Source organism: Mobula birostris, chromosome 7 (assembly GCF_030028105.1).
Source record: "Mobula birostris isolate sMobBir1 chromosome 7, sMobBir1.hap1, whole genome shotgun sequence".
Taxonomy (NCBI): Eukaryota; Metazoa; Chordata; class Chondrichthyes; order Myliobatiformes; family Myliobatidae; genus Mobula; species Mobula birostris.
In genome coordinates, this window is record NC_092376.1 from 58,402,721 (window position 1) to 58,679,812 (window position 277,092).

The window sequence follows — 277,092 nt, forward strand, 5'->3', positions numbered from 1 at the left end:
GTAAAATATAAGCAGGCTTTTCCACTGAGGTTGGTTGGGACTGTAACTGGATGCCATGGGCTAAGGGTGAAAGGTAAACATTTTAAGGGGAACATGAGTGGAAACCTCTTCACTCAGAGGGTCAAGAGAGTGAGAAATGAACTACAAAAGCAAGTTGTTCATGCAATCTCAGTTTCAAAGCTTAAGTGTAGTTTGGATAGGTACGTGGATGGTAGGGCTATAGAGGCTATGGTCCTGGTGCAGGTCAATGGAAATAGGCAGTTTAAATGGTTTGGCACAGACTAAATGGGCCAAGGGGCCTGTTTCTGTGCTGTACTTTTCTATGTAGCTATGACTACAGTAAGGCAAACTGAATACCAAAGTCAGGATATTATGTTTCTGTTATAAAAGGCACTGGTGAGACCACATATGCAATATTTTGTGCAGTATTAGTCTCCTTACTTAAGGAAAAGTGTAATTGTGGAAGCAGTTCAGTGATCGTTTACTAGACCAATGCCTGCATTGGGTGTTTTGTTTTATGAGGCAAGGAGGGACAGGCAAGGTGTATATGTAAACATGTTTTGAACTCGGAGGGGACTTGATGGAACCATGTAAAATGCTTATAGTCTTAAAAGAATGAATATCAAGAATTTCCCCTCCAGTGTGAAAATTTAAAACCAGCTTGGTAACAATTGTTCTTTTAAAACAGGGTTAAAGTGATTTTTTTCATGTCTTTGTAGCTCTTTTCTTCGAATTGAATTGAAAGAAAATAGAATATTCTCAAAGTAGATATTGATCGGCAATGTCATAAATACTGCAATTACAATCAGATAAGGCAAATGTCAGAGCAAGCCAGTGGACTGGTTGCCGACTCTCTTTCAGATTCATATGTGATTTGTACAGTATAGAAATGAGACCATACTGACCCTTTTGCTTACTTACATGAACATGTGCACTGTCACACATTATGTACTTACCCTGCCATTTAAGTATCTATCTAAATGCTTATTAGCAATTGTGTCTGCTTCCATCACCACCTCTGGAACCATGTTTCAGATATCAGTCATCCTCTGAAAAAATAAATCCCCCTCTAGAACTCCCTCCATTCATATTAAATCCATGTCCTTCCATTTATGATCCCTCAACAACAGGACCATTTTTCTGACAATCTACCCTATCTATAGTAGGTCTCTCATAGTTTTATATACCTCTATAATGTCACACTTCAGTCTCCTTGGCTCCAAGGAAAATGAGCCCAGACATCTAGTCTTTCCCAGAACTATCTACCGATGTTACCTCTTTCCCAGAACTATGGACTTGAAAACCTAGGCCTGTTATCAATATTTGTGAGTGTCCCACCTTTTACCCTCTACGCCCTGCTCATACTAACTTCCCAAATTACATCACCTTATACATGTTGGGATTAAATTCTGCTGATGCTCGCTCCAATTTTCTAAATTCTTGCTGTAGCCTTGAGACCCTATCTCACTATCCACAACACCACAACTTCCTGTCATCTGCAAGCTTAGTAATCCTACTGACTATACTCAGAATCAGGTTTATTATCACTGGCATGTGACATGAAATTTGTTAACTTAGCAACAGCAGTTCAGTGCAATACTTAATACGGAAGAGAAATAAATAAATAAATCATCTACAGTATACGTATATTGAATGGATTAAAAAACATGCAAAAAACAGAAATACTGTATATTTTAAAAAGTGAGGTAGTGTCCAAGGGTTCAATGTCCATTTAGGAATCAGATGGCAGAGGGGAAGAAGCTGTTCCTGAATCGCTGAGTGTGCGCCTTCATGCTTCTGTACCTCCTACCTGATGGTAATAGTGAGAAAAGGGAATGCCCTGGGTGCTGGAGGTCCTTAATAATGGACACTGCCTTTCTGAGACACCGCTCCCTAAAGATGTCATGGGTACTTTGTAGTCTCACAATCATCTCATTAATATATATCACAAACAACAAAGGTACCTGCACTGATCCCTGCAGTACAGCACTGGCCATAGACTACCAATTTGAAAAACAGTCTTCCCCTTTACAGTCTATCTCCTTTCACTGAGTCCATTTTAGATCTGGTTAGCTCGATGACTGTGGTTCCATGTACCTTAATCTTCACATGGAAACTTGTTAAATGCCTTGCTAAAATCCATATAAAGAGCATCAGTGTAGCTAGCATGAAGTTATCAATGCAGTTCTGATCACAAAAAATATAATTCTGAACAGTACAGCACAGAAAGTGCACTTCAGTGCACAATGTCAATGCTGAACTTAATGCCAAATTAAAGAAAATCTTTTCTGCTTGCACATGATCTCTATCCTTCTGTTTTCTGAATATACACGTGTCTGAAATCCTCTTCAGCACTACCATCAGTATCTACTTCCACCACTGACCTCGTCTCCGACCTATCTCATGAACAAAAACCGGCCCCACACAACTATTTTAAACTTTCTCCCTCTCATCTTAAGTGCATGTCCTCCAGTATTTGATATTTGACATCTATGGACGTGGGGTTGAGAGGGTGAACAACTTTTAAGTTCCTCGGCATACACATCACGGAGGATCTCATGTGGTCTGTATATACTGGCTGTGTGGTGAAAAAAGTACAACAGGACCTCTTATACCTCAGACAGTTAAGAAGTTTGGTATGGGCCCACAAATCCTAAGAACTTTCTACAGGGGCGCAGTTGAGAGCATCATGACTGGCTGCATCACTGCCTGGTATGGGAACTGAACTTCCCTCAATCACAGGACTCTGCAGAGAGTTGTGTGGACAGCCCAGTGCATCTATAGATGTGAACTTCCCACTATTCAGGACACTTACAAAGACAGATGTGTAAAAAGGGCCTGAGGATCATTGGGGACCTGAGTCACCCCAATCACAAACTCTTCCAGCTGCTACCATCCAGGATAAAAGCCAGGACCAACAGGCTCTGCAACAGCTTCTTCCACCAGGCCATCAGACTGATTAATTCATGCTGATACAATTCTATTTCTATGTTATATCGACTGTCCTATTGTACATAAATTATAAATTGCACATTTGACATAATGTAAAGTTTTTACTCATGTATATTAAGGATGTAAGTAATAAAGTCAATTCAATTCAATTCAATTCTACTCTGGGGTAAGAAATTCTGACTGTCTAAATCCACTTGATTTGATTCACATGGTCTTTAATAAAGCATTTCATAAGGTTACATGGGAGATAGGTTAAAGAAGCTAGGGCCCATAAGATTCAGGGCAAGTTGGTAAGTTGGTCCAAAAAAAAAATTGCCTTGATGATCGGAGACAGAGGGTGATGGTAGAGGGTTGATTTTGTGACTGGATACAGTGAGACTAGTGCTGTCCCTAAGGAATCAATGCTGGAACCCTTGCTACCTACAATATACACTCTGAGGCCACTTTATAAAATACAGGAGTGGAACCTATTGTGGTCTTCTGCTGCTGTATCCTATCCACTTTTAGGTTCAACGTGTTGTGCATTCAGGGATGCTCTTCTGCACATCACTGCTGTAATGTGCGGTAATCTAAGTTATTGTCGCCCTCCTGTCAGTTTGAGCTAGACTGACCATTCTCCTCTGAACTTACTCATTAACAAGGTTTTTTCACCAATAGAAATGCCACTGACTGAGTAATTATTTGTTTTTTTTTGCATCATTCCCTAGAGACTTGTGTGTGAAAATCTGATGAGATCAGCAATTTCTGAGATACACAATCTGCCCCACTTGGCATCAACAATCATCCCGCAGTCAAAGTCACTTAGATCACATTTCTTCTCCATTCTGATATACAGTCTCAGTTGTTCCCTGCATGCGTTTGTATTGCGTTGCTGCCACATGATTGGCTGATTAGATATTTGCATTAATGAGCAGGTGTGCTGGTGTGTGTAAAAACGACCACTGAATGTATGTAAACAATATCAGTGTGGATGCAGAGCCATGATCAATAAGTTTGCAGATGACACAAAGGGTTGGTGAAGTTGTTGATAGGCTACAGAGTGGTATTGATATGTTGGTGAAATGGACTGAGAAATAACAGTTTGATCGTGATGAACATGAGTTGATGGTCTTTGGAAGTACTCATGTGGCTAAGATATACATGATACCTTAAGGACAGGACGGACCTTGGTTTACAAGCTCAAAGATCCTTGAAGATGGCAACGTGGACAATGTACTGTAGTTAAATAGGCATCTGGAATGTTGGCCTTCAGTATTCAGCCAGTGAGTATATGAACAAGGAGATTATGCTCCAGCTTTATAAAACAGTATAAAGACCTCAGCTAGAGTAGAATCACAATGTCAGAGAAAAGGACAGCACAGAAACAGGCCCTTCGGTCCATTTAGTCTATGCCAAACTAGTTAAGCTGCCTACTCTCATCAATCTGCAGCAGGAGCATAGCACTCCATACCCCTACTATCCATATACCTATCTGAACTTATCTTAAAGTACTGTGCATTTTGACTTATGATGCTATAGAAAAGGTTTGATAGAACTGGAGAAGATTGAGAGGAAATTTACCAGGATGCATGTCAGCGATGAGGAGGAACAGGAGACAATGGGACTGCTTTCACTGATGCAGAAGAGGTTAAGGGGACATATGATTGTGGTATATACAGTGGAGCTAGGAAGTTGGTGAACCTGTAGATTTTTTTCTATTTCTAGATAAATATGACCTAAAATGTGATCAGATCTTCACATATGTCCTATAACCAGATAAAGAGAACCCAATTAAATAACTAACACAAAAATCATTACACTTTATTCATTTCTTTATTGAGAAAAATGATCCAATATTACATGTATTTGTTGGGAAAAGTATGTGAACCTTTGCTTTCAGTAACTGGTGTGAACCCTTTGTACAGCAGTAATTTCAACCAAACATTTCCGCTAACTGTCGATCAGTCCTGCTTGGAGAAATTTTACACCATTCCTCCTTATAAAACTGCCTCAATTTTGGGATGTTGGTGGGCTTCCTTGCATGAACTGCTTGCTTCAGGTCCTTCCATAGCATTTCTATAGGATTAAGGTCAGGACTTTGACTCAGCCAATCCAAAACATGAATTTTCTTCTTCTTAAATTATTTCTTTGTTGATTTACTCTTGTATTTTGGATCATTGTCTTGTTGCATTATTCAACTTCTATTAAGCTTCAGGTGGCAGACTGCTATCCTGTCATTATCATGTAAAATGTCTTGATACAATTCTGAATTTATTGCTCCCTCAACGATTGCAAGCTGTCCAGGCCCTGACACAGCAAAACAGCCACATACCATGATGCTCCTTCCACCATGCTTCACAGTTGGGATGAGGATTTGGTGTTGGTGTGCAGTGCCCTTTTCCCTCCAAACACCGTAATGTGCATTTCTGCCAGAAAGTTCAACTTTTGTCTCATCTGTGCACAGAACATTGTCCCAGAGGTGTCGTGGAATATCCAGGTGGTCTTTTGCAAACTTGAGACGTACAGCATTGTTCTTTTTTTTTTGAAGAGCAATGATTTCCTCCATGGTGCCCTTCCACGAACAGCATTCTTACTCAGTGTTTTTCTTATAGTGGGCACATGAACAGCGACTTTAGCAAGTTCTAGAGATTTCTGCAGGTCTCTTGCTGTTACCCTTGGGTGCTTTTTCACCTCCTTCAGCATTGCATGTTGTGCTCTTGGTGTGATCTTTGCAGGATACCCACTCCTAGGAAGAGTAGCAACAGTACTGAGTTTCCTCCATTTGTAGACAACTTTTCTTACTGTGGACTGACGAACATTCAAGTGTTTAGAAATTCCTTTATAGCATTTTCCAGCTACATGTATCTGTACAATTCTTTGAAGAGCCTCTGAAAGTTATTTGATCGAGGCGTGGTGTACATAAACAGATCTTGCTCAAGAAGAGCAGTCTCTATCAGAAACCTGACTTTGTGTGTCTTTTTTTACAGGGCAGAGCACTTCTATAATCCACACCTCCAGTCTCATCTCATTGATTGGAACACCTGACACCAAATAGCTTTTGTAGAAGGCATTACCCCAGAGGTTCACGTACTTTTTCCAACAAATACACGTAATACAGGATATTTTTTCCACAATAAATAAATGAACAAGTATAATGTTTTTGTGTTATTTATTTAATTGGGTTCTCTTTATCTAGCTTTAGGACTTACATGAAGATCTGTTCACAATTTAGGCCATATTAATGCAGAAATAGATAAAATTATACAGTTTCACAAACTTTCCAGCACCTCTGTAAGGTTATCAGAGGTCTAGATAAAGTAGACTGTGGGAAAAATTTGCCTGTATGAGAGATAGAGGACAAAGGTAAAGGTTAAGGGGTACAAGATTTTGTGGGGATCTGAGAAGACCCTTTCACCCAGGGAATGGTGAGCACCTAGAATGCACTGCTTGAGACAGTGGTGGAAAGAGTCAATGACAATATTTAAGAAATGTGTACATTAGCACTTGAATTACTTGGACATATAAGGCAATGGGCCAGGTGCTGGGACAAAAGATGAATAGTGATAGTTTCCTATTGGTCAAATCAGATGTGCTGGGCTGCATAGCCTGATTGCATGCTATACAACGTTTGACTTTAATTTCCATACCACTGTTGTAAAGCTCACTGGCCTGTAGTTACCTGGTGTATCCCTGCTATCCTTCTTAAATAAAGGAGAAACATTAACTGTTCTGCAGTATTGTGACTCACCCATGGTTAAGGAAAATACGGAAGTCTCTTTGAGGGTTTCCACAGTCTCCTCCCTTGCATCCCATTGCATCTTGGGCTATATCTCACTGATCCTAGGGATTTTTTCACCTTCATGTGTCCAAGATATCCAACATACCCAGCTTGTCAATAACGACATGTTTCAGACGAATAACATACCCTTTCCTGAACTTTTTTATCATCCACATCCTTCTCCCTGGTCTATACAGACAAAGAGTATGAACTTGCCCACATAGCCTGGCTCTACATGTAGATTATATATTTTATCCCTAAGAGGACCAACTGTTCTGCTAGCTGCCATTTTACTGATAACAGACTTATAGAATGTCTTGGGGTTTTAGAACGTAGAACGGTACAGCACAGAAATAGGCCCTTCAGCCCATGATGTTGTGCTGAACTAATTGAATTAGTAAGTCAGGGACTAATTCAACAAATTCCTTTTTGCTGCCTAATATCCATATCCCTCCATCCTCTGCACATTAATTTGCCTATCTAGGAGCCTCTTAAATGCCTCTTCTGTATTTGCCTCCAGTATTACCTCTTCCGGCACAATCCAAACACCCACCACAAGATTCTCCTTGATCTTACTTGCCAAAGACACCTCTTTGTCTTTTTGCCTTCCAAATTTCAATCTTACATTTTTCATACATCAACAACATTTTTCAAGGAACACACTTAGCTGCCAAGGCGATTTCTTGTTATATGCTTTCTTTTTGATTTCTGACCAATATGCTTTGTCATCTGAAGTTTTTCATCTTTACTGAAACATGCTGGCCCTGAACTCTTACTAACACATTTTTAAATGAGTCCCACTTGTAAAATTTTATTTTCCCTACAAGATTCTGTCCACAATCTACAGTTGCCAGATTCTCTCTTATACTTTTGAAACCAGCCTTCCCCACCAAGTTCCTGTCAGAACTTGGGGAACTACTTCATCATTTTCCATCATTCATAAACACAAGACAATCTGCAGCTGATGGAAATCCAAAGCAACGCACAAAAAATGTTGGATGAATAAACAGTGGATGGTTCGGGCCAAGATCCTTCGTCAGGACTGGAAAGGAAACAGGAAGATGACAGATAAAAAGGTGGGGGGGGGGGGAAGAAGGAGGATAGCTTGAAGGTGATAAGACCGTAAGACCATAAGACATAGGAGCAGAAAGAATTAGGCCATTTGGCCCATCGAGTCTCCTCTGCCATTCAATCATGTCTGATCCTTTTTCTCCCCTCCTCAACCCCATTTTCCGGCCTTCTCACCCTAACCTTTGATGCTGTGTCCAATCAAGAACCTATCAATCTCTGCCGTAAATACACCCAATGAACTAGCCTCCACAAATGCCTGTGGTAATAAATTCCATAAATTCACTACCCTCCGGCTGAAGAAATTTCTCTGCATTTCTGTTATAAATGGATGCCGTTCTGTCTTCAGGCCATGCCCTCTTGTTCTAGACTCCCTCATGATGGGAAGCATCCCTTTCCACATCTACTCTGTCTAAGCCTTTCAACATTTGAAAGGTTTCAATGAGATCTCCCCTCATCCTTCTCAACTCCAGTGAGTACAGGCCCAGAGTCATCAAATGTTCCTCATATGATAACCCTTTCTCTTCCAGAATCATCCTTGTGAACCTCCTCTGAACCCTCTCCAATGTCAACATGTCTTTTCTTAGATAAGGAGCCCAAAACCATTCACAATACTCAAGGCGAGGCCTCACCAGAGCCTTTGCCTCTCAGATCTTTTGATTTTCTCTCCATTTAGAAGATAGTCTGCATACTTATTTCTACTACCAAAATGCATAACCATGCATTTTCCAACATTGTATTTCAGTTGCCACTGTCTTGTCCATTCTCCTAATCTGTCTAAGTTCTTCTGCAACTTGTTTCTTCAACACTACCTACCTCTCCTCCAATCTTCGTATCACCTGCAAACTTGCAAACAAAGCTATCTCTTCCATCATCATCGAAATCATTGATATACAGCATAAAAAGAAGCGGTCCCAACACCGACCCCTGTGGCGCATCACTAGTTACTGGCAGCCAACCAGGCAAGGATCCTTTTACTCCCACTCACCACCTCCTACCAATCAGCTAATGCTCTAACCATGTTAGTAACTTTCCTGTAATACCATGGGCTTGTAACTTGGTAAGCAACATTGGTAGGCACCTTGTCAAAGGCCTTCTGAAAGTTGAAATATACAACATCCACTGCATTCTCTTTATCCATCCCACTTGTGATCTCTTCAAAGACTTCTGACAGGTTTGCCAGGCAAGATTTTCCTTTAAGGAAACCATGCTAACTTTATCCTAGCTTGTCCCGTGTCACCAAGTACTCCATAACCTCATCCTTAACAATTAACTCCATCATCCTCCCAACCACTGAGGTCAGGCTAACTGATCTATAATTTCCTTTATGCTGCATTCCTCCTTTCTTAAAGAGTGGAGTGACATTTGCAATTTTCAGTCCTCTGGCACCATGCCAGAGTCCAATAATTTTTGAAAGATCATTGCTAATTAATCCACAATCTCTAATGCTACCTCTTTCAGAACCCTAGGGTGCAGTTCCTCTGGTCCGGGTGACATATTTACCTTTTGGTCTTACAGTTTTTTGAGCAGCTACTCCCTTGTAATAGTAACTGCACTCATTTCTTTTCCTTCACACACTACAATAAGTGGCACACTGCTAGAGCCTTCCACAGTGAAGACTGATGCAAGGTGTAAGGTGAGGTGTGTTACTTCAGTCTCATGTTTCGCCTCTGGCATACAATAAACACCTGTGCACGGTGGCCTGCCGTCTGATTTTTAAAGTCCACACCTTCATGAGGGCACACAACCCTCACCTAAACCCACTGTGTGGCAGCAGTGGGATGGCAAGCCATAGGAAAATAAAGGTGTTCAAGAAAAGGACTGGTTTACGCTCACAGGTAACAGTTCGTTTTTCAGCCAAGTATGAAGGATGTGATGATGAACAATGGGACGCCATGCAGTCAGAAGAAGGTGGGTATGCAGTCCCAAGTGCCGAGCCAAAGGCACAGAAGCCCCCGATAACCTAGCAAGACCATACCAGATGTTAGATGTCTCAGCTCTCCTGGATAGGTTCCTGACTGGCCGGCGGAAATAGGAGGAGCAGCTGATTCAGGAGTTTTGGGAGCTGAAATCCCATCTAACAATGCGATCCAGCCAGAGGATGTGGGGAAAACTATTTTCTGCGCTTTGAGTGCTTGGCTAGGGTTTGGGTGTGGCCAGAGGTAGAGTGGTCTTGCTGGCTCATCCTACTACTGACAGGGAAAGCACTCAAGGCCTACTTTGCGATGGATGAGGAGGCATCCAACTAGTATCTTCAGCTGAAGAAGGCTCTCCTTACCAAGTTTGATATCGCTCAAGAGACCTACCGGTTGAAGTTCCAAGCCCAGTCCACACCACAAGGAGAGTCACCAAAGGAGACCTCCCACCGCCTGAGGGGATTATATCGCTACTGGATAAAGCCAGAGCTCCAGACCAAGGACCAAGGTCTCTAGCAAGACAGGTCATCTTTCTAGAGCAGCTACTGCAAGTCCTGCCAGGAGATATCCATACATGGGTACAGGAACATTAACCTGTAAATGGCTTAGCTGCAGCCCAGCAGGCTCAGATGTACCTGAATGCCCAGCGAGGGGTGGTCTGGCCAGTTTTCATCCAGCCATTGAAGCATAGGACAACTGCTTTAAGTAAGGGTACTCTGGAATCTACGAAAGTTACACCTGGGTTTACACAGGAGAAAGACAGTGGAAAGACTAAGCATTCAATTTGCTTCTTTGGTCAACAGCCAGGCCACAAAGCACCTTTTTGACCCCTTAAGCAACTAAAACTATAAAACTACTGTTATGTTCCCTAAGAGGGAGGAGAAACAGAGCTGGAGGCCTGTGAACATTCTAAAGGTGAGTACATGAAGGAAAACAAACTTTTTGTGAAAGTAAGTGGACAAACTGTTCAGGTAATATTGGACATCGGGACTGTGGTGATCTCAATTAAGTGACAGTTCGTTTCCCCTACTGATTTTAACTATTCTAAATGTGTGCAAGCGCACTGTGTGCATGGGGATGTTAAGTCATATCCGACCACAGATTTTACCCTAGGCATTGATACGGTCTTTCTTTTGAGGGCGGGAGTGTTTAGCAACTTGCCAAAAGATATGTTCATTGAGAGGGATTTGCCTGTGTTGTCTGACTTGTTGCAAAAAGCTGAATCCGGTAGCACCGTTAAGCTTTATTGTCCTGTGTTAGCCCCAGCTCAGGGCAAGGCTGGGCTTGAAGCTTTACCAGCTTGCTTGAGGGAGGTAGGAAGAGCCCTCGAAAAACAAGTGGTCAGAACTGCCTAGTTAAACCCTTAGGAACACTCATCCCTATACGTGACACCACACACCTCGCTAATGGTCCATGCCAGGTTCCCAGTAACAACTGTGTACTCCAAAAAAACTGCCTGGTCCCTACCACCCCAATTTGATATTGTAAGGGGGTAAAACAGAAAGGGATCATGCCTGCAAACAGATGAAACACACATCTTTACAGTAGAGGAGGCCGTGGATAGATATGTCAGAATGGGAATGGGATGTGGAATTAAAATGTGTGGCCACTGGGAGATCCTGCTTTCTCTGGCGGACAGAGCGTAGTTGTTCAGCAAAGCGGTCTCCCAGTCTGCGTCGGGTCTTGCCAATATATAAAAGGCCACATCAGAAGCACCGGACGCAGTATATCACCCCAGTCGACTCACAGGTGAAGTGTCGCCTCACCTGGAAGGACTGTCTGGGGCCCTGAATGGTGGTAAGGGAGGAAGTGTAAGGGCAGGTGTAGCACTTGTTCTGCTTACACGGATAAGTGCCAGGAGGGAGATCAGTGGGGAGGGATGGGGGACGCAACTCCCTTGTCCATTCGTCCCCCCCACACGTCTCCCAGTGGCCACACATTTTAATTCCACATCCCATTCCCATTCTGACATGTCTATCCACGGCTTCCTCTACTGTAAAGATGAAGCCACACTCAGGTTGGAGGAACAACACCTTATATTCCGTCTGGGTAGCCTCCAACCTGATGGCATGAACATCGACTTCTCTAACTTCCGCTAAGGCCCCACCTCCCCCTCGTACCCCATCTGTTACTTATTTTTATGCACACATTCTTTCTCTCACTCTCCTTTTTCTCCCTCTGTCCCTCTGAATATACCTCTTGCCCATCCTCTGGGTCCCCCCCCCCCCCCGTCTTTCTTCCCGGACCTCCTGTCCCATGATCCTCTCGTATCCCCTTTTGCCTATCACCTGTCCAGCTCTTGGCTCTATCCCTCCCCCTCCTGTCTTCTTCTATCATTTTGGATCTCCCCCTCCCCCACCAACTTTCAAATCCCTAACTCACTCTTCCTTCAGTTAGTCCTGACGAAGGGTCTCGGCCTGAAACGTCGACTGCACCTCTTTCTACAGATGCTGCCTGGCCTGCTGCGTTCACCAGCAACTTTGATGTGTGTTGCATGAATTTCCAGCATCTGCAGAATTCCTGTTGTTTGCAAACAGATGAATATGTTATTGACAACAACATACTCTACGTGGCTCCCCGGAAAACCATCTACTGGTTCCAATGATGTGCAGATATCTAGCACATATCCTCCCCTGGGCAGGACATCTGGGTCAACAGAAGACCTGTTTGAGGTTTGGGCAATGGTTCCACTGGCCCACCATGTATATAGATGTGCACAAGTCCTGCACATGCAAGATGGCACCAGTGAACAACAATTCCTTGAGCGATATCTTTCAGATAGCCAATCTCTTCAATTATTTCACTTTCTCTGCATCTGCTGTATGTTCTGTATATATCTTGATTGTTTTTCAGAAATTGTTAGAGCCTGTGACATGTAGTTTGGAATTCGATGAAATGTTCTAATACTCTGCTGTCCCTCCAGAGGACCAATTGCACAAGCTGCCTCGTGGAGAAGACCAGAGACAACGCCATGATTGATTCCATTTCAAAGAGTCAAGGTGAATGCAGAGGAGGTCAGCGGTCACTTTTCATGGAGAACATGGGGGCAATGCTGGTCAGTAGCTGGGTCGGCGGCGTTCAAACCAGGTATAGCAGTCACCCTTCACGGAAGGATTGAGTTTGTGCAGCCACTCTCCTCAATGCTATTTTGAAATTCTGAGATTTATGTGATTATTGGACTGCTGTTTATATTGGTCTCCTGCGACTGTGTTTTCTTTCTTGCTGCCATTAGATGGGAGGGCAATACTTTACTTTTTGTGTGAGAGAGGGACTGGGGATTTGGGGTCTGATGTTCTTGACGGTGTTATTCTATGTAAGAATAATATGCTGGATGTGGAGGCTCATGAGGTGGTAGATAAAGAGAAGAGGAACTCTTTTATAATTCATCTATTCTGGCTTATCACGCTGCAGACCTGGTTCACTTGACAAGTTGTTACCTTTCTTAGAGTTTATGATGATAAAAAATTGGACAAGAGTTGACTCGATACCTCAACTAGCCTGTCCCAATTTATTGCCTTGCAACTGATAAACCTCTTTACCCTCCCAGACTACACCTTCCAAGACCACTAAGCATGTGTTGGCATTCAGAATAATGTGTATTCTCAGTTTGGCTAGAATTACAAAATTAGTGGTTAGCATATCAGAAGTGAGAGAAAAAAATACAATTGCTATTTCTAACTATATCAAATCATAAAATTAACTGAGCTTCCATTTAAGGTTTGACATAGTTAGCAATTTCCAGCTGATTCTATTAGTTTAATACATTTTTGATGCCTCCTGTTAAGGTAGTTTGGTAGCAGTTCTTGATTTTTTAATGAAAATTAATCAATTATGAGCAGTAAAAAGGAACGATTTACACAGAAATGAAAAGATTTATACCAAATAGCTTAATCAAAATATAATATTTTAAAATATGAAATAAACAATTATCTGCCAACATGCTGTTGATCAAAAGTTACAACATAATGAACCAATATTCCAACAACACCCTAAAAGATAAAATCAATACACAGACATCCCTAAACGTAAATATAAATCAGAACGAATCTAATAAAATGTCACACATTAATTAACCTCTTATTTAATAACATTTATCTTATGAATAACAATGTAAAACATATAGATTAGGAGCAATGAAGACTACATAATCTCTCAGTCACTCTATTGTTCATTAAGATCTATTACAATGAAGATATCAAACTAATGGAAATGGACAGAGATATACTAACTGATGAGAAAGGACACATTATTTTAACAGTCTCAAGCACCATCAAAGCATATCTCTGTCCATTTCCATTAGTTTGATATCTGCTTCTTTTTTGTAGGGTGGTCATTTTAGCAGAAGAATGACATATCCACACTAATGTTCACAAACAGCAATAATAACTAACATGACGGGTATAATGAAATCATTAGCATGGCAAGTAGCGGTCACTCCATCCCACTAGGTATGTGTCATTGTCAGAGTGCAACAGTTCCCTTCTTTCCCCTGTTTGGTATTTCAGTGGAACATTTAGAACACACAACAGAAGCCTGAAGATAATCACATTGTGATTTTTTTTTATCTTTATCTTCTTAGCAGAAAGGTGATTATGAAGGAAGGCAAGGAATGTAAGTAAATTAGGTACATTTTTTCAATAGTTATTCAAAACTTTTCAATCAATGATTAAGCTCTAATGTGAAGTTATTTTCAAAGGTGAAATACATAAAGGATGCCACCTAGCCAAATATAATTAAAAAGATAAATCATCAAATGACATACACAAAAATGTTACGCACATAACCCATATGCCCATAATTGTCTATAAATTAGATTTTTTGGGCGGAGGACCTGAACTCCTCACATACATGTTTGCAACAGTGCTTGGCTTCCACACAATGATGCAGTAATTTGTACCCTGATTGGGTCCCAGTGACTGCACTCCCAATCTATTGTCATTGCCAACTCTTCACTAAACATTAATCAGAGGAGGTTTTTATAACACTCGCTGCCTAGCCAGCAATCCATATTATTGTTGCCATGGAGAAGATAGGCTGTACAAGGCATGGAGAACACATCAAACTTCTTAAGAGGGACACTGAATACCTGGTGAATTGGACAACTGGCAGGGAGGATAATCCATGTATAATGGAGCAAGGCCAGGTAATATTCCATTCACACCCTTCAAAATCTTTAACCCTACCTATCTCATGCACCACACCCCACAGCTCAGGGCTATAAATAGGTAAAAAGATAAGCTATTTATTTCATATTTTCCATTGAGGCAGAGTGCCAGCAGTAGAGGGAAGCCATCAAGATGGATGTAGGATCTTCTCAGGCTGAAGGACAAAGTTCACCTCTTTCCAGTCAGGGAAATCTGTCAGGCACTAAATATATGACTTCATTGTCCAGTTGTGATCTGTGCAGTCCTCTCATAGTATCCAAAAGTAGTAAGTGTTGTGCCCTTTGTAGCTTTGTGTGTGTCATCTGACAGCTGTCCAAATGTGTGCAGAATCTGACAAGGACATCCGACATGGATCCTGAGAAGAAGTGCCTAGTTTCTCAGCACTGTATGATCCAATTTCCGAGCAAAATTCATCACTTCAGTTTATATCTGAAAGTTTTTCTGTGTTACAACCTGGAACTTGACTCAGAAATGAATAGCCTCTAACTCCCTTGGAGTGGATTAAGCTGTATTTTCTTGACTATATCCAGTGGCTAAGGGAACCTGCAGCCTTCAGCCAGGCTCAGACTACTACCAGCCCATGCAATGACACACAACCACACATGTACCATGCAAGAAAAGATCCCGTGATGACCATCTATCACCAAAGTAGAAACAAAAAGCAGCACCAGTAAGGCTTAGGGAGAATTTTTAAAAACAAGCCTAATTTTTTTTCTATCTGTAACACAGAAAAGCAGGCTTAATTTTTGAACAATACAACTAAGCACTCGATACCTGCAGAGATCACATCTAAAAATTTCTTCAGGTCTTCTAAACATGGAGGTCACCAGGCATGAACAGTAACACAATAATTATGCCTGTACAGGTAATCCTCACAAACAACATTTGAATGAGGCCCATGTCCACTTAAGTTCTAAGGGGTATGACCTTATTATGTCCAGTGCTAGGGATCATAGAAATTTATAGACTTCCAGAAAAGTTTTTTTTTACGTGGTTATCTTTGAGTTTGATACAATCTAATATGCCCCACCCCCATCTAACTGCAGATATTCAGGGCACCCAATCATCTCTATAACCTCACAAAGGTTCCTTTCTCAGGGAGAGTGGAGTCTGCCTCCTCCTTGAGCATAGGGCTGCAGACAGCAACAGTACAACGATTTGTCAAATAGCCAACTTCCTAATCATTCTGGTAGAGTTGAACTGCCCCCATGTGGCATTGAGAGCTTCACAAAGGAAAAAACAACAAGAGCAGAAAGGAACATTGAACCACGAATATGAGGATGTGTGACAACCATCTGAAGACCTTACTGATCAAGGCTGTGCAACTTGGAGGCTTGTAGGATTCTAGCTTTTAGCTGTTGTGCCACTCAACCACATAGCTCTAGGGATGTAGGCACTTCCTGAAGCGCAATGCAGCCTCTAAGTGCTCTAATTTAATTGACTCAAAAAGTAGTTTTTGTACGATCATAAAATAAGATGACAAATAAAATATACAGAAAAATATCTCTCACAACTCAAAGGCATCAGTGAAATATAATATTAAGGTATTTTAAAGAATATTTTGCACAACCATCATTTTATATAATCTTACCGAGCAAATCTTGTGATCGCAATGAATCACCTAATCTACAGTGTTAGTTCAGCTGTTTCTATTCAAACTATCACCAAAAGCTGGAATTCTCCTTACTCAGCTCCAGGCAACCCTCAAAGGCAATCCAACGTGTAAGCAAGCAAATTGCAAAAAGTGATCTGTGTTAACCGGTGTGTTGAAATCCTGATATTCTTGAAATTCTTTACCACTTACCTCTGCCAATCTGACTGTTGATGAGTCAGTTGGAGGGCCTATGCAGGTGTGGGTATAAATTTCCCAACAGATTGTTTTGTATTTTTCTTTTATGACAAGGGTGTGTCTGATGCTCTCTCTCTCTTAACACTCACACACACTCTGGCAAAAATGCAAAAACACACACACACTCTACTGATCATTGTCCAGCTTCCTGTTAAAATAATCTCTTGGCCATTGAATCTAGTCTTTCTCAAGAGCTTAGTTTTCCACCTTTGCTCCGTCCACTGCAAAAAGGGAGGATCTCCCAGTGTCTGCCCAATTCAATTGATTTTCCGCTCCCATTCCGGCATGTTAGTCCATAGACTCCTCTATTGGAATGATGAGCCCATGCTCACATTTGTGGAACAACACCTCATCTAGGTAGTCTCCAACCAGATGGCCTGAACTTCTAATAATTTCTCCCCTCTCACCCTGCTCTCTTTTCCCATTGCTAATTCTTAGACCATAAGACATAGGAGCAGAATTAGGCCATTCAGCCCATCGAGTCTGCCCCACCATTCCATCATGGCTGATCTCGGATCCCACTCAACCCCGTACACCTGCCTTCTCGCCATATCCTTTGATGCCCTGACTGATCAGAAAACGATCAACCATCTGCCTTACCTCTACTCACAGACTTGGTCTCCACCGCAGTCTGTGGCAGAGCATTCCACAGATTCACTACTCTCTGGCTAAAAAAAATCCTGCTTCCCTCTGTTCTAAAAGGTCACCCCTCAAATTTGAGGCTATGCCCTCTTGTTCTGGATACCCCCACTATAGAACACATCCTTTCTGCATCCAACCTATCTAGATCCTTTCAACATTGGGTAAGTTTCAACGAGATCCCCATGCATTCTTCTAAATTCTAGTGAACACAGGCCCAAAACAGCCAAATGCTCCTCATATGTTAAACCCTTCATTCCCAGAAACATATCCTTTCTGAGATATGGGACCCAAAACTGTTGACAATACTCCAAGTGCAGCCTTACTAGTGTATTATAAAGGGTCAGCATTATTTTCTTGCTTTTATATTATAATTCCCTTGAAATGAATGCCAATATTACATTTGCCTTCTTTACCACAGACTCAACCTGAAAATTAACCTTCTGAGATTAAAGAGGAGGAGGTGCTTGCTGCCTTACAGCAAATAAAGGTAGGTAAATCCCCTGGGCCTGACATGATATTTCCTCGGACCTTGAGAGAGACTAGTGTAGAAATTGCAGGGGCCCTGGCAGAAATATTTAAAATGTCCTTAGCCACGGGTATGGTGCCGGAGGATTGGAGGGTAGCTCATATTGTCCCGTTGTTTAAAAAATGCTCCAAAAATAAACCAGGTAATTACAGGCCGGTGAGCCTGACATCAGTAGTAGGTAGATTATTGGAAGGTGTTCTGACAGCTCGGATATACAAGTATTTGGACAGCCAAGAGCTGATTAAGGATAGTCAGCATGGCTTTGTGCGTGGTAGATGGTGTTTAACGAATCTTGTAGAGTCTTTTGAGGAGGTTACCATTGTAGACGAAGGAAAGGCTGTGGATGTTGTCTACATGGATTTAGTAAGGCGTTTGACAAGGTCCCACATGAGAGGTTAGTTCAGAAGCTTCAGACACTAGGTATCCATGGAGAGGTTGTAAACTGGATTCAAAATTGGTTGTGTGGGAGAAGACAGAGGGTGCTAGTGGATGATTGCTTATCAGACTGGAGGCCTGTGACTAGTGGTGTGCCTCAAGGATCTGTGCTGGGACCATTGTTGTTTGTTGTCTATATCAATGATCTAGATAATAACGTGGTAAATTGGATCAGCAAGTTTGCTGATGACATTAAGATTGGAGGCGTTGTGAATAGCGAGGAAGTCTTTCAAAGCTTGCAGAGGGATCTGGACTAACTGGAAAAATGGGCCAGAAAATGGCAGATGGAATTTAATGCAGACAAGTGTGAGGTGTTGCATTTTGTAAGGACAAATCAAGGTAGGACATACACAGTAAATGGTAGGACACTGAGGAGTGCGAAGGAAAAAAGAGATCTGGGAGTTCAGATACATAATTCCCTAAAAGTGGCATCACAGGTAGACAGAGTTGTAAAGAAGGCTTTTGGCATCCTGGCATTCATAAATCAAAGTATTGAGTATAGGAGTTGGGATGTTATGGGGAGTTGTATAAGACATTGGTGAGGCCAAATTTGGAGTATTGTGTTCAGTTCTGGTCACCTAACTATAGGAAGAATATCAGTAAGATTGAAAGAGTGCAGAGAAGATTTACTAGGATGTTGCCGGGTCTTCAGGAGTTGAGTTACAGGGAAAGGTTGAACAGGTTAGGACTTTATTCCTTGGAGCGTAGAAGAACGAAGGGAGATTTGATCGAGGTTTACAAAATTATGAGGGGATAGACAGAGTAAATGTGAATAGGCTCTTTCCACTTAGATTAAGAAGATAAATATGAGAGGACATGGCTTTAGGGTGAAAGGGGAAAGGTTTAGGGGGAACTTCTTCACTCAGAGCATGGTGGGAATGTGGAACAAGCTGCCATCTGACATGGTAAATGTGGGCTCACTCTGAAGTTTTAAAAATAAATTGGGTATGAACATGGATGGGAAAGGTCTGGAGGGTTATGGGCTGGATGTAGGTCAATTGGACTAGCGGAATAATGTTTCAGCACAGATTAGAAGGCCGAATGGCCGGTTTTCTGTGCTGTAGTGTTCTATGGTTCTGTGGTTCTATGGGAATCTTGCATGAGGACTCCTTATTCCCTCTGCACCTCTGATGTTTGAACCTTCCCCTGATTTAGATAACAGACCACACTGTAGTTCCTTTTACCAAAGTGCATTATCATACATTTCCCATCTCTGTATTTCATCTCCCACTTTTTTGATCATTCTTCCAATTTGTCAAAGTCCTGTTGCAATTGCATTGCTTCCTCCAGACTAGTTACCCCTCCACCTATCTTTGTATCATCTGCAAACTTTCCCATTATGTAAATCATTGACAAACAATGTGAAAAGTAGCGGTCCCAAGTGAAGATCCAGCCATCTTCATCATCATCATCAATATGTATAACATTCAAAAGCAAAATGCAGCAGAAAGACTTAGCTTTTATATAAAAACTGAATACAAAGTATAAATTAATATTTGTGCATATCAAGGTCATAGTAACATAACCATATACTACCTTGAAATTCATTTTCCTGCAGGCACTTACAGGAAAATAAAGAAATTCAACAGAATTACCTAGCAAGCACTGAGAAGGGGTGTATAGCAGAAACTTTATCAGGTGAACTAAGGGAAAACTGGGGAGACATGATAGTAGCTGGTAGACTCTGGCCTTAAAAAACTAAAGACACAGGGAGAGGCGGGAAGAGGTAAACTGTCAGTCAGCATAAGACATCACTGGATCTTTGGTGGTTTGTCTACTCAAACAATGCATTGTTAACAGCAGTTCTTCAGAATTGACAATGATGTCTGCTAGGGTTGGTGAGTCTTCATGAGACTGAGAATTTGATTCTATACACACATTCTTCAACAGTGGTGCAATATCATTGCTTGGGAGAGTGGAATTTGCAGACCCTGACTGATCCTCTTCTTTTTCCTCTACCAGTGTATAAGGAGAGCAGCTATTGAAGGATGTAGTACCAGCATTAGGTCACTATCATCTCTCAGCTCTAATAAAGATAAATTATCACAGAATAAGATATTCAGGTTTGTTGTTACTCTTTACATTGAACTTCAGTGCAACTTGTAGTGATTCAATCCTGCACGGTGTAAACCTTGTATGCATAGTAGAGATAGCTATCCTCTAACTTACAGTGATAATAAAAAGGGGCTTGTCACACAGCATAACTAATCTTTAACTATCAACTGAAACATAATCATGAGTCTTCTTGTATATATCCACCATTTTAAAAAAACTCCTCTATTAAGCATTACTAAACTTCTCAGAGATTCTCATCTGGATACAAAAATAGATAAATTTAATTCACATAAATGCATGTACAAATAACTCAGGTAATTTTGGTCCGGTGTTTACTTTATACCACCTTTTTTCTAAATGCCGCTTTGGTACAGCTACTTGTACTGCTCCTGAGACGTATTTTGGTCAAATCCTTCCAAGTGCAGATTGATGTAAAAGTGCGAGGAATAAAATAGCAGCATGTACAAGTAGAACTTTGATTTTCGACACCATCAATTATTGATTTCCAGTGTGAACCTGACGACTTTTCGCTGGCATCAAATATCGTAGCTTCTTCCAGAAATATGAATGTTTGCCTTCTCCCCATTTTACAGTTCCTTTTGATTTCAGAAGAAGCTGAAGTGACTCTGGGAGTGACTTAGTGTTGTTTATAGGCTTTAATTGAATTAGTATTGGTTTTATTTTTCTTTCAACCAATACCTGATGCAGCCCAGTCATCAATTCATATGTGGAGCTGAAATGATCATCCACATATTCTTTGCTGAGGATTATAATTAATCTTCGACATTTGTTAATGTAGAAAATAATACTTTCTGCAGATGCTTTGAAACAAAATAAACATTTCATTATTAAAATACATCACGAAGGAAAGAATTCCTAACATTCCAGGCATTAAAACCTAAACCAAAAGTTCTTAGCTGTTCTGTAGAGCCAGTTAATTGATAATTATAGTCTATTATTTCATCCAACAGCAGTAATTTGCCATGAACAGTATTCAAGTGGAATAAAGACAAAGGTGTAAAAATAGAAAATGTTTATTTAAAAATTGGATCTGCTACTGCCGTCAGCCACTTTACATAATTTCAGTAGTAATGAACCTAATTTTCACTATTTGTCCCATTCAACACGGGTGCTGGTGAGCATCAACACTCTGCTAGCCAGTGTGTAAGTTACAGTGATATGGACTCAGTGTCACCAGCAAAGTGAAAAGAAGTCCACTGATATGTATTCTGGCCAGTAGTTTTGAGAAAAGATAATGTTTACCTGTTTACTTTTTTGCTGCACTGTTATTAAACAAGCTTTTCAAAATTTCTAAATACAAAGCGCAGTGGTTAGCACAACACTTTACAATACAAATGACCCGGGCACAATTCCTGTCACTGCCTGTAAGGAGTGTGTACATTCTCCCCGTGACCTGTGGGTTTCCTCCAGGTACCCTGGTTTCCTCCCACAGTCGGTTGGTAGGTTAATTGATCATTGTAAATTGCCCCGTGATTAGGCTCAGATTAAATGCTGGGCAGTGCGGCTTGAAGGGCTGGAAGGGCCTATTCCACACTGGATCTCAATACATAATGTGTAAATAATACCCAAAATAGAACAAAACCATACTCCGTGTTACTATTGGTAAATAAACGTTGGATGAAAAATGAATTACGCTTACCCACTCCTGGCACAACATCACGTTCAAATATGCATAAACGATAACCAAATTTTTCTTCCAGAATTGCAGGCAACAACTTAAAAGCAAATTCTTGTTCTTCATGAGTATTAAGGAGGGTATCATCATTTTTAAGGAGCAATACATATGCATCATATTCTTTGTTATCTGAGATTTAAACAGAAGGTACTGAGTTTGATTTTCATATTGAACAAAATTTAACACTTGCACTCTTATATAAAGCCATGTAGCATTTTATAAAATATTATATTTAGCATGCTTTGCAGAAGACCATGATACCTATTGAAATTCCATGTGCATTTCTGGAAAAAAATAACAAAAAAGTTCCAATGGGCAAGAAATAATACCATCTTTACACTATATCAAATTTCTAAATTGCAACCCAAATAATTCATATGTCTTCCTGTAAAGATTATACTAAGAATTTTATGGTGAACATAATCTAGCAGTCCACCAAGATGATCTCAACCTTGTTGTGGTTTGGAGGCTTGAAAGCCTCAATGACCTGGAGAACAATGCTGGCTGGAGTCAGGGCTTTATGCTTTAGCTCTTAGTAGGATCACCCATGCCAAACAAGTCAATGAGTAGAGGCCAGACTAAAAGCGGTCCACAGGTTTTCCAGTTTCAGAGGCTGAGCTCAGGGCTAATGACCCTTACTGGTCAAATAAAACTGTTCCTTCTATGTCTGTGTGTGATGGGATTCCTGAATCTACAGCTGGGACTTGATTGATTGCCAGTCCCTGAGAGGAAGCTACTGGCACGATGACCGAAGCCCTGAACACTGCCAGAGAGGGAGGACCTTCATTGGCACTCTAAACACCAGTGGCATAATGGGCAGCAAGGAATAATCTACCAATGACATTTACAATCTCAGCTTGTTCTGAATCAGTGTCATAATTGCTATTTGTTTACAAGTGGTGAGTATTTAAGATTGTGTTTGCAATTCCACCTCTGAATCAGGGATGATGGACTCGATTCCCATTACAGACTGACTGGGATTAGAAAGTGGCCCATAAATGCTGGTTGACCTACCTGGGTAGAGAATTCTCTAGTTCTATCAAATAGATTGAGTATGGCCTTAGTCCAAGAAGTTATTGTAGAAAAATGGCTGAGAAGTTCTGAATGTTGAAACACTGTACAGTGAGATCACCTCGTTAACAGTTTCTGGGGATGCTTAACATTGAATGCATTCAATCTTGGGAAGTGTAATTCAAGCATTAAATGTTCCTCAGTTGCCAGTAATTAGCACTTACATTTATGTGAGAGTTGTTTTAGATCTACTCTATGGCAAAATGCAGTGACAGATACCATGGCAACAAAGACACTAATGAGAATACAAAGTACAGAGTGATGGCTGTATTTGCTGCCCATGCCCTCACATTCTGAGGATATGTATTGATGAATTTGACCGTTGAGTTGCTGCAGTCTCTGAGACGTTCTTTGGTAATTTTATTTTATGGCAACATAAAACTGAATAGATATATCAAAATAAAGGTGATTTGAAACTTGGGAGGAAACCTGGAGAGGAAAGAAACATCCTTTCATTGTACCTTACATATGCTTGGAAGCTCACAATGAATTTATGATCAATGAAGCTGCTACAATATGTACAATTACAACTTTAAATCAAAGAATAGTGAGGTTTTATAAATATTCAGAATTTTCTCATGTTCTTACCTCCACAAGTTTCATCTCTTCCAGTGAGATCCCTGAAGCAAAGGGCAATTTGTACTTTGAAATATGCACAAACGCATGCCAGAATGAAAAGCACAACAATAGCAGAAAATAATAATCCAACAGATGGAGGCACAGCACTTTTGCCTATGAGGAAAAAAGTATTTTAACTAATAGTTTATTGTAATATCAGTCTTTACAAATTCATTTCTAATGGTGTCAGAAGACAAGGTATAAATTTTAAAATACCATCCATGGAAATGAACAAGCAGTCAACATTTCAGTCTGAGACCCTTCTTCAGGACCGGAAAGGAAGGGAAAAGATGCCAGAATAAAAAGGTGGGGGCTGGGAAAGGAGGATAGCTAGAAGGTGATTGGTGAAACCAGGCAGGTAGGAAAGGTCAAGGTCTGGAGAGGAAGGAATCTGATAGTACAGCAGAGTGGGCCATAGGGGAAAGGGGAGGAGGGACACCAGGGGGAGATGATGAGAGATGACAGGTAGGTGAGAAGAGTAAGAAGTTATAGTGGGGAACAGAAAAAGAGGGGAGGGGGAGGGAATTTTGTATTACTGGAAGTTCTACTTCAGGCAAATGGAGGGCAGGTGCTTGATGAAGTGGTCCTCCAATTTATGACAGGTCTCACCAATGTAGAGGAGGATGCATTGGGAGCACCAGATGCAATAGGCGACCCCAGCAGATTCACAGAAGTGTTGCCTCACCTGGAGGGATTGTTTGGGTCCCTGAATGGAGGTGACGGAGGAGGTAAATGGGCAGGTGCAGCACCTTGGCGGCTTGCAGGGATAAGTGCTGGGTGGGAGATTAATGTGAAGGGATGAATGGACAAGGGAATCACAGAGGGATTGATCCCCGTGGAAAGCAAGGAGTGAGGGGTGGAGGGAAAGATGTGTTTGGTGGTAGGATCCCTTTGGAGATGGTATAAATTGTGGAGAATGGTAGGTTGGATGCAGAAGCTCATAGGATGGTAGGAAAGGCCAAGAGAAACTTGACAACTCTTAAGGCAGCAGGAAAATGCAGTGAGCATGAATGTCTGGGAAATGGAGGAGATAAGAGTGAGGGCAGCATCAATGGTGGAGGAAAGGAAACCACATTCTATGAAGAAAGAGAACATCTCTGAGGTCCTGGAAAGGAAAGTCTCATCCTGGGAACAGATGTGATAGTAATGACGGGACTAGTCAACATAGCCATGGGAATGGGTAGGTTTATAAAAGATGTCGGTCAACAGTTTGTCTCCAGAGATGGAGAGATTTTGCCAAAGTTTTTGAAAGGGCAGTACTATCTACTCTCCTAGAATGCCAAAATTTCTAATCCACCAATCTAATCCCAGTGGGCTCCTACAATTTACAAATGTATTTAAGGTTTGATGAGGCCAATGGTTTCCGACTGCATTTTAGATTTGGAATGAGCAGGAACACCCATGAGGGTCAATTTAAGAGATTGGGATGGGCAGCAAAAATCATTCCCCATGGTTCTTTTTCCCCACTGTGGGGAAACACGAGCAACAACTGAGTTAGCAGCTGACCAATTTTTCAGTGTCTGAGCTGTTTCCCGCCCAGGCCAATTGTGTTAGCAGATATTTAAAACATTTGGACAGTACCTTTCTCCTGGAGAAAAATAGATCCTATCATCTTGTTAACTGATGTATGCAAAACACAATTAAAATGCTGATTCAGATGTTCTTCTTTAACTTTGGGAAATACCAGTGGCCTCTCAACATATACTCCATCATTTCTAATTGTTTCTCTGAAAAATGCAAATAATCTACTTTTAAAAAATAATATGAATGGTGTATAAAATATCACTCCAGCTGAGCCAAACAAAATATACAAGATCAAATCCACAACAATGTGCATTATTTACCTACAGGAAACAAACTGCTGGAGAAAATTAGTGGGTTGAGAAGTATTTGCTTGGGTCCTAATTTAGTTTCTCAACCCAAAATGTTGATTACTTCTTTGCATCTGCAGATGCTGTTTGACCCATTGAATTCCTCCAGCAGCTTATTTTATTTTAATCCAGATTCCGGAATCTGTAGTCTCTTGTGTCGACATTATTTACTAGCTTTACCAGAGAAACTGCAAAATGTGGATCAGAATCAAATTTAATATTATTGGGGTATGTTGTAAAATTTGTTGCCTTGCAGCAACAGTTTATTTCAGTGCATAATAATTAAAAAACTATAAATTACAATAAGTATATACTAAGAAGAAAATAATTTAAATAATTATTACAAAAAAAGAAGAAAAAAAAGTGAGGTAGTGTTCATGGATTCATTGTCCATTCAGAAATCTGATGGTAGAGGAGAAGTTGTTCCTGATATGCTGAGAGTGTGCTTTCAGGCTTTTGTACCTTAAGTAGAGGGCACTTACTGGGTGATGGGGGTCTTCTTTTGGATGCTTCACCTTTTGAAGGTGTCCTGGATGCTGGGGAGGCAAGTGCCCATGATGGAACTGTATGAATTTACAACCTTCTGCAGTTGTTTCCAATCCTGTGCACTTGCCCCTCCACGCCAAACAGTGATGCAACCAGTCAGAATGCCCCCGACAGTACATCTGTAGAAATTTGCAACTAACTTTGGTGACGTACCTATTCTCCTCAAACCCTGAATGAAATATAGTCACTGTCCTGCCTTCTTTGTAATTGCATCAATATGTCGTGCCCAGGATAGTTCGTAAGGGATGCTGACACTCAGGAAGCTGAAATTGCTCACCCTTTCCACTTCTGATCCCTCGATGAGGACTGGTGTGTGTTTGCTCACTTTCCTTTTCCTGCAGTCCACAACTAATTCCTTGGTCTTACTGACATTGAGTGCAAGATTGTTGCTGTGACACCACTCAACGAGCAAATCTATCTCACTCCTGTACACCTCCTCATCACTATTCAGCCAACAATAGTTGTGTCATTGGCAAATTTAGAGATGGTCTTTGAGCTGTGCCTAGCCACACAATCATGGCTGGAGAGAGAGTAGAGGAGTACATCAGTATCGACTGTCAGCGAACGGAAGTTGTTATTTCACATCCACATAGACTATGGTCTCCTGGTGATGCAGTCAAGGATCCAGTTGCAGAGGGAGGTGCAGAGACCCAAGTTTTGGAGCTTGTTGATTAGAACCGAGGGTGTGATTATGTTGAACGCTGAGCAGTAGACAAGAAACAGCAGCCTGACATTTGTATTGCTATTGTCCATATGATCCAAGGACGAGCGGAGAACCAGTGAGATTGCATCCGCTGAAGACCTATTGTGGTGACAGGCAAGTTACTGCAGGTCCAGGCTCTTGCTTAGGCAGGAGTTGATTCTAGCCATGACCAACCTCTCAAAACACTTCATCACAATAGATGTGAGTGTCACTGGGTGACAATCATTGATGCGGTTTACCCTGCTCTTCTTGTGCATTGGTATGATTGTTGCATAACTGAAGCAGGAAGGAAACCCTGATTGCAACAGCAAGAGATTAAAGATATCCTTGAACACACCAACCAGTTGGTTGGCACAAGTTTTCAATAACCTACCAGGTACACACTCAGGAATTGCACCTTGCAAGAGTTCACCCGCTTGGAAGATGTTCTGTTGTCGGCCTCCAAAAGAGATCACAGGGTCACTCGATGCTGCAGGGATTCACACAGGTGTAGTTTTATTCTCCTTTTCAAAGCGTGCATAGAAGGTATTGAGCTCACCTGGGAGTGAAGCATCACGGCCATTCATGATGTTAGGTTGTGCTTTGTCAGAAGCAATGGCCTGCAAACCCTGCCAGAGGTGATGTGCATCCGATACGCTCGTTAACCTCAATCAGAATTAGCTTTCTCACCCTCATAATAGCCTTCCGTAGGTTGAACCTAGTCTTCTTCTATAGTTCTGGATCACCAGTCTTGAATGCCACAGATCCAGCTCTCAGCACACTAGAAATCACTTTTCTTTCTTTCTTTCTTTCTTTTTAAATCTTTTTATTGAATAAGTATACAAAAAGGTAAGCCATATAGGCACTAATACACTGTTAGAATATAATAAAATTACAGGAGATATTAATACAAAAAGAAAAAGTGATACAAACAATGTAATTTAAATATAACATACTAAGGTAACATAATAGTATACTAATTTTTATATATATATATGTCAATAGAAAAAAGGAAAAAAAAAAAACCCCCAAAAAAACCACCGTGCAACTAAACTAAAAGCAAAGCAAAGCAAATGGGCTAACTTGGAACCAAGTAGAGTTAAAGAACTCAAAATCACGTCCTCAAACCCGACCTCCATTAAAAACAGTGAAAAAAAACAAAAAGGGTATATAAATATGGAGCAAAAAAGAGAAGAAAAAAAATTACATTAAATGAAAATATTGAATAAAAGATCTCCAGGTCTGTTCAAATTTAAGTGAGGAATCATAAAGATTGCTTCTAATTTTCTCCAAATTCAAGCATAATATCGTCTGAGAAAACCAAAAAAAGGTGGTTGGAACATTAAGCTCTTTCCAATGTAAGATACATCTTTTCGCCATTAAAGTAAGAAATGCAATCATTCTACGGGCTGAAAGAGAAAGATTACTGGAAATTTTAGGTTGTCCAAAGATAGCAGTAATAGGGTGAGGAGAGATATCTATATTCAATACCTTTGAGATAATATTAAAAATGTCTCTCCAAAAAGTTTCCAGAGTAGGACAAGACCAAAACATGAGTTAAAGAGGCTATCCGCCCCGGACATCTATCACAAAAAGGATTAATATGAGAATAAAAGCGAACTAATTTATCTTTGGACATATGTGCTCTATGAACAACTTTAAATTGAATTAGGGAATGTTTAGCACAGACAGAGGAAGTATTGACTAATTGTAAAATCTGCCCCCAATCATCCACGGAAATGATAGACCCCAATTCCTGTTCCCAATCTACCCTAATCTTATCAAATGGAGCTTTCCTAAGTTTCATAATAATATTATAAATCATAGCTGATGCACCTTTCTGACATGGATTAAGGTTAATTATAGTATTTAAAATGTATGTAGGAGGAAGCATTGGAAAGGAAGAAAGTATAGTACTTAGGAAATTTCTAACTTGTAGATATCTAAAAAAATGTATTCTTGATAAATTACATTTATTAGATAATTGTTCAAAAGACATAAGGGAACCATCTAAAAATAAATCTAAAAACCGTGAAATACCCTTAGTCTTCCAAATTTGAAAAGCACGATCCGTAAAAGAGGGAGGAAAAAATATGTTACCTAAAATAGGAATCGCTAGCCCAAATTGGTTAAGATCAAAAAATTTTCTGAATTGAAACCAAATACGTAAGGTATATTTAACTATCGGGTTAGATACCTGTTTGAGGCGTTTCAAATCAAAAGGAAGACAGGAACCTAAAATAGAGCCAAGTGTATAGCCCTAAACAGATTGTAATTCCAATGCTACCCATTTAGGAATGGATAGTATATCCTGGTCAAGTAACCAAAATTTCATATGTCGAATATTAATTGCCCAATAATAGAATCTAAAGTTAGGTAATGCTAAACCTCCATCTCTCTTAGCTTTCTGTAAATGTATTTTACCCAGTCTCGGGTTTTTATTTTGCCAAATAAATGAAGAAATTTTTGAGTCAACTTTATCAAAAAAAGATTTTGGAACAAAAATCGGTAATGCCTGAAATATATATAAAAATTTTGGCAGAAAAAACATCTTAACTGCATTAATATGACCAATCAAAGTTAAATATAAAGGAAACCATTTAGATGAAAGTTGAATAATATGGTCAATTAAGGGTAAAAAGTTAATCTTAAATAAATCTTTGTGTTTACAAGTAATTTTAATCCCAAGATATGAAAAATAATTATTAATCAATTTAAACGGAACGTTATGATATAAGGGAAGTTGTTTATTAATCGGGAAAAGTTCACTCTTACTAAGATTTAATTTATAACCTGAAAAGAAACTAAATTGTGCTAATAACTCTAAAACAGCAGAGATGGATTTTTGAGGATTAGAAATATATAAAAGTAAGTCATCAGCATAGAGTGATATTTTATGGGACTTTAAGCCCCGAGTTATCCCAGTAATATTTGGAGATTCTCGAATGGCAATTGCAAGAGGTTCTAATGCAATATCAAATAATAAAGGACTAAGAGGACAACCTTGTCGAGTACCTCGAAAAAGAGGGAAAAAAGGTGAGCTTAGAGAGTTAGTACGGACCGAGGCCACAGGAGAATGATATAACAGTTTGATCCAGGATATAAATTTCGAGCTAAAGTTAAACATTTCAAGCACCTTAAATAAGTAAGGCCATTCTACTCTATCAAAAGCTTTCTCAGCATCTAAAGAGATAACACACTCAGGAACATTTTGTGAGGGGGTATAAACAATATTTAACAGTGTGCGAATGTTATAAAAAGAGTAACGACCTTTAATAAAACCCGTTTGGTCTTCCGAAATAATAAAAGGAAGTACTTTTTCTAATCTGTTTGCTAATAACTTAGAAAAAATTTTAGAATCAACATTTAATAAAGATAGTGGTCTATAAGATGCATATTGAGCAGGATCTTTATCCTTCTTTAATATTAGAGAGATTGACGCTCTATTGAAAGATTCCGGAAGTTTACCAAGTTTTAATGAAGCCTCGAAAACCCTGCAGAACCAAGGGATTAATGAAGGTGCAAAACATTTATAAAATTCTGCGGTAAACCCATCAGGGCCAGGAACTTTCCCCAGGTTCATAGAGGAAATAACATTCTTAATCTCATCAGTGGTAATGGGAGTATCTAGCATAGAAGACATATCCTGTGAAATCTCAGGGAAGTCTAGGTTATCTAAAAAATCATTCATATATTTAGAGTCTCGAGGAGACTCTGATTGATATAAGGAAGAATAAAAATCAAAGAAGGTTTGATTAATCCCTGCATGATCAAGTATCAGTCAGTCATTTTGATTATAAATCTGATTAATTTGAGATTTAGCATAATTAGACTTCAATTGGTTAGCCAACAGTTTACCAATTTTGTCAGTGTACATAAAATTTACTTCTTGTTTTCTTTAATTGGTTTACAATCGAGGACGAAAGTAATAAACTGTTCCATTTGAAGTTCAGTTCTTTGTTTATATAACTCCTCAGAGGGAGCTGTAACATATTTCTTATCAATTTCCTTAACCTTGTCCACAATTACCAACTCCTCCTGCTTCAGCTTCTTCCTCAAAGCAGCAGAATACGAGATAATCTGACCACGAATATAAGCTTTAAAAGTATCCCAAAGAATGTTCACAGAAATATCCTCTGTATAGTTGATCGTAAAAAAAAGATCAATCTGTTCATTCATAAAGTTAACAAAGTCCGAGTCCTGAAGCAACAGCGAATTAAAACGCCATTGTCTATTATTTTGTGTATTGGCCTGAATTTTAATAGAAAGCTTAAGTGGAGCATGGTCCAAAATGGTTATAGAGTCATAATCACATTTAATCACTGAAGAAATAAGACGAGAGTCAATAAAGAAATAATCAATTCTTGAATAGGAATGATGAACATGTGAAAAAAAAGAAAAATCTTTTTCCTGAGGATGCAAAAAACGCCAAATGTCCGTCCCCCCAGAATCAGAGAGGAATGAATTAACCAAAGTTGCAGATTTATTAGGTAAGGTCCGTAGAGGAGCTGAACGGTCCAAAGCTGGAGATAAACAGGTATTAAGATCTCTGCCCCAGATCAATGAAAACTCATTCAAATTCGGGAACTGATTGAATAATGATTTATAAAATTCCGGACAGTCCATATTGGGAGCATAAACATTAACCAAAACTACCTTTTTATTAAATAGTAGACCACTAACCAGTAGAAATCTACCATTCGGATTAGAAATAATATCATGTTGTATAAAAGTAACTGAGGAGTCTATAAAAATAGAGATGCCTTGAATCTTAGCGTTAGAGTTCGAATGAAACTGTTGTTCCTTGCAGAATTTAAAAAAATGTAGTCTGTCCCCACCCCCCCCCCCCCCCACACATGGGTCTCTTGTAAAAATAGAATTTGTGCTTTAAGTCTCCGGAACACTTTAAAAACTTTTTTCCTTTTAATAGGATGGTTAAGACCATTAGTATTCCAGGAGACAAAATTAATAATAGACTCCATAAACCCTAAAGTCAACTCGCAAAAAGGAGGATTGACGATAGGCTCGACCCACGAATCCGGAAAGGGAACAGAACAAATAAGAGATACCGGGAAGGAGAACGCAACCAATACTTCAATAGTGTAAATAGCCCAAGAAGGAAAAAACTAAAACGTGAAGCCCCTCCCACCACCCCTCACCCCATGACCCCAAGGCTAAATCTAAACCAGACCAGCCAGAAAGAAGCAAGCACTAAAACTACCCCCATGACTTCCGATAGACGCTCCCTAAAAAAAGTGTAAATATAAAAAAGATCAACTAGTTATAAAACAGTAAAAGAACAAAAAAAGTAAATCAATTAAAACAAACACTTAATATAACAGAGAAAAAGCCAGAAAATATTAAAAAACCGCAACAAACCCCAGACCCTATAAATAAACAAAAAAAGAAATGAAATTATTAACATAAACTAGTTATGAAAACCTACAAAAAAAAGATTTAAAAACTACAAAATTTAAGGCCTCAAAGGAAATACGTAGAATGACGGTGAGGAAATAACCACCCAGAATCCCCTGGGAAAAAGAAAGGAATGACGCAGATAGAAAGAAAGTTTAGCAACCATATTAATTAATCAAAAATAAACTTTTCTGCCCATATAAGGCAAAAAAAATTAAAGCCGACAGATTCACAACCTCCGATCAAACAGAGATAGTTAAAAATTACGATTAAGATGTTGAAGGTGAAAATTGATCCAGATAACTCTGGGCATCCGATGGTGATTCAAAAAAACGGAGGGCTCCATCCAACGTACGAATCCTTAGACATGCTGGGTAAAGCAGCGCTGGTTTTAAATCCATCTTGTAGAGTTTCGACATCACAGATCTGTAATGAACCCGTTGATCTCGAATCTGTTTGCTGAAGTCCTCCACGAATCGGAACTGAAGATCCAAAAAATTAATATAACCTTCAGATCGAACGAATTGAAACAGTTTCTCCTTGTCTTGAAAGTAATGAAAACGTAAGATGACATGTCGAGGTTTATCTGACTTAGGCGAGTATGATGGAACTCTGTGAACACGATCCAATAACAGTGGTTGGTCAGGAAATACAGTAGGAAATGCATCTTTTAAAAGTTGAGAAAAAAACTTCATTGGGTTGTCAGATTCAGCAGCTTCACGCACCCCAATCATTCGAAGATCCTGCTGTCGCATTCTGGATTCCAAGTCAGTTTTTAAAGGTCAGAAAGTCAAGTTTCTTCTTCATTACATTAATTGTTCTTTCAATTTTCCCCATCTTGAGTTCATTTTGTTGCGTAGATTTTTGAAGATTAGATATAGCCCTCTGGTGTTCCATAATAGATGTTTGTATTTTATCGATTGAATCGGCAATTTTCTGGAAATTAATTGAAATTTCCACACGAATCAGCTCCGTAATAGAGGTTGAAATTTCCCTTTGAATTAGATCCGATATAGCTTTCAAAGTCACCGGTGGTTCAGTCGGAGGAAAATCGGTACCTTTCGGTCTAACCGGAGGTTTGCCGTCCTTCCCATTTTTTCCATTTTTAGACATAGCAGACCTTAAAAGCATCCAATTATCAAAGAGCCCAATTTGTTTCAAAGTATTGTAAAAGTCCATGCCTTAATGGTTAGTTAAAATATAGCTGATCATAAGATGAAAAACTCAGAGGTAATGGAGAGAGTCAAGAACACGACTTCACTCCATGAGCTCTACCGGAAGTCCCCCTACAAATCTCCTGGTTCATCCAAGGCTTTTGGTTTGAGTATGTCCGGTATGTTCTCAAAGCCATACATTCATCCACAGAAGGCTTGATGAAGTCAATGACAAATGTGTTGTATTCATTCAGATTCAAAGATGAATCCCTGAATATTGTCTAGTCCTCTGACTCAAAGCACTCCTGTAAGCACTCCTCTGCCTCCCTTGACCTTCTTGGTTCTCACCCCTGGTGCTGTGGATCACATGCTGGAGAACTTTTCTCTTCAGAGTAATGTGATAGATGTATACATATAGAATGGAGAGCCAGGGACTTTTTCCACAGGGAGGAAAGTGCAAATAGAAAAGGGTGTAATTATAAGGTGGTTAGAGGAAAGTAAGGGGTAATGTCAGAGGTAGATTTTTCACATAGAGGGTGGCTGGTGTGGGGAACGTGCTGCCAGGGGTGGTGGTAGAGGCAGATATATTAGGAATTTTTAAGAGTCTCTTAGATAGGCACATGTACGAAAGAAAAATGGAGGGTTATGTAGGAGGAAAGCATTAGTTTTACCTTGGAGTAGGTCAAAACAGGGGTCCCAACCTTCCTTGCACTGCGGACCGGTTTAATATTGACAATGGGCGGGAGGAGAGAAGGCAACGCGCCACGCGTGCACAGCCCTCTGGTGAAAAATGATATCGTATCTGTTAAATAGGGGCCGTGGACAATTCTGATTTGATGGAGAATGGACGTGAAAGCACAGAGGAACATCCGGAGAAATTTCTGAAACGCCCGTCCACTGCTGTCGTTACTGTGTGGTCGGGAATCTTTCAGAGGGTAGGCCTCAAAATCCCTGGCCTTGCCTGCTTTTGGCGACCGAGAAGGAGGTCGAATCATTTGGACAGAGATGGCACTCAGTACTCAGTGTCGGAGAGCTGATCAGAGCTCGAAGTTTACGGATGTCTCAAGAGTTGGACTGTGGTCGGCATGGCAGGGAGAGTTTTTCTTCCTTCTCCTGTCTGCGTGAGATGTGGGACATTTGAGAAACTTTGAACTTTACTGAGCTCACGGACTTCTTCATCAAGTTATGGTATTGTTACACTGTTTGTAATTATATGTTATAATTATGTGGTTTTGTCAGTTTTTTCAGTCTTGGTTTGTCCTGTGTTTTGTGATATCACACCGGAGGAAATAATGTATCATTTCTTAATGCATGCATTACTAAATGACAATAAAAGAGGACTACATGTCTTCATAATCATACTGTTATGGACCGGCCAACCGGTGGGGGGGGGGGGGGTGTTCAAGTAGGGTTAAACTCACCTCAGCATGTCTTTTACAGTTAGGGTTGCCAACTTTCTCACTCCCAAATAAGGGGCAAAAGTAGCAGGCAAATCCCAGGACACTTTACCCCTGGAAAGACTACCATGACCATGAAGCCTCGCGCGGGCACCTGTGTGCACATGTGTGACGTGCGCATGCGCACACGTGCCGAATTTTTCCCCACTAATCTGTTTTGCCTTCATCTTCCCGACTATACTGTACATACCTTATTTCTACTTTATATAGGCTGTGTATTTATCATATTCCTGCTTTTACTATATGTTAGTGTTATTTATTTTCGGTTACTGTATATCTGTTATTTGGTATGATTTGTTAGGTTATTTTTTGGGTCTGGGAATGCTCAAAAATTTTTCCCATATAGATTAATGGTAACTGCTTCTTCGCTTCACGCCATTTCATAGGAATGCTGCACCTTAGCGGGGGAAATAAGGGACAAACCAATTTAGCCCAATATACGGGATGTCCCGGCATATACGGGATAGTTGGCAACCCTATGTTCAAGTTCAACAGTGCACAACAGGGAATGAGGAAAGGTCAGCTGACTCATTGCGTTTCCTCACGGCCCGGTAGCACATGCTTTGCGGCCCGGTACTGGTCCACGGCCCAGTGGTTGGGGACCACTGGGTTAAAATGTCAATGCAACATTGTGAGCCAAGGGCCCCTGTACAATGCTGTACAGTTCTATGTTCTAAGAGTGAGGAATGCATGGATGAACATAAGAACAAAGAAGATGCCAGTAGAGATACATTTTAATGATGCTGTAAGAGTGTAATTTTCCTAATCTGGGCAATGGAGGAGGTATTTTGCTGGAAACTAGTGTGATTAAGCATTTCCAAGATTTGAACTAGATAGGAATGGCAGAAAGAAAAATGTAAAAAAAAACATAAGGGATGGGGCGTAAGATCTGGTAGACAACCAACTTGGTTCAAGAAAAGTAGAAAATGCTGAGAACACTTGGGATGTCAGCAACATCAACAAAAAGGAAAATATTGGCATTCACATACGAAATACTTATGCTGTAGCCCAGGGGTTCCCAAACATTTTGATGCCATGGACCCTTACCATTAATCGAGGGGTCGTGAATTCCAGATTGAGAACCCCTGCTCTAGTCTATATTGAAGGGCCTCTATGTAAATTTAATTGTGACAGTACAGCAGGCATCAGGCTTGTTTGACTTATAATACATCAGCTTCCTCCACGCCTACCAACAAAAAGTAGATATTTACTTTGAAATTGTGGAAGTATTCTTGTGAAGCTAATGAGAATGGGAGTCCTGTTCCCTTCCCAACATCAGGATAACATATATCCCTAGGCGCCCAAGCCCCTCACTCCAAGCTGTCTCTGATGCTTCATTCAGCTTTATAATGACTTATCTGCTTGTGATCACATCCTAACATAATAGCTTGTGCAGTAGGTATTCGCTAATAAGTGAGATTTCTTTAATTCTTTTGGCTGGGGTGACACTCTAAACAATGCTGAGTCTAGCCCTACAAACACACTCAAGCTCATTTTCAGTCAGAAATTTTGTAAATATACAAAACAGATTTTAATTTAACTTCCTTTTGCAAAAGTAAATCAAATGCATTGAAATGCATGGCATCCTTTCAAGCTATTTCAATTCAGTGATCTTATTCCAGCTAAAACCTTGACATTCTGTTTGTTCAACCAACACTGTCCTGATGCAGCATTTCAACTTGAAATGTCGACAGTTCCTTTCCTGTCACAGATGCTATTTGACCCATGAATTAGAATACAGGATATAAAATAGTATGGTACAGCATGGCCATAATGTTGTGCTAACTTTTTAAACCTACACCAAGATCAATCTAACCCTTCCTTCTCACAGAGCACTCCATTTTTCTGTCATCCATGTGCCTAAGAGTCTCTTAAATGTCCGTAATGTACCTGCCTCTATCACCACGCCCAGCCATACATTCCATGCATTTATACTTCACTGTGTAAAATACCTACCACTGACTTCCCCCTATACTTTCCTCCAATCACCGAAAATATGTTCTCTCATATTAGCCGTAACCATTCTGGCAAAAAGATGCTGGCCGCCACTTTATCAATGCCTCTTATCACCTTATATCAGCTATCCTCTCATTCTCTCACTCCGAAGAGTAAAGTCCCAGCTTGCTTAACTTTTCCTCATAGCTAACTTTTCTTACCTTCCCTTGTATGAATAAGAGGCAACCCTTGAACCTTGACTTCTGAACACATCACGTCTGGTTATGATCTCCATATCCCTGACTCAGACCCAGACCAGGAACATTATGCACAGTTTCCATTTCCATTTTGGTCAGTCAGACCCACACCAGGAGCATTATGCACAGTTTCCATCTCCATTTCGGTGAGTTGGACCCAGACCAGGCAGAAGGAGGCATACAGTAGTGGCTGAAGGTTGGTCATCTGAATGTTGGTTGGACTCCTGGTGTGCCAAAGAGTTGGATGGGAATGCACCAGCCCTGCTTAGTAAGCTTGGAGATGACACAAAACGATGCATTTGGAAAGTCAAACCAGTGTTATATCATGAATGGTCGGGTGACAAGATACCACTTAAAAAGACCCTGAAGGGCAATCTTTTTTTTTACACAGAAGGTAGTGAGTAGATGGAAGAACTACCAGAGGAAGTGGTTGAGTCAGATACAACAGTATCATTTAAGAGACATTTGGGAAGTGGTTGAGTCAGATACAACAGTATCATTTAAGAGACATTTGGATAGGTCTGGTTTAGCAAAGTTTTATTTTTTACAGCTTTTTTAGATGAGCATGTACCAATGGGAGCGTGGGGATTGGAGGGATATTGGCCGAATGCAGGAAATTGGAAATAGGTACATTTATGGCATGGTTGGCATGGACTGGTTGGATCAAAGAGCATGTACCTATGCTATATTGGAGAGTGTCTCTCTCTCTCCTCTCCTCTCCTCTCTCTCTCTCTCTCTCTCTCTCTCTCTCTCTCTCTCTCTCTCTCTCTCTCTCTCTCTCTCTCTCTCTCTCTCTCTCTCTCTCTCTCTCTCTCTCTCTCTCTCTCTCTCTCTCTCTCTCTCTCTCTCTCTCTCTCTCTCTCTCTCTCTCTCTCTCTCTCTCTCTCTCTCTTTCCCCCCCCCCCCCCAGCAGATTGTTTGTGGACATCGCAAAAGACATGAATCAGTGCAAGGGTTGACAGCACTGCATCAAAGTTTGTATAGCCCCCGCCCACCCCCACCACTTCCTCCTGTCAAAACAAGTCAGTAGCTGAAGGATTCCTTCATTTCTTAAGCAAGCAACATCTGCCAACAACCTATAATTAGGAACCTGGAACAATAAAGGAGCAAATGGAACTAGCAAAGCAAAAAGATCCATTGCCTACAATATCATTCAATCATATATGTGTTTAGGCCGCAATGGAAATCTGAGCAAGCTCTTCCCCCTAGTGTTCACCCAGGGACTGTTTAATTGAGATCTGAAGCAGACTACAATGTACTAAAGATCAATGCAGTCTGCACTTTGAGCTTTTCCAGGACTTCAACGTATTTCGGGCATCTGTCTGATGGTAGAAAATTAAAATATGGTGGCCATTGCATCAAACTATCTCCGTCTTTTTTTCCCCCTTGGTTTCTACTAATTTTGGATATCTAAGTAAAGGCAGAATGTACTTCCTGTCTAAGCTCAGCTTTGTATGTGTAGTACAGTACAAGGCATTCAGGCTGCTGAACAAAGTCAGTCATCAGACAGCTTTGCAACTAGCAGCTGTTGCCTGTGTGGTGGCCCTCTTCGGCAACAACTGATAGATAAATGGCTCTCTTCACACTGCAATGGAATAAGGCCTTTCACTGTGAGGGCATCGCATCATGAAACAGAAAGCCTAAGCTTTAGTGTGAGTTTAATACAGTGAGGTACTTTAGGTGGGCTGTACATTGGGACAGGAGAGAGAACGAAATCAATATTGTTAAAATGCCAAACAAATTAATTTTAAAAGAGAAAAGCAAGTTGAGGTGCCATTCTGCAAACAAGTTACAGAGCTATACAACATGGCAATGAGGCTCTTCCATCCAATTCATCCATGCCGAACAAGTTGCATAATCATTTGCCTGCTTTTTGTCCATATCCCTCCAAACATTTCCTATCTATCTACCTACCCAAATGTCTTTTAAATGTCACAATTATACCCACCTCCTACTCTGGCAGCTCATTCCTATACACACCACCCTCTGTGTGAAAATGTTGCCCCTCAGGTCTCTTTTAAATCTTTCCTCTCTCACTTTAAAATTATGCCTTCTAGTTTTGGACTTCCCCACCCTGTGGTTATTCACCTTATCTAAGCCTATCATGATTATAAAAATCACAAAGTGGTTACCCCTCAGCCTCATATGCACTAGGAAAATAAGTCCTAACCGATCTAGCCTCTCCATATAACTCAAACATTCCAGTCCTAGTAACATCCTCCTAAATCCTTTTTGTACCCTTTCAAATTTAGTGGCATACTTCACATAGCCGGGTAATCAGAACTGTGTTCTACGCTTCAAATTTGACCTTATTAACGTCTTGTCCAGGTGTAACATGATGTCCCAAGTCCTGTATGCAATATTCTGATCAATGAAGGCAAGCATGCCAAATGCCTTCTTTACTGTCCTGTCTACACTTATCTCCACTTTCAAGGAACTGTTACCTGTACCCTAGGTCTCCCTATTCTACAATCCCAGTGACCTACTGTTTATGTGTCTGGTCTGACCTTGTTCGTCTTACCTCAAATTTATCTGAATTAAAGTCCTTCTGCCATTCCTCAGCCCACCAGCCCAGTTGATCAAGATTGTTTCGTTTTCTGAGATAACCTTCCTCACGGTCGACTCTAGCACTATTTTAGGTGTCATTCACAAACCTACTAGCCATGCCACCAACATTTTCATCCAAATTGTTAACATAAATGACAAACAACAATTAACCTAGCTCTGATTGCTCCAGGACATTGTCAGTCATAGGCCTCCAGTCTGAAAAACAACCTCTACCACCAACCTCTTTGTCCTGCTGTCAAGGCAATTTTGTATCCAACTAGCTGGCCCACCCTGGATCCCATATGATGTAATCTTGAAAGCACAATATAAAGCAGCTTCACTGTAAATGTGAGCTTTATTATCACAAACAAGTGGAAAGAAAAGTAAGTGTCACTTCAAAATATTGCAAGGTGCTTTATGGACAATATATTACTTCAAGTACAATGGGTATTCACATGAAGACAACAAATAAAATTAAAATCTACTCTTTACCTCCTAGGATCTTTACAGACTGATGCTTCAGGCTTACAGGAAGTTATTTTACGTTGTTGAAATTCCCAGGTTAGTCTCACATCCTGTTTACTTTTGTGGCCGGCCAAAGCTGTGCAATTAATGACTCTTCTTTCACCTAAATGTTCACATAATCAGACAGCAAGAAATATTAGCATTAGTTGTATACCTTTCAAAAGTGCTGCATTTAATTAATTTATTTAAGCATATTGTTGCACTCTTCTTAAACCCAATTTGCTGCTTTTTACATGTAATTTTGTTATGAGTGTTTAATTGATATTTTAAAAAGTGCATTGAACATGAAGTTTCATTGAGGAATTAATGTTCTGGAAGTCTTCTTGGGGATGTGTAGGATCTCATGCCAACTTCTAACAATTCTGAAGTAAAACTCTAAATTCTGAATTATCTTTTTGATATGATTTAGAATCTCAACATAAATTGATTAGGTTTGTTCATAATACTGTTCTGAGGTGGTGTAGAGCCTGCTTAATCTTTGAAAGCAAACATTTGTGGGCTCTATCAAAGGGGCTGATGAATCAGCATACAGGAGGGAGATTGAAAACTTGGCTGAGTAGTGTAATAAAAACAACCTCTCACTCAATGTCAATAAGACCAAGAAACTGATTGTAGACTTAAGGAGAAAAAAACCAGAGGTCCATGAGCCAGTGATCATTGGAGGATCTGCAGTGCAGAGGGTCAGTAACTTTAAACTCCTGGGTGTCACTATCTCAGAGGATATTATTGTGAAGAAAGCACAACAGCACCTCTACTTCCTCAGGAGTCTGCAGAGATTTGGCATGTCATCAAAAACCTTGGCAAACTTCTATAGATGAGTGGTGGAAAGTGTGCTGACCGGCTACACTGTGGCTTGGTATGGGAACACCAATGCTTTTGAGCAGAAAATCCTTCAAAAAGTAGTGGATTCGGCCCAGTACGTCATGATAAAACCCTCCAAACCATTGAGAACATCTAAATAAAACATTGCAGTAGAAAAGCAGCATCTATCATCAAAGATCATCACCACCCAGGCCATGTTCTTATTTCACTGCTGCCTTCAGATAGAAGGTACAAGTGCCTCAGGACTTGCACCGCCAGATTCAAGAACAGTTACTACCCCTCAACCATCAAGCTCTTGAACAAAAGGGCTAGTGTTCCAAAATCTAATCTCGTTTTCAGAATGACAGTTCAAACACACTAGATACCTGATCTGAGTTTTTGATAAATTCTACTCTCAGAATACGAAAAAAATGTTATGCGATCTGGGAAAATTCCTGTGACTTAGATTCTTCAATCTTGAAAACACTTGATTGACAGTGACAACTTTAAATAACTAAAATAATCAGAAACATAGAAAACCTACAGCGCAATACAGGCCCTATGGCCCACAAAGTTGTGCCGAACATGTCTCTACCTTAGAAATTCTTAGGCTTACCCATAGCCCTCTATTTTTCTAAGCTCCATGTACCTATCCAAAAGTCTCTTAAAAGGCCCTATCGTATCCGCCTTCACCACCATCGCCGGCAGCCCATTCCACGCAGTCACCACTCTCTGCATAAAAGACTTACCCCAGACATCTCCTCTGTACCTACTCCCTAGCACCTTAAACCTGTGTCCTCTTGTGGGAACTATGTCAGCCCTGGTAAAAAGCCTCTGACTATCCACACGATCAATGCCTCTCATCATCTTATACACCTCTATCAGGTCACCGCTCATCCTCCGTTGCTCCAAGGAGAAAAGACCTATCACTCAACCTGTTTTCATAAGGCATGCTCCCCAATCCAGGCAACATCCTTGTAAATCTCCTCTGCACCCTTTCTATGGCTTCCACATCCTTCCTGTAGTGAGGCAACCAGAACTGAGCAGAGTACTCCAAGTGGGGTCTGACCAAGGTCCTATATAGCTGCAACATTACCTCTTGGCTCCTAAATTCAAGTCCATGATTGATGAAGGCCAATACATCGTATGCCTTCTTAACCACAGAGTCAACTTGCACAGCTGCTTTGAGCGTCCTATGGACTCAGACCCCAAGATCCCTCTGGTCCTCCACACTGCCAGGAGTCTTACCATTAATACTATATTCTCCCATCATATTTGACTTACCAAAATGAGCCACTTCACACATCTGGGTTGAACTCTATCTGCCACTTCTCAGCCCAGTTTTGCATCCTATCAATGTCCCACTGTAACCTCTGACAGCCCTCCACACTATCTACAACACCTCCAATCTTTGTGTCATCAGCAAACTTACTAACCCATCCCTCCACTTCTTCATCCAGGTCATCTATAAAAATCACAAAGAGTAAGGGTCCCAGAACAGATCCCTGAGGCATACCACTGGTCACAGACCTCCATGCAGACTATGACCCATCTACAACCACTCTTTGCCTTCTGTGGGCAAGTCAGTTCTGGATCCACAAAGCAATGTCCCCTTGGATCCCATGCCTCCTTACCTTCTCAATAAGCCTTGTATGGGGTACCTTATCAAATGCCTTGCTGAAATCCATATATATTACTTCTACTACTCTTCCTTCATCAATGTGTTTAGTCATATCCTCAAAAAATTCAATCAGGTTCATAAGGCACAACCTGCTCTTGGCAAAGCCACGCTGACTATCCCTAATCATATTATACCTCTCCAAATGTTCATAAATCCTGCCTCTCAGGATCTTCTCCATCAGCTTACCAACCACTGAAGTAAGACTCACTGGTCTATAATTTCCTGGGCTATCTCTACTCCCTTTCTTGAGTAAAGGAACAACATCCACAACCCTCCAATCCTCTGGACCCTCTCCAGTCCGCATTGATGATGCAAAGATCATCGCCAGAGGCTCAGCAATCTCCTCACTCGCCTCCCACAGTAGCCTAGAGTACATCTCATCCGGTCCCAGCGATTTATCCAATTTGATGCTTTCCAAAAGTTCCAGCACATCCTCTTTCTTAATACCTACATGCTCAAGCTTTTCAGTCCACTGCAAGTCATCACTATGATCACTAAGATCCTTTTCCATAGTGAATACTGAAGTAAAGTATTCACGAAGTACCTCTGCTATTTCCTCCGGTTCCATACACACTTTCCCACTGTCACACTTGATAGGTCCTATTCTTTCACATCTTATCCTCTTGCCCTTCACATACTTGTAGAATGCCTTGGGGTTTTCCTTAATCCTGCCCGCCAAGCTCTTCTCATGGTCCGTTCTGGCTATCCGAATTTCCTTTTTAAGCTCTTTCCTGTTAGCCTTATAATCTTCTAGATCTTTAACATTACCTAGCTCTCTGATCCTTTTGTAAGCTTTCCTTTTCTTCTTGACTAGATTTATTACAGCCTTTGTACACCACGGTTCCTGTACCCTACCATAACTTCCCTGTCTCATTGGAATGTACCTATGCAGAACTCCACACAAATATCCCCTGAACATTTGCCACATTTCTTCTGTACTTTTCCCTGAGAACATCTGTTCCCAATTTAAGCTTCCAATTTCCTGCCTGATAGCATCATGATTCCCCTTACTCCAATTAAACGCTTTTCTAAATTGTCTGCTCCTATCCGTCGCCAATGCTATTGTAAAGGAGATAGGATTATGATCACTATCTCTAAAATGCTCTCCCACTGAGAGATCTGACACCTGACCAAGTTCATTTCACAATACCAAATCAAGTACAGTCTCTCCCCTTGTAGGCTTATTTGCATATGTGTCAAGAAACCTTCCTGAACACACCTAACAAGCTCCACCCCATCTAAACCCCTTGCTCTAGGGAAATGCCAATCGATATTTGGGAAATATAAAGTCTCCCACCACGACACTCTGTTATTATTACACCTTTCCAGGATCTTTTTCCCTATCTGCTCCTCATTATCCCTGTTACTATTGTGAGGCCTATAAAAAACACCCAGTAAAGTTATTGACCCCTTCCTGTTCCTAACCTCCACCCACAGAGACTCCATAGACAATCCCTCCATGACGTCCACCTTTTCTGCAGCCGTGACACTATCTCTGATCAACAGTGCCACACCCCCACCTCTTTTGCCTCCCACCCTGTCCTTTCTGAAACATGTAACACCCGGCACTTGAAGTAACCATTCCTGTCCCTGAGCCATCCAAGTTTCTGTAATGGCCACCACATCATAGCTCCAAGTACTGATCCATGCTCTAAGCTCATCCGCTTTGTTCACAATACTCCTTGCATTAAAATAGACACATCTCAAACTGTCGATCTGAGTGCGTCCCTTCTCTATCACCTGCCTATCCTCCCTCACACACTGACTTCAAGCTTTCTCTATTTGTGAGCCAACCACCTCTTCCCCAGGTTCTTCAGTTCGGTTCCCACCCCCCAGCAATTCTAGTTTAAACTCTCCCCAGTAGCCTCAGCAAACCTCTCCACCAGGATATTGGTCCCCCTGGGATTCAAATGCAACCCATCCTTTTTGTACAGGTTATTACTCGATGAAAAATGTTAACTGTGATGATCATTTCTTGCTGAGATGTACAACGTAAAATGTACAACGTACTCCTCTCACTTAGAGTGTTTAATATGCGGATATGGGTCCAACATTTTAGAAGTTAGTCTAACTGGTCTATAATTTCCTGCCCTCTTTCTCTTGCCTTTCTTGAATAGCTGTGCAGTTTTTCATTCTTCTGAGACTTTTTCAAAAATCTAGTATACTTTGAAAGTACACAATCAATGCATTACTACATCTCTGTAGCCTTTGCTCTTAGAACCTAAGAATGTGGGCTACCAATTCCAATGAATTTTCCATACTTCAGTCCATTATGTAGATTTCCTGTCAACTTTTCTCAAGTCATATTTTTTTGAAGTTTTCCCCTTCTTTTCATTCCTGTTTTTCCAAGGATTGGTTATGATGTCTTTACAGTGAAAACAGAAACAAAATATTGTTTAGCACTTTGTCATTTTCTTAATCCCCATTATGCTCACCAGTCTATCTACTTCAGTTGCCCCTTTCTGGAAGGTATGAACATGGGCCCCAGGATCCCTCTATACATCAAGTACATTGAGTGTAGTGATTTCTGCAGGCATAAAAGAAATATTCTTTACCAATTATCTCATATTCTATTTTCTATCTCTTTAGTCTACTGGTTTCATTGCTTCTCCCTATCTGCTATCTACCAATATCCTTTCAACACTTTAAGCCTTTTCATTCATGCATATAACTTAATCGTTGCTTCATTACGTAGCCTCAGGTGGAACTCTTCTCCTATAGTCACTATCCTTAGATTGTGTTTCTGTAGAAAGCTTAGGAAAAAATTCTTAACATGTTTGCCACTGTTTATATACCATCAAAGAGTTTAATCTAGTTTTTCAAACCACTTGAGCCAACTCTCCCTTCATTATAAGATTTATTTAAGTTTATGATCCTAGTTTTGGTCCCTTGATCTGAAAATAGCATACTATCATGCTGTGGTCATTCTATCTGTAGGGACATACAGAATTAAATAAGACCGTAAGATATAGGAGCAGGTGGGCCATTCAGCCCATCGAGTCTGCTCCGCCATTCAGTCATGGGCTGGTCCAATTCTTCCAGTCATCCCCACTCCCCTACTTTCATCCCATACCCTTTGATTCCCTGGCTAATCAAGAACCTATCCATCTCTGCCTTAAATACACCGAATGGGCTGGTCTGCACAGCTGCTCGTGGCAACAAATTCCCCAGATTTACCACCCTCTAAGACTCAAGTAATTTCTCCGCATCTCAGTTTTAAAAGGACATCCTTCAATCGTGAAGTTGTGCCCTCTTGTCCTAGAATCCTCTACCATGGGAAATAACTTTGCCATATCTAATCTGTTTAGGCCTTTTAACATTTGGAATGTTTCTATGAGATCCCCCCTCATTCTCCTGAACTCCAGGAAATACAGCCCAAAAGCCGCCAGACGTTCCTCATACTGTAACACTTTTATTCCTGGAATCATTCTCATGAATCTTCTCTGAACCCTCTCCAATGTCAGTATATCCCTTCTAAAATAAGGAGCCTAAAACTGCACACAATACTTCAAGTGTGGTCTCACGAGTGCCTTATAGAGCCTCAACATCACATCCCTGCTCTTATATTCTATATCTCTATAAATGAATGCCAACATTGCATTTGTGTTCTTTCTAACCTACTCATCCTGGAGGTTAACCTTTAGGGTATCTTGCTCAAGGATTCCCAAGTCCCTTTGCATCTCTGCATTTTGAAGTCTCTCCCCATCTAAATAATAGTCTGTCCGTTTATTTCTTCCACCAAAGTGCATGACCATACACTTTACAATGTTGTATTTCATTTGCCACTTCTTTGTCCATTCCCCTAAACTTTCTAAGTCTTTCTCTCTGTTTCCTCAACACTACCCGCTCCTCCACCTATCTTTGTATCTTGGCAAATTTAGCCACAAATCCATTAATCTCATAGTCCAAATCATTGACATACACCGTAAAAAGCAGCAATCACAACATCAATCCCTGTGGAATTCCACTGGTAACTGGTAGCCAGCCAGAATAGAATCTTTTTATTCCCACTCTGTTTTCTGCCAACCAGCCAATGCTCCACCCACGCTAGTGACTTCCCTGTAATTCCATGGGCTCTTATCTTGCTAAGCAGCCTCATGTGCGGCACCTTGTCAAAGGCCTTCTGAAAATCCAAGTACACCACATCTACTGCATCTCCTTTGTCTACCCTGCTTGAAATTTCCACAAAGAATTGCAGTAGGTTTGTCAGGCAGGATTTTCCTTTCAGGAAATCATGCTGGCTTTGGCCAATCTTGTCATGTGCCTCCAGATGCTCCGTAATCTCATCCCTAACAATCGATTCCAACAACTTCCCAACCACTGATGTCAGGCCTTTTCTATCTCCTGCTGTAATTTGTAATCCACATCCTGGCTGCTGTTTGGAGGCCTGTATACAACTGCCATTAGGGTCCTTTTACCCTTGCCATTTCTTAACTCAACCCATAGAGACCTTCCAAACCTATGTCATCTCTTTCAAATGATTTAATATTATTTCTTATACACAGAGCCACACCACCCCCTCTGCCTACTAACCTATCTTTCCAATATACTGAATATCAGAAATTTATTTTGTTTTATTCCATCTGATTAGATATGAAACATCCTTTTCCCTGTAAGTTTACAATCTGAAATTATGACAACTTGTTGCTGGCAAATACTATCTACCGAGCAATCTTGTCTTATGTACACAGGATCACATTGCTATGGAAAGGTAGATTGCTCTTTATCAATCCATTAATAACAGTAGTTAGAAATGGCTTTGGAGAGTGTGCAAAAATGCACTGATAATCACGTATCCAAAGGATATTTTCAGATAGTTGTCATTCTTAATTCTATGCACTGAGGAAATTAAGAACTTGTATTGCATTTCCTTGCAACTCCATTGTACCTCACTTCTTCCATTTGTACTTACAGTAAATCAATCAGATCATTAACACAGGTAAGAAATCATATGTGGGTACAATATGATGCAAGCTTTACCCACCTAGTGTAACTTCAATGTGTTCTTGATGTGGATAAATCAACTTTGGTTCAATATAGGGTTCTAAAGAAAAATAATTTATAAAGAAAGTAAGAGAAATTAAGTTCACGATTACATTTCTTAAATTCACAGCACTAAGAAAACTCTGTTTTATATACATTTATTATGTAATGAAGTGTCATCAAGTACTTCAAAGAGAAGAAAAACAATCTGAAGAACAGGAGTGATGACCAAGAGGAAGATTTTAAGAAACAAGGATAAATTTACTATTTGAACACAATGAATTAATAACAAAATTAAATTGCTTAAAATATGCCCCGTTAATATAGAATAAAGATATTGTACACAAATCTAATATTTCCAACATTAATTCCTCTATATTTATATTGATTCCATAACAGAAATCCTTTCCTGAATAGGTTGCTGGGTATTCATATGATGCTTTGTGCTTGACCTGGACTATGGGGACAATGCAAAATTTCTCCAAAAGAATCATCCTATTTAAATCTGCCAAATCTCAAGGTGATTCATATTTAGTCCATAACTTTGGTATGATTCTTCTGACAATGCTATATTGACTAGACTTCAAAACTACATCACTGATTATAAATCACCTTTGGAAGTCCAGAAATTATGTAAGCTGCTATGTCAATGCAAGTTCCTTGATTAAAATTATCTGTCATGAACATGATACAAAGTTTATTAATCATTTATGACTATAGATCACAGGAATATTTCAACTTTAGGTTCCTTAAACATCATTCTGAGGTAGAAGCAATGGGAAGGAGTGACGATAATATAGAGTGTGTCAGAATGAAAGATCTATGAAAACAACTGGTATTTTTATATAATTCTCATTTCCTAACACCCAACTTATATTAAGATTATGTTGCTAGCGTATTTAAAAATCCAGCTGAAAGATTTAAGATATTTTTGGCATTCAGACTTTGCTGAATGGTTAATATCTATTAACTATTGTTCCTTGTGACACTTAGCTGCTAAATGTTTATTAATCTGATATTTAAAGATGGACATGTGTTCCAAGAGCAATCTAGCAATGCGTTTCCATAGGTCCAGGGATAACTGCAGTACTCTAGTGTCAGAAGGGAAGCATGAATAAATTTTCACGGTACAAAATTACACTTAATTGAGCCACTGCATTTAACTTTATTTCCTCCATCTCAGGCCCAAGCAATTAATTTTTTAAAAGTACCAGTCAGTGTCAACTCCAAAGTCCTTGTAACATTGTATTGTCTTCCATTATGTTCAATGGACAGTACACAAGTGTAATGTCCAGCATTTTCCTTTCCAAGAGAATGAAACTCCAGTGATAATCCTGTAGCAACTTCCTCTTGACAATTCTGAAGAACATATGGTTCAATTGGCATTAATACTTAGTATGATAGTACATAGACAAGCAACAAAATAACAATTCTCATCATAGTTTGCCTTTCTGTTTGAGGTTGTAACTATTTATTACAAATGAATTAAATGAGGGGCAGAAAAGCACCTATCCCAGTTTGCCAAAGGCACAAGAACAAAAATATAGATGGCATTTTTAAGCTGCAAAGAGACCTTAATGATTTAAGCAAATAGACCAATCTACGGCAAACAGTTTTCACTGAAGTCAAAAAGCAAGGTATCCCTAATAGATAGAAAACTGTGCTTCCTAAGCAGTGAAAGAAGATCCAATAATTTTTTACCGCAAAAAAAAATATGCTGCAAACAAATGAAAAGTCTATTGTAGCGAGAGGATTGGAGCACAATAGAGAAGTTATAGAGTAACTGTACAAGTCACTGATGATACTACATTGAGAGCAACACACTTAGAAAGGTTATACTGGTCTCATACAAAGTGTGCCTTAGATTTCTAACAGCAGTACTTGGACTCTGTGGATTAAATCATGAGACAAGGTTTACAGAGTTTAGCATTGTATTTATTGGAACTTAGGAGATATGGGCTAATTTAATGTTTTCAAGATATTAAGGGAAATAATAGAACAATTCCCGCCAGTCCCTGTGCCCACATGGGTTTCCTCTGGCGGCTCCAGTTTCCTCCAAAATTCCAAAAATGTACTGCTTGGTAGGTTAATTGGCCATTGTAAATTGACTCATGATCATGCTAGGGTTAAATCGGGGGTTGCTGGGTGGTGCGGAACGAAGGACCAGAAAGGTCTATTCCACACTGTAGCTCAATAAATAAATAAAATAAAATACAGCAAACTTATTTAAACTGCTCCAGGAATCTAAGCTATGGAGAAATAACTTTAAATGAATTGCAGGAAAGAAGTTAGAAAACACATCTACACAGAAATTCATAATAATTTGGAGGTGGATATTATTGCATTTAATGCATAATTAAACATTTATTATAAATCTGAGATTAGCAGTATTTTGGTAACCAGAGAAAAATGAGGAATCTGATATTAAATGATAGAAGATGTTTGAGGGACTAATAATAGTATTCTGTCTGCCATCAAGAAAACATTTCATTGTTACGAAAAGAGTTGATAGCATGGAATTACCCTTACGAATACATCTTCTGTAAATTTACGATAAGAAGAAGAAATTGCCTTTAAAATCACGAGAGAGCATAGGCCGTCAACTTTTTCCTGTTGATGTTCCTGTAGCAGGCAACTTCTGTTTTTACGAGGTCAATTTGCTAGCTTGACGCTCAACCCAGCACAGATGGAAGGTGTGCCAGGGGAGCCAGCTGGGTTCAAACTCGGGAGTCTTTGCTCCAAAGTCTGGTGCTGATGCCACTACGCCACCAGCCAGTCAAAATTTATGATAGTTCAGATATATTGTGATGTAAATCACTAAGATTTTAACCTCGTAAAAATGCATTGCTTCAAATAACTTCTGAAGTAAATAATTATGCATAATTCTGTTGAGATAAAAAAATTAAATTGTATAATTCGCTGAAGTCCTCCTGCACCTTGGCTCTCCTCCATGTGTCCTATGAACAACAACAGTCTATTCATCCTTCAGCCTATGCCAAATTCTTTTTGCAGAATTTCCAAATGATCTAAGAGACACCCTCCTCAGAAATTTCATGCCACTCTTAAAACAGGACAACAATGGGTGAGATTTAGGGAAACAGAAGAGATGGGTTTGCGCTAAGCTTCTGTTCTTCATGAGTTCACTTATGAATATCTGATCATGGTCATTAAATGACAATACCACTACTATTTCTAATTCTGTCCACCAAATTACCATTAGTTCCCACCTTACTGGAAGGCAGAAAAATGAGGGGGTCATTAAAGGAATTCCACCCACAGCGAGTGTAATCTAGATCTTTGATCCAGCATGTTCAAAGGTTAATTTATTATCAAAGGACATATCCATATAAAACTCTGAAATTTGTCTTCTCCAGATAGCCATGATACAAAGATCGAACATGAAAGTTGTTCAGAGAGAAATATCAAGCCCACCTCCCTGTACAAAAAAGAATGACATTCTGATCATCAACCCCCCCCCCCTCCTCCCACACAAAACAGAACAGGAAAATCAAACCCCAAAAAACAACCCCTCCCCTGCAGAAAAAACTAACAGAAAACAACAGAACATCAACCCCAAACCATTCTTCCCCACCATGCTCACATAACAAAATGGAAAAGGAATGGGTGATAAAAAATACAGAACATAAAAACCATAAATATGAATAAATCCACAGTATATAAGCACAATAGTCCCATCTATAAACGCAGAACCAGGATACTATCCTACAATATCAACAACATTGATCGAAAGAGAGGGACAGCACATGAAGCAGAGAGGTCTATGCTCCTGCCACACAGTGATAGGCCGCTCACAGAATCTTTCTTGGCAGCAATCAAAAGGCAGGCAGCTGGCACTGAAACTTTCACCTTCCACATTCTCCTCAATGTCTCAATCTTCCTTGACGCTTTTATTCAGTGATTAATGGACACTTTTAACTGGCAAAATGGAGTCGAACATCAGCTCGCCTCCCGTTTTAAAGTTTCTTCGCATCGAGGCTGTTCGAGTACGCACTCATTGTTTCTCAGAGACAGCAAAGCACTGGATCACTCAAATAAACACTAAACTGTAAATTGCAGGCTCTAACAGTCCCAGAAACATACTTAAGGTGAAAAAAACAGAATTAAAAGAAGTAAAAAATATATATTTGTGAGCTATCTGGAAAATGTTGACCGAGGGAGTGTTGTACACTGGTGCCATTTTGACCAGATGAGAGGCATGAATGTTAACTCCGTTTCTCTTTACACAGATGTTGACTTACATGTTGAGTGGTTCCAGCATTTTTTTCTTTGTAGTTCAGTGAAAACTGCCAATCTTTGCAGTTAGTTGTTCCTGTTAGGGAGTATTCTGGAGTTATGTGAATATAGCAGTTATTGATTCAAACAAGAACCCATCTTCAGTTTTTATTGTGAATGTAAGTAAGTTCAAGAAGCTTAAAATTAGCTTTCAGTTCTTACTGTCAAATACAAGCAGTAAATTGAAGTTTAGCTGGCCCACAGGCTAATAGTTTGCATATGCAACAGCCAAATATTAAGAGAATGGGGTTGTGTTAATTGGCTTGCATCAAACCAGGCAACACAGCAAAGTTAATAGCACCACTGTGACTGAGTTCAAGCTAGCAGACCAGGCTGATGTTGTCACTTAGCATATCAAACATAGTCATAGGTATAGGCAATCATAAACACAAGAGATTCTGCAGATACTGGAAATCCAGAGCAACACTCACAAGATAGAAGCTATGGACCAACATGTCGGAACAGGAGAGCAAATCAGAATTACAATGTTTGGCAACTGGAAAATTCTGTTTTTGGCAGATGGAGCAGAGGTACTCAACAAAGTGGTCCCTCAATTTATATCCGCTCTCTCCAATGTAGAGGAAGCCACATTGGGAGCACCAGAAAAAATACATTATCCTAACAGATTTGCAGGTGAAAGTGTTGCCTCTCCTGGAAGAACTGAATGCTGGCAAGGGAAGAGGTGAATTGCCAAGTATAACATATCTGTTGCTTGCTGGTAAATGTAGGGGAGATTAGTGGGGAGGGATTAATAGACATGGAGGGAGTGGTTCTCGCAGAAAGCAGAGCATGGGGGGAGGGAGAAAAGATGTCTTTGGTGGTAGAATCCTGTTTAAACATGGTGGAAGTTGTGGAGGATGATATGTTGGACGTGGAGGCTCATGGGATGGTAAGTGAGGAGAAGAGGAACTGTACTTGTTAAGGCCATGGGAAGATAGGGTGAGCGCAGATGTTCGGGAAATGGAGGAAATGTGGGTGAGGGCAGCATCAATGGTGGATGAACCCCCATTCCTTGAAGATGGAGGACATCTTTGATGTCCTCCATCAAAACATAAAAAACCTACAGCACAATATAAGCCCTTTGGCCCACAAAGCTGTGCCAGACATGTCTTTACCTGAGAAATTACTTAGGGTTACCCATAGCCCTCTATTTTTCTGAGCTCCATATACCTGTTCAGGAGTTTCTTAAAGACCCTATCATATCCGCCTCAACCACAGTCACCACGCACTCACCACTCTCTGCGTAAAAAACTTACCCCTGACATCTTCTCTGTACCTACTTCTAAGCACCTTTAAACGGTGCCCTCTCGTGCTAGCCATTTCAGCTCTGGGAAAAAGCCTCTGACTATCCACATGATCAATGCCTCTCATCACCTTATACACCTCTATCAGGTCACCTCTCATCCTCCGTCGCTCCAAGGGAAAAAGGCCGAGTTCACTCAACCTATTCTCATAAGGCATGCTCTCTAATCCAGGCAACATCCTTGTAAATCTCCTCTGCACCCTTTCTATGGTTTCCACATCCTTCCTGTAGTGAGGCAACCAGGACTGAGCACAATACTCCAAGTGGGGTCTGACCAGGTCCTATTTGGCTGCAACATTACCTCTTGGCTCCTGAACTCAATTCCATGATTGATGAAGGCCAATGTGCTGTATGCTTTCTTAACCACGGAGACAAACCTGTGCAGCAGCTTTAGATGTTCTATGGATTCGGACCCCAAGATCCCTCTGATCCTCCACACTGCCAAGAGTCTTACCATTAATACTATATTCTGTCATCATATTTGACCTACCAAAATGAACCACCTCACACTTATCTGGGTTGAACTCCATCGGCCACTTCTCAGCCCAGTTTTGCATCCTATCAATGTCCCACTGCAACTTCTGACAGCCCTCCACACTATCCACAACATCTCCAACCTTTGTGTCATCAGCAAATTTACTAACCCATCCCTCCACTTCCTCATCCAAGTCATTTATAAAAATTACGAGGAGTAGGGGTCCCAGAAGCACACCACTGGTGACCAAACTCCATGCAGAATATGACCCGTCTACATCCATTCTTTGCCTTCTGTGGGCAAGCCAGTTCTGGATCCACAAAGCAATATTCCATTGGATCTAATGCCTCCTTACTTTCTCAATAAGCCTTGCATGGGGTACCTTGTCAAGTGCCTTGCTGAAATCTATATACACTACATCTACTGCTTGACCATCATCAATGTGTTTAGTCACATCCTCAAAAAACTCAATCAGGCTCGTAAGGCACAACCTGCCTATCACAAAGCCATGCTGTTTATTCCTAATCATATTATGCCTCTCCAAATGTTCATAAATTCCGCCTCTCAGGATCTTCTACAATAACTTACCAACCACTGAAGTAAGACTCACTGGTCTATAATTTCCTGGGCTATCTCTACTCCCTTTCTTGAATAAGGGAACAACATTCGCAACCCTCCAATCCTCCGGAAGCTCTCCTGTCCCCATTGATGATACAAAGATCATCGCCAGAGACTCAGCAATCTCCTCCCTTGCCTCCCACAGTAGCCTGGGTACATCTCATCTGGTCCCAGTGACTTATCCAACTTGATGCACATCCTCTTTCTTAATATCTACATGCTCAAGCTTTTCAGTTCACTGTAAGTCATCCCTACAATCACCAAGATCCTTTTCCATAGTGAATACTGAAGCAAAGTACTCATTAAGTACCTCTGCTATGTCCGGGAAAGGAAAGCCTCATTCTGGGAACAGATGCGGTGGAGATGAAGGAACTGAGAAAGGGTAATAGCATTTTTACAGGAGACACGGTAGGAAGAAGTATAGTTAAGATAAGTTGTGGGAATTGGCAGGTTTATAAAAGATGTTGGTAGAAAGTTTGGCTGCAGAGATGGAGACAGAGAGATCGAGAAAGAGTGGAGAGGTGTCAGAAATTAACCACATGAATTTAAGGACAGGTTGGAAGCTGGAGGCAAAGTTGACGAAATTGATAAGCTCAACATGAGTGCATGAAGCAGTGCCAATGCAGTTGTAAACGTAGTGTAGAAAGAGTTGGAGAGCATTCAATAGCTTTTGTGTACCCATGGCATTTGTGTATTCAAAGACAGCCCAAACAACATTAATTTTCAGTGACTGAAGTTTTTTAGGATATCTATGCTAATTATTCTCTCTCAACAAAGCATTTGGACCTTCAGATGTGTCTTATCAATTACAATGTGCTTCCACTGAAAATATATACCTCAAAGGAACTAATTGTCAACTTAAAGTATTGCAATAAACAATGCCATTGTAATTATTGAATCACCTAATGTTATCATTGATAATAAGGGTTTATGGCAGGGAGTTTCTCCCTTTCGCCGCCCGCTATCGGGGACTCGGGAGTCGATCGGGACTTGAGACTTATTTTTACCGTGCCCCTGGTCTGTTCTTTATCAAATTATGGTATTGTTTTGCACTGCTGTAACTATATGTTATAATTATGCTGTTCTGTCAGTGTTAGTCTTTGGTTTGTCCTGTTTTCTGTGATATCACTCTGGAGGAACATCGTATCATTTCTTAATGCATGTACGCATTTCTAAATGACAATAAAAGAGGACTGAGTGTTCTCATAATCTAATCTAATCTAAAAATGTGATGTACTTTTTGGTTCTACCAAAAGAGTCTCCAAAATGTTGCCTGCTTGTTAGGATGAATAAAGACTTCTATATCACCAACTTCAGTGTCTCTTTGGTGACTTCGACCACAGTCACAACAGTTCCATGAGTCAAAGCCTTTCATATTTAAAGCCCCTACGATTTTGGAAGCAGCAAGGTTTTGCCTACATTGAACCTTCTAACAGGTGATGTTTCACACTTCCTCTTCGGAGTGCTTTCGAAGCAAAGAGTAATTTCTAAAACTGGTGGGTTAATAGATTAAGCAGAAGCTAATCACCTTATACCATTTCAGATCTTTTGCGTTATCCTTGAACTCTTCCATGTGTGGACAAACCAATCGAGTTGATGATCCAATGCATCCATTCCGGGTATATTCTGTTTCTTTACTGTAACATCCTTCACTGATTGGTATAACATACAAACTTACATTTGGACCTGAAATGTTGTGAGTTCCATTGCTGTTAAGTGAAAAGAATGGTGGTTTTAAAGTGAAGAATATGATATAATTAATTACAATACATTAAAAAGTCCTTGTGACAATAATGAAGCCAGGGGCTGGTCAATACTGCACACCTGATGCTCCATAATTTAAGGTTTTTAATGAAGTGACTGTAGTGAATGCATTGGTGGTACCAGCAAAATTCCCGGATTCGGGAAGATCAAAAAGCAGAAAGAAAACAGGGAAAGAATATGAACTGCAGGCCAATTAGCCTAACAACTGCAGCTTTCCATTATTAGAAAGCAATAACAGGATTCTCAGAAATCTATATGGTGATAAGGCAGAATTAGCTGAACAACAGAGAAATCCCGTTTGTCAAGCCCATTTGACGTATTTTAGCATGAAGATAGATAAAGGGTAACCATTAATGTAATATATTTAGTTTTTTAAAGCAAATTAAGCACTCCCCTTATCAAAAGATTGTTTAAAATCTATAATTCAGAGGGTTGCAATAAACATGTGATTTTCAAGTTGGGAGGCAATAAATAATGGGTTTCTGCAAGGATTTCAGTTCTAGGCCCCCTGTATTTCAATCCTCAATGTTGATAACACAGATGAAGGGATCAAATATTACCCAAGTCCAATAATGATACAAAGCCATTTAAGAAAGTAAACTGAAGAAGACATATTAAAGATAGGAAGGGTTGGGTAAGTGGATAGAAAGTGGCAGATGGAAGATGGTATGGGTATATGTAATGATATTCAATTTGCAAGGAAGAACACTTGATAATAAATCCATCCATCATTGATAGAACTAAATAAGTTACATAGTAATGCCAGTGCTTTGTAATCTGTCCCTGAAGTTCTGAATTTTTGATGGAACATGGTGCCAAGTGTAGGGGTGTGAAGAATTACCATGAGCAAAGTTTAAATTGATTGGCCTATACTCTTTGAAGTTTAGATGAATTAAAAGTTAAGTCATCGAAACGAAAAAAAATTCTGAAAAGGCTTGACAGCTTGGAGGGGAATAGATTGCTTATATTGGCTGAGGTGTAAATCACTGCCCCCACTTCACCCTGCCCCTACCACCCTCGTTCTCTCCCATACCTTAGATAGTAACCTTCAACGCTACTTACAAGACAGAACAAAAATATCTTCCAGTGTCTTTGACAGATGCAGGCCAAAATCCTAATAAGGGCCATTGAGCAGCAATTCTGGTCCCATTGTCTAAAAGTTCCACAACTCCGCTTTTGGAATTGCCTTTAAACCAAGAGATTGTAAATCCATGTGTTTGAAGGTCATTCATGTCAATTGGACTGGATTCATTGCACAGCTGACATCTTAAACGGGCATGTTCTCCATCATGAACAAATACAGTTGTAGATTGAAATGGCGGAAAGATATTAATTTCATATCCTAAACATAGAATGGTTTTTAAGAACACTTCCTTAAAATACAGCAGCAATTTACTCCATAAGATAAAATATATTTACATGTTCAACAAATGGAAACATCAATCAAAACAAGGAAATAATCTAAAAAGTATACAATGATATTATCAGGCAAAATCTGACGTTCATAGAGTCATAGAACAAAACAGCACAAATATACCACATTGGCCCATCTAGTCTATCGGCCAAAATATGAACCTGCCGCGTCCTGGACTCAGACCGTGCCCTTCATACCCTTTCCATCCACTTACTTATCTCTTAAAAGTTGAAATAGAACCCACATTACTACTTTTGCTGGCAACTCACTCCATTCTCTCACTACCCTCTGAGTGAAGAAGTTCCCACTCACGTTTCCCTTAAACAGTTCACTTTTCATCCTTAAACCATGGCCTCTAGTTCTAGTCTCACCCAACCTCAGTGAAAAAGTCTGTTTGTATTTACCCTATCTAAACCCCTTTTAATTTTGCATATCTCTATCAAATCTCCTTTCATTCTCCTACGCCATAGGGAATGAAGTGCCTGTAACTTGGGTCCTCAATTCCTGGCAATATCCTTGTAAATTTTCTCTGCACTCTATCTATCTTATTGATATCTTTCCTGTAGGTAGATAATGAAAATTGCACACAATATTCCAAATTAGGTCTCATAAATGTCTTATAAACTTCAACATAACAGCACAATTCCAATTCTCAATATTTTGATTTATAAAGTCCAATGTGCCAAAAACTCTCCTTATGACCCTATCTGCCTTTGACGCCACCTTCAAGAAATTATACATCTGTATTCCCAGAATCCCTCTGAATAACTGCTCACCATCCAAGTCCTACCCTGGTTTATCCTCCCGAAGTGCAACTCCTCACACATGTCTGCATTAAGTTCCATCATCCATTTTTCAGCCTATTTTTCCAGCTAGTCCAGCTCCTGCTGCCAGCTTTGATAGCCTTCCTCCCTGTCCACTACACCCCCAGTCTTGGCGCCATCTAAAAATTTGCTGATCCAGTTTACTACATTATTTTCCAGATTACTGATATAGAGAAACAACAATGGATCCAGCAACGATCCGTGCGGCTCACCAGTTGTCACAGGCTTCCAGACAGAAACACAACCACCTACTACCATTTCTGGTTTTTCCTGCAAAGCCAATATCTAATCCAATTTTCTACCTCATCCTGAATGCCAGGTGACTAAACCTTCTTGACCAACCTCCCATTAGAACTTGTTGAAGGCCTTGCTAGTGTCCATGTAGAGAGCATCCACTGCCTTGCCTTTAACAATTTTCCTGGTAACTTTCTCAAAAAACTCTATAAGATCACCTACCATGCACAAAACCAAGAGGACTATCCCTATTCAGACCATCTCTATCCAAATACTCACACATCCAGTCCCTTAGGATACCTTCCAATAACTTAGCCATGGCTAAAGTTAGGCTCACTGGTCTATAATTTCCTGGCTTATTCTGAGAGCCCTTCTTAAACAACAAAACAACATTAACTATCCTCCAATCCTCTGGCACTTCACCCATTGTTAAGAATGTTTTAAATATCTCTGCTGGGGCCCATGCAACTTCTGCACCAGCCTCCCACAGGTCCAAGGGAACACTTGCCAGGCCCTGGGGATTTATCAACCCTAATTTGCCTCAAGGTGATAAACAGCTCCTCCTCTGTACTATGTATATGGATTATAAGCTCATTGCCGTTTTGTTTCACTTACATAGACTCTGCATCCACCTCCCAAGTAGATACAGAGGCAAAAAATCCATTTTTTGCCCCAGTCAATATGGATCTCTCCATCTGTTTTGGCTCCATGCATAGATGACCACTCTGATCTTCAAGAGGACTAATTTTATCCCTCCCTATCCTTTTGCTCTTAATAAATCTGCAGAAGCCCTTGAGGTTCTCCTTCACCTTGCTGGTAGGGCAACCTCATGCCTCCTTTTAGCCCTCCTAATTTCTTTCTTAAGTGTTCTTTTGCAATTCCTACACTTATCAAGTACCTCTTTTGTTCCTTCCTGCCTATATAACCTGGGCCTCAATATCTCTCAAAAAACAAGGTTCCCTAATCCTTGTATTGTTGCCTTTCTTTCTGACAGGAACATACAAACTCTGTACTCACAAAACTTCCCTTTCAAAGCCCTCCCACTTGCCAAGCACACCTTTGCCAGAGACCTTTGTCCAAATACACAGGTGCCAGATTCTTTCAGATACCATCAAAATCGGCATTTCTCTAATTTAGAATCTCAACCCAAAGACCGTACCTATGCTTCTCCGTGATTATCTTGTAACAAATCGCATTAAGATCACTGGATGCAAACTTCTGTCACCGGCCATGTCTTATTGCTTAATAGCAGATCTTGTATCACACTCTTAGGTGGGATCTCTAGGTATTGATTAAGAAAACTTCCCTGAACACATTTGGCAAACTCTATGCCATCCAGCCCTTTCACAGTATGTCAGTATGTAGAAAGTTAAAATCATCTACTATCACAACCTTACGTTTCTTGCAACAGTCTAAGATCTCACTACAAATTTGATCCTCTAAGTCCTGCTGACTATTGGGTGGTCTATGATATAATCCCATTAAGGTAGTCATCCCTTTCTTATTTCTCAGTTCCACTCATATAGCCTCAGTAGACAAGCTCTCCAGCTTGTCGTGACAGAGCATTGCCGTGACATTTTCCCTGACTGGTATTCCCGCCATCCCCCCTTTAATCTCTCCTGCTTTATCATATCTAAAACAACAGAACCCTGGAATGTGGAGCTGCTGGTCCTGCCCCTCCTGTAAGCAAGTCTCACAAACAGCTACAAAGTCACAACTCCACATGCCAATCCATGCCCTAAGCTCATCCACCTTTCCTATAATACTTCTTGCATTGAAATATACACAACTCAAACTTTAGTCCCACTACGCTCAACCTTTCGATTCCTAACTTTGTGTGCAGACTTAACCACCATCTTTCTCCACAAGCACTCCACTATCTGCTCTGGCGGTCCTGTTCCCATCTCCCTGCAGCACCAGTTTAAACCCACCCATGCAACATTAACTTTTCCACTGAGGAATTAGTCCCCCTCCAGATCAAAGCAAACCATCCCTTTTGTACAGGTCCCACCTTCACTGGAAGAAAACCCAATCATCCAAATATCTGAAGCCCTCCCTCTTGCACCTTTTCTTTAGCCACATGTTAAACTGTATTATCTTCCTATTTCTGGCCTCACAAGTACGTAGCACAGGTAGCAATCCTGAGATCACAACCCTGGAGGTCCTGTCCTTTAACTAGGCACTTAATTCCCTGAGCTCACTTGCAGGACCTTGTCACCCTTTCTGTCCATATCATTGTTACTGACATGGACAACAACTTCCAGCTGCTCACCCTCCCACTTAAGATTGCTGTGAACCCAATCAAAGAAGTCCCTGACCCTGGCACCCTGATCCTGAAACTAAAAAGTTATTATACAAGCTATTTAAGACTCTGGTCAATGATATGTGTTTATATTAAAAATAATCACTGCAGATATTGGAAATCTGAAATAAAATCAGAAAGTGCTGTTTCAGCTCAAAGACTCAAAATGATAGCTCTGTTTCTCTTCCCACAGATGTGGCATGCCCTGCTGAGTATTAACAACATGTTCTGTTTTTATTTTTATTGTGTTTTAAGGTTTGTCTTGAAGGAGACCAGTGCTGGGAAAGTTTGGAAAGAAAGTTTGTTACTTGGGGCCTAGATGCCTGAAGACACTATTGAGTTACTGAGCAATGCATAGAAAACATCACATTGAAGGTAGAGGGATAGAGAGGGGCTTGGCCATAAATAGATTTTAAAACTCTAACAGACAGGGAAAAAATTGGGCCAGCATGTGCAGAATACGCCACTGCAGCTAAGGGTTCTTCAACTGCACATAACATTTACCTTCTACCATCAGAAAGGCAAGTGCAGCAGCAGCTGCACACAGATTCCCCGGCAAATCAAATACCATCCTTACTTTTATATAAAGTATCCGCTTCATACAGTCTTGGAACCATTTCCTTATTATCAGTGTGGGAGTGCCATCAACCCAAGCATTGCAGCATTCAAGAAGGCTGCTTATCACCACCTTCCCAACGGAAGGAAATGCTGATTATATCAGCAACTCAATGAATGAACAGGAAAAATACCCCAATATCATTAGTCTTATCTAGTGTGGTAACCTCATATCTGTTTATCTCTTGTATGGTTACTTTCAATGACTCATTTAAAACTCTAATACTGAGTTTTCCCTATATGAAAAGCAAACGTAAACTGCAGAAGCTGGAAATCAAATTCAAGAATAGAACATTCTGGTAGTACCCTGCAGGAGAGAGGGAAACAGTAAAATGATTGGAGGGGCCACCTTTCCATTTTTCATTAACTATCTGCTCTCAGAAATCAAGATTAAGAAACATAATCTACTTTCAAAACTCTGTTGAACTCTGCGCAATTGTATTGAGATTTTGAAAGTGTGCTTTCGCCAGGAACCGAATAATTGATAGTCATTTCCCTCTGTCAGTATGGCATAGAAAACTATCATAAGGTTCATCCATCACTTTCTTGAATAGCATGATAACATTTTCTTTTCAAGGGGACTATTCTATACCATTCAGAATTATTTCCTACAGCACCTATCCAGTAAACTGTTAGATCCAAGTGATTAACTGGCTTTTTGTTCATTAATATCTGCATTACATTCCCTCACTAGCAAGCAATTTCAGCATAAGTAAGTTCTTCTCTTTAACTAAACTTCTGTTTCTCTGCAATTTCTGGGACTTTTTGTTTGGTATATTTTCCACCATAAAGAAGTGTTTGTCTCTTCTTTCTGTTGTTTCCTCACTTCTCCCTTATTTTCTGCTGTCTCTGCAAAGAACACATAGTTGTATCGGTTTCCTCTAGCATAACCAGAGAAAGTTTTACTTTCAGTTATTCTGTCTCTTACTAATTGATTCTCCTGTTCTGTTCTTCTCTCTACCAATTACATGGAGCGTTTTTACTGAATTCTGAACTGATTTAATTTTCAAGCTTACTTTACATTTTGACAAAGACGACGAAATAAGACCATAAGATATAAGTGCAGAATTCGGCCATTCGGCCCATCAAGTCTGCTCCACCAAGTCATCATAGCTGATCCATTTTTCTTCTCAGCCTTAATCTGCTGCCTTCCCCCCCCCATATCCATTCATGCCCTGACCAATCAAAAATACATCAACCTCTGCCTTAAATATACAAAGACTTGGCCTCCACAGCTGCCTGTAGCAATGAATTCCACAGATTCACCACTCTTTGGCGAACGAAACTCCTCCACACCTCTGTTCTAAAAGGACAACCCTCTATTCTGAGGTTGTATCCTCTGGTCTTAAACTCTCCCACATTAGGAAACATCCTCTTCACGTCCACTTTATCAAGGCCTTTCAATGTATGTGTTAGTTCCTTTCAGACTAGTATTTCTGTGTGATAATACTTCAGAACACAATTTATATTCATTGTGAATTACAACTTATTTCTTTAAGTGTTTCACACAGATTATGTCCTGCATAACTTACTTTCAGTAATGTATTTATTTCTCATTTCAGCTGTGGTGAATAGTAGAAAAATCATCCAAGGCATCATGACCATCCTGAAAATCCTGAAATTCAGATTAAAATCATGAGAACATAGTTTGCCTTAATGCAGTAAAAGACACGGACAAAGAAAAGAATGGTGCAGCTGGTAGAGTTGCTGCCTCATTCCCAACCTTGGGTGCTCTCTATGTGGAGTTTACACATGCTATTTGTGACCATGTAGGTTTCCTTTGGGTGCCCCAGTTTCCTTCCACAGCCCAAAGAGGTGCACATTGATAGGGTAATTGGCCATTGTAAATAGCTCCTGGTGTGTCAATGAATGGTAGAATCTGGGGAGCATTGATGAGATAATAATAAATGAAATTAATGTAGAAATAGCATAATTGGGTAGTTAATGGTTGGGGCAGAACTAGTTGTCTACTGGACCAAATTGTCTACTTTTGCATTGTATCTCTCATTGGCTCCAGAACCTGAAGCAGAAATAAGTCTTCCTTCAAACTCTAGGGGCTGATACATTTACCTGATCAAAACCTAATACTGGCAAATAAATGGTATTAAAAAGATTTTCAAGAGCAATAATAGAACTAAACATTTACAACCATCAGAAGAGGCTTAACATCCCAAAGCGCTCTTCATCAGAATGACAGAGTCGGTGAAAAGAAAAGCTTTCTTGAATTCCAGCTCAAAATTATACGCTCCTCCATGTGGGTTAACTTGCCTTTGAATACTTTATGCAATCCCTTCTGGTCTGAAGACACTTTTCAATATGCCTCCTGCTAAAACGTTGGGTCATTAACACTAAAAGATAATGGAAACATTCTACTAATGAATACTTCCGCTAACTTATTTTTCATTCACACAAGTAAATCAAAACAACATGCACCCCAAATAATCAATGTGAGTTACTGAGTGTATTAGCCAAAATACACACATTCTGTATAAAAATGTCATGATGGATTATCCTGATATTCCATGTAGAATTGTGACATGAAGATACTTCATAGAGAGATGGTAGTTCTATACTGCTAAAGAAAAATGTTATTCACAATACTGATCAAAAGTCTAATTAAAAAGAAGAATTCCAATGAAAACAAGAGTGGGTGATGGACCTAATAAGAGTGTAAATTAAATGGAAAGATCATAGCTGATGATAAAAGAAGTACAGGAAGGGTGGATCCTCAAAACATCAGATTTAGAAGAACTAACCATTTAGAAGTGGTAGTTGTGGGTCCATTGTTTATTAAGGGGATGAAAAGAAAGCTGTAAGAAACTTAACACAAGCTAGCAAATTTAAATCTGAAGCACTGGGAATCTGGGGTTTCAAGGATGCAGTCACTAGATGAGCTGGGCTTGGAATAAGAAAAAATATGTTCACCATGATTATGTAATAAAATTAAGTTTCTGAGGGTAAAGATTATGAAGCCAATCGGAACAGTTTTGTATCGCTTTACAGTATTTTTATTAGGATATTAAATAAGCAAAACTGATGGCATGATTAAGGTCAGCAAAAGTTAATTTGAAATTAACACCATATTTGCTATGAGTTTTTGCCAATCAACAAAAAACTTCCATTAAAATGTTTCAGAGACAATAAAGATACTGGTATGAACATACTCAACAATTTTTTTTTCTCTATCCCTGACACAGAAGATTTAGACAAAAAAGTAATCTACGTGAAGACAAATCACATGTTTCTGTTGAAACAAAACTGCTGAAGTGAAACAAAATGTTGCTTTCATAATTGTTTGTATCTATGGAAAGTAGAATACAAGGGAAAGAAATTTGTTTTCTCTTGATTGTAATCCATTTTCAGATTTTTTTATTTTAGGGTGGGTTTAGTAACAAAGTTGAGAATGTGAAACAACTTCATTTTTGATTACTGGAGTGGACAGATACAGAACATCGCTTTAGGAAAGCAGCATCCATCATTAAGGATCCCCACCACCCAAGACATGTCCTCTTCACACTGTTACTGTTGGGAAGGAGGTACAGAAGCCTGAAGGCACGCACTCAGCGATTCAGGAACAGCTTCTTCCCCTCTGCCATCTGATTTCTAAATGGACATTGACCCCTTGAATACTACCTCACTACTTTTTTAATTTTTTTTTTGGCACTACTTATTTCATCTTAACTACTTAATAGACATACATACTTACTGTAGTTCAATTTTTTTCTCTGTATTTATTTATCACGTATTTCATTGCATTGCACTGCTGCTGTAAAAGTTAACAAATTTCTTGACATATGCTGGTGATATTAAATCTGATTCTGATTCTCTAATTCTGATTCTGATATGGGGAATAAGTTCCTACTCAAATACTTGTGCTAAATGTGGATTGTATTTTGTTATTGGAATCAAATTACAAAAATGTGATGCAATATACAAGAATACTATATTTCAAACATAGCAAAGACAACTAAAGAGAACTTTATAAAATGCTTTTGGAAATATAAGAAAATGTATGAGCTTTACTGTTTACTCAGCAGTGAAGGTTTGCTATTGTAATCTATCCTACACATTTACACAAAAGATGCCAAAGGGTTTTATTTAATCAAATTAGTATCTTGTCTTCCGTTTCTGACCAAGGAAAACCAATTGATATCAAAAGTTAATCATAAAATGCACATTGCCATTTTTTTCTTACCTCTCATGAAAGTTTTAAATTGATCCCATTTTTGGCTTTGGTTCAGTTTTTCTTAAAAGTGAGATCCAAAGAGGCAGGATGAGTTTTTGTAAAGAGCAGAATCTAAGATTTTTCAGACCACAGCTAGATGTATAATAATCTCACATGCCGGGTGTCCTGGCCTACGTACCTGGAGTGATGGGGTTGGCACTAGTGGTGCTGGGGAGGTGGGTCAGTGGATGGTTTTAGGGGAAATGGCAAAAGGCCTTTCAACTAGCAGTGAACTCAAGGTTGTAAAGAAGTCCCAATGACAAATAATTATTGGATACTTTAAGACAAACACACCCAGTGATTTGTATATACAGTAAATGGTAGGGTGTATGCGGTGTCCAGGGAGGGGTAGCAGGTGGCGGGTTTGCCAGGGGTAGCTCATCTACCTTTGGTCCCCACCCACCACCCAGCTCTCACCTGTGATTCCGAGTAACTGTTTGCATGTGACAGTGACCACGTTCGGAACACCGCTTCAACAGGTGGCTGAAACCAGGGGACCTCCAAACCCGGTGAGATAAGGATATGTCCACCCCAGCTTGCAAAGCCAGTTCTGGCCTTTGGGTCAGTTGAGGTCAACTACAAGATCCAACTGCCAAGAAGGCAGTATTGCACTGCTTTGGGAGAGGGAAGGGCACGACAAGGCACAGAAGGTGTCAGGGCTATCCACAGCAGCTGAGGACGTCTTGGCAATTTTTTGTACCACTGGAGCAAGATTTTTGATGCCGGGAAAGTGGAACAGCCCCAGTGCATCGGTTTTTTCCACTATTAAACTCCTCTCACACAAGTCACGTTACTGTCAGAAAATGACAGACTACCAACACACACACACACACACACAGAGTAAATGGTCCACTTTCAAAAACAGATTGACACATGAACATCTAATGACCACTAGCAGCATGCAGAAGAGCTAGGTTTGGAAATGAATCAATGTGCAAAACTGATTTGACCTCTGTGCTATCTTTTGCTATTTGAACACTCCAGTCTATAATTAAGTGCAAATATAGCACAAGTAGCTACTTTAACAGTAAATACTGTTAAAAAATATAGAGGCAGCTCTATAAAACCACAGCAGCAGAGAAGATTCAGCAGTAAACAATATTTTACTAATAAATTGCAAAATAACAAGCTGTGAAGGGTACAAAACGAGAGAAGACAGATAGCTAACACAACAAGGTAACTGAAGGCTAGGAGCAAGTTGTTGATGGATAAACAAATGGCTGTGGATGAGAGCTGGGTTTAAATAGGGTGCAGGGTGATGAGTCAGAAATGAGTGGTAGTTGGCTCCTGTTAGCTGGTGAAGATTAGGAGGTACCAGCCTGTGCAGACTGGACAATCAATTACATGGTAACTTTAATTACTTTCCTCTTCCAGTGTCTTGGTCTGAAATAATAACTTCCTTCTTGCAATTTGAATCTGTATTGATATCATGTCAAAGGTTAGTTTATGCAAAAAATAATTGTGTTCAGACAATTAATTTAAATCACTGGAGCATAACTCACATAAAATTGTTGCTGTCAACAGAGAAGGAATCCTCTCCTTCAGTTAATTTCAGCACTTGTGAACTCACATATTGAGTGAAAATGCATAGGTCAAATGCAGATATTTTACCAAAGTTAATTTGTGTGAAGACGTTGTTTACCTTGATTTTAAGTCTATGGCATTATATTTAGTGGTTCTATGTTTAATCTTCAACTGATGAAAAACAACTGTAGTGAACCAAGATGACTTACATTAAGAACACAAAAGATATAAATTGGCAAGGCAGCAGAAACCAACCATTTGAAATCATGCGGTCTGTGGTATCACTGTTCCCAGAATAGTGCCTGTGTGTTCACAGCGAAGTCTGAGAAATTGTCCCTTAAAGAGCAGCACTAAGTTTCAACAATTGAAATGTTTATGTCTGGGTTATTCTTCAGATTATTGTAAAGATTTAACATAAGAAATATATATATATTTAATTTTAGAAGATGTTAGGGTTACAGTGGATGGTAACTGTCTGGAATAGAAATGGTACAATTTATTGTTGACTTAAGCCAACAAAGTAGGCATATTTCCTTTCACCAGTAACCAAAGGAGGAGCAACACCCTGTGTTACCACGAGAATATAAGAAATAGGGCCAAAAATGTGCATAAGACCCTCATAACTGTACCACCATTCAGTAAAAATATAGCTAATCCTCCGCTGTGTCCATTTTCTTGTTCAATATCAATGCGCGTGAATTCTATTTGTGCCTAAAACTCTGGCAATCTCAGTTTTCAATATTGTCAACACTCGGTTTCCACGGGCTTTTGGAATACAAAATTTGAAGATGTACAACTTGCCAGGTTCAAATATTTCTTCATCGATGAGTAGATGACCACATATTCTATGCACTCAGATCTTAATTCCTCAGGCTGAGGATGAGATCTGTTGGATTGAATTTACCCTATCAATGCCTTTCAGAATCTTTTATACTTCAACACCAGTGTATTTTTCCTACAATCCCAAATGCTTATCAACTCGACTTCCTCAAACTTTTCATCTGGCCCAACCCTTGAACCCTAGGATAAATCTAGCCAATCTATGCACGAGCTTGTAGCACACCAGGTGCAGCACTATACAAACTCAGCATGGCTAGTTTACATTTGTCCTCGACGCCTCTTGCTCTTGAGACCAACTTGCTATTTGTCTTCCTAACTAGTTGCACTTCCTTTCACAAAACGCCACAGGCAAATAAAATTCCATGCTAATATTTCCTTCATGATCATATCTGCTCTCTTGCCATTATATTGCACGTAACCACTTTATATCCCGTTTGCTTCTTTTTGCCTGTTCCCTTAATCGACAGTATCTTTTCTACTAATGTCGAATTTTAATACCCAGATTTGTAAAATCGGCAACATCAAGGAGTCATTAATGTAAACTGTAAATACATCCCGTACTGACTCGTGCAACACTCCAATAAGTCAGGCGATCTAAAAGCATGTGTTTATTCCCGGTCTCGTGTTGTAACCACAGTGTTAATTGGCAGGCCGGTTCTAAACGTAGTGTATGTCAAATTCCCTGTATGGAGCAATTCAAACCGAGTCCCATTGCCAAGGGCTCCACGAGTGAACACCCGGCCGTGACTTTAACATTTAACAGCGCCTCTCGCAAGGGCAAGATCCTTACCGGTCCAGAAAACAATCCTTTCCAAAATACCTGTCCTCGCATTCGAATGATGCTGGAATGATAGATCACTGAACAAGCAAGATAAATGTACGTTGTGGGGAAAATGGCATCCTTTTCCAGGTCGTGCTTTCTTTGCTGCGGGAGGAGAGCTCTCTGGGTCCTTCCAACAGTTCTTAAACTCCGATTTCCTTTACTGTACCTGCTAGTTTTCTTTGCTTTTTACTCCGAAAAGAAAGCTGATCCGTTCAAATGACGAGTATTTCAGCTGCCCGGCAGGTTCTGGATTTATAGTGGGCGTGGACTGACGCCCGGGGGCAGGCAAGAGCGGTCTTCAGTTCTCTTAAACACAAGAGGTTCTGCAATTGCTGGAAATCAAGAGTAACTTACACAAAATGCTGGGGGGCTGGGCGGGCCACGCAGCATCAATGGAGAAGAATAAGCAGTCGAATTTTTGGGCCGGGACTAAAATTCTCTGGGCGTGATTATTTTACAAATCTGTAGGCAAATCATCGCCATATTTCTATGCCAGAGCACGTCAGCCTGCCTTCTGGATTCTTCCGTCGTTGCAGCGAACAAAAACAATACGTTTCAGTTTTCAAAGAAACTTGTCAGAGCCCAGGAGGACAAGCGTTACCCTGGGTCAATGCTTCTCTCGGCAGGGGGAAAAACACATCTATGCAAAGCGAAAGGATTCTTCCCACAGGCGCTATCCTACCTGCTGAGTATTTCTAGCATCTGCTGTTTTCGCTGCAGTTTTTAGATTTTCGTTCACTTCTTTCCAACATGTAGATTAGGTAGATACTGTACTTAGCAAGTTCTAGCTGCTGGAAGTTCTGATATCTTAGAATGAATTAGTCAGAAGGTCACTATATATACATAAAGGTTGCAGCTATTTTTAAAAGCGCGTCCCTTTTTCTGTGGAAATGTGTGTTTCCGGGTGATAAAATCATGGAGGCGAGAAATAGGAATACTTTGTCTGTGGTTTTAGCACAGGTCTGAGAACGAAAGAATATTTTTGAGGCTTCTCAACAGATCTGCCAAAACTCGTCAAAACTGCGGTTGAGATTATTTCAGCCAGATCGAGGACGGAGCCTGTAAATAAAAAATGACACTTTTTAAAATTTAAAAAAAACACTATCGAATGGCGTTCCTGTGTATCGTGAGTGATTTCATCTCAACATTCTGTATAGTTTCCCTCAGTTCATATTAGTTTTGCTGGTTAATTTCTGTAATAAATCTTGTGTTTTCTTTGAAGTGCTGAAGTCTGTGAATTCTGCTCGAGTTCGCTAGTGACTCCGGCAGTAACTATCCAAACTTCTCTTAAGTGGAACTCGCATCTACCACTTCGGCTGGCAGCGCCCTCCACACTCGCATCGCCTTAGGACGGAAGAAGATTCCCCTTAAATGTTTCATCTTTCACCCTAAACCTATCATCCCCAGGTGACCACCAAATAGAGGAAGGGAGATAGGAAGGTAATCAGAAATTCATAGATAGTCTCTCACTCCAGAACGATATTCCGCTATTAATCTTGAATGTGCCCCTGGAGAATGGAGGCATAGTGAGCTTCAGGGCACTGCGGATGGTACAACTGAACAAAACCAACAGGGCAAGAAGCCGAGATCTGTAATGTTAGGTGGCTGTACGGTGAAGGAAAAATATAGGCACTTCTGTGGGAGTTCATGTTGCCTACTTGGTGTCAGGAACAAGAATGTAGCAGAATTTTTGTAGGGCATTATAAAGGCTATGCTTCCTAATGATACTAACAACAGAGGTAACGTGAACAGAATTTAGGAAGTTAATTAGAAGATTTTAAAAGAAGACCCTCTCAGGCAGCAACCTTTAAATTACATCTGAAGTTATATGCAAGTAAGAACAGGAATAGGAGATGAATGCACAGCTGAAAAGATGATGCTGAAGGGAAATCGTTAGATCTCAAGATCATTGGGAATCTTGAAGGGCAGCCAAGCTGAAAGGTTTTCATCTGAACTGAAAGAGTTAAACATTCTCAAAAAGGAAAGTGGGTAGGAGTGCTGTCGCTCTGGCTGTTGGAAAGGTTGAGCTAATTCTGAAGAGGAAGAAAGGGAGCAGATTATAATGGAAAACAGACAAATATAGGAGAAAAACTGTCACTTCAGTAGGTAATGGACCAGAACAGGAGTGGGATTGTATTAGTGTCACAACCAGGGGTAATTTATTTTCAGTTATTATGTGGATTGTATTTTCTCGATCTAACCTCATGCAATGTCCCTTGGATTGTTAATCTTTCATGTCTAATTGGTGTCTTAGGACCAGCTCTGTTTGTTTTAAATTTCTTTTTTCAGGTGTCTCATTTGAGGTCATGGGGATTTTCTTTTCATGCGGAGCTCTCTTTGTATTTATTACTTATATTCAGTTTGGGGTAATGAAATTAGCATTGTATTTTCAATGTCTTGCAATGTAGTTGTTGGCTTTGGGGGTTTTGTTTTGTCAAGATACCGGGGCTGTCTGATTGGTACTGAATTCCTATGTGCTGCAGGGTATATTTTGTTGGGGGGGGGTGACATACCGATTCTTCTGGTATTGAATTCCTATATGCTGCAGGGTATATTTTGTTGCGGGGGGGGGGGGTGACATACCGATTCTTCTGGTATTGAATTCCTATATGCTGCAGGGTATATTTTGTTGCGGGGGGGGGTGACATACCGATCCTTCTGGTACTGAATTCCTATGTGTTGCAGGGTGTATTTTGTTGCGGGGGGTGGGTGACATACTGATCCTTCTGGTACTGAATTCCTATGTGTTGCAGGGTATATTTTGTTTGGGAGGGGGGGTGACATACTGATCCTCCTTTGCTCAGCCAGTCATTGTGGATCCTTGTCTAGTGAAACTCGGACTGAGTTCTTCCGAGTATCATGAGTGATTTCAGTCCTTTGAGTATAGTTTGTCTGAGTTCTTGTTACTTTTGCTGGCTAATTTCTGAAATAAATGTTTTGATTGACTTGAATTGTCAAAGTCCCCGTGATTCCTGCACTTGATTTCACTAATGACCCTGACAAGTAGTAGACCATTTAATTTCTCTAGCATCAACTTTTTCTGTCCACCCAGAAATCCCCTAAATTCTCCTCACTATATCAAAAATGAACTATTTCCTGAGAACACACATCAAGGTTGCTGGTGAACACAGCAGGCCAGGCAGCATCTCTAGGAAGAGGTACAGTCGACGTTTCAGGCCTGTACCTCTTCCTAGAGATGCTGCCTGGCCTGCTGCGTTCACCAGCAACTTTGATGTGTGTTGCTTGAATTTCCAGCATCTGCAGAATTCCTGTTGTTTCCTGAGAACCCTCATTTAAAGAAATTCTATTTAACCGTAAACTACTACAACCACTCACCAAAGGATGTTTCATCATATATCTATTCTAAAACATCAATGAAATGCCTCATTAGTGGATATGAAACTGGACTTTTCAACAACCTTATTAAATAATGCCCTGAAACAATCTTATAGATAATCTTTACAGAGGGCTTGGTAATGGGTCCGTTGTTGTTGGTTATCTGTATTAATGATTTGGATGGTAATGTGGTTAACTGGATCAAAAAATTTGTGGCTGACACCAAGACTGTGCAAATAGTGAACAGCGAGGAGGAATATCAAAGCTTACAGCGGGATCTGACAATGGTAAATGGCAAAGTGAATTTAATGCAGACAAGTGCAAGGTGTTGCGCTTTGGTAGGACCATCCAGGATAGGTCTTTCACTGAGAACAGTAGGCATTGAAGAGTGTGGTAGAACAAAGGGATCTGGGAATACAGGTCCATAATGAATTGAAAGTGGTGTCACAGGTTGACAGGGTCATAGTGAAAGCTTTTGGCACATTGGCCTTCATAAATCAAAGTATTGAGTACAAGAGATGGGATGTTATGTGGAAATTGTATAAGAAGTTAGTGACGCCCAGTTTGGTGTATTGTATGCAGTTTTGGTAACCTATGTACAGGAAAATGTAAATAAAGTCGACAGAGTAGAGAGAAAATTTACAAGAATGTTGCTGTGTCTGGAGCACCTCAGTTATAAGGAAAGATTGAATAGGTTAGGACTTTTTTCCTTGGAATGTAGAAGACTGAGCAGAGATTTGATACAGGTATACAAAATTAATAGAGGTACATATGTGGGGGGGGGGCAGCTGGTGGTGTAGTGGAATCAGCACTGAACTTCAAGGCAGATGGTCCCAAGTTCAAACCCAGCTGGGTCCCAACATGGGCAGCAGCAGTATCTGTCCGGGAGAAAGGCCTGGCAATCTACTTCTGTATCTTGCCATGAAAATTCTATGTACCCGATGGTCTATGATGTCACGAAGAGTCAGACTCGACTAAATGACTGAACAGCAATAGATAGGGTAAATACAAGCAGGCTTTTTCCGCTGAGGTTGGGTGGGACTACAACTAGAGGTCATGGCTTAAGTCTGAAAGGTGAAATGTTTAAACGGAACACAAGGAAAAACTTCACTCAGAGGTCATGAGCTGCCAGTGCAAGTGGTGCATATGAGCTGGATTTCAAAGTTTCAGAGTAGTTTGGATAGGCACATGGATGGTAGGGGTATGGAGGGCTATGGTCCTGGTGCAGGTCAATGGGAGTAAGCTGTTTACATGGTTTGGCATGAGCCAAATGGCTTGTCTCTGTGCTGTACTTTTAGACCATAAGATATAGGAGTAGAATTAGGCCATTTGGCCCATCGAGTCTGGTCTGCCATTTCATCATGGCTGATTAATTTGCCCTCTCAGCCCCAGTCTCCTGCCTTCACCTCAATTGCCTTCATGCCCTGACTAATCAAGAATCCATCAACCTCTGCCATAAATAGACCCAACAACTTACCCCCACAGCCGCCTGAGGCAATGAATTCCTATGACTCCTAACAGTAAAACTGCAAGAAATGAAATGCAGTGTTTGATTGCACTATATTTCTCTCTGTCCTTAACTACACAAATGCAGTGTGTTCTCCATGATGTGCTATGCCTGCAGCATGTGGGAGCAGTGTGACCTACGAACCTGCTTGTAGTAAGTGTTTGTAACTTGAGGAGCTTTGGCACAGTTATTGAGCGGAAGACTGAACTGCAAACACTGTGGCACATCGGAGGCTAAAAGGGTGCCAGATTGCTTTGTCCCAACAGGTGGTCAAACCCTATGGGATAGTGTTTTCTGAGTTAGTCAGTGGTTAAGGACAACTGACTAGCTTGAGTGTAAATGTAAGTGTTTTCCTCTTGATCTCCACTGACTTCAGTCTTGCCAGGATTCCTTAATATCAAACAGCATTTCATCGAGGGTGACCTTAAGAGCAGTTACTTGTTCCTCTCCTCCAGAACTTAGCTTTATAGCCTGTGTTTGTGTGATAATCTTGATGAAATGCTGAATGAGCATTGTTGAGGAGGTTACAGAAGATCGGGTGCTACTGAATGGAAGTGCTAACAGCACAGTTCATCACTGAGGATAGACTGTGTGTCCTTCCCAGCTTATGAACACCTGATCTATGTACAGTCCATACATATGAAATCTTTTTGGGAGACTGGTAAGGTGGATGTCACTGGCTTGTGAGGTGCAGCAGGCATCTTCTTCCGCCTGGGAACACAGTACATGGACACATTTCTGACATGCGAACCAGTCGGGTTATGAACTGGTCACAGTAACAGAAGACTGCTGTAACCTGATGAGGACCTGTACATTTCTGCTTTTATTAATGATCCACAGTGCCTCACTGATTTCCTGTTTGCAGCCAGTAAATCCAATTTCAGTCTACCTTATTTACAACCATCACTTGACAGAAGATGAATTGGGTGTGAAAATGTGACATCGTCTTCACAAAAGCCATTTGGTGGTCATTTCTGTTAAGGTTGTGTTCTGCATTAATTGGTACAGACAAGGTAATATGGATTTCTGCTTATAGGACTCTTTCAGTTAATTTTCCATTGGAGACTGGAAAAAGAAGTAGGGTGCACGGAGAGTGCCCCAGTCTGTAAATGGAGTAGCAGCTGTTTTTGTGCTGCTCCCAGTTTTGTTCCTTTCCCCCTAGTTTAAACTTCGAATTTCAAATTTTTATTTGCTGATTCTTGAAGGGGAACAATATGTCTATGTCTACGAGGAGTGGAAAGAACTTGTCTGAACCTAGTGATAAAGGCAATGGGAAAGGAAAGATGCAAAAGGAAAGATCTGATGAAATGCCACCATGGGCTGAAGATATAGTTCGGACACTGAATTCAATTAAAGATCAGAATGGGTCAATTTAAGACCAATTGTAAAAGAACAGTAATGAAATTAAGTCATTTCTGGGAAAACTTAAAGACCTGGAAACTCAAGTCATTACAAATGAAGAGGAATGGAAGATAACTAAGCAAAATTTGTTTGAAACTACAACTCGTTTGGAAAGATATCAAAATAGGATTATAGACCTGGAAACTAGGTTTTGCCGAAGGAATATATGAATTGTTGGGCTGCAAGAAAGAGCCAAAGATGGTGATTTAATTGCTTACTTTGGTAAGCCTTTTCATACCTTATTTCCTACCATATTATCACAGCCGCCTACTATAGCTTTTACTTCGAAATCTAAAGATCCAAATAAACCAAGTTCTGTTTTGCTTTGTTTTCATCACTTTAAAATTAAAGATCAAATAATGTGACAGGCAAGAAAGCAGAGAGTTTTTAGATTTAAGGAATCTGAGCTCCGTTTTTATGAGGATTATCCGAAGGAGGTAATGGAACAAAGATCAAAATTTGCTTTGGTAATGAAACAGGCATATGATAAGAAACTGTTCCCTTCCTTGCGTTACCCAACAAGAATTAAAGCTTTTCCTCCTAATTCTCCTCCTCGTACATTTTTTGATCCTAAAGTTGCACTAGTGTTCGTTCAAACTATACCTGCTGCAGCTGCCGAATGAACTGTCTTGGAAGGCTGCTTGGTTATCTGTATATTATTGGCATTTCGGAAAGAAGATTTATGAAGGTTACTTGGACATTTCATTGAGAGACTATTAAAAGAATATAAGGGGATTTGTTCATTATTGCATATCATTGGTCTTTTTGGAAAGAAGATCTATGATTCAAGTATGACTGTTTAAATGGTTATTCGGACATTCAACTGAGAAAAAGAAGATTAAGGGACTAGTTCCTTTAACCTAATATCTGGTTTGATTTTTTTTTTGTTTCTTAATTAATTAATTGGTAGTTTTTCCTCCTAATGGGGCTATTTATATATATATATATATATATATATATATAGGGGAGAGTTCAATTACTTATACAATATTACTAGTTGGTATTTTTGAAAATTTAGTTGGGTTAAATATGCTATTAACTTCTTTTTGCTTTATTATAGCATCTTATAACCGAATTTAAAGCTTTTTTTAGGGATTTGATGTTAAATTTAAAATGGCACTGGTTTTTCTTTTTAAGAGATAACATTATTTCGGTGCTTTCTGTTTAAAAAAAGATTAACTATAAACATGGAATAGTTTGTAGATGTTGGAATGTAAACACTTTCCTTTGCTGAGACTTTGTTGTTCCTCTTACAAGGTCAGTGGTTTTTTTTTAACTGGGGGAGAGAGAAAGAATCTTTTTAATTTTTTTTTTGTACAGACCGAGCAGTCCCTGGCTTCATATTCTATCTTAGGGTGCCTGCTTTTTCTTGGACTATGGGGTGGAGGGGGTGGGTTAGGGTTAGGGTTTTGTTCATTGGGTGGTTCCGGATCATGCGTATTTTCTATGTGGTTATATTCTTCATCACCGCCATTTTTGATCATCCCATATTGGTATGTGCTCTGCGCATGTGTAAAGTAGAATAAAATTATAGTATGTTATTTAAACGGATTAATGTAATAAGTTGGAATGTACGTGGTTGGAATCATCCTCTCAAACGAAAGAAGACTTTAAAAATCATTAACTGATTCCAACCTGATATAATTTTTGCCCAAGAGACACATATCAGGGTGGGAGATCAAAATAGATTTTTTGGATGGTGGAGGTGTTTGCAACTTCACTCCACTTCTCAGAGTAAAATTAAGGGAGTGTTCATCTTTATTAAATCCAATATATTTACTCAAGAGGATATTGAGTCAGATTTTAATGGTAGATTTTTAATTGATAAAGGAGTAATCTGTAACAGAAAAGTTGTTTTGGTCAATTTGTATAGTCCTAACTTAAATGATGCTTCTTTTTTAAAAAAGTTATTTGCTTTACTGCCTGATTTAAATGAATATATGTTGATAAAGGGCGGGGATTTTAAGTGTTGTTTAAATCCTTTGATTGACAAGAGCTCAACCAATCAGTGACTTCCAAATCGCTCCACGTCACTTATTAACTCCTTTTTGACTGATTTTGGATTGATTGAATTATGGAGATATTTACACCCTGATAACAGAGAATATTCTTTTTTTCACATGTTTATAAAAAAATATTCGAGGATCGATTATATTATCGATTTATATGTTTGGAAATAAAAAATAACAAACTGCTTGCATCTCAATTAAAAACGGCCAGAGCCAAAAAGCAAATTTCGAAAATCCATAGGAAAGATGGTACCCTGGCTTGGGAATATGAAGAAATTAATAAGATTTTTCAAGATTACTGAACTTTATAAATCTCAATGTCCAGTAGATTCTTCTAAAATGAATGCTTTCTTACAAGAGATTGCTTTTCCTCAAATTTTTGTTGAGGACCAAAAAACCCTTGATGCACAAATTACTGAAGCCGAAATTCATAAAGCTATTCTTTCAATGCAGTCTGGTAAGGCTCCTGGACTTGATGGCTATCCTGTAGAATTTTACAAAAAATATGGAAAATTGCTTTCTCCGTATATGTTGGAAATGTTTAAGGATTCTTTTGTGAAGTGTGACTTACCCTCTTCTTTTTATGAGGCTTCTATTTCTTTAATTCTAAAAAAGGACAAAGATCCTACAGATTGTGTCTCATATAGACCTATTTCATTATTGAACGTTGATGCTAAGATTCTGTTAAAGATAATGGCCAATCGGTTGGAGAATATTTTGGGTAAAATTATTTTTAAAGATCAAACAGTGCTTATAAAGGATCAATATTCTTTTTCAAATATTCGGAGATTATTTAACATTATATATTCATCCTCTTTTAAAACTTCACAATGCGTCACCTCTTTGGATGCTGAAAAAGCGTTTGATCGAGTCGAATAGAAATATTTATTTAATGTTTGAGAGAAATTTGGCTTTGGTGTTAATTTTAATAATTGGATTAGAATGATATATAAATCCCCTATTGCTACTGTTATTACTGAAAGATGTAGATCCCCTTTTTTCAGCTTTCACGGGGGATAAGACAAGGTTGTCCATTAAGTCCTTTCTTACTTAATTTAATATTTGAACCCCTTACTATTGGCTTCGTGAAGCTAAAGACATTTATGGGGCTTTTGTGAATGAGACCATTCATAAGATTTCTCTTTATGCTATGATTTACTGGTTTATATATCCAATCCTGAGGAGTCTATTCCTGCCTTGCTAAGATTATTTAATGAATTTGGAGATTTTTCAGGATATAAAATAAATTTAGTAAAAGTGAACTGTTTCCTTTAAATCAATCTGTTTCTATATATGATAATACTCCTTTCAATGTCACAGATTCCTTTAGATATTTAGGTGTTATAATCACTAAAAATATAAGGATGTTTATAAAGCTAATTTTGTTCCCTTGGTAGATTCTATGAAGTATTTATTTAGTAGATGGCACCCACTTACATTTTCACTTGTTGGTCGCATCCAGATAGTCAAAATGACGATTTTACCAAAATGTTTATATTTATTTCAGAATATCCCTGTTTTTTTGACTAAGAAGTTGTTGATTGGATTGATTCTATTATTTTATCTTTTATTTGGAATAATAAAAGACCAAGAACTAGTAAATGTCACTTACAAAAGTTGAAAAAGGATGAAGGTCTCGCTTTGCCTAATTTGAGAATGTATTACTGGGCTGTTAATGTGCGATATATGTCCTTTTGGTTACACTGGGTTGATAAGAACAATCAGCCAATTTGGGTAGACTTGGAATTGAAAGCAGTGAAACAGTTTTATTTGACCTCGTTATTGGGAGCTGCTTTACCTATACAATTAGCTAAAGTTGCTAATTTAAATTTATACCCTGTGATTAAGCATTCTTTACAAACTTCGCTTCAGTTCTGTAATTTTTTTAATCTTAAAAAATTTAAACTTTGTAGTTTAATTTATCAGAATTACTTTTTTAAGCCTTCTTTGAGTGATCAAATTTTTTTACTTTGGAAAAATAAAGGTATTAATTCTTTATTGGATTTATTTAAAGAAGATAAGCTGATGTCTTTTGAACAATTAGTTGATAAATATTCTCTTCAATACTCACACTTTTTACAATACCAAGTTAGAAATTTCTTACAAAAATATTTAAGTAATTTTCCTTACATATTGGATGCCGACCTGTTAGATACTATTACGTGTATGAACCCTTTGATGAAGGGTTCCATTGGAAGAATTTATAATTTACTATTACAATGAGATAAGCATCCTTTATTTAAGATTAAGAAAAGATTGGGAAAAGGAACTTAATTTGACTTTTATGACGGAGGACTGGATGCTGATTCTGAAGTTAGTTAAGTCTTCTTTGATCTGTGCTAGTCACTCACTGATTCAATTTTAAATTGTACATCGTTACTATTTGACGAAGGAGAGATTGTCTAAAATGTTTCCTAATGTTGATAGTTATTGCGATTGTGGTAAAACTGAGACAGCTACACTGACACACATGTTTTGGTCCTGTTCTATACTGGAACAGTTCTGGAAGTCAGTTTTTTCTACAATTTCTAAAGCACTTAAAATTAATTTACAACCTAACAAATTAACTGTACTTTTTGGAGTAATTCCTCAAAATGTCCGCGGTATCTCTTTGTCTGACCAACATGTTATTGCACTTGTTACATTGATAGCTAGGAGGGCCATTTTGTTGAAGTAGAAGGATACATCCGCTCCCAATTTGTCACAATGGTTCTCTCAAGTGATGCTATGTCTTAGTTTGGAGAAAATTAGAAGTCGAACTTTTGTACCTATGTTTGATTTTGAGAAAAGATGGGGTTCATTTGCTCGTTACTATCATTTGAGTTAATTGCTAGATTTCCTCCATGATCTACAAACGATTTGTAATTGTAAATTTTTGGCACTTTTTTTTCTGGCAGATTGATGTTCATCTTTAGAAGATTTTTGTATGACGCATGGTTACGGGGTTGAACACCTAAAGGGTTTTTTCCCTCACTTTTCCTTGCTTAGTGGGGTTTTTCTTTTTCTCTATTTTTGTCACCAAAATTTTTTCGATCTTTAAAACAATGTTTTTTTTCTTGAGACATTGTAAGTGTTGCCTACTTCAATGTACTCTTGTTGATTTTCGATAATAATAATAAAAAGATTTGAAAAGAAAGAAAGAAACAGGGTTCACTTCTTTAGAACAAAGCATAGCTAGCAGGGTTAAGTTGGTCCTTTCAAATCTTTGTTACAAATAGATGATCATGCACACATTCTTGTAACATAATAGAAAGAACACAAGACTCTTTCCACAAGCCTCTTAATAACTAGCTGGAGTGTTCATGGATATCCTCAAGCTCTCATTTCAGCAGTCTGAAGTACCCAACTGCTTCAATCATACTGGTACCCAAGAAGAATGCAGTAACCTGCTTCATACTAGGCCATGATGCTACCAGTTAGGATGCACTTCATTGTGCATCTATAGACATTTGTCAAAGCTTTAAATGACATGCAGACTCTATGAAAATTATTAAGAAACCAGGGGTGCTATCATGCCTTCTTGGTGATGGCACTTACATGCTGGTCCCAGAGAAGATCCTCTGATATGATAACACCAAGGAATTTAAAGTTACTGATCCTCTCTACCACTGATCCCCAAATGAACACTGGCTCATAGACTCTGACTTCTTCCTCCTGTGGAAGATAATCAGCTCTTGGGTTTTGCTGAATTAATTTATCTTATTTTGCACTTTGGTTGTTCAACAGCCTTTGTTTGTGTATTTCTTTATTTTCCTATAAATATCTGCAAGAGAAGAAACCTCAAGGTAGTATCTGATGATTCATTTGTACATTGATAATATCACTTTGACTTTAACGAAGAGTTCCCCGCATGGAATGTTCACTGGCTCTGACATCTGTACCTACCTCAGCACATTATACTTAACAGTACAACACAGGTCATCAACAGTTCAGGGAAACATTTAGAATGTCAGCATTTCATAGCTATATACATCAGGTCAACACTTAAAAATATACATTCTGCATGTCAGCACTTTAGGAACACATTGAAACATGCTAGCATACCATCTACAAATTAATGTAGGCCAGCACATCAGAAAAACATTATGTTATTGTTGGTGGGATTACACTGGAGCTGGAGGCGATGATGGAGAATGATATGTTGGATAGATAAGCTGGTGGGACTAAAGTTGAGGACCGAAGGAATTCTATCACTCTTCTGGCTAAAGAGAATGGTAGAATGGGGCAGTATCAGATCAGATGTGTGAGAAATGGAGGAAATACTTGTTAGATGTCCATTAACTATGTCAGAAGAAAAGACACATTTCAGAAGGAGGGTATTATAGAACTTTGAGAACAGAAGGACTCTTCTTGAGAACAGATGCAGCAGAGATGGAGAAAGTAACAAAAGTGCATTTTATCCTTTCAGGGAGCAGGGTGAGTAGAAGTATTTTGAGGGAGCTGTAGGAGTCAGTGGGTTTAAGGAAAATGTCAGTGGCACATCTGAAATAGAGACAGTGAAATCTAGAAGGGAAGTGAAGTGTCAGAGACACATGAGACTTCAGATCCTGAAATCTGCAGCAACACACAAGGTCCAAATCCAGATAAATGGTCTCTGCCTGAAATATCAAGTGTTCATTTCCTTCTTGACCTGTTGTGTGCCTCTAGCACTTTGTGAGTGAAATATCAGGCAAGGTCTGGGTGAATTTATGGGTAGAGTAGCGGCTGGTGGAGAGGGTGATGATGCTATACAGGAGTGCAGGATGTAGTATTTCAATTTAGTGAAGGAAGAACAGAGGACCTAGGGGAGAATTGACTAGGCAAAAGGACCATTCCACATAGCCAACAAAAAATCAGGACTAGACAGGGCTTACATGAGTACCTATGGCAACCCCTAATAATCTGTAGAAAGTGGAGAGATCAAAAGAAATGGTGTTGAAGGGAAGGACAAGTTTTTGATGGTGACAACTCTGAGAGAGGGCAGCAGACTCTTGCATTATGTCTGTCACAGTGTGATGTTTGTCAATTCCTAGAAAACAATCAACTTCTCTATACTTAGGTCCTATGTTTCCGAGAACTCCACTTCATAGTTGTTTACAGTTGAGCAAGACTTTGACAAAAGTCATTATTTTTTAATCAAACACCACATTGTGTATGTAATAGTATCAGATAATACAATCAATCCAGTCGAAAATATTCTCAACCAAAAATATTTAATACTGATATAAATGTTGCTTTAATCCTTTTGTGCTTGCTAATCTGGTAATGACCTGAATGTCATGGTCCGGTCCGTAAAGTCTGCATTCCGGTTCATGGTCCAGTCTGTGGACTCAGGACTCCAGGTCTTCCAGCTGTCCCTTGTTTTGATTGAGTTAATCATAGGCACCTGATTACCATCTTGGGGCTTGGAATATAAGTAGCCTTGGAGTTGTGTGTGGGCTGCTGGTTTGTCTTGTCAAGATCCCCTTGGAGCAACCTGCCAGTGGAAGGCTAGAATGGTCTCTTGCCATCTTTGGGCCACGTTGGGGAACCATCCCCTCATGGAGCCTTGCTGTCAGTGGTCGGAGCTGTCTTTGCTGTATGGGTTCAGCTGTTTCCCGGGCCAGCTGAGTGGCTGCTAGTCACTCCGAGCTAGGTAGAGATCTGGCTGTTTCTGTAGCCAGCTGAGGTTGCTGGCTGAACTGTGACTCGGAGCAACCCCAAATGCAGAGATGGAACTGTCTGTTGTTCTTTGGTGTTTGTCTTGTCTTGTCCTTACCTCTATAGGGTAAGTCAGGCTGTTCTGCCATTGCCCTGTGGGGGGGACCTGTCTTGTCTTGTCTTTGCCTCTGTTGGGTAAGTCTGGCCATTCTGCTGTTACCCAATTGTTGGTCCTGTCCTATCTTGGTGTGGAGGAGAAGTTGAGTCCCAGCTTGTCTAAGTACAAGTCCTGGATCTATGTCTATGTACTGTCCTGTCTCATTTTGGTGTTGTGTTAACAATGAGTCCCAGCTTTTTGAAGGGTAAGTCCTGGCTCTCTGTTGATATATAGTTCCCAGACAGTCTCTGAGCTCCAGCCTCTGAGTTATCAGCCTCCGCATTCAAAGACTCAAGACCCCAGCCTGTCTCCGAGTTCAATTTGCCAAGACCCCAGCCTGTCTCCGAGTTCAATTTGCCAAGACCCCAGCCTGTCTCCGAGTTCAATTTGCCAAGACCCCAGCCTGTCTCCGAGTTCAATTTGCCAAGACCCCAGCCTGTCTCCGAGTTCAATTTGCCAAGACCCCAGCCTGTCTCCGAGTTCAATTTGCCAAGACCCCAGCCTGTCTCCGAGTTCAATTTGCCAAGACCCCAGCCTGTCTCCGAGTTCAATTTGCCAAGACCCCAGCCTGTCTCCGAGTTCAATTTGCCAAGACCCCAGCCTGTCTCCGAGTTCAATTTGCCAAGACCCCAGCCTGTCTCCGAGTTCAATTTGCCAAGACCCCAGCCTGTCTCCGAGTTCAATTTGCCAAGACCCCAGCCTGTCTCCGAGTTCAATTTGCCAAGACCCTAGCCACGACCTGTCCGGTAGCCATGTCATGTCCTTGCCTAGTTCTGGAGTCCAAGCCCGAAGCAAGACCCAGGTCCTGGGTCCTTGTCCAGTCTCTGGCTCAGAGTCCAAGCCCAGGCTCCTAGTTGTAGGTCCTTGTCTGGGTTCCTGCATTCTTGTCCCTGCTCCTTGTCTGTATCCTGTCACGTCCCTACTCTAGTCAAGTCCTGTTCCTAGTACTTCAGTGTCTGTCTTGCATTTGGGTCCGCTACCAGCGCCCCAATTGTGAAACTAAAAGCAACCGGGAAAAATGAATCAGTTTTCATTTTGGAAGAACCCAACATTACAAGGAGCTACAATTTGGTGAACTGTTTCATCATAGTGGGGCTATCAATGATGGAAAGAGAATATTAAAATAAACCTCCATTGTCTGATTTATCAATGGAGTTAAAATAATTGCTAAAAGGAATAGAGGACAGCTGAGGCAAAATCTATTCACCCAGGGCTTGTAGGATGGAAAAAGTGAGTCAAACAGAAAGTCTCTTTGAAATTCAAAAGTACTTGGTTAGTTACACGAAGAGTTGAGAACTGCAGGATCATCTCTTTTCTGACTGAACATTAAAGGTTCATCCATCGTCATCGATGAAGTCCTCAACACCATTATTACTTTTTACGAGGTCAAATTGCAAGCTCGTCACTCAACACAGCATGGATAGAACATGTGCCTAGGAGCGGCCCGACTGCATTCGAACTCCAGTGCTGATGTCACTGCGCCACCAGCCGGCTAAAAATGGTGCCAAGACTAGCACTTGGTTTGGATTTAAGTGAGGGAGAGTTGCGCTGCATCAGCCTCACTGTCTCTTCCCAATTCCCTTTCTTTTCAAATCTTTTTATTATTATTATCCAAAATTAACAAGAGTACATCAAAGTAGGCAACACTTACAATGTCTCAAGAAAAAAAAAATTGTTTTAAAGATTGAAAAAATTTTGGTGACGAGAAAAAAAACCCTGCTAAAGCAATGAAAAGTGGAAAAAAAAAACTATTAGGTGTTCAACCCCGGAGCCATACGTCATACAAAAAGCTTCTAAAAATAAACATCAAACCACCAGCAAGAAAAAAAAATGTACCAAAAATTTACAATTAGATTGTGGAGGAAATCTAACAATTAACTCAAATGATAGTAACGAGCAAATGAACCCCACCTTTTCTCAAAATCAAACATAGGTTCAAAAGATTGTCTTCTAATTTTCTCCAAACTAAGACATAACATCACTTGAGAGAACCATTGTGACAAAATTGGAGCCGACTTATCCTTCCACTTCGACAAAATGGCCCTCCTAGCTATCAATGTAACAAATGCAATAACATGTTGGTCAGACAAAGAGATACCATGGGTATTTTGAGGAATTATTCCAAAAAGCACAGTTAATTTGTTAGGTTGTAAATTAATTTTAAGTGCTTTAAAAATTGTAGAAAAAACTGAGTTCCAAACTGTTCCAGTATAGAACAGGACCAAAACATGTGTGTCAGTGTAGTTGTCTCAGTTTTACCTCTATCGCAATAACTATCAACATTAGGAAACATTTTAGACAATCTCTCCTATGTCAAATAGTAACGATGTACAATTTTAAATTGAATCAGTGAATGACTAGCACAGATCAAAGAAGAGTTAACTAACTTCAGAATCCGCGTCCAGTCCTCTGTCATAAAAATCAAATTAAGTTCCTTTTCCCAATCTTGTTTAATCTTAAATAAAAGACGCTTATCCCATTGCAATAGTAAATTATAAATTCTTCCAATGGAACCCTTCATCAAAGGGTTCATACTCATAATAGTATCGAACAGGTCGGCATCCAATATGTAAGGAAAATTACTTAAATATTTTTGTAAGAAATGTCTAACTTGAAGGTATTATAAAAAGTGTGAATATGAAAGAGAATATTTATCAACTAATTGTTCAAAAGACATTAGTCTATCTTCTTTAAATAAATCCAATAATTAATATCTTTATTTTTCCAAAGTAAAAAAATTGGATCACTCAAAGAAGGCTTAAAAAAGTAATTTCAATAATTTAAACTACGAAGTTTAAATTATTTAAGATTAAAAAATTTACGGAACTGGAGCCAAGTTTGTAAAGAATGCTTAATCACAGGGTATAAATTTAAATTAGCAACTTTAGCTAATTGTATAGGTAAAGCAGCTCCCAATAATGAGGTCAAATAAAACTGTTTCACTGCTTTCAATTCCAAGTCTACCCAAATTGGCTGATTGTTCTTATCAACCCAGTGTAACCAAAAGGACATATATCGCACATTAACAGCCCAGTAATACATTCTCAAATTAGGGAAAGCGAGACCTTCATCCTTTTTCAACTTTTGTAAGTGACATTTACTAGTTCTTGGTCTTTTATTATTCCAAATAAAAGATAAAATAATAGAATCAATCCAATCAACAACTTCTTAGTCAAAAAAACAGGGATATTCTGAAATAAATATAAACATTTTGGTAAAATCGTCATTTTGACTATCTGGATGCAACCAACAAGTGAAAATGTAAGTGGGTTCCATCTACTAAATAAATACTTCATAGAATCTACCAAGGGAACAAAATTAGCTTTACAGGTGGCCCCCACTTTTCAAACGTTTGCTTTATCGAAACCTCACTGTTACAAAAGACCTACATTAGTACCCTGTTTTTCGCTAACAGAAGGTGTTTTCACTGTTACAAAAAAAAAGCAACGCACGGGGAAAATCAGCACGCGAAAAAATCAGCGCACGCCCCAAGCAGCCACTCTCCCCTGGATTCAGAACTGCATTCTAACCAGCATTGCTTAACCACATTGCATTGAGCAGTCATTTGCAAGATGAGTTCTAAGGTATTGGAAAAGCCTAAAAGAGCTTGTAAGGGTGTTACACTTAGTGTAAAACTAGACATAATTAAGTGTTTCGATTGTGGTGAACGAAGTAAGGACAAAGAGAGTTTAGCTTGTGGAAGTTGACAAAGATGATGTTGAAGAGGTTTTGGCATCCTATGACCAAGAACTGATAGATGAAGAGCTGATGTAATTGGAAGAAGAAAGGATAACAATCAAAACTGAATGCAGTAGCGAACTGAACGTGAAGCAACTACGTGAGATTTTCGCTGCTATGATTAGGTACGACTTTAATTTTGAAAGGGTACGTAGGTTTAGGGGATATTTGCAGGATGGTTTGAGTCCTTACAAAGAACTGTATGATAGAAAAATTTGCGAGGCTCAGCAGTCAAGCAAGCCTTCCACATCAGCCACAGCGGACGACGAACCTTGACCTTCGACATCGGGGCAGGCAGTCATAGGAGAAGATGAACTGCCTGCTCTAACGGAAACAGATGACGAGATGACACCCCAGTGTCCCACCACCTCGCGATTCGCGGGGAATGCAGCGGTAGCCGGGAGGCACACAGTACATCTTTAAGAAAAAAGCCGAAATAAACATGCTAATTAATTAGGTGCCGCCCGACATGTAATTGTCGGCCCAGATCAGAGACGACGCAATCGGAAATCGGCACTGATCTGAGCCGACAATTACATGCCAGGCGGCACCTAATTAATTAGCAAGTTTATTTCGGCTTTTTTCTTAAAGATGTGCTGTGTGCCTCCCGGCTACCGCTGCACCCCTGCGTGCTTCGCGGCAATGTATCAATCGGCGGCCTGGAGGGTGGGACCACTGCACCACCCCAACCTGCGATGTCTCAGTCTAACACACCATCATCAGTGTGCTTGGCGCTGAGCCAATTCCGGTAGGTGATACTACACTGTACATACATTATTTCTACTTTATATAGGCTGTGTATTTTTATGTGTTATTTGGTATGATTTGACAGCTTCATAGCTTAAAGGTTACTGGAGAGTGCTTGCGCCATATTTTTGCCAACAGCGCTTGCGTGAGATTTTCTGCCGACGGTGCTTGCGTGAGATTTTCGCTACGGGGAACAGTGCAGTAATGATTGTGGAAAAGTATTTCTACTTTATATAGGCTGTGTATTTCTCATATCATTCCTGCTTTTACTATATGTTACTGTTATTTTAGGTTTCATGTGTTACTTGGCATGATTTGGTAGGTTATTTTTAGGTCTGCGAACGCTCACAAATTTTTCCCATATAAAAAAATGGCAATTGCTTCTTTGCTTTACGACATTTCGGCTTACGAACCATTTCATAGGAATGCTCTACCTTCGGATGGCAGGGAAACCTGTATAAAGATCCTTATATTTTTTAGAGATTATAACACCTAAATATCTAAAGGAATCCGTGACTTTGAAAAGAGTATTATCATATATAGAAACAGATTCATTTAAGGGAAACAGTTCACTTTTACTAACATTTATTTTATATCTTGAAAAATCTCCCAATTCATTAAATAATTTTAGCAAGGCAGAAATAGATTCCTCGGGATTGGATATATAAACCAGTAAGTCGTCAGTGTAAAGAGAAATCTTATTAATGGTCTCATTCACAAAAACCCCATAAATATCTTTAGCTTCACGAAGAGCAATGGCAAGGGGTTCCAGTATTAAATTAAATAAAAAAGGACTTAATGTACAACCTTGTCTTGTCCCCCGTGAAAGCTGAAAAAAGGGGACCTAGAGTTATTAGTAATAACATTAGCAATAGGAGTTTTATATATCATTCTAATCAATTATTAAAATTAACATCAAAGCCAAATTTCTCTAAAACATTTAAATATTTCCATTCCACTTGATTGAACGCTTTTTCAGCATCCAAAGAGACGACACATTGTGGAGTTTTAAGAGGATGAATACATAATGTTAAATAATCTCTGAACATTTGAAAGAGAATAATGACCCTTTATAAAGCCTGTTTGATCTTTAAAAATAATTTTACCCAAAATATTCTCCAACTGATTGGCCATTATCTTTGACAGAATCTTAGCATCGACATTCAATTATGAAATAGATCTATATGAGGCACAATCAGTAGGATCTTTATCCTTTTTAAGAATTAAAGAAATAGAAGCCTCATTAAAAAGTAGAGCGTAAGTCACATTTCACAAAAGAATCCTTAAACATTTCCAACATATACGGAGAAAGCAATTTTCTAAATTTTTTTAACAAAATTCTACAGGATAGCCATCAAGTCCAGGGGCCTTACCAAACTGCATTGGAAAAATTGCTTTATGAATTTCGGCTTCAGTAATTTGGGCATCAAGAGTTTTTTCATTCTCAACAGAAATTTGAGGAAACGCAATCTTTCATAAGAAAGCATTAATTTTAGAAGAACCTACTGGACATTGAGATTTATTAAGATCAGTATAAAAATCTTGAAAATTCTTATTAATTTCTTCATATTCCCAAGCCAGGGTACCATCTTTCCTATGGATTTTCGAAATTTGCCTTTTGGCTCTGGCCGTTTTTAATTGAGATGCAAGCAGTTTGTTATTTTTTATTTCCAAACATATAAAATTGGCTCTTTAGCTTAAGCAAGTAGCCTTCAATAGCATGAGTTAATAATAGATTGTATTGTGATTGAAGTTCCAACCTTTGTTTGAATAAATCAATATTAGGGGAGATTGCATAGATATTATCTGTCTTTAATTTGTTTTGAAATCTTATCTAATTCTACTTTAGTCTGTTTTTTAAGCTTAGCTGAATAACAAATGATCTGACCACATAAAGATGCTTTAATTGTATCCCATATGATTAACTTAGATGGACCCCCTATATCATTAAAAAGAAAAAAATCTTTTATCTGGGTTTCAATGAAGCTGACAAAGTCAGAGTTCTTGAATAATGTCTGAGACGTGCGCCGTGGTGGGCGGGCAAGAATGACATAATCAATTTCGAAAGACGAACTCAGAGGCACATGAACAGATATAGCAATAGCGTCATATTCACAATTCTTAACACTAGGCAAAAAGCAATGATTGATTATAATATTATAATAATATAATTATAATATAATCGATCCTTGAATATTTTTTATAAACATGTGAAAAATAAAGAATATTCTCTGTCATCAGGATGTAAATATCTCCATAGTTCAATCAATACAAAATCAGTTCAAAAGGAGTTAATAAGTGACATGGAGTGATTTGGAAGTCGCTGATTGGTTGAGCTCTTGTCAGTCAAAGGATTTAAACAACACTTAAAATCCCCACCCATTATCAACATATATTCATTTAAATCAGGCAGTAAAGCAAATACCTTTTTTAAAAAAAGAAGAATCATCTACAAGTGTTTGTAAGTCAGGACTGTACAAATTGACCAAAACAACTTTTCTGTTACAGATTACTCCTTTATCAATTAAAAATCTACCATTAAAATCTGACTCAATATCCTCCTGAATAAATATATTGGATTTAAGAAAAATGGACACTTGCTTAGTTTTACTCTGAGAAGTGGAGTGAAGTTGCAAACACCTCCACCATCCAAAAAATCTATTTTGATCTCCCGCTCTGATATGTGTCTCCTGGGCAAAAATTATATCAGGTTGGAATCAGTTAATGATTTTTAAAGTCTTCTTTCATTTGATAGGATGATTCCAACCACGTACATTCCAACTTATTACATTAATCCATTTAAATACCATACTACAATTTTATTCTACTTCACACATGCGCAGAGCACATACCAATACGTGATGATCAAAAATGGCAGCGATGAAGAATACAACCACATGGAAAACACGCATGATCCGGAACCACCCAATGGGAAAAAAACCCTAACTCTAACTCCACCCGCCTCCCCCCATAGCCCGAAAAAAAGCAGGCACCCTATGATAGAATACAAAGCCAGGGACTGCTCGGTCTGTACAAAAAAAAATTTAAAGGTTCTCTCTCTCTCCCCAGAGTTAAAAAATATGAAACCCACTGACCTTGTAAGAGGAACAACAAAGTCTCAGCAAAGGGAAGTGTTTACATTCCAACATCTACAAACTATCCCATGTTTATAGTTAATCTTTTTTTAAACAAGAAAGAACTGAAAAAAATGCCATCTCTTAAAAAAAAACAGCGCCATTTTAAACTTAACATTAAATCCCTAAAAAAAGCTTTAAATTCAGATGTATATATATATAAATAAAAGCCTCATTAGTAGGAAAAACTACCAGTTAATTAATTAAGAAAGAAACAAAAAAATATCAAACCAGATATTAGGTTAAAGGAACAAGTCCCTTTATCTTCCTTTTCTCAGTCGAATATCCGAATAACTATTTAAATAGTCACACTTGAACCATAGATCTTTCCAAAACAACCAATGATATGCAATAATGAACAAATCCCCTATCTTCCTTTAATAGTCTCTCAATGAAATGTCCAAGTAACTTTCATAAATCTTCTTTCCGAAATGCCAATAATATACAGATAACCAAGCAGCCTTCCAAGACAGTTCATTCGGCAGCTGCTGCAGGTATAGTTTGAACGAACGCCAGTGCAACTTTAGGATCAAAAAATGTACGAGGAGGAGAATTAGGAGGAAAAACCTAATTCTTGTTGGGTAACGCAAGGAAGGGAACAGTTTCTTATCATATGTCTGTTTCATTACCAAAGCAAATTTTGATCTTTGTTCCATTACCTCCTTCGGATAATCCTCATAAAAACGGAGCTCAGATTCCTTAAATATGAAAACTCCCCATTTTCTTGCCTGTCGCTTATTTGATCTTTAATTTTAAAGTGATGAAAACAAAGCAAAACAGACATTGGTTTATTTGGATCTTTAGATTTCGAAGTAAAGGCTCTGTGTGCTCTTTCTATAGTAGGCGGCTGTGATAATATGGTAGGAAATAAGGTATGAAAAAGCTTACCAAAGTAAGCAATTAAATATCCATCTTCGGCTTCTTCTTGAAGCCCAACAATTTGTATATTCCTTCGGTGAGATCTAGTTTCCAGGTCTATAATCCTATTTTGATATCTTTCCAAACGAGTTGTAGTTTCAAACAAATTTTGCTTAGTTATCTTCCATTCCTCTTTGTGTGTAATAACTTGAGTTTCCAGGTCTTTAAATTTTCCCAGAAATTACTTCATTTCATTACTATTCTTTTCCAGTTGGCCTTTGACATAGGCAGGAAGAGGGATGAGGTCCTGAAGTGTGAGTTTTGGGAACCAGGCAGAAGGCTGAAGAACAGGACCTCAAGGGTGGCGTTCTCAGGATTGCTGCCAGTGCGACGTGACAGTGATGGTAAGAATTGGTGGAGATGGCAGTTGAATGCGTGGCTGAGGAGTTGGTGCAGGGAGAAGGGTTTTAGATTTTTAGATCATTGGCATCTCTTCTGGGGAAGGTGGGACCTGTACAGATTGGATGGGTTGCACCTGAGCTCAAGGGGGAGCAATATCCTTGCAGGTAGGTTTGCTAGCATGGTTCGAGAGGGTTTAAACTAATTTGCGAGGGGGATGGGACCCAGAGCGATAGAGCAGTGAAAGAAGTGCATGGAGTAAAGCCAGACCTAACATACAGGGAGGCTTTGAGGAAAGAGAAGCAGAATAAACGGAGTAAAGACAGTAAGGTAGAAGGGCTGAAATGTGTGTACCTCAATGCAAGAAGCATCAGGAACAAAGGTGATGAACTGAGAGCTTGGATACATACATGGAATTATGATGTAGTGGCCATTACAGAGACTTGGCTGGCACCAGGGCAGGAATGGATTCTCAATATTCCTGGATTTCAGTGCTTTAAAAGGGATAGAGAGGGCGGAAAAAGGGGAGGAGGGGTGGCATTACTGGTCAGGGATACTATTACAGCTACAGAAAGGGTGGGTAATGTAGCAGAATCCTCTTTTGAGTCAATATGGGTGGAAGTCAAGAACAGGAAGGGAGCAGTTACTCTATTCGGGTTATTCTATAGGCCCCCTGGTAGCAGCAGAGATACAGAGGAGCAGATTGGGAGGCAGATTTTGGAAAGGTGCAAAAATAACAGGGTTGTTATCATGGATGACTTTAACTTCCCTAATATTGATTGACACCTGATTAGTTCCAAGGGTTTAGATGGGGCAGAGTTTGTTAAGTGTGTCCAGGACGGATTCCTGTCACAGTATGTGGACAGACCGACAGGGGGAATGCCATACTAGATCTAGTACTAGGTAATGAACCGGGTCAGGTCACAGATCTCTCAGTGGGTGAGCACCTGGGGGACAGTGACCACCGCTCCCTGGCCTTTAGCATTATCATTGAAAAGGATAGAATCAGAGAGGACAGGAAAATTTTTAATTGGGGAAGGGCAAATTATGAGGCTATAAGGCTAGAACTTGCGGGTGTGAATTGGGATGGTGTTTTTGCAGGGAAGTGTACTATGGACATGTGGTTGATATTTAGAGATCTCTTGCGGGATGTTAGGGATAAATTTGTCCCGGTGAGGAAGATAAAGAATGGTAGGGTGAAGGAACCATGGGTGACAAGTGAGGTGGAAAATCTAGTTAAGTGGAAGAAGGCAGCATACATGAGGTTTAGGAAGCAAGGATCAGATGGGTCTATTGAGGAATATAGGGAAGCAAGAAAGGAGCTTAAGAAGGGAGCATGAGAAGGCCTTGGCGAGTAGGGTAAAGGAAAACCACAAGGCATTCTTCAATTATGTGAAGAAAAAAAGGATGACAGGAGTGAAGGTACGACCGATTAGAGATAAAGGTGGGAAGATGTGCCTAGAGGCTGTGGAAGTGAGCGAGGTCCTCAATGAATACTTCTCTTTGGTATTCACCAATGAAAGGGAACTTGATGATGGTGAGGACAATATGAGTGAGGTTGATGTTCTGGAGCATGTTGATATTAAGGGAGAGGAGGTGCTGGAGTTGTTAAAATACATTAGGACAGATAAGTCCCCGGGGCCTGACGGAATATTCCCCAGGCTGCTCCACAAGGCGAGAGAAGAGATTGCTGAGCCTCTGGCTAGGATCTTTATGTCCTCGTTGTCCATGGGAATGGTACCGGAGGATTGGAGGGAGGCGAATGTTGTCCCCTTGTTCAAAAAAGGTAGTAGGGATAGTCCAAGTAATTATAGACCAGTGAGCCTTCCGTCTGTGGTGGGAAATCTGTTGGAAAAGATTCTTAGAGATAGGATCTATGGGCATTTAGAGAATCATGGTCTGATCAGGGACAGTCAGCATGGCTTTGTGAAGGGCAGATCATGTCTAGCAAGCCGGATAGAGTTCTTTGAGGAGGTGACCAGGCATATAGATGAGGGTAGTGCAGTGGATGTGATCTATATGGATCTTACTAAGGCATTTGACAAGGTTCCACACGGTAGGCTTATTCAGAAAGTTAGAAGGCATGGGATCCAGGGAAGTTTGGCCAGGTGGATTCAGAATTGGCTTGCCTACAGAAGGCAGAGGGTGGTGTTGGAGGGAGTACATTCAGATTGGAGGATTGTGACTAGTGGTGTCCCACAAGGATCTGTTCTGGGATCTCTACTTTTCCTGATTTTTATTAACCACCTGGATGTGGGGGTGGAAGGGTGGGTTGGCAAGTTTGCAGACAACACAAAGGTTGGTGGTGTTGTAGATAGTGTAGAGGATTGTCAAAGATTGCAGAGAGACATTGATAGGATGCAGAAGTGGGCTGAGAAGTGGCAGATGGAGTTCAACCCGGAGAAGTGTGAGGTGGTACACTTTGGAAGGACAAACTCCAAGGCAGAGTACAAAGTAAATGGCAGGATACTTAGTAGTGTGGAGGAGCAGAGGGATCTTGGGGTACATGTCCACAGATCCCTGAAAGTTGCCTCACAGGTGGATAGGGTAGTTAAGAAAGCTTATGGGGTGTTAGCTTTCATAAGTCGAGGGATAGAGTTTAAGAGTCGCGATGTAATGATGCAGCTCTATAAAACTCTGGTTAGGCCACACTTGGAGTACTGTGTCCAGTTCTGGTCACCTCACTATAGGAAGGATGTGGAAGCATTGGAAAGGGTACAGAGGAGATTTACCAGGTTGCTGCCTGGTTTAGAAAGTATGCATTATGATCAGAGATTAAGGGAGCTAGGGTTTTACTCTTTGGAGAGAAGGAGGATGAGAGGAGACATGATAGAGGTGTACAAGATAATAAGAGGAATAGATAGAGTGGATAGCCAGCGCCTCTTCCCCAGGGCACCACTGCTCAATACAAGAGGACATGGCTTTAAGGTAAGGGGTGGGAAGTTCAAGGGGGATATTAGAGGAAGCTTTTTTTACTCAGAGAGTGGTTGGTGCGTGGAATACACTGCCTGAGTCAGTGGTGGAGGCAGATACACGACTGAAGTTTAAGAGACTACTAGACAGGTATATGGAGGAATTTAAGGTGGGGGCTTATATGGGAGGCGGGGTTTGAGGGTGGGCACAACATTGTGGGCCGAAGGGCCTATACTGTGCTGTACTGTTCTATGTTCTATGTTAATTGGCCCATTCTGAACTTCAATTGAATTCAGTGTCCAAACGATATCTTCAGCCCATGGTGGCATTTCATCAGATCTTTCCTTTTGCAACTTTCCTTTCCCATTGCCTTTATGACTAGGTTCAGAATGTTCTCCCCACTCCTCGTAGACATAGACATATTGTTCTCCTTCAAGAATCAGCATATAAAAATTTTAAATTCGAAGTTTAAACTAGGAGGAAAGGAAGAAAACTGGGAGCAGCACAAAATCTGCTGCTACTCCATTTACAGACAGGCGCAGTCTCCCCCTCTTCCCAATTCCCACCTGGATCCAGTGGCAAGACAAGAGTGAAGATGGCTGGGGATGGGACTGGGTGCAGTGGATCACCTGGACATCTTCTGTGTCTTGTCGTGCTCTATGCGTTCCACGACACTTGCAAAGTTCTCCTTCTTGACTGTCAGACCCTCCATTGGTCTCGTCCGCTCAACCCGCCGGAGTCTGTCTCCACATGCTGGGATAGACAACGCCCTATCTCACTGTGGGTTTGAGACCCGTCGGCTACCCTCACCTGGTTTAGCCGGCTTGTCGAAGCTATTGCCGGGGTGTGGCCGCTGTCGCATGCAAGCAGCTACGGGAAGCCACAAGTGAGAGCTGAGTTCCAGGTGGTGACCATAGATGGACAAACCACCCTGAAAAGGACGCAACATGTTCCCCCACCAGAGGTGCTACCCCTCCCTGACACCCCATACACTTCTAAACATGAACAATTGGCTAAAGGCCTCCTTTTTGTGTCATAACTTTCTAATATTATGATAGAACATAGAACAACAGAGCACAGGAACAGTTAGAGTCTTGATCTTTAACAGCATATTGTCTCATCACATTTGATCTATCAAGATGCAACACTTCACATTTGGCTAAGTTAAACTCCATCTGCCATTTGACAGCCAAACTCTGCAATTGATCTATATTCTGCTGCATTTTTTGGCAGTCTTTTACATTATCTACATCGCCATCAATCTTCATATCATTTGCAAACTTACTAACCCACCTATCTATATTTTCATTGAGGATATTTATATCCATCACAAACAGCAGCGGTCCCAGCACAGATCCCTGTGGAACACCAGTAATCACAGACCTCCAGCTAGAATAATTCCCTTCGAACATTACTCTCTGTCTTCAATGGGCAAGCCAGTTTTGAATCCAAGCAGCCAATTCACCATGGAGCCCTTACATCTCAATCTTTTGGATGAACCTCCTAGGAGAGACCCTGTCAAAGGCCTTACTAAAATCCATGTAAACAACATCCACAGCTCTACATTCATTAATCTCACTCATCACCTCATCAGAAACCTCAATCAAGTTAGTAAGACAAAACTTGCCCTGCACAAAGCCATGTTGGTTCTCCCAAAGTAGGCCATGGTTTTCCAAATGTTCATAAATCCTACTCCTAGCAATTCTCTCTAGTAACTTCCTTTCCACTGACATGAAACTCACTGGTCTATTGTTTCCTGAATTATCTCTGGTTCCCTTCTTCTATAATGGAACAATATTAGCTACTCACCAGTCCTCAGGGACCTCGCATGTGGCTAGAGGTGTCAGAAAGATATTAGTCATGGCCCAAGTAATCTCTTCTCATGTCTCTCTTAATAACCTGGGGTATATTCAATCAGACCTGTGACGAGAATACACATAAAATTAAGATGTTTGCTGGCCTGGGTTAGCATCAGTGGCATCAGCAGTTGGTCTGCCACCTGTCCTCAGGGGGAAGGAGAGATAAGGAACATGAAGCAGCATGTGGAGGTGTTAATGAAGGAGCCATCAGTCTGGGTATTGCCAAGATCGGCTCCCCCTTTGAACCCTGAACTGTTTGAAGTGATGGACAGGTGATCTGGAGATGTGTAATGAAGGGACGGTAGAGAGAGCTGTCTGGAGCGGCTCCCCCTTTGAACCCTGAACTGTCTGAAGTGATGGACAGGCAATACCCCAGCAGGGGGATAAAAAGGGACAGGTTCGCTAAGGCAGGACACACACGACACCTGAGGTAACGAGACCCTGGAAGCGGTGCGCCTCTCACGAGTCGGTGGGAAGTACCGGACAACGCACAGGGTGGAAAGGTACGATCAGCGGGAACCCGGTGTGTGTCCGCCCTTGCTTGGGTGCCGAGTTCACTGCAGAGGATCGACCACATCTGGAGGAGGGGTCACAGTCGGTGACCTCAGGTGACATCACCAAGGACCTGCCCAAAAGCTGCTTGTGAGCAATATCGCCGGTCTGTGAGTGGAAGCCGTGTCTGAATAATCAGTCGTTCCCGTTCTCCCTCTCTCTCCCCCCAAGTTGTCCATCGCCATAGCAACGATTACTGCGAACTGAACTACTAAATTGGACTGAACTTTGTGTCACTTTGAAATTGGTCATTTATCCCTAGACAACGATAGAGCTTGATTGATGCTATTATCTTAATTCTGTGCACATGTGTGGTTATCATTGCTGAACTGTTGCATTTATTATCCTTTCGATTACTGTGTTGCTTGTTTCTTTAATAAAACTTTCTTAGTTCTAGTAATCCAGACTCCAACTGGGTGATCCATTTCTGCTGGTTTGGCAAGCCAGTTACAGGGTACGTAACACCTTCTTCTATAATGGAACAATATTAGCTACTCACCAGTCCTCGGGGACCTCGTATGTGGCTAGAGATGTCAGAAAGATATTAGTCATGGCCCAAGTAATCTCTTCTCATGTCTCTCTTAATAATCTGGGGTATATTCAATCAGGCCCTGGGACATCCACCTTAATATTCTTTAGGACACCCAACACTATCTCATCCTTTACTTTGAAATGTCCAAGCATATTAATACCTGCTGCACTGATCTCCTTATCCTCCATGTCCTTCTTCGTAGATACTGATGTAAAGTACTCATTAAGGACTTCACCCACATCCTCCACATCCAAAAAAATTCTCCTCCGCCGTTTGTGATGAAAAGTTGCATTAAATATGAAACTGATTTCCTTTCTACTTGGCCTAGATTTTCAGAATCAGTATCAGAATGAGAAATCGGCTTTTTTATCACTGACATATCTCATGGAATTTATCGTTTTGTGACAGCAGTACTGTGCAATCCAAAGAATATACTATGAAATACAATAAGAAATATATATTAAAGTATAAAAAAATAGTGCAATAAGAGAGCCAGAACAGTTAGTGTAGAGGCTGTGGAGACACATATTGGTAAGACCTCAGACAAAGTCAGGAATCAAAAGGTTGAGCATGGTGTGACTAGTGTCCTGAACTGCATATACTTCAATACAAGCAGTATCATAGGAAAGGAGGATGAGCTCAAGGCATGGATCTACACCTGGAATTATGATATTGTAGCCATTAGTGAGACTTGGTTGCAGGAAGGACAGGACTAGCAGTTCAATATTCCGGGGTTCCATTGCTTTAGACATAACAGAGCAGGAGGTATTAAAGGAGAGGGGTGGCATTGCTAGTCAGGGAAAATGTCACGGCAGTGCTCCATCAAAACAGACTGGAGAACTTGACTACTGAAGCATTATGGGCGAAACTGAGAAATAAAAAAGGTATGACCATGCTAATGGAGCTATATTACAGACCAACCAACAGTTCTAGGGATTTAGAGGAACAAATTTGTAGAGATCACAAACTGATGCAAGAAACAGAATGTTGTTCTAATAGGTGATTTTAAATTTCCATGTGTTGACTGGAAATCCCAGACTGCAAAAGAACAAGATGGGATAGAATTTGTCAAATGTGTTAAATGTGTTAAGGAAAGTTTCCTTAATCGGCACATAGAAGTCCCAATGAGAGAGTGTGTAATACTGGATCTGCTCTTAGGGAATAAGACAGGACAGATGACGGAAATTTGTGCAGGGGAACACTTTGCATCCAATGACCACAATGCCACTTTTTTCCTCAAAGTAAATATGCAAAAATATGAGACTGATCCACAGGTTGAGATTCTAAATTAGAGAAAGGCCATTTTTGACGGTATCAGAAAGGATCTGGCAAGTGTGGATTGGGAAAGGTTGTTTTCTGGCATAGGTGTACTTGGTAAGTGGGAGGCCTTCAAAGACAAAATTTTGAGAGTACAAAGCTTATATCTGCCTGTCAGAATAAAAGGTAAAGATAACAAGTGTAGGAAACCTTGGTATTCAAGAGATATTGAGGTCCTGGTTAAAATAAATAAAAGGAGCTGCACAACAGGTATAGGCAGATAGGAACAAATGAAGTGCTTATGGATTATAGGAAATGCAAGAGAACACTTGAGAAAGAAATCAAGAGGGCTATGAGAAGGCATGAAGTTGCCCTGGCAGACAAGGTGAAGGAGAATCCTAAACAATTCTACTGATACGTTAAGAGCAGGATTGTAAGTGACAAAATTGGTCCTCTGGAAGATCGGAATGGTAATCCATCTGTGGAGCCAAACAGATGGGGGAGATCTTAAATAAAGTGTTTGCATCTGTATTTACTCAGGAGATGGACAGAGTCTATTGAAGTGAGGCAAAGCAGCATCAACTTCGTGGACACTGAACAGATTACAGAGGAGGGGGTGTTTGCTACCTTGAGGAAAATCAGGGTGGATAAATCACCAGGGCCTGACAAGGTGTTCCCTTGGACCCTACAGGAGGCAAGTGCAGAAGCTGCTGGGGCCCTAGCAGAGATACTTAACCCCTCCTTAGCGACAGGAGAAGTACCAGAGGATTGGAAGTTAGCTAATGATGTTCATCTGTGTAAGAATCTTTCTAAACATAAACCAGGACATTATAACCCAGCAAGTCTGACATCAGTTGTGGGTAAGTTATTGGAAGTTATTCTAAGGGACGGGATATATTAAGTATTTGAATAGATGTGGACTGATTAAGGATAGTCGGCATGGCTTTGTGCATGGTAGGTCATGTCTAACCAATATTATAGTTTTTTGAGGAAGTTACCAGGAAAGTGGATGAAGGCAAGGCAGGATGTTGTCTACATGAACTTTAGCAAGGCATTTGACAAGATTCCACATGGAGGTTGGTCAAGAAGGTTCAGTCACTCAGCATTCAAGACAAGGTAATAAACTGATTACACATTGGCTTTGTGGGAGAAGCCAGAGGGTGGTAATAAATGGCTGTCTCTGTGACTAGATGCCTGTGATTAGTGGAGTGCCACAGGGATTGGTGCTGGGTCCGTTGTTTTTCTGTCATCTGTATCAAAGATATGGATGATAAAGTGGTTAACTGGATCAGCGAATTTGCAGATGACACCAAGATTAGGGGTGTAGTGGTCAGCAAGGAAGACTATCATGGCTTGCAGAGGGATCTTCATCAGCTGGAAAAATATGCTGTAGAATGGCAGGTGAAACTAAATGCAGACTAGTGTGAAGTATTGAACTTCAGTAGGACCAACCATGGTATGCCTGACACAGTGAACAGTAGGGCACTGAGGAGTGCGGTAGAAAAAAGGGATCTGGGAATAGAGGTCCATAATTCATTGAAAGTGGCATAACAGTAGATAGGGTCATAAAGAATGTTTCTGGCACGTTGGCCTTCATAAATCAAAGTACTGAGTACAAGAGATGGGATGTTATGTTGAAGTTGTATAAGATATTGGTGATACATAACTTGGAGTATTGTGTGCTTTTTTGGTCACTTACCTACAGGAAAGATGTAGATATGGTTGAATGACTACAGAAAAAAATTACATCAGTGTTGCTGGGTCTGCAGGTCCTGAGTTATGAGGAAAGCTTGAATAGGTTAGGACTTTATTCCTTAGAACATAGTAGATTGAGGGGAGATTTGAGAGAGGTATACAAAATTATGAAGGGTATAGATAGGGTGAATGCAGTCAGGCTTTTTCCACTGAGGTTGGGTGGGACTACAACTGGAGGTCATGGCTTAAGGGTGAAAGGTGAAAAAGTTAAGGGGAACATGAGGGGAAACTTTACTCAGAGGGTTGTGAGAGTGTGGAATGAGCTGCCAGCACAAGTGGTGCATGTGAGCTTGATTTCAGTGTTTAAGAGAAGTTTAGATAGGCGTATGGAGGACTATAGTCCCAGTGCAGGGCATTATAAAGGCGATGGGTAAACATCATGCTTCCTAATGGTACTAACAACAGAGATAATGTGAACAGAATTTAGGAAGCTAATTTTTTAAAAACGACCCTTTCAGGCAGCAGCCTTTGGATTACATTTGATGTTATATGCAAGTAAGAACAGGAAGAGGAGATGAATGCATGGCTGAAAAGATGATGCGTGAAGGGAAATCAGTATAATTATTGGAAAACTTAAAGAACAGATTGCTCCTGTACAAGCTGAAAGGTTTGCGCCTGAACTGAAAGAGTTAAACATTCTCATAAAGGAAAGCGCGTAGGGGTGCCGTTGCTCTGCCTGTGGGGGAAGGAAGGGAGCAGATTACAGTGGAAAACAGACAAATACAGGAGAAAAACTGTCACTTTAGTAGATAGAGTAATGGACCAGAGTAGGATTGTATTATTGTCACAACCAGGGGTCGTTTTAAAAAAAAAAGAATTTTTTTTCATTCAGTATCTGGATTGCATTTTCTCGGTCTAACCTCATGGTTATGCAGTGTCCCTTGGATTGTTAACCTTTTACGTCTAATTGTTGCTTTAGGACTAGCTCTGTTTTTAATTTCATTTTGCAGGTGTCACATTTGGGATCATGGGTACTTTAAGCTCTCTTTGTATTTATTACTTATGCAGTATTCAGTTTGGAGTAATTAAATTAGCATGGCATTTTCAATGTCTTGCATTGTAGTTGTTAGCTTTGAGGGTTATTGCTTTGTTAAGATACCGGGGCTGTTTGATTGGTCCTGAATTCCTATGTGCTGCAGGGTGTATTTTGTTGTGGGGGGGGGGGCGGTGGCTGACAGGAAAAGAATTGAGGTAGGGAAGATGTTAAGGATGTATGGGATTGAATTAGAAAGGGTTGGATCATTTAAATTTCTGGGAGTTAGATTTGATTCACAATTAACATGGGCAGACGATATCAGCAAAGTTGAGGAGAAATGTAAAAAAGTAATAAATGTGAAGAGATGTTTGACTGGTAGGGAATGGGGAGCAAGTTGTTCAGCGTTGAAGAGAATGTATGTGGCTTTAGTAAGATCTGTGTTGGACTATGGAAATATAGTATATGGATCAGCAGCTAGGTCTCTTATAAGGAAACTGGATGTTATTCAGTCTCAGGCTTTGAGAGTGTGCAGTGGAGCTTTTAAAACATCACCAGTTATCAGCCCTACAGGTAGAAATGGGAGTAATGCCTTTGGAACTAAGGAGGATGGAATTGATGGCAAACTACTGGGCTGATTTGCAGGGACACAATGATTCTCACCCTGAAAAAGGAGTGTTGCAGGAGTGCTGGGAAAATGGGAGGTTTCAGAGGGATAACTTTAGTCAGATAGGGAATGATATTCCTAAAGAATGTGGAGTGTTTGATCCAGGATAAGTCCTTCAGTAGTTTATCCGATTGTAGCTCCATGGAAGCTTGTATGGCCTGACATAGACTGGCATTTGTTAGTGGTAAAAAGGAAAGGAAAATATAAAACTGATTTCGAAAGTGCATTTACCTGTCATGTGATGGAAAAATATAGAGGTTATACTCAGATTTATACAGATGGTGCTAAGGAACCTGAAACAGGAGTGACAGGGTTTGGGGTGGCTATACCAGCAAAAGAAATTGGAATCAGCAGAAGAACATCTAATAGATTAGGGGTGTATGCAGTGGAGATGCTGGCAGTGTTGGTTGCGTTGCAATGGGTGCAGAAAGCCAGACAAGTCAAAGTGTTGATATGCTCAGATTCGTCCTCAGTTCTAGCAAGTTTAAGGTCTTTTCACTCAAACAGTCGGCAAGATGTACTTTATGAAGTCCTTCAGTCAGTCACAAGAATTGCAAATCAGGGAGGTCAGGTAAAATTTTTATGGGTTCCAGCACATGTAGGGGTGAAGGGGAATGAGAGGGTGGATGAGTTGGCAAAGAGGGCATTAAAGAAAGAAAATATAGAAATGCACATTAGTATCAGTAAAGCAGAGGTTAAGTGTCTAATCTGGGAAAAAAATCAACCAAATGTGGCAAGAAAGATGGGACAGGGAGGGGAAAGGGAGGCATTTATATCAAATACAAAAGAGTGTTGCAGGTACTAGGGTAGGTAGTGGATACAGAAGGGAGGAAACTGTATGGACTAGGTTAAGGCTGGGGCACTGTACTTTAAACAAAACATTGAAAATGATAGGGAAACACCAGACAGGATTGTGTGAGGAATGTCAGGAAGAGGAGTCAGTAGAACATGTAGTTCTGAGTTGCAGGAAGTATGGGATACAGAGAGAGATGATGAGAATTAATCTAAGGGAATTGGGGGTGCAGGAATTCACATTAAAAGGGTTGCTGGGCATGGGTGAGAGAGCACAGGTCAGAGTATTTTTAGCTTTAAGGGGTACAGGGTTTTTTTTATAGGATATGATGAATAAGCAGGAATAGGGTACCAGGATGGCCAAAGATGGGAGGATAAAATGTAGGTTAGGGTATGTGTGTGTGTGTATGATTCGGTAAAGGAATTTGGAATGTAAGTCTATTGCACGCTCTGGACCAGGAGGTGGCAGTAATGTACCATCAAACTGGGTGCCAACCACCGTAAAAAAAGAAGAAGAAGAAGAGAAACTCTAACTGAGTTCTTCAGTGTATCATGAGTGATTTCAGTTTCTCAAGATTCAGTATAGTTTGTCCGAGTTCTTGTTACTTTTGCTAGTTAACTTCTGAAATAAATCTTTTGATTGACTTGAATTGCCAAAGTCCCCGTGATTCCTGCACTTGATTTCACTAATGACCCTGACAAGTAGTAGAGGATTTAATTTCTTGAGCATCAACTTTTTCTGTCCACCCAAATATCCTCTAAATTCTCCTCACTATAATAGTAAAATGAACTATTTACTAAGAATCCTCATTTAAAGAAATCCTATTTAAACTGCTACAACCACACACCCAAGGATGTTTCATCATATATCTATTCTAAAACATCAATGAAATGCCTCATTAGTGGATATGAAACTGGACTTTTCAACAACCTTATTAAATAATGCCCTGAAACAATCTTATAGATAATCTTTACAGAGGGCTTGGTAATGGGTCCGTTGCTGTTTGTTATCTATATTAATAATCTGGATTGTTATCTATATTAATAATCTGGATGATAATGTGGTTAACTGGATCAAAAAATTTGCAGATGACACCAAGACTGTGCAAGTACTGAACAGCGAGGAGGAATATCAGAGCTTACAGCTGGATCTGAACAATGGTAAATGGCAAAGTGAATTTAATGCAGACAAGTGCAAGGTGTTGCGCTTTGGTAGGAACAGTAGGCATTGAAAGAGAACAGTAGGCATTGAGGAGTGTGGTAGAACAAAAGGATCTGGGAATACAAGTCCATAATTAATTCAATGTGGCATCACAGGTTAATAGGGTAGGCACTGAAAGCTTTTGGCACCTTGGCCTTCATAAGTCAAAGTATTAAGTACAAGAGATGGGATGTTATGCAGAAGTTGTATAAGAAGTTGGTAAGGCCTAAGAGTAGAGAGAAAATTTACAAGAATGTTGCTGTGTCTGGAGCATCTCAGTTATAAGGAAAGATTGAATAGGTTAGGAGTTTATTCCTTGGAATATAGAAGACTGAGCGGAGATTTGATAGAGGTATACAAAATTAATAGGGGTACAGATAGGGGAAGCTAGCTGGTGGTATAGTGGCATCAACACTGGACTCGACTAAACGACTGAACAAAAGATAAGGTAAATGCAAAAAGGCTTTTTCCACTGAGGTTGGGTGGGACTACAACTAGAGGTCATGGCTTAAATCTGAAAGGTAAAATGTTAAAACAACATGAGGAGAAACTTCTTCACTTAGAGGGTCGTGAGCATGTGGAATGAGCTGCCAGTGCAAGGGTGCATGTGAGCTGGATTTCAAAGTTTCGGAGTAATTTGATTAGGTACATGGATGGTATGTGTAAGGAGGGCTGTGGTCCTGGTGCAAGTCGATGGGAGCAGGCAGTTTAAATGGTTTTATCATGGACTAGATGGGCCAAAGGGCCTTTTCTGTGCTGTACTTCTTTATGACTCTATATCTGGTTGAAATGACACACAATTGATTTTTCTGTTCTCACAGAATCGATATCTCCTGCCCTGACTGTCATTACTGCAAAAGACAACGTGGACAAATGGTAATCCAAGGAACTCAAAACAGAAAACTTGCTGCTGAAAAAAAATGTGAACCATAGATACAGTTATTCCTACAAGTTCTGATCACTTAGCTATGAAACTTCTAATATTTATTATCATTTGTGTTAATATTATTCTCACAATCTCTAAATCCAGAATATTTATAAACAACAATAGCACCAGCATCAAAGCTGATGGATCAATACCCTCACCTCTCCAGCCTGATCAATTAACTATGATTTTACTTTTTGTCCTGCCCTGTCATTCCAACCATATGATCACCTTTTCCTGCTTCTGTACACTATTAACTCTGCATAATTCTGCCTTTTAATTATTCATCTAAACTACCATTTCCTTTGTTCTCCTGATATTTCTCTGAGTAATTTCCTTTCTTACTATTGACCCAGGAGTAGGTTTTTACAAGGATGCCCTGGTGTTGAGGAACCCCATGTACCACCATTCCTTGGTGGTGCTGCTGTACAATTTTCATGATTGGCAGATGACCTCAGAATATTTTCTACAAGTGAAGTGAGTTGACCCTGCTTGTGACATTATGGTTGAAGCTTGCCTCCCTTTTAAAGTGAAGGGACTAATCACTTACACTATAGACCTCTGGCAAATGTTCTTCTGTTCCCACACAATTTGGAATATGAGAATAAGAGGGCTTTATTTCATCTTACCTCATTTTCCTTGAGCTTATTATTACCTGTGAGTACATCATTTTACATTTATGCCTTTTCCTTTCGTAATAAAAGTCACTAGCTCCAATGGTCTTTCAGCCCAACTTCTGGATATGAAGCAACTTACTTATTTAATGTCCATAAGACATAGGAGCAGAATTCAGCCATTTGGCCCACCAAGTCTGCTCCACCATTCAATCATGGCTGATCATTTTTCTCCTCCTCAGCCATACTCCCCGGCCTTCTCCCCGTAACCTTTGATTGCATGTCCAATCAGGAACCTATAAATCCCTGCTGTAAATACATCCAACGAGCTGGCCTCCACAGCTGCCTGTGGTAATAAATTCCACAAAAACAACACCTTCTGGCTAAAGAAATTTCTCCAGATCTCTGTTTTAAATGGACACCCCTTTATCCTGAGGCTGTGCCCTCTTGTTCCAGACTCCCCCACCATGGGAAACATTCTTTCTATATCTACATTTAGGTCTTTCAAAAGGTTTCAATGAGATCCCCGCCTCATCCTTCTAAGTTCCAGCAAGTATAGACCCAGAGCTATCAAACGATCCTCATAAGATAATCCTTTCATTCCTGGAATTATCCTTGTGAACCTCCTCTGAACCCCTCCCCAATGTCAACACATCTTTTCTTAGATGAGGAGTCCAAAACTGTTCACAATACTGAAGGTGATGCCTCACCAGTGCCTTATAAAGCCTCAGCATCACATCCCCGCTCCTGTATTCTAGACCTCTTGAAATGAATGCTAACATTGCATTTGCCTTCCTCACTATCGACTCTACCTGCAAGTTATTCTTTAGGTGTTCTGCACAAGGAATCACAAGTTCCTTTGCATCTCAGATTTTGGGATTTTCTCCCCGTTTAGAAAATAGTCTGCGTATTAATTTCTACTACCAAGGTGCATGACCATGCATTTTTCAACACAGTATTTCGTTTGCCACTCACTTGCCTGTTCCTCTAATCTGTCTAAGTCCTTCTGCAGCCCACCTGCTTCAACACTACCTGCCCCTCCACCAATCTTTGTATCATCTGCAAACTTGGCAACAAAGCCATCTTTTCCAACATCTAAGTCATTGATATACAGCATAAAAAGAAGTGGTCTCAACACTGTTCCCTGAGGAACACCACAAGTCACTGGCATCCGACCAGAAAAGGATCCTTTTATTCCCACTCGCTGCCTCCTACCAATCAGCTGCTGCTCTAACCATGCCAGTAACCTTCTTGTAATACCATGTGCTATTAACTTGGTAAGCAACCTCATGTGGAGCACCTTGCCAAAGGCCTTCAGAAAGTCCAAATATCTGCATCCCTTTATCTATCCTACATAGAATCTCCACAAAGAATTCCAACTGGTTCATCAGGCAAGATTTTCCCTTAAGGAAACAATGCTGACTTTGTCCTGTCTTGTCCTGTGCCTCCACGTAATCCATAACGTCATCCTTAACAATTGACTCCAACATCTTCTCAACCACTGAGGTCAGGCTACCTGGTCTATAATTTCCTTTCTGCTGCTTTCTTCCTTTCTTAAAGAGTGGAGTGACATTTGCAATTTTCCAGTCCTCTGGCACCATGCCAGAGTCCAATGATTTTTGAAAGATCATTGCTAATGCCTCCACCATCTGTAATGCTACATCTTTCAAAACCCTAGCATGTAGTTCATCTGGTCTGGGTGACATATTTACCCTTAAATCTTTCAGCTTTTTGAGCACCTCCCTTGTAATAGTAACTGCACTCACTTCTCTTCCCTCACACCTTTCAATACCTGGCACACTGCTAGTCTCTTCCACAGTGAAGACTGATGCAAATTACTCATTTAGTTCATCTGCCATCTCCGTGTCCCCCATTATCATTTCTCCTGCCTCATTTTCTCGCAGTCCTATATCCAGTCTCATCTCTTATTTTTTACTTACTTGAAAAAGCTTTTACTATCCACTTTGATATTGTTTGCTAGGTTTGCTTTCATATTTCAACTTTTCCCTCCTAATGATTCTTTTGACTGCTCTCTGTAACCCTTTGTGTTCACACTGATTTTGCTTTTTTGTATGACCTCTCTTTTGTTTTTACATTAGCATTGATTTCCCTTGACAGCCACAGTTGCACTATTTTGCCATTTGAATGTTTCTTCATTTTAAGAATATATCTATGCTGCATGTTTCTCATTTTTCCCCAGAAACTCACATCATTGCTGTTCTGCAGTCATCCCTGCCAGCACCTGCTTCCAGTTTAATTTGGCTAACTCCCCTCTCATACCACTGTAATTTCCTTAACTCCACTGAAAAACTGCTATGTCAGACTTTACTCTCTCCCTATCAAATTTCAAGTTGAACTCAATCATATGAAGAACCTAAGGGTTCTTTTACCTTAAGCTCCTGATCACCTCTGGTGCAATACCTAACACCCAATCCAATATAGCTGATCCCCTAGTAGACTCAACGACAAATTACTCTTAAAAAAAAGCCATCTCGTAGGCATTCAGAAAACTCACTGTCTTGAGATCCGATTCCAACCTGATTTTCCCCAATCAACCTGCATGTTGAAATCTCCCATGACTATCACAACATTGCCCTCTTGACACGCCTTTTCTATTTCCTGTTGTATTCTGTGGTCCACATCCCAGCTACTGTTGGGAGGCCTGTATATAACTGCCTTCAGGGTCCTTTTGCCCTTGCAGTTTCTTAACTCAACCCATAAGAATTCAACATCTTCCAATCTTATGTCACATCTTTCTACTGATTTGATGCCATTCTTTACCAGCAGAGCCATGCCAGCCTCTCTGCCCATCTTCCTGTCCCTCCAATACAATGTGTAACCTTGGACATTTAGCTCCCAACTACAACCATCCTTCAGCCATGATTCAGTGATGGCCACAACATCACACCTGACAATCTGTAATAATGCAACAGGATCACCCACCTTATTTTGTATACTCCATGCATTGAGATATATCATTTTAAGTACTCTATTTGTTACCCTTTTTGATTTTGTTTCCCTAACGCACTGATACTCACCCTGCCAGCTGCTATTATGTCCTATCATCTGCCTGCCCTTCCTGACAGTCTAACTGCATGCTATCTTTGCTTTTTTACCATCCATCCCATCCTAAGTCCCTACACTCTGGTTCCCAGAGGTTCCCAGATTAGTTTAAACCCTCCCAACAGCCCTAACTAACCTGTCCATGAGAATATTGGTTCCCCTCAGGTTCAGGTGCAACCCATCACATTTGAACAGGTCATACCTCTTCCAGAAGAGATCCCATTGATCCAAGAACCCGAAGCCCTGCCACCTGCACCAGCTTCTCAGCCACGCATTAATCTGCTAAATCATCTTTTCTTTACCATCACTGGCATGTGGCACAGACAAGAATCCAGAAATTACTACCCGAGTGGTCCTGTTTCTCAGCTTTCTACCTAGCTCTCCAAATTCTCTTTTCAGGACCTCCTTGCTTTTACTTCCTATGTAATTGGTACCAGTATGTTTCAAAACATCTGCCTGCTCTCCCTCCCTCTCCAAAACGTTGTGGACATGATCTGAGACATCCCTGACCCTGGCACCCGGGAGGTAGCATACCATTCGGTTGCCTTGTTCATGTCCACAGAATCTCCTGTCTGTTCCCCTCACTATCGAGTCCCCAATCACTACTACTGCTCCTCTCTTCTCTCTCTTTCCCTTCTTCACCATGGACCTATGCTCAATGCCAGTAACGCAGTTTCTATGGCATTCCCCTGGGAGGTCATAGAACAGTATCCAAAACAGTATACTTATTATTGAGGGGAATGGCCACAGGGGTGCTCTACACTAACTGCCTATTCACATTTCCATTTCCCCTGACAGAAACCCAGCTACACGCCTCCTGCAACTTTGGGGTAACTACTTCCCTGCATCTCTGATCGATTATCTCCTCACTCTCCCGTACAAGCCGAATGTCATCCAGCTGCTGCTCCAAATCCCTAAAATGGTCTTCAAAGAGCTGCAGCTCGACGTGCTTCACACAGATGTAATTCCCTGGGAGACTCTGGGTCTCCCTGGACTCCGGGTCTCCTGGACTCCAACACCCGGCATGAAGAACACACAATGGCCATTTACTACACTTGGTACAGTAAGAGAAAAAATAGGAACCTTAACAGAAGGTTACCCAAAGCCAATGACTTTTCTGAGCCGAAGCCTCCTTTGAGCTAAAGCTTGAAACCCCTACTCTCACCACTGGCCTCCTCCCAACAACGGCCACCCCGCTTGTGCCCTCTGTACTCCTAAACAAGTGTTGCCGACCTTCCAGAAACCTTGTCGCTGTGACCTACTCCTGCCGCTGATTGGGCAGTTGGAATGTCTCCTTCTTGTTTCCGTTATTAACTTATAACACTTGCACAAATATATTTAATTTGTTGAGTCGGTCAAAACTGTGAAGAAATCAGCAGGTAGTCACCAGTTCAGTTCTGGTCACCTCACTACAGGAAGGACGTGGATACTATAGGAAGAGTGCAGAGAAGATTTACAAGGATGTTGCCTGGATTGGAGGGCATACCTTATGAGAATAGGTTGAATGAACTTGGCCTTCCTCCTTGGAGCAACTGAGGATGAGAGGTGACCTGATAGAGGTGTATAAGATGATGAGGGGCATTGATTGTGAGGATAGCCAGAGGCTTTTTCCCAGCTCCCAGGGCTGAAATGGCTAACACAAGGGGGGCATACATTAAATGTGCTTGGAAATAGATATGAAAGGGATATCAGGGGTAAGTTTTTCCCCATAGAGAGTGGCGTGAGCGTGGAATGCACTGCTGCCAGCGGAGGTGGAGGTGGGTACAATAGGGTCCAAAAGAGCCTCTTAGGTAGTTACATAAAGCATTGAGAAATGTGCTAGGGAAATTCTAGGCAGTTTCTAGAGTAGGTTACATGGGTCGGCGCAACATTGTGTGCCGAAGGGCCTGTAATGTGTTGTAGATTCCTATGTTCTATGTTCTAGTCAATGCAGAGGATCTCTAAAACTATATTTTATAAAATAAAACTAAAACCAAGAACTTTTACATAACTTTAGTTTAGATTGAAAGAATCAATGACTATATCATAAACAAGATCTTGAAGAATTAAAATACAATGATAGTGGCCAAACTTTTCAACTTACAGATCCTTGCTACAAATGTATGGGACACTGCACATCGAGACCACAGATCTGGATTCATTAACTTCAGCAGACTAGAAAACAACAGGACAGGTGCATGTTTTTTTCCAACAGATGGCTCTGGTGGGCAAGGATCCCCATTAAAAATCCACCTGATAAAGGTTTACCTTTTCATATGTCAACATAACAATGTAGAGAAGGACAGTTTAAAAATGCATAAATCCTATCTCTAAAGTAACACTGCTAGAAATTGGTAACATTAGAAGTTGTGAACACTGAAGTCCATATCAGTTCAATTAATAGGGCATAAAACTAAGAATAAAACACAGATTGTGTTTTTCCTTCATCTTGTGCCTTGTAGAATCAAACAGAGCCAGCCAGTGTCTTCTTTCTTGCTGGCATTTTGTATCTCACTTGCTTCCAAAATCTCGAGCAAACTGCATCAAGTTTACTTGTTTCACCTGATTTCCATTTAATGGTACCATTTCTTTGAATGAGGTGTCTTATGGATTCTGGAAAGTCACTCAAGCATTCAAATTTCTCAAACTCAATTAAAATTACTTTAATTTCATCCTCAATTAAAGCCTCATATAATCCAGTTTGGCGTTCAAATCCAGAGTATGCCTGGCCATCAGCTGAAGTCATTTGAGTCAAAATGATAATCAGTCTCCTGCTGCTCCGTATATTATTTTGAATCACTTCAGTTGCAGCTGTAAATATAAAACATAGATAAAAGTCATTATAAAAGACTATGAACATCAAGTGAGCAGATTGTTACTTGATGGTACACTGAAACTATCGGGGGAAACTGGAATATAGAACATAGAATATAGAATAGTACGGCACAGTACAGGTCCTTCGGCCCACTATGTTGTGCCGACCCTTAAACCCTGATTCCTATATAACCCCCCCCACCTTAAATTCCTCCATATACCTGTCTAGTAGTCTCTTAAATTTCATTAGTGTATCTGCCGCCACCACTGACTCAGGCAGTGCATTCCACGCACCAACCATTCTCTGAGTGAAAAAACCTTCCTCTAATATCCCCCTTGAAGTTCCCACCTCTTACCTTAAAGCCATGTCCTCTTGTATTGAGTAGTGGTGCCCTGAGGAAGAGGCACTGGCTGTCCACTATCTATTCCTCTTAATATCTTGTATACCTCTATCATGTCTCTCATCCTCCTTCTCTCTAAAGAGGAAAGCCCTAGCTCCCTTAATCTCTGATCATAATCCATACTCTCTAAACCAGGCAGCATCCTGGTAAATCTCCTCTGTATCCTTTCCAATGCTTCCACATCTTTCCTATAGTGAGGCGACCAAAACTGGACACAGTACTCCAAGTGTGGCCTAATCAGAGATTTATAGAGCTGCATCATTACCTCATGACTCTTAAACTCTATCCCTCGACTTATGAAGGCTAACACCCCATAAGCTTTCTTAACTACACTAACTACCTGTGAGGCAACTTTCAGGGATCTGTGGACATGTACCCCCAGATCCCTCTGCTCCTCCACACTACCAAGTATCCTGCCATTTACTTTGTACTCTGCCTTGGAGTTTGTCCTTCCAAAGTGTACCACCTCACACTTCTCCGGGTTGAACTCCATCTGTCACTTCTCAGCCCACTTCTGCATCCTATCAACGTCTCTCTGCAACCTTCGACAATCCTCTACATTATCCACAACACTACCAACCTTTGTGTCATCTGCAAACTTGCCAACCCACCCTTCTACCCCCACATCCAGGTGGTTAATAAAAATCAGGAAAAGTAGAGGTCCCAGAACAGATCCTTGTGTGACACCACTAGTCATAACCCTCCAATCCGAATGTACTCCCTCCACCACAGCCCTTTGCTTTCTGTAGGCAAGCCAATTCTGAATCCACCTGGCCAAACTTCCCTCGATCCCATGCCTTCTGACTTTCTGAATAAGCCTACCATGTGGAACCTTGCCAAATGCCTTACTAAAATCCATATAGATCACATCCACTGCACTACCCTCATCTATATGCCTGGTCACCTCCTCAAAGAACTCTATCAGGCTTGTTAGACACGATCTGTCCTTCACAAAGCCATGCTGACTGTCCCTGATCAGACCATGTTTCTCTAAATGCCCATAGATCCTATCTCTAAGAATCTTTTCCAACAGCTTTCCCACCAGAGACGTAAGGCTCACTGGTCTACAATTACTTGGACTATCCCTACTACCTTTTTTGAACAAGGGGACAACATTCGCCTCCCTCCAATCCTCCGGTACCATTCCCATGGACAACAAGGACAGAAAGATCCCAGCCAGAGGCTCAGCAATCTCTTCCCTCGCCTCGTGGAGAAGCCTGGGGAATATTCTGTCAGGCCCCGGGGACTTATTCATCCTAATGTATTTTAACAACTCCAATACCTCCTCTCCCTTAATATCAACATGCTCCAGAACATCAACCTCACTCATATTGTCCTCACCATCATCAAGTTCCCTCTCATTGGTGAATACCAAAGAGAAGTATTCATTGAGAGCCTCGCTTACTTCCACAGCCTCCAGGCACATCTTCCCACCTTTATCTCTAACTGGTCCTACCTTCACTCCTGTCATCCTTTTATTCTTCATATAATTGAAGAATGCCTTGGGGTTTTCCTTTACCCTATTCACCAATGCCTTCACATGCCCCCTTCTTGCTCTCCTCATCCCCTTCTTGAGCTCCTTTCTTGCCTCCCTATATTCCTCAATAGACCCATCTGATCCTTGCTTCCTAAACCTCATGTATGCTGCCTCCTTCCACCTAACTAGATTTTCCACCTCACTTGTCACCCATGGTTCCTTCGCCCTACCATTCTTTATCTTCCTCACCAGGACAAATTTATCCCTAACATCCTGCAAGAGATCCCTCAACATCGACCACATGTCTGTAGTACATGCAAGTTCTAGCCTTATAACCTCATAATTTGCCCTTCCCCAATTAAAATTTTTCCTGTCCTCTCTGATTCTATCCTTTTCCATGATAATGCTAAAGACCAGGAAGTGGTGGTCATTGTCCCCCAGATGCTCACCCATTGAGAGATCTGTGACCTGACCCAGTTTGTTACCTAATACTAAATCTAGTATGGCATTCCCCTTAGTTGGCCTGTCAACATACTGTGACAGGAATCTGTCCTGGACCCACACTCAACAAACTCTGCCCCATCTAAACCAATGGAACTAATCAGGTACCAATCAATATTGGGGAAGTTAAAGTCACCCATGATAACAACCTTGTTATTTTCGCACCTTTCCAACATCTGCCTCCCAATCTGCTCCTTGGTATCTCTGTTGCTACCAGGGGGCCTACAGAATACTCCCAATAGAGTAACTGCTCCCTTCCTGTTCCTGACTTCCACCCATATTGACTCAAAAGAGGATCCTGCTACATTACCCACCTTTTCTGTAGCTGTAATGGTATCCCTGACCAGCAATGCCACCCCTCCTGCACTTCCCCCCCCCCCCCCAATCCCTTTTAAAGCACTGAAATCCAGGAATATTGAGAATCCATTCCTGCCCTGGTGCCAGCCAAGTCTCTGTAATGGCCACTACATCATAATTCCATGTATGTATCCAAACTCTCAGTTCATCACCTTTGTTCCTGATGCTTCTTGTATTGAAGTACACGCACTTTAGCCCTACTACCTTCCTACCTTTACACCCTTTATTCTGTTTCTCTTTCCTCAAAGTCTCTCTATATGTTAGATCTGGCTTTACTCCATGAACTTCTTCTACTGCTCTATCGCTCTGAGTCCCATCCCCCCTGCAAATTAGTTTAAACCCTCCCAAACCATGCTAGCAAACCTACCTGCAAGGATATTGCTCCCCCTCGAGTTCAGGTGCAACCCATCCAATCTCTTCCCCAGAAGAGATCCCAATGATCCAAAAATCTAAAACCCTGCTCCCTGCACCAACTCCTCAGCCACGCATTCAACTGCCATCTCCTCCAATTCTTACCATCACTGTCACGTAGCACTGGCAGCAATCCTGAGAACGCCACCCGTGAGGTCCTCTTCTTCAGACCTTCTGCCTAGTTCCTGAAACTCACACTTCAGGACCTCATCCCTCTTCCTGCCTATGTCGTTGGTGCCAACATGTATCACGACTTCTGGTTGCTTTCCCTCTCGTATCAGGATGTTGTGCACCCGGTCAGAGACATCCCGGACCCTGGCATCCGGGAGGCAACAAACCATGCGGGTGTCCTTCTCACGTCCTCAAAATCTCCTGTCTGCTCCCCTGACTATACAGTCTCCAATGACGACAGCTCTCGTCTTCTCCGTCCCACCCTTCTGCACCACAGGGTCAGACTCAGCGCCGGAGGCCCTGCCACCGTGGCTCACCCGTGGTCGGTCGTCCCCGCCAACTGTATCCAGGACGGTAAACTTATTATTCAGGGGAATGACTACAGTTACCTTTTCATCATTTTGGTTCTAACTTCCCATGGGTGATAAATTGTCCGATCAATTTTGATACAATACGTGGGTTATGACCAAAGAAAAATGGCTGGAGTTGCTTAGAACTTTCATGCAAGGTTGTTTATTAGGTGCGTCAAAAAAACTAACTTGCAAAAATGAGCAAAAATAGCAAAAGAAACTGCTAATATTTACAAAACGATATCTACCAAAAGACACCATTATAGCTATGTACTATTTTGCTGACGACACCAGTGCCAAGCTGTATGGGTCCTAATGCCCTTCCCTTGGACAACATTGGTGTCGTGGAGAGGGGAGACTTGCAGCATGGGCAATAGCCGGTCTTCCATACAACCTTGCCCAGGCCTGCGCCCTGGAGAGTGAAGACTTTCCAGGCGCAGATCCATGGTCTCACAAGACTAATGGATGCCTTTATTTTGCCCAGTGTGAACAACTGGCAGCTCAATCTCTCTCTCTCTCTCTGCCTAACAACCATATTACAAAATAAACAGAAGTATCTACCTTAAATACAGTGTACAAACAACACATACACATGAAGAAATGGAAGATTCCACCGCATATGGCAGGAAAGGCATCATAAATCCATACACTTACGGGCCCATTGAAGTGCATACATTCAGCACAACAACAGCAGAATAACAAAGCAGAGTGCTCTCAAATGCATCTCCCCCATTTCACACATGTCTGCTCTCACTCCATCCTCCCGCCACCCCACTAGGAATAGGGTTCCCCTTGTCCTCACCTACCACCCCACCAGCCTCCGGGTCCAACATATTATTCTCCGTAACTTCCACCACCTCTAACGGGATCCCACCACTAAGCACATCTTTCCCTCCTCCCCCTCTCTGCTTTCCACAGGGATCGCTCCCTACGTGACTCCCTTGTCCATTCGTTCCCCTTCATCCCTCCCCACCGATCTCCCCCCCGGCACTTATCCTTGTAAGCGGAACAAGTGCTACACATGCCCTTACATTTCCTCCCTCACCACCATTCAGGGCCCCAGACAGTCCTTCCAGGTGAGGCGACACTTCACCTGTGAGTCAGCTGGGGTGATATACTGCGTCCGGTGCTCCCGATGTGGCCTTCTATATATTGGCGAGACCCGATGCAGGCTGGGAGATCGTTTCACTGAACACCTACGCTCGGTCCGCCAGAGAAAGCAGGATCTCCCAGTGGCCACACATTTTAATTCCACGTCCCATTCCCATTCTGATATGTCTATCCATGGCCTCTTCTACTGTAAAGATGAAGTCACACTCAGGTTGGAGGAACAACACCTTATGTTCTGTCTGGGTAGCCTCCAACCTGATGGCATGAACATTGACTTCTCAAACTTCCGCTAATGCCCCACCTCCCCCTCGTACCCCATCTGTTATTTATTTATATACACACATTCTTTCTCTCTCTCTCTTCTTTTTCTCCCTTTGTCCCTCTCACAATACCCCTTGCCCATCCTCTGGGTTTTCCCCCCCTCCCCCTTTTCTTTCTCCCTAGGCCTCCTGTCCCATGATCCTCTTATATCCCTTTTGCCAATCAACTGTCCAGTTCTTGGCTCCATCCCTCCCCTCAGTCTTCTCCTATCATTTTGGATCTCCCCCTCCCCCTCCCACTTTCAAATCTCTTACTAGCTCTTCTTTCAGTTAGTCCTGATGAAGGATCTCGGCTTGAAACGTCGACTGTACCTCTTCCTATTGATGCTGTCTGGCCTGCTGCATTCACCAGCAACTTTGATGTGTGTTGCTTGAATTTCCAGCATCTGCAGATTTCCTCGTGTTTGTGTTTTTAAATCAAAGTTTCTATTTTGCATTGTTATTTTGATTCAGTTAATGGCTAGAATACATTTTTTCTTTAATACAACTGACTAGAAAGAAAATCTTACAACATTTCATTTCTTACAAGTAAAACTCAAATACTTTAAATTGCATTGTTAGTCATTCCCAATGTTAGGTTTCTTACCCTGGCCGGGGAGATCATCTCTGCCATAAATAAATAGTTTGTATCCATATTTTTCTTCAAGTACTTGTGGTAAAATGTGAACAGCAAAGTACTTTACTTTACAGTTTTCTTTTTGACCTTTGTTCTCAGATCTTGGATAGATTACATATGCGTCAAACTCCTTCCCATCTATAGGGAGATGAGCAGTTATTTATAAAGATAATAATAGATAATGAGTAAATATTAATTCTAGATATTGTAAGGATATTCACTATTCAATCTGTAATTTGAATCAGTAAAATTCTCCAATTCTACAGAGGTTTGTGGCGGAGGTATGTTATTCTGACTGGAGGTCTGTGACCGGTGACGTTTCGTAAGTATTGTTTCATAAGATGGAGTGGTAAAGGAGGCACATGAGATACTTGCCTTCATTGGTCAAAGTGCTGAATATGAAAATTGGCAAGTCATGGTGCAGTTCTATAATAATCTAGTTAAGCCATATTCAGGGTAATATGTGTCGTTCTGCTTAGGCACTACAGGAAGGATGTGGAGCCTTTGGAGATGATGAAGATGTTCAACAGCATTTTGACTGAATTAGAAGGTATTAGAGATAAGGAGATGTTGGATGAACTTGGATTATTTTCTCTGGAATGTTAGAAGTGAAGGGCCAATTTGTTAGAATTATATAAAATTATGATAGGCATAGACAGGGTAAACAATCAAATTCTACACCCCCCCATGAAAATGTCAAATACTTGAGGACATAGCTTTTAGCTGAGAGGTGGAAAGTTGAAAGGAGATTTATGAGGCAAGCTTTTCACACAGAGAGGTGAGTGCTTGGAACATGCTGCCCGAGAAGTGGAGGAAGCAAATCTGATAGCAACATTTAAAAGGCATTTAAGGTAGATGCTTTGACAGGCAGAGAAGAGAGGGATTTAAGATTAAGATTAGTTTTATTTGTCACATGCACATCGAAACATAAAATGGCATGTATCATTTGATACAAATCAAATCAGCAAGCATTGTGCTGAGCAGCCCGCAGATGTTGCTGGCTTCCAGAGCTAACTTAGCATGCTCACTACTCACTAGTCCTAACCATACATTTTTGGAATGTGGGAGGAGAGCAGAGTACCCAGAGGAAACCAATGCGGTCACGGGGAGACATACAAACTCCTTACAAACAATGATGCGATCTCGAACCCCAATCTTACAGCTAGCACTGCAAAGCAATGCACTAACTGCCACTCTACTGTGCTGTCCGCTGTAGACCATGTACCTGTAACGTGCAGTTCAAATTGACATCATGGTCACCACAGACATTGTGAGCTGAAGGATTCTGGATTGCTCTATGTTCGATGTACAATAAGTCAAAATTTATATAAAACTACTTACTTTATATTATCCTAAACTCAGGCTATACTAGCCATTGAATAACGAATCAGTGATGTTACACACGAAGGAGTTAATCTCTAAACCCAAGTGATATTGTATAATTGTAGCAAAAGAAAAGAGCAGTTGCTGGAAATCTAAAGCTAAAGCAGAGAAAGCTGAAAACACTCAGCAGGTCGCACAGCATGAGTGCAGAGAGAAACTGAATCAACAACTTGAGATCAAGCCCTTTCATCAAAAATAGAGAAGTGAGAAAGTGAGTATTTTGTTAATTGCTTGTGTAATGCCCTGGTTCACATCTTTACTGTTGTGCTGTAGGTATTTCATTTAGCAGCTCTGTAAGAGCAGTCTGTTCTGTTTTCAGCCTGTTTGGGTTATTGCTGAAGATGAGGGATGATGTGGAATGTGTGCCATCTGATTAGCAGGAAGTTTTCTTGTGAGGGACAATACGGTTGGACTTGGGGCTTTTGTTTGAGAGGAGATGAAGAGAGAAGCCACTGGGGAGAATCAGTCGTAGCATACGATCTGGTGGGAGACCCATTTGTTCGAGATGGATTGCAAGCGATGTTCGGAAGGTGATGTGGGTGTTCACGCCGACCGAGGGCCCAGCGCATGACTGACAGAGAAGTTCAAGATGAGATCCAACTTGTACACATTTGACTGTTTAATTAGAATGGGTCCTTTTCTTTTTGTTATTCTTTACTAACCCTTTAGTTGATATTCATAAATATAATTCCTTTAATCGTATGCAGTGTACTGTCTGTTATTTGTAGCATTAATTTGTAACAGGGTAGTAAACTACACAGTGTCCACACAAACCGGTGTTTGGGTTGGGACGAGCCGTCTCAATCTCATCAGTCTGGTGGGACTTGAAAGTGTCTTTGCTAGATTTACGTAGCCAAGGAAACCAGGGTGTTTCTTTTGATTAACATGCTAATTTGAGGTGCATTGGGCATACATTGGTGCAAAAAGGAAGCAAAAGACAGCAAAGTCAGTGGAAATATGATGGAGAATTAAAGTGACAGGCATTTGAATCGTGAAGATTGCCCTCATCCCAACTGCCACCCACCCCCACTGAATGAAGGTGCTGTGGAAAGTATTCATCAAATCTCTAGTTTTTCCAATGAAATAAGTGCAATATTTTTAAATCAAATATAGGCCGTAAAGTAGATATAACTGAGACTGCATAACATGGTGTAATATGGCATGATATTTGATATGCAGAATTTATGTTTATTACCATTGTGTTTAATGGTAAGGTTAGATCAAAGTTTTCATAAAGAAATCTACCCGAAGTGATTTTATTCACTTACATGAAGAGAGTACTGATGTCAAGACCAGCACGTGTTTCAGCATGTAGTGATTAATCACCCTTTTTGATCTACTGCAGGATTTTTGATTAAAATAATCCCATCATGTTACTTTGTAAGGAGTTCCCTTTGTTCCGCTGTCACTTTTCCCCACCTTTTAGACTCACTTTCTGTTTTTCTGTTCTGATGAAAAGACCTAGACCTGAAACACTTACTGCTTGTCATGCCTCAGATATACTTAGCCTGCTGAGGCATTCTACTATTTTACTCCATATCTGGCTGGGAAACTGTGTTCACGGAAATGGAATGATAATTCCCAGATTATCTTGTTGGTCCCCTGGTAAGAAACTGGAAGACAAGTTAACAATCTGTTCACATAAAAAGTTAATATAATTATAAAATAACCAATGGATAATCTACTGGGTATAACTGAATGGAAAAGATAGGAATGTCAATAAAATGGAAGTAGTAAAGGAAAACAGCATGATATTTTGTGTTAGATGTACAATGCCTCTTAATTGCTCATATTTATGAACTTTTCACCGTTTAAAATCTGAAGTGAACAAACAAGGTAAATAAAAATAATATTGTACTTACCATTAATTACTTTATGGGATTCGAATGAATCTCTGTACCAAAGGACAATATCAACCTTGAAAATAACATATACTGTTGTACAGGCTAGAAGCCCAAATATCAGTGGAATTAAGATTTTAATTGCATCAGATATCCAATCTGGTGCTAGAAAAAGAAAGAAAGAATTTAACTGTAAGAATATTTGAATAATACGTTAAATTTCCTTACATGGGCCAGAGACTAAGAAAGCCTTTTAGCCTAATATCAATAAATAGAAAACTTCCAGCCTGTTATATAGGATGTGATGAAATTAGACAAAGTCACTATGGATTTATGAAAGGGAAATCATGTTTGGAAAATTCAGAGTTTTTTGAGCAAGTAAAGGAGAATTTGATGGTACATTTGAATTATCAAAAATCCTTTGCATAAATCTCAAGTAAGATGATAGTGTACAAAATAAAATCTTGGATTGGGGGTAAAATACTTGCTTGGACTGACAATTAGTTGACAGATAGAAAGTAAGGAAATACACATCTATGTCACCATCTAGTGAGGTTCTGTGAAGATAAGTACTTAAACTATTTAAAAGATATACCAAAGATTTGGATAAAGGAGCAGGAAGTAACATTCAGTTTATTGGTAATGATTGCAACATGTTTTCAGTACAGAAGCAAGCATGTCTGCTACAATGTTTAGGATCCTGGCGAGAGATAACTAGCTACAAAATGTAGTTGCTCTCATAACATAAAGCAGGAGCAACCTGCTCTTGAAGAAACAACAAGATATATCATCAGCTAATCTATTTTAATGATAGTGATGATGATTAAAAACAGTTAGGATGTTTTCCTGCTCATTTTCAAGTGGTAGTGTGGAATATTTTACAGATGCCCCACTAGAAACAGCAGCACTTCTGATAATGCAGCATTGTATGATTTATCACCCTAGTTAATGGGCTGAAGTTTCTGGAGCAGAACTTAACCCAATGAATTGTGATTCAAAGGCGCCAGCTGGAATTGAGCAATGCAGAGTCACACTAGGACTAGTTTTGATTGGTGTAACAGGTTCTGGATGGGACTGAATACAGAGGAAATCGAGTTACACAAAACAAACCAATTCAGCAACAGAGGTGCTGCCACTGACTCATTCGTCAATGCTGGTTTAACAGAAAAGGATCAATACTAACAACAGGAATTCGGCATTGACCAATGTGCAGAGAATATATTCCTTCAGAACACTTAAAGAAGCAGTTTCAAAATAATACATGGAGAGAATAGAATAAAATTCAGCTCTTCAATAAAGCTATCCAAAAAATTCCATGTTACTTGAATTACTTCAGTCACCCACTTCAACTTAATGTCTTTTTAACAATAATTGATTTTGGCAAGACACTGAGGACATAACATAAGCCAAATAGAACAACAGACACAGTTGACACTTGTTTCACAAGCAAAAATGAATTAAATTCCTTTTGAGTTCATAGAGTATCTATTTTTGGACCACACTAAAGATACTAATCCCTAGCTCTCAATAAATAAGAACAGATCTTAACAGTGTCCCAAGACTTAATGTCACATATACAAATACTATTTGCTTCATTAATTAACAAAATATGGAAAATTATTATTTTAAAAGAAAATTCTTACATTGGCGTGAAATTTTTACAAAAGCCCCTCTCTTTGCTCGTAGATTGCTTGCGAAACAATAAAATTTTGTTTGAAAGTCTTTTTCAGTGATCTTAGAGATAAATAGCGTTCTCTTCTTAACTACATCATGACCAGTTCCTTCTTTATGGCTGTGAAAACAATACAATTAAAGTAAGGATTTTGTCAAGGCAAATAACAACTTTTCTTTGCTGTTAGGAAATCCAACTAATCTAACTTCTGGGGTTTGTTGTTTTAAAAATAACATTGTATTTGAATTGCAATGTTATCTTTCAAATGTTCTACACCGGGGTGTCAAACTACCAGCCTGCAGGATGATTTGGGGGAAAAAAAGTATATTCACGACCATCTATTATGTATCTTTACGGCAGCCGCTCTCTCTCCCACCGCTGTCTGTACCGCCTGCTGCGCCGGCAGCTTGTTGTGTGTACTTAGAAAACAATAGGCAGCAGTTAACCACCCGCTGTGCATAAGCACCTACCACCCTGCACTGAAGACCGCTAGGGCCTCACTAATGTTGTCAGGCACAGTATAAACACACAGGGTACTCAGGTAAGTAACACCTGTAGCAAGGCTGGGACTGTTTGCTGCTGTGGTTCAAAATGCTTTCCAAGAAAAGAAAAGTTGACATCGAAGGTTGGATATTCAATGATAATTGGAAAGATCATTTTTTCTTCTCTGAGGTCAACGGCAAACCTGTGTGTCTGATATGCTCGCAACAAGTGGCTGTGGCAAAAGAGTACAATATCAAACGACACTATGAGACGTCACACGGAGAAAAATATGACAAGTACGCAGGATGACTCAGAACACAAAAGGTAAACGAGTTTGAAGCAACTCTGAAAAAACAGCAATCAGTGTTCACCAAAAGTCGAGAGACTCATGATGGAGCTGTCAAGGCCAGCTATATTATTGCCAACAAAATAGTTGCTGCGTTGAAGCCATACTCAGAGGGGGAGTTCATCAAAGCATGCATGCTGACGGCGGCTGAGCTGGTGTGCTCTGAGAAGAGACAGGCTTTTGGTAATATCAGCTTGTCAAGAAATACTGTGGCAGAGAGAATCGGGGACCTTGCAGGAGATTTGAACAGTCAACTAAAAGACAAAGTGAAGTCATTTATTGCCATCTCTATTGCAATTGATGAGATCACCGACGTGACTGATGTAGCTCAATTGGGAATATTTATTCGTGGCGTTGATGCATCTTTCACCGTCACCGAGGAGTTTGTGGAGATGGTACCCATGACAAACACCACAATGGAGAATGACATTTTCTCCAGCCTCATCGAGACCTTGGACAGACTGGGGGTTGACTGGAGTCACGCTGTCAGCGTGGCAACAGATGGCACACGGTCCATGGTCGGGAAAAAGGCAGATGTTGTTGTGAAACTCAGAGAGAAAGTTCAGACAGAGAATCTAGAGCAGGAATTCTGGAATTTTCATTGTATTATACACCAAGAGGCGTTATGTAGCAGGAGCCAGAAAATGGACAATGTCATGGATGTAGTTATCAAAACGGTTAATTTTATTAGAGCCGAGGGACTCAACCATCGGCAATTTGACAATCTTTTGTCCAAAAGTAATACTGGACACGGCCTACCCTACCACACTGAAGCCCGCTGGTTGAGCAGAGGGGTTGTGTTCAAACGTTTTTTTCAATTACGTGCGGAAACTGGACTATTCATGTACGAGAAAGGGAAGCCAGTGGCAGAGTTGGATGACCCAGACTGGCTTCATGATATTGCATTTTTGGTGGATATAACCGAGCACTTACGTGGCCAAGTGGTTAAGGCGTCAGACTAGTGATCTGAAGGTCGCTAGTTTGAGCCTCAGCTGAAGCAGCGTGTGTGTCCTTGAGCAAGGCACTTAACCACACATTGCTCTGCTGTATCGGCCCTAGTGCCCTTCCCTTGGACAACATTGGTGGCATGGAGAGGGGAGATTTGCAGCATGGCAACTGCCAGTCTTCCATACAACCTTGCCCAGGCCTGCGCAAACCTTCCAAGGCGCAAATCCGTGGTCTCATGAGACTAACGGATGACTAAATGTGCTTAATGTTAACATATAATGCCGCAACAAACTTGTTACGGAATACTACGACAGTATTCGTGCCTTTCAAATTAAATTAGGCCTGTGGGAGATGCAACTATCCCAGAGCAACCCAGCTCATTTCTCCTCTTTGCAGTCTGTGTGTGTCGCTCATGGGAATAATGACAACATGGACAGGTACAAAGACAAAATATCACAGCTGAAAAGTGAGTTTCAGAATCGTTTCCAAGTCTTCACTCAGCTCGAGAAGGAATTCTCACTATTTTGCTCGCCGTTTGCCACCAACACAGCATCAGATGTGCTGGAGGAAAACCAAATGGAACTAACTGAAATTCAGTGTAACTCAGCTTTGAAATATAAATTTGAGACTGTGGGTCTGGACTCATTCTATCAATACCTGGGACCGATGTACTCCAAGATGACAGACTTTGCCTCAAAGATCCCTTTCATGTTCGGGACAACATATTTCTGTGAGCAGGCGTTCTCCATAATGAACATTAACAAATCCAAACAGCGCTCGCTGCTGACACACAGATATCTAAATGACATTATGAAAATCACAACTGCCCAGAAACTGGTCCCTGACATTGACAGGCTGGTTAAAGCCAAGAGATGTCAGGTGTCTGGAAGCAGCAAGTGAAAAATGAGTGACACTGTTCGATGCACTGCGACATGCAAACAAAATGCATTTTGAAATATTGAGTGTCATAATATTGTGAATCATTCATTTTCTGACTATTCTATTATTGTAAATGTGATCACTTCAATAAAAATTAGAGGCTAACTGTGTTCATTGCCTGAGTTTGATTGCTGGAAGCAGGCTAATAAAAATTTGGTGCAGTTGTGTAGCCTACATTTACAATTTGTTTCTTTAGGTCTACATTTGTGTCTGCTAATGTTCGATTTCAAATGGTTTATTATTGGAAAGGGTGTGGCTCCCAAAACAATCTTAGCCAAAATAGCATCGTTTATCTCTCTCTCATCACAACTTTCTTGTAGCATACAACTGTAAGTTAATACTAATCATAAAAATAATGCTTGCTAGGCAATCTTCTTCATAAACTAAATTCATAAGGTGACACACTTGGTAGTTATAGCAGAGACTGAGACACATGAGAGCAGGTTGAAAAAACAAAGGCAACGAAAGCTGTGGAAGCACGTGGACAACTGATCCAGCCCACATGAAGTTGCATTTTGCCCAATCCGGCCTGTGACCTAAAATGAGTTTGATACCCTGTTCTACATAATACATGAAAACTACAGCAAACGGTCAAGATAGTAGAAAAGATCATTAGCTGCAGTCTACCATCACTGTATGTGTCCAGGACAAAGAAGTGGGCAAGCAGAAACATAGTGAACAATACCCACCCAGCAAACTACCTTTTCCAGTAGCTCCCTTCCGGAAAGCACTCTCAGCCTATTAAAACAAATTTTTCATGCTATCTGAAAAGTTTCTTCGCCCCACCCCCCCAAGCAGTTCATCCGATCAACCATTCTAGTTAGCTTCCCTTCAACACCACCCCACCACCCCTCTATCTATTATCTCAGTCACTGTACTTCACCATAAACATTTTAAACTACTTTTTCTAATGCTGCTTATGTTGTAAATACATGCTGGTTTTTATGCACAAGACATTGGAGCAACTCATCTGAGAGCTACTCTTCGCGGACAATGCTGCCCTTGTTGCCCACACAGAGACAGCCCTGCAGCATATAACATCCTGCTTCGCAGAGGTGCCGAGCTCTTCGGACTGGAAGTAAGCTTGAAGAAGACAGAAGTTCTTCATCAGCCCGCACCTCAGGAAGATTACCACCCTCCCCGCATCACCATCGGTGAGGTAGAGCTGAAGACAGGCCTCCAGTTCAGCTACCTGGGATGCACCATCTCGTCAGATGCCAAGATCGACAAAGAGATTGATAACAGACTGGCAAAGGCAAGCAGCGCGTTCGGCAGGCTGTACAAAAGAGTCCGGAACAACAAGCATTTGAAGAAAGGCACAAAGATCAGCATGTACAGAGCTGTTGTAATGACCACCCTCCTGTACGGCTCCGAGTCGTGGGTCACCTACCGTCACCACCTATGACTCCTTGGGCGTTTCCACCAGCACTGCCTCCGCACCATCCTCAACATCCACTGGAGTGACTTTGTCACCAACATTGAAGTTCTCGAACAGGCGGAGGTCACCAGCATCGAGGCCAGGCTGTTGAAGACGCAGCTGCGCTGGGCAGGGCACGTCTCCAGGATGGAGGATCATCGCCTGCCCAAGATTGTGCTGTATGGCGAACTCTGCACTGGCCACCATGACAGAGAGGCACCAAAGAAGAGGTACAAGCACTCTCTGAAGAAATCCCTTGGTGCCTGTCACATTGACCATAGCCAGTGGCCTAATCTAGCCTCCGATTGTGAGGCCTGACAACACACCATTCACCAGTCTGTCTCCTCCTTCGAGAATGCACGCTGGGCTGGCATTGAGGACAAAAGGGGAAGGAGGAAGAACCATGACACAGCAGCACCAAACCCAGAACAGAATTTCCCTTGCAGCCGCTGTGGCTGGACCTGCCTGTCCCGAATTGGCCTCTTCAGCCACTAGCGAGGCTGCAGCAGACATGGGCAGCCCCCTTCCTAAATCTTCCCTCGCGAAGCCAAGCCAAGCCATATTATTCCATGTCTGTACTGCTAACCTTATTTTTATATAACTCTTTATTCTTCATAATTGTTGAAAGTTGTTATTTTTCATTGTATGTGGTGCCAATACACCATAGGAATTTTCTAATACATGTGAATGTATATGGCAAATAATGTTGATCTTCTCCTCCTTCTCCTTCATAAGTTGATGGGATGGTGTAGAAGGCATGTGGAATGCTGGCTTACATTGGTTAGGTTCTAGAGTTGGGATATGATGTTGCAAATTTACAAAAGACTGGATGTGCTGCATTTGAAGTATGACGTACCTCACTGGTTACACACTAAAGGAAGGATCCAACTGTACTGGAGAGGGTGCAGAACAGAATTACCAGGATGTTGCCTGGGTTGAGGACTTTAGTTATGGGGAGAGTCTGCGTGGTCAGGGATTGTTTTCCCTCGAGTGGAGAAGGCTGAGAGATGTGGCATAAATAGGACAGACAGTTCAAATCTTATTCACATTGTAGGGATATCAAAAACAGGAGAGCAGAGGTTTAAGGAGATGGGTAAGAGTTTTAAAAGCAGTCTGAGGAGAAAGTTTTTTTTAACATGGAAATGTTTTGACATCTGGAATGCACTGCCAGAAGAAGTGGTGAAATCAGATATGGATACATTTAAGATGCCTTTCAACTGACACATAAATAATCAATCTGTAAAAGGATATAGATATGATCTGGCTGAATAGAATTAATGTAGACAGGTAAAAAGATCAGCATGGAGGTGTTGGGCCACAGGGCCTATTTCAGTGCTGTACAGTTCCTTGACTGTATGACTCTAAACAAAATAGAATTTCAGCTGAATGCAATAAAACTGTAGTTTTAACTGCTAATACGTTTTCAGGATGCCTAAAGATGCCAAGATGAAGGTGGTAACCTGACTCAATAACTATTATGTAGTAGTACTTACATCATCCATTGTGATGAAGTACGTTGAAAGGTTGCTCAGGAAGCATGTCAACTCCTGCCTGAGGAGCGACTTGGATCTGCTCCCATTTACCTATGATTACAACAGGTCAACAGCAGGTGCCATTTCATTAGCTCTTCAATCAACTCTGGAACAATTACACAGTGAAGATGCACGCACCAGGATGCTCTTCATTGACTACACCTCAGCATTTTACACTATCACCCTCTCAAAGCTAATCAATAGCTCCAAGACATTAGCCTTGATACCTTCTTGTGCAACTGGATCCTTGATTTCCTCAATTGCAGACCCCAGTTAGTATGGATTGGCGACAACAACTCCTCCACAATCACCATCAGCACAGGTGCAGCACAAGTCTCTGTCACTTTATACTTGTGACTATGAGGCAACATACAGCTTCAATGCTATATTTAAGTTAGTTGGACAGTGTCATATTAGAGGATAGATGTTTGCACAGATTTGGCATATCATCAAAAACTTTGACAAACTTCTATAAGTGCACAGTGGAGAGTATCCTAACTTATTGCATCATAGCCTAATATGGAAACAGCAGTGCCCAAGGCAGATTAATCTACAGAACAATTGGTGGATACAGACCAGTTCATCACATGGAAAGCCCTCCCCACCACTGAGCAAGTCTACAATGTGCGTTACCACAGGAACGCCCCATCCATCTTCAAGGACCACCACCATCTAGGCCATGTTCTCTTCTCACTGCTACCTTCGAGAAGGAGGCACAGGAGGTTTAGGTTCCATACACCAGTTTCAGCAATAGTTACTACCATTGAACGATCAGGCTCCTGGACCACCGTGGACAACTTCATTCACCACAAAACTGATCATTGAACAAAATCAATGAGCTCTCTTTCGAAAACTTTACAACTGAAGTTCTCTGTATTATTTATTTATTTGTTTATTTTTTAAATTCGCTATTTGCAGTTTGTATTCTTTTGCACATTAGTTGCTTGTCAATCTTTGTTTCGGTGCAGTCATTCATGGGTTCTATTGTATTTCTTTGCTCTTCTGTGAATGACGACAAGAAAACAAATCTCGGGGTACTTGGTGACATATACGTACTTTGATAATAAATTTACTTTGAACTTCGAATTATCTTTAATGTCTATCTGCCAAGATAGAACTGTGTTTACACTTTAAACTGGAATGTTTCCTAAAAGCATTGCCCTGTACATGACACATCCGGAGGTTGAAGGGAAGCACATCTTCCTAAGGCTCTGATCACCAATTCAACCCAAAAGATCAGGCAAATTCCAGCGGGACAATCCAACCTCTGTTTTCTCTCAGATCCCATTTAGAGGTAGCCCTGCATAGAAACTATATCTGTATGGCTATTGAGAGAAAAGAACCTTAATTATTTATTTGACATTAGTTTATACCTTTTGATTACTTTGTTGCATGATGGATGCAGGAGAAATCAATCAGAGTATGGCATAAGTTCAGCAATGTATTTTTATGATAAGGAAATAAATAGAGAAATATTTTAAAATGTTTTGGTATCCACGCTTTCATCATCAAATTTTCATATTAGCCAACTATTTAAAGTTAAACTCACAATAGAAGCCCTTGCTTAATTCTGGATTCATCTGTGGGAATCTTCATCGCATTCACTTCCCAGAAAAGCTTCAGAAAAGACACGTTACCAGATCCGAAATAAGCTTCACAGGTCACTTTCAGCTCTGAACCTGTGTAACAAATCATAAAACCAGACAGTATGAAGGAAATTTAGTCATAAAAGCATTTTCCAATTTCAGCTTTAAGAGGTAACTCCTAAATATCACTGCATAGTATTTCTTTGGTAAGTTTGCTAAAGCTGCAGATTTTATCAATAATATCTTGAGGATATGATGTTTAACATTTTGGCAATTACTGTTGGATGATGAGAACAACATAAATTTAATTAATCTCATAGTAATGTAGATTAATACATACTATTATTTGAACAGTTGCCATCACAAAGCAAATTATGCAGTAATAAAGTGTTTGTTTCTGAAGACAACACCTACGTTGCAGCTTCAGTATAGGATACACAATAAATAGTTAATTCCTTTTAAATACTTTGCCTTAAGACATTCAATTCCTTGCTTACCAGCTGCCACTTTGGACTTTTTAAACCACAAGTTTAAATACTTCCAAAGAGGGTGGGTAGCCTTTTTATGCCATAACTTCACAGGCTACTTCCATTTTATAAATAATTCAGTGATCTTCAAGAGGGAATTAGATCAAAACACTGTGTAAGAAAAAAAATCAAGGTACAGAGAAGGGGGCTAGTGGGTAGAATTAGGGAGTTGTTCTGGTAAAGAGCTAACCCAGATATTATGTGTCAAAGATTCTCTTCTTGTGTTACAGCGATTGGACAATTCTATAATTCATTTCCTATTTATTATTTTTGTTCATCCTGTATGGCCTCCAAAAGCAGCCACTTGGAGTGACCAAAGTTTAACTGTTAAACAACAATGTTGCTCAAAGTTATAAGCTACAGTGTAATGCAACATTGACACAAGCCCTTTGGCCAAACTCACGCATGCTCACCAAAATGCCCATCCAAGTTAGTTTCATTTGCCCTTGATTTGCATGTATTCCTCTGAGCATTTCCTCTCCATGTATCAACCGCCTTTTAAATAGTATTACTTTATGAGAGTGTAGTACTACACTACACAGATCATCAAGAAGAAGAAGAAAGCCCCTAACTCCAATTGGAACCATCGGGACACCGTCATGACAGCATTCTTTTAGCAGGCTTTCTTATTTTTACAAGGCCGAATTGCTAGCTCGACGCTCAACCCAGCACAGATGGAAAGCATGCAAGGGAGCCGGCTGGATTCGAACTCGGGAGCCTTTGCTCCGAAGTCTCTGGCGCTGATGCCACTATGCCACCAGTCAGCGAGATGGTCAGATACTGTTGATTTTTTTTGTTGTATTTTAATCAAATAATCTCTGGGGTGAAAAGTTAGTAATTCTTTATGATCAGTTTTAAAATTTATATAGAAGCACCGTAAGGAATATTTGACACAAAAAAATCATGGAGGACAAAACTTATTTTCTTACCAAGTCTTGCTTCAATTGTATTATTTATCGGACTTATCAAGTCTGGATATATCACTTTCATTGCTGAAATAACCAATTCAAAATGTTAGGATCGTGGTCTGAAATGTACAACATAAATCTTCAGATGTACAGAGCAAGGCATAAAAGATATAAAAGATTTGGATAAGGCACAAATTTAATTTACAATATAGGCTGTGGATCATTCTTCTGCTTATAAAGATTTTTAGGAATCAAGCATCCTCAGAGCCGTTAACATTTTAAATCATCTGCAAGTGCACTGTGCCTTTTCTCATAAGTTTAGAAAAGTATATAAATATTGTTCATTACTTTAGAGAACATATGTGAAATCTTAAAACACAAGCCTTAGGAATTGGGCACTTAAACAAAGACATTGAATTTAGTGCGCAAGGCACATAATTAACAGAAAACAAAAAAATAGTTATACAACTAGTTACACACCTTCGAAGTTATACACCCATGAAGTATGGAAAGTAAATTGATAGCTTTCTATTAAGTGAACTCATCCATATGATAAATTATTTCATGTGCCATATTTTTCTTCAATTCTCTCATGCCATTCTATACCTAAGTGCAGGCATTGTCCTTATATGCTTAACAATAAAAGTTCTCATCCTAAGCGTTTACAAATGGGGCTCTCAAATTGAAAATGTGTGTGCTTTGCATGGTTGGATGAAGAGTTGTAAGTTTAACAATCGACTTACGACTTATTTTCAATTCTGTTGTCTTTGTTACTTTATACTTCCTGCCAAGGTGCACAAATTCAAGTTCACATGTGTACATTCCATCATCTTCTTGGCTTGCATCTTTAATGAGCAGTTTTTCAGAAAGACTGTAGTAGTTCTGATTGTCAATTTTAATAGGATTACAATCCTGAAAAAGAAATCAATACTTCAGATATATATTGCCCCCTTTTTTCCAGTATCCAAAACTCATTTTAGCCTGCAACTTTAATATTCTAGTTCACATGCAACATCCTGACAATGGGAATTTAAGCCATTTAGTCAGCAAAATATTAAGCTTATAGCAAAGTTTTTAAATTATTTACAAACTTGTCAAAATGATGATGAAAGAAATATTTTAAAATACAGTATTCCAATTAAAAGTTCATATTTATAGAATCAGAACAGAACCTAATGGCAGAGAAAATGAGCAGAGCCTCCCTTCTGTAGAATACAGTTCATCATCTGTGTTACAGTGGGCAGGCCTTGGTGAGAACAGGCAGAGGCAAACGGAGCTGAGTCATTTGGACTTATTTAGTTGATTGTAGAACTTAAGCTTAAGAAGTCAGAGCCAAAAGTATAACAAGTACAAACAGGATGATTGTTAAGGCAGTGGAATGCTTCTTCTACAAAATGAGGGACCGCAAGATTGCTAACCGTTTCCCTGATGATCACAACTGCAGGAAGTGCACCCATCTTCAGCTCCTGACCAACCAGGTCAAGGAACTGGAGCTGGAACTAGATTTACCCAGGAGCGTCTGGGAGACTAAAAAACTGAGACTTTTACTAAGTGTGAGTCTACACCCAAAGTGCAGGCTTCAGGTAGTAGATGGGTGACCACCAGGTGAAGTAAGGTGAATAAGCAGTTGATGCAGGGTTCCCCTGTGCTCACTCCCCTCAGTAACAGGTATAAGCCTTTGGATACTACTGGGGGTATGACCTATCAGGGCACAGCAGCAGCAGCCTAGCAGGTAACATTGTGACTGGCTGTGAGTTTCAGCAGGGAAGGGTAAAGTCAGGTAGAGCAATAGAGATACTAATGCTGTTCCACTGTTGAAGAAAGGCTCTAAGAATAAACCAGGACATTAAAGGCCATTGAGCTTCACACCAGTAGTAGGAAAGTTATTGGAAGGTAGGCCAAGGAACAAGATATACGAGTCTTTGGATAGACTGGGACTGATTATAGCTTTGTGCATGGTAGGTCATGTGTAAACAATCAGAGTTTTTCGAGGAAATTACCAGGAAAGTTGAAGAAGGCTAGTTAGTGGATGCTCTCAACATGGATTTCAGCAAGGCATTTGGCAAGTTTCTGCGTTGGAGTTGGACAAGAAGGTTCAGTTGCTTAGCATTCAAGATGATGTAGTCAATTGGCTTTGCGGGAGAAGACAAAGAGTGGTAGAAGGTCATTGCCTCTCTGACTGGAGGCCTGTGACTAGTGGAGTGCCGCAGGGATTGGTGCTGGGTCCGGTGTTGTTTGTCATCTATATCAGCGATCTGGATGGTAATGTGGTTAACTGTTTCAGCAAACTGGCAGATGACACCAAGATTGGGGACAGTGAGGAAGGCCATCAAATCTTGCAATGGGATCTGGACCAGCTGAAAAAAGGGCTGAGAAGTGGCAGATGGAGTTCAATGCAGCCAAGTGTGAGGTGTTGCACTTTGGGAGGACCAACCAGAGTGAATGGTAGGGCTCTGAGGAGTTCAGTGGAACAAAAGGATCTGGGAATACAAGTCCATAATTCATCAAAAGTGGCATAACAGGTAGATTGGGTCGTAAAGAAAGCCTTTGGCACATTGACCTTCTTAAACTGTATTGGAGTTGGGATACTATGATGAAGTTGTATAAAACATCAGTGAGGCCTAATTTGGAGTATTGTGTGCAGTTTTGGTCACCTACCTACAGAAAAGATATAAAGAAGATTGAAAGAATACAGAGAAAGTTTACAAGGATGTTTCCAGGACTGGAGGAACTAAGCTACAAAGGAAGATTGAATAGGTTAGAACTTCATTCCCTAGGATGTAAAAGATTGAGGGGAAATTTGATAGATGTATATGAAATTATGAGAGCTATAGATAGGGTAAATGCAAGCAGGCTTTTTCCACTGAGGTTGGGTGAGACTACAATTAGAGGGTATGGGTTAAGGGTGAATGGTGAAATGTTTAAGGCAAATATGAGGGGAAACTTCTTCGCTCAGAGGGCGGTGAGAGTGTGGAATGAGCTGCCAGTGCAAGTGCTGGATGCAAATTTAATTTCATCGTTTAAGAGAAGTTTAAGTACATGGATGGGAGGGGTATGGAGGGCGATAGTCAGGTGCAGGTCCATGGGACTGGGCAGTGTAAATGGTTCAGCGATGGGTCACCTGTTGCTGTGCTGTAGTTTTATATGACTATGACTCTAAGGCTTGATAGTTAGGGGAATAGACAGGAGATGCTGTGGACGCAAAAGAGACACCAGGATGGTATGTTACTTCCAAGGTGCTAGGAACAAGTACTTCTCAGAGCAGTTGCAGAATATTCTCCAGAGGGTGAGCAGCTAGAGTTTGTGGTGAACATTGGCACCAGTGACAGAGGTAGAATTGGGGAAGAGGTCCTGCGCAGTCAGTATAGGGAGTTAGCAAAGCAGCTGAAGAGCAGGATCTTCTTGTAATCTCCTGATTACTCCCAGTACCATGTTCTAGTCAGGGCAGGAATAAGATGATAGTACGGATGAATGAATGGTTGAGAAAGTGGTGCAGGGGGTAGGGCTTCAGGTTTCTGGATCATTGGGATCTCTTCTGGGGAAGGTATGACCTGTACAAAAAGGACAATTTACACCTGAACCTGAGGGGGCAGGTTCTCTAGAGCTTTTGGGGAGGGTTTAAACAAGTTTGGCAGAAAGATGGTAACTGGAATGAATGATAGGACTGAGAATGGAGCAGTTGGTGTACAAACAGCTGGAGGTGTGTAGTGAGTCAATGAGGAAGGACAGGTAGGTATAGGGCAAAATTGCAGTCAGTGGGATGAGTTGAAGTGTAACATGGGGGACAAATCAAAAAGGATGATGAAAACAGTACTGAAGGTGTTTAATTTGAATGCACCTGTATACAGAATAAGGTAGATGATCCTGTAGCAGAGTAAGAAATTGGCAGATATGACTTTGTGGGCATCACTTAGTAATGCTGAAAAAAGATCATAGTTGGGAGCTTAATATCCAAGGATACACATTATATCAAAAAGACAGGCCAGTATGCAGGGGGGTGGGGGGGGATGGCTGTGTTGGAAAAAAAAATGAAAAATGAAATCAAATCCTTAGAAAGAAGTGACATAGGATTGGAAGATGTATAATCCTTCTGGATAGAGCTAAGGAACTGCGAGGGTAAAAAGACCCTGATGGGAGTTAAATACAGACCTCCAAACTGTAGCCGGGATGTAAGATATAAATGTCAACAGGAAATAGAAAAGGCATGTCAAAAGGACAATGTTACAATAGTCATAGGGGATTTCAATATGCAGATAGATAGGGAAAATCAGGTTGGTGCTTGATCCCAAGAGATAGAATTTGCAGAACACCTATGCGATGGCTTCTTAGGGCAGCTTGTGGTTGAGCCCACTTGGGGAAAGGCAATTCTGGATTGGGTGTTGTGTAAAGAACCAGATTTGATTAGAGACCCTAAAGAACCCCTCGAGATCATAATATAATAGAATTCACCCTGCAGTTTGAGATGGAGAATATAAAAATCATAGGCATCAGTATTACAGTAGAGTGAAGGGAATTACAGAGGCATGAGAGAGGAGATGGCCAAAATTGATCTGAAGGGGTCACTATCATAGATGATAGCAGAACAGCAATGGCTAGGTTTTCTGGGGGCATTTCAGAAGGCATGTGATAGATACATCACAAAGATGAAGAAGTAGTCTAAAGGGAGGATGAGGCAATAGTGGCTGACAGGGGAAGTCAAAGACAGTACAAAAACAAAAGCGAATGCATATAATATAGCAAAAATTAGTGGGAAGTTAGAGAAATAGGAACATTTGCGATCCAACAGAAGGCAACGAAAAAAGCCAAAAGGAGAAAAAAGATGGCATATGAAAGTAAGCTAGCTAATAGTATGAAAGAGGATACCAAAAGTTTTCAGATCTAGAAAGAGTATAAAGGCAAATGAGAGTGGAGAGTGGGTATCAGAACACTGGAAAATGACGCTGGAGAGGTTATAATGAGGCCATAAGACATAGGGGCAGAATTTGGCTATTTGACCCATCGAGTCTGCTCTGCCATTCAATCATGGCTCAGTCCCACTCCCCACCCTTCACCCCGTAACTTTTGATACCATGGCCAATCAAGAACTTATCAAGCTCTGCCTTAAATACACTTAACATCTTCTCAACCACTGAGGTCAGGCTAACTGGTCTATAATTTCCTTCCTGCTGCGTTCCTCCTTTCTTAAAGAGTGAAGTAACATTTTCAATTTTTCAGTCCTCTGGGACCCTGCCAGAGTCCAAAGATTCTTGAAAGATCATTTCTAATGCCTCCACAGTCTCTACTGCTACTTCTTTCAGAATCCTAGGATGCAGTTCATCTGATCCAGGTAACTTATGTAACTTTAGGTCTTTCAGCTTTTTGAGCACCTTCTCCCTTTTAATAGTAGCTGTACTCACTTCTCTTCCCTCACACCCTTTAACACCTGGTACACTGCTAGTCTCTTCCACAGTGAATACTGATGCAAACTACTCATTTAGTTCAACTGTCATCTCTTTGTCCCCATTATTATTTCTCCAGCCTCATTTTGTAGTGGTCCTATAATCCACTGTCATCTCTCTTTTATTCTTTTATATATATATTTGAAAGGCGTTTCCAATCCAGCTTGATATTATTTTCATATTTCATCGGTTCCCTCCTAATGATTTTCTCAGTTTCTTTCCGTAGGCTTTTAAAAGCTTCCTAATCTTCTAACTTCCTGCTAATTTTTGCTTTGTTGCATGCTCTCTCTTTTGCTTTTATATTAGCCTTGATTTCCCTTGTCAGCCACAGTGGTACTATTTTGACATTTGAGTATTTCCTTGTCTTTGGAATACATCTATCCTGCACCTTCCTCACTTTTCACAGAAACACACACCATTGCTCGAATTTACCCTGGCCAACTCCTCTTTCATACCACTGTAATTTTCTTTATTCCACTAAAATACTGCTACATCAGATTTTATTTTCTCCCTGTCAAATCTCAAGTTGAACTCCATCATATTGTGATCACTACTTCCCAGGGGTTCTTTTACCTTCAGCTCCCTAATCGCCTCCGGTTCATTACATAACACCCAATCCAGTATAGCTGATCCCTAGTAGGCTCAATGACAAACTGCTCTAAAAAGCTATATTACAGGCATTCAACAAACTCATTCTCTTGAGATCCATTCCCAACTTGATATTCCCAGTTTACCTCCATGTTAAAATCCCATGACTGTCATAGCATTGCCCTTTTGACACACCTTTTCTATTTCCCATTGTAATCTGACGTCCTCATCCCAGCTACTGTTTGGAGGCCTGTATAAAACTGCCATCAGGGTTCTTTTTCCCTTGCGGTTTCTTAACTCAACCCACATCTGAGTGGAAGATTATGTCACATCTTTCTAATGATTTGATACCATTCTTTACTAGCCGAGCCGTGCAAGCACTCTGCTTGCCTTCCTATCCCCCGATACAACGCGTATGCTTGGACATTTAACTCCCAACTACAATCATCCTTCAGCCATGATTCAGAGATGGCCACAACATCATATCCAACTATCTGTAAAAGTGCCAACAAGACCAACCACCTTATTTCTTTTACATTCCATGCATTGAGATATAACACTCTGAGTACCGTACTTGCTAACCTTTTTGATTCTGCATCCCTAATGCACTGATCCTCACTCTGCTGGCTTCTATTTTGTCCAATCCTAAAACTTTCCTGACAGTCTGACTGCATTCTATCGTTGCGTTTTTACCATCTGTCCTATCCTGAAGTCCCTTCATTCCAGTTCCCATTCCCCTGCCAAATTAGTTCAAACCCTACCCAACAGTTTGAACAAACCTGTCCACAAAAATATTGGTTCCCCTCTGGTTCAAGTGCAACCCGTCCCTTTTGTGCAGGTCACCCCTCCCCCAGAAAATATCCCAATGATACAACAACCTGAAGCCCTGTAGCGTTTCTCAGCCACATCTGCCAAACAATTTGGGACAAAGAAACAGTAGACAAACTGAATAAGTATTTTGCATCTGTCTTCAGTGTGGGAGACACAAGCAGTGTGCTAGAAATTCAAGAGAGTCAGGGAGCATAAATGAGTGTAGTTGTTATTACTAAGGAGAAGGTGCTCAAGAGGCTGAAATGTCTGAAGATAGCCAGGTCAGCTGGACCAGATGGAATGCACCCCAGGGTGGCTGAAGAGATTGTGGAGGCATTAGTAATGAACTTTCAAGAATTACTGGATTCTGGAATGGTTCCAGAGGACTGTAAAATTGTAAATATCACTCCATTTCTTAAAGAAGGGGAGAAGGCAGTAAAAAGGAAATTATATGCTAGTTAGCCTGACTTCAGTAGTTGGGAAGATGTTGGAGTCCTTTACTAAGGATGAAGTGTCAGGGTACTTGGATAATGGAGAACAATGTTGGCATGGTTTCCTTCAGGGAAAATGTCGCTTGACAAATCTGCTGGAATTCTTTTAGGAATTAACAGGCATGATGAACAAAGTTGAGTCAGTGAGTATTGTTTACCTGGATTTTCAGGAGGCCTTTGATAAGGAGACACACGACACAAGATAAAAGTCTACGGAATTACAGGAAGGATACTATCCTGGATAAAAGATTGGCTGATTGGTAGGAGGCACAGAGTGAGAGTGAAGAGGGCCTTTTCTGATTGGCTGCTAGTGACTAGTCGTCCTCCGCAGGGGTCGACGCTGGAACTGCTTCTCTGTCAATGATTTGGATGATGGTTTGTCACTAAACTTGTTGAATGATACAAGGATTGGTGGAAGTGGTAAAAGGTCTGGTGCTTGCTCCTTGAGGTAGATATGCTCTGCCTCATGCCTGTTAAAGTGAAAATAGGCCTTATTATCTGCGATTTCAAACCATTTCAATATCCATAGGTGACGTATGCATGGTTTTTCAGATAGTGTTGAGGAAGCAGGGTGTCTGCAGAAATACTTAGACAGTTTGAGGGAATGGGCAAAAAAATGGCAGATGGAGTATAGTGCAGGAAAGTGCATAGTCCTGCACTTTGGTAGAATGGATGTGTAGCCTATTTTCTAAATAGGGAGAGAATTCAAAAATCAGAGATGCAAAGGGACTTGAGAATCCTCAAGCAGGATCCCTTAAAGGTTAACTTGCAAGCTACGTCAGTGGTAAGGAAGACAAATGTAATGTTAGCATTCATTTTGAGAGGTCAAGAATATAAGAGCAAGGATGTAATGCTGGTCAGACCATACTTGGAATATTGTAAGCGGATTTGGGCTCGTATTCTAAGAAAAGACGTGTTGCCATTGGAGAAGTCCAGAGGAGGTTCACAAGAATGATTCTGAGAATAAAAGGGTTAATGCATGAAGTGTGTTTGATGGCTGTCACTGTACTTGCTGGAGTTTAGAAGATTGAGTGGGGGGGGCGGATTTCATTGAAACCTATCAATATTGAAAGGCCTAGATAGAGTGGACGTGGAGAGGATGTTTCCTATAGTGGGGGAGTCTAGGACCAGAAGTCACAGCCTCAGAATAGAGGGACATCCATTTAGAACAGAGATGAGGAAGAATTTCTTTGGACAGAGGATGATGAAACTGTGGAATTCATTGCCAAGGATGGCTGTGGAATCCAAGTTATTGAGTATTTTTAAAGATTCTTGATTAGTCAGATTGTTAAGAAGTCAGGAGAATGGAGTTTTGGGGAATAATAAACCAACCATGATGAAATGGTGGAGCAGACTTGATGGGCCAAATGGCCTAATTTTGCTCCTATGTTTTATGGTCTTATCATTTGAATCAGAATCAGAATCAGAATCCTTTATTATTGCCAAGTATGTGGACCCATACAGGGAATTTGATGTCGGTTTCCCTGAGCTCTTGCTGTACAGAATCAACAAGTAAACAAAACAATAGTGCAAATAATCGTGACCTATATACAATGAGGTCTACCTGTTTATGTACAGGTGGACTTGGTTTATAATAGACTAAAATTCAAGTGTTCGTAAGACTGATGGCATACAGAAAGAAACTGTTCTTGTACCTATTTGTCCTGGCATACAGTGATCTAAAGCACCTACCAGACGGAAGGAGTTGGAACAGGTGATGTCCAGGGTGCGATGGGTCTACAATGATGCTGCTTGCTCGCTTCCTGACTCTAGATGCATACAAGTCCAGGATAAAGGGCAGCTTCAAACCAATAATCCTTTCTGCAGCCCTAATGGTTATTTGGAGTCTATTCTCATCTTGTTTGGTAGCTGATCCAAACCAGACAGTGATGGATGAACAGAGAACAGACTGGATTATTCCTAAATAGAATTGAATCAGCAGCTCCTGAGACAGGTTGTACTTCCTGAGTTGACGTAGGAAATACAACCTCTGCTGAGCCTTTTTGATCAGTGTGTCTGCGTTGGGTGTCCACTTCAGGTCCTGGGAGATTGTGACACCCAGAAGCCTGAAGGTCTCCATAGCAGACACAATACTGTTAAGTACAGTGAATGGGGGGAGTATTGGGGGGCTCCTCCTGAAGTCCACTGTTATCTCCACAGTCTTGAGTATATTTAGCTCTAGATTGTTCTGACCACACCAGAGGGCCAGCTGTTCCACCACCCGTCTGTATGCAGACTCATCACCGTCTCGGATAAGGCCAATGACAGTTGTGTCCTCTGCAAACTTCAGGAATTTAACAGATGGATCCTGTGAGGTGCAGTCATTAGTGTAAAATTTGGTACAAATTTGTGTTCCAAATTTGTGTTCTGGGGTGCTGTTTACTGGAACATCAGCTGTTGTATCTTACACCAAAAAATCAGTACAATGATGGAAAATACTTTCACTGAAAGAATTAAAGGGATTTTATGAAAATTTGAAGAAGAAAATGCTCTGCTCTGTTTTAAGGACAGAAATGGCTGTACCACTGCTTTGTTTGTGGACATCTGCAGGAATCAACAGGCAGCCATTTGTCTCTGAATAGCCAACCACTTTACCTGCTTACAGAAGTGAATAACTGCTGAAGGAGAATGGCTCAAAATAATGTAGACATGGCAGTTCTGACAAAGTTCTGAAACGTTAACTGTTTCTCTTCCTACCAATGTGGCCTGCAGAGAATTCTCAGCACTTTCAGTTTCTATTTTAGATTTCCAGCATTTTTTATTTCACCCATTACCCTCCCTACAGCAGGAAATCACCCCAACATTAAATGTAGGAGTCTTGTCATTCAGCCTGCTCCCACGCTTGCTGGAAGTGTTTTGTACAGCAGCTCTTGCAGCCTGTTATCCAATTGATACTTAAGTGTTCAGCCAACTGAAAAACCCTGCATACGTCACCTATGGACATTGAAATGGTTTGAAATCACAGGTAATAAGGCCTATTTTCACTTTAACAGGCATGAGGCAGAGCATATCTACCTCAAGCAGCCAAGCACCAGACCTTCTACCACTGGAGTGATAGTCTAGAATTGCTGAGGTAACATTCTTCTGGGCATGTCTGTATAGATCTACATGTACAGTAAAACTGCTGCAAATCTGATTATCTGATTGCCCTGACTGTACATCTGGGTGCTAGTGTATTGTTGCAAGAGTGGCACCCTTTTAGCATCATGGTGGGAACTGGTTAACCACATGAGCAACATGATTGGCCTTCCAATCACATTGAACCCTCCCTGGACTGCTCGGGCTGCCATGTTTCCCTGTGGTCAGACTGCTTCCAAATATCCCTGCTGATCAGATTTTAAAAATAACAATAATTTTTACTTTTAAAAAGTAATGTTTATTAACATCAAAGAAACATTAATTAAACAACATAAATATATATATGAAATACAGAAGAAGAACTACCTAAACTTACCTTACAAGTGAATATCTGGAACACCATTCAAGTGAACAGGTCCACAATGGATATACACGTTGTGGCTGGTGTAAAGCTGATGGTTGAGATACAAAGAGTATCCAGCTCCACCATTAATGAATTTACTGAACACCTCTGAATTCAGTGGCGTGGCCATGGGAAGACCAAGAGGTCAGTCAAGTGTCTCCAGCTTGTCGCCAACCTCCACTCTGCAGAGTGCAGATACAGAGACCGAAAATATACTGCCATTAGTAGCCACTAGCACTACAACTGCATCCTGGCCTAACAACTCTATTCCTTTGAAAACTTCCTTCAAAGTTTGTTAAGGATATAAACAGTACAGTTCCTGTGATCAATCTTTTTCCTCAGTGTCACTTTGAAGGACTGTGTGAAGCTAAAATATTTATGGTGAAGTCACATTCTCTGCTATTCATCATCCAGTCACTACCAATCTCAGTTGGAGAGAGCCGGGGAAACGCTGAGAAAACCCCAAATATTTTGTTGAAATTATCCTTAATAAAGTATCATGTTTCCAACCCACCAATTATATTTGTGATTTTAACCCTTCCACTGCCTGCAAAGCCTATCCATTACAATTCTATCCCTTGCCTATGCTTCTCACTCCACAGATACTGCCTGACCTCCTGAGTTCTTCCTCACATTTTTAGATTTCCAGCACTTGCCACAGATTGCTTTTATTGATTTACAGTGGCAATGCTTTTATAAAACATTATAGATTATGGGTAAAGGTATCACAAGGAAAATTTAGCACTCTATCACCTTATTTATGGGAATATATGAGACTCATGACCAAGAAGAAACTGAATTTTATTTAATACAATATAAATTACATAAAACTAAGGGAGATAAATATTCTTGAGAATCCAAACCATGAACCAAGAACTCTCTGGAACAAAGTAAAGAAAGCATGCTTAGGTGACTTCAAAGACCATAACAGTATACTATTTTTTCTTTCATTATAAGCATAATCAGATTGTGTTAGAAAATGCTAAAATGCCAAAATAATTAAACAGATGGAGACAAATCAGTTTATAAATTGGATTCATTTGTTGTTTCGCCAACAGGCATAATTTGTAAGTTATGAATAAACAAACCTACTCATGTGATCTCACTCACCATTCTAACATAATTAGTGGTTACAGCCATGAATACAGTCTCCCACACTCCAACACTCCTTGCCAAAGTGCGCATGCGCCGGTCGTGCATGCTGCCTGTTACAGCCGTTGCGATCAGTATTCTTACTTTTTTCTTCTTACTTTTTACCCAATTTCCCTCGGGATCAATAAGATATATCTATCTATCTATCTACCTACCTTATTATATGTAACCACAAGTCACGTACATTTTAAAAGAGAAAACTCAAGTCATGTTATTGTCCCATCCTGTCCTACACTTTTACTTGCAACACTCTGTGTCAGCTGCACAATCTTGCCAAGTACACCACATAGTTCCGTGAAATCAGTTTGTGGCTTGAACAATGAATCTGTGATATTAAATGTTTTAGAAGCATTCATTTTTTTCCCATTTTAGCTTTGTATTTTGTACTAACCTTGTACCACTGTAGATCAAAAGGTTTCTGTGAAAATTCAGCTAGACCAGTACAGTAAACATATACAGAGGCAGGTGTTTCTTCCAAAGTTGGTTGGAGGTAATCATGATGAAAGCATTGGTTTGGAGGGAGTTCAAGAACTCGTATTTGAATAATCTCCTTTATACAAAAAGTTTTATTCCTGCAATATCAATATTGATCATAACAAATTATTAAAATCTTGATAAAAATCTACACAGTTCCCCTCGAATTTCAATGGCATTAAAATAATCCAGACACCATTCACTTCATTAACAACCTGAGTGGCCAAAAGAAATGATATGATAGTTCTATGACATGTCTCATCTCCAGACTTTCCAAAGTCTTCCCAGCATTAACAAAGCACACATCAGGAGTATGATGATCTCATTCAGCATTCTGTATTCATTCAACCATTTTCCAGGTACTTACTTGTACAACATTAGTCATTACTAATGCAGATCAAGGCAATTCTCTTCAGTTCCATAACTTAACAATTCAGTATGTCTCTTTCTCATATGCAGAAGAAAGAACTTACCTCAAGTAACAAATGTAATTCCCAGAATCTGTCACTAATGCAGGTAAAAACCAAAGAGAAATGCCATTTAAATGAGCACGCTGTTCTTGATCAGTGGTTATAATCTCAAAACCATTCTTGTAGCATTGAAAGACAAGGGGATCATTATTTTTTTCTCTTAGTAATTCATCATCAAAACATTTTAATGTAAATGCCTCCTGTTGAAGAATGTTTTTTCGTATTTCATTGTTCAAATTAGTGCAGTTATCTGAAAATGTAGAAGGAAAACCATTTTTAATTTGGGAAAATGGGTGTATGTTCTGTTTCATTCAAAATTAGTTAATTATGACTTTAATCAGAATATATATATTGTGAAGATAGAGTCAGCTTGGTTTCAGAAAAGCACTTCCCTTCATGTCAGAGAAATGAACCTGGAAGCTATAATTCTCCCACTCCCTAATAATACTCTGTTCAGGAAGGCCATTCCTACTCAATAATTGGAATAATTTTTTCAGATATTTACAGAAGGTGCAACCCAGAACCCCTGGAAAAAAAAGTCAGAATTGTAGCTGGAGGAATTATTGATAGCTTCCTTACCCAGGTCAATATTGTTACAATGATGAACTAATAATAAATGTCAAGTAGAAAATATTATATGCAAATAAATGCTGATGAATTGCAGAATTTCTGTACTAGGCAGGTACTTTCAAGTTGTTCTTTAACCTCACAACTTTCATGCTCAGAAACTGGAACAGAAAGTGGAATGGTGGTCAGGAAGGGGAAGACAAAACTTACATTCGTGCAACTTCTGTGCATGATCAACATGTCTAAGAAGTTTTCTTCGTCTGCAGGCTGTACAAATGTGTTTGGCCTACAGTCTACAAGTGCAGAAATTCTCAAGTGTGACCTGGGATCAATTGTTGTTGGTCACTTCCACTGAAGGCCCTATACAGGGCTGACAGCTACCATAACTTTCAATTTATAGAAGCAGATAGTGGAAACCCAGAATATAAACAACAACAGCCATGAATGAATGGCAGAGCAGACTTGATCGACTGAATGGCCTAATTCTGCTCCTACTTCCTATGGTCATAATATTTAATGTGTTAAATATCCAAAATAGATAAGACAGCTTCTATACTGAGAGAGTTTCAGAACATTGTTTCAGAGCTTTGAGAACTCAGCAAAATTCATGGAAGGGGAAGTATAGTTAACATAACAGATCCTCAAATTTTCACCATAACTAGGTTGGTGAGAGGTCACAGATCTAATGCTTTAATCTAACAACAGCAGAACACCTGAAACATAAAGTCACGTTCAAGAGAACAGGAAAGGAGAACAGGCCCTGGTAAAGAGGTGTCAGATCAGTTAGGGCTCGGTGGACCAGGAGTGCAGCTGCAGAGCAATGCTCCCCCTAAGGTGCACTAGTGCACAAAGAAATTGAAACTGCGCACAAAAGATTGTCACCCTCTAGCTCATTGGGATGTTGAGTATATTTCACGATCACACACATTCACATTTCCTTTTCTGTTTTCTGATGCAGACAGTGTTGACAACGTGGAGTTTGCAATGATTTTAGAACTGGCTTACTTATATTGGTTTTTATTGAAGAAATTATTGATTCACTGTGTCGAATTCCAAAGAAGCAAAGGGTGTGAAGGGCAAAATAACGGCTAGTTCATTTGAAACGGAATGGCTTATTATCTGTAGAGTAGCTTCAGGTTTACTTCCACTTAAAAATTCAGTGCGCACATGTTGTTACAGGGCAAAAAATTACACAGCACAAGATTTTTGCGTATACAAGTCATTATAAGTTAGAGGAAACATTGCTGCAGACTCATCTCAGGAACTTGGAGAGGGAAGAGGTTTATATAGGTGCATGAAATGGTTAACACCTTTCCATTTGCTGAAAGTGTGTGTTTAATTGTATAGCACAGCAATAAATCGTACTGCAAGGTCTTGTGTTTGATTACTCTTGAGACTGCATTCCTGATACAACTTTTAAAATGTAAAAATGTTCTTTTCTTTTAAACATTACCAACAATACAACCTATAGTTGAGTGGGGGTTTGCAGTATGAGAAGTATCTCATCAGTATCATTAGAATCACTTTTGATGCCAAGTCACAGAAGGAGAAAACATGACAGATGACCAAACCCATTGTCAAAATGGTGTCACGAGGAAATCTGCAGATCCTGGAAATTCAAGCAACACACACAAAAACTGCTGGTGAATGCAGCAGGTCAGGCAGCCTCTCTAGGAAGAGGTACAGTCAACGTTTTGGGCCGAGACCCTTCATCAGGACTAACTGAAAGAACAGATAGTAAGAGATTTGAAAGTGGGAGGGGGAGGGGGAGTTCTGAAATGATAGGAGAAGACAGGAGGGAGAGGGATGGAGCCAAGCACTGGAGAAGGGAGAGGATCATGGGATGGGAAGCTTGGAGAGAAAGAGAAGGGGGGAGGGGAGCCTGGAGGGTCGAGAGCAGGCAAGGAGTTATAGTGAGAGGGACAGAGGGAGAGAAAACAGAGCGAGGAAAAGGGGGGGGAATAAAAAATATATAAAATTAATAAATGAATATTGACTTCTCTAACTTCTGTTAATGCCCCTCCTCCCCTTCACACACCATCCCTTATTTATTTAATATATTTTTTATTTTCCCCCCTTTTTTCTCTCTCTGTTTTTTTAAAGTTTGGCATTACCTAACGTTAGATTCTATTATTGGGCAATTAATATTCGACACATGAAATTTTGGTTACTTGACCAAGATACACTATCCATTCCTAAATGGGTAGTATTGGAGTTACAATCTGCCCAAGGTTATGCACTTGGCTCCATTTTAGGTTCTTCTCTTCCTTTCGATTTGAAACGCCACAAACAAGTTTGTAACCCAATAGTTAAATATACCTTATGTATTTGGTTTCAATTCAGAAAATTTTTCAATCTTAATCAATTTGGGCTTGCAATTCCTATTTTAGGCAACATATTCTTTCCCCCCTCTTCCACGGACCGTGCCTTTCAAATTTGGAAGACTAATGGTATATCACGGTTTTTGGATTTATTTTTAGATGGTTCCCTTATGTCTTTTGAACAATTATCTAACAAATATAACTTACCAAGAATATATTTTTTTAGATATCTCCAAGTTAGAAATTTCCTAAGTACTATACTCTCTTCCTTTCCGACGTTACCTCCTACATATATTTTAGATACTATAATTAACCTTAACCCATGTCAGAAAGGTGTAACGGCTATTATTTATAATACTATCATGAAACTTAGGAAAGCACCACTTGATAAGATTAGGTCAGATTGGGAAAAGGAATTGGGCTTTATTATCTTGGCGGATGACTGGGCGCATATTTTACCACTAGTCAATACTTCTTCTATCTGTTCCAAACATTCCCTAATTCAATTTAAAGTTGTTCATAGAGCACATATGTCTGAAGATAAATTAGCTCATTTTAATTCTCATATTAACCCTCTTTGTGACAGATGTCATGGGGAGATAGCCTCCTTAACTCATATGTTTTGGTCCTGTCCTACTTTGGAAACTTTTTGGAAAGACATTTTTAATATTATTTCAAAGGTATTGAATATAGATATTTATCCCCATCCTATTACTGCTATCTTTGGATTACCTAAAATTTCCAGTAGTCTTTCCCCTTCAGCCCATAGAATGATTGCATTTCTTACTTTAATGGCGAAAAGATGTATTTTACAACATTGGAAGGAGATTAATGCCCCGATACTATGTTTAAATTTGGAGAAAATCTGAAGTAATCTTTATGATACTTCAGTTAAATTTGAACAGACTTGGAGATCTTTTATTCAACCTTTTCATTTAATGTAATTTTTTTTTCTCTTTGCCCATATTTACATTCCCTTCTTGTTTTTTTAACTGTTTTTAATGGAGGTCGGGTTTGAGGACGTGATTGTTTTAAGTTGTTTAAGTCTACTTGATACCTAGTTAGCCCATTGCTTTGCTTTGCTTTTTAGATTAGTTGCACAGTGGGATTTTTTTGGGGTGGGGGGTTCTTTTTTGGGTTTTTTCTTCTCTTTATTGATATGTATGCAAAATTAGTATACTAATATATTACCTTGTTATTTTATATCTAAACTGCACTGTTTGTACTAATTTTTTTGTGCATTAATATCTCTTGCAAATTTATATTGCAACAGTGTATTAGTGTCTACATGGTTTACCTTTTGTGTACTAATCTAATAAAAAGATTTAAAAAGAAAGAAAGGAGCTGAAAGTACAGCCATTTACATTAATAAATGTGCAGTTACCAGAAGGAACCAAGTGCAGAGATACCCCAGGCTTGTGAGGCTGGAGGAGGCTACAGAGATTCTAAGGGATATGAAGACATGCAGGTACAATCAGATTGCAACCCTCTATAGATCAGATAAAAACAGAACTGAAATGGAATATGGACTGGGTTAAAATATATGCAATTAAATTTTAGAAGGTTTATGTAGACAGAAAGATGAGAGGCTGGCCTGTAGAATATTGGAACTGTTTTTCCTTCCACAGATGCTGTCAGACATGCCGAGTGCTTCCAGGGTTCTCTGCTTTTATTTCAGAATTCTAGCATCTGCAGTCTTTTGATTTTCTCTTGCTTTTGAAATAGTCAAGCCTGGAGATATAAAATAGTGTGGCTGTGGATTTCAGCTACAGCTGAGATTTGATGAATGCCAGGTACGCTGCCTTGTTCATTAAAGGTTCAAAGATTCATTCATTATCAAAGAATGTATCCATATACAACTCTGAAATTTGTCTTCTCCAGCTAGCCACGAAACAAAGAAAGAACATAGAAGTTGTTCAGAGAGAAAAATCAGACCTTACCCCCCCCATAAAAAAGAATGGCCTCTCAATCATCAACCCCCAAACTCCCTCCCCAGTAAAAAAATGGATCAAAAACATAGACCCTAAACACCCTCTCTCGCACAACAAAATGGAAAGAAATGGGTGAAAAAAAACACAGAATATAAAAGCTGCTGTAGTTAGAAGTTCATACTGGAGCATCCGCGATGCTGAGAAAGTCGTGAATAGCACGTTCAGTGAGTTGACCACACTGCAGGTAAAGGCTACACAGGCAGAAATGGGTGGCCACTAAACAGCGTAGCAGTAGGCAGGTAGTGCAGGAGTCCCCTGAGGTCATCTCGCTCCTAAACAGATATACTGTTTTGGATACTGTTGGGAGAGATGTCTCATCAGGGGAAGGCAGCAGCATCCAAGTTTATGGCACCATGGATGGCTCTGCGGCACAGGAGGGAAGGAAAAGGAGTGGGAGAGCTATAGTGATAGGAGATTCGATTGTAAGGGGAATAGACAGGCATTTCTGCAGCCGGAAACGAGACTCCAGGAGGGTATGTTGCCTCCCTGCTGCAAGGGTCAAGGATGTTTCTGAGCGGCTGCAGGACATTCTGGAGTGGGATAGTGAACAGCCAGTGGTCGTGATGCACATAGGTACCAACGATATAGGTAAAAAACGGGATGGGTCCTACAAGGTGAATTTAGGGAGTTAGGAGACAAACTAAAAAGTAGGGCCACAAAGGTAATAATCTCTGGATTATAACCAGTGCTACGTGCTAGTCAGAGTAGAAATAGGAGTATATTTCAGGTGAATACGTGACTTGAAAAATGGTGCAAGGGGGAGGGATTCAAATTTCTGGGACATTGGAACCAGTTCTGGAGGAGGTGGGACTGGTACAAGCAGGACGGTCTGCACCTGGGCTGGACTGGAACCAATATCCTAGGGGGAGCGTTTGCTCTTTTGTTCAGGAGGATTTAAACTAATGTGGCAGGGGGATGGGAACAAGTGCAGAGAGACAGAGGGGTGTAAAAAGAGGGTACAAGCAAAAAGTAATAAGGTGAAAAGTAAAGGTGGCAGGCCAGCAAATCCAGGGCAAAAATCAAAAAGGGCCACTTTTCAACATAATTGTATAAGGGCTAAGAGTGTTGTAAAAGCAAGCCTGAAGGCTCTATGTGTCAATGCAAGGAGCATTCGTAACAAAGTGGATGAGTTGAATGTGCAGATAGTTATTAATGAAAATGATATAGCTGGGATCACGCAGACATGGCTCCAGGGTGACCAAGGATGGGGGCTGAACATTCAGGGATATTCAATATTCAGGAGGGATAGACATGAAAGAAAAGGAGGTGGGGTGGTATTGCTGGTTAGAGAGGAGATTAACGCAATAGAAAGGAAGGACATTAGCCAGTAGGATGTGGAATCGATATGGGTAGAGCTGCATAACACTAAGGGGCAGAAAACGCTGGTGGGAGTTGTGACAGGCCACCTAACAGTAGTAGTGAGGTTGGGGATGGCATTAAACAGGAAATTAGAAATGCGTGCAATAAAGGAACAGCAGTTATAATGAGTGACTTCAATCCACATATAGATTGGGTGAACCAAATTGATAAGGATGCTGAGGAAGAAGATTTCTTGGAATGTATGCGGGATGGTTTTCTGAACCAACATGTTGAGGAACCAACTAGAGAGCAGGCCATTCTAGACTGGGTATTGAGCAATGAGGAAGGGTTAATTAGCAATCTTGTCGTGAGAGGCCCCTTGGGTAAGAGTGACCATAATATGGTGGAATTCTTCATTAAGATGGAGAGTGATATAATTAATTCAGAAACGAAGGTTCTGAACTTAAAGAAGGGTAACTTTGATGGTTTGAGACATGAATTAGCTAAGATAGACTGGCAAATGATACTTAAAGGGTTGACGGTGGATATGCAATGGCAAGCATTTAAAGATTGCATGGATGAACTACGACAATTGTTCATCCCAGTTTGGCAAAAGAATAAACCAGGGAAGGTAGTGCACCCATGGCTGACAAGGGAAATTAGGGATAGTATCAATTCCAAAGAAGAAACATACAAATTAGCCAGAAAAAGCGGCACACTGGGAGAAATTCAGAGTCCAGCAGAGGAGGACAAAGGGCTTAATTAGGAAAGGGAAAAAAGATTATGAGAGAAAGCTGGCAGGGAACATAAAAACTGACTGTAAAAGCTCTTACAGATATGTGAAAAGAAAAAGATTGGTTAAGACAAAAGTAGGTCCCTTACCATCAGAAACAGGTGAATTGATCATAGGGAACAAGGACATGGCAGACCAATTAAATAACTACTTTGGTCCTGTCTTCACTAAGGAGGACATAAATAATCTTCCGGAAATAGTAGGGGTCTGAAGTTCTAGTGAGATGGAGGAACTGAGGGAAATACATATTAGTAAGGATGTGGTGTTAGGTAAATTGAAGAGATTAAAGGCAGATAGGTCCCCAGGGCCAGATGGTCTGCATCTCAGAGTGCTTAAGGAAGTGGCCCAAGAAATAGTGGATGCATTAGTGATAATTTTTCAAAACTCTTTAGATTCTGGATTAGTTCCTGAGGATTGAAGGGTGGCTAATGTAACCCCACTTTTTAAAAAAGGAGGAAGAGAGAAACCGGGGAATCATAGACCAGTAAGCCTGACATCGGTGGTGGGGAAAATGCTAGGGTCAGTTATCAAAGATGTGATAACAGCACATTTGGAAAGCGGTGAAATCATCGGACAAAGTCAGCATGGATTTGTGAAAGGAAAATCACGTCTGATGAATCTCATAGAATTTTTTGAGGATATAACTAGTAGAGTGGATGGGGAGAACCAGTGGATGTAGTATATTTGGATTTTCAAAAGGCTTTTGACAAGGTCCCACACAGGAGATTAGTGTGCAAACTTAAAGCACACGGTATTGGGGGTATGATATTGATGTGGATAGAGAACTGTTTAGCAGACAGGAAGCAAAGAGTGAGAATAAACGGGACCTTTTCAGAATGGCAGGCAGTGACTAGCGGGGTATCGCAAGGCTCAGTGCTGGGACCCCAGTTGTTTACAATATATATTAATGACTTAGACGAGGGAATTAAATGCAGCATCTCCAAGTTTGCGGATGACACGGAGCTGGTCAGCAATGTTAGCTGTGAGGAGGATGCTAAGAGGATGCAGGGTGACTTGGATAGGTTAGGTGAGTGGGAAAATTCATTGCAGGTGCAATTAAATGTGGATAAATGTGAGGTTATCCACTTTGGTGGCAAGAACAGGAAAACAGCTTATTATCTGAATGGTGGCTGATTAGGAAAAGGGGAGGTGCAACGAGACCTGGGTGTCATTGTACGCCAGTCATTGAAAGTGGGCATACAGTTACAGCAGGCTGTGAAAAAGGCGAATGGTATGCTGGCATTCATAGCAAGAGGATTCGAGTACAGGAGCAGGGAGGTACTACTGCAGTTGTACAAGGCCTTGGTGAGACCACACCTGGAGTATTGTGTGCAGTTTTGATCCCCTAATCTGAGGAAAGACATCCTTGCCATAGAGGGAGTACAAAGAAGGTTTACCAGATTGATTCCTGGGATGGCGGGACTTTCATATGATGAAAGACTAGATCGACTAGGCTTGTACTCTCTGGAATTTAGAAGATTGAGGGGGTATCTGATTGAAACGTATAAAATTCTAAAGGGATTGGACAGGCTAGATGCAGGAAGATTGATCCCGATGTTGGGGAAGTCCAGAACGAGGGGTCACAGTTTGAGGATAAAAGGGAAGCCTTTTAGGACCAAGATGAGGAAAAACTTCTTCACACAGAGAGTGGTGAATCTGTGAAATTCTCTTCCACAGGAAACAGTTGAGGCCAGTTCATTGGCTATGTTTAACAGGGAGTTAGATATGGCTCTTGTGGCTAAAGGGATCAGAGGGTATGAAGAGAAGGCAGGTACAGGGTTCTGAGTTGGATGATCAGCCATGATCGTACTGAATGGCGGTGCAGGCTCGAAGGGCTGAATGGCCTACTCCTGCATCTATTTTCTATGTTTCTATTTTTCTCAAGTTAACTGCCACACCAGCCCAACCTGAGAGAACAAGCAGGAAAGTAAGTTTATGACAGGCACAGGCTTCAACATCGCGGTGTTAGGTTGGAGGAAATTTGCTCTCATCTGCTTTTAGATCTTCAACAAGAACTAAGGAATCCATAGATCTAGTGATGAAATAGAGCTGAGAATCATTAGCTGGTTTGCAGAATGAGTTATATTTGGGTTAAGGATTGTATGAATATTGTCAGAGGACCTGCCAGAGGATGAGGCAGGTACAACAACGGTTAAAAGATATTTGGATCATTCCATGGATAGAAAAAGATTTAGAGGTATATGGGCCAAAAGTGGATAAATAGGACTGGCTTACATGGACATCTTGGTCTGCGTGAACTGGTTGGGGCACAGAGCTTGTTTCTGTGTGGTACTACTCTATGATCATGAAGGTGTAGAATAGAAGGGGAATGAGAATATATCCTTTGGGATGTCCAAAGGTGCAATATAATTTTATTCATTAGTAGTTCAAGTTAAACTGTTCTATTGAACAACTTACCTGGTTCAGTCTCAATTTGATGGATCAGTGCAGCAAGGATTATTGACAGTAAGGATGCCATTCCACTTCTGTAAAAATGGGAAAATCTTTAAATCTCTCTGTCATTCTAAATCATGTATTAGTATCACTCACAATACGCTGGAGGAACTCAACAGGTCAGGCAGCATCCGCGGAAACGATCTGTCAATGTTTCCGGCCGGAACCCTTCGTCAGGTCCGCATCTGCAGAGTATTTCGTGTTTACATATTAGTATATTCTTTGATAAGTATATAAAGGGTAAAAGAGAGTCAAGGGTAGATTATAGGACTAATACAAAATGATGCTGGAGATATTGTAATGAGAGATGCAGAGATGGCAGAGGAACTGAATACATATTTTACATCACAGTGGAAGACATCTGCAGTATACTGGACATTCAAGAGTGTCAGAGAAGTGAAGTTAGTTCAGTGAAAATTATGACAAAGAAGGTGCTCAGAGCAGCTTAATGGTCTGAGGGTGGATAAATCTCATGGACCTGATGGAATGCACCCTTTGGTTCTGAAGGAAGTAGCTGGAGAGATTGTGGAGGCATTAACGATGGTCTTTAAAGAAGCAATAGATTCTAGCATTGTACCAGATGAATGGAAAATTACAAATGTTACTCCACTATTTAAGAAGGGTGGGAGGGAGCAGAAAGGAAACTATAGACCTGTTAGCTTGACATCAGTGGTTGGGAAGTTGTTGGAATCAATTGTTAGGGATGAGATTACAGAGCACCTGGAGGTACATGACAAGATAGGCCAAAACCAGCATGGTTTCCTGAAAGGAAAATCCTGCCTGACAAACCTACTGCATTTTTTTGAGGAAATTACAAGCAGGGTAGACAAGGGAGATGCAATAGATGTGGTGCACTTGGATTTTCAGAAGGCCTTTGACAAGCTCACACATGAGGCTGCTTAGCAAGATAAGAGCCCATGGAATTACAGGGAAATTACTAGCATGGGTGGAACATTGGCTGGTTGGCAGAAAACAGAGAGTGGAAATAAAGGGACCCTATTCTGGCTGGCTGCCAGTTATCGGTGGAGTTCCACAGGGGTCGATGTTGGGACCACTGCTTTTTATGGTGTATGTCAAGGATTTGGACTATGGTATTAATGAATTTGTGGCTAAATTTGCCGATGATACAAAGATAGGTGGAGGAGCAGATAGTGTTGAGGAAACAGAGAGCTTGCACAGAGACTTAGATAGTTTAGGGGAATGGGCAAAGAAGTGGCAAATGAAAAACAACGTTGGAAAGTGTATGGTTATGCATTTTGGTGGAAGAAATAAATGGGCAGACTATTATTTAGATGAGGAGAGAATTCAAAATGCAGCGATGCAAAGAGACTTGGGAGTCCTTGTGCAAGATACCCTGAAGGTTGACTCCAGGCTGAGTCGGTGGTGAAGAAGGTGAATGCAATGTGGGCATTCATTTTTAGAGATATAGAATATAAGAGCAAGGATGTGATGTGATGTCATGGGGAGAACATACCCTATGACAGACAGCAGTGGGATTTACCAGGATATGGAATGTTTCAGTTATGAGGAAAAACTGGATTAATGTCAGCAAATGCTGAGAGCTTTGCTAAAATTTTCCTGCAAAAACCATGTCAATTATTTGATTACTCTATGTTTAATGCTCATTTGTAAAACTACCACACTCAATGAAGAATATAAAGTATCATAAATTTTAATATCTTCCTGAACAAAATATGGCATCAAAATTAAAAGCAAATTGCACCATTTTGTAGACTTAATTATCTTTTGTTTAAAATAATTATTTAATTTCCTTGCCCTTGTCCAACATGTTGCAATAGGGTCGTAAAGTCAAAGTCAAAATTGTCATAAACTTAGTATGCACTGATACAATCAAGTAACTTCCTTACAGCAGCATCTTAGACACATAGCATCAGATACTCAATATTCACAAGAAAGATATAAAGTACCCATAAATTATACCCATTTTTACAAGAATGAGCACAGTTAGATCAAATTCTTACTTTGAAACAGTCCCTGTTGTATTTTCCTTTTTCGTCAAAAACAGATTTCACACAGCTATAAATTCACAAACACTGACATAAAACAGGAAATACTCTGATACTATGATAATAATAATCTGTTCATGAACAGAGAGATGTATTAGTCAAGGCACTGAGAATTAATCTGCTCGTCTTCTTGAAAATACTGTCAGGGGATCTTATACTTGCCACGAAGAGCAAGCATGTTTCTTTGTGCAAATGGTTTTTTTGTGTTCTATCGCTGAGCAGCAGTGAACCATCTGATTGGCCTATCAGAGTTCTCTTTGGGGACTAGTTGACTTGATCAGCATTCTGATCTGGCTATTGTACACAATTGCATTTAATTAAAAAAAACAAACAAAGGTCTGATTTAACTTCACACCTGACAAAAAAAAATTCCTCTGCCAATGCAACACTGTCCCAACATTGCACTCTCTTACAAAGAACTTCCTTGCTGAAGGTTGTGCTCTTATTTTGCAATCTTGAATGAAGAACCATTTTGCATAGGGATGAGTGCGCAACCAAGTAAAGCAAAGTTGCGCCCAGTAAATTACGTTTCTACTGCAGGATAGGGACTGTCTAACTCCAAAGCAAAATTCAGGAGAGAGGAGAGGATACATTAAAAACATCCAGTGTCCTTTTTGCACCCAAATCCGCCTCATTTGCAGTAGCACTTTGTTGAGTTCTTGCATGAGGCAGGGTTTACTTTTCACCATATGAACATGAACCGGCAATAGTTCACAGCATTTGGTATAGATATATGTAATCACCATTATAGATGTGCTAGGAGCTGGGAGTTAATTTTTTAAAAATAATCAGCTGTTTCCTACTGATTTTTATAACCACGTCACTTTCCAAAGCAAAGGTGAGATTATTAGCTCTAAAGTGGACACTAGATTCCCCTATACAGTTGAGACTAGTGTGACACAAGATCTGACACAGAGAAAGTCTACCATATTTCATTGGGAATTTGGCAGGTACAACAAATCTTTGGTAAGTTTTGCACAGTGAAGCACTTTACAGTCATTAATAGATTGAAAGAAGATACAGACCATCCAGCACATTTTCCCTTGCCTCTTTTGTTGAATTTGCTTGCTTTAGTGTAGGACTAGTATTAGCTAATCCTATGTTAAGCTAAGATAATTTTGATGGTTTGCTCTATATTCATTTACAGTTTTATGCAGTAAGTCTAGTATTAATATCTTCTGTCTCATCCCATTTAACTTGGTCTCACCCAAACATGGAAACTAATACTCGCTGAATTATCTACCTGCTCGCCAAACCTGATTCATCATATTATGTCACTGTTAAACTCGTTCATTACACCGTCGTCATTCCTGTAATGGCACCACTTTTTTTGCTGTTTATTTCATCTGTAGTATTGTTTTATTGCATAGCAGTAATCTTAACACATTAACACCGACTTTTCAGAAGTATTCCTCAACAGGACCAAACGTGTATCCTCATTGAACTTCGTAAGTAAAAAGTGATGCATTTTATTCCCATTGTGAAACAATACCACTGAAATATGGGATCCACGTTTGCACCAACAGTTCCCAAAATCTTAGCTGCTCCTAACATCATAAATTGACATTTTCCAGTTAAAGGAAAAATATTACAGGCACAGTTTTCAAATATTAATTTACAAACATCATGTCAGGAATTTACACTTGCCACTTAACATAGGTCAAACATTAGAGCTGACTCAGATTATTTCACATGCAAGTTGCTTAACAATGAACTGTAAATGTACCAACTCATTTTAACATTGTTATTTAGAAGTGCATATCACACAAAATATCAGTAAATCCAGATTCTCAAATTAATTTATATTCTAATGTGGATTAAACATAATAGAATTGACTTTGCTTGATCCTACAGACATGTAAATTGATCACAGCTTACCTGGTATGGAGCCCAATCCTCAGCATTATTTTCCAAGGACATTATAGTCACGAAGTTCACTCAGATAGCATTGAAAGTATTAATGCTGATCTTACTGTGAACCACCAACAGAAAACTGCTCCTCAGTCTGTAGAGATAAGATGTGCTCTAGATAAAGCTGCAGCTGTGTCAGAGAAATTATCAAGGAAGGAATCAAGCTCGACACATAAATACCTTTTTACACCATGTGACTTAAAACTGAAGCTTAATATTTAGATTTTTCCAAATTCCTGAGCTTGAAGAGCCCTTTTTAGGTCAAAACAAAACACCACAATTTGTACAGATTATCAACTCTTTTATATGTTTAAAACATTAGCACAGAATGATTGGTGGATATGTGCAATGTCATCAGATAACATAAGATGCTCATTTAGCATGATTTATTCAGATAAGAAGGGAGCAATTATTAACTGAAAAGACAAGCCTCGACTCGAAATTGATTAAAGAGCTTACCAGAACTACAGTGCGGACATCTATTTTCCACAAGAGAGGCTTATTCAACCGTCCACGCTTACTGATTGCCTTCACTTGCACTGCCCTCAGAGCTTCCAATTGTCCTCACATGCTGCCTCAATCCGCTGCAAAATATCACCTCCAATCATATGCTCCCCACCCCCAACCTTCTATCTGCCCCAATATTACCCAGCCCTTGGCAGCACAGGATCCCCTCCATCCCTTCCTCCTGAGGCAGGTGAGATGACCTTTTCTATCTTGGGCCTTGTGCCATAGAATAACAGTCTAATCCAAGAGCACTTACAATCCATGATGTATGCATCCCCACTTGAGGTAGTTGAGGAAGAGGAAGAAATTTCATAAAAAGTTGCAAATTAATGGCAAAACTGTTCAAAATTTACTGTGCTATTAACCTTACATTGAAAGAGGGCAAGGATTTAAATTTGCTCCAACACCTTTGTAACTTTGACTTTGATATCTCATGGGGAATACATTCTCCCAACCTTTTAAATGTTGTATTTCCATGTAGTCAATCTGTTACCCTTTTGCTGATTTAGAGCAGGGGTTCCCAACTTTTTTAATGCCATGGACCAATACCATTAATCAAGGGATCTGCAGACCCCAGGCTGGGAAAGATTGCTTTAGAGCTATGACTCTTTTCAAAACAATTCACCATTGAATATCTCAGATAGTCTTCAAGCCTCAGTTTTTCAACTAGACAAAGCCAAGTCACAAATGTGACTTGACACTTGACTGACTCTGCATACGTGCAATGACATCCAGCAATGTGTACAGCACATCTGTGAAATTCCAGCCTTGATGATGTCCTTACCAAAATAATCTTCATGCTTTTGTGATACTTTGTGGTGCACACCGGGTTATGAAGGATCACATAGAAGGAATTTGCAAGCCCCAGAGCTTTTCTAATAGGTATAGATGAGTTATCGGAAAACCCTAGCTGAGCTTGCAGGGAAAAACAGGTGGCAGCATCACAGAATGTCAGCTTTCCTTTAGCACTCCTTGGTCGATACTAACTGAATGGGACAATTAAATTAATTTCTCTTCATCCTAGAAGGCAGCACAATGGCATAGCAGGTAATGTTGCTGTCTCATAGCTCCAGAAGCCTGGAATTGATTTACACTGAATGCATGTTCATGGTCTTCTGCTGCTGCAGCACATCCACTTCAAGGTTTGACGTGCTGTGCATCCAGAGATGCTCTTCTGCACACCACTGTTGTAACATTTGGTTATTTGTCTTACTGTCACCTTCCTGTCAGCTTGAACCAGTCTGACCATTCTCCTCTGACCTTTCTCATTAACAAGGTGTTTTCACCAACAGAACTGTCACTCACTGGACGTTTTCTTTGATTCTTGTTCTATTCTCTGTAAATTCTACAGTCTGCTGTGCATGAAAATAAGTGGAGTTCAGCAGTTTCTGAGATACTCCATCTAGCAGTAACAGTCATTCCACAGTCAAGTAACACACATAAAAGTTGCTGGTGAATGCAGCAGGCCAGGCAGCATCTATAGGAAGAGGTACAGTTGACGTTTCGGGTCGGGACCCTTCGTCAGGACTAACAGAAAGAAGAGATTCAACTTTGAATCTCTTCTTTCAGTTAGTCCTGAAGAAGGGTCCCGGCCCGAAACGTCGACTGTACCTCTTCCTATAGATGCTGCCTGGCCTGCTGCGTTCACTAGCAATTTTTATGTGTGTTGCTTGAAATTCCAGCATCTGCAGATTTCCTCGTGTTTGCGATTCTACAGTCAAAGGCACTTAGAATATGTTTCATCCCCACTCTGATGTTTGCTCTAAACAACAACTGAGCTTTTTGACCATGTCTACATACTTTTATGCATTGATCTGCTGCCACATGATTGGCTGATTAGATATTTGCATTAATGTGTGTACCTAGTAAAGTGGTCATGAGTATAAATTCACTCAATGACTACGTGTTTCTCTCAAGTACTCCAGTACTCTATTACATCTCAAAGACATGCCAGTTGGTCAGTTAAATGATTATTGTAGATCTTCTCTAGTGTAGTTGGTGACGGGAAAATCAGAGGGGAACTAAAGGACATGGATATCTAATGGATATTCAAGTCCGCTAACAGCAAGAAAATAGAAAGGACAGTGGGTAGAAGATGAAGATTCTGCCACAAGGTATAGAGTGACTGACTGGTAAAAATTACAAGCAGAGGCCCTCCTTGTCCTCATCTGTAGTTTCCAAGACGGCAACACTGAGTGTAGTACTGTAATTTGGTTCCCTGTCAGAGTGAGCTAAAGGTTTTCAAAAAAATGTAAGAAGTGGTAGGGACCATTAAGCCCTTTATGCACCATCATTAAGGACAGTTTCTCTTCAATAAACTGATTACTGGAATCCATGACAACAAGGACTGAAGTGAATTTTAGAAAACTAATAGTTTCACAGAACAGTGTCAGATCATAAAACCCTCCATGAAAGACAGCAGAAAATAGAATCCAACATAATTCCAAAATTAACCAAAAATATTGAAATACTACCATTTGAAAGCAGCAAATGAAACCTCTGGAGACATCTTATAGAAAGACATAAGACCATAAGACATAGGAGCAGAATTAGGCTACACAGCCCATCAAGTCTGCTCCACTATTCCATCATGGCTGATTTATTAACCCTCTCAGTCTCATCCTCATGCCTTCTCACCATAAGCTTATACACCCTGACTAACCAAGAACCTATCAACCTCCACAGCTAAACATTGCTATGAATTATGCAGATTCACCATCCTCTGGCTAAAGAAATTCCTCCTCTGTTCTAAAGAGACATCCTTCCATTCAGAGTTTGTTCCCACTGTTTCTAGGAAACATCCCCTCTGCATCCACTGTACATTCAGATAGGCCTTTCAATATTTGATAGGTATCGCGGAGTTCGCCCTCATTCCTCTGAACTTCAGCAACTACTGGCCTGGAGACATCAAATGCTCCTCATGTATTAACTCTTTCATTCCTGGAATCATTCTCGTGAACCACCTCTGGAGCCTCTCCAATGCCTGCATTTCTTTTCTTCAATAGAAACATAAAAAACCTATAGCACAATACAGGCCCTTCAGCCCACAAAGCTGTGCCAAACATGTACATACTTTAGAAATTACCTAGGGTTACCCATAGCCCTCCATTTTTCTAAGCTTCATGTACCTATACAGGAGTCTCTTAAAAGACCCTTTTGTATCTGCCTCTACCATCGCTGCTGGCAGCCCATTCCACAGATTCACCACTTTGTATAAAAAATTTACCCCTGACATCTCCTCTGTACCTACTTCCAAGCACCTTAAAACTGTGCCCTCTCACGTTAGCCATTTCTGCCCTGGGAAAAAGCCTCTGACTATTCACATGATCAATGGCTCTCATCATCTTATACACCTCTATCAGGACACCTCTCATCCTATCCAACTCCAAGGAGAAAAGGCTAAGTTCACTCAACCTATTCTCATAAGGCATGCTCCCCAATCCAGGCAACATCTTTGTAATTCTCCTCTGCACCTTTCTATGGTATCCACATCCTTCCTGTAGTGAGGTGACCAGAACTAAGCGCAGTACTCCGAGTGGGGTTTGACCAGGGTCCTATACAGCTGTAACAATACCTTTCGGCTCCTAAGCTCAATCCCACCATTGATGAAGGCCAGTGCACCGTATGCCTTCTTAACCACACAGTCAGCCTGCGCAGCAGCTTTGAGTGTTCTATGGACTCAAACCCCAAGATCCCTCTGATCCTCCACACTGCCAAGAGTCTTACAATTAATACTATATTCTACCATATTTGACCAACCAAAATGAACCACCTCACATTTATCTGGATTGAACTCTATCTGCCACTTCTCAGCCCAGTTTTGCATCCTATCAATGTCCCACTGTAACCTCTGACAGCCCTCCACACTATCCACAACACCCCCAACCTTTGTGTCATCAGCAAATTTACTAACCCATCCCTTCACTTTCTCATTCAGGTCATTTATAAAAATCACAAAGAGAAGGGGTCACAGAACAGATTCCTGAGGCACACCACTGGTCACTGACCTCCATGCAGAATATGACTCATCTACAACCACAATTTGCCTTCTGTGAGCAAGCCAATTCTGGATCCACAAAGCAAGGTCTCCTTGGATCCCATGCCTCCTTACTTTCTCAATAAGCCTTGCATGCAGTACCTTATCAAATGCTTTGCTGAAATCCATACACACTACATCTATAGCTCTACCTTCATCAATTTGTTTAGTCACATCCTCAGAAGATTCAATCAGGCTCATAAGGCACGACCTACCTTTGACAAAGCCATGTTGACTATTCCTAATCATATTATGTCTCTCCAAATGTTCATAAATCCTGCCTCTCAGGATCTTTTCCATTAACTTACCCACCAATGAAGTAAGAGTCACTGGTCTATAATTTCCTGGGCTATCTCCACTCCCCTTCTTGAATAAGGGAGCAACATCTGCAACCCTCCAATCCTCCGAAACCTCTCCCATCCCCACTGATCACTGCCAGAGGCTCGGCATTCTCCTCCCTCGCCTCCCACAGTAGCCTGTGGTACATCTGGTCCCAGAGATTTATCCAACTTGATGCTTTTCAAAAGCTCCAGCACATCCTCTTTCTCAATATTTATATGCTCAAACTTTTCAATCCACTAAGTCACCCCTACAATCGCCAAGATCCTTCTCCGTAGTGAATACTGAAGTATTCATTAAGTACCTCTGCTATCTCCTTCGGTTCCATACACACTTTTCCACTGTCACACATGATTGTTCCTATTCCCTCACGTCTTATCCTCTTGCTCTTCACATACTTGTAGAATGCCTTGGGGTTTTCCTTAATCCTGCTCGCCAAGGCCTTCTCATGGCCCCTTCTGGCTCTCCTAATTTCATTCTTAAGCTCCTTCCTGCTAGTCTTATAATCTTCTAGATCTCTGTCATTACCTAGTTTTTTGGAACCTTTTGTAAGCTTTTCTTCACTTCTTGACTAGGTTTTCAACAGCCTTTGTACACCATGGTTCCTGTACACTACCATCCTTTCCCTGTCTCATTCGAACGTACCTATGCAGAACTCCACACAAATATCCCCTGAACATTTTCCACATTTCTTCTGTACATTTTCTTGAAAACATCTGTTCCCAGTTTATGCTTCTAAGTTCCTGCCTGATAGCTTCATATTTTCTCCTACTCCAATTAACATAGAACATAGAATAGTACAGCACATTACAGGCCCTTCGGCCCACAACGTGCCGACCTTCAAACTCTGCCTCCCATATAACCCCCACCTTAAATTCCTCCATATGCCTGTCTAGTAGTCTCTTAAACTTCACGAGTGTATCTGCCTCCACCACTGATTCAGGCAGTGCATTCCATGCACCAACCACTCTCTGAGTAAAAAAACCTTCCTCTAATATCCCCCTTGAACTTCCCACCCCTTACCTTAAAGCCATGTCCTCTTGTATTGAGCAGTGGTGCCCTGTGGAAGAGGCGCTGGCTATCCACTCTATCTATTCCTCTCAATATTTTGTACACCTCTATTATGTCTCCTCTCATCCTCCTTCTCTCCAAAGAGTAAAGCCCTAGCTCTCTTAATCTCTGATCATAATCCATACTCTCTAAACCAGGCAGCATCCTGGTAAATCTCCTCTGTACCCTTTCCAATGCTTCCACATCCTTCCTATAGTGAGGCGACCAAAACTGGACACAGTACTCCAAGTGTGGCCTAACCAGAGTTTTATAGAGCTGCATCATTACCTCACGACTCTTAAACTCTATCCCTCAACTTAAGAAAGCTAACCCCCCATAAGCTTTCTTAACTACACTATCTACCTGTGAGGCAGCTTTCAGTGATCTGTGGACATGTACCCCGAGATCCCTCTGCTCCTCCACACTACCAAGTACCCTGTCATTTACTTTGTACTCTGCCTTGGAGTTTGTCCTTCCAAAGTGTACCACCTCACACTTCTCCGGGTTGAACTCCATCTGCCACTTCTCAGCCCACTTCTGCATCCTATCAATGTCTCTCTGCAATCTTCGACAATGCTCTACACTATTTACAACACCACCAACCTTTGTGTCATCTGCAAACTTGCCAACCCACCCTTCTACCCCCACATCCAGGTCGTTAATAAAAATCACGAAAAGTAGAGGTCCCAGAACCGATCCTTGTGGGACACCACTAGTCACAACCCTCCAATCTGAATGTACTCACTCCACCACGACCCTCTGCCTTCTGCAGGCAAGCCAATTCTGAATCCACCTGGCCAAACTTCCCTGGATCTCATGCCTTCTCACTTCCTGAATAAGCTGACCGTGTGGAACCTTGTCAAATGCCTTATTAAGATCCATGTAGATCATATCCACTGCACTACCCTCATCTATATGCCTGGTCACCTCCTCAAAGAGCTCTATCAGGCTTGTTAGACACGATTTGCCCTTCACAAAGCCATGCTGACTGTCCCTGATCAGACCATGATTCTCTAAATGCCCATAGATCCTATTTCTAAGAATCTTTTCCAACAGCTTTCCCACCACAGACTTAAAGCTCACTGGTCTATAATTACCCAGACTAAGTCACTTGGACCAAGTGGACTACACCCCAGAGGTCAGAAAGAGGTAGCTGAGAGACATTAGTAATGATCTTTCAAGAACCACTAAATTCTGGAATGGTTAAGAAGGGAGACAGGCAGAAGAAAGGAAGCTATAGGCTGGTTAGCCTGACTTCAGTGGTTGGGAAGATGTTGGAGTCTTTTATTAAGGATGAAGTTTCTGGTTACTTGGATAACGTAGACCAAAGTTGGCATGGTTTGCTTAAGGGAAAATGCTTTCCTAACTTGTCTGTTCCTATCCCTCTCCAGTGCCATGGTAAAGGAGACAGAATTGTGATCTATATCTCCAAAATGCTCTCCCACTGAGAGACCTGACGCCTGACCAGGTTCATTTCTCAATACCAGATCAAGTACAGCCTCTCCTCTTGTAGGCTTATATACATATTGTGTCAGGAAACCTTCCTGAACACAGCTAACAAACTCCACCCCATCTAAACCCTTTGCTCTAGGGAGATGCCAACCAATATTAGGGAAATTAAAATTTCCCACCACGACAGCCCTGTTATTATTACATGTTTCTAGAATCTGCCTCCCTATCTGCTCCTTGATGTCCCTGTTACTGTTGGATGGTCTATAAAAAACACCCAGTAGAGTTATTGACCCCTTCCTGTTTCTAACTCCACACACAGAGACTCAGTAGACAATCCCTCCATGACTTCCTCCTTTTCTGCAGCTGTGACACTATCTCTGATCAGCAGTGCCCAAAAGGATCCCAAAACTGCTCACGATACCCCAAGTGTGATCTGACCAATCCCTAATAAAACCTCAGCATCACATCCTTGCTCTTATATTCCAGACCTGTCAAAATGTTTGCCAATGTTACATTTATGTTCCTTACCACTGATTCAACCTGTAAGTTAACCTTAAGGAAAACCTGCACATGGTCTCCCATGTCACTCAGTTTTTCTGAATTTTCTTATTTAGAAAAAAGTCTACACCTTTTTATCATCCTGCCAAAGTGCATGAGTATGCACTTCCCTACAATATATTCCATCTGCCACTCCTTTGCTCATTCTTCCAATCTGTCCAATTCCTTCTGCAGACTTCCTGCTTCCTCAGCATTCCCCACTCCTCCAACAATCTTTGTATCATCTACAAACTTGGTCACAAAGCCATCAACTCTGTCATCCATATTGTTGTGAAAAGAAGCAGTCCCAATACTGATGCCTGCAGAGCACCATTTGTCACCAGTCGCCAAGCAGAATAGGCCCCTATATTCTGACTCTTTGCCTCCTGCCAATTTTCTATCCATACTATTATCTTTCCTGTAATACCATGGACTATTAACTTCTTAAGCAGCCTTATGTGTGGCACCTTGTCAAAGGCCCTCTGAAAATGCACAACATCCACTGACACTCCTTTGTCTATCCTGCCTTTTATTTCCTCAAAGAATTTCAACAGGTTTGTCAGTTTTCCCCTTAAGCAAACCATGCCAACTTTGGTCTACATTATCCAAGTAACCTGAAACTTCATCCTTAATAAAAGACTCCAACATCTTCCCAACCACTGAAGTCAGGCTAACCAGCCTATAGCTTCCTTTCTTCTGCTTGTCTCCCTTCTTAACCATTCCAGAATTTGGTGGTTCTTGAAAGATTATTACTAATGCCTCTCAGCTACCTCTTTCTGACCTCTGGGGTGTAGTCCACTTGGTCCAAGTGACTTAGCTACCTTTGGACCTTTCAGCTTCTCAAGCACCTTCTCCTTGGTTATAGCAACTCCACTTACTCCTGCCCGCTGACACTCTCGAATTTCTAGCATACTGCTGGTGTCTTCCACCATAAAGTCTGATCTAAAAAACTTGTAGGGGTCTCAGCCCGAAATGTCAACTGTACTCTTTTCCATAGATTCTGCCTGGCCTGCTGAGTTCCTCCAACATTTAGTGTGTGTATTACTTATTAAGTTCATCCGCTATTTCTTTGTCTCCCATTACTACATCTCCAGTGGTCCAATATCCATTTTTCTTTCTCTTACTCTTTATATATCTGAAAAATCGTTTGGTATGCTCTTTGATATCGTTGGATAGCTAAACTTTATACTTAATGTTTTTCTGCTTATGTTTTTTTAGATGCCTTCTGTTGGTTTTTAAAAGCTTACCAATCCTCTAACTTCCCACTAATTCTTGCAATATTTTATGCCCTCTCTTTTGCTTTTATGCTGTCTTTGACTTCCATTGTCAGCCGTGGTTGTCTCATCCTCCTTTTAGAATACTTCATCTTTGGAAAATATCTATCCTGCACGTTGTGAATTGTCCCAGAAACTTCAGCCATTGCTGTTCTACCATCATCGCTGCTGATGTTCCCTTCCAATCAACTTTGACCAGCTCCTCCCTCATGCCCTGTAATACTGATGCATCTGGCTTTTTCTTCTCCCTCTCAAACTGCAGGGTGAATTCTATCATATTATGATCATTGGCTCCTAAGAGTTCTGTTACTTTAAGCTTGCTAATCAGTTCTGGTTCATTACACAACGCCCAATCCAGAATTGCCTTTCCCCTAATCGGTTCAACCACAAGCTGCTCTAAAAAAGCCATCTCACAGGTTTTCTTCAAATTCCTTCTATTGGGATTCAGCACCAACCTGATTTTCCAAATTGACCTGTAAGGCAAGTTCCTTAGGGTTGTTATAGCCGGGGGAGGGGTGATATATCACTCTCTATTAAATGCTCCCAATGGCCTCCGCCTCAAATAGCCTCTGTCAACCAAGTCCAGCACCTGACCTTCACAAATGGCTTAGCTACTAAGCCCGGTGGAACCATTTCTACTGACAGGAGAAGGGGCAAAGGTAGGTTACTGGTGCCTTAAAACCAGCCACTTTGGGCAGATGGGCACACCAGCCATGGTTGGCAGCTTACCTAGGAGAAGGAAATCTCTGATCTCAAACCTCCGCTGCTTTGCAGCTATACCCACTCATGGGGAAGACTTCGGGAGTAAATCCCGAGGGAAAAATCCAGAGCAGGAGTCTCTAAGACAGTCGTATATTGAGTTTAATGCCGACTGGCAACTCCTGTGATGCTGCTGGTACCAAACTGTAACAGTCTCTGCCGTTCCTTTGGGTTCATCATTTGTGTCAAGAGGGGGAGCTTGCTACATGGGAAACAGTTTGCTCTCCATATCATACTGCCCAGGCTTGTGTATCTAAACAGCTAGGTTGCAATATCCATGGTCAACTGCCTGACAGAGGCCCTCACCTCACTTGTATATTGAAATCCCCAATAACTATTATAACATTGCCCTTATTACATGTCTTTTCTATTTCCAGTAGAAATTTATATCCCACATTCTGCCTACTGTTCAGGGTCTGCATATAACTTCCACTAAAGTATTTTTACCCTTGCAGTTTCTTAACTCAACCCACAAGGAAATGACATCCTCTGATTCGATGTCACCTCTTTCTAAAGATTATCAACAGAGGTATCCCACCCCTTCTGGCTAACCTCCTGTCCTTTCGCTACAGGAAGCCAGAACTGGTGCAATTAACCAAATTGTCTCTCACTGTGCTAGCCAAACATGTTGTTTAAATTAGGTTTATCCTGTGCTTTTGCAGCTCTGCTGACAATGTTGGTGTGAGTGGATATCCTAGACTGACGTGTGCCTAGCTGTAGCATACAGTCAACACATACAAAATGCTGGAGGAACTCAGTATTTTGTGTCTGTTGCTTGGATTTCCAGCATCTGCCGATTTTCTCTTATTTGCAGCATAGGGTGTGTTTCAAAGCATCACAGGCTGTTTCTATCTTACTGTGATTAAACAGCAAAACAAAATTCTGTTCTCATGTTATTTCCACATAGTTCATATCATTACACAGTTCCCTTCCAGTCCTAGTACAGAATCCTAATGTGTGGGGAAAAGATAGAGCAATTGTCTATTGTGCAATACCCAATGTTGCTGCAGTGGCTGGCAGTGGTACTGGGAGTTTAGTGGTTAGCACAAGGCTTCAGAATGGAGGTGACATAGGTTTAATTCCTGCTGGTGCCTGTAAGGAGTTTGAATGTTCCTTGCAGCTACACCAAGTAAAGGCTCATTCATGCACTTGCAACTTCTCTCTGCATTTTGCTACAAATTGCTAAAGTTGACCAACAGTGTAGGTGGCTGCTGCAAGATCACCATGACTTTGGGTAAAATGCATTACTATTTCTCCATTTAGCTTCTGTGTTAGCCCCAAGGAAAGTAATCACCAATTCGGTTGCTGTCCTGTTGGGGGGGGGGGTGCGTGGCTTATTCAGATTGTTGGAAGTCGCTTCCATTGTGATTGGTTAGTTTAGAAACTACTGCTGCTTTTTCCATTGGTTAACTGCCTAGTGTCCAGTTTCAAATATCCTGGGTATATAGAGAGCACGTGAGGGAGGTTCTCCCCCTTCTTCCTTTGTTTAAGGCAAGCAGTGCATATAACCATTGGGAAGGTATGTTCTGCACACACTTTACCTAAGCATGTTTGTTGAGTATTCAGCTTTGTAGTTTCTGTAACTTGGGGAACATGAACATTTGGTTGAATTTTTACTGTTTGTAAATAAATGATTAATATACTTATTTGCAGTCAGTATTTTCTGTCTCACTTGTCAGACCCGTGAACCAGATTCAATGTTACAGTTGCAGGTTAGGTGTCGGAGGAAGGGCAGGTAGATCTGGGATGTCAAAGGAGGAGGAGGAGAAGAGTATTTATCAAATGTGTTCTGAAAATGCAAAGAGATTACATCCAGTGTATTTCTCTTATCTATTCTACCAGTTATATTCTCTGATATTGTTGATTTGTGTTAACATTTTCTGAATGCCCTTTGTAATACTCTAGCATTTTACAAATACTGACATTTGGCTAATTGGTCTGCGGCTCCCTTTTCCTGATCCCTATTTTTTTAAATAGTGGAGTTACATTTACTGCCTTCCAATCTGTACAAATTGTTCCATTAAACTATAAAATTTTGGAAAAAGGTAACCAATCCATTCATTATTGCATGGCCACTAATTTTGAAACTTCCAGATGCAGTTTTATTGGCATTAACCTATAATTTCTTCAGCACATTGTTTTGACTTATACTAGTTATCTTTAATTTTTTGTTTTCATTAGACTCATAAACCCTTATATTTTTGAGAAGTTATTTTGATTCCTTTTGTGAATATAGAACCAAAGTGTTGGCTTAGTTCCTCTGCTATTTCTTTGTTCCACATTTAGAGTTCTGTTCACGTCTGTAAGGTGTTGACTGTTCATCAATGGAACTGGGTTAGGAAGCTCTCTACACAACTTTTAATTAATTGAAGCTCATACTTCATTGCCTCTGCACAAACAACAATGTAACTATGTTGACCCCAGGCCAACGGCTTAGAACATGAATTCTACTGTTCCCTCTGTACAAATACTTACTCAGACCACTCTTCCAACTTATAACATCAAGATAGGGAATCTCTGTTGGATAGACGATCCATCCTTCTTTCTCCCAGTCCCTGGTGTGTGGGTTCTTCCTTCTGATGGCAATTCTCTGGAAAGAGCTATCACTGCTATGTATTTGAAACTCCTGACTCAATAATGTCCCCCATCAGTTGAACTGATGATTTCCATCCCATTGGTTCAAGGTCACCCAACCTACCAAAGTCACCTTCTTACTGGCTCTGCCCAGGGCTACAACCCCACAATGTTCTATACTCTCCCATTGGCTCAAGGTCACCCGACCTACCTGAGTCACCATCTTACTGGCTCTGGCCCAGGGTTACAGCCCACATTGTTCTATAGTTTCTGCTCTCAGCCTCTGTCTGTGTTCCTTTCAACTCTGGTTCAAACCAGCCAAACTAGGTGACCCACTGAGCCTAACAAGGTTACAAACTGCTTCTCTGGTAGGTCTGCCACTTTACATAGTAAATAGCTACTCATCTGAGAATGGTCTCAGGTTCAGCAGGTCATTAGCTGAAGCGCCTTGTGTCCACATTCAATGGCTCTGATTAGATTATCCCAGAGCAAGAATCAGTTCAGAGTCCACAAAATAGGGGGGGGGGGGGGGGCGGGAACAAAGACAATGGGACTGTCTTTGACCCATTTGAGTTGGCCGTTTTCTTCCATATTTTAAATCTGCCATGGCTAACAAAGGAATCTATATTTGTCTTTTGTTGGTTCTTATATCAGCATCTGCAGTCTACCTTTATGCATCTTTCGCTTTCATACATATTGTATTTTAATACTCTAAAACAATGGGTAGTTTTGAATAAAAATCCAATCCAGGACTGAATCAGCCACCTACCTTTTGACTGTAACTGCTTCTATACCTTTTGGAGTATCCCTTAAAAGTTGAAGACAATCCAGTGATTAATATTCTTCCCCATACAGATCACTTCATCTGCTTATCCATCTGGAAACACAATATTTATTTGTAGTAATGTAATCTTTTTGCATGCACTTTAGTGTACTTATCCATAATTAGAAACTCTTTCAGTAATTAATTCAACAATTAATTCAGTAATGAACCCTCATTTCTGTCATGCTTTGCTATCCACAGTCCAATTATCTTTCACCCCTATTTTCTTAAATACAGTTTAATTCCTAATTTCCACATTATGATTTTCCTTAATGTTTGGAATAATTGGCATATAATTTATGCAGGTTAAAAAAAATCACACCTTAACTTTCCTTTTAATTATGCCTGAAATTGCTTTACAAAAGACAAGTATTTAGCACTAGCAAATAGGATGATATTTAGGTAATGGTTTTAGATTCCAAATCAAAAAACTCATATCATTTAGTACATTATATTCTAGTACTACTTCCTCAGCCAAATCTGCACTACTTCCTTTTAGTACTATGATGAACTATTAATAACATAAGTGCGCCTTTATAGGTGTTATCTTTTCCCCTTCAGTAGCTTTAATCTTTTCTGCATTACTGTAAGTGCAAATGAAGATTTATTTCCATGAATAATGCCTTCTCTATCAAAGATACTAATAGTGTGGTGAACTGTAAGGTCTCACTACATAGACACTTAGCTATAGAGACTAAACATAACAATGAGCATGCCAAATTATTTATACATTAACAGATCTTAAAATTAATGATCCAATTTTCAATTGTGATGCAAGAATTGCCCTTGATAGTGCAATCTTTTTGCTGTAACCATTATAAATGGATCGCTGCCAATTTCTTATATTTTGTACCATCGTTTTCTCTTTTGTGCTGGTCACACAAGCAGCAGCTATTTAATCTTATCGCCTTTATATTATACCTTTCAATAATCATTCCTTACTACACAAGAATTAATAAATTAACAATAATTTACTTATACATAGTTAACTACATACTACATAAATAACATCAAACATTTCAAAGTACGATAGCATTTTAAAACGAGATCGGAACTCTAGTGTAAAACATAAAACCTTTGGTCCAATGAGATAGATCCTTCATAATGAGATCCTTGTTGTACCTTGGTTGCCAATTGGCTTTCCACATCCAATGAGACAAAATTTATTGTTCGTTGATGGAAGGAGAACCAAACACTTTTATCTGCTTTGGGTGCCATGATAACAGGTGCCTCTCTCAATCATTTGCAGTCTTGCCCAACACAACTTGTGTTTCAATTTCGATCAACTGTTCTACTTGAGTGTTTATCACTAAAGTACTGGCCTAGTCCTGTATTACATTAACTTGGTGATTATCAATGCATATGTGAGCCTTGTGCCCTTAATATTAATGAATGAATCTTTGATTCCTTGCAATTGTTGTGGAATATATACTGACTACTTACTTCCTGTAATTATTTGAGTCATTTTCTCCCAAAGACAGCTGTTCCTTTTGTATACTTGCCTGCATTATATCATTTTCTTCACTTCACTTTCTGACCAATATTAGAAGCTACAAAGTGCTCCATCCTTGAATTTTCAGTATCTTACCACAATATGTCTGTGCTTTTTTGAATGATGTTTTGCAGAGCATTCCAGCCGACATGTCTTTTGTTCATGATGGAACAGTCAACAGCTGCATTGATGTACATATGGAAAAACTGATTTTTAACTTTTGCGTTAACTACTACTTGTTTCATTATTACCACTAGTGATTTATATGCTGTTCAAACTTTGCATTTCAGGCGCATCATCAGCCTTAATGTCACTCAAGCCTCTATATGTTTTTTTTTGTTATCTCATACTGAGAACCAATCTGGCTGCCATCCTGGGTCTATCCTTATATGTAAAGGAGATATGTCATTCTCTTCACCATGAAAACGTTCCAGAGCTTTGAACTGGCATATTGGAGGCAGCTTTTCTCAGCAGTCTTGCATTTGGCACTGTTTCATACGACTTGGGCTTAATGTTAGACTTCATCACTATGTTTAACAGCATATTGCTCTAACACTAACTCTCCACAGCAACCAAAATTCTTTGGTACATCTAGAAGCCATCTCCATCAGTGTGTCTCCTTTGAATCCACACTCAAATGCTGGATCTAGTGTTTCTATAATTTTGATCGTTCCGCAACATTTGATTTAGGATAGTGACAAAATTATAATATAGCAGCAAAGATTTTTCAACTGTCCTCCCCTCTCCTTCCCCCTCCCCACCACCTTCAATCACCAATAGTCTTGTTGGCCTTAGTTATCTGGTACTGAATTTGTAAACGTCTACATTCTCTGAAGATGTTGGCTTGTAGTGATTTTATCACCTCATCCAACTTCTGTCTTGCATGATACCTGACCTGCTAAAGATGCCAGAAAGTTTGAGCACAACTCCATTAGTAAAGTGCTTTCTGATGGCATCTTAAAGTTCCATTTTGATTGGACAATTTTTCAGCTTCTGTCTCCATTTCAACAATATATTTTGCCTGGAAAAAAAAACACTCCTTCCATTCTACTAAGGAACTGAAAGAGTCCCTGGGCTTTACCTTAGGTTCCCAATGCATCTGGGTTTGGTCTGTGCTGCTTTCATGCACCATTCCCACTTCAAAAGTTGCAAGACTTAACTGAATGATCCTACATACAGTATAAACCTTAGTTCTCCAGCATGCAAGTCTAAACTGAAGTCGTATACATTCCAGTGTGCACACAGAAGTTAATAAAATTCAACTTACCACTGAGTATATAACTGCACAATGCCTTCAAAGACAGTCAGCCCTAGTTCTTCTGGAATCCATCCCCAACACAAATGTAGTATGAGAACTCAACACTATCATCCAGCAAATATGGAAGGTTCCGAAATTGTTCTTTAGATACCATTCATGCATACGATAATGCATGCATCACCAAATACACCTAGAGCAATAGTACATCTATGCACATATGCTACAACTACATAAAGGTAGTATTAGATTATAACTATAAAAGGCTAAAGTGAGTTTGAGATCACACAGACCAAAATAAATATTTCCTGGTAAGACATTTATTTGTGTCACAGCTACAAATATAAATGGGGGGAAAAAGCCAAGGAATATGCAATCTGACTGCTTTTAAACAATAGTGACCTCCTTACTTGGAAGTGGAAAATACACTTGTTTCATCTGTTGTACTATGTTGGTGATGACTAACGTTTATTAAACAGCAACTTTGGGAGAGAAGAAAACAATTGCAGCCCATGAACTGAAAAACTGCACTGCCTTGTCAGCTGTTACCTAGCTGAAGAAAGAATCTGATGGTAAAATATTGCCCATTTCTTAGTGTGCCAACAGTCTCCACTGGATTCAAATTCTGGATTTGAAAGGTTGTGAGCGTGGGGATTCCCAATAGTTATTGTTCTTTTTTAATTCCCATATCATGTATTTCTCATATGCTGGATCAGCTACAGGCAAAAGAGCAACTGAGCCAATTAAGAAACAGGTTGTAAAACTACATATTATATAAAGTCAAAACTCATGCCTAGACCACAATCCAATCCAATCTAAGTATCCAACTCAAGAGTAGCAAGTAAGCTTCATTTCACAGGGTATACCAACTGTTATAGATCCACTGAACCAAAAATGAGGAACTTCTTAGACACTGCACCACTCCCATTGGGATGAGCAAATCATATGGAGGAGACAATAATACTTCATAGGTTATTTCAGGGCACAGATGCTAGGGAATGCAGCAAAGGAATCTATAATTTAGTGGTTGTGGTTGTTGGCCAAATTTCTAGCAGCTTTCCAGAGAGTATAGATCAAAAAGAATGCATAGAAGCACTCAACCCACTTCTGCATGCTAATGCAATAAGCCTGAAAGTATCGAAGTGCAGAGGTGTAGTCCATTCAACCCAACTCATCTCATCACTAAGCAAGTTGGTTGACTCTTATTTATCTTTGACACTTTTATGATGCATTTTTTTGTGTTTAAAACTTCCAATATTTTAATCTATCGTTTAGTTTACAGCATACTGATAATAAAGAACAACGAAATGTGCAGCTAAACCTAATGATACACCATTTTATTTCATATAAATGAGCCATGTGCTGTTGTTTTGCATTATGAACTTTTAGTAATTCCACTAGGTGCTTTTTAAGATTTGTGTAAGACACTAAATACACAAAATTCTGTAACATATTCTCCTATAAAACAGAAGGAAACTCCCAGCAAAATGGATTTGATGTTTACTTAAAGGCCCATCCATGAGTACATATCCACTTTTATGAATCTTTATTCACCTTTAGAGAAAATTACACAGACAATATATTTGTGTATAATTTGTGGAGACTACGTTAATTTCAATATGAAATAGATTTCATGCAGTTTTAAAATAAAAAATATCTATTATCTTTCAAAATACTACTACACCACAGAGAAAACATTTTGAAAAAAAAATTAAAGGATTTAAATTTCCATGCGGCTCATGTGTCGCAAATTGGAATTCAACCAACCATACAGTTCGTCAAGGAAAAGTCTGGGAAGACAAGTCCCTACTATTCAGCATTACATTTTTCTGCAGTTTACACAAGTCTCTACAGTAGTCACCTTACTTATCTTTACAACAACATAGACTGGGGTACATTTGGCACACTTTTAATGTGTTCTATATTTTTCCTGGACCAGGAAGGTCTTGCTGGCATATTATACCTTACTTGTTTCCAAAATTTTGTGTTTGAAGAAGAATTTGTTGTCCACTTATTGCTTTTCCACTTAATGGTTCCTTTCTTTTGTATAATATGTCTCATTGATTCAGAAAAGTCACTATAATCCTCATGATAATCCAACTCAATCAGAATAACTTTCATTTGATCATACAGCAATGCATCATGCAATCCAACTTGCTGTTCAAACAGTGGTTTATCAGAAGACTTTGCCATCAAAATAATTAGTCTTCTGCTTTCTTTGATATTACTTTTTATTTGCTCAGCGAATGCTATAAAGTGGAGAAAGACATAAAAATTAACATATAATTGGCCTTTCAGTAAAACTATTGAATCCAGTTGCATGCTCCTGCCAGAGTACACAGTTTAGGAGGACAATTTGTTTGTATACAAAGAGAAGACATCCACAATTTCATGCAAAATCATACATTTTCAACTCTATATTCCCCCCCCCCCAACACAATCTTTGAAAAACTACTCCTACGCCTCTTACAGTGCTCTTTAGCAAAGGGCAATTTGACTTTTGTAAAACAAACGCAGCTTTTTCTTCAATCTCTTCTTCATCTCTGCGTATAACCTGCAAACTCCATCCTAACGCCACTCGCATAACCATTAAGCTATTATTCATTAAAGACAATGGCCTTCTGATTAAGCAAGATCAGAAATGAGCCAGGGATGCGGAAACAACTGTCCCGCCTTGATTCCATCAAATCAAATGGATACAAGAAACTCCCATGTTACAGCTGTTCAGGTTACAGAAATTGGCTCCTACAGAATTCACAAATCACTACTCAAATATTCGAGATATGGAATAAAATTCTCTCACAGAATTTCTGTGGAACAAAGTGAATAAATCAACACAAAAATCTATTAACTTTTCAACCCCCATTTCCTGCCACATGTGATATAGCTTATTTTTTTAGGAACACAGCTCCCACAGCTCCCAACTAACCCCAGCAAGCAGGAGTTGCCCGATCTTTCATAACACAAGAATAGGTAAAGGTGACTGAACTCATTTGTGGATTCCCTTTTGACCTCGAAGATCCCCATTGCTTCAAGATTCACTTCATCCATCTAATCTCATGCTGCACCACATTCACAAAACATTGATACTGTACTTATCATTGGTTATTTTCCATTGAACTTTTTAATACAAATAATAGAAGAAAGGGACTGGATTGGAATAGAGCCACAATTATATGAAGAACTCCAATAAGTTGGTCAATAATTTTCTGTTCACGAACTTGTGTGGACTTTGCCTTATTATTTTGATTTTTTTATCTCTGCCCTGCTATAACATCTTTAATAATAGTCTCTATTTTCCTGTGACAGATACCTTTCTAGTACCAGGACATCTCTGCAGAAATAATTTGCATAAATGCTATTGGCTTATGCACTCTACTGAGATACTGCAGAAGTGAATGTTTCCAAAGATCTTTGGCAATGGAAAATATTTGTACACCTCTTACAAACTGCTTTAGCTAATCCAGTAGCACAAATTGCTTGACATCAACATGTTTGGCTCATCATTGCCCAGTAACTTATCTAAACCAGCTATACAGCTAAAAGGTCATAAACCTTTAGTATTCTGCAATAGCTGTCTCATTTCTTGACTCACAAAGCCTTTCCAACTCTTTGAACACAAATATTAGGAATGTAATAAAATATTATCCATCTACCAGAGTAAATTGAACCAAGAAGCACAACACCATCAAACAGAAATTAATCAAAATGATTATCAAAGAACTGCAGATGCAGGAAATCTGAAATAAAAACAGGATATTCTAGAAACACTCAGCATGTCAGACAGCAATAGAAGAATGGCAGGCTAGCACGGGGCAATGAGTGGGAATAAAGGGGACATATACTGAGTGGCCTGCCGTCAACTAGTAGTGTTCCACAGAGGTCGAATTTGAGGCTGCTTCTTTTCAGGTTATATGTCGATGATTTGGACAATGGATTGATGGTTTTGTGGCCAAGTTTGCAGACAATACAGAGTTAGCTGGAGGGCCAGGTAGTGTTGAGGAAGCAGGGAGTTTTAAAGAGCAGGTAATTCAGAAGGGCTTAGACAGATTAGGAGAATGGGCAAAGAAGTAAGCAATAGAATATACGTAGGGAAGTGTATGGTCATTCACTTTGGTAGAAGGAATAAAGGCATAGGCCATCTTCTATATGGGGAGAAAATTCAAAAATCAGAGGTGCAAAGGGACTTCGAACTTCTCGTGCAGGGTTCCCTGAAAGTTACTTTATTAATGTGATTGGAATCTCAAACATCATCTTAAAAATCCATTCCCTCTACCTCTAATATGGTTATCGCGTGCACTCCAACAACTCACCAAGACCTTTCTAACAGTAACTCTTAAAAACTACAAAGGCCATTATCCAGAAAAACAAGGTTAGTGGACACACTGTTTACACATTCTCCCTAAGACAAATACTATTATGACCTGGAAATAAATGGTGATTATTCCTGGGTGAAAATTTTCGCACTTCTTCACATTAGCAGAATGATTATACTTCACCATTTGGACTGCAGGAGGCAAAGCAGCAACTCACCATTACAGTCTCAAAAGCAATGAGGGTAGAGCAACAAAGACTGAGCTTGATAACTATGCCTACAGCAATCACATGAATAAATGTATAATTACAGTATGCTCTCCCTGGCTGTGTATCAAGTATTTCTAGTGGCTAACCGATTAAATTATGCCCATATTCAGAAAATCTAAGATTATATGATCTTCAATACAACAGGCAAAGACTTGCAGTCTTACCTTCTCCAGGAAGATCATCTCTTCCGGGTATAAACAACCTGTACCCACACTGCAATTCCAAAACTCTTGGCAATATATTCATAACAAAGAGAAGTATATCAGGACTGCATGATGAATTACTTTGTGGATAAATGATGTAAGCATCATATCTCTTACCATCTGAAAGCAAAACAAGCATAAGGTAATTTCATAGAATGTACTACAGCAAGCCACTTGAAATTGAACTGCATTTGACATGACAGCTTAAAGTTCATACATACTTGACTGAACAAAAAGCAAGTTTGCACTTACCATTTTGAGCACCACCTACAGCAAAATTATCACGAAAGCACAGGATAACATCAATCTTAAAACTCTTGTAAGTGCAAATGCAGATGAGTAAGACACAGGCAAACACACCAAACGTTGCTACTATCTCCCTTGTAAAATCTGCAGCTGAATATAAACAAAAAAAAAGTGAAGTTCAGCGAAATTGAAGGACTAAGAAATTTTATAGGTGGTTATGCATTTTAATTGCTACTACCACTGAAAAGGGGAGAACAATGAATAATGTTCATTTTAAAATACATTTTAAAATATAATTCTGCAAAATGTAAAGATAAACATTGAGCCCAATTTCCCCGATTTCTTGGACTAACTAATCAGTTTCTGTGGTTTGACATTTAAAATCACTGAACACTGATAATGCATACTTTAAAATAATTTCCAATGAGTTACCAAAGAAGATTAGTTCACTATGCAACGGTTTGTAAAAACAATTCTAAAACTGGTTTATATTATCATTAGAAGAATGAAAATAACATTAGTACTTCTTTAAATTTATCTAAATTGATATTCAGGGTCAAAATATATCTAATGACTTTTTTAAAATGCTATTTATTCTCAAATGCATTGCAAACCATAGCTGGTATAAATAAGAAAACCTATTTTGCAATGATTATCAATACCGTCAATGTAAAAAAATGAAAAATCATGGGAAATCAAAGAGAAGAGAATTAAATAAAATATTCAAAAGAAAATGTTGGTAAGTCATACGTGGGAGGCCATGTAGATGTTTGAGGTTTGGTGAAAAAAGGTATGTTCAAAAAAAAATTGAAATGGAACAACTACTGCAACGTCAGCTGTACTCTGAGTGTCTGCAGTGAGAAAGTGAAGCCAGTGACAAAGTATTTCAAGTTTATGGCTGCAACAAAGTGGCTTTCAATTGAAGAAAACATTTTCTTGTCCATCCATTGTCTTTGGGAAGATATGTTAACTACACCGAGGTGAGAGGTGACCATAAAGTGGACAGAAGAAGAGAGAAGGTCACTAGCATTCAGTAGAGTATCTGGATGGAGATCTGAAAGTCATATTTATAAGTACATTTGTGCATAGGCACATGGAAACCTTATTTGCGGCAGCATCACATGCAAATAAAGTCATGCGGGGAATGATTAAGTGCCAAGTCAAAATTCTGTCTTACATAAGTTTTCTAAAGGGGCACAACAAGGAGTAAAGGTCAAGGGAAGAAATTCTAATGAGTGGGTCTTATATACCCAAAGCCAAAACATCAAATCTTAGAAAGAAAGGAGACATATAAAGTTGGATATTGAGTGAAAACAAATTAAATGGTTTGAGAAATATCAGGAAATCACAAAATTCATCAGAAATCTCTTATACTTAAAGTATGTGCATATGTACACTACATAGTCCATAAGTAACATACATTTAATTATATTTTGGCTTGAAATTTGATTACAAATGCATGATGAACCTTCTCTGCTCAGTGGACCATCAATGTTTTGCAAATATGCTTAGCAAAGAAAAATCCCACAGCACAAAACCCACAGCCTTTAGTTTTGGGAGGCTGGAATTTTAATCAAAAGTGACTGGGTATTGGTGGGGGCGGGGGGGTGGAGATCTGGGTGGGTAATGGGCTGAAAGCAGTATGGGAATCCCAGTGGTGGGCAGTATCAGGAGTGCATTATGAGCTTAGATGGCATGTGTGGGATTGGCTGGTGGTAAAAGACATACCCAAGACACATTCAGATGGGTAATTAAATTATTGAAAGAGATCTTATTGCAAAACTTCTCCATCAGTTGCTTATGGACCATGTAAGCTACTAAAATGATCAAAGAAGAATCAGGCATGCTGGGTATATAACTGAATGTCACTGTGAAGTCCAGTATCCCTTGTGCAATATGCATCCATAGAAAGGGATTTAGGCATCCGTTAGTCTTGTGAGGCCATGGATTCGCGCCTTGGAAGGCTTCCAGGGCACAGGCCTGGGCATGGTTGTATGGAAGACCGGCAGTTGCCCATGCTACAAGTCTCCCCTCTCCACACCACCGATGTTGTCCAAGGGAAGGGCATTAGGACCCATACAGCCTGGCACCGGTGTTGTCGCAGAGCAATGTATGGTTAAGTGCCTTGCTCAAGGACACACACGGTGCCTCAGCCAAGGCTCGAACTAGCGACCTTCAGATCACTAGATGAACGCCTTAACCAGTTGGCCATGCGCCAACACAAAAGGGATTTATGGCCTTTGTAATTCACACAGTATCTTCCCACCTTTCATTTTTCAAAGTAATTTTATTACAATGCAAGTAAAAATATGCAATCCAACGCCTTTTCTTTTAAAGTTGACTCAAAACACCTGACAAAACCATAAGCTGAGCTGAAATCAAAAACAAATTATTTTCCAGAAATATACAAGTATATCACAATCAATCATAACTGCATTAACATATTAAAATATATCAACAACATGGTCAGACAGAAATCAAACACTTTGTATCAGAAATAGTAAATGTCCTTTAGAACAGTTATTTTGTTTTAAATATTGTAACGAATTACTTGCCTGTTTTTCTAAACTTAATAGTTGCAATTTGATTTCCCAATCCATTTCTCGCAACACATTTAAATACCTTGTCATAATACTCTTCTTTAAAATTGTTTAAAGTTATCTTAACTTGATGATAGTTGCCTTTGTCTTCACTCACCCACTTACTGGAAAAAACAGTTACAAAATAACATCAGTTACAGTTAACCTTTACTGACACTCAATTACGTGTTGATTTAAGCCCAAAAAAATCAGAAATCCATACCGTTCTTCATAGTGGAATGAGTTGTTGAAATAGTCTTCAATAAATATGTTATCTATTATCCAATATACAAGTGTTACGGCAGGATCACAGTATCCAGTGTATGCTACACATGATAAATTCAAATTTGAACCTGCATGAATCACATGTAAATGTACTCATTCACCACACTGTCATAAAATTAGAATTTAAGCATCTTAGCCAAAATAAAAATACATGTTATTCAAATAAACTTTCTGTTAAATGGAAAAAAATAATTTCACTGACCAAACTGAAGAATTCTACATTTTGCAAGTATGCTGTTAGAACTTGTATCAGAAAATTTAAGGTAAAAAATTAAGAATTCAGCCTTTTAAACTTGGATCAGTGTCCTGATGAAGGGTCTCAGCCCAAGACATTGACTGTTTACACTTTTCCATAGTTGTTGCCTAGCCTGCTAAGTTTCTCCAGCATTTTGTGTGTGTTCCTTGGATCAGATGCTAGTGATAACATATACAAGCAGACTACATGATTTTGCTTGAATGTAATCTATATTATACACAAAAAAATTCCTTAGCACTATTTGCTGTTATGCCAACTAATAAGAAGTCTTATTTATACATTGCCTTTGATCCAGCAAAACATCACCAGGAACATCACAGAAGCAGGTTCAAATAAAGCAGGTCTAATGGCTAAATGTGTAGGGTTATAGAGTAATACAGCTTGGAAACAGGCCCTCAGTGAACTGATCTATGCTGACCACAGCATCCTTCCCACTAACCCCAGTTGCCCACACTTGTCCAAGCCCCCTCCCCTCCAAATGCCTATTGAATATTGCAACACACTGCCTTGACCACTTCCTCTGGCAGCTCCCTCCAGGTAAACACTACCCTAGGTGTAACGAAGCTATATCTCAAATCCAAGTTTTGAAAGTACATTTATTATCAAAATATGTATACAGAATAGAACTCTGAGATTCGTCCTTCCGCAGGTAGCCATGAAACAAAGAAACACCATGGAACCCGTTCAAGAAAATACTAAACACCCAACACGCTAAAAAAAAAACAAATTGAACAAGTCTCTTTTAAATCTCTCCCCCCTCTTATTGTGTATTTGTAGCCACTCTTTTGCTCTTCCTAATTCTGGGGAATAGACCATGACCTTATCCATAGCCATAATGATTTTATAAACTTCTATGAGGCACCCCTCATTTTCTTGCATCTCAGGGAATAAAGACGCAGTGTGGCTAACCTCTACTAACTCAGGCCCTCTACTCTAGGCAGCACCCACACCAACTTGACAATGTCTTTCCTATAAATGTAAGTGGTACTCCAAATACAGCCTCATCAACACCTTATATAACTGCAACATGATGTCCCTACTCCTAACCTCAATGCCCTGACTGATGAAGGCCAGCATGCTGAAGGCATTCTTCACCACTGCCTACTTGTGTAACTGCTTTCAACAAACTGTGCACTCGTACTCTCAGATCCCTCTGTTCCACAACAGTCATCAGTGACCTGCCACTCACAGTACAAGTCCCATCCTAGTATGGCTCTCCAAAGTGCACCACCTCATACTTCTCTAAGATTAAATCTGTTTTCCACTCCTCAAGTCATTTCCCTAACTGTTCAAGACCTGTTTGTAATTCATTGTAAGCTGTTTCACTAGGAAGAAGATGGTATTGTTGTGACTGACTACAACTGAGCCACACAGAAGCCGTAACCGTGAAACTTAGTTTTTTATATGCACAGTAAACCTCCAGGATATAGTCCAGAAGAAGCAAAGATAATCTCACTCACTTGAAATGATGTTTTATACTTTTTCAACACAAAGATTACAATAAATTATTAACTACTGCTATGATCACCTATTTAACATTTTGAATATTGTCATACAAATTTACTGCATTACATATTTACAATGGTAGCACATTCCAACTAGCAGAACTGCTTTGAATATTCAATCCTGTTCTAAAAGCACAAATACAAACTCCAGACCACCAAAATATGTCCCTTTTGTTATAGAGATGAGGGATGGCTCCATCAATATACAACTAACCTCAAGGTTAAAGGACAAAACAGATCTGTCCTGAACTGTGGCTGAAGGGGCAGAGATACATTGTTAACAATATGCTAAATCAGGAACATTCATTTACAGTATTGTCTTTCCCAGTGTAATTTGAATGGGCCAGAAGCAGAATGTCACACATCCAAATATTGGTTTCACTAGCCGCAAAGTATCAGTTGGAATTTAAAATTTTATATAGGTTTGCACTTTAGTTAATCCATGATTATGTGATCCATAATTTCATAACCTAAAAATGATTTCTAGCAGATATTTAGTATCATCAGCAAACTTGCTAATTGTGCTATGTACATCCACTTCGAGGTTGGACGTGTTCAGAGATGTTCTTCTGCAAACCACTGTTGTAACATGGTTATTCTGACTATCTATCACCTTGAACCAGTCTGGCCACTCTCCTCTAACCTCTCTCATTAACAAGGCATTTTTGCCCACAGAACTACACAGAACAGGAAGTCAAGGATAGTGTAAAAATAAAAGACAAGTACAACATAGCAAAGAAGAGCAGGAAGCCAGAGGATTGGGATACTTTTAAAGAGCAACAGAGGATAACTAAAAAGGCAATATGAGGAGAAAAGATGAGAGCTAGCCAAGAATATAAAGGGGGATTGTAAAAGCTTCTTTAGGTATGTGAAGAGCAAAAAATTATTTAAGACCAAAGTTGGGCCCTTGAAGACAGAAACGGGTGAATTTATTATGGGGAACAAGGAAATAGCAAACGTGTTGAACAGGTACTTTGGATATGTCTTCACTAGGGAAGACACAAACCATCTCCCAGATGTAATAGTGGCCGGAGGACCTAGGGTAACGGAGGAACTGAAGGAGATTCACATTAGGCAGAAAATGGTGTTGGATAGACTGATGGGACTGAAGGTTGATAAATCCCCAGGGCCTGATGGTCTGCACCCCAGGGTACTTAAGGAGGTGGCTCTAGAAATCGTGGATGCATTGGTAATTACTTTCCAATGTTCTATAGATTCAGGATCAGTTCCTGGGGACTGGAGGGTAGCTAATGTTATCCCACTTTTTAAGAAAGGAGGGAGAGAGAAAACAGGGAATTATAGACCAGTTAGACTGACATCAGTGGTGGGGAAGATGCTGGAGTCAATTATAAAGGATGAAATAGCGGCACATTTGGATAGCAGGAACAGGATCGGTGCGAGTCAGCGCAGATTTACGAAGGGGAAATCATGCTTGACTAATCTTCTGGAATTTTTTGAGGATGTAACTGTGAAAATGGACAAGGGAGAGCCAGTGGATGTAGTGTACCTGGACTTCCAGAAAGTCTTTGATAAGGTCCCAGATAGGAGATTAGTGGGCAAAATTAGAGCACATGGTATTGGGGGTAGGGTACTGACATGGATTGTAATTGGTTGGCAGACAGAAAACAAAGAGTAGGGATTAACAAGTCCTCTTCAAAATGGCTGGCGCTGACTAGTGAGGTACCGCAAGGCTCGGTGCTGGGACCGCAGCTATTTACAATATACATTAATGATTTAGATGAAGGGATTAAAAGTAACATTAGCAAATTTGCAGATGACACAAAGCTGGGTGGCAGTGTGAAATGTGAGGAGGATGTTGAGATAATGCAGGATGACTTGGACAGGATGGGTGAGTGGGCAGATGCAGTTTAATGTGGATAAATGTGAGGTTATCCACTTTCGTGGCAAGAACAGGAAGGCAGATTACTATTTGAATGGTGTCAAGTTAGGAAAAGGGGAAGTACAATGAGATCTTGGTGTCCGTGTTCATCAGTCACTGAAAGTAAGCATGCAGATACAGCAGGCAGTGAAGAAAGCCTTCATAACAAGGGGAGTTAAGTATAGGAGCAAAGAGGTCCTTCTGCAGTTGTACAGGGCCCTGGTGAGACCACACCTGGAATATTGTTTAGTTTTGGTCTCCAAATTTGAGGAAGGACATTCTTGCTATTGAGGGAGTGCAGCGGAGATTCACGAGGTTAATTCCCAGGATGGCGGGACTGTCATATGTTGAAAGATTGGAGCGACTAGGCTTGTATACACTGAAAATAAGAAGGATGAGAGGGGATCTGATTGAAACATATAAGGTGATTAAGGGATTGGACATGCTAGAGGCAAGAAACATGTTCCCGATGTTGGGGGAGTCGAGAACCAGAGGCCACAATCTGAGAATAAGGGGTAGGCCATTTAGAACGGAGTTGAGGAAAAATTTTTTCACCCTGAGAGTTGTGGATCTGTGGAATGCTCTGCCTCTGGATGCTTTCAAGAAAGAGTTAGATAGAGCTCTTAATGATAGTGGAGTCAAGGAATATGGGGAGAAAGCAGGAACAGAGTACTGATTGTGGATGATCAGCCATGATCACATTGAATGGCGGTGCTGGCTCAAAGAGCCAAATGGCTTACTCCTGCACCTACTGTCTATTGTCTATTGTCTACACTCAATGAATGTGTTTTTTTTTAACTTTTGGCACCATTCTTTCTAAACTCTAGACTATTGTGCATGAAAATCCCAGGAGATCAGCATTTTCTGATAATCCATCCCACATGGCACCAAAAATCATTCCATGGTCAAAGTCACGTAGATCACATCACACTCCTTTAGCACCACAATCTCGTTCTCTTGAGCAATCATAACAAAGTTCTCTTCTATTCTGCTGTTTGGTCAGAACACCACCTGGACCAATTGACCATGTCTGCATGTCTTTATGCACTGAATTGCTGCTACATGATTGGCTGATTTGATACTTGCATTAATGAGCTCTATATAAGTGTTCCTAATAAATTGACCACTGAGTGTTCAGTAAATTTTGGTTCATTGGGCCATCGGTTAATCAGGGTAGCCACTTATTTGGGGTAACTCATACTGAACAAAAATTAATTGAGAAAAGAGCCAGGATTCCCTTCATTTATTTGGGACACTCTGATGCTTAATTAGGGCAGGAGACTGCTGCTGAATAGTTTCTAACTAGTGTCAGACGTGTGCGCTTGTGTGGCTGTTAGACACTACACCATGCTAAGTGAACAGTTTTTTTTAAGTAACATCAGTTGTGTATGCTTGTGCTCAAAAAGCAGTGATCTCTGTCACTGATAGTTGGTGAGAAATATGCTGCAAGACAATTCTGAAACTTCTGAAAACTGTTTTGCTCACTGTGGTTTCAAGCATTCAGGCTTGGAGATGCCAGAAACAGCTGGGAGTGAAAATGAAACAATTTCACTGCTTCAACAAGTTAGAAACTAGAACAAACTTAAAGGTATCAACCATCATTTGAAAAGTTTGAACATTTGAAAAGTTTGATGTGCTGACGTTGGAGAGGGTACAGAGAAGATTCACTAGAATGATTCCGGGAATGAGATGGTTAACATATGAGGAAGGTTTGTCCGCTCTTGGACTGTACTCCTTGGAGTTTAGAAGAATGAGGGGGGCCTCAAAGAAACATTTCGAATGTTGAAAGGCATAGACAGAGTGGATGTGGCAAAAGTTGTTTCCCATGATGGGGGAGTCTAGTACGAGAGAGTATGACTTAACGATTGAAGAGCGCCCATTCAGAAAAGAGATGCGAAGAAATTTTTTTAGCCAGATGGTGGTGAATCTATGGAATTTGTTGCCATGGGCAGCAATGAAGGCCAAGTCATTGGTTGTATTTAAGGCAGAGATTGATAGGTATCTGAGCAGCCAGGGCATCAAAGGTTATGGTGAGAAGGCGGGGGAGTGGGACTAAATGAGAGAATGGATCAGCTCATGATAAAATGGTGCAGCAGACTCGATGGGCCGAATGGCCTACTTCTGCTCCCTTGTCTTATAAAGTCATCTAAAGTATTGTACGAAGTCAGTACATTATCTACACTCGGTGTTTGCGCTGATTTTATTCATTTACAGTCAATCAAAAGAACATAGATGTGTACACTGGATGAGTTCCACTGTCAGTAACTGTTAGGAACTATTACAGAGTTTCATAGTACTATAGTAGTATTGGTTGTGTTCTAATTTGTTCTGTATTTCATTTAAATACATAATTTGTTACTTAGTTAATAGTTTACCATTTTTATATCTTTTTAACTATTTCCATGAAACTTCGGCTAATTGGGGCAGCCACTTAATTGGGCCCAAGTGTACTAGTCCTGATGTGTCCTAATTAACCGGAATCCATTGTATAACCAAAACACGTTGCAAGAGTAGCCTTACCCCTTTTGACAAAAAAACTTACCAGCCGGAATTTCAATTGTACCATTTTTAGGATACGTGATTTGTGGAACTACACTCTTTTTACAGACTGTGAAAATAAAAATATATTCAGTGAGTAAAGTATTACATGGATTTTTTAAGAATATTATAATTAAATACATAGAAGAACAATGTTAAAGTGTAGCTGCTTATGTTTTTCTGCTTCCATAAAACAAGGTCACAAACTACGTTCAGGTTAATAGAAGTCACTCTCAAATGACAAACCAACCTATTCCAATAGATAGTGTACTGTTTGTTAAACAATCAAATTGCTGGGTACAAACATCCCAGCACATTCGAAACCATTTATACATTCAAAGAATTTACCAACATCTTTTTTTAAAAGTAACCTTTAAACCATTAACTTCATTGGATTCTTAACATTACTATTTAAAACAATGAAAAGACCATGAAAGGTCTCCGGTCAAGATGGCAGTGAGCTGCAATCTCCATTAAGGTTGTGGCTCAGAAAGTTGTTCTTTAGATTTTCAAAGATGGTTTTCACGGCAGTGCGGGGAATCAGGGGACAGGTTGGAGCTTAGGGACAGGGATGAGGGGAGTCAGTGTATAGGGGCAGTAAATGAAGAAACAGGAGAAGGAACCAGAGACTAGATTGGGGCACTCCTCAATGGAAAGCCAGTGATCCCTGCAGATGTACGTTGGGTCAGCAGGTGCTGAGATGAAGACCAGCGATCTCCGTGGACAACTGCAGGGTCCTCCATTATTGGTGAGTCCAGTGGTCAATACTGAAGGTTGAAGTCACAGGCCTGAATATTGAAGCCCAGTATCAGCATGTCTAGTCCAGACCAAGGACAATCTCCTAGTTGGCGAGTCCAGAAGTCAAGTCTGGACGGTTGAAGCCCCTGAGTCAATATCTGCAAATCCAGGCTAGGAATGGAGAGTTGAGGTCCAGAAGCAGCCTGTCCTGGGTTTGGAGACCTGACTGTGTGTGTGTGAGTGGGTGGGAGGGAGAAAGGGAGCTTGTTTTGCAGTTATTGTTTTGTTTTCTTGTATTGTTCTTGCCTGAACATCCTAGGAAACCTGTGTAGGTGCCAGAATGTGACAACATTAGCAGGCTGACCCCTGCACGTACTTAGGTTGTGTTAGGGTGGCTGATAATGCAAAGAACATTATTTCATTCTATCTTTAGATATACATGCGATAAATAAATGAATCTGAATCTGAAGTGAGAAGAATATAGCCAGTTAGAGTCATAGAGAACTGTAGTACAGAAATAGGCCTTTTGGCCCATCTAGTCCATGCTGAACTATTATTTTGCTTAGCCTCATTGACCTGCACCTGGAACCCTTCTTACCCCTCCCATCCACGTATATGTTCAAACTTCTCTTAAATGTTGAAACTGAAAAACATCCACCACTTCACTAGCAGCCCATTCCACACTCTCAGTCCCCTCTAAGTGAAGTCTCCCTCCTGTTCCTCTAATGTTTTGCTTATCATCCTTAACCCATGACCCCTAGTTCTAGTCTCAGTGGAAAAAGCCTGCTATACCAGGGGTGGTCCCCAACCTTTTTTGCAACGCGGACTGGTTTATTATTGACAATATTCTTGCGGACCAGCTGACCCTGGGGGTGGGGGGAGGGGTAGGGTTGCCAACGGACAAGAGTAGCAGTCAGATACGTTTACCCCAAGAAAGACTACAATGACCATGAAGCCTTGCGCGGGCACCAGCGTGCATGCGTAATTTGCGCACGTGTGTACGCACAGAATTTTTTCTACAAATCGTTTTTGGCGACTCTGTTCGGGGTGGGGGGAGTGTTAATCACAACCGGAATATAGGTAATAAGTGGCTAATATACTCAATTTCATTTCTAAAAGGGTTTATCTAACAAATTTAATATTAAACGCGCAGCGCATATTTTCCTCACATGAATATAGTCGCATCAATTATCAGGTGAGGATAGGGGAGCTTGAAGTAAGTATTGAACGAACTTCCAGTAGAAGTGGTAGAGGCAGGTTCGATATTATCATTTAAAGAAAAATTGGATAGGTATATGGACAGGAAAGGAATGGAGGGTTATGGGCTGAGTGCAGGTCGGTGGGACTAGGTGAGAGTAGCGTTCGGACTAGAAGGGCAGAGATGGCCTGTTTCCGTGCTGTAATTGTTATATGGTTATACGGTTATATAAGTCACTTATAAGTCAATAGCATCATAACATTTTAAGTAACGTTTTGAAATTAAACAAACAGCACATATTTTCCCCGTATGAACATATAAAATCATTGCAACAGACCAATATCACTGAATCCGTGGGAGCCCTGGGCTTGTTTTCCTGCAACAAGACGGTGCCATCGAGGGGTGATGGGAGACAGCGATACTCAAAGGGGGTTCCTTATGTCAGGTCTATTCCGCAATTTAGTTTTCGTTGCATTCATTGCAGAGATATGTTGGAAATGAAAGCAACGTTTTCAGTGCTTTCGTGGCTATCTCAGGATATTTAGCCTTCGCTTTGATCCAGAATGCCGGCAGAGATGTTATGTCAAACACACTTTTCAGCCCACCGTCATTTGCAAGCTCGAGGAGTTGATCTTCTTCCCACGCTGACATGGATGATACGCGGGTAATGACCTCGTGTGCATTTAAGTTCAACAGTGGGCGTGACAGGGAATGAGAAAAGGTACAGCTGACTCATATTGCCAAATCATATCGTTTCCTCGCGGCCCGGTGGTTGGGAACCACTGTGCTATACCACTCATAATTACATATATTTCCATCAAATCTACCCTCATTATCCTATACTCCAGAGAATAAAATCCTAACCCCAACTCTTTCGGCTCCATGAATAAGCTGACCAAGCTGATCTTCACAAAGACCAATTTCATCCCTTGCTATCCTTTTGCCCTTAATGTATCTATAGCATCCATTGGGATTCTCCTTCACCTGAACTGCTGTAGCCATCTTGTGCCTTCTTTGAGCCCTGCTGCTTTCCCTCTTTTTTATTCTCAAGTACCTCAATTGTTTCTCGCTGTCTATACCTACTGTCACCTACTTCTTCTTCTTAACCAAGGCTTCAGTATCCCTTGAAAACCAAGGTTCGCTAAACCTACTAGCCTTGCTTTTTATTCTAACAGGAACATACAAGCTCCGCAGGCTCAAATTTTCACCTTTGAAGGCCTCCCACTTACCCAGCTTGCACTTACCAGAAAACAACTTGTCTCAATCCTCACTTGCCAGATCTTTTCAGATACCATCAAAATTGGCCTTTCTCCAATTTAGAATCTCAACCCGAGGACCAGACCTATTCTTCTCCATAATTATCTTGAAACTAATGGAATTATGATCACTAAATCCAAAGTGTTCCTCTACACAGAATTCTGTCACTTTCCTCTCCATTCCCCCAATAGGACAGCATGTATCACACTCTCTCTAGCTGGGACTCCTAAACATTGACTAAGACTCAGTGTCAGAGAACTGAACACATTGAACAAACTTTATCAAATCCAGCCTTTCATGGTATGGAAGTCGCAATCAATAAGTGCAAAGTTAAGATCACATACTATCACAACTTTATGTTTTTTTCTAACAGTCTGCTACTTCTCTGCAAATTTTCTCCTCTAGGTCCCACTGACTATTGGGTCTTCTATAATAGAATTCCATTAACATGGTCTTTTTTATTCCTCCGTTCCACTCATATAGCCTCAGTAGTTGAGCTCTCTAGTCTGTCTTGTGTCATCACTACTATAACTCTTTTTCTGAGTAGTAATGCCACCCGTCACCTTTAATCCCTCCTGCTCTACAATGTCCAAAACAATGAAATCTCAGTATGTTGAACTGCCAGTCCTGCCCCTCCTGCAACCATAATCCCACACTCCAAGCACATATGCCTTACCTTCAATACTCTTTGCATTGAAATGGACACAGCTCAGAATGTTATTCCCTGCATGCTCGGTCATTGATTCCTGCCTTTGTATGTAGGCTTAACAACATCCTTCCCCACAATGACTCCACTAGCTACCCTGGCACTCAAGATCCCATCCTCCTACAACTGCAGTTTAAAACCTGGAGCAGCACTAACAAACCTTCCCACAAGGATATTGCTCCTCTTCCATTTCAGGTCCAAATTGTACAGGTGGAGCCTGTACCATCTGTACAGGTCCTACCTTCCCTGGGTGAGAGCCCAATGATCCAAAATTCTGAAGCTCTCCCTGCTGGAAAAGTCCTTAGCATGAGTTAAACTGCATTACTTTCCTATTTCTGGCCTCACTAGTATGTGGCATGGGTAGCAATCTTCTGATCACAACCCTGGAGATCCTGTCCTTTAACTTAGCACCTAACTCCCTGAACTCACTTTGCAGGACCTCATCACCCTTCCTAACATATGCCGTTGGTATCGAAGTGGTGTTCTCTTTCTCACTTCAGAATGCTATAAACTCGATCCAAGATGTCCCTGACCCCGACACCTGGGAGGCAACATACCATCTGGGAATCTCATTCTTATCCTTAGAACCTCTTGTCTGTTCCCCTAACCAATGAATCATGGTCTCTACCACTTGCCTTTTCTCTTCCTTTCCAAGGCACAGAGCCAGACTTACTGCCAGAGACCTGACTGCTGCGGCTTTCCTCTGTTAAGTCACCCCCCACCCAATAGTACCCATAGGGGTATACTTGTTATGGAGGAGAACACCCACAGGGATAGCCTGCCGATCTCCTTTCCCATTCCGACAGTTACCCAATTACCTTTATTCTGCACTTTAGGTACAACTATCTCTCTGTATCACCTGTCAATCCCACAGCTTCCTGAATGATCCAGAGTTCATCTAGCTCAGCTTAAATCTATCTTCTTTTTACTGGTTTTTGCTAAGTTCCTAATGCCCCATTTAGCAGCAATGCCTTTTCAAATCTTGCTCCCACAAGGCACAACCCAATGGCTCCTGGCAATCTAGGGCACGCAGAACGTCCCAATTGCCTTTTCAAATCTACTTTCTAAGTTTGGCAAAGTCTAACCCAATACAACAAAAAAAAAATTACTTGTCTAAATCTTGATAACTAAAAAAAAATCAAGACAAAATTGAAACATTTTTAGATGCATCAGGACTGAATGTGGAAGGAGACAGTATAAAGACTTTATTTTTTAAAAGATATTTCAATTATCTTGAATTGGAGGAGAAGATGGCGGCATGATGGCAGCGTGCGCGGCGTCTCTGGTGAATGATATCTGTAATCTGTCAAGTAGGGGACGGTGCACAATTCTGATTTGATAGAGATGGAAGTGAGAGTACGGAGGAACATCTGGAGAAACCTCTGAAATGCCCACTTTGCTGCCGCTGCTACTGTGTGGTAACCAGAATCTCCGGAGCAGAAGGCTCTGAATCCTCGGCTTTGCTTGTTTCAGCGGCCGGGGCAAGGTCGAAGGCGCTCGGCAGAGGATGGCGCTCAGGAGGCTGTATCGGAGGGGCTGGTCGGAGGCTCGAAGTTTTCGGACGATGGACTTGGTGTTGGCCGCTTCCAAGGCATCGGCAAGTTGACGGTGCCTGGAGGTTTATGGCAGGGAGTTTCTCCCTTTTGCCGCCTGCTATCGGGGACTTGGGAGTCGATCAACTCGGGGACTTTTGAGACTTTTTTTTACCATGCCCATGGTTCATTCTTTATCAAATTATGGTATTGCTTTGCACTGCTGTAACTATATGTTATAATTATGTGGTCTGTCAGTGTTAGTCTTTAGTTTGTCCTGTTTCCTGTGATATCACTCTGGAGAAACATTGTATCATTTCTTAATGCATGTATGCATTTCTAAATGACAATAAAAGAGGACTGAGTGTTCTCATAATCTCAAAATTAAATTGAATGCTGTTGAGTTTCGCTATAACACGACAATGATGACTGCAGGTAAATTATTTGTCCCCCTTGTTAATAATTTGCTTTAAAACTAATGCATCTGAATTCTATATGATTATTTATAATAATAAACAATTATACCAGCATTCTTCAAAATATTATTTCATACCTTTAATATACAAGTCAATGGTTTTCGATATTACATATTGTAAACCATTATGCATAAATTTTAGCTCACAAACATAGATTCCTTCATCGGATTTATCCACATCTTCTATAGTCAAGTGCCAATCTCCCTTGTGGTAGTGGTACTTTACTCCATCATATGAAATAGGCTTGCAGCCCTAAAAACAAAACAATATACAATTAAGTTAAAGTTTATTATCATTCAACCTTATGCATGTATACTGTCAAATAAAACAATGTTCCTCCAGACCAAGATGCACAACACAAAACATGCAACTACAAACTGAGTACATTCTATTCTATATCATAGAGTCATAGAGTAATGTTGCACATTTACAGAACCTTTGGCCATATGAGTCCTTGCTGATATGATGCCCATAAAACAAGTCCCAATCTCCCACATTCAGCCCATAACCCTCTAAGTCTCGCTCCTCTATGTACGTATCTATCTAAGTGCTTCTCAAATGATACGATTGTATGCGCCAACCTCTGTATGAAAAAGTTGTCCATAAGACCATAAAACATAGGAGCAGAATTAGGCTATCTGGCCCATCAAGTCTGCTCCACCATTCAATCATGGCTGATCCTTCTTTTTTCCCCTCCTCAACCCCAGTTCCTGGCCTTCTCCCCATAACCTTTGATGCCATGTCCAATCAAGAACCTATCAATCTCAAGCCTTAAATACACCTAACGACCTGGCCTCCACAGCTGCATGCGGCAACAAATTCCACAAATTCACCACCTTTTGGCTAAAGAAATTTCTGTTTTGAAGGGGCGCCCCTCTATCCTAAGGCTGTGTCCTCTTGTCATAGACTCTCCCACCATGAGAAACATCCTTTCCACATCTACACTGTCTAGGACTTTCAACATTTGAAAGATTTCAATGAGTTCCCCCCTCACCCTTCTGAATTCCAGTGAGTACAGACCCAGAGCCACCAAATGTTCCTCATGTGATAATCCTTTCATTCCGGGAATCATCCTTGTGAACCTCCTCTGGACTCTCTCCAATACCAGCACATCTTTTCCAAGAAGAGGGGCCCAAAACTGTTCACAATACTCAAGTGAGGCCTCACCGGTGCCTTATAAAGCCTCAGCATCATATCCTTGCTCTTCTATTCTAGAACTCTTGAAATCACACGAGAAAGAAGAAAGGAATAAAGTAAAAGACTCCTCTGGTTTCCACCAGGGTAGTAAACAGCATGCTGAAATCACTCCTTATCAATGCAAGCTATTTCCTGAGTGAAAAGTACAGAAATTAACACGAGCATAAATACATTTACAAAATTTGTTGTGAATTTATTCCCTTTATATCTTTCTGCTCTCACCCAAAATCTGCACCCGCTATCTTTGGACACACCTATTCTGGGGAAAAGACCATTATCATCCACTTTATCTATGCCTCAGTAATTTAAATATTTATATAAATTTTCCTCTCATTCTTTTTGTTCTAAAGAATAAAGACTTTGCCTGGCCAATCTCTCCCTACAACTCAAACAACATTCTCATGTATCTGCTTCCTACTTCTATGCCAAATTTGAATCTACCAAACTTCTAGTCTTGGCAACATCCTCGTATATCTTTTCTGCACCCTTTCTATTTTAACCACATCTTTCCTATAACATCGTAAACAAAACTGTGCATAATATTCCAAGTGCAGCCTCACCACCATCAATTTACACAACTGCAACATAATATCCCACTCCTATTCTTAATGCCCTCACTGATGAAGGTCAGCGTGCGACATTTTTTTCACCACCCTGTCAACCTATGATACCAATTGTATGCCCTACTGCCCTATCGTTCAAAATACAAACCTTACATTTTTTTGACTTTCCAAAATGCATCACCTCACACTCACCTGTATTGAAATCCTATTGCCATTTCTTGACCCATTTCACTAATTGATCAAAATCCCTATGATATCTTCTTCACTATCATCAAAACTTTCTAATTAACTGAGTAAGCTGAGTGTATTCACATCAAAGTCATTGTTATTAATAATGGTTACACTTCAAAGCCCTGCAGACCACCCAACCTTCAACCACCACTCTCTGCTTCCCATTTCTGAGCCATGGGAGCTAACTTGCCAGCCAGCTACCTTATCGAGTGCCTTGCTCAAGTTCAAGTCAACCACACCCACTACCCTAACCTCATCTATCTTTTTGGTTGCCACTTCAAAAAACTCTAAAAGTTTAGACAAGCATGATTTTCCAAGCACAAAGCCAAGCAGAGTCCTCCTAATCAGACTCCATCTATCCAAATGCTGGTAGATCCCATTTCTCAGAATTCCATACAGTAACTTCCACACCATTGTAGTTCCCTGGCTTGGCCTTATTACCATTCGTAAACAATGGAATAACATTAGCCACCTTTCAGTTTTTGTGAACTTCACCAGTGGCTAATAATGAAGCAAGTGTCTCAGCAAGGACATCCACAAGTTCTTCTCTAGCCTCCCACAAAATATCAGGATGCACTTGGTCAAGTTCTGGGGATTTATCCATATTAATATACCTCCTCCTTGCCGATATGAATTCTTCCAAAACATCTCCACTTGTTTTGCTTGAGTAACTATGATTTCCACCTCAGTAAATGGATAATTTAATGAATATTTAAGGAGAAATATTTGTTACAAATCTCACCCATCTCCTGAAGCTAGAAATAATGGGCCCTGTTGATCTACAAGGGGACCTGCTCTAACCCTAGGCACCTTTTTACTCTTTATATAGCCACCTCTTGGGATTTTCCTTAGCTTTACCCAACAGTTCCATCTCATACCCCAACATTGCCTTCCTGATTTCCTTCTTAAGAGTATTCTAAATTTTTTTAAAATCAGCAAAGGATTCACTTGTCACCAGCTTCCTTAGCCATTGTACGCTTCCTTCTGTTTCTTGACCAGAGCCTCAAAATCACCAGTCAATCAAGGTTCCCTAAGCTTGCCAGACTTGCCTTTCACCTTAATAGGAAACTGCTGCTCATGGACTCTTGATATCACACTTTTAAAAGCTTCCCAATTACTATTTGTTTCTTTCCCCTCAAATAGCCTCACCCAATTACCTTCTAGTAGATACCCCAAAATTAGCCCTGCTCCAGTTTAGGACGCTAACCTGTAGGTCAGTCCTATCCTTTTCCATCACTATGTTAAAACTGATAGAATTACAGTCACTGGAGCCAAACATTCCAACAGATTGCCATTTTACTTGTTCTACCTCATTCCTTGTTGTTGCACCCTTCTGAATCAGGCCCTTTATATATTAGTTTATAATATATAAACTAATATTATATTTTAGTCAGGAAACTTCCCTGGACATTTCACAAATTCCACTCTTTCCAGGCCCTTAATACTCTGAGTGGTTCAGTCAATACTGGGGAAGTTAAAATCTACCACTAATTAAACCCTAATATTCTTACAACCTTTTTACTCTAAAAGCAATTTCTCTACCCTCAATGGTTCACTGTCTATTTAGGGACTATAATACAGCCCCACTACAGTGACCGTACCCTTCTTGTTTCCAAGTTCTACACATATGGTCTCACTGGAGATCCCCAAGCATGTCACCTCTATGTACTGCTATCATGTCCTCCCTTATCAAAAAGGCAACCCTCCCCCACCCCTGCACCCCCACTAGATATCTGTACCTCTGTCACACCTGTAGCATCTGTATTGTGGAATACTGAGCTGCCAGTCTTGCCCTTCTCTCAGTCATGTTTCTGTTATGGCTATAACATTACAGTTCTCAGGGCCAATCCATGCTGAGTTCATCCAGCTTACCCATTAAATAAACCATGTGCATTGAAGTTTAACTGGGAATTTCTTTACCTACCTTTACTGTCCTCTGCCTATCCTGATCCTAAACCTGCTCTTGCTGGCAAATGTTTTATAGCATGACTTGTTCCTATTCAGAGTCAGATCCCTTAACAATCTAGTTTAAACCTGTGGTAGCATTAACAAGCTTCCCAACAAGGAATTTGGCCCATCGCTCAGAGGCAACCTGAAATACAGGTCACCTTAATCCCAGAATAGATCTCAATGCTCCAAAAACCAGAATCCCAGCCTCCTACACCAACTCCTCAGCCATGAATTCACCTGGCCCATCCTTCTATTTCTGACCTTGCCAGCGCATGGCACCGGGAGTAATCCAGAGATCACAACCCTCAAGGTCCCACATCTTACCTAACCCATAATCAGAATCAGGTTCATTATCACTGGCATATGTTGCGATATTTGTTACTTCGCAGCAGCAGTAGAGTGAAATATTGATTAAAAATTAATATTACTATTTTAAAATATAATAAATAGTACAAAAAAAGAACAGTGAGGTAGTAGTCATAAAGAATTCAGAAATCTGCTGCAGGAGGGGAAGAAGCTGTTCCTAAAATATAGAGTGTGGGTGTTCAGGCTCCTGTACTTCCTCCCCAATGATAGTAATGAGAAGAGGGCGTCTCCTAGGTGCTGAGGGTCCTTCCCTGATGATGACACCATCTTATGCACCGCCTTCCGAAGATGCCTTTGATGGTGGTGTGTGTTGGGTGGTGATGGAGCTAGCAGAGTTTATAAGCCTCTGTAGCATCTTCAATCCTGCACCCTGGAGCCTCCATAACAGCCTATGATGCAGCCAGTCAGAATGCTCTCCACCATATATTTGTAGAAATTTGCTAGAGTCTTTGATGATATACTAAATCACCTTAAGCACCTACTAATGAAATAGAACCCCTGGCATGCTTTCTTTGTAATTGCATCAGTGTGTTGGGCCCAGGATACATCTTCTGAGATCAGAAAGTTGAAGCTGCTTGCCCTCTCCACTGCTGACCCCTCAATGAGGACTGGTATGTATTCTAGCTTCCCCTCCCTAATTTCCACAAACAATTCCTTGGTCTTGTTAACACTGATTGCAAGGTTGTTGTTGTGTCGACTCAACCAGCAAATCACACTCCTATACATCTCCTTGTTGTCATCAGAGATTCTGCCAACACCAGTGGTGTCACTGGCAAATGTATAGTTGGGATTGAACTGTGCCTAGCCATACAGTCTTGAGTGTAGACAGAGTGGAGCAATGGGCCAAGCAAGGAGATGTTATTACTTATCTGCAACGATTGTAGGCTCCTGATGAAGAAGTCAAGGATCCAGTTGCAGAGGGACGTATTTATACTCTTTCTGCAGGACCTAATCCCTGGTTCTTCCATTTGTACTAACAGGTTCAAAGACTTCTGGCTGTTCACCCTCCCACTCAAGTACTTTCTGCAGCCACCCAGATATCCTTGACCCTAGTACCCAGGAAACAACACACTATCTTGACTTCTCTTTTGTGAACACAGAATCTCCTGTCTTCACACTCGCTATTAAGTCTCCTCTTACTATTACTCTGACTGAATGCACCCTTTCCCTCTGAGACTCAGAGTCAAGGATCTTATAGCCCAAATAAAGCCTAGTCAATAATGCCAGAAAAATCAATAGAATGAATGACAGCTCCTAGCTGCACAGATGAGGCAATGAATGCAATGAAGTCAATATTTTAGCACAGTATTGCCACCTGTAGGGGCCACAGTGCAGCTACAATATCAGCTCAAAGACAACATGATCACCCAGTGAAAATCAAACCACGGCAGATGCTTAAAATATTAAATACAAACAGAACACACAACAAATCTAAGAGAAGAGAATAGGAGTTACTCTTTAGGTCAAACAAGTGTCCCTTTATTTTCCAGCTCTGATAAAAAAATTAGTGATCTGAAATATTAATTGTTGTTTCTCTTGCCACTGTGCCCTGCGATCTCAGAATAAGCTTTACTAACTCTAAGGCCAAAAGGGCCAAATTCAACTTTCAAGAACTTAACAAACTTCACTTCCCAAATGAATTGTTATTTAGTAACTTAACGATGCTCACTAAATTGTGTGTGGCTGTTTACCACTACCAATATATCTAACACTATCACTCAATCATTCAGGAAAAGCTTCCTCCCCTCTGTCATCAGATTTCTATGTGGTCCATGAATACCATCTCATTATTTCATTGTTATTGTACTACTTATTTTTTTGTAATTTATAGTCATTTTTATGCTTTGCATTTTACTCCTGCCACTAAAAAACAAATTACACATTATCTAATAGAGATAATAAATATGACTCTGATTCAACTGCAAGAATTCAGATCAGATCTTTAAGTACATCCCCTCACTAACTGTTCATCTGATACACAAACAGTATATTTGGTCCATGTTTGCTTCAATATACAAATTTTGTTCATTGTGCTATTACCTGCACGTGACTACATTACACAGAAGTAGTAATCATTCTTTTTTGCATTAATTATAAAGGGCAAAAACAGTCAACAATAGAGAGAGACAGGTCATAAAAAATGCAGCCAAACCTTCATTTCCTCACTTGCAGAAACCAACTCTAAGGTCAAAAAATATTAAAAGGAGTTGGAAGCATAAAAGTTGGAATGGAGAGACCCTGTAAACATTATTCACTCCCAGTTAATTCTACTTACCATTACATAACATTCCTATTACTCCCTGGTAGCAAAGTGGACATTCCACATATTTTACCATCGATATTTCCTCCAATCCTATAGATAGTATGGAACACCTTTGTGCGTAAGTAGGATCAGGAACACTAATTTTCTGTTTGTTACCTCAATCCAAAGTTGCACAAGCCAGTTGTTAAAATGTACAGGACAGCAAGTTGTACATAATGTTTTATGCTTTGTTAATCCTCTGTTCCTACTCGGAAGAGGATAAACTTGGAGTTCTTCTTTTATAGTGTGTTATCAGATTTGGCAGCAATCACCTACTGATTGGAAATGCAGAACAACTTTACAGGATTCGCAGGAAATTTTTAGAAACAGCCTCTTTTCCCCTGCCTTTAGATTTCTGGAGAATATAGCCAAGAACGCTACCTCACTATTCTTGCTTTCCTTTTGCATTACTTGTTTAATTTTTTTATATAGATTTCTTCTTATCATTTATAGTATATCTTATGTATTGCACTCCACTGCTGCCACAAAACAACAAATTTCATGGCATGTCAACGATAATAAAACTAATTCTGATTCTGATTCTGGAATATAAAAATAATTTTAAAAATATACAAAATCCCTATATTCAATAAAGAGTCTATTCATGAAAATATGTGATTTTCCATTTCAGTGCAATATCAAACTAGAAATGGCATCTGCTCAGATTTAATACATCATGCAGATTATTTTAAATACAGGGTTCTGATGACTTATTAGATGAGTTCAACCCATGGTGCTATTCAACAAATGGTCATAGTACCCTCCTGTGGAAAGGTGACTTGAATAACTTGCCAAGATTTTTGGCACATCCAATACATTTTGCTAGAAAGTATCAATGTGAGAGTCTAATTAGATCAGTTTGTACTTAGCTAATATTTGTCTTCACAACTACTCTGTAGCAATAAACAGTAGAATGATTCACACTCACACCTACATAACATTACAATCAACACACATAAAAAGAGCTGGTGAACGCAGCAAGCCAGGCAGCATCTATAGGAAGAGGTACAGTCGGCGTTTCGGGCCGAGACCCTGCCGACGGGGCATCAACCATCTCGACTTCACCGCACCTTGTTCCCATTCCAACCTCACTCCTTCTGAACGCTCTGCTCTCCACTCCCTCCGCACTAATCCTAACCTTACTATAAAACCCACTGATAAGGGGGGTGCTGTTGTAGTCTGGCGCACTGACCTCTACCTTGCTGAGGCACAGCGACAACTCGCGGATACCTCCTCTTATTTACCCCTCGATCGTGACCCCACTAAGGAGCACCAGGCCACTGTCTCCCACACCATCACCAACTTTATCTGCTCAGGGAATCTCCATCCACTGCTACCAACCTTATAGTTCCCACACCCCGCACTTCCCGTTTCTACCTCCTACCCAAGATCTACAAACCTGCCTGTCCAGGTAGACCCATTGTCTCAGCCTGCTCCTGCCCCACCGAACTCGTTTCTGCATTATACTTAAGGAAGGGTCTCGGCCCAAAACGTCGACTGTATCTCTTCCTAGACATGCTGCCTGGCCTGCTGCGTTCACCAGCATTTTTTATGTGTGTTGCTTGAAATTCCAGCATCTTCAGATTTCCTCGTGATAACATTACAATTCCTGTATTTAATACATTGATTTACGAAGGCAATGTGCCAAAAGCATTGTTTACAGACCAGTCTACCTGTGATGCCATTTTATGTGAGGGAATTATGTATCTTTCTTCCTAGATCCCTCGGTGCTATCACAATCCTCAGTGCCCTAGTGTTCACCTTGTAAGTGCTTCTCTGGTTTGTCCTCCCAGAATGCAAAAACTCACACTTGACCACATTAAATTCCGTCTGTCATTTTTTTCCAGTTAGTCCAGATCCTGCTGCAAGCTTTGATAGCCTTCCATACAAACTTTGTTTGGAAAGTAAGAACATGGTAAGCATAAGCTTGGGTAATTTTCTGATCTCATTTTATCTTCACTGTGTTCTTCATCAGATTGAAGGAGTACATATATAAATTATTTTAAATGATATAACAATTTTAATCAGTAAACTATGTTACAAGTTAATCGTCCACATTAGGAATCCCTTACCTTGTACCACTGTAGTGCAAAATCTTCATTTGAACCTGCATACTCGCTGACATCAGGGCAAAAAATTGTTTTAGCTGTTCCCGAATGAGATGACGACCCATAGAAATTACCATTCTGTGGGCATGATGCACTGACAGGCTTGTTAACTTGAACTGAAATTGCCTTTTTGACACAAAATGTAGGATACCTGTAAACACACATCTCAGTGTTAGAAATTATCCTGAATATAAAACTCCCAAATCAAAATGTTAATTGATTTCAATGCAAAAGCATTCAAACTGAATAACTGAAGGAGAAAACATGAAAAGGCTGTTTTCAGATTGGAGCAGCAACACTTCATATTCTGTCTGGGTAGCCTCCAACTTGATGGCATGAGCATCAACTTTTCCAGATTCTGGTAATTTTCCCACACCCCCTTATCTCTTCTTCAATTCATCATTCTGGCTCTCCTCATATATCTTCTCCTCACTTGCCTATCACCTTCCCCCAGTTCCCCTCCTTCTTCCCTTCCTCCCATGGTACACACTCCACTTCTATCAGAATACTTCTTGTCTAGCCCTTTACCTTTTCTACCAATCATCTCCCAGCTTCTTACTTCATTTCCACAACCCCCTCCCACCCACCTGGCTTTACCTATCACCTTCTAGTTTATACTCCTTCCACTTCCCCCACCTTCTTTTTCTGTCTTCTTCTCCCTTCCTTTCTAGTCCTGATCAAATGTCTCAACTGGAAACATTGACTGTTTATTCATTTCCATGGATGCTGCTTGACCTGCTGTGTTCCTCCAGCATTTTGTGTATGTTGCTCTGGATTTCCAGCATCTGCAGAATCTCTTGTGATTATGAAAAGACTCCATTTACTTTTCAACAAGAAACCAACAGCAAGAACTGATAAAACTGTAGCCATGATATTTTATATTGGCTGAAGTCCTATGCTTCGAAGTCTCTCCCACTTGAAATGCCCCACTTTTCTGAGGAACTACCCAACGGCTTTATCAGAACAACCACTACAAAGGGGTTATGTCAATGATTTGGACTATAGGATTAATGGATTTGTGGGTAAATTTGCCGATAATACAAAGATAGGTGTGTGGCACGTGCCCAAGTGGTTAGGGCGTTGGACTAGCAACCTGAAGGTCGTGGGTTCAAGCCTTGGCCAGGGCAGCAGTGTGTATCCTTGAGCAAGGCACTTAACCACACAATGCTCCAGTCAACCCAGCTGAGAATGGGTACCAGCAAAAATGCTGGGGTTTAACCTCATGATAGACTGGCGTCCTCTCTGGGGGGGGGGGGGGGGGAAGTCTCGTACTCTCAGTCGCTTCACGCCACAGAAACCGCCATAAGCACCGGTGACAGACTTTGAAAAAAACACAAAGATAGGCGGAGGACCGGGTAGTGTAGAGAGCCTGCAGAGAGACTTAGATAGTTTAGGGGAATGGGCAAAGAAGTGGCAAATGAAATACAATGTTGGATAGTGAATGGTCATGCACTTTAGTAGAAGAAATAAACAGGCAGGCTATTATATAGATGGGGAGAGGCTTCAAAATGCAGAGATGCAAAGGGACTTGGGAGTCCTTGTGCAGGATACCCTAAAGGTTAACCTCCAGGTAGAGTCGGTGGTGAAGAAGGCAAATGCAATGTTGGCATTCATTTCTAGAGGTACAGAATATAAGAGCAGTGATGTGATGTTGAGGCTCTGTAAGGCACCCGTGAAACCATACTTACAGTATTGTGTGTAGTTGTGAGCTCCTTTTTTTTAGAAAGGATAAACTGACATTGGAGAGGGTTCAGAGAAGATTCATGAGAATGATTCCAGGAATGAAAGGGTTACAGTATGAGGAATGTCTGGCAGCTCTTGGGCTGTATTCCCTGGAGTTCCAGAGAATGAGGGGGGATCTCATAGAAACATTCCAAATATTAAAAGGCCTGAACAGATTAAATAAGGCAAAGTTATTTCCCATGGTAGGGGATTCTAGAACAAGAGGGCATGACTTCAGGATTGAAGGACGTCCTTTTAGAACTGAGATGCGGAAAAATTACTTTAGTCAGAGGGTGGTAAATCTGTGGAATTTGTTGCCACAAGTGGCCGTGGAGGCCAAGTATTTGGGTGCATTTAAGGCATGGATAGATAGGTTCTTGATTGGCCAGGGCATCAAAGGGTATGGGGAGAAAGTAGGGGACTGGGAATGACTGAAAGAATTGGATCACTCCATGATTGAATAGTGGAGCAGACTTGATGGGCCAAATGGCCTACTTCTGCTCCTATATCTTATGGTCTTATGGACAGTCTCCAATTGTAATGGACCAATCTCAACCTCTTTTGTGGATTCTCCTATATATTGATGTCAGAAAAACAAAGAATAACTTGACAGTTGACAATGTTGACTTGCAAATAAGCTGATTACTCAATTATTGAACTTGTAGACAACCATCCTTTTTAAATACGAAGTCTAGAACAAACTCAGTAAAAATGAAAAAGTATTATGAACAAAATAATTCTACTAATACAAATGATAAAGTAAATTAAAATTGAAAATTTAATAAAATTATAATGGATTAATAATTCTACTCTTACTCTGTTAGTTTAGAACCGTCCAACATCGCTTGGTCTGGGTATTCTTATGTGAATAATGACTTTGCAACCTTACCACAAAACGCAAATATAGAGATCAGTATCTCCACTTAATACAGGAAGAAGCCAAAGGGAATCATCTTCTGCATGTATCCTCTGTGTCTTGTTTGTTGTTATTACTTCTGATGTTCTGTTGTGGTACCACATAACACTGAAATTCTTAGCTGCAATCTGGAAACTTTCAGGACTTAAGTATTCCAAAAGAGGGCATTTCAAAGTTAGTGCTTCCCTTTCCAGAACATAGTGGCGGTGGAAATCAATCCCTTCGTCTTGGCATGATTCTAGAAACAAAAAAACAAAAGCAGCACAGGATCTGTACAATAATAATCACAAGAGATTCTGCAGATTCTGGAAATCCAGAGCAACACACATAAAACGCTGGAGGAACTTAAAAGGTCAAGCAGCATCTATGGAAGAGTAAACAGTCGACAATTTGAGCCAAGACCCTTCATCACGACTGGAAAGGAAGTGGGAAGATGTTAGAATAAAACAGTGGAGAGAGTGAAAGGAGAACAAACTAGAAGGTGATAGGTGATGCCAGGTGGACAGGAAAGGTAAGGTCTGGAGAGGAAGGAATCTGATAGGAGAGTGAACCATGAGAGAATGAGGAGGTGGTGGAGGGGATAGGCAGATGAGGCAAGGAGGTAAGAGGCCAGAGTGGGGAATAGAAACGGGGGGGGGGGGGGGGTAAAGAAGAGAAAAAAATTACCAGAAGTTGAAATCAATGTTCATGCCATCAGGTTGGAGGCTACCTAGATGGAATATGAGGTGCTGCTCCTCTACCCAAAGAATGGCCTCATTGTGGCAGAAGAGGAGGCCATGGACCAACATGTCAGAGTGGGACTGGGCATAGGAATCCAAATGGTTGGTTTCCGGGAAGTCCCACTTGTGGCGGATGGAGCGGAGGTACTCAACTAAGCAGTCCCCCAATTTAGAACCATAGAAACATAGAAACATAGAAACATAGAAAATAGGTGCAGGAGTAGGCCATTCGGCCCTTCGAGCCTGCACCGCCATTTATTATGATCATGGCTGATCATCCAACTCAGAACACCGCCCCAGCCTTCCCTCCATACCCCCTGACCCCCGTAGCCACAAGGGCCATATCTAACTCCCTCTTAAATATAGCCAATGAACTGGCCTCAACTGTTTCCTGTGGCAGAGAATTCCACAGATTCACCACTCTCTGTGTGAAGAAGTTTTTCCTAATCTCGGTCCTAAAAGGCTTCCCCTCTATCCTCAAACTGTGACCCCTCATTCTGGACTTCCCCAACATCGGGAACAATCTTCCTGCATCTAGCCTGTCCAATCCCTTTAGGATCTTATACGTTTCAATCAGATCCCCCCTCAATCTTCTAAATTCCAACGAGTACAAGCCCAGTTCATCCATTCTTTCTTCATATGAAAGTTCTGCCATCCCAGGAATCAATCTGGTGAACCTTCTCTGTACTCCCTCTATGGCAAGGATGTCTTTCCTCAGATTAGGGGACCAAAACTGCACACAATACTCCAGGTGTGGTCTCACCAAGGCCTTGTACAACTGCAGTAGTACCTCCCTGCTCCTGTACTCAAATCCTCTCGCTATAAATACCAGCATACCATTCGCCTTTTTCACCGCCTGCTGTACCTGCATGCCCACTTTCAATGACTGGTGTATAATGACACCCAGGTCACGTTGCACCTCCCCTTTTCCTAATCGGCCACCATTCAGATAATAATCTGTTTTCCTATTTTTGCCACCAAAGTGGATAACTTCACATTTATCCACATTAAATTGCATCTGCCATGAATTTGCCCACTCACCCAACCTATCCAAGTCACCCTGCATCCTCTTAGCATCCTCCTCACAGCTAACACTGCCACCCAGCTTCGTGTCATCCGCAAACTTGGAGATGCTGCATTTAATTCCCTCATCCAAGTCATTAATATATATTGTAAACAACTGGGGTCCCAGCACTGAGCCTTGCGGTACCCCACTAGTCACCGCCTGCCATTCTGAAAAGGTCCCGTTTATTCCCACTCTTTGCTTCCTGTCTGCTAACCAACTCTCCACCCACACCAATACCTTACCCCCAATACCGTGTGCTTTAAGTTTGCACACTAATCTCCTGTGTGGGACCTTGTCAAAAGCCTTCTGAAAATCCAAATATACCACATCCACTGGTTCTCCCCTATCCACTCTACTAGTTTCATCCTCAAAAAATTCTATGAGATTCGTCAGACATGATTTTCCTTTCACAAATCCATGCTGACTTTGTCCGATCATTTCACCGCTTTCCAAATGTGCTGTTATCACATCCTTGATAACTGACTCCAGCAGTTTCCCCACCACCGACGTTAGGCTAACCGGTCTATAATTCCCCGGTTTCTCTCTCCCTCCTTTTTTAAAAAGTGGAGTTACATTAGCCACCCTCCAATCCTCAGGAACTAGTCCAGAATCTAACGAGTTTTGAAAAATTATCACTAATGCATCCACTATTTCTTGGGCTACTTCCTTAAGCACCCTGGGATGCAGACCATCTGGCCCTGGGGATTTATCTGCCTTCAATCCCTTCAATTTACCTAACACCACTTCCCTACTAACATGTATTTCGCTCAGTTCCTCCATCTCACTGGACCCTCTGTCCCCTACTATTTCTGGAAGATTATTTATGTCCTCCTTAGTGAAGACAGAACCAAAGTAATTATTCAATTGGTCTGCCATGTCCTTGCTCCCCATAATCAATTCACCTGTTTCTGCCTGCAGGGGACCTACATTTGTCTTTACCAGTCTTTTCCTTTTTACATATCTATAAAAGCTTTTACAGTCCGTTTTTATGTTGCCTGCCAGTTTTCTCTCATAATCTTTTTTCCCCTTCCTAATTAAGCCCTTTGTCCTCCTCTGCTGAACTCTGAATTTCTCCCAGTCCTCAGGTGAGCCACTTTCTCTGGCTAATTTGTATGCTGCTTCTTTGGAATTGATACTATCCCTAATTTCTCTTGTCAGCCACGGGTGCACTACCTTGGGTCTCATCAATATAGACAAGTCCGCATCTCTCGTCAGCAATTTGAGACAAAAAGATCCAGAGCAGGTAGAGAAACAAAGAAGTGGAGGAGGGTTGTTGACTGGAGAAGTGGTCGTCAGTGCAGGGTGGGAACTCTTGCCAAAGAAATGGGCCCGGAGGAAGAGGCAACAGAAGAAGAGCTCGGTGTTGTGGTGGATGTGGAACTCACTAAGGCTCAGGGACAAAGGTAAGGCCCTTGCTGAGGACTGAACGTTCTACCTCAGAGAGGGGAAGGTGGAAGGGAAAGGTGAAGTGGTGAAGTGGTGAATTCTCTGTACAATAATAATTTGTATGAAATTAAAAACAAAGCAGAAATACATATCCTGGGACACCCAATCTAATTAATATGGCCCAGATTTTGTAGTTAACAAAGATGACATTTTTTGACCTTGAGGGGCCCGATTACATTGCCACTTCACAAAACATCTAGGCCAATTTCTTAATGAAAATCATGGCCATCTAAACTTCAATCTATTATGTTAAATCATTTTAAGTTCATCCAATAAAATGTATCAAAAAGAAGCCAACACAGTTTTGAAGGCTTTACAATACAATTCCTGCATCCTGTTGCCTCACACATACATTATCCCTTTGGTCATTAAGGCAATACATTCTTTCTTAGGCTGTCCTTTTGCTCCTGATTACAGTTATAGAATTCACTTTAATCCTGTGTGGCAAGGATATTCCATGATCCCCTACTGCCCTACTGATTTCCTTCTTTCTTAAATACTAAAATTATGATAAGACAAACAAAAGTCACCACAAGGAATAATAACACAGACTGCATATAATGTTATTTGTCTATTTATTTATTTATTTATTTACTTGGCATGTGCCTGCGTGCGAGTCTGTGCGTGTGTGTGCATGCGTCCATGATGATGTCTTTTTCATGGCTTTTTACAAGGCGCAGAGCAAGAGAGAGAGAGAGAGAGACTGTGGCACGCCACTCCTCACACAGACATTTTTGCAGAATTTTTCCCTTTATTTTACGAGGTCGAGTTGCGATCTTGACACTCAACCTGGCACAGATGGAAAGTGTACTCGGGAGTGGATCCGACTAGTTTCGAACCCGAGAACCTCCGCTCCCGGGTCCGACGCCGATATCATTGCGCCACCAGCCAGCCCATAATTTATTTATTAAATACTTATTAATCTTTTTTCAAAAGAGATCTTACTTAAATATATGTCAAAAATTTGAATGACAACATTGATGGCTTTGTGGCCAAGTTTGCAGATAATACAATGATAGGTGGAGGGGCAGGTAGTGTTGAGGAAGCAGGGGTTCTGCAGAAGGACTCAGACAGACTGGTGGAATGAGCAAAGATCTGGCAGATGAAATATAGTGTGGGAGGTGTATGGTCATGCACTTCACTAATAGAAATAAAGGTGTAGGCTATTTTCTAAACACGGAGAAAATTCAGAAATCAGAGATGCAAAGGGACTTGGGAGTCCCTGTGCAGGATTACCTAAAAGATAACTTACAGGCTGAGTCAATGCCAAGGAAGGCACGTGCAATGTTAACATACATTTCAAGAGGTCTAGAATATCAGAATAGGGATGCGATGCTGAGGCAACATAAGGCAACGGTCAGACTGCACTTGGAGTATTGTGAGCAGTTTTGGGTCCTTCATCTAAGAAAAGCTATGCTGGCATTAGAGAGGGTCCAGAGTAGGTTCTTGAGAATGATTACGGGAATGAAAGGGTTAATGTATGAGGCGTATTTGATGGCTCTGGGCCTGTACTCACTGGAGTTTAGAAGAATGAGGGGGATCTCGTTGAAACCAATCAAATATTGAAAAGCCTAGATAGAGTGGATGTGGAGAGGATAATTCCTACAGTGGGTGAGTCGAGGACCAGATGGCACAGCCTCAGAATCAAGGAGCGTCCATTTCGAAGAGGTGAGAAGGGTGGTGAATCTGGAATTCGTTGCCACAGGCGGCTGTGGATGCCAATTTACTGAATAATCTTAAAGCAGAAGTTGATAAGTACTTGGTTAATTGGGGCGTCAAAAGTTAAGGGCAGAAGAATGGGTTGAGAGGGAAAATAAATCAGCCATGATGGAATGGCACAGCAAACTCAATGGGCCGAGTGGCCTAATTCTGCTCCTATGTATTATGGTCTCTCGAGCAAAGATAAGATACAAATGCTAATATGTTTCTCTGGTCCCATTTTATATGATTTTGTTTGAATGATTTCAATTTTGTTAATATTTTGTCAAACTATTTTTACACTCAATACTGTAGTAAAAATGAATGTAGAAATTATATTGTGAAAGCTTCTCTGTTAGATTCTTCTTAATTCATTTTATTGGATGAACTTCAGATGATTTTACATAATTGATTGAAGTTTGGATGGCATCTTCTTCGTTTACTGCAAATTCTTATTAGAATACCACCCCACCACTGAGGGTATCTTCAAAAGACAGGGCCTCAAGCATACAGCATCCATCATTAAGGACCCTCACAATCCAAGGCATGCCCTCTAATTATTACTACCATCAGAAAGGAGATATACTCTAGATATTTTAGGAATAGCTTTTTCTCCTGTTATCAGATTTCTGAACAATCCATGAACACTACCTCACCACTCCTCTTTCACACTATTTATTTTATTCTTATTGTAATTTATAGTAACAACAAATTTCATGACATACATCACTGATAATAAAATTGATTCTGATTCTGAAAAGTTATAGATGAGTTAATTAAGTGATGCACGTTGGTCAGGACTCTAAACATTCTCTACACTTTTTCAATTGAATATTTTTACTATCACATGTAATCAGAAAGTATCAAGCATGAGAATAATTGACTTAAAGGCTTTCTGGATTAGCACTTAGTTTAACCACTTGTAACCCTGATGCATGGAGATTAGTGCGGCACAGTCGACACCCTGTAGCTCATGATGTGCTTTCTTATATAAACCTGCTTTACGATCAATCCAACCATTCCCTCTTACACAACACATAACCCTTTGCTTTTTTTTTACAATCATGTGCCTATCCAATAGTCTCTTAAATATTCCTTCTATATTAGCCAGCAACTCCAGCAGAGCATTTCAGACACCTTCCATGCTGTGTAAAAAAAGCTACTTCTGACATTTCCCCAAACTTTCCTCCATTCACCTTAAAATAATGTCCTATGGTCAGTGCTGCCCTGGTAAAAACGTGCTCACTGTTCAATCTGTCTATGTCTTTCAGAATCTCACACACCTCTAGCAAGTCACCTCTCATCCTCCTTAGCTCCAAAGAGAAAAACCCTACTTCATTCGACTATTCCTCATAAGACATGCTCTCTAATCCAGGTAGCATCCTGATAAATCTCTTCTAAGCCATCACTAAAAATTCTAAATCCTTCCTATAATAAGGCAACCAGAAATGAACAAAATACACCTTCATAACCACTATATCAATTTGCTCTGCAACTTTGAGGGATCCATGGACTTAGACGCCAAGATCTCTCTGTTTTTCCATCCTATTAAAATCTGCCATTAACCTTGTACTACATCTTCCAGTTGGATCTTTCAAAGTGAATCACTTCTCCATCTGCCATTCTCCATCCTGCCTATCTCCAGTTGTAACCTATGATAACCTTCTACGCGATCCACAACTCCCAACCTTCATTCCATCTGCAATCTTACTAACCTTCCCTTCCACGTCCTCACTGGGATAAACCTATCCAGAAGCCCATGCAAATGTTCCCTGAACAACTGTCACATTACTGCTGTGCATTTCCTTAAGAACATCTCTTCCCAATTTATGCACCCAAAGTTTTTGACTAATACATCATAATTATCCCACTCGAATACAATACTTTCCTCTATGTCTGCTTCTATGCTTATCCATGACTGTGCTAAAGGTCAGCAAGTTATGGTCACTGTTCCAAAATGCTCACCCACTGACAGATCTGTCACTGGACAGGTTCATTGCCGAGTACTGTACTTGATCTAGTATAGTCTCTTCTCTAATTGGCCTGTCCACGTACTATGTCAGGAATCCTTGCAGGACATGCCTAATTAGTTCAGCCACATGCAAACCTTTTGCAGTAAGGTGGTGCCTATCAATACTAGGGAAGTTGAAGTCACCTATGACAATAACCCTGTTATTTTTGCACCTTTCTAAAAATCTGCCTACTAATATTTTCTTCTGTGTCCTGATTGCTGCTGGGTGGCCTATACAATATTCTCAACAGAGTGATTGCTCCCCTGCTCCTCTCACTCAGGGACTTGAGCTATATACATACATTTTCGTGCGACTGTGCGTTTACTTGCTATCTTATATGTACCTTGTGTTTTACTTGGTTTGATATTGTTTTACACCTTGGCCCAGTGGAACGCTATTTCATTTGGCTGATTTCATGAGCGTTCATGTATGGTTGAACATAAAGATCTGTAATATATATATATAGATTGCTCCTATCGATCGAAACCAAATGCATTTCAGTGCCTGTATTTGTTCTTTGTTTAATTAAGAACTAAGAACACAAATAGCAAGAAATTTTTCCATTCTGCATCATTTTGTATTTCCTTGCTTTATTGGAGGCAGTGCATACTTGGTTTGTATCACAAGGTGAGATTGTAAAAGTGGTCATACCACATAAAAGGACCTGCTGATGATACAAGCCATAATAATTTTTGATCTGTATTTACCTTTACAATTTAATGAACACTACACACCTGACCAACCATAGTTTAAGAAATCAACCAATGAATGTTGAAGTAGAATTTATTTTTTAAAAACACAACCTGCAAAACAAGTTTCCAATCACAACACACAAGGCTGCAGGCATTTGATACACCATAAGTCATTGAGTTCTTAGTTCCTATCACCCAAACATTTAATTAAAATAGAGAAGAGTTTAGAACTTGATTTTTCTGTGTTTAGAAATTTCATTACTCCAGAAAATCAAGTTTATTTACATAACATATTATCTTTTACAACATGATTCCATTTACCTAGAGTTGAATTGAATTGTAGAGGGAAAGCCAACGTAAATGGGAGAAATGCAAAGAGAAGCACAGGAACTGAAGCAGTCATTTTCCTGTAATATAGAAAATTTAGAAACCAGTTATTAGAAAATATTCATAAAAATTCTCATATTCTTCAACTCTCTACAGTTCCTAATGAGAAGTTCAATCTATTAATGATGATAAAAACCAGAAAAAAAGGGGGGAAAATCTAATATAGCAGTTTCTACATTCCCCTGCACAAAATCTTGCTACATCCCAAAGTTTCCATTCAACTGAACAGGGGCTTCTTTTGTCACATTTACCCATAATCAAGCAAAGTCTGAGCAGTTTCAAACAGAATCTGATGCATTAGTTAAAATCAATTATAGAGGTCAGAACTGCTTAAAATTTATCATTCTCCCAGAGTGATTTAATGCTAAAGATACTGTATAAAATGCAGGTTGACAGGATGTAAAAGTGAAACAATTTCTTCATAATTATTTGTAAAGAATGTAAGAATGTGCATGCCACTGGTTAAATTAGCAATGGAATTAGGTGGCGATTAGTCTTCTTCAACCAATCAACCACCACCCCCCATCTCCCATGTGATATATGAAAACACTTGTACACTGTGGTGTTTGTGGTAAGGTTCAGTGGAGAGAACCAGCTACACCAAAAGGTAGGCGAAGGTCAGGGCAGTGAGAGACTTGGAGGGAAACTTGCAAGTGTTAGTATTCCTATTCCCATTGGACTAGTCTAGGTAAGTGGCTGTAATACACACGTCAGCCATAAACTGCTGATTGTGGAGGAAGTGATTTTTTTTGGACATGAGTGGGTATCAGTCAAGTCTCAAGTGTTGTGATAGCTGCACTCTTCCAGACAAGGGGAGAAGAATGAGTCACACTCCACACTTAACTTATAATCTGTAAATACGGAAAGATTTTGGGAGTTGAAGAAGTGAGATATTCACAACACTGTTGTTGCGTGAATGAAGTCACTGGAGAAAAGTACTGGTAGGTATGAAACAGCCTCTTTATTCGATAAAGCAAATTACAGCAGGCACCATATTGAGACGCTTTCAGTGGAAAGGTCTTGCTGGCCCATGCTACTTGATATTTTATGTACTGGACATCAATGGACAATTCCATATTTACAATGCATCCACAATGTTTTCTTTGGAAGTACTCACAAATTTCACAACTCCTGATTCGCACCCACACCACAGACATCTAAATGAATGTTAATCAGGTTCATCTGGTCTGTGATTTAAGGCTTTTAGGAACCTATGGTTCAGTGCTGCATTTTAAATTAAATCTAAAACCTAGATTCAGATTTGAAGATTGGTGGCTGAAGTCATTTGCTAGATGTTCTAAACCCAAAAGTCACTCTAACGCACAAATGCCCTCATTTGACACTTTCATAAGGCAGTGTCTGTGGGTATTCCAATTAAGTTTCTGATCAATAGAAATCTCCCTCAATAAAATGTTGACTATCATGAGCAGTCAGTTTGACTCTCTCTAGTTGGGTTTAGTCACTGTTTGGGACTGTTGTGACCCAAACATCGCTTGCAATTTATCAGCCCATGTGGTATCTGATTCTTACTGCACACAAGCACTTGCTTTGGAGTTGAGAATAGAATTGAACAGTACGCAATCATCAAAGAACAGCCTCTTTTCTGACACAGTGGGAAGTAGTTAATCTTCAGAAACCATCCTGAAGAATTCCTGCAGCAATATTCTGGGGCTGAGATAATAAACCAACAACAACCACTACCATCCCCATTGGTGTGGGGTATGACTTCGCAATTGGAAAACATTCCCCTGGATTTCCATTTACATCAGATTTTCCAAACTTCAATTTTGCCTGAAGAGTTTTACTCAGCTAAATGCTACCTTTATATAGTAGATCTGACAACCTCCAAATCTTAGATTAATGAGCATTTGATGAGACTTGATGTGTAAATGCCATCCAATACCCCTCCTCTCTTTCCTCCAGCTTCCTCACTTTACTGTACTGCCTAAAACAACTGTATCCTGGAGCATTATGTTGCCAATCCTGTCCCCCCCTTTGCCATGTTTCCACTATGGCCATAGTATCCTATTCCTGCATATCTATCCATGTCCTGAATTCATCTGTCATATCTGTCAGGCCGCTTTATTGAAATAAATGCAATTTAATCCAGTAGACTTTCCTTGTCTCTGCTGTTTGTTCAATATGCTGTTGCTGACTTCTGCATCACTTTCCAGCCTCTCATTTACCATCCCATTCCCCAAACTCTCCACCAATCTAGTTTAATAACCCCGCCAATAGCACAAGCAAATCTGCCTGCCAAGATATTGGCCCTTTCCAGTTCAGGGCGGTCAGTCCCTGGTTCTCTAGTCAGATAAAAAGGATGCTTGACCTTATAGTCAACCTCGTTATGATCTTGTACCTTATTGTCTCCTTACACTGCACTTTCTTTGTAGCTGGTGCATGTTATTCTGCACTCAGTTATTGTCTTATTGCACTGTGTAATGAATTGATCTGTATAAACAGTATGCAAGACAAGCCTTTCATTGTACCTTGGCAAATGTGACAGTAATAAAACAATTCCATCTCCCTTTTGTATAGGTCACTTCTGCCCCAAAAGAGATCCCAATGGCCCAAAACTTTAAATCCCTGTCCCCTGCTACAACTTTTTTGTCCTCACATCATGTTCCAGCTTAAGTCACTCTTGAGGAGAAAAGAGAGTTAGCGAAAAAACGTACTCACCATTTCTGACAACAGTATAAATAATGCAAAAAATCACTCACTATTCCTTCTCCATCCTAATCATTAAGCATTCCACACGAAGCACGATTTTAACTGCCAGGAGAGGCAGGGATGGTAGTCGTAGATGAGAGCAGGATCTGAGATGGTAGTCGTGGATCAGAGCTAGATCTGAGATGTCTCTTTTAGGCACCCAGCACCTCTCAGGTCTGAATCCTTCCCAGTTCGCAAAGTATTGCCAAACCCCTTGAACAGTATGCGTCCAAAATTCTATTCATCATGAAGACCTGTTCCCCCTCAATAAACCTGGGTAGCAATGGGGCTGAAGGTGGTGGGGCTAAGGTGCTAGTGCAGACAGGTTTTAATTTAGAGATGTGGATGGTGGGATTGAGCTTTAGGGAGCTTCAAGGTGTTAGCCACGAGATTTACTTTTCTCAGCATTTCAAAGGGTCCAGTGAACTTGGGATTTCACTCGGAGAGCCAAATCATGAGTGGACAGCCAGACCTGATGCTCAAGCTGTAAAGCATGCCCCTAGCTTCTCTTTTGCTTCGCCTTTGTGTCAGCTTTCTAGGTAGAGCAGCAAAATCTCTCTTGTCCTAATCCATCTTTGTTTGCAGCATGGGATGAGATCTTTGGCTGCAGGGACCACAACCTCAGCCTCTTGTTCCAGAAAGAGAGATGTAGGATAAACACATTGGCACTCGAATAGTGACATCCTGAGTGCCGAGTGCCCACATCAAATGGTCACACCACTTATCCTGTCTTTCCAAGGTTAGGCATCTTAGGGTACATTCTCAATCTTGGTTGGTCCACTCCATCTGGCCTTTGGACTGCCTTTGGCTTGCTGTTGCCCCTGTAAGTTTACAGAACACCCTCCAGAAATGTGATGTGAATTGTGGACCATGATCTGAAACAATGTCCACTGGGAATCTGTGGATCCTGGAGCCCTTGTCCAGGATAATCTCAGCCGTCACCACCACAGACGGTAATTCCTTCAAGAAAATTAACTTGCAGGCTTTCGAAAACTGATCGACAGCTACCACGGTGACCGACTTCCCCTTGGATGGTGGGAGTCCTGTGACAAACTCCATGGAGATGTGTGCCCAAGGTCTTTCAGGAACAAGTAGGGAGTGGAGGACCCCTTGACGTTGGATATATGGTTCCTTGTTCCAGGTGCACACCTCGCATGCCTGCATGTACTGCCGAACCTCTTTCATCATTCTGGGCCACCAATACCTCCTCTTTAAAACTCGAGGGTCCTGGCAATCCCTGGGTGTGCAGTCATTCTCAACAAATGTCCCCATTGATGTACCTAGGACCAGATGGAACTTGGGACAAACAGCCTACCCAGAGAACCATTCTTAGGAATCTCCCCTTGCACTGTAGGTCAGAATGAATTCAAAGTGGTTAAAGAACAAAGCCCACCTGGCCTGCCTGGATTCAGCCTCTTGGTCTCCTGAACATAAGCCAAGTTCTTGTGGTTAGTCCAAACGATAAAATAGCTCTTGGCCCCTCTCGAGAGTGATGCCATTCCTCCAAGGCTAACTTAACTGCAAGAAGCTCCCAAATCCCGATGCCATACTTCCTCTCTGCCAGGGGTATCCACATGGAGAAGAGTGCACATGGGTGAAGTTTCCCATCCGAAGATGGCCATTAGGACAAGACGGCACCCACTCCGATGTCTGGTGTGTCCACTTCCATGATGAAGGGGTCTGGGATGGGGAAAAACCAAAATGGAAGCTGTTGTGAAAGTCTGCTTAGGTCTTGCAAAAGAAGCCTCTGCTTCAATTGTCCAAACAAAAGGGCCCATGGATTTCTTAGTTAGTGCCACCGGTGGAACTGCCACTGAGCTGAAGTTCCTGATGAACTTCTGATAGAAGTTAGAAAACCCCAGCAATCGCTGGACTTGCTTGATACTGGATAGTGGTTCTGCCTGTGTCTTGGTAGGGTCCATCTTGAGATTGCCATTGGAGACTATGAAACCCAAAAACGAAATAGTTGTCACATGAAACTCTATCTTCTCCAACGTGACGTAAAGTTCATGGTCTAGAAGCCTCTTCAAAATGCCCCTAGGTGAGCAATGTGCTCCTCCATGGACTTCAAGAAGATTAGGATATCATCCCGGTATACAAGACATACTTATAGATGGTATCCTGGAGCATGTCATTTATAAAGGCCTGGAACACAGCTTAAGCATTCGCAAGGCCAAAAGGCATAACCATGTACTGAATGCAGTCTTCCACTCATTGCCTTCCCTAATACAGACCAGACTGTATACACTCCGTAGGTCTAGTTTTGTGAATACCCTTGCTCCTTGGAGAATTTGCCATACTCATGAGTGGAAGGGGATAGCAATTCTTGGCTGTTGTGCAGTTTAATCCCCTATAATCAATGCGCAACCACAGGCTCCCATCTTTCTTTTGTACGAAGAAGAATCCTGCACCAGAGGATGAGGTGGTGGGCCAAATAAAGCCTGTGGCAAGAGCTTCCTTTATATGCTCCTCTATTGCACTTCTCTCTGGGCCTGAGAGCTTGTACAATTGACCCCGCAAGGGAAAAGTACCAGGCAGCAGGTCTACAGCACAGCTGTAGGAGCAGGGCAATGGAAAAGTTGAGGTCTTTCCCTTGCTGAAGACTTCTTCCAAATCCTTGTAAATGGAAGGGATTTTGACCGGTCTGGGTGTTGCTATCTCTTCCAGACCCTCCTTCAAGGATAACTCCTGAACTTTATTAGGTGACGGGGTGAATCAACAGACTACTGAGTTCTCTTCTTACGGTCACTAAGTTCCTTTGTAGAAACAGTGGCAAATTCAGAGTCCGAATCCCCATCTGATTCCTCAAGCAATGTCAGTGAGGCGTTACAGAGGACTCTTGTCCTCCATGGAAATAGCTTCATAGAGTCTTTCCTTTCCTTGAGACCTGGTGGCTGGATTCTTTAAGCTTTGCAGCAAGTTTCCCAGACTGCTCAGGTATCTCCTTGGATCTCGCCTGAATTACAGATTTCTTCTCTCTAATTCCTGTGGGATCCCGACTAGATTGTGCTGGGTCTCTGACAATAACTAGACCAAGCAATGATTTTCCCTTCCCTCCAGTCTATGGATGGGTTATGCTGACATAGCCAAGAGTACCTGAGGATCAGGAGTTGAGTACAGAGTTAATAATGTAGAAACCAATGTCTTCCACTTGATCCCCATCCTCATCTGCAAAACCACAGTCTGTTGCTGAACCTGCCAGACCCTTGTGGGCAGCCATCCAAGACAGTTGCAAGCATGGGCTGGCTCAACTCTCACAGTGGTATGTTGAACCAATGGGCAGTTCCTATATCCAGAAAATTAGCCACTGCCCCAGAGCCCACAAAACCCTTCACCTCTGAAGTTGGGGAGTGGAACCGCAATCTGTAGGAACCGGACTCAGATTCACTCTCTTCAACCTCCTGAAATGCTCCTACGTTTGCTCTGTCAGACGATTATCAAGACAGATGGACTGGTCAATCAGAACCTCTAAGTTCTCTGCTGACTCCCCCAAGGTAAGGGCATCCTTCATTTCATCCAGGAGTCCATGGCAGTATAGCGTGGCCAAGGCCTCTCCATTCCAAACACTCTCCGGGTCCAATGTCTGGAACTTGACTGCGTAGTCGGCCGCTGACCATCTCTCCTCCCACCCCATCAGGCAGTCTGAGACTCAGCTGGCTCTGGCGGGGTGATGAAACACCTTTCTCATGGTGGCCCTGAAATCCTCCGAATCTGAGCAAATCTCTGACCTATGTTGCTCAGGACACAGTACTCCCAGAAGGCCACCTTACCATGCTCCAAAGGGAACTGGGACAGCTGGAGTTCAAATACTAACAAACATTGGACAAGGAAGCCACAGCAAGAACACTGGTCACCGTTGAACCTCTCCAGGTTTGGAAGATGGACTGGCTCCATGAAGTGACCAACAGCCTCACCTGAGTGACTTTAGATTCTTCCCTACAATAGTTGGCAAATGACGACCTGGAGCTCTTGTATCTCCAGGCTCTGTCTGGAAGTCTCGCTATGGCCGGCTGCAGCTGACGAAGGCTCTAATACCCCACTGGTTCCATGTTGGCTTAATCATACTGTGATGAGAGTCCTTGACGAGGATGGTTTGGACCCAAATGCTGGGGTATCCAAAGCAAGGTTCAAGACATGGTATCAAACTGGATCTGAGCACAAGAGAAACTCTAGATAGTATCACTAGTAGGTTTATGATTGAGCACCAAACCACAGATCAGGTGTTCCTTAAGTGTTCGATTCTTGGTGCTCAAAACATGATTACTAATTAACAGGACCATCCTGTACCTTAAAAGGGCCACATCAGCTATCTGTACTTCCAGGCATCTAAATCCCACAAGCTGGCGCAGTTGGAGGCATCTAGTAACATGTGGTGTAGAACTGCCACTCAAAGCACATTTATATAGATGGTTATGGGTTGAAGTACCTCTCCTGGACTTGAAGCACAGGCTAGTGATATCACTAGTCCCTATGATGCTGTAGCAATTAAGTTTTCATTGTAACTGTTCATACATATACTCCTGCTTATGATCATAAACCAAGAACTTGGAAATCAGCAACGTCTTTTTGGGTATTACTCTGTCAAATTGGACAATGTAGCCTTAGGATGGGGTTCATGTCAATGAGGAGTACAAGCAACCTACTTAGCAGTCATGACTGTTTCTCACATCATGCTGGATCAAACTTTAAATGTTCAGTGTCCATGCTGAGTGCATACATTACTGACGATGAACAGGGCTTCTCAAATGACAACTGCTCAGTGATCCAAGTGGTCCATTCTTCTTGAGGCTCTAATATCATCATCCAATGAGCAAGTCCAGCAAATCCAGCCACACTGTTGTCAGCGGACATGGAAGATTATGATGATTATAACTATGCAAAAATAATAACATGCAAAGTACCATAAAGAAATGCCTTAATTGAACCCAGTTCTGATTCTGTACATTAATTGCTCCTTAGCTATTGAGGGAAGAACTTGCATGGCTGGTTGAGCTGTTGTCACAGAAAATGAAGTGATGGCCTTAGGAATTATGACTCCTGGTACCTCTACACAACAGGCAGAACTGAAAGTTTTGATTGAAGCCTGTAAGCTAGCCAAAGTGAGATCAGTTAATATCTAAACGGATTCTCAATATGCTTTCAGAGTTGTTCATGATTTTGGAAATTTATGGAGACAAAGAGAATTTCAGACAGCCATGACAAACTCCAATTAAGCATGGCGAACTAGTTCAAGAACTTATGGAAGTCATACAACTACCATCAGAAGTTGTGGTATCAAAATACAGGTGTCCCCCGCTTTTCGAACATTCGCTTTATGAAACCTCACTGTTACAAAAGACCTACATTAGTAACCTGTTTTCACTAACAGAAGGTGATTTCACTGTTACGAAAAAAGCAGCGCGCGAAAAAAAATCAGCGCGTGATAAAAGGCAGCGCGCACCCCCAGCAGCCGCTCTCCCCTGGATTCGGAACGGCTTTCTCGCCGGCATTGCTTAAACACATGCCCGTGAGCAGCTGTTTGCAAGATGAGTTCTAAGGTATCGGAAAAGCCTGAAAGAGCTCGTAAGGGTGTTACACTTAGCATAAAACTAGACATAATTAAGCATTTTGGTCGTGGTGAACGAAGTAAGGACTAAGTGAGTTTGGCTTGTGGAAGCTGATGAAGATGATGTTGAAGAGGTTTTGGCATCCCATGACCAAGAACTGATAGATGAAGAGCTGATGCAATTGGAAGAGGAAAGGATAACAATCAAAACCAAATGAGTAATGATAAAGTACGACTTTAATTTTGAAAGGGTATGTAGGTTCAGGGGATATTTGCAGGATGGTTTGAGTGCTTACAAAGAACTATATGATAGAAAAAACACGCAAGGCTCAGCAGTCAAGCAAGCCTTCCACATCAGCCACAGCAATGAAGAACCTCGACCTTCGACATCAAGGCGGGCAGAGATAGAAGAAGATGAGCTGCCTGCTCTAATGGAAACAGACAACGATGAGATGATACCCCAGTGTCCCACCACCCCAACCCCCAGGCGGCACCTAATCAATTAGCTTGTTTATTTCAGCTTTTTTCTTAAAGATGTGCTGTGTGTCTCCCGGCTACCACTGGACCCCTGCATGCTTTGCGGCAATGTATCGAGTTGCTGCCCGGAGGGTGGGGGCCACTGCACCACCCAAACTCCGACGACCCAGCCTAACACACCATCATCAGTGTGCTCGACGCTGTCCCAATTCCGGTAAGTAATACTACACTGTACATACATTATTTCTACTTCATATCAGCTGTGTATTTTTACGTGTTATTTGGTATGATTTGGCAGCTTCATAGCTTAAAGGTCACTGGAGAGTGCTTGCGCTGTGATTTTGCCGAAGGCGCTTGCGTGAGATTTTCGCTACAGAGAACAGTTCAGGCAATGATTGACGAGAAGTATTTCTACTTTATATAAGCTGTGAATTTATCATATCATTCCTGCTTTTACTATATGTTACTGTTATTTTAGGTTTTATGTGTTACTTGGCATGATTTGGTAGGTTATTTTTGGGTCTGCGAACATTCACAAAATTTTCCCATATAGATAAATGGTAATTGCTTCTAGCTTTACGACATTCCAGCTTACGAACCATTTCATAGGAACGCTCTACCTTCGGATGGCGGGGGAAACCTATATAAAGGTCACTCTAAAATGATCACAATGGAAAGCTGTGGAAATGCATTTGCAAACAAAACTGTAAAAAGGGCAGTGATAAAAGGAATAAAGAAAATCAAAGAAACAGAAGAAAACACAATAATTGAAACTATGGAAACCAAGTTAAACACTGTGTCACAGCAGAACATGTAGGGTATTCAAGAAATGCAAGATTGTGCTCAAATGAGGAAAAGTGGTACTGGATGGAGGTTGGTGGGTTATTAAATGACGATGGAGCATGGAGATATGGCACTAATCATAGACCGGTAGCCCCAGCTAAGTTGCTTCATTATTTGGCACAGCAGATACACACCTTAGGACATATTGAAGTGCAAAAGATAGTTGCCAGATTCTCCCAATTGTGGTGGAATCCAAAGTTCAGGATGCAAGCTCGACAACCAGTTGAGAGGTGCGTGACACGCTCGAAAACTAACCCCGGATCAATAGAGAAGCTACATCAACAAAGTACTCCTGCCTCGTCTGGTCCGGTTTTACATCTACAAGTGGACTACATTACTTTAGCAAAGTGCCAAAGATATTCAGATGTCTTAGTAATAGTGGACCAATTTTCAAGATCCACCTACAGCTCCTACACATCCTCTCTCACTACCATTCGGGTACACCTACCCCTACGCCTCCTCCCTCACTACCATTCAAGGCCCCAAACAGTCCTTCCAAGTGAGGCAACACTTCATCTGTAAGTCTGTTGGGGTCAGATACTGTGTCCGGTGCTCCTGGTGTAGCCTCCTGTATATCAATGAGACCCAGCGTAGATTGGGAAACCGATTCACCGAGCACCTATGCTCCATCTGCCAGAAAAAGTGGGATCACCCAGTGGCCACACATCTTAATTGCACCTCCCATTCTGATTTCAGTATGTCTATCCATGGCTTCCTCCACTGTCATGATGAGGCCATACTTAGGTTGGAGGAACAACACCTTATATTCCATCTGGGTAGACTTCAACCTGATTGCACGAACATCAATTTCTCAAACTTCCGGTAGTGCTCCCTCCCTCTCCTTCACCATTCTCATCCCTTTTTCCCTCTCACCTTATCTCCTTGCCTGCCCATCGCCTCCCTCTTGTGCTCCTTCCCCCTTTTCTTTCTTCCATGGGCTTCTGTCCTCTTCTATCAGACTCCACCTTCCCCAGCCCTGTATCTCTTCTACCAATCAACATCTCAGCCCTTTACTTCATTCCTCCCCCTTCAGGTTTCACCTATAACCTTGTGTTTCTCTCTCCCCTCCCACCACCTCTTAAACCTACTCCTCAGCTTTTTTCCTCCAGTCCTGCCGAAGGGTCTCAGCCCGAAATGTCAACTGTACTCTTTTCTATAGATGCTGCCTGGCCTGCTGAGTTCCTCTAGCGTTTTGTGTGTGTTGCTTGGATTTCCAGCATCTGCAGATTTTCTCTTGTTTGTGATTTTTCAGAGACGCTATCTTTTTGTCTTCGCCCTCTTTGATTTTCATTGGTTTGCTTCTTAGTTCTTCACTTGGTCTTGCTTAGTATTTGTATGTGTGCTAAAAACTTCAAAATAAACGATCATTAAGAATTAAACTCCTCACCATTCTTGACCCCAAAAAGAACCCCAAGGATCAGAAAAATAACAGAGATCCTACACCCTATACTCTACATACCTTAGCTGAGGGAAACATCCTCCTTCTACCTCCTTGTTGAGACCTCTAAGAACAGTGCAAATTTTAGCAAGGTTACTCACCATTCATCTAGAGAATAGAGACTTAACCTACTCAATCTGTCGTCCTATTACCGACACACCATCGCAGGAAACTCGGTGTGGCTATAGCCTCCAGAAAGATAAAGACTATGGTATGGATGTGCACTAAATTATTGCATTCTTCAAAGTTGTGGCTTACAATGTGCTTCCACCACACGCAAAACCTTAAGCCATATTGAACCGTTGAAACAGTGTAATGAAACTATTAAACACTTTTCAATGTGTGTGAGATAAGAAGCCACCAAGTAGAATACCTCTTGCACAGTATCTTAGCAAAGGCAATACCACAGTTGATGGTAAAAGATCACACTGAAAAACTGCATTTGTACAGCACATTTAATAATGGAAAAAAATCTCAGTATCTGCATTACAACGGACATGTATAATCTTTAATCAGTAATAAGTAAGGAAACAGCTTTATTACTAATTAATGACTATTCTCCTAGCTTAGTCTTCAAAACAAAATGTTATCCTCCTTGCTACCAGAAGAAAGAACTTGGACACAGTTCAATTTTCAATTAACAGAACTATAGCATAAAATAGGGTACTATAGTTTTCAACGGATTTGAAAGAATCAGTCAATTATTAACACAACAATAGCTGGATAGTTGCAAGAATTTACTCTCGTACTTTCATAAAATTTGATATACCGAAGCATTCATCACACTCAGTCTTACAGGACTCTAAACAATAAATCACTAAGATTTGAAAATATTCTCATTTTTACCGTTGATTTGCAAGGAATTCAAGTCTGTGGAGGGTATGACTCTGAATTTTGTTCTAATTGGTAGTGAAAAGATTAAAAATAGACCAGACACAAGCTTGGTAACAAATTCTGTGGTAACAGGGCAAGATCATAAAAACGAATTACTTCTTTTGCACCTCTTCATTTCCATTCTGCTTTCCAGTCACTATACAAGCTTTCAAAAATGTAGGTCATTTGTAATATCAGTTAAGCAATGGAACATAAGAATACAAGTAGGTCATTTGGCTCCTTGAGCCTGTTTCCCCCCGCCTGGCTGATCTGTAACCATACAAGTTCAAGTTTAGTTGGCGTTTAACTATACACTTGTATACAACTAAGCAAAACAGTATTCCTCCAGGCCAAGGTACAAAACAAAGGTTAAAAGGTTCAAGCATTTATTTATCGTCAAAGTATATAACTCTGAAATTCATCAGTTCCAAGGGTAGCCACAAAACCAAGAAAGAAAAGAAATGCACGATCATCAATTCCCAAATCCCACCTCCCTGAAAAAAAATACAAACAAAAATGGAACAGGCACATCAAACCCAATTCCCTCCTTCCACACAAAAAAAACAACAAAACGGATCAAGCACATCGACCCCCAAATCCCCCTGCCAAAAAAACTGAGAAGATCATGAAATACACAGAATATAAAAACTAAAAGATTGAAAAAGAAGATTCTGTAGTCCAAAGTCCACATCCAAAATGCAGAAAAAAACGTGGGCAACACTCTCCAGGTGCAGCAGCAGGCCCTCCTCTCTACAGTATAGAGAAACTGATCAAAAGGCAGGCAGCCGGCGCCCACCCTCTGCACTCGCTTCGACGTCTCAATATCCCTCACCACTTTAATTGGCAAACAATGGGAGATTTAATTGGTGAAATGGAGTCAAACATCAGCTTGCACCCCCCCCCCCCCCCCACCAGCAGCCTGCCCACCGCAAGGTTCTGGCACACTGCCTCTGCCTCCCGGAATTCTCTCAGAGACTGCACAGCGCTAAGGCACCCTAACGATCTCCAAACAGCAAAACACAGGCTCCAACAGTTCCAGAATCACATCAAGATAAGAAATAAAGGTAAAAGACATAAAAGAAGTGAAAAAGATGGTTTCATGATCTATCCAGAAGATGTCAACCAAGGGAGTGATTTATGCAGGCACCATCTTGACCAGGTCTCTATTTTTCATAACACAGTACATACAATCACACACAGCACATAATTAGTCACAATAGCACATACAGTCACAAAATAATATTAGCAGAAATCGCTAAGTACCATGGCCTGAAGATTGATAGAGCATAAGATGTTCTCCTGGAGCCAGTTTCCTGCCACAACAAGTATGCAGCAGTTTCTCATCTCACACTCACTCAGCCATAGACATGGGAAGCCCAGCCGAGCAAATACTGGAGAGCAGCACCTAAGGGACAGCAAGCCTGCAGGGGGTAACCCCCAACCCAGCATGGATTCTAGCACACCTGCAATGCTCTGTTTTCTCCCACTCTACCTCAAGCACCTCCTCTCCTGGATGGGTGTAACAGGTGACTCTATGACACGAGAAGCTGGTTAGCAAAATAACCGAGGCCACGTATCTCCCCCAGTCTGTGGTCTCACCAATGAACCAGACTTGCAGTATTCTATATTATCAACTTTAGGATCTTGCAATCACAAAACTGCCTTTATCTGCCCTATTTCATAGCACAGTTCCTTAGCTTAACAAAAATCTAACAATAAGACATACAAAATTAATGACTAAAGCATAAATAGCCCTGTAGAGCTGTTCCAAAAGTCTATCATCCTTCGTGTGCAGAGATGTTTCTTAACCTATTCCTGAAGGACAAGACTCTTGTTTTTATGTTATGGCTTATCATCCAGATGCTCTATCCAGCAGAAATAGATCTTCCCATTTGCTTTAAATTCTTCTAAATACAGTGGATTCTGGCTAACTGGAACATATCAGGACCAGTACATCCTGGACCAATTAAGCAGCTGCTCCAATTAGCCAACGTTTCATGGAAATAGTTAAAAAGGTATAAAAAGACAAGGTACCATTTATTTCAGTAACAAATTATGTATTTAAATGAAATGCAGAACAAATTAGAACATTATCAATATTACAATAGTATTGTAAAACTGTGCATTGGTTCCTAATATTTATCGACAGAGGAATTCATTTAGTGTACGATGCCATGTGACTGTAAATGAACACCATCAGTGCGGACACCTAGTGTAGATAATGGACTGCCTTCACACAATGCTTTTGAAAATTGCATCTTCCAAATCTTCATTTTCATTGTAACACTGAAGATAATTGTTGACACCTTCAAATCTTTTGTAGTTCCTAACTTGTCGAAGTAGTGAAATAATTTCATTTTCACTCCCAGCCATTTCTGGCATCTCCAAGCCTGAATGCTTGAAATGGCAGTGAGTAAAACAGTTCAGAATTATCTTACTGCTTATATCTAACCAACTATCAGTGATAAAAATCATTGTTTTTTGAACATAATCACACACAACTGATATTACTTAAAACTACTCTAAGCATGGTGTAGTTTCTATTTGCCACACAAGTGCACGTGACTGACACTAGCTAGAAACTGTTCAACAACAGACTCCTGTCCCAATTAAGTAGCATAGTGTCCCAAATAAACAAAGGGAATCCCAGCTATTTTCTCAATTAGTTTTTGTTCTTTGAGTTGTCCCAAATAAGTAGCTGTCCTGATTAAATGATGGCCCAATTAACTGGAATTGACTGTTTCTTAAAAAAACTGAATCCATACTCAACCTACCAAGTTCTGGAGAGCAAAACTTGAATTTGCATATTAATTCATCATAAATTTAAATATTTCATGTTAAGATTAAATCAAATTTCCAAAATAAAAAATATCATAAATTAGAAATAACATTTGTAAGTTCTGAATCATTGTCAATATTAGTTTCTGTAAATGTTACAATTCTGATAACACATTCCACACTCTTCTTAGTACCAAGATTTGATACTAAATTTAGTACATTGATTTTGATATCCTTGTACCTTTATTTAAATGCACTATTTTTACAGTGCTTGTAATTTATTGTTTGTTTTCATATAGAATATCAGAACAGAAGTAGGTTGTCCAACCTCAAAACTAATTCTGTCATTCAGTAAAACTGTGTCTGAACCAGTTCTAAAGACTCACCCCACATTCGTTAGTAACTTTGGTTGATGGATTTCTGTCAGTCTTAGACTTAACATTAACAAACATCTAACATAAATACACACTTATAAAATGAGTTCTAAATGTCCAAATTTATGAGTAGCCTATTAGAGGGCTGTAAAAATATGTTGATGATTGGGGTGGGGGACAGCTTGAATTACATACCACATTTCAAGTTTCAGCAGCTAGATTGGAAGCAAAGCTTTTTGTGTGATCAATAGATGAACTGACCAATAACACAAAAATTAAATTTGAAAACTAAAAATGTTGAGGTGTAAAGTGGAAAATTTATATTGCACTAATAATTTGCATTTAATTGCACTTATAAAACTTTATCTGTTGTAAAGTCAATGACAGGATTGTTTTGACATAGACTGAAATGACAATTCAGTCTTCTGGATGGTTGAATCTAAAACTAATTTCAAACAAATCATAAGTAATAATCCTATACTACTGCTTAGTCACCAAATGAATTCTAAGGCATTATAAATTCCAGCACCTGTGCCATTTAAACATGGCTAGATATGTGTGTGTCTCGTTATTATGTGAATGACATAAACAATTTTTCACTTGAGTGGCCACCAGTATTGATTTGGTTTGCCAGTATAGCCCTCCACCTATGAACATTGTGCAACTACTGTCAACCATCATCATACCTACACACTTCTGTTTACTGCAAGACAAAGCAAAAGTCTGGACCGAACGATCGTGTACTTACAGCTCATGTTTCCAAATCAATGGATCTCCATTGGAGGAATCTGAAATGGAGCCACTCATGCAAACGTGGTTACTCACAGCTTTCCTGTTAAATAACTACCACATTATGCAATTATGCAGACTAAGCACGAGAACTCCTCCAGCATATCTGATCTCCCTTAGTTTATTACCTATATGGTTTTTTTCCTAACATGGACACAGTTACTGATTCACATTTAGTGAGCTAAATTTTATAATGTTTCCTTTATCAAGCTTGCATGATGTATAGGTTTTTGAGCCAAAACAAACATGGACTTCCTTTCCCCCAGCACTGAGTTTTCTCATTCTCCAAAGATCAATTTTAAACAGATTGCATCATAGACAAAGTACACTCTATCCTCGTTATATGCGTCTTCAGACTATGCGGATTCAGAGTTATGTGAGGACCTATTTCTACCAACGTCTCATTATATGCGTCCAAAACGCACAGATATGTGAGCAGCACTGCCTTCCCGCCAATACAAGTCACGTGCGCACACCTCACAGTCTCACTGTTGGGACGAGAAGCACTGCTTTCCCGCCATTACAAGTCAGGCGCGCGAGCCTCACAATTTCATTCCCGCCACTCTCACATTGGTTTTGGCAAGGTGTGGATGCGCGATCTTAAACTTTTGTCGGTTTTAGCTACGGTGCAGTGATTTTGTGCTTGAAATATTTAACTATGCCTCCTAAGCGTCCGATGTCATGTCCTGCGCCATCAGCCGAGCGGCAGAGAACCATTTTAACACTTGAAAGAAAGTTGGAAATTATAAACAGCGCGGCATCAGCTGAAAGTAACACAGCTCTGGGACGCTACTGCTGGGAATAGAATCTTGCCTTTAAAGTTCTTTTGTTGCATGACAATGCGCCAGCACGTCCTAAACATTTGGACAGCATTCATCCTAACATAACAGTGCGTTTCCCACCGCCTAACACAACATCACTGATTCAACCACTCAACTGGTGTGATCCACATTCAAGGCGTACGTATTTTTTTTTACAGCAAACTATCTCTCAGATGCTGCAAGCAACAGACGATTTTGAAAATCCCGGGAGTTTACCAACGGTGAGGGAATGGTGGAAGTCGGAACACTTGGCACAAATGGCAATGGACATGAACCCAAGTTTAGAATGCAGTCAGCATTTCAGTCGTTCCCTGCCGTCAACCCTTCTTCCCTACATGAAAATTTATGCTGAGAAACAAAATGCTGCCAAGCAAACAACCCTCACCACTTTATGCAAATAGCAGTAATCTTCTGCTGCCAGCAGTTCTAAGAGTTCTGTGAGTCTTCCTTCACCCCTTGTTGTGCTTGATAGTAAACTGACGACCACAACCATCCACCTTATCCGTGTAAAGCTGCCCAACACCACAACAACCACTCATCTCCCGGAGTGAACAAATCTGCCACTGTTGGTGAGTACTGTACACCAGAGGATGTTAACTTTCTATGATTTATTACATTGAATATTACCTTAAATTGATTAAATATAATACAAATGTTGTCTTGTAGTACAGCTTTTGTGTCATATTGGTATAAAAATGTGAATAAATTACAGATAAAACATTTTTAGGAAGCCCTCTGGAATGCATCCCTATTTTCTCCATTTAAATAATTATTCACATTATGTGATTTCACATTATGTGTCAACTTCGAGGAACGTATCCCTCACATATAACGAGGATAGGGTGTATAAGAGCAAAGTATGTGCTCGGTCTCTAGCGGGTAAGAGTATGCAACCTATCTGCTATGTTAATGTTGTGGTATCCTATTGAACGAAATACTTCCTTCAATGAAAGAATGCTACAGAATTGTGGAAAAATGGAAAAATAAAGACGCCTTCCCATCTTGGTATTTAACATTTTGCTGTAGCATTTCAACTATGGATATCAGTGGGAAACTGTGTACAAATACACTGGATTCTGCTTAATTGGGACACATCAGGACTGGTACATTTTGACCCAATTAAGCAGCTGTCCCAATTAGACAAAGTTTAATGGAAATAGTTAAAATGTATATAAAAATTACTATTTAACTGAGTAACCATTGATGAATTTAAATGAAATACAGAACAAATTAGAACACTGTCAATTCTTACACAGTACTATAAAACTAATAAATAGTGACAGAGAAATTCATCTGCCCTGTTCTTTTGATTGACTGTAAATGAACAAAATCAGCGCAGACACCTAGTGCAGATAATGGTCAGCCTTCATACAATATTTTAGACAATTACATCCCCCAAATCTTAATTTTCATTGTAACATTCAAGATGATGGTTGATACCTTCATAATTCCTAACTTGTTGAAGCTGTGAAATAGTTCCATTTTCACTCACGGCCGTTTCTGGCATCTCCAAGCCTGAGTGCTTGAAACTGCAGCGAGCAAAACAGTTCTGAATGGCCTTACTGATAATTTCTCGTCAACTATCAGTGATAAAATTCATTGCTTTTTGAACATAAACACATGCAACTTGCACTTTTTAAAAATTTATCACTCTAAACACGATGTAGAGTCTTATAGCCATGCAAGTTCACATGACCAACACTATTTAGAAACTGTTCGCAACTATCTCCTTCCTCTATTAAGCTGTCTCCTTCCTCTGTTAAACAACTAATTTTTCAATTTAGTTTTTGTTCTTTAAGAGTTGTCCCAAATAAGTGACAGTCCTAATTAACTAATGGCCCAATTAACCAGAATCCACTGGATAATCAATATTGTACTGGATAAATTGGGTTTTGTATTTAAAGTATGCATTATACTCCAAAAATTAGGCAGAACAGTTGCCTCTAAAAATCTATGATTGATGTATTACAGAATGATAAGCTACTGGCTCTGGAAATGGGCTTTTTATACTGATACCCAGTTTCCCACTTAAGAATGACTACTATAAGTAAATTGAGATAACCAAATAAATCATTTAATACTCCCATTGATGTAAATTATTCAAATTAACTTGGAAAATAATTACATAAGAGCCTTTAACAAAAAACTTAAGAGTGGTACTGAAGAAAATTAATGCAAGTTGAGAAATTTTTATAGCTTGCATATTCAGTGGAATCATCCAAAATCTGGAAGTGATCAGTTGCTGACCCATCTCATTCAAGTGAATTAATTAATAAAAAATTGATTGTGATAAGTAGCTTTGGGACAACTCCTCTCTGTTTAAAATTTTATGATGTTTGTGTGGTGATTCTGCCTATATGATACTGATGCAACCAACAGAAAGTCAAACCCTTTGCAACTAGTGTAGGACCACCACAACCATCAGGCAGCTGCAACGGAAGATACCACTGCTACCAAAAGGCATCCAAAGGAGGAGCAATTTCCATTTATATATATATATATGTGGGTGCAGCACTTAAAACTATTATCTTCTTAGTGACCTGAAAGTTCTGCAATAGAGCCAGTTTGATAATTACAAAACAATTGAAATATAGAACTAATAAACTTCTATTTTCCAATGTAGTATTTACAAAAATTGAAATACTGTATATAAATTATGAACACCATTGAATAAGTGTAAAAATGTAGGAGATAAATCCTAATTACTGCCAAAAAACTACTAGCTACTATTGGCCCAAGTAAATGTTAGCAAGTACCACAATGATTACCACAAAATCTGCACCATCTGTGAGGTGGTTACCTTTCACATGATATTTTACAGAAATGATAACTATACATCTAACCATCTTGATTTTAACAGATATTTCTGATTGTACTAATGTTTTGGAAACACTTTATATAAGACAGTCATATGAAATTGAAGTGGGATTAAACTTTCATTTTTAATGTACTTTCCTTTCCCATATTTATTCTCGTGACATACACTCAATAGGCTGATGCCTTCCCATTATGCTAGTTTAAAAAACAATCCCATCAGTCCATTCCTTCATTGTTTTCCTGAAATCTATTCCATCATACATAGCCATCAACTCTACACCCAATTCTCAAACCACCCTGCCTCACTGGGGGTAACTTACAGTAGGCATTTCATCTACTAACCATCACATATTTAGCATGTGGAAGGAAACCAAACTAATATGGGGAAACCCACACGGCCACTGGAAGAATATGCAAAATGCACAACTTGTGGTCAGGACTGAACTGCAGTTTCGGTAGCTAAGGCAGCTCCTCCACCTCCTGCACCAGTATCACTTAGCATACAAGGCCACCAGCCAGGAAAAAAGCCACAGGATGCATAAATAGGAACAATTTCCTACTACATACCTAGACCATAAGATACAGTGGCATGTAAAAGTTTGGGCACCCCTGGTCAAAATTTATAAAGCTTTGAAATTTGCTTCACCTGGCCTTTCCTAACGATGACTGTGAACAAGCCATAGCCCTAACACGCTAATTAAGGTCTGAGACCTTGGTAAAAGTTATCTGAGAGCTCAAATCCCTTGGGGTGCCCAAACTTTTGCATGGTGCTCCTTTCCTTTTTTTCCACTCTAAAATTGTACAAAATGAAAATAATATACTAACCTTGCCTAAGATGTTGAAAAAATGTTTCAACTTTAACTTTATGACTTTTGAAGATCAGTTCATCTTCTACTCACTTAACTATTCACAGTAACAGAAATTTTGACCGAGGTGCTCAAACTTTTGCATGTTACTGTATGGGAGCAGAATTAAGTCATTTGGCCCATCAAGTCTGCTCCGCCATTTCACCATGGCTGATTCAATTTTCCCCTCAGTCCTATTCTCTTGCCTTCCCTCCATATCCCTTCATGCCCTGACCAATCAAGAATCTATCAACCACTGCCTTAAATATACATAAAGACTTGGCCTCCGCAGCTGCCTGTGGCAAAGAATTCCATATACTCACCACTCTCTAGCTAAAAAAAATTCCTTATCTGTATTCTAAGGCCGCGTCCTCTGGTCTTAGACTCTCCCACAGGAAACATCCTCTCCACATCCACTCTATCGAAACCTTTCACCAATCGATTAGTTTCAATGAGGTGACACCTCATTCTTCTGAACTCTAGTGAATACAGGCCCAGAGCAGTCAAACGCTCTTCATACAACAAACTATATTTATAAGAACAAGGTTCTTTTAAGTACAGTACCAGGTCGGTATTGTGCTGCTTTTATGGTCAAAGTTACAGTATATCCAAACAATTTATGTTATCAAACACCCCAAAAAGATAACACAATTTAGTTCAAGCACTATCACTCTCTTCAGCCATTATTCTGTTAAGAACTGCATACTCAGAAAGTCCAGCAAAACACAAACAGTTTAAGAATGTAAGGAAAATGACCAGGCGTAGGTCATACATGATCTGCAATTGGCATCTGTTAACTGGATTATGCTCGTCCTTCACTCAATCCAACTTTCCTGCTTAATCCCCATCTCCTCTGAGATCTTCATGTCAAAAAAAATCTATCAAGCACAAGCCTAAACTCTATCATCTCAAAACTCCATAGATTAGAGAATTCTAAAAACTCATAGCCCTTAATATCCATAAGTTCCCAAAGTGTGGACTCTATTTGGGAGAAATGCAAGAGTAAATATTAAAATTTGTAACTGTTGAATGATTAAGATGTTGAACCAGTTTTCTGTAATTTACTTGATTTAGTAAACAGATCTACCAATTTACTAAATCTAGCAATTCGGTAAATTGTAATCCCATTGAGGGAAGACAGTTTATTAAAATGGTTGGATTTTTTTTATTGTTTCCTGATAAACCCTGGATACTGATAGTAGTAGATAGGTGGAGCTCAAGACGATTCATCAATTGAAAAGGCAGTTCTCAATTTCACTCTCTCCTAGCCTTAAATCAAATTGGTGAGTCAGACAGCATCTGTGGAGTGAGATGGACAGTCAAAGTTTATATGGGAGTCTCTTTATCTGGACTCATTTGTTTTATTGCTCAAGATTCCAGCATCTGCTTCCCATGTGTCCTGAAATAGCTAGTATCCTGTTTGGGTAACAGTACAGATTAAAACCACTTCCTCTTGGCTATGTTGCTTTTTGCCTGCCCAGTCAATAGCCATGCTCCTTGCCTGCTATCCTGAATAGCAAAGAGAAACATCCCTGAAAACTGGTGATGGATTCCCCAATCTCTAATCTAGGAGGACAAAACAAGAGCTGCAAATTAACCAAGCTAGCCCATTCTACAGCTTCTGCAAAATTTTGACAGTTCTTATGACTTGTTTCAATGGCTAAAGTTTTGTTGACGCAGCAAACAAGAACATACTGGAGGAATATCAGGAAGGAAACAGTCTTGTACTTAACAGCAACAAGACCATATTGTTTCCACTTCACTTTTTAATTGCCTTAAATGTAGACTCGCAAGTGTTCTCTTATTTTCTTTAGGAATATGAGACATAAACTAAAGAACATTATTGTGTAATGTTTAATTGCGGGCCACATGACATCACAAAAAAGATTATTAACTTGTAATATCATGTCTATCTTCCCCCCTCTCCCCACCCTCTGATGCTTTGAAAGAAAATAAGGCAGAAAGAAAATTTCTCAGCCATAACACAAAGGCATACATTTGGTTTTTAATGTTGGCAGCTTGCCCATTTGGTTATATTCCAATTGCCTGTGAGAACTTCTTTCTTGTTTACTCCAAAGAAACAGAAGTTGCCATGCTTACAAATTATAATTAATGCCTGCTGCGTTCACCAGCAATTTTTATGTGTGTTGCTTATAATAAACACGCTTGCTTTTTCAGTTCATTTTTGTTCAACATTATACAAGACCACATACAAATGTGTCTTCTAGAAGGGTGTATAATCAAACAGTTATAATACTCATACGTTTATATACAGTGGATACCATCCAATAGTTGTGGAATTATGAGGAAGAATATAAAACACAGAGTTATGCTTGGATTTTAAGGTTACATTACAGAGTTAGTTATGGAAACTACTATTGTATTCCCCAGAATGTTTAGGCTTAAAGGGTCATCTGGTCAATCTTGTCAAGTTGAAGGAGCACTGACAGAATAAAGAAACTATTTTTGCTGTTTGGAGTCTCAGACCCCAGAACAGAGGCTGGAAGTCTAGTCTGCCATACATGCAAGAAAACGCTTGCTATTGAGGGAGTGCAGCATAGGTTCACGAGGTTAATTCCCAGGATAGTGGGACTGTCACATATTGAAAGATTCGAGCGACTGGGCTTGTAAACACTGGAATTTGGAAGGATGAGAGGGGATCTGATTGAAACATATACAAACATGTTCCCGATGTTGGGGGAGTCCAGAACCAGCGGCAACAGTTTAAAAATAAGGGGTAGGCCATTTAGAACGGAGTTGAGGAAAAACCTTTTCACCCAGGGAGTTGTGGATCTGTGGAATGCTCTGCCTCAGAGGGCAGTGGAGGCCAATTCTCTGGATGCTTTCAAGAAAGATTTAGATAGAGCTCTTAAAGATAGCGGAGTCAAGGGATATGGGGAGAAGGCAGGAACAGGGTACTGATTATGGATGATCAGCTATGATCATAGCGAATGGTGGTGCTGACTCAAAGGGCCGAATGGCCTACTCCTGCACCTATTGTCTATTGTCTATATAAAATCAGGGAGCTATTCCAAATTTGGAACTGTTCATCTTAAATCTGGAACTGACAAACTCCTGTTAACCCTTTGTATTAAAGTACGCAGGGAATAAACAGGCAAGACAAAGCTAAATCAGCAATATTTCCAATGAATGACAGAGGAGGCTTGATAGATTAAATGGCGTAAGTCTCTATCTGTGTTCTTATTCCAAAACTGGCAAAAAATCTTTTAAAAAGCACATTTGTCTTTCAATGTTGGAGGCCAGTAGTCCACTTGAAATCATTTTAATTTGTAGTTATATTACAACCAACATGGAAGGAGAAACTGCAGTCTTTGTCTTGCAGATTATCACTCAACACTAAACTAATCTTTTGCCGAGAAATAATCGTCCCATATTTATAATAGTGAGAGAATCATACAATATTTTATGATAAATACTCTGCTGAATCAAAGAACACATTGATACCATGGATTATAATAAACATAGTACAGCTCACCTACCTATTTCCAGCACTCAGACAAAGACTGGGCAACATAGGGTTAACATCACATTCTGCCAGGGCACAAATCTGGCCTTTACAGCCTAGTTCCCATCATATCATCAGACTTCTCCTTTTCCTTACAGTCGACGTAAAGAAAAATTCAGCAACTTCAGAGGTGTACTACAGCCATCCCTAAAGAAATGGTTTAACATTTTTGTAATTGTACAAAATATTGGTTATACTGCATTTAGAATACTGTGCACAATTCTGGTCATCATACTACAGAAAGGACATGGTATCAATAGGGAAAGCTCAGAAGAGATACAGCAGGATGTTGCCTCAGAATCCCCCATCAGGAAGGTCTCAAAGCTCTACGCTTCTTTTTGGATTCCAGACCTAATCAGTTCCCCTCTACCACCACTCTGCTCCGTCTAGCGGAATTAGTCCTTACTCTTAATAATTTCTCCTTTGGCTCCTCCCACTTCCTCCAAACTAAAGGTGTAGCTATGGGCACCCGTATGGGTCCTAGCTATGCCTGCCTTTTTGTTGTGTTTGTGGAACAATTTATGTTCCATGCCTATTCTGGTATCTGTCCCCCACTTTTCCTTCGCTACATCGACGACTGCATTGGCGCTGCTTCCTGCACGCATGCAGAACTCGTTGACTTTATTAACTTTGCCTCCAACTTTCACCCTGCCCTCAAGTTTACCTGGTCCATTTCCGACACCTCCCTCCCCTTTCTAGATCTTTCTGTCTCTGTCTCTGGAGACAGCTTATCCACTGATGTCTACTATAAGCCTACTGACTCTCACAGATATCTGAACTATTCCTCTTCTCACCCTGTCTCTTGCAAAAACGCCATCCCCTTCTCGCAATTCCTCCGTCTCTGCCGCATCTGCTCTCAGGATGAGGCTTTTCATTCTAGGACGAGGGAGATGTCTTCATTTTTTAAAGAAAGGGGCTTCCCTTCCTCCACTATCAACTCTGCTCTCCCCCATTTCACGTACATCTGCTCTCACTCCATCCTCCCGCCACCCCACTAGGAATAGGGTTCCCCTGGTCCTCACCTACCACCCCACCAGCCTCTGGGTCCAACATATTATTCTCCGTAACTTCCGCCACCTCCAACGGGATCCCACCACTAAGCACATCTTTCCCTCCCCCCCTCTCCTGCATTCCGCAGGGATCGCTCCCTACACAACTCCCTTGTCCATTCGTCTCCCCCATCCCTCCCCACTGATCTCCCTCCTGGCACTTATCCGTGTAAGCGGAACAAGTGCTACACATGCCCTTACACTTCCTCCCTTACCACCATTCAGGGCCTCAAACAGTCCTTCCAGGTGAGGCAACACTTCACCTGTGAGTCGACGGGGGTGATATACTGCGTCCGGTGCTCCCGATGTGGCCTTTTATATATTGGCGAGACCCGACGCAGACTGGGAGACCGCTTTGCTGAACATCTACGCTCTGTCCGCCAGAGAAAGCAGGATCTCCCAGTGGCCACACATTTTAATTCCACATCCCATTCCCATTCTGACATGTCTATCCACGGCCTCCTCTACTTTAAAGATGAAGCCACACTCAGGTTGGAGGAACAACACCTTATATTCCGTCTGGGTAGCCTCCAACCTGATGGCATGAACATCGACTTCTCTAACTTCCGCTAGGCCCCACCTCCCCCTCGTACCCCATCTGTTACTTATTTTTATGCACACATTCTTTCTCTCACTCTCCTTTTTCTCCCTCTGTCCCTCTGAATATACCTCTTGCCCATCCTCTGGGTCCCCCCCCCTTGTCTTTCTTCCCGGATCTCCTGTCCCATGATCCTCTCGTATCCCCTTTTGCCTATCACCTGTCCAGCTCTTGGCTCCATCCCTCCCCCTCCTGTCTTCTCCTATCATTTTGGATCTCCCCCTCCCCCTCCAACTTTCAAATCCCTTACTCACTCTTCCTTCAGTTAGTCCTGACGAAGGGTCTCGGCCTGAAACGTCAACTGTACCTCTTCCTAGAGATGCTGCCTGCCCTGCTGCGTTCACCAGCAACTTTGATGTGTGTTGCTCTCAGTGGCCACTTTATTTGAGTATGTCCTGTACCTAATAAAGCAGCCATTGAGTGTATATTTGTGGTCTCCTGCTGCTGTAGCCCATCCACTTCAAGGTTCAATATGTTGTGCATTCTGAGATGCTCTTCTGCACACCACTGTTGTGCATGGTTATTTGACTTACTGTCACCTTCCCGTCAGCTTGAACCAGTCTGCCCATTCTCCCCTGAGCTCTCTCATTAAAAAGGTGTTTTCATCCTCAGAACTACCACTCACTGGATTTTTTTTTGTATGTTTTGCACCATTCTCTGTAAACTCTAGAGACTGTTGTGCATGAAAATCCTAAGAGATCTTCAGTTTCTGAGTTACTGACACCACCCCAATAATCTGACACTAACAATCATTTCATGGTCAAAGTCACTTATATCACATTTCTTCCCCATTCAATGTTTGATCGAGGAATCTTAAAACAACACAGCTCCTTCTAAACGCAGCAGATGAACATGAACAAAATGGACATTTCTGTATGACTAGTGGTCTCTGCTGGGGTGAACAGCACTCTTGCAATAAAGATCCAGGACAATATCCTGTAATCCTGTAAGGTATGGAGCACTTACCATTTCTCAAGAGCCAAAACTCCTTGAAGGCAAAAGTAAATAATGAAATTTATCATCTCCTCCGCTTAACTTTTAGAGCCTTGGCATTTGACGAAAGGTGTCTTGGAAGATCAAAACCACTTAACCAGCACTCTCCAGACACATAGGGTTGTAGTCACTCTCACTCTCCCGCACACACTGGCAATTGGGTCAAATCAATGTAATGGAGAAGTGCCAGCTAAGCTGTGAGCCAATATTCTCCACGTCCCTGGGCATATCAAGTGTACCAGTATCATCTCAAAGCATGACCCGGGCAGAAGCGTTATGACTCACAGTTCTCACATACCTGACGCTAGATTTCAAGAGTCAAACACTTCAAACTTCATCGTGGTAATTGCTATCACATACCAAGAGTGCTCTCAACGCTTCCTTAAAAATGCAACAATCGGTTTAACTCCTAGGGATCCGTGGATACAGAGGATCTGGAATGACAGCTTTGCTTGCACTTCTCCATTACTGATGTAATTATTAGTGATCCACATTGTAGCTGAACATGAGCCGGCGTTGACCGGGACGGCACGGCCCATCTATTGTGAGCAGAAATTAACTGGAAGTAGAAGGGCGAGCACATACATAACCATATATACCTTACTGATACCACCCCGCCGGGTGACAGAACCCTGGCGGGGTTCAGACACCTCAGGACCACCGGAGTTTCTCAACTTTTAAAATATTTACAGTGAAAAGCGCCAAACTAAACTACCATTCCTGATTTTTTTTTCCTTCTCTTTCAGAAACCCCTCCCGTTCCCAATCCGTATCCTGAGACGGTGCCATTAATACCTCAACTTCCCCAGAAATTTCGGCCAATAGTTTCGAGCCCGAAATCTACACTTACCGTGCTCAGTCGGAACTGCTGCCTCTGCAAGAACTAACCAGACCCCGGCAGCCCAGGACCATCGCCGAGATGAACAGAGATTTCGAAAGTTTCTTTCCGGTACGTCAGCCACTGCGCTTTTCCTTTCGCAAGCCGGGACCAGGGATCTCGCGCTTGGTTGGCTGCGGCTTCGTGGCGCTGGAGCCCGAGCTTGTCTCCGGGTTGTCCAGTGCCACCCATTTTTCTTCAACGCAACGTGGGCTCTCCACAAACCGCAAACTTTGCCCGCGGTATTTCCGAGACTGGCATCTGCATAACTTGTGTTTTTTTCCACAATGAAGAATGGCATAACCACTCATTTTTTCCCCTTTGAAGTTTTTCCCAGTCGTAACGAAGTTACATAATGTAAGGGCATTCAGTGAAAGAAAGTTAAATAATGAAAAATATGTGTTAGGTCCTCCATATCTTATGGAAGCAAAATAAAACAGTAAAATAACAACTTAATTATTGCAAAAGGCTTTCATAACCATCTTTGGACTTAGTCATTTCAAAATTATAAGGTCTCCCTAACTATTTTCAATATTTCAGTAGTATTTTTATTCTAGATGGTTCAGATCGACAAATTGTGCAAAAAAAAACAAGATAAAAATATGTGCTGGAAGAACGTATCAAGTCAGGCAGTTTCTGTGGAGAGAAATGGTGAGTCAGTGTTTGGAGTGGAGGTCTTCCTCCAGACTAGACAATGTCTCTCCAGCAGTTTTTTAATGCTTCAGATTTTAGCATTTGGAGTTTACTGTCTCCTTCTTAGTAACAATTAGGTTTACTTATAACAAAACTTATGCACAAAAAATACCAAAACACTTTTTAAAATTTATGTTTATTTAAAGTCTACATTGGGAATTATACAGGCTATATTCAGAACTTCATACTAGTATTATGAGGTAGTTAGTTTCATCAATGTTCTGGAAAGATTATCTCAAATAACTGATGTTTCCTTTGTACTTAAAACAATTCTATATCTAGGGCTGCATAATTTTAAGTTCATTAGTCAGCACCTTTTCCACCATGGTTACTTACCATTTCTATAGTAACAGACACAAAATGACAGAAGATTTCCAGGGTCTCCATGTTCACCATTTCTGTATCCACTTTTTGTCTTTGCTTGAACTGAATATTGGATACAAAGAGACATCTGGGACAACAAACTACTGCTGGAGTAACTCAGTAGACTGAGTAGCATCAGTAGGAGGAAAGAAATTGCTGATGTTTCAGGTCGGGGCCCTGAATCAGTACTGAGAGTGAGGAGATGGCCAGCATAAAGAGGAGAAAGGGGGTGCAAAGAAGGGATATCAGGGTGATTGCTGGATTGAGAAGGTTGAGTGAGAATGGAGTTGGAAAATTGTGGCAGGTGAATGATATTTGGAGGCAGATAAAGAAAGAGGAAAAAATATGGAGCAAGGTGAAGAAAGAGTGTGGAAAAATAGAAGATGGTTGCTGGAGGTGAATAAATAGTGACACAGAGCACTACCAGAGTTGGATTCAGATGAGTAAAGAAGTGAGAATGAGGAGAGGTGAACCACAGTTGGAACCCGAAGGCTGGGTGATAGGGGAAAATCCTATGTGTCAAATGGGTGGGTGTAGTCAGGAAGGGGGAGGGGCAAAGATGGGAGAAGTGGGACAAATGGAAAAGAGGACAAAAATGGGAGGGCCAGAGGATAGGAAGGAGAGGGTGAAGGAAGAGAAAAGTGAGAGGGGTGCATATCTAAAATTGGAAAACTTAATATTCATGCCGTTGGATAGCACAGTAGACTGCCCAGGCAGCATATAAGGTGTTGCTCCTACAGTTTGCATTGGGCTTCATCCTGGCAGTAGAGAAGGCCAAGATGGACAGGTCAGTGTGGCACTGGGGAGGGGATTTTCAATGGTCTGCAACTGGATGGCCATTGTGGTCTGAACATAGGTGTTCTGTGAAACAGTCTCTGCCTGCAATTGGTTTTGCTGATGTAGAATAAGCCTTACTGGGAACAGCAAATGCAGTAGGAAAGGTTGGAGGAACTACATGTGAACCTGAGCCTCACCTGGAAGTTGATTAGGTCCTAATATAGATATTGCTGTATTATTTTGCACGTCCAGGATACACAAGGTCATACAAGTGATACACATCTCTAGCCATGCTCTAGATTCTGATTGTTCTGGTAGTGTCGTAAACTTCTTTTGATCTACCCGAAGCAAAGGCACCACGTACTATGTTTAATGTGACTTTAACTCTTTATTAGCAAGTCACCAGAGAGAATCCTCCTTAAGCAATCTCTTGGGCTGCTCCGGGGGTCTCTGGCTTCTGAAGCAAATACAGTGCTTTTTATACATATGCAGTCATGTACGTAGATACAGGTGGGTTCACCCCCTTAGTTTCTGAACAGATGAGTATTGTTTAACTTATCAGCCTTAAATTGTTCGTGTAACAGCTTAACTACCCTTATGAGGCTTACCCCTCAGAGCGTTCCACCCTTGAAACAAGCATTCGTTATAATGCTTATCTAGCAAGCGCTATGTTTCTTACAGCAGTTAATCAAACGATGGTACAAGTTGTCCTTAAGCAAGGACTAAAGTTACAGGGTCGCATACCAAGAATAATATCACCCACTCAGCTTATCTTGTGAGAAATACTTGTGCTTCTATGCTTTTTGTCAAAGTCTTAGCCGCTATGACCCTTACAAAATAGCCAGGGTCACAAGAGGCCTGCGAGATGCTAACTTCTTAACATTATATTACAGTAGGAGGTAGCATGAAGCAAGATGACCAAATTATTTCTTTTTGTGTTATAATAAGAATAAAAGAGCATCATGAACACAATATTAATTTAATGATCTGTTTACACAGAATCCTGGTGACTGCCATGTACACTCAGTGGCCACTTTATTAGTGAACACATGTTCTTTAATTCAAATATCTAATCAACTAATCATGTGGTAGCAACTCATTGCATAAAAACATGCTGATGTGGCTGACAGGCTCAGTTATCTTTCACACCAAACATCAGATGATGAAGGAATGTGATCTAAGTGACTTTGACTATGGAAATGACTGTTGGTGCCAGCCAGGGTGGTTTGAGTAATCAAGAAGCTGCTGATCTCCGGGGATTTTCACACACGACAGTCTCTAGTGTTTACAGAGCATAGTACAAAAAGCAAAGAAAGAAAATATGCAGTGAGTGACAGTTCTGTGGACGAAATAGCTTTGTGAATGAGAGAGGTCAGAGCAGAATGGCACAAGCTGACAGGAAAGTGACAGTAACTCAAATAACCACACAGTGGCGTGCGTAAGAGCACGTCTGAACACATAACACATCGAACCTTGAAGCTGGTGGGCTACAGCAGCAGAACACCACAAGTATACGTTCTCTGGCAACTTTATGAGGTACATACACAATGTATAAATGATAAAGCTGAATATTCATGCCATGCAGAGCCTAATTGAACAACCAAAAAGGAATATATTGACAAAACATTTAAAAGAAGGAAGTGATGAAAGTGGTGGTTTGCTGCTTGAAATTTGATTAATAAGAGTAGAATATGGAGCAATCCTGTGTTCTCAAAGTGCATAAAGATGGGGGATTTTGTGGGCTGAATTTATTCATTTCCCACAATGAAGCTTAATGAAACAAAAGTCCCCTTTTTGATGAAGTAGGTTTAAAAAAAGTACAGAAAAATAGGTTACCTTTTCAATAAGTATTGTATGTGGGTGGTTCAGTGTAATGATCGGGGGAAATGCACGGAAGGATAAACAGAATAATTAGACTGGTAAGTTAATAACATCTAGGTGCTTTAGACAGAAAGGAAACATACGTAATATGAAGTACATGTAGAGTGTGGTTGGTAGGGCAAAGTTGAAGAGGTAAATGGATGTATTATAGGTTCAATGTCATGAAGTATTTCTCCTCTGTTGATCAGTCTTGAGATCAAGATATCATAGCTCTTGCACCTCTGTGCTGAACTGCAGTGAATGACACAAACCTAGTAGTTCTCTGGATACTTGGTGCTTCTTCCATAGTCATTCTATTAGCAAGATATGGATCAGGTTACAGAAAGTGATTTCTTCAAGTATCTGTTGGCACATGGATTAATCCCTGTCCCTGTGCCATTGCACATTACCAGAGGAATGTCCACTACACAATCACATGGCTATGCTGATTTTTAAAACACTACTATATCTGAACATTTCCACAACACCCTCAAACATTGCACATCTGTTGTGATGAATCAGCCCGTAGAAGAGATAGTGCTTACGACAGATGCCTTTGAGATTTACAGAAGAGATTCTGGAGATACTGGAAATCTTGAGCAACACACACACACACAGTGTTGGAGGAACTCTTCCACCTCATTCTATGGATTATATATAAATTGTCGTGTATTTCATTCATGGTTCCTTCTCCTCATTCAAACGAAAGTAGAAGCCTGTTGATTTGTAAACCCTGAGATGGTTGGCTCCTGTTCCATGTAATAAGCTATCTAATGTCCCAGTATTCTTCTTTTTAACTTCCTTGAAAAGCTGCATAATGTTTGTTGTATTACCAGTGGAGAACTCATAGTGGCCTTTCCAAAATAGAAACTCCATAACAGGAAACACATAAGAAGATAAAAAGATAGTTATCAGAGAAAAAAAAATCAGTGAACTGCGGGCACTTTGTAGCAAATAAATATAAAATCCTAGAAGTATGCAACAGATCAGGGAGCACCTGTGAAAGGAGTCACGGTTTCAGGCTGAGGCCCTTTCTGAGACTGGGAAAGAGAAACAAAGTTGCATTGAAGGTGGAGGGAAAGATGGATAGGAGAAAGGGGATACATCTGTTGGGATGAGCTAGGGTTGCCATGGGAATAATTGCAAAGTTCATTCAGCTGTTGGGTTAATGGATGTAGCTAATGGTGAGAAAGCAATCAAAGGAGAGCATAAATTAGGAACATTCAGTATTTTGTACTGGAGGTTACAATATGTCTAGATGAAATGCGAGATGCTATCTCTTAGGCTTGTTTAGGTCTCATTATGATAGTGCAAGAAATCACAGGCAGATATGTGAGACCATAATATATAGGAGCAACTTGAAGCATTTGGCCCATTGAGTCTGCTCCGCCATTTCATCATGGCTGCTCCATTTCCATTTCAGCCCTAATCTCCTGCTTTCTCTCCATGACCCTCCATGTCCTGACTAATCAATAATCTATTATCCTCTGCTTTAAGTATACCCAATGACTTGGCCTCCACAGTCACCTGTGGCAATTAATTCCACAGATTCTCCACTCCCCGGCTAAGAAATTCTTCCTCACCTCCGTTCTAAATGGACGTTGCTCTATACTGAAGGTGTGTCCTCTAGTCATAGACTCCCCCGCCATCCTCTCCACATCCACTCTATCAAAAGGTCTTTCAAAATTCAATAGGTTTCCATGTTATCTCCCTCATTCTTCAGAAACTGCTCACAATACTGCATGAAGACTCACTCGTGCCTTATAAAGCCTCAACACTGCATCCTTGCTTTTGTATACTTTTCCTCTCAAAATGAATGCTACATTGCATTTGCCTTCCTCACCACTGACTCAATTTACATGTTAAACTTTTGGAAATCCTGCACAAGGACTCCAAAGTCCCTTTGCATGTCAGATTTTTGAATTTTCTCTCTATTTAGAAAATAGTCTCCCCTTTTATTTCTTTGACTAAAGAGTATGACTATACACATCAGAACACTGTTTTCCATCTACCACTTCTTTTCCCATTCTCCTAATTGGTCTAAGTCCTGCAGCCTCTCTGCTTTCTCAACATTACCAGCCCCTCCACCTATCTTTGTGTCATCTGCAAATTTGGCCACAAAGCTATCAATTCCATCATCCAAATCATTGACACATAACAGAAAAAGAAGCTGCCCAACACAGATCCCTGTGAAATATCACTAGTCACTGGCAGACAACCAGAAAAGGCTCCCTTTATTCCCACTCTTTGTCTCCTGCCAATCAGCCAATATTCTATCAATGCTAATACCTTTCCTATAATATCATGGGCTCTTAACTAGTTAAGTAACCTCATATAGCACACTTTGTCAAAGGCTTTCTGAAAATCCAATTACAAACCATCCACTGATGCTCCTTTGTCTATTCAGCTTGTTAGTTCTTCAAAGAATTCCAACAGATTTGTCAGACAAGAACTTCCCTTCAGGAAACCATGTTGACTTTGGCCTATTTTATCATTGGCCTCCAAGAACCCCAAAACCACATCCCTAACAATCGACTCCAACATCTTCCCAGCCACTGAGATTAGACTAACTGGTCTATAATTTCTTTTCTTCTGCCTCACTCTCTTCTTGATGAATGGAGTGACATTTGCAATTTTCCATTCCTCCAGAACCATGCCAGAGTTTATCGATTCTTGAAAGATTATTACTAATGCCTCCACAATCTCAGCTCTCTCTTTCAGAACCCTGGGCCTAGACCATTTGGTCTAGGTGATTTCTCTACCTTTAGACTTTTCAATTTCCTAAGCACCTACTCCCTAGTAATGACAACTTCAGTTACTTCTGCTCCCTGACACTCTCAAACTTCTGGCATACAGCTAGTTTCTTCCACCGTGAAGACTTACGCAAAATATTTGAAATATGCAAAATACATTTTGTGTGTGTTGCTTAGATTTCCAGCATCTGCAGATTTTCTCTTGTTTGATGCAAAATACTTACTCAGTTTGTCTGTCATTTCCTTGTCCCCCATTAATACCCTTCCAGCATCATTTTCCAGCAGCCTGCTATCTACACTCACCTCTCTTTTACTATTTATATCCTTTTTAATATTATTGGCTAGCTTACCTTCATATTCCATCTTTTCCCTTTTTATGACTTTTTTAGTTGTCTTCTGTTGGTTTTTAAAAGCCTCCCGATCCTCTAATTTCCCACTAATTTTTGCTCTGTTATATGCCCACTCTTTGCCTTAATGTTAGCTTTAACTCCCCTTGTCAGCTACAGTTGGTACACTTTGGAAGGACAAACTCCAAGGCAGAGTACAAAGTAAATGGCAGGATACTTGGTAGTGTGGAGGAGCAGAGGGATCTGGGGGTACATGTCCACAGATCCCTGAAAGTTGCCTCACGGGTGGATAGGGTAGTTAAGAAAGCTTATGGGGTGTTAGCTTTCATAAGTCGAGGGATAGAGTTTAAGAGTTGCGATGCAGCTCTATAAAACTCTGGTTAGGCCACACTTGGAGTACTGTGTTCAGTTCTGGTCGCCTCACTATAGGAAGGATGTGGAAGCATTGGAAAGAGTACAGAGGAGATTTACCAGGATGCTGCCTGGTTCAGAGAGTATGCATTATGATCAGAGATTAAGGGAGCTAGGGCTTTACTCTTTGGAGAGAAGGAGGATGAGAGGAGACATGATAGAGGTGTACAAGATAATAAGAGGAATAGATAGAGTGGATAGCCAGTGCCTCTTACCCAGGGCACCACTGCTCAATACAAGAGGACATGGCTTTAAGGTAAGGGGTGGGAAGTTCAAGGGGGATATTAGAGGAAGGTTTTTTTACTCAGAGAGTGGTTGGTGCGTGGAATGAGGGCTTATATGGAAGGCAGGGTTTGAGGGTCGGCACAACATTGTGGGCTGAAGGGCCTGTACTGTACTGTGCTGTACTATTCTATGTTCTATGTTCTATGTTCTATCCTGCCTTTAGAATATTTCTTCTTTGGGACGTATCGATCCTGCACCTTCCAAATTGCTCTCGGAAACTCCAGGCATTGCTGCTCTGCCATTAATTCTGCTAGTGTCCCCTTTGGCCAGTTCTCTATCATAGTCTCACAGAAAAGTACAGCACAGAAACAGGCCCTTTGGTCCATCTAGTTTGAGCTGAACTATTTAAACTGCATACTCCCATTGGCCTGCGTCTGGACCATAGCCTTCCATACCCCTACCATCCCTGTGACTGTGCAAAGTTCTCTTAAAAGCTGAAATTGAGCTACATACACCACTTGCAGTGGCACTCTTACACTCTTATGACCCTCAGAGTGAAGACGTTTATCCCCATGTTCCCTTAAACATTTCATCTTTCACCCTTAGCTCATGACCTCTAGTTGTAGTCCCATCTAACCACAATGGAAATAACCTACTTGCATTTACCCTATCTATACGACATGGACTAGAAGGGCCGATTTCCGTGCTGTAATTGTTATATGGTTATATGGTTATAATTTTGTATTCCTCTATCAAATCTCCTCTCAGTCTTCCAGGTTCCAAGGAATAAAGTCCTAACCTATTCAATCTTTCCATATTACTCAGGCATTATCCTTGTAAATTCCAGTTCCCATACTGTTGGCTCCTGCCCCCTGCACCAGTCCTTCAGCCACACATTTATCTTCCAGGTACTCCTATTCTTACTCTCACTGGCACTTGGCACAGGCTGCAGCCTAGAGTTACTATCGTGGAGTTCCTGTTTTTCCTATTTCTACTCGCTCCCAAAAATCACTCTTCAGGACCTCCTCACCTTTTCTACCTATGTCATTGGCGCCAATATGTACCAAGACTTGTCTCTGCTCACCCTCGTCCTTTTGAATGCTGTGGACCCGATCTGAGACATCCCTTACCCTGGCACCTCTAGGTGTCTCGATCGTGTCTACAGAATCTGGTCTCTATTCTTCTAACTATAGAGTCTCCTATCACTACTGCAGTCCTCTTCTCCTCCCTTCTCTTCAGAGCCACAGCACCAGATTCAGAGCCAGAGATGCAGCTACTGTGGCTCCCCCTGGTAAATCGTCTCCCTCAACAGAATCCAAAACGGTGTACTTATTATTGAGGGAAGAACCCACAGGTGTATTCTGTACTGGCTGCCCATTTCCCTTTCTCCTGTCAGTCACACAGTTACCTACCTCCTGCAGCCTCGGGGTGACTACCTCCCTGTAGCTCCTATCTATCACTTCCTCAGTCTCCTGAATGAGATGAAGATCATCAAGCTGCAGCTCTAGTTCTCTGAGAAGAACCTGGTGCAGATCTGGTTATCCTGGAAGCTGGAGGTCTCCCAGAATTCACACACAAAGGACACGACACAGCCCCTGGAGCAATTTTCACTGCACAGTTGTGCCCTAACCGAGGAGGAATAAAGAATACAGAAGAAGAAGAGTCTTTCTAGATAGTTACCTCACCCAAGCCCGATCTCACCAAAACTAAAGCCTCCCCACTCTCACAATAGCTGCTCCAAGAATAGCTGCTCTGCTTGCACCTGCCTTATTTTTAATCTCCTTTGCTAATGAATCTATTTGTGAACCCAGAAAGCTGCCACAAAGTGCTGCTTTTTTCACCTTCAGTCACGGACCCATGTGAGGTTGCCTTTTCTCCTTTTGCTCTCTTTGACTGATTGGGTGCAGTTCAAACTCCAAAAACTGCTGAGAAGCGCAGTTTGTTTTTGTCTTCAATGGCAGGCCTCTGTCTTTTACTGATTGGGTGGAGTTCCAACTCCAGAGTGAAAGTGTGTGAGCGTTCTGAGAGTTAAAATGATTTACACCAGCAAGGTTAACGTCACACCTGCACAGTGCAGACACCAACATTTTTATTTATAATTTCAGATATACAGTATCTGCAGTTTTTTGATTTACATTTTGTGTCAGTTTGCCAGCAAGCATCTATTGTAACCCAATAAATTCACTGCTAGTAATGGGGTGGGGGGAGGGGAGTTGTTTGGGGGCTAAATCCTACAGAGCTAAATTTGATCAAAAATATTTGATGTGAGATGCTCTTTCTCAAATTTCTATATCACCTTACAGAATCCTGTATTATTGTAACAAACTCAAATAAGTCTAGTAACACAAATGTAAACAGCTTTATTGTCACATGCTGCTAACTACATAAGGGGAATCTCTGCCCACAAAAGCACAGTTAAACATAGCATTGGCAAAGGGAATATAGCCTGAGCAGAACAAGAAGAATACTCTGTATCAAACTAATAAACTTAGTGGCTGGAAAGAATTTTTAAGAACCCTGTCTAAACAGACGCATTTGGCATCCACTAGAAGTATAAGAAGCATTTTCTTCCTCCTTGAAGGATGAAATTTCCTGAACTGGAAATACAAGAGTTAATAGAGTATAAACTCAAGAATTATCAAAGGCAAGAGAAGGGAACCATATATACAGCTTGAATTTCAGACCAGGCAGAGGACCCAATACAGAACAATAAACATACACAGTCGTAAAATAGTGTACAAGATAGTTTATGAGGTGAAAACAGGACCCATCTATTATAAATTCAGGAGTTCTCCTGTATCCAGCAGACATCTAGGTTACATCTATATATAGGCTAAGTGGTATATAATACCTTTTAATAACAGATTAGCAGAACAATGAACAAAGGATTGGTTGAGGATACCACCTTAATATTTATCCTAAACTGACATAGCACTATGCTTCAGTATAGTGGTTATTATTTCATCACCTTCTAATGTTTTTAAGCTCTACTAGTTAACAGAAGAACAGTTTAAAGATGGAAGCAGTACATATTCATTTAATCTCTGATGCTTTTGAGGAAAGCAAACTATTTGAGTAAATTTCTGCAAACACTGCGGAATTTGTTTACCCCCCATTCCTACCTAACCTGCATGGAGGTTAATATCAGCAACACACATCAAAGTTGCTGGTGAATGCAGCAGGCCAGGCAGCATCTCTAGGAAGAGGTACAGTCGACGTTTCAGGCCGAGACCCTTCGTCAGGACTAACTGAAGGAAGAGTTAGTAAGAGATTTGAAAGTGGGAGGGGGAGGGGGAGATCCCAAATGATAGGAGAAGACAGGAGGGGGAGGGATGGAGCCAAGAGCTGGACAGGTGATTGGCAAAGGGGATATGAGAGGATCATGGGACAGGAGGCCCAGGGAGAAAGACAAGTGGGGGGGGGGGGAACCCAGAGGATGGGCAAGGGGTATAGTCAGAGGGACAGAGGGAGAAAAAGGAGAGTGAGAGAAAGAATGTGTGTATAAAAATAAATAATGGATGGGGTACGAGGGGGAGGTGGGGCATTAGCGGAAGTTAGAGAAGTCAATGTTCATGCCATCAGGTTGGAGGCTACCCAGACGGAATATAAGGTATTGTTCCTCCAACCGGAGTGTGGCTTCATCTTTACGGTAGAGGAGGCCGTGGATAGACATATCAGAATGGGAATGGGATGTGGAATTAAAATGTTAATATTGTAGTGGATGTGGGTAACTTCATGCTTTTAAATGGATGTTGAAGCTATTATTGAGGTACAAATGCGGAACATCTTATGGTAAAAATTAAATGACATTATCTCAACTTTCACATTTATTGCTGCACAATTAGCCTCACTATTACTTGTAAAGCAAAATTTGAGCCTGTCTTGATTGTGTAGTGGAAGAAAATTTATGTGCATTCTGACAAAGTTGATAGCGCTCTTGCCCTGTAGCTCAGAAGGGTAAGGAAAGGAAAGGGGAGGGCAGTTGTAATAGGGGACTCGATAGTAAGGGGGTCAGATAGGCGATTCTGTGGACGCAGTCCAGAGACCCGGATGGTAGTTTGCCCCTCTGGTGCCAGGGTCTGGGGTATTTCTGATCACGTCCAAGATATCCTGAAGTGGGAGGGTGAGGAGCCAGAGGTCGTGGTACATATAGGTACCAATGACGTAGGTAGGAAAAGGGAAGAGGTCCTGAAGGGAGAATATAGGGAGTTAGGAAGGGAGTTGAGAAAAAGGACCGCAAAGGTAGTAATCTCGGGATTACTGCCTGTGCCATGCAACAGTGAGAGTAGGAATGCAATGAGGTGGAGGATAAATGTGTGGCTGAGGGATTGGAGCAGGGGACAGGGATTCAAGTTTTTGGATCATTGGGACCTCTTTTGGCACAGGTGTGACCTATAAAAAAGGATGGGTTACACTTGAATCCTAGGGGGACCAATATCCTGACGGGGAGATTTGTGAGGGCTACTGAGGTGACTTTAAACTAGAATGGTTGGGGGGTGGGAATCCAATTAAAGGGACTAGGAGAGAGGAGGTTAGTTCACAACAGAGAGATGGGAACAAGTGCAGAGAGACAGAGGGGTGTAAAATGAGGGTAGAAGCAAAAAGTAGTAAGGTGAAAAGTAAAAGTGGCAGGCCGGCAAATCCAGGGCAAAAATCAAAAAGGGCCACTTTTCAACATAATTGTATAAGGGCTAGGAGTGTTGTAAAAGCGAGCCTGAAGGCTTTGTGCGTCAATGCAAAAAGCATTCCTAACAAGGTGGATGAATTAAAAGTGCAGATTGTTATTAATGAATATGATATAGTTGGGATCACAGAGACATGGCTCCAGGGTGACCAAGGATGGGAGCTCAACATTCAGGGATAATCAGTATTCAGGAGGGATAGACATGAAAGAAAAGGAGGTGGGGTAGCATTGCTGGTTAGAGAGGAGATTAACACAAGAGAAGGAAGGACATTAGCCAGGAGGATGTGGAATCGATATGGGTAGAGCTGCATAACACTAAGGGGCAGAAAACGCGGGTGGGAGTTGTGTACAGGCCACCTAACAGTAGTAGTGAGGTTGGGGATGATATTAATCAGGAAATTAGAAATGCGTGCAATAAGGGAACAGCAGTTATAATGGGTGACTTCAATCTACATATAGATTGGGTGAACTAAATTGGTAAGGATGCTAAGGAAGAGGATTTCTTGAAATGTATGCAGGATGGTTTTTTGAACCAACATGTCGAAGAACCAACTAGAGAGCAGGCTATTCTAGACTGGGTATTGCGCAATGAGGAAGGGTTAATTAGCAATCTTGTCGTGAGAGGCCCCTTGGGTAAAAGCGACCATAATATGGTGGAATTCTTCATTAAGATGGAGAGTGACATAGTTAATTCAGAAACAAAGGTTCTGAACTTAAAGAAGGGTAACTTTGAAGGTATGAGACGTGAATTAGCTAAGATAGACTGGCAAATGACACTTAAAGGGTTGACGGTGGATATGCAATGGCAAGCATTTAAAGATCGCATGGATGAACTACAACAATTGTTCATCCCAGTTTGGCAAAAGAATAAATCAGGGAAGGTAGTGCACCTGTGGCTGACAAGGGAAATTAGGGATAGTATCAATACCAAAGAAGAAGCATACAAATTAGCCAGAAAAAGTGGCTCACCTGAGGACTGGGAGAAATTCAGAGTCCAGCAGAGGAGGACAAAGGGCTTAATTAGGAAAGGGAAAAAAGATTATGAGAGAAAATTGGCAGGAAACATGAAAACTGACTGTAAAAGCTTTTATAGATACGTGAAAAGAAAAAGATTGGTTAAGACAAATGTAGGTCCCCCACAGACAGAAACAGGTGAATTGATTATGGGGAGCAAGGACATGGCGGACCAATTGAATAACTACTTTGGTTCTGTCTGCACTAAGGAGGACATAAATAATCTTCCGGAAATAGTAGGGGACAGAGGGTCCAGTGAGATGGAGGAACTGAGGGAAATACATGTTAGTAGGGAAGTGGTGTTAGGTAAATTGAAGGGATTAAAGGCAGATAAATCCCCAGGGCCAGATGGTCTGCATCCCAGAGTGCTTAAGGAAGTAGTCCAAGAAATAGTGGACGCATTAGTGATAATTTTTCAAAACTCTTTAGATTCTGGTCTAGTTCCTGAGGATTGGAGGGTGGCTAAAAAAGGAGGGAGAGAGAAACCGGGGAATTATAGACCGGTTAGCCTAACATCAGTGGTGGGGAAAATGCTAGAGTCAGTTATCAAAGATGTGATAACAGCACATTTGTAAAGCGGTGAAATCATTGGACAAAGTCAGCATGGATTTGTGAAAGGAAAATCATGTCTGACGAATCTCATAAAATTTTTTGAGGATGTAACTAGTAGAGTGGATAGGGGAGAACCAGTGGATGTGGTATATTTGGATTTTCAAAAGGCTTTTGACAAGGTCCCACACAGGAGATTAGTGTGCAAACTTAAAGCACAGGGTATTGGGGGTAAGGTATTAATGTGGATAGAGAATTGTTTGGCAGACAGGAAGCAAAGTGTGGGAATAAACAGGATCTTTTCAGAATGGCAGGCAGTGACTAGTGGGGTACCGCAAGGCTCAGTGCTGGGACCCTAGTTGTTTACAATATATATTAATGACTTAGATGAGGAAATTAAATGCAGCATCTCCAAGTTTGCGGATGACACGAAGCTGGGTGGCAGTGTTAGCTATGAGGAGGATGCTAAGAGGGTTCAGGGTGACTTGGATAGGTTAGGTGAGTGGGCAAATTCATGGCAGATGCAATTTAATGTGGGTAAGTGTGAGGTTATCCACTTTGGTGGCAAAAATATGAAAACAGATTATTATCTGAATCGTGGCCGATTAGGAAAAGGGGAGGTGCAACGAGACCTGGGTGTCATTATACACCAGTCATTGAAAGTGGGCATGCAGGTACAGCAGGCGGTGAAAAAGGCAAATGGTATGCTGGCATTCATGGCAAGAGGATTCGAGTACAGGAGCAGGGAGGTACTACTGCAGTTGTACAAGGCCTTGGTGAGACCACACCTGGAGTACTGTGTGCAGTTTTGGTCCCCTAATCTGAGGAAAGACATCCTTGCCATAGAGGGGGTACAAAGAAGGTTCACCAGATTGATTCCTGGGATGGCAGGACTTTCATATGATGAAAGTCTGGATGGACTAGGATTATACTCGTTGGAATTTAGAAGATTGAGGGGGTATCTTATTGAAACGTATAAAATCCTAAGGGGATTGGACAGGCTAGATGCAGGAAGATTGTTTGGGGAAGTCCAGAACGAGGGGTCAGTCTAAGGATAAAGGGGAAGCCTTTTAGGACCGAGATTAAGGAAAACTTCTTCACACAGAGAGTGGTGAATCTGTGGAATTCTCTGCCACAGGAAACAGTTGAGGCCAGTTCATTGGCTATATTTAAGAGGGAGTTAGATATGGCCCTTGTGGCTAAAGGGATCAGGGGGTATGGAGGGAAGGCTTGTACAGGGTTCTGAGTTGGATGATCAGCCATGATCATACTGAAAGGCGGTGCAGGCTCAAAGGGCCGAATGGCCTACTCCTGCATCTATTTTCTATGTGTGGATTTAAGCCCCACTCATATCATTGAGTGCTAAAAGCCAAGCTGCTTTCTCAGAAATAGTACTTCTTTTCAAGATATTTCTGCTCCTGGATAGATTAAGGGAGTCAATGATCAAAGAAATAGAGCGCTGTCATCCAAGGCATTTTGCCCAAAATTGATCCAAAAACTAGCAACACTTAACAAAAGTGATTGGGCTGGGTTTGGTCCATCACGCAGAGTCACTGACTGCACATAACAGGTCTGGTTGTGGAGGGCCAAATGAGCTGTGTCCCTGCAATACAGGATTTTCCAGTGAGGTCTAACTATTTTTTTTAAATTAAGTAATACAGCACAATACCAGACCTCTTCGGCCCAGTGAGCCTGCACCAGCAATGTGACCAACTGACCGACTAACCTGTCCATCTATGGGAGGAAATCAGAGCATTTGGAGGAAACCCACACAGTTATGCGGAGAATGTACGAACTCCTTACAGGCACTGGTTGGAACGGAACCCAGATCACTGGACCTGTAATAGCAATACGAACACTTGCATGCTCCCGTGCCACCCCAACATTATATGAGACAAGGCCATAGGTGAGGATTGCATCCTGCCAAAGCTGTCAAGCTATTAAATTACTTTTTTAAATTAAAAACATTTCAGAAATAATTAGAAGCATTAAGATTAAGTGAAATATGTTTTTAAAAAACTAATATAATGCAGCTTCCTATAAAATACACCGGCCTCTATTCAAACAATGGAGTCCAGCTGTGGGCAGAATAACAAACTGCCTGCCACAGCCATCATAATTTGGGCGATTATCATATTGCACTTCATTTAAAGATTATTTCTTCAAAAGAGACACTAAATATAATTGAAAATATATGTTACATGAAAATCCTTTAAGCTGAAAATAAGTAATTTTTAAAAGGTAAAATAAAACTGTACTCAGCCCCCCGCTGTACTCACTGTACACTCATGATTGTGTAGCCAAGTTTCCATCAAACTCAATATATAAGTTTGCTGATGACACAACAATTGTAGGCCGTATCTCGGGTAATGATGAGTTTGAGTACAGAGGGGAAATTAAGAACCTGGTGGCATGGTGCAAAGACAATAACCTATCCCTCAACGTCAGCAAGATGAAGGAATTGGTTGTTGACTTCAGAAGGAGTAGCAGACCGCACAACCCAATTTACATCAGTGGTGTGCAAGTGAAACAGGTCAAAAGCTTTAAGTTCCTCGGGGTCAATATCACAAATGACCTGACTTGGTCCAACCAAGCAGAGTTCACTGCCAAGAAGGCCCACCAGCACCTTTACTTACTGAGAAAACTAAAGAAATTTGTCCTGTCCCCTAAAACCCTCACTAATTTTTATAGATGCACCATAGAAAGCATTCTTCTAGGGTGCATCACAACCTGGTATGGAAGTTGTCCTGTCCAAGACCGAAAGAAGCTGCAGAAGATCGTGAACACCGCGCAGCACATCACTCAAACCAATCTTCCGTCCTTGGACTCACTTTACACCACACGCTGTCGGAGCAGTGCTGCCAGGATAATCAAGGACACCACCCACCCAGCCAACACACTTTTCGTCCCTCTTCCCTCCGGGAGAAGGCTCAGGAGCTTGAAGACTCGTACTGCCAGATTTGGGAACAGCTTCTTTCCAACTGTGATAAGACTGCTGAATGGATCCTGACCCGGATCTGGGCCATACCCTCCAAATATTCGGACCTGCCTCTCGGTTTTTTTGCACTACTTTACTTTCCATTTTTCCATTTTATATTTATGATTTATAATTTAAATTTTTAATATTTACTAATTTTTACTATTTTTAATATTTAATATTCGTAATCCAGGGAGTGGGAAACGCAGAATCACATATCGCTGTGATGATTGTACGTTCTAGTATCAATTGTTTGGCAACAATAAAGTATAAAGTATAAGTATAAAATGACAGAAGTTTATTACACTATCTAACCATTTTATTTCAGTTACTCTTTAATCAACATTCCACTGTTAGACAAAAATGACAGAGCATCTTCCTGAAGATCATCTTGCAGGTCAATAAGCAAAGGAAATGATAAATCAGATTAAACTTCCTGCATTTTTTAGGATTCCTGCTTTAAGACTTTTTAAAAAAAAGGTCCTAAGAAGAAAACAGAAAGTTTATGTTGAAATTTAACCAAGTAACAAGTAGTGTCATGTAGCAAAATAATTGTAGAATGACATGACTGGTCTTTTCTTTCTCCCCAATATATAACCTCACCAATTAAGATTAAAGTCTATCACGAGCCTTGTGGGCCATCAGGCCGGTGCTTATGCCGGTTTCCATGGCGTGAAGCGACTGAGAGTACGAGACTCCCCCCCCCCCCCCGCCCCCGGATAGAACGCCAGTCTATCGTGAGGTTAACCACCAGCATTTTTGCCGGTACCCATTCTCAGCTGGGTAGACTGGAGCATTGTGCGGTTAAGTGCCTTACTCAAGGACACACACGCTGCCTCGGCCGAGGCTCAAACCCACAACCTTAACCTCACCAAATAAGTATACAAAACACAGGGGGATACAGTTGGTACAAAATTGTGATTCACATAATAAAATATGCTGTGAAATCAAGACTACAATATCTTAATCTGTAAAATACATATAGGGAAAATAAAATTAACAAAACTTGTTTGAGATTCTACCTACCGCTACTGATTAGACTCAAGAACAATGACCTCTTTAGAGCAGCTGTAAGCAAAGGATCTGATTTTGCACTTTTTCTGCAGTAATGCTTGTGAGCGGCTTTGCAATAGGGAAGTGAAACAGTGGCTTCTCTAAGGAAACAAAAGCATTTGTAGACGACAGATTCAAGAAGCTTCCCTGGAAACAGTTGGGGGGGGGCATGTACAAAGATAATTGTCAAAGGTCAGTAACCTTTTAACCTCAGCACATTGAGTTGAATGAGTTGAGTCATCAGATGCAGCGTGCCCTGCGTACTTCTGTGAAGGAATTAGGTTTGCTCTCCCCGACATTCTGAACTCAAATGAAGATCTTAAGTACTATCCGATATAGATGGCTACTGGTACCCTCAGCTAAAGGAAGTTTATACTGCTTATCCTCCGCTGTGAGTCTAGCTGCCAATACCCATTATCTGAGTGCTGGATTCCCCCATCTCCCACCACCCGACCAGTGAGGAGATACTTCCAGCTGATAAACAGAGTTAATTTGTTTTTAGTGATGCAGATTTGAATTTAAATAGGATTCTTAAAACTCATTTAAAACTTACAGAAGTTTTCTATCTTATAAAGGATTTCCAAATTACAGGTGATTTTTAAAACAGAAAGGATTTCCAAAACACAGGTACAATTGTTAGAAGCCAAAAAGACACTCTAATGAGTTGCAGATGAATGAGTTGTTCATTGCAGAAATTGAAGGCAGAGGAATGGATTCTAGTTCACCCCATCTTTATGGCATTAACATCCATTAACCATTCCTAACAAACCTGATGATGTTTTACATTTAACCACTGTTTTTTTAACCACTTTGTGACTTCACACACGATATTTTTTTCAGATATCTTTTCACATAGATAGTCTAAAAGCTGCTGGTGATAGAAATCCCCAAAACACAAAATTAAAATCTTACAGCTATTTGATGTGCTAAGTATCAGTTTAGTCTGCAAGCTTTCTTGAACTAAATAGTGTTGTCCTTTTTGATACTGACTGATTAATATAAATCTGTTGTGTTACACTGTTTCACCTGAGCAGTCAGCCCCATGCTGTGGGCAAGCAGCCTGTGCTCTATAGACAGTGCTGTTTGTTTGCAAACTGGTCCTTTTAACCTCAGTCTGATTATTGCTTGCAATTTACATTAAGAACTGACAACTGACTCCCGTTTAGGACAAGAAGCTGAACAAACAATATTCATTGGAAGTTAACAAAAACAATTCTTTGATTTCTAGAAGTATCAGCTCCTGTTTTAGAAAGCTGAGCTTGTCAAAAATGCCTCCCCACCCACTGGCCCTGAACAGTGATCACATTTCCAGCATTTGCTATTCTTAATTCAGGTTTCCAGCATCTGCAGTTTTTTTTTTGTTTTTATTTCCAAACGATGCATGCAAAATGACCCAAGAAAATATATAACAATCAAAGCTAATTAGATAAAAAAACTATGAAGATTTTTCCTTTTCCTAATGCATCAGCAGAAATACCGTCATTCCAAAAGCTATACTATTTTTTATTTGCTCCAACCAGAGTTATGATTTTATATTCACAATCCATCAGTCAATATAATAGTTTGGTATTCACACCATTATTCTAAAGGCATCGACCATACAGAATTCCACCAAAATCCCCAATTCTAATGGAAAAAAGGAAAATTTCAGTTTGTGTAAGATCCTACTCAGGAAAGGTAGAATATTAATGATCTCAAACTTTCACCCAATCAAAAAAAAGATTCTTTTAAAGAAAATCAAATTGCCATCATCCGTGGGCCAATTTCCCTTTTCAAATTTATGCCAATGACAGTCAGATAATTATGACATTCTCTCAAGATATGTGGAGATAATTCAGATGAAGTCTCAGTGATGCTAAAAAAGTGAGCAAAGCAAGTAATCTTGAATTTAAAATGAAAATGGATTTGAGATTATTAGCTCAAGACATATTGGCACCTATAAACTGCTAAACAAAACAAGTCCTGAAGAAGAGGCTTGGCCCGAGATGTTGGCTGTTTATTTATTTCCGTAGATGCTGTCACTTGCTGAGTTTCTCCAGCATTTTGCATATGTTGCTTTGAAGTTATTGTATACATTGTTATTTTTTGAAGCAAAATCAATTCTGCATATGTGCACAAGATGAAAATAAATCAAGTCTGGCAGAACCTGGATTTCGAACTTTGAATGTGCTCCTTTATTTAATTTTAATTAAGGCTCCATTATGCAATTGTGAATAGAGAAGTCTAGAAACTGATAAGTCTAGGATCTAGAGTTTGGATTACTTGGTAGTTTTCTTTGGCATTCTAATTCTACATTTGATCACAGATCTTGATCACTATATTATAATACAACTTGTGATTCTGGTCAAATTTTACCACATGACTGTTTGTTTATTTGTATGCAATGTGAGCTGAAAATGAACATATAGCCAATGATAATGTCAATCCTCGTACAGCAATAATGTGGTGCCTGTGCAGGCAAGTTGGACTATGCATACATACTGAATATTGAATGAGCTGGAAACCAGAAACCAGTTCTAAAAGCGCAATATGTGCGGATTTTATCGTTTATTAGAGGGATCAATAATTGTGTGCAGGTTTATTGAGTAATCAGTTAAAGGTGACCTCAATGTGTTCAATTATGTTGAAGACTGAAATGATTGAAAATAAGGGAGAGAGAGACCCCAGGCAACTTCTCCTTGACCATTCATTACAGGAAAATCAAAAGCTGCTGGAAATCTGAAACAAAAAGAAACTAAAAAATGCTGCCTGATCTGCTGAGTTCCTGAAGAAGATAGCACCAGTGAACAATGCGACCAAAGGTGATGTCCTTCAGACAGTTCACAAAATGACCTCTTTTACTTCTTCTTCTTTCAAATATGATTCTGATACTGAGCTTTTCCATGTGATTGGAACCTGTCATTTTCATTTTCATGGTGTATTTTCAGGCCAGTTGAGCAATCTGGTGCTTTGCTGTATCAGAGGGAGAACGCTGAGGTTTCAAACAGAGAGATTTATTCAGATAGCAAACATCTCCATGGTTCAGAGAGTGAGCAAATTCAGAAATCAGAAGTGCAAAGGGACTTGGGAGTCCTCATGCAGGATTCCCTGAAGGTTAACTGACAGGTTAAGTCAGTGGTAAGGATGGCAAATGCAATGTTAGCATTAATTTCAAGAGGACGAGAATATACATGCAAGGATGTAATGCTGAGTTTATAAGGCATATAAGTCAGACCGCACTTGGAGTATTGTGAGCAGATATTAACCCTTATCTATGAAAAGATGTCTTGTGGTCCATATAGTCTCCACTCTCTTAAAGTGGTCAAGTTCAATCTGCCCAATCAATTGATCATAATGATCAACACAATGAAAATTGGAAGCTGAAGTAACTTTTTCAAATGTCTCCACTACACTTTAAACATCATGGCAAAGGAACTTCTATGGACAAGGATTATCCACTGAATCAACAACAGTATTATTGTCCTGTCCTTTACTATCAATCATCAAGTGATCATAAGACATAGGAGCCGAATTAGACTATTCAGCCGATCGAGGCTGCTGCATCATTGCTTCATGGCTGATTTATTATCTCTCTCAATCCCATTCTCCTACCTTCTTCTTTCATTCCCGGAATCATTCTCATGAATCTCCTCTGGGGCCTCTCCAATGCCAACTCTTGGTTGCCCAAGAATGGTCATTTACCTACTGTGGCCTTTCTTCCTTCCTTCTTTGCGCCCTTAACTCCTGGTGGAGTCGTCGGGGCGCCATCATGGCAAGCTTTGCACCAGTCTGTTCCATCTGTCGTGGTTGTGTGCCAGAGCCTAGGTCACCACAAATGATTTCCCTCTCCATTCTTTAATGTTGTCCGTCCATCTTTTCCTCAGTCTGCCTCTCTTTCTTTTCCCCTCCACAGTTCCTTGTAGAATGGTCTTTGCAAGGCCACTGGATCTTGTTACATGGCCGTACCATCTCAACTTTCTTTTCTTCACCGTTGTGAGAAGGTCTTCATGGGGGCCAATGTGGTGCTGGATGGTCTTGCGGACCTGCTCGTTTGTGATGCGGTCCAAGTATGAGATGCCCAAGATGTTGCGATAGCATCTCATTTCCAATGCCTGTATCTTCCTCTGTAGCTCTGCTGTGAGGGTCCATGTCTCACATGCATACAGAAAGATGGAGAATATCAATGCACACAGGAGTCTAATCTTGTACTTCATGGTGATGTTGCTGTCCCTCCATATTGTCTTGAGTTTGGACACCAAAGGTGCCATCACAACAGACATCTCAGTCCACGGTCAGAAACTTGAGACAGTGAAGCAGTTCAAATACCTGGGGGCAATCATCAGTGATGAAGGATCAAGACCAGAAGCCCTGGCAAGAACTGCACAGACAATGACTGCACTACTATTACCGTGGCTTCATGAATGAATTAGAGGCTCTGTTGCAGGACTCACATCCTCACTTCATAAACCCATTCCACCATCTGCTAGACATCAGAATGCTCTCCACCAGCCTGGACAAGTGCAATCGCAATCATACTGCACAAGGTGTTCTGTCTGTTGAAGAGTGTCCAGCTCCACCATATTGGAGTCTAGTTTCATTCACGACAAAGCAGGGTTCTCAGGCTGCCAACTCAGAGACAGCCTGAACTATAACCCAGTGTGCCGCATGGCTGGACTGTATAATACCAACGGTATTCAATCCATCAACTAGCAAAGTGTTCCTTGGTGGCACCAAATAAAGTCTCAACTAATTAATACAGGCAAAGCTATATAAAACTTTCAATAGTCCACACATGAATTGCCCTCTTCCGTTACATCCTGATGAAAGGTCTCAGCCTGAAACATCATCGGTTCATTCTCCTCCGATTCTGGTCACTCCATTACAGGAAAGCTGTAGGGGCTTTGGAAAGCATGTAGAAGAGGTTGTCAGGATGCTGCCTGGATTGCAGTGTATGAGCTATAAGGAGAGGCTGGACAAACTTCATCTTCTCTGGAGGCGGCTGAGACACCTGATGGAAGTTTATAAGATTATATGAAGCATAGATAAAATCCAATTCATCATCTTTCTCCCAGCGTAGAAACATCGAGCACCAGAGGACATGCACCAATGATGAGAGAGACAAAGTTTTAAGGAGATGTGCAGAGAAAGTTTTATTTTAAATACGGTGAGTGGTAGATGCCTGAAGCAAGCTGCTGGGGTGTTAGAGTGGTGGGGGGGGGGGAGGATGTGGGTATCACGGTATGGTGCAAGCGGATACGATTGTGGCATTTAGGAGCTGTTAGACACATTAATATGCCGAGAATATTCATATTTTAAATAGTGTGGACAGGACAGGATGTTCCCTATAGTGGGGGAACCTAGAACCAGAGCACACAGCCTCTGAATACAAGGAAGACACTTCAGAAGAGATGGGGAGGAATTTCTTTATCTAGAGGATAGCGAATCTGTGGAATTCATTTCCACAGATGACTGCGGAGGCCAAGTCAGTGGCTATAGTTAGAGTGGAGACTAATATGTTCTTGATTAGTAAAGATCATAGAGTCATAGAACACTACAGCACAGAAAATGCCCTTTGTCCTATCTAGTCTATGCCAAACTTTTGATCCACCTAGTCCCATCATCCTGTGCCCGGACCATTGACTGTCATATCTGTCCCATCCATGTACCTTTCTAAATTTCTCTTAAATGTTGAAATTGAAGCTGCATCCACCACTTTTGTGGTCAGCTCTCACCACCCTCTGAGTGAACTAGTTCCCCTCATGTTCCCCTTAAACATTTCACCTTTAACCCATGACCTCTAGTTCATCTCACCCAACCTCAGTGGAAAAAGCCTGCTTGCATTTACCCCATCTATACTTCCATAATTCTGCATACCTCTATCAAATCTCTACACTCCAGGGAATAAAGTTCTAACCTATTCAAACTTTCCCTATAACTCAGGTCCTCAAGTTCTGGCAACATCCTTGTACATTTTCTTTGCACTCTTTCAATCTTATTGACATCTTTCCTGTAGGTAGATGACCAGAACTGCACACAGTACTTAAAATTAGGCCTCACCAATGTCTTAAACAACTTCAACATAACATCCCAACTCCTCTACTGAGAAATTTGAGTTATGAAGGCTCATGTGCCAAAAGTTTCCTTTACAACCCTATCTACCTGTGAGCTCTCTTTACAACCCTATCTACATGTATCACAGGGTACAGAGGGAAGGCAGGAGAATGGGGCTGAGGGGGATAGTAAATCAGCCACGATGGAATGGCAGAGCAAATTAGTTGGGCCAAATGACCTAGTTCTTCTCCTACGTCATCTAAAATAGAGAGATATGTAGAGGCAGAATAGAATTAGTTTAATTTTGCATCATATTTGGCATAGATATTTGGGTTCAAGGGTATCTGTTCCTGTGATTCACTGTTCTATGTTCCTTCACTTGTTTATGCCACCAAATGCAAAGCAGAGTACAGACCTCATGTCATCCTGCCTCGGATATATTGCTTCAGTTCTTTGTGCTCATAAAGTCACAGTTCTGGATCCACAGATCTCAGAACACATCAGGACTTTCTTTCTCTACAAGCATTACAGCAGCATATGGACACGGCTCCTTGCTGCTTCTCAACAGGAACTGGGGATCACTGTTAAATCAATTGCCCACATTACATGAGTGAAACACATTTTAAAGTCTATACACAGTAAAAGATGTTTGGGCTGCTGCAGTTGCTGGAGAGAATCACGTGCCATTTGTAAGAGGATAGTGTTACTGAATGTAAAGCAATGTGTCTACATGACATGTCTTTCTGCACTGAATAATGACAGAGTATGTGAGATATGATAGGTATGTGGGAGTATGGAGCAGTGAAGTGTGCAAATGACTGACGGACCACATGAAACTTAATCGGAACAGTGATATTGGTGTCAGTTGAAGGATGGGGATATGGTTTAGTAAAGTCTGACGTTGCAGTATTTCAGTGCAGTAAAGGAAATTACATTGGAATGAGATACTGGCAGGGATGACAGCAGAGCAGCAATGGTGTGGGTTTCTAGGAAAACTGTGGAAAATGTAAAACAGATGTATTCCAAAAACAAAGAAATACTCAAATGGCAACATAGTACAACTGTGACTGACAAGGGAAGTCAAAGCTAATGTAAAAGCAAAAGAGAGGGCATATAACAAAGCAAAAATTAGTGGGAAGACAGAGGATTGGGAAGCTTTTAGAGAGCAACTAAAAGAATCATTAGGAGAGAAAAGATGAAATCTGAAAGCAAGCTAGCAATCAATATCAAAGTGGATAGTAAAAGCTTTTTCAAGTGTAAGGGGGTTTCGACTTTTATGTCACTGCGGAGGCTAATTAAAATGGCGTCTTTGTTATGTTAATCTGGGGAATGCGACTTTGTTGTGTTAAGCGTTGAGAAAGTTTGCACTAGCAGCTTGTTTTGGTTTAGAGTGTGATAAGAGGATACTATTAATCAATTGGGATAGTTGTTATGGTTTTGGTGTATTTGAAGATACTGTATGCGCGGGGTTTTGGGGGAGAAGGCGGGAGAGCGACACTGAGGGTGGCCGGGGTGGGGGGGGGGCTACACAAGTAAAAAAATAAAAGCAAGACAAGGGTGGTTATAGGACTGCTAGAAAATGAGGCTGGAGAAATAGTAACGGGGACTAAGGAAATGGCAGATGAACTAAATGAGTGTTTTGCATCAGTCTTCACTGTGGAAGACACTAGCAGTATGCCAGGTGTTGAAGGGTGTGAGGGAAGAGAAGTGAGTGCAGTTACTATTACAAGGGAGAAGGTGCTCAAAAAACTTAGAGATCTAAAGGTACATAAGTCAGCCAGACCAGATGAACTGCACCCTAGGGTTCTGAAACAGGTAGTGGTAGAAATTGTGAAGGTATTAGTAATGACCTTTCAGAAATCACTGAATTCTGGTATGGTGCCAGGAGACCTGGAAAATCGCAAATGTTACCCAACCTTTAAGAAAGGAGGAAGGCAGCAGAAGGTAAAATACAGACCAGTTAGTCTTGACCTCAGTGGTTGGGAAGATGTTGGACTTAATTGTTAAGGATGTGGTTATGGAGTACTTGGTGACACAGGACGAGATAGGACAAAGTCAGCATGGTTTCCTTAAGGGAAAATCTTGTGTGACAAACCTGTTGAAATTCTTTGAAGAGATTACAAGTAGGATAAATAAAGGAGATGAAGAGGATGTTGTATATTTGGACTTTCATAAGACCTCTGACAAGGTGCCACGCATGAGGCTGCTTACCAAGTTAAGAGCCCATGGTATTACAGGAAAGTTATTGGCATGGTTAGAGCATTGGCAGATTAGTAGGAAGCCACAAGTGGGAATAAAATGATCCTTTTCTGGTTGGCTACCAGTGAGTAGAGGTGTTCTGCAGGGATCGGTGTTGGGACCGCTTCTTTTTATGCTGTATATCAATGATTTAGATGATGGAATAGATGGCTTTATTGTCAAGTCTGCAGATGATACAAAGGCTAGTGGAGGGCAGGTAGAGTTGAGGAAACAGGAAGGCTGCAGAAGGACTTCGATGGATTAGGAGAACGGGCAAGAAAGTGACAAATGAAATACAATGTTGGAAGATGCATGGTCATGCACTTGGTAGCAGAAATAAATGTGAAGACTATTTTCTAAACGGGGAGAAAATCCAAAAATCTGAGATGCAAAGGAACTTGGGAGTCCTTGTGCAGAACACCCTAAAGGTTAACTTGCAGGTAGAGTTGGCGGTGAGGAAGGAAATTGCCATGTTAGCATTCATTTCAAGAGGTCTAGAATACAAGAGCAGGGATGTGGGCTGAAGCTTTATAAGGCACCAATGAGGCTTCACCTTGAGTATTGTGAACAGTTTTGGGCTTCTCATCTAAGAAAAAACATGCTGGCATTGGAGAGGGTTCAGAGGAGGTTCACAAGGATGATTCTGGGGATGAAAGGGTTATCATACAAGGAACATTTCATAGATCTGGGTCTGTACTCGCTGGAACTTAGAAGGATGAGGGGGCAACTCATTGAAACCTTTCGAATGTTGAAAGGCCTAGACAGAGTAAATCTGGAAAGGATGGTGGGGGAGTCTAGGACAAGAGGACACAGCCTGTGGATTTAGGGGTCTCCATTTAAAACAAAGATGTGGAGAAATTTCTTTAGTCAGAGGGTGGTGAATTTGTGGAATATATTACCACAGGCAACTGTAGAGGCCAGGTCATTGGGTGTATTTAAGGCAGAGCTTGATTGGTTCTTGGTTGGACGGCATCAAAGGTTATTGGGAGAAGGTTGGGGAGTGCAGCAGAGGAAGGGAAAAAAAAGGATCAGCCATGATTGAATGGTGGAGCAGACTTGATGGGCCAAATGGCCTAATTCTGCACCTATGGATTATGGTCTTATGGTTTATGAAGTCAAAATTTTGCATATATGTCTACATTTACTGACTTTGGCCACTGAAGCAAGATCATTAAACTTGTCATAGAACTGAATCAAAATCCTGTCATAAGGAGGAGGCTGGGAATGGACCCAAGTGCAAGACACAGACACTGAATTACTAGGGACAGGACTAGGATATATGGTGAGGGCTAGGACATGGACATGAAAACCGGGAACCCGGAACAGGACTGGACAAGAGAGCTAGGTACCAGGGCTTGGACTCCAAGCCAGAGACTGGACAAGGACACAGAACCTGGGTCTTGCCTCTGGCTCGGACCCCAGAAGTAGGCAAGGACGTGACTTGGCTGGCAGGCAGGACGAGGCTGGAGTCTTCAGGCTAGAGACTCGAGGTGAGGCTGGAGACCAGAGACTTGGGGTCTTGAAGCTCCTCCTGGGCAGGGCGCAGTACTCCACCCGACAGAGGTAAGGGACAGAACCCACCGCAGGATAATGGCAATCTGGCCTGGCTTTCCCGACGGAGGCAAGGGACAGGAAGGGACCTAGGTACAGGGTGGCTCCAGGACAAGACGAGAGTTACCAGCAAGACAAGGCAAGGCTTCAGGCAATGCAAGGCGAGACAAGAACTTCAGGCGAGGCGAGAGTTACCGGCAAGACAAGGCAAGGCTTCAAGGTGAGAAAACAGAAGGCAGGGGAAGGGACACAAGGAGTAAGGACAAGAACAATCCAGCTGCCACACCCTGCTCTCTGGAGGTATTTATGCAGCCAGCCCCAATGAAAATCAGCTGCCTCAATTAGTGCTCAACAGGAACAGAAACAGGGTAGACAGGAAAAGCTGGAGCAAGGGTCAATGGATTGGACTGTGAACCAGAATGCAGACTTCATGGATCGGACCATGACAGATCCTTGGATGTCTATTTCTGCTGTCAGTCCTGGACCACATCCTCCAACTGAGTCACCATTACTGATGTAAGGGGGTTCATGAAGCAGCAAAGAAGCATGCACTTGCTACAACAGACTGGTAGAAGATCTCCAACACTCCACTGCACACATTGAAGGATCTCAGCTTCCTTAGAAAATAGTCTGCTCATCCCCTTCTTGTAAACAGCCATAGTGTTGGTTTTCCAGTCAAGTCTGTTGTCGAGGTGAACACTCAAGTATTTCTACTCCTCCACTACCACAACCTCTTCTTCCAAAATCTATACAGGATTCGTCACGGTCCTCTTCCTCCTAAAATAAATCACCTTCTCCCTGGTTCTGGCCACATTCAGGAGCAGGTGATTCCTCCCGCACCACTCCACAAACTTGTCCACCAGTCCTCTGTACTCTGACTCCTGATACACGCCAACCACCACAGCGTCATCAGAGAAGTTCTGCAAGTGGCAAGACTCAGAGTTGTACTGAAACTCTGAGGTGTACAGTGTGAACAGAAATGGAGACAGGACATTCCTTCGTGGTGCTCCAGTGCCACTCATCACCACCTCAGACAGAGAACTACCCAGCCATACAAACTGGGGTCTATCTAATAGATAGTCAGTACTCCAGGAGACAGTGGATTTCTCTACATCTATCGTTTGCAGCTACTCACTCTGAAGTGGCTGGATTGTATTGAAGGCACTAGAGGAATCAAAAAATGCCACCAGCATCATCCAGGTGGGAGTGAGCTCACTGTAACAGATAGATGATGGCATCATCCACTCACACATGAGGTTGGTAGGCAAACTGTAGAGGGTCCAATGAAGATCTCACCTGCAGTCCAAGGTAAGTCAGGATATATAATCTATAAAAAGTATTCACCCCCCCCCCCAGGAAGTTTTCATGTTTTGCTTTACGTTGAATCACAATGGATTTAATTTGCCTTTTTTGACACTGAGCCACAGAAAAGCCTCTATCATGTCACAGTGAAAATAAATTTCTACATATTGGTCTAATTTATTGCACTTATTAAACTCTAATAATTGATAATATAATTGCTCACTCCCTTCAAGTTGATATTTAGCAGATGCACCTTTGGCAGCAATTACGGCCTCGAGTCTGTGTGGATAGGTCTCTATCAGCTTTGCATATCTGAACACTGCAAGTTTTCCCCATTCTTCATTACAAAACTGTTCAAGCTCTGTCAGATTGCATGGAGATCATAAGAAAACTGCCCTTTTCAAGTCCAGCCACAACTTCTCAGCTTGACTGAGGTTTGGACTCTGACTTGGCCACCCTAGGACATTAACTTTGTTTTTAATTCATTCTTGTGGAGCTCTGGCTTTATGCTTGGGATCCTTGGCTTACTGGAATCCAAATCTTCTCCCAAGTTGCAATTCTCTTGCAGTCTGCATTAGGTTTTCCTCCAGGATTTCCCTGTATTTTGTTGCGTTCATTTTACCCTGTATCTTCTCAAGCCTTCTACAGCCTGCTGCAGTGAAGCATCCCCACAGCATGATGCAGCCACCACCACGCTTTATGGTATGAATGGTGTGTTTCTGATGATGGACTTATGCCAAACATAGCATTTAGTCTAATGGCCAAAAAGCTCAATTTTGGTTTCATCAGACCATAGAACCTTCTTCCAGCTGACTTCAGAGTTTCCCACATGCTGTCTGGCAAACTCTGGCTGAGATTTCATGTGAGTTTTTTTCAACAGTAGCTTTCTCTTTGCTATTCTCCCATAAAGCTGCCACTGGTGAAGCACCTGGGCAACAGTTGTTGTATGCACTGTCTCTCTCATCTCAGCCACTGAAGCTTGTAACTCCTCCAGAGTTGTCATAGGTCTCTTGGTGGTCTCCCTCACTAATCTGCTTCTTGCATGGTCACTCAGTTTTTAAGGACAGCCTACTCTAGCCAGATTTAGAGCTTTGCCATATTCTTTCTATTTCTTGATAATTCACTTCACTTCCAATCTGTGCCTTGTAAGGCATGAAAATGCCCGACGCAGGCCTCTCATGGTCTGAGTCGAAGTTCCCCCCCCCCACCCCCACTTAACTGTACTCCAAGGGATATTCAGTGACTTGGAAATTTTCTTGTATCCGTCTCCTGACTTGTGTTTTTCAATAACTCAGCAACAATTGGACCTTCCAGATACTGGTGTATTTTTACTAAAATAAATTGAAACACTTGGCTACACACAGGTCTCCAAAATCAGATCTCTATTTAACTAATTATGTGACTTCTAAAACCAAATGGCTACACCAGTGATGTTTTTAAATATAATTTATTCATTTACGAGATGTGGGCATCGCCAGCTAAACCAGCATTTATTGCCTATCCCTAGTTTCCCTTGAGAAGGTGGTATATCATTTGCTGTGTCATATTAAAGGGGGTGAATACTTATGTAGTCAACTATTTTGTGTTTTATGTTTGTAATTAATTTAGATCACTTTGTAGAGATCTGTTTTCACTTTGAAATGAAAGAGTCTTTGTTGATCAGTGTCAAAAAAGGCCAAATTAAATCCACTGTGATTCAATGTAGTAAAACAATAAAACATGAAAACTTCCAAGGGGGGGTGAATACTTTTTATAGACACTGTATCTATTTTGTATTTCTTATTGTAATTTATAGTTTTTATGTATTGCACTGTACTGCTGATGCAAAACAACAAATTTCACAGCATATGTCAGTGATATTAAACTTAATTCTGTTAAGAATCTCTCCCTTAAGAGACAGACTATGACAGCAAAAGGTAGATGCTAGGGCTACCCAGTGTGAAACTCCCCAATGTTACCCTTGCTCTCAAAAGCACATTTGGCTCTGTGTGGATGCAGCAAGCATTTCAGTCAGGTGTGCACACCAAGATATTGAGGTCACATTGACATGGCTCTCCTATGTCTCTCAATTCTAGGGCACTTTTTGAGTACTGCCTAATTTCAAAATCAAGCTATTGGCATCAGCCTAGGCAATTCTCTGGGGATTATTTATGTTTAAAGGCACAAGTACCAGAGAACATAGGTTGCAGAAAAAAACGAATTCACCTAAAATACAATGGTCTATAAATACATCATTTCATATCCTTTCTCACCTAAAATGACCTATTTACAGTTTCCTGTACAAAATGTTCCAGCTCTTTGAATGGAAACACTCAAGATCATTTACACTTATTTTCCGAATCAGATGACGAAAAGTGCTGTATAGACCTGCCAAAGGCAACCCAAGCCAAACTGGATGGTTTTTAGGATAAGAAAAAAGATTGAAATGGATATAGAAACATAGAAAACCTACAGTACAATACAGGCCCTTCGGCCCACAAAGTTGTGCCGAACATGTCCCTACCTTAGAAATTACTAGGCTTACCTATAGCCCTCTATTTTTCTAAGCTCCATGTACCTATCCAAAAGTCTCTTAAAAGGCCCTATCGTATCCGCCTTCACCACCATCGCCGGCAGCCCATTCCACGCACTCATCACTCTCTGAGTAAAAAACTTACCCCTGACATCTCCTCTGTACCTACTCCCCAGCACCTTAAACCTGTGTCCTCCTGTGGTAACCATTTCAGCCCTGGGAAAAAGCCTTTGACTATCCACACGACGAATGCCTCTCATCATCTTATACACCTCTATCAGGTCACCTCTCATCGTCTGTCGCTCCAAGAAGAAAAGACCGAGTTCACTCAACCTATTCTCATAAGGCATGCTCCCCAATCCAGGCAACATCCTTGTAAATCTCCTCTGCACCCTTTCTATGGCTTCCACATCCTTCCTGTAGTGAGGCAACCAGAACTGAACACAGTACCCCAAGTGGGGTCTGACCAAGGTTCTAAATAGCGGAACATTACCTCTCGGCTCCTAAATTCATTTCCACAATTAATGAAAGCCAATACACCATACGCCTTCTTAACCACAGAGTCAACCTGCGCAGCTGCTTTGAGCATCCTATGGACTTGGATCCCAAGATCCCTCTGATCCTCCACACTGCCAAGAGTCTTACCATTTATATTCTGCCATTATATTTGACTTACCAAAATGAACCACTTCATACTTATCTGGGTTGAACTCCATCTGCCACTTTTCAGCCCAGTTTTGCACCCTATCAATGTCCCGCTGTAACCTCTGACAGCCCTCCACACTATCCACAACACCTCCAACCTTTATGTCATCAGCAAACTTATTAACCCATCCCTCCACTTCCTCATCCAGGTCATTTATAAAAATCAGGAAGGGTAAGGGTCCCAGAACAGATCCCTGAGGCACTCCACTGGTGACTGACCTCCATGCAGAATATGACCCGTCTACAACCACTCTTTGCCTTCCGAGGGCAAACCAGTTCTGGGTCCACAAAGCAATGCCTCCTTACTTTCTCAATAAGCCTTGCATGGGGTACCTTATCAAATGCCTTGCTGAAATCCATATACACTACATCTACTGCTCTTCCTTCATCAAAGTGTTTAGTCACATCCTCAAAAAATCCAATCAGGCTCGTAAAGCACGACCTGCCCTTCACAAAGCCATGCCGACTATTCCTAATCATATTATACTTGTCCAAATGTTCATAAATCCTGCCTCTCAGTATCTTCTCCATCAACCTACCAACGACTGAGGTAAGACTCACTGGTCTATAATTTCCTGGGCTAACGTTGTATCAGCTTTTACTCCCTAAGAATGTATTGTTTCCCAGCAATGCAGTTTGGATAGAATGGTTCCAAAAACTACTTTAGGGATATGGAAAAGAAGATCATGAGTCATATCCTACTGGCTATTCCTAATAAGTTTCAAATGGAATAACCAGCACTTAATGATTGAAGCAACAGTAAATGCATAATTATTCTGCATATACTATGAATTGTAGAAGTCCCAGATTTAAGACCGGAAGAAATAGAAAGAGTAGGCCAATCAACCCCATGAGCCTGCTCCACATTCAATAAACCAATATTCTGCAATTCTACTTTCCCACCCTAATATTGCAACTCTTACCAAGTAAAAATCTATCTAATTTTTGTATATTTTCATGGATTCAATTTTGACAGCTTTTGTGGCAAGGATTTCTGAAGAGTCATAATCCTTTGAAGAGATTCTTCCTGATCTCACTTTCTAATGGGCACTGCCTTGCTCTGAAACTGTACATGTTGTTCCAAGATTCTCCCCGGAAGGAAGTACCATCCCAACATTTACATTATCCAGTCTGTCAGAGGCCAAGAAATTTGGGAGTTAAAATCTGTGCACAGCACCAAGTGGCGATAGTAAAAGGATAGTAGTGACCTCTTATGGATGAAAGTACAACTACTGCTCTATTAGTTTCTGCCCAGGCTGCCATTATCCGTCCAAAATATTTTGCACAAGAAGGTATCACAGTATGGCAATAAGCAGAACTGCTTTACAAATTCCCCGGTGGAAAATTTTGTTAGAAGATAATCCTGCCTATGAATGGTGTAGTTTTATCTTAAGGCCTGTGATGCAGAATGAAGCCTTAGTCCTAATTAGAGAGGGATTTGAGTCAAAGGCTGTACATGAGGTTGGCTTGCCATTCAATGGGAGAGTACAGTCATGACTGGGAGACTATTGGGTATACATGAAGATGTTTCTTGATGGGATCTTCCACAATATTGCTTGAAATGACAGCAATAAACCTTAGCATTGTTGAAAAGATGTAAGGTAAACTTTTGTCTGAAGGATGGAAAAGCCATGTTAATTGGATCCACACCAATTTCATGAGAGATACTTCAAGTCGCAACACGCAAGTGAAATCAGCCTGTTCCAACAATTAACAAATTGTTGACTGAACTTCTACCTCAGCAATATTCCTTTGCTCACTCCTCATAATCTTCGATTCTCTTTAATATCCAAACCTCTACCTGCCTCTCCGTGAAAAGCTTCCGACTGAGCTTCCAGCATCTGCCAGCAGAGAGTTCCAAAACTTTGTCACCATCTGCATGAAGAGATCCCTCTTCAATTCAGCTCTAAACAGCCTGTTTTGTATTTAATATATCAGCAATTTTTGAGTAATATTGTAAATTTATTTTTGATTAAGCTTTTTTTTGCTGTTTAAATAATTCATTAGGGGTTATGTGTAAAAGTATATGAATGGTATACATCATTATGCCACCACATCGGAAGTGTGCACCTGACTTTAGTTAAACGTGAAGCATACATGTTGTCCTAGGCTCCCATCTTTTTCTTTCAATTAGTTTTGTATTTTGGAGTTACAAAACATAACACAACCTCTTTGTTTTCAGACTCTAATCTCTTTAATTAGTGTCCTCAGTCAATGAAGTAACTATCCTTTTGAACTCAAGTATTTTCTTATATTTCAGTGTGGTCTTCTATTTTTCTAAACACCATTGAAGTGCAGGCCTTCCCTACTCAGTCACATTATTCATGACCAATTTCAATCCAAGGAACCAATCTGGTGAATGTTTATTGCATATACCAAATGGGTATGGAGACCTAAAATGCACTTAATGCTGCATAATCACCTTGGCCTTATAACATGGTAGTAAGGCCTCTTTCATCTTATACTCAAATCCGGCTATGCAGGACAGAAGCTAACGTCACAGCCTCCATGGATGGTGCACCAGACAGACCCGACCTGTTGGCTAGATGTGGTGTGACATGAGTTCTGCACAACAGAGTTAACCCATTACTGCTTGAGCAAAGAGAAGGTGAACATTTATATTTGAGGTAGAGTCAGATAAACATACTTTAAGTTACACAAACACAAGAAAATCTGCAGATGTAGGAAAGCATTTTATGTGTGATGTGATGAGATTTCTTTCTCTGAGTTTGTCAGTAAAACAGTTCAACCATTCAATTTGTGTTTTCTTGAAGAATTTTTGCTATGAGAACACTAAAATGACAACTTGGCAGTAATCATTCAAAGGCAATAACAGTTGTATGTAATATATATTTGTAGCCATTTCATTAAGAAGGCAGAAATGCTATAAAACCATTTTGTTGTTGCAGAAAAACCACTGTTCTGTGCAGTTTCACTTTGTTAGCCTTGTGTTATGTTGTCCAGGATAATATGACATTGAACAAATGATAGTTAGAATGACCCCATAGATCAGAACCTGTTGGTTAATGCTGGTAATTGTGCACTGAACTGCCAAGGTATCTCTGTGTTAACTGCCATCACATTTTAGTGTTCTTGTCCCAAGCATATTACCTTACTGCTGCTTTGTTCTTGACTGGGCTATGACACCAAATCCAACAGCAGAGTGTAAACAACCTGCAATTCCATAGCAGACACAGTGGAGAATTGCACATGGGTTCTGTTCCAAGGTCAAACTCATTCAGGAATATCAAAATAATTCATTTCAATGGACAGGAAAAGGCATTTATTCGCAAATTTACATTCCTACTAATTAAGGCAATGTGTCTTAAATATTTAACTTCACTTTATAAGTTTTAATAATTTAACATTTTCATTGTTCAGTTGTTTTGTAAAGGTTCTTTATGGTTAGTATTCACTTCTGAATGTTTCTGAAAGTCAGAAACATAATTTTGATTGTTGGATAAGCTGGTCGGAGAAGGTAGGGACAGAGCATAACCAAGCTAGCTGTCAGGGTTTTCTACCAGTACTTTGAGTGCAAGGCTTGTTCTGAGCAGATCTTACAGCAGTGTAATAGCACCCCAGGTCTTGCTGCCAAACTAGCCATACTAAATGGCCTCACCATTTAGGAATTAGAGTAAGCCAGCGAGCACCAGCAGATTTGGAAAAGCAGAGTTTATACTTGACTTATCAATCAGTGATGCAAACAGATGGCTTGGAGCTGTTTAAAAGCAACAACACAAAAACCAAGTGTACATGCTGTAAGGTTTCACTGATAATGTAATGGTTTCTCTGTATCAGCAATGTTTGGGTTATGACCAGAGATAACGGGGTTTGGAATGCTGGGCTATCCAATGACAGAACTGTTGTTCTTGCTTGTGAGTCTGGAAGAGAGATTTTCTCGGTCTTTTGCCGGGGCGAGCGAGATGAGGAGAGAAGACGCGAATGGAGAGAGCTGGTAGACCCGCGGACAGAGTGGACTTGGAGCGAGGGTCCGAAGGGCAGCAACGATCGGAGGAGGTCAATGGTGGACAATCTGTTTATCAGTGAGCTCCAGCACTGCGCAATAGACTGTTTCATAAGAATGGGCCCTTTTTCTTTATTTTTGTTTTCTTTACTAACCATATAGTCAAAGTTAGAATTATAAAGCTTAATCATTTAATCGCATATTGTGTACTGTTTGTTATTTCGGGGTACTGATTTGTAACAGGGGACACATCGCACAGCATCCACCCAAACGAGGTTTCTTAGTTTGGCCAGGCCGAGGACTATCACACCCTATATTAAGCCGCTAGCTGAAGCGAGAGTTACACAAGCCTAAAAAGATCATAGCTCCATTCTATGAAATTTCTGAAGTAACTTCAAACTTACAACCCATGATATTGTAAGATGTATTGAAAACATAAAATAGATTAGAGAAAGACAACTAGATTAACACCATTGTTTAAAATATTTAGTCAGCAAAACTGGATCAAGCTCTATCATTGTCCAGAAAATCAGATAATAAAGATTTCACCAAATTATTATGGATGATTAATGGATGAGGTAGCTGATTTGAGAGTCCATCACAGGGAAAAGATAAAACAGTGAAAATAAATTGATTTTATATAAATTATACAAGCATGAGATTATTTAACTGTTCAGATATATGTATTAATGAATGAGGCAGAAATACTTGAAGCCTAAGGTAGAAATGATATTCAAGTATCGTGCAAGTTAAATTATATTCCTACCTTATACTCCAGGGACTGATTTTCTACAAACCAGTAAAGGAGCTGGACAACATCCAGAAGAAAGCCAAAATTACAGCAGACAGCAGATTGGTAATATTTCATCACATTTGGGATTAGAGAGGAATTATTTCTGAATTGGTTGAAGAGAATTTTTTCTGGAGATTTCATTTTCCAGAAGATTAGATTACTAATGGTAGCTAGAAGAAATCGATATCATGTTTCTTCCTTTGGACACGGCTGGAAAGGATCAAATTGACATCCAACTGGACTCTACTTTCCTTCTTACAACT

General features: G+C 40.6%; 3 protein-coding genes and 2 long non-coding RNA genes across 7 annotated transcripts; 2 read left to right on the plus strand and 3 right to left on the minus strand.

Annotated features, from left to right (window-relative positions):
• Positions 1-12,634: 12,634 nt before the first annotated feature.
• Positions 12,635-34,697, plus strand: LOC140200231 (uncharacterized). Its single transcript, XR_011886578.1, has 4 exons — positions 12,635-12,780; positions 14,273-14,304; positions 17,768-17,836; positions 34,232-34,697. It is a non-coding gene; the product is annotated as an uncharacterized lncRNA (long non-coding RNA).
• Positions 20,653-69,089, minus strand: LOC140200228 (interleukin-18 receptor 1-like). Its single transcript, XM_072263233.1, has 11 exons — positions 69,025-69,089; positions 62,979-63,061; positions 57,120-57,399; positions 55,822-56,002; positions 48,816-48,963; positions 47,606-47,665; positions 40,107-40,242; positions 25,332-25,477; positions 23,721-23,864; positions 22,026-22,190; positions 20,653-21,186 (listed from the first exon to the last, which is right to left on the minus strand). The coding sequence occupies exons 2-11, from the start codon at positions 63,049-63,051 to the stop codon at positions 20,861-20,863; spliced, it is 1,659 nt and encodes a 552-aa protein (XP_072119334.1). The 5' UTR covers positions 63,052-63,061; positions 69,025-69,089; the 3' UTR covers positions 20,653-20,860.
• A 41,768-nt stretch (positions 69,090-110,857) lies between these two features.
• On the minus strand, positions 110,858-170,624 carry LOC140200232 (interleukin-1 receptor type 1-like). 2 transcript variants are annotated; one of them, XM_072263243.1, is made up of 12 exons: positions 170,520-170,624; positions 157,190-157,316; positions 153,249-153,316; positions 143,863-144,109; positions 143,307-143,487; positions 131,699-131,867; positions 130,977-131,039; positions 129,484-129,613; positions 122,241-122,389; positions 120,619-120,762; positions 117,344-117,511; positions 110,858-111,656 (listed from the first exon to the last, which is right to left on the minus strand). In XM_072263243.1, the coding sequence occupies exons 2-12, from the start codon at positions 157,213-157,215 to the stop codon at positions 111,310-111,312; spliced, it is 1,692 nt and encodes a 563-aa protein (XP_072119344.1). In that variant the 5' UTR covers positions 157,216-157,316; positions 170,520-170,624; the 3' UTR covers positions 110,858-111,309. The 2 variants fall into 2 exon arrangements, with proteins under 2 accessions (XP_072119344.1, XP_072119345.1); XM_072263244.1 differs by lacking the exon at positions 170,520-170,624 and having other exon boundaries at positions 157,190-157,383.
• A 3,022-nt stretch (positions 170,625-173,646) lies between these two features.
• On the minus strand, positions 173,647-240,105 carry LOC140200233 (interleukin-1 receptor type 1-like). 2 transcript variants are annotated; one of them, XM_072263245.1, is made up of 12 exons: positions 240,002-240,087; positions 236,487-236,659; positions 212,612-212,697; positions 204,631-204,895; positions 201,984-202,170; positions 193,380-193,554; positions 187,400-187,465; positions 181,156-181,285; positions 180,909-181,057; positions 178,360-178,503; positions 178,069-178,227; positions 173,647-175,569 (listed from the first exon to the last, which is right to left on the minus strand). In XM_072263245.1, exons 2-12 carry the CDS (start codon positions 236,519-236,521, stop codon positions 175,193-175,195), a joined length of 1,773 nt encoding a protein of 590 aa, XP_072119346.1. In that variant the 5' UTR covers positions 236,522-236,659; positions 240,002-240,087; the 3' UTR covers positions 173,647-175,192. The 2 variants fall into 2 exon arrangements, with proteins under 2 accessions (XP_072119346.1, XP_072119347.1); XM_072263246.1 differs by lacking the exon at positions 236,487-236,659 and having other exon boundaries at positions 240,002-240,105.
• LOC140200234 (uncharacterized) lies at positions 228,874-241,018 on the plus strand. Its single transcript, XR_011886579.1, has 3 exons — positions 228,874-229,087; positions 229,483-229,893; positions 239,899-241,018. It is a non-coding gene; the product is annotated as an uncharacterized lncRNA (long non-coding RNA).
• Positions 241,019-277,092: the final 36,074 nt, after the last annotated feature.

Excerpts from the sequence above, each read along its gene's own strand:
- LOC140200228 (XM_072263233.1), bottom strand. The coding sequence starts at position 63,051 with ATGGTCATGATGCCTTGGATGATTTTTCTACTATTCACCACAGCTGAA. Across the intron at positions 57,400-62,978 it reads AAATAAATACATTACTGAAA|GATATGAAATTAATATCTTT; the intron begins GTAAGTTATGCA and ends TTCTATGTTTAG. Across the intron at positions 40,243-47,605 it reads ACACATTGAAGTTACACTAG|GTGAAAGAAGAGTCATTAAT; the intron begins GTGGGTAAAGCT and ends GTGAACATTTAG.
- LOC140200232 (XM_072263243.1), bottom strand. The coding sequence starts at position 157,215 with ATGCTGAGGATTGGGCTCCATACCAG. Across the intron at positions 143,488-143,862 it reads AATTACATTTGTTACTTGAG|GAATAAAACTTTTTGTATAA; the intron begins GTAAGTTCTTTC and ends TTGATATTGCAG. Across the intron at positions 117,512-120,618 it reads ATCCCATAAAGTAATTAATG|ATGGGAAGGAGTTTGACGCA; the intron begins GTAAGTACAATA and ends ATCTCCCTATAG.
- LOC140200233 (XM_072263245.1), bottom strand. The coding sequence starts at position 236,521 with ATGTTGCCCAGTCTTTGTCTGAGTGCTGGAAATAG. Across the intron at positions 212,698-236,486 it reads TGTCTGAGTGCTGGAAATAG|GAAAATGACTGCTTCAGTTC; the intron begins GTAGGTGAGCTG and ends TCTATATTACAG. Across the intron at positions 181,286-187,399 it reads TACAATTGAAATTCCGGCTG|GTTCAAATTTGAATTTATCA; the intron begins GTAAGTTTTTTT and ends TGATTCATGCAG.